Source organism: Polyodon spathula, chromosome 12 (genome assembly GCF_017654505.1).
Source record: "Polyodon spathula isolate WHYD16114869_AA chromosome 12, ASM1765450v1, whole genome shotgun sequence".
Lineage (NCBI taxonomy): Eukaryota > Metazoa > Chordata > Actinopteri > Acipenseriformes > Polyodontidae > Polyodon > Polyodon spathula.
Genome location: NC_054545.1, coordinates 10,519,282 through 10,807,639, shown reverse-complemented (window position 1 = coordinate 10,807,639; position 288,358 = coordinate 10,519,282). Strand labels below are relative to the sequence as shown.

Here is a 288,358-nt window from a genome sequence, read left to right as displayed (position 1 = left end):
TATATTCAAGAATGATTATATCAAGCTAGGACTATTACTATATATATATATATTATATATATATATATATATATATATATATATATATATATATAGAGAGAGACTTTGACTTTTAAGATCCTTTATTTAAATATTCCAAATAAAATCCATTAAAATTCAAATAAAGGTAAAACACAACAAAAGTTAAGATTCCTACTGCCTGAGCAAAATTTAAAAAATCCTAAAATATATCGTGTTCTCCTTAAAAACAGATTTTAAACAAAATAAAAGGATCATTAAAAAATCAATATTAAACAGTTTTTTTTTTTTCTTTGTTGAAAACAGATAAAAGCCAAAATAAAACACTGTAAAACAAAAATTAAATAAAATTAGAACAAAAACTGGAGCTCCCCCTCCTCACTCACAGCACACAAGGCGTCTCCCACACACCACCTCTCCTGAAAGTCCTCCAGGTTACTGACCAGTTTAAAATACTCAAACTCTACTCTGATCTGGCTGACCACGAGCACCCTGAACTGAACCACTAAACTGGTCAGTCCAGAACCAGAGAGTTGATTTTTCCTTGTCTTTAAAATAGCCAATTTTGCCTGTCCAATTAAAAAATTAATAAGAACACACCTGTTTTTCATTTTAAAACTGTATAGAACCCCAAAAATAAAAAGCTCCTTACTAAAAACGACCCCTAAATTATTCAGGATTCCCTGCAGTAAATTAAAAAGTGGCCGCAGCCTCTCACACTCACTGTAGGCATGAAAGAGAGTTTCCTCTGCTGAGCAAAAAGCGCACTGCTCACTGATGCTGGGGTCCACTCTATGGAGAAACCTGCCTGTGGACACAATGCAGTGTAGAATCTTCCACTGCAGGTCCCCCACTCTCTTGGCGAGAGGCGGTTTGTACAGCACCCTCCACACCGGCCTGTGCCCCTCCTCTACAGCCAAGTAAGCTCGCCACTTAGAGTCTACCAGACCCCTTAGCCTACTATACTCTGTGGCTTTAACACACAATTTGTATATATGTTTTCCATTCATTGTGTGAAAGATAATTTCCTCCACATTCTGCAATTTAAGCAAAGTCCCTCCATTCTCTCCACCGCCCTCACCTTCCTCACCTACTGCTGGTGACACGATCATCCCTGGAAATAAGGAAAGCTGTCTCTGCTCTGTGCCTCTGGACAACTCCTCCCTCAGGACTGCCTTGAGCCGCGGGGAGAGGCAGCCCCTCAACTCACCCATCAGTCTTTCTGCAAGCCTCTCTGAGTGCCAGCCTAGCTGTGCAGTTAGCTGGGAGGCAGTTAGCCAGCAGGAGAGCTCAAGGTTTAACAGGTGGACCATCCTGGTTACACCTGCTTTTAAAAAACTGGCACAGAGCGTCATCGACTGGAGGAACTTAACTGGAAAGAGTGGATTAAAAAATAGGGGCTCCTCAAACAGGTCCTGCCCTGTCAAGGACTCCACATCCCTTTCCACCCTCACCAGCTGCCAGGCTTTTAAAATACTTTGATAAAAAGGAGGAAGTCCTGCTTTACTAAAACTGGTGTTCTCAATTAAAAACAGGTGTTTTCCTAACCCCAGCCCCCCAAATCTATTAAGAAGGAAACAGGCCAGCCTCTTCCAATGAGCCTCCTCCTCAGTGTACAGGAGTCTCTGAACCGCCTGCAGTCTGAAGGCTGCCACCCTGCTGGCAATGCTGACTAGCCCCTGCCCCCCCTCATCACTAGGGAGGTAGAGGACTGCCGGCCTCAAACTGTGTCTCCCGCTCCAAAAGAACTCCAGCAACACTCTCTGGATCTCCTTCACCAGGCCCTGGGGTGGGTCCAGGCATACCAGCTTGTGCCACAAGCTAGAGGCCACCAGATTATTAATAACAAGCACCCGGCCCTTGAAGGACAGTTGAGCCAGCAGTCCCTTCCACCTCTGCAGCCGCCCCCTCACCCTATCCAACAAACCCTCCCAGTTCTTTTTCATGTAGTTTTCTGTTCCGAGGTGCACCCCCAACACTTTAATACCTGTTCTGTTCCATTTCAGCCCCTCAGGCAGGAAAGGAGGGGTGCCCTCATCCCAGCTGCCTGACAGGAAGGTGTCACATTTTGCCCAGTTTACTCTGGCAGAAGATGCTCTCTGGAACTCATTTAGAGTCTGCTGCAGCGCTTGGACATCTGCATCCCCCCTCACAAACACAGTCACATCGTCTGCGTAGGCAGACACCTTCACTGTGGCAGAGGAGGGTGTGGAGGGCGAGGAGGGCACTGTCCATCCAGCTAGCCTGACCCTCAGCAGGTGCAGCAGGGGCTCTATAACCAGTGAATACAGCATACCAGACAGGGCACAGCCCTGCCTTATACCCCTGCACACTGGGAAGGGCTGACTCAGCCCATTGTTGATCTTTAAAATACTAAAAATGTTGGAATATAAAAGCCGAATATAAGAAATAAAACCAGGACCGAACCCGAAGGCTTCCAGTGTATGAAAGAGGTAGGTGTGGTCGACTCTGTCGAAAGCCTTCTCTTGATCCAGGGAGACCATTCCTACATTAAAATCACAAATATCACTTACAGTTAAAAAATCTCGAATAAAAAACAAGTTATCAAAAATAGAGCGACCCGGTATACAATATGTTTGATCCATATGTATTACAGTTCCAATAACACTTTTTAATCTATTAGCGATTGTTTTGGATAAAATCTTTAAATCAGAACATAAAATTGACACAGGTCTCCAATTTTTAAGCTGGCATAGGTCTCCCTTCTTGGGCAGCAGTGTAACCACTGCCCTACGGCAGCTAAGAGGCAGTTCCTTGTGGCTGAGGCTCTCTCTCAGAACCTGGAGCAAATCCTCCCCCATTATATCCCAGAAATTATTATAAAATTCTGCTGGCAGTCCATCGATCCCGGGAACCTTTCCGCTGGAGAGCTGCTTGACAGCGGCGGTCATCTCCTGGTGGGTCAGCGGTGCGTCCAGCTGAATCTGCTCCTTCTCACTGAGGCTGGGTAACCCCTGGAGCAGCCGCTCAGTGTCCTCTATGTTGCACAGTTCTTTATTATAAAGTTCCTTGTAAAAACGCACCGCCTCTCTGCTGATTTCCTCCCGGGTGTGCAGTTCTTTCCCACCAGGAGTCCTGATACAACACAGCTGTCTACTGTCCGCTCTCTTCCTCTCCAGGTTGAAGAAGAAACTAGTGGGGGCATCCATGTCTCTCAACTCCATGAATCTGGAACGCACAATCGCCCCCTTCACTCTTTCCTTCAGCAAGCTCCCCAGCGCGATTTTCTGCTCCTTTAGGTTCTCCAGGGTCTGTTCTTTAAATTCTGAATTTAAACTTTCCTCTAGGAGGAGGATTTTGGACTCCAGTTCTCTCACGGCTGTGTTCAGTGACCTGGTTGCATTTATAGTATATTGTTGACAAAAACATTTAATTTGTATTTTGCCAATGTCCCACCACTGTCTTAAATCTTTATATTGTGCTTTTTCTTTTTTCCAAATTATCCAAAAAAGTTTGAATTGTTGCTTAAATTTTACATCTTGTAATAATTTTACATTGAAATGCCAGTAAGATGCTCTGTGGGGTTCTGATTGAATTATTACTGTAATTAATAGACAGTGGTGGTCAGAGAGACTACTGGGGATGATTCTTGCTTTGATAAATTTATTTAAATCGTTTTTTGAAGTATAAAACCGGTCTAGTCTTGCTCTATATACACAGTCTGTGTGATACTGAGACCAGGTGTATTGTCTTGAACTGGGGTGCAGGCATCTCCATATGTCAACCAGGTCACTGGACTCTAACAATGCAGCCAACTCTCTGGAGGACTGAGGGTGTGGTTCATCATTATTTCTATCAATATTAAAATTAACAGTACAATTAAAATCTCCTCCTAGTACCACCACATCATTATTATTAATATTAAAAAGAGCTTGCTTTAATTTCTTAAAAAATAAAATTCGTTCGCCCCCTCTATTGGGGGCATAAATATTAATAAAAACATACACTGTACTGCCCAGCCTAGCTCTTACTTTTAAAATCCTCCCTTTCTCGATTTCATCTATATCTAGTAAAACTGCCCCCAGGCTGGGTTTAAAAAGCACGGCTACTCCTGCACTAGTACTAGCGCCGTGACTCATCACGCACAGCCCCTTCCACTCCGCTCGCCACGCCTCCTCATTCTCCTGATCCGAGTGCGTTTCCTGCAGAAACACCACCCCCGCCTGCTTCTGCTCTAAAAACTCGACTAGCTGCGCCCTCTTAAAAGACTGTCTGCAGCCGTTTAGATTAAAAGAAATAAAAACGCACCTTTCCATCATAGCTAAAAAAACTAACACACTAAAACAAGTAATAAAAGAAGTTTCATAAAACACAGCCATTTTTAAACAAGAGATTTTGAACCACTTTTAAGATCCTTTTTAATTTTCTGAACAATTTTTTTTAATCTATAACGTTTTGGCTGATCAAATTCTTCTATTGTGGCTTTCCTTGTTATAACGTGAGCGGAGTGGAGAAATAACCTTAGATCAGGGAAAAAACTCTCTATTTCTACTCCCCTTTTCCCTTTTGTTTCTATCATAAAATCATTTACCTGCTCAAGCGTGTATAACTTTTTCTTACTGACGGGTTGGCTATCAGGGATGTCTGAGATAAGCGAGGAGTCAGAGAGCTCCCCCTCCATCTCATCCGCGCTGTCCTCTCGCTCGCCCCCGAGAATCCGTTCCTCCGCAGCTCCCTCCGACTCCTCGACACCGGTCTCTGCTACAGCCGGCACTATTTCAGGCGGCTGAGATTCAGCTAGCGGAGAGTCTTGCACCGCGCCCGGCTCACCCTGCGCTGTGCTCTCTTCCTCCGCGTTGGGAGGGACTGACGCCCCGCCTGGAGCCCGCAGTCTCCCTGTCTGCACGGGTTCGGAGTTCTGCACTGGCTGCGCTCTGCCATCCGGCAGCTCTGCAGCCTTCCGCTGAATTCGTGTCTTTTTCGCTACTACCTTGAATGATTCTTCACCATTCTCAGTAGTAGCGGTATTATCCTCCGAACCCGTCAGTGACAGGCTGCGGCTGGGTCTCTTTGTGCGAGGCCGTGGTGTTGGTGGTTCTGCTCCGGTTTCCTTCTGGATCGCCCCCTCCTCGGTCAGCACGGGCTCGCTCTGCGGCTGCGCTGGGGGAGCCGACTCTTCCTCCCGCTCACCCCCAACACCCCCGACTTCCTCCCCGCCAGCATCGCCCTGATCCTGCCCTGTCTCCGCTCTAGCCTCCTTTCTCGGGCAGGCTTTTCTCTGGTGTCCCTGTTCTCCACAGTAAAAACATCTCATCGTTTCGGAACTGACAAAAACTACACAATTCATCCCTTCCACGTTAAAATTCCAGGCAACATTAATGACTTGGTTAGGATCATTTAGTAAGACAAACGCCTGCCTTCTAAACGACATGACGTGCCTAACACTGTTATTTTTGCACCCCAGTGGGATTTCCTTAATCGGGGACACCAGTTTACCAAAACGAGCTAAATTCTTTTCTAATTGCTCATTTTTTAAAAACGGAGGCACGTTAGAAATAATAACTTTCGTAACCGGGGTTACTAGAGGGGAAACCTGAACAAATTCACCTTTCACTGTAAATCCTTCCTCTACCAGCTTGTGTACCAGAGACACCTCCACTAAAAATATTACCAGCGCTTTATTCATTCTTGACGCCGACATAATATTTTCAAACCCCACCACCTCTCCTACTGCCAGCAGGCACTCCTCCACCGAAACCCCGGGGTCAGGCAGGCAACGGACCCCGTGTCGGCGGGTGAGAGCCCCCAGCCCTCCTGAACGAGACCCCATAACGGGATCTCCAAAAACACCAACACCTCCAAACAAACAAACAAACACACACACACACCACTAACCTACGAACAAACAAACACACAAAAAAAAACAACTAAGTAACTATCAAACAAACAAAATAAATAAATAAATAAATAAATAGATAAATAGATAAATAAATAAAGTTTTAAATTTCCCGGTCCTACCGCACCGGCGTCACAATCCTCCACGAGAGAGAGAGAGAGAGAGAGAGAGAGAGAGAGAGAGAGAGAGAGAGAGAGAGGAGAGAGGCTTTAAACTAATTGGAAGATGGAATAGTAAAAATATGCACAGTCCATTCTAAGTCTTGCCAGTAATGATGTATGACATTAATCTTTGTTCCATAGCAGCAGTATACTGTACTTATTGTGCACAGAAAGTATTGACAGAAGAGATGGGCCAGCTAGCTTGGATTTAACCCAGGCTTTTGTTACTCAAACTGTTTATTTTCATGCTCGGTTTCCAAATAAAAAAAAAAAGGATCGGTTTATCTTTCGTACCAGTGCTGAATTTATATACCATGTGATTCCACAATATTCTTACCCATGTTTTTGTCATATTCCCACAAACTCCTGTATAGAAAGCATTGATCTCCGAGGAGAGATTGATTAGAGCAGAGGTTTATCCTATCCATCGCCAAAAGTGATACAACTCATGGATAAGCTTGGAAGATTAGCACGAAAGCATCTTGAATCCTATCACTTTAGGCAGAGTTTCTGATATGACATGTGGTATGTGATCTTTTAAAATTCTGATGTGTACAGGAAATAATCTGGGCAAAGCAAATGTTCACAGGAATGCAAATATTTTCCAAATGGTTAAAAAAACAAAACCCTGACCAACTCCCTCGATGCATTTGCATAAAACATTTAGCTGAACAAAATGATTATACCTGGCAAACGGAGCTCTAAGAAGAAGTGTGCCTGTGGCAGTAAGTTAATTGTAGATCATGCAATCAGTTCCTCGTCAAGCTACCGTTTCATGATCATCTTTGTACGCTCTGTCATACTGCTGAATGATTAATCTATGCCTTGTTTTTATTCTCTACCTTTCCTCAAATTTAATAAACTTCCCCTAAATTAAGTTATTCAGCTCGGAATGGAAGGGGCATTATGATGCTAAAATTGATTGCACGTTCTATAAGTTATGCCACTATAATTTTACATGATGTTGCAAAAATTGTCTATAATGTGATTAAATGCATACTTAGATGATCTTACCCCAACATTTAGTACAAGAAAAAAAAAAAAAAAAAACTGCTTTACCCGGGTGTGGTATTATTATTCCTTCAATGAAACAAAAATAAAACAAATAAAAACAATATGTCTGGAAATATTCACAGAATTGTTTGAGCATTTATTTCATAAAGACTATCGTTAGGTTATTTGAAAAAGCAGATGAGTATCAGCACATTACAATTTTAATAGCCTACCATAATATGAACAGTAAGCACCAGAAGAATCTTGATCGTTACCAGTATGCTAAAGGCTAAGGCAATGATTAAAAAGAAATCTGATTCTTGAATAGCCTACTTTGTGCAAACAACCCACGCTATCCTTTTTTTTAACACTTGCAAAGTGAAAACATAAGAAATGAGTGCTGATAACAGGCTGACAGTCACAACTGCAATAGCAGAGGATCTCAGCACCTATTAACTCAATATTATTCAAGCTGGTGGTCTCTCACTAGGGAGCTATATGGGATGATCTATGAACGTTTAAAGAGTTAGCTGTAGGATTACTGAATAACCAATGAGCCCCCAAAGGTGGACCATAGGTTGTTTACAGCCATCTCATGAGTGAAACAACCACAGCACTGAACATATTCATTCAGAAAATTACTTTCTGTTGCTCAAACTCTGCATCTCCTTAAACATGCAAGATAGATTTTAAAAGTAGATCTGGTTAAAAACAAATGGAATATAAACCAAATGTACATCAATCAAGGTTTTATTGCAATTAGAAACTGACAAACAAGGCCTATTGTGAACAGTCATATATTTAAATGACAGCTGTACTTATTTTTTCAGTGTCTTTTCTTTCATTTTGATTTCTTTAAAGATAGATATTCTATATGAGACAGAACACTCTTATGGAGCTTCCTGATTGGTTAAGGGAAGTTTAGAATGGCCAGGTTAATGAAAGAGAGTGGTCTGTGACACTTTCCCCTCTTACCTATGTCTTTTAAAGCTGCAAGATAGCAGCACATAATGACAACCTATAAACCCATCATGACAGCATTTCAAAACTCACAGAGATCTTCTAGTGATTATGTGGTTTAATTACTGTATGTACTGTGTGACTGTGTTGGAAGTGATTGTTTTCGTAAATGCCCTTCTGTTGAGAACCAGTTTTAGCAATCTTGCTTCCCCTAACATTGCACTGAGTCATAACTGAACTACAGCATGATGATTCTTCAGTCAACCCTTAAACATACAGTAGATGTTATTATGCAAAATTGCAACTGAAAACCCAAAATGTGTTCTATATTACAAGTAGGTTGTTTTTAACTTTTATTTTTATTTTTTATCTCCACATTGAATCTGACCAGTTTTACTGTGAAGGGCTATAATAACATACCCAGCAACATGAAATGTATAGTCACAACCACAGCATTGTCAAAAGCAATGTGCACCTGTACTTGGAAGAAGTGCAAAAAGTCAAGTAAGTTCAGTTGATGTAAGAGATTTAAGAGGTGCCCATGGAAAATATATACACACTTTTAAATACCCACTAAAGTCACTTGTAGCCTTGTTTGCAGAAATAACTACAAAAGCCAGAAGAGCTTAACTAACTGGGACAAGTTGTCTCTTGGTAAAAGTTTGTATAAGCTGTAATAACTTGGGCACTATGAACTGCTTTGCTGATAACATTTTAGGGGAACATGATAAGAACTTTAATGCATGTCCCACAGTACTAGTACCTTAAAAATAGTGCAGTAATACAGGCTTTTCTGATATATCTCGTGAATATGGAAAAATTACTACTGGTCCTGAAAATGCTCGGTGCTCAGTGTTCAGCGCTATGGTTAAATACAATTGATTTTGAGATAGCTAAACAATTATCTACATCAATCATATATCAACAGCTATTGTGCTGTTTGTTATCCTTAGTTTATCATTTGATGAATACTCTATTGTTAATGTGAGACATTCCCCTGCTGAGACGAAATTTAGCTTATCAAGCTGATATTTAATGTTCTTTCTATTTATTTATTTTTTTTGCAAGCAAATAAAATGACTATTTAAAACAAGAAGAAATAATAAAAAAAGTTAATGATTTATCATTAGCACAGCAGAGATACAGAATGAAAAACCAGGGGTAATGGTGTGTATCTTTCTTGTTATTAAGAAAATACATATTTGTTTGATTTTAATATAAGGACACAAATGCACAATTTATTTTCTACTCAAAATGTCTTCGATGGAATTACATTTTCTATATTAGTCTTACTATTATTTTTTATTTACTGTATATTTCTGTATATTACCATGAAGACAGAGGTACTTTTACAGCCACAAATGTATCTCACAGTCTACAGTACTGTATTGAAATACCACTTACTTTGGATTGAACTAAAGGTGTCCCTTTCCTATCTAGGACCTGCGACATAAAGCAGGCCAGTTTACTCCCTTTTCAATTTCCACACCCTACACAATGCTTGCCTCAGATCACTTGATTGTTGGGTGTTTCTACCCCCTATCCATCGAAACGCTTTATATATATATATATATAATATATATATATATATATATATATATTATATATCATATATATATATATATATAATATATTGTAAACTTAACATATAAAAAATTTCTTATATTTATTATAAAATGTTAATTAAAACAGTATACATGGATAATTTGTTTGCTTGATATTGTTATTGAAGAAAGTATGTGTTGACTTTTATTATTAAACTAATGGGGTACTAAATTAGTTTTCAGCGCTTTAGAGAGGAGGGTGACATTTGTACTGCAACTGCTACCATGCCCGCCAAAAATGTTAGAACTTGTTTCTTTTTTTTTTTCCAAGTATTGTTGTGCAGTCTTTTTAACAGAGTCTATACTTTTATAATGTTCTGCTCATTCCTTAACATGAAACATGCAGCTCAAATTCTGTTTTCTTTTGTTTACACTCCAAGGAGAGTGTTGAGTTTAAATTAAACATAGATGTAATTAAGTTACAAGTAAGATTATTAAGATTAAGATTTTTCTACCCGTTACAGTAAGTAACATTTTCAAAAACCCAGATTCTAGTTATTTATCGCATATCACAAAAAGGACCCCAATTAAAATAACAAAATTGTATGTAATTCAATATGTTAACGTAACATTATTCAGCAGGCTTCTTTCGACTTTATGAAGCAAAATTATTTAATTCTACAGGGTGATGCAAAACTTTTGTCCATAGCTGTAGATGTGAACTAAAATTAAACTTGAACTGCTGTGGAGTCTGAAAGGTGTATTTTTTAAAAGCTGGGTCAGAGAAAGGTGAGGAAAAAACAGAAGTACCCTGTTTGAACCTTTATAGGCATTCAAGAGTAAAAACCCAATAAGTTGAGTCAGAGATAATCACAAGATCTGGAAGTTACAATAACAAACCTACCATATATCTACCTGTCAACCCTCTTCCTCCCAGGGAGAGACAAAAGGTCAATGAAATGGCAGTATTCCATCAACATTTTTTGTAGGTAAAAATGGAGGATCAAATATGGACCATTAAGACACTTTTTTTTTTTTAAGTGTTTGTTTTTACTTACGTGTTGTGCACTTTGTGGATATAATTATAAAGCTTTGTGAAGGGGAACAATTGAATGGTAAGTCACACATTTTTTCACAGTGGGATAGCAATACAAACCTTAGCTAATAGAACACAAAAAATAGCCCCATTTACTGGAGTACATGTAATGTAGAAATCCTAGGTTAAAGAAACACTTTAAAATTATTTGTTATATTGCATCTTTGCTGAAGCCCCACATTATATTCAAAACCAAACTAGAATCCTATATTCTAGTCTAGTCATCAGGAATCTTCTCCTGTTATATTTTTGCCTTACAATGCAACAACTTTTTCCTTTTTTTCTTGTATACTGTCCCTTGCTTTTTATGATCTTTTCTTGTATTTTTTGTGGTCCATGTTGCAATTACTTTTATTTTTTGATAAGTCTGTATAAGGGGCTTTGAAAGGAGCTGCTCTTCAATTCTAGTTGACTCCATAAACATTTGTAATCTAGGCTAGATTTGTAGATTCTTGTAAAGGCAGCACCCTTAGTGTTTTTTCACATTTGCAATAATATGCATATTAAACAGATATTCTCAAGCTTAAGTGAACTAATATTTTGTGAAATAATATTACCCAAAACAAATCATATAGAAGTCCAACTATACCTACCCAAACCACTACAGATAGTTCACAAAAATGGTAGTGTGCTGCAATGCACAACTCTATTTACTATCCATATCCTGCATTCATATGGATAAGATATCACATGGTGTTTCCAGATTCCAGGTTTCTTTGCTCTGCGGAAACGCTGCCAAAAGGCTTTATATCAGGGACAGGAAACTGTCCCTTCCTCACCAGGTCTCTGTTCCTACCATGTCCATAATTTAACCCATTACACCTCCTTCCAAGCACTTCACTATACCTGTTAAACCTGGTGTGGAATGGCCTTCTGGGACCAGAGATGCCCATGCATGCTTTATAACCAAATAGTGCCCTCTAAGTGTACATACAACAAATACATGATCACATAAAGGCTTGAATGATTTAAATTTGAATGTTCTGCTGACCTAGTAAAAGCACTGCAGTTTGTAATGCAAGGTGAGCAAATGCAAAGCGTGGTTCAATTCCTGTTTGCACCAAGCTGCTGATCTTGGCTTGGTACCCAAAGTGAGGAAAACTGCAGAGGGCCCTTGCATCTAGGGGTCATTAGCTTGGTAAAATCCTTTGCTTTAGGTTCAATGGAGGAAAAAGGAAGATTGGCTTAGCAACTGAAATGAAGGTGACCGATTGATCTTGAAATCAGAGTTCCCAGAGCTGCTCTGCACACTCTACAACATTTTCCTAAAACTATCCATATCCAATTGGCAATCCAAATAAAATCAAGTTGTGGTTTTTTAATACAGGGGTACTATTTACTGTAGACTTGAATACAAGCTGCTTGCAATTGAGCTAAAACCCCATCAATATTATAATAGAAGCTGTTGATCTGTATCAGAATTCAGATGTAGTTTAACCACTTGCCTGAAGAATGAAAAAATCAATCATTTGAGATTCTTTGCATGGATTATCCAGTCCTGGTACTCTTCCAGATGTACATGCCCAGTTTTTTTTATGGCTTTATTCAATTCTCTTTTTGTTATCCCTGCATGTTATCCATTTACCCATATAGAAAAGCTGGATATCTTCAGGTAACCCATAATGGCAAACTTGGACAAATGCATCTTCAGGGTCAAATTCTGAATTTTGCAACCTTTAGTGAAGGTGTAACTGCTGTTTGTATTCAGAATATCTCTTTTTTAGTTGAATTTCCTTAGCTAAAATGATTTGTTAAATATAAAAGTGATATCTAATATAACACCGGTAAACCAAAACAATGTGCATCAGAAAAAAAAAAAAAAAACATTTTGTCAAATCTTCTTACACCTTGCTGTGTCTAAGATTTTATTGAATATAACTCAAATTCCATACTTCCACAGGCTCAGCAGTGTTCAGATCCAGTCTGTAGATAGACAGAGGGAAGTTTTCAAATGGTGGTTGATTGTGTATCAGATTGCAACCTGTTACTTCAACACAGCTACAAGCAGCCCCTTGCCAGAACAAAAGTAATTAACTTTGACACATAATTATTAAAGTTTTGATGACAAGAAAGCCCCTTTTCCACCAGCTTTCATAACATGTACTGATCCAGGAGAAGTTAATTTGGCTTCTTTTTGGAATCTACACACTAGAAAAAACAAAAACATAAGCTGCTTTAAAGTGCTTCAGGTGGTCTCATAGAGAACAGACTTTGAACAAGAAAAGACAGACTTCAAGTTCATGCAAATGTGCGAAGAGAAAAAGATGGATGATCATAAGAAGAGAAAGAGTTACTGCCCTCCTAAACTGACAGTGCCATGTATCTAAGAAATATTGTAACTGACAGAGGCTTTCTTAAATACACTTATTTTCAATACACTTATTTCCACATGGACAATTCTCTAAAAACAATGTTGCCCCGGCTGCTTGCCTGGGTGAACATATTTTTCTGTCTTTCTTTTCTGTGATCAATTATCATGGTTCCCAAGGTCCAGGGGACTGTGGTTTTTAAGCAGGGCAAAGACCTGGCACCTCTCCAGCCTTCCTACAGCTGTGTGTGCGTATACAGTGTGTGTGTGTGTGTGTGTGTGTGTGTGTGTGGCTGTGTATGTTTTTGAATGTGTGTATGCACACTTATGGTCTTTAAAAATATACTGTATGAGTACAAACTAGTTTGTGTATAAACTAGCTTGTGTGCAGGTTGTCTATTTGTCCAACACTAAATGGTTCAGGAACAGCCACACTTGCAGATTGATACAGTTGCTGCTGCAGAATGTTTGCAGAACTGTAGCTAACCTAGAGCTACAGTATCAGTGAAAACTATTTTTATTTGTTTATTTTGTTTCAAGAAATGTTCTGAAATGTGATTGCTGAAAATCTTTTCTGAATTTTTTTATTATTATTATTATTATTATTATTATTATTATTATTATTATTATTATTATGAAATACATTGTTTCCATTGTTTACATAGAAATAGTAAATAAAAATATAATGAGAGTAAATGAGAAGTCCCCACAAGTATAAGAATACAAACGTGTGTGTGTGTGTGTGTGTGTTGTTTTATAGGTCTTATAGGAGTTGTACTTTTCATACAAAGCACAGGGCCTTTTTGGAGAGAAAAAAGAAAAGCTGGCTAGGAAAACAATCTTTATCTAAAGTATGTGGGATGGGGATGGGCTTCCCAGAGGCCTGGAAGTGGGATACTAAGTCTTTCACCTCTGTGTCATCAGGTCAATTCTAGCCCAGGTTATGTATGGGACAACTTATATCTGCTGTCCAAAAGGAGTGAAGTGAATTATAGTGGTCTCAGCCCCAGTTCCTGTTAGAAGAACATTATAATAATTGGCGTTAATAAACAGTATATGAACTGTACACAACCTTTCCTCAGTGGATACATACAGTAGAGACATTCAAACTCCAGCTTTAGTCATCACATATTTAATGAGTGGGGAATATCTAAAATGTACCTTATTGTAATCTTTCGTTGCAAAGGAAGTACTCTGAACAAGCTCCAGTTCCTGCACTCTGGTTCTTCTACTCTAAATATGGGCATCACGGCATCCTTTTCTCATGGGAATGTTCCTTTCAACGCTGAGCTTTAAGTCAAAGCTCAAACAATGACAATCAAAATGAGCAGACTTGCGCTTGGCTCTATTTTTAGTCATTTTATTTCCAGAGAACTGTTTTTGAGTCTGGATTCTGGAACCTAAATCCATGAATAGAAATAGAGGGTATAAAAATAAGCATTGTGTCCAGTTTTTTTTTTTTTAGGTACTGTTTCCTTTCCCTTGTTCCCCTCCTCCTCTACCCAAGACATATTTCACTAATTACTCTTTCAGCTCAATGTTGATAGACATGTATTTATTATTTGGGCAGATAAGCCCTGGGACTATTTTTCCATTCAGTATACATAGACATGTAAATTAAAACACTAAAATTCATGAGGCCTGTCAGAGTTGTCCTGCTGTCCAAGGCTGAAACGTGTGGTAAAGTTTACAGGCCCCTATTTAGAAAAATACCATAAGCTGGGAGCCAGCCAAGCACTGCCACTCAAGGCTCTTTTTGTAATCCAAAAACAATTTGACTTAAACGTTTCCAACTGTGAAGGAGTCCTATTTGTAGGGTTGTACAGTTGTTCACTTTTCTACATTAACATCAAAGTAATTAACAACTGAGTATTATTGTGTTGGCTGACATTCATTAAGGCACTGACGAGTTGTAGCCATTTATTTTTTTATTATTAAAAAAATATATATGTATGTGTCCTTGTATCTTTCTGCTTTGTCAAGGAGGGTGGGCATTGCATACTTTGCTAGAGAAATATTTTGTGCCAAGCCATGTGCAAACCAATTCCTCCACATCACTCATTCCATACTATGGCTAGATTTTCTTCTTTTCTGTTTCATTGCCCTACCTAGAGGGCTGCTAACTGTACTTAGCACAGATATGCTCTGATGTCTCGCTAGTGTCAGGTTAAGTTTTTTTTAACTTAAAAGAGAAATGCATATGTTTTTGATCTGCTCTTCTGGATATCAGACTTTTGGATAACTGATTCTTACATGTTGCTATTTTATACCTGATGATTTTTTTCACTATGTTATAAATTTTGTATGAAGTTTAATTAAGTCGCTGACTCACCCCACTCATCCCATCATTCCATCCTGATACGATTTTAAATTCCATAATATTAGGAATGCTTGATATTTGCCATTATTAAAGGAGGATTAAAATTATCAGTAGTACAATATTTCATTTTTTGAATCTATTTTTCATACAAAAACTAATTTATATTGCTACTAAAAAGCATTCATGCAGTTTATGTTTCTAGCCATGGTGGTTTGTGAACAGCCTTTGTCAGTACCATGGAACCTCCCTGTATTGAAGAGTGATTACCCATTGCTGTAAAATGCTCTAAAAAAATCCAGGTGTGAATTGTCATGGCGAGGTGTGGGCTGATCAAATCAAGCCCTAAGCTTGTTACTAGTATTCATATTTGGCACTGTTCCATTAATATTTAAAGCGTACTGTGCCTTCTATTGTATGACATCACAAGCACAATTTAAATACACTTGCATATAATAAAGGATTAACAGAAAGTAAAAAAAAAAATGTCTCAATAAAAATCAAGGCGTTCCCCCAGAACAACTGAATATAACATCAATAAAAGAATACTTTACTGGGGAAAGCAGAAGAGACAATTTTATTTTTAAAAAAATACTCTTAGTAATTCAAAACAAAAGGCAAATCCTATCCTATTGCCCCACCCATTAGCCTTAAATAGTTAAATAGGTCACCCACAACAGAAAAAGCTTGAGGAAAAAAGTTTATCCTACATACTCTGACTTCTTGGCACTCTCCAGGCTGATTTACAAGCTCCAGTACACAAGGGGCTGGAGTTTTAAATGCTTTAAGGTCTACCTTTTATATCTGACTTTGGCCAGTCATCAGATCTGAATCATTTTCATTCACCCTGGTCTAGGCCAGTCTCCAGGGGTGCCTGCAGCTTAGGTATTTTTTGGCAAGCTAGTAGGTGTTAATGGCTTCATGTTTTAATAATACATACATTTAATATTCACAGTAACATTTTTGAAAGAGGGGGAAAAAAAAAACACATTTTTTTCAAATTGCTAAAGTTCCAGAAACCACAGCAAAAGATGTGTGCTGACAATGAATGTTAGACAATGTACAGCACAGTACAGTACATTATTAATGAGGATGCACATAGTGAGGCAGTTTACAGGCTGGCTCATAACTATACTGTGCCTAGGCTTCAGTAGCTTTATTAATCCCCATTTTTTAAAACAAAACATTTTCACAATGGTGCATGTTGGACATTTACAAATTGGTTTTGAAACAGTGGTACATTAGGAGGCTGTGCGGTCCAGCATTGTGACTCATTGTGTGACCCTGAGCAAGTCACTTAACCTCCTTGTCTTTGGGGTGAGACTTGTTGTAAGTGACTCTGCAGCTGATGCATAGTTCACACACCCTAGTCTAGTACCCTTTAAAGAGCTTTGTGATAGGGGTCCACTATAAAAGGCGCTATATAAAAATTAAGCTGTAGTAAAAGCACAGTAAAACTATCGTGAGAGCAAAGTAAAGCATGGTAAATGAATACATGGGAAAACTGCAAACAGCTAATAGCAGAACAGAGTGGGTTATTGTACATTACTGTGGGTACAAATGAAGGCTAATGACCAACACACAGAATAGAATTCAAATTCCAGATTTCAGTATGTGTTACTGCGCTGGAAGTGTTTGATGATCCCAATAGCTTTCCTATTTAAAGCAAGTTCCAAGTTATCTGGCTATCTTCCAGCCATAAATACTCCTTCCCCATATATATGTCCAACATAAGCAAGACGGTGCCTTAGAAAATAAGGAATTTACAAAATGTTCCTTTGAGTTCTTGCTTATTTTCCTTCTACATATCATACATTTTGAATTCAGTTCACATACATCTGGTCTTTTTCAAACCTTGAGAACCATGAACCAGAATGGTTTTATTGAGGAACCTTGATTTATGAAAGATGGTATATATAAAAGAGCTGGTGCATAAGTACCATATCGCCCCTCATTACCCAATAACCTTCATATAATGTACTGTAATTTGAGTTGTCATTTATCTTTTTTACAACACTGCTGGTTTTTCTTGTTTATACAAATACTGTCAATACTGTTCCACCTCAGCTATATAATTGTTATTAATACAGTAGAATTCTACGTTTAAACATACTGTCGAGTTGGTACAAAAAAAAAAAAAAAGTTTTGTAGTTGTGAGCAGATGTAGGATTCACGAAAATGTGGTGATGAATACGATAATAACTAAAGCACCAGAACAGAAATGCATTTATAGAAGCTGTCTGTTAATGTTTACTATTTGTGTGCAAAGATGATATACAGTAAAATAATAATAATAATAAAAAAAGAATAAATCAACCACATTTTTTATTTTGCTGGTGAACATTTGATCGACCATGGCTGGTGTTTGTTTTGATTTGCTTTCTGGAATTAGTAAAATGTTGCAAAATTCAGAAAACACCATTACAAGGGTGTAAAAAATGTACAGGTTTATACCTTACAATCGTTACATGTTGTTCAAAAGAAATTCCAAAAGTTTTTAAATCAGAAAATACAACAAAAAAAAACAACAACCTCTTATCCATTGTTGTAATTATGATGAGATCATGAATGTTGAATTAACAAACATGTTTTTGTAATTAATTACAAAAAAAATATTATCTGTTATGCAGCAGGATATTCAGCATGGTTAAGAGAAAGTAATAGTGTTGCTTTGGGCTGTTCAGAATAAAAGTGAATTGTCTGAAGTAAGTAGGGTTTATTACAGTCTGCTGAATAATTCTACCTGTAGCTTAAGTAGCACAGGTTTATTCAAGTCCCTCTGGGGAATTTTTCAAAGGTCAGATATTTAGTGATCTTTTCCCAGATGACAGGGATTCTTGGCTGAGTTTTGAATACATATTCAGCTTTTGTAATCCTGCTTCAGGCAGTAGCTGCAAAGTTAAATAACACTGATGGAATTTTATTAACTCTGATTTGGATGGCTGATAGGCTCAGGCAGGCAACTGATGGACAGTTGTTTGTCACTGAGCCAAGAGGCAAAACCAACTGGAAGGGGAAATAACAGATAGCAGCTATTTAGTCTTATTTAAATGGAGCATTTTGCCTTGGATGCATGTTTTAACTATTATAGTGCTCCTTTAGAAGTAGATTGTGTGTTGAGGTATCTGTTTAATTTTCCCACCAGGGCATTTCTATATTGTTTAATTTTGTTGAGTGACCTGTAGCATTCGGTACCATTATTGTCAGTGACTGGTTTAACAATGACTAAAACTCCATGGTTTTACAATGACCATTTATATAAGTAGTTTGTGATGTCATACGCCTAGCTTGGTCTGGCAGTGGTTAACATGGTAAATCAGGTTTAGCCGTGAAAAACAATATTGTAAAATACAGTCAGCACTCGGATATCTGTTACCCAGATACATGTCAGCCGCGTTTTACTGCCCTTGTATTAAGAATAAAAGCAATGCCCATTATATATATATATATATGTATCAAATTCACTTACCTGCCACATGGGATTTCCAACTCCATCAACAGTTTTCTGATACAAAGCCCATCTCTTCAATATTACAATTTATTGTCTGTTTTTATTGTGCAGTTACACAGCGCTTCCTCCAGTTTCACCTGATGAAAATGCAGCCAAAACAAAGCGAACGAGACAAGCTATGGCAATGTTACTCATTAATCATTAAACAGTTTTAGATATTGTGATGTATTTTTTATTTATTTTTTAATCTGTGATCGTTAGTTGATTTTATACATTTTCATTTGCAAGTGAACTGTAACTTAGGGCGCTATCGAACGTTATATTCTGCAATCTTTAACACTGACTTTGGATACCGTTTTAATTCTGGAAATCCTACCTTTTATGTTGTACATAGTTCTGTGCACGGGTACCATTGTAATTTAATTTTGGTGTTGGGTCATCAACAAGGATTTTACATACTGCTACAATATGTACCGGATTTAAATGTATGCACTATATTATTATTACAGTCCATGTGCCATCTCTTTTGGCAAGTGATATTTTCAGAATCTTATCGTTCTGAATTAAAATACTTCTGTTGAAAATATAATACTGTACCAACAAAACCAATACAATCCATCTAAATCGAAGCCTACTTATTTTAAAACACAGTCCTTTCAGCTACGTGTTTTTTGTTATTTTCTCTTTGTCTTCCCTGAAAAATGGACAAGGGTTGGAATGGGCCAAAATGATGATCAGATATGCGTCACACACGGTAACCATCACTGCAGTAAAACTCTTATAGGGTTGGATATGTGAGTGCTGACTGCAGTTTAAACATATCATCGTATGGTTAACTTGGTGTGTCTCTGGAACTGTAGCAATTAGAAGTGTCTTCTCATTTAGGTATTAAAGCTCTTTACAGAGCCATTTTTATGGACTGAATAATGGAGCTGTCATAAATTTCAATTGCATATTAATTCAATGCTTGTCAAAAGTGGTCATACTAGACAGAAAATATGTACTGGTGAAGCCAAATGCAGATACTGCATGTGGTACAGGGTTAGAAGTGCATTGCCCTATTACCCCTTGTCACACACAATCCTGTTACAAAGTCTGTCCGGTTACAATAGATGTTGGCATCAAATGTGTGAATTAACAACCACAAAGGAATGCATACATATATCATTTGCCCCTTTAGATTACTGAGACCCAACACAGTAATGAAGGTTTAAAATGCTACACACACACTGTCTCATGAGAAACTAGAAAGAGCTGATGTTTTATCTCCTGTGCATATGTTACAAAACAGCAGCAACATGACTGACACATCGACAGATTGTACTACAAAAAAAGAACACTTACAAAACCACTTTTTATTGAATCCCTGCCAACATGCAATATCTAAATAGTATGCAGAATGAAACATGCATTGTGTTGGCATTATAGAAGGCAGAGGAGACAAGGGAAGTTTGTCATACTTTGTACTCTTTATTGTCTTCTTATTTGTAACGATATTCTATACTGTTCTGTTCCTAACTAAGCAGAAGAGTAGCCTTTCATGTATGTAGGGATATTTTAATATGCTGTCATAACTTTACTCAAAATCTGTAGTTAGACTGTTCTGAAAGAGTGGCTCACCCAAGATAGCCTGTCCCATACAGGGTCTGGTTGTCACATAATATGGGATTGGTTATCACAGATTGTGTGGTTCCTTTTACACTGAGAAATAATGCAACATTTATTAATTTTTTAATAATAAAATAATGTTTTTATTGTGTAATTAGGGTTACAATTGCAGATAATGTGATATTTTCTCTTTTCATTTGAACATAGGCTATATATGATATGACAAAGCCTACAAAGAGACTATTATTGCAACTAGAGTTGAACACATGGTACAAAATCATATTACATCATTCCATAGAATGGGACAACATGCATCAAATAGTTTACATTGATATATCTGATGACATAGCCTACCGTAAAATGATAGGCCAATGTGTATGCATGTACAGCTATAGCAAAGAGTTTGCCATCACCCTATAGAATTAACTCAGTTTGCTTCATAAAGTCAAATGAAACCTTCAGAATAATGCTGCATTAACATATTGAATTATGTACCACTTTGTAGTTTTCCATTTGCTCAATGAAAAACTGACAAAAAAATAAATAAATTCAAAATCCAACATGAAATACTGTACTACTATTATAGCTTCCAGTACACCAAACATTATGTGAAAATCTGCCCCAACCATACATTGCACAATAATGAATTTCTTGCTGTCTGATATTTTGTCCCACTGGTTTTGCTCTTACACCATAGATAGCTCATATCTGGTTCTGTTCAACAAGATAAGCACTTCAAACAAAACTCAACTACAAAACTCACTACTAAGCTCTATAACATGAATAACAAGATCTCAGAATTGTACTTACAGTATGACAAAAATGACAAAAACATGTTAACTGTGGTACATGACGGCATAGAGATGAAACTCTAAGGTTGTGGACTTCCGGACAACTAAACACACATCTTAGTGTTAGTATTATGAGCTAGAGCCATAAAGTGTAGAAATTATAGGTACGATGACAAGCAACCCCTGTCTCCCATATTGTTTTCTGGTGAAAGTTTTTTGCCCTCAGGATACATTGCCCCAGGCTAAAGTGTAAAATGTAAAATGGTTTCTGTACCAGCCAACCATGTCTTGACCCAAGAAGTACTGTAGCTACCTAAAAAAAAAAAAAAAGTTATTTATTTATTTATTTCAGTTCTTGCTGTTCTTGGTTCTAAGGGTTTTTTTTGTTTTGTTTTGTTTTTTAACTATTTTATTTTTTTTTTTTTTTTTTTTTTTAACATGTAAGAAAGGACATTTAACACATTTTATCAAACATTTCATATGAGAAAGTTACAAAGGTAATTAAATAATTTACTTTTTAACTTCTCCTAAGAGAAAATGTTGGAGGCATGAGAGAATAATTAAAGTCAATGTTTTATAAAAATCACAGCACCTCCTGACCCATGCCCTTCCTAAGTACTCTTACATTACCTTGAACGTTTTGTAAAATTCAAATGACCCTAACTAAGGTTAACTAATAACGGAGACATTTGTGAAAGATGTTTCCCTAAATTTAATGTATTGAAAAATGTGTTTCCTGGCTCCATCACACTAAACGTAACCTTTCTTGTTCTGTTGCTAATGGGGTTTTAAAAAACTGGAGGTATCAACGGATTTTAATTTTTTCTAAAGAACCAGTAAAATAGAAAAAAAAAAACCTGAGGATCCACCTGTGCTTTGTGACTGAATAAATGAAAAGTAAAAACAGATGATTCAATGATAGAAATGGATTTTGTGATGCTTCCGATGCAGCTGGGATGAAACGTTAAATCGGGTTCCTATCCAAGGACTTTTGAATGTAATTCAAGGGAACATCTACTGTGCTGTGCCCAGGTCGCACTGTGCAGGAAACAGTCTTGAGAAGCTAGAGGTTAAACATTTGTTCATCTTCATGTTATTGTTTTAGTGTTAAGAAAAAGGACTAGATTGACAGTCCTGGAAACTAGAGGCCATTATTATCAAGATACAGGTTAATGTCTGCAGTGACAACAGTTTAAACAAGAGAAAGAGGCCTATTAAAAAAAAAATATTACAATATTTTATTGCATCACTATGGACATGGGGAAAGCTTGTAATGGTATAAAATCACGCAATATTGAATGTAATTCCCTTTATTATAACTAGATACAGTAGAATCTAGTTATATAATAAATGAAGGGATAAGGTAATATTATGAGGAGATATTTTATTTTTTGCATGTATTAAGTCTACATAAAACTAGTTTTTATTGTAAAGTGTATATTTGTCTGATAAATCTTTTGGCATTCATCTCCCTCACTAGTCCTAAAACCTCAGCCTCAGATTTGATTCCCTTGAAAGGTTTCATCTAAATAAATGTGGAGTGGATTGTAAATTCATTTCTTTACCTGCATTCTGGTTTTTTTCAATATGAATCATCTTTGAATTCATACATTTTAATTAGAATAAAAATTAACTAAAGGAAGAAGTAGAAGCTCGGACTGGTTTATGAAGATGGCTGTTTGATTTGTTGCTGTTAATCTTCATTGGTAGCAGCTGTTTGGTGACATCAAAATGAATTGAAAATGGATAGTAAATCATTTGGAACAAAACTTAAAAATGTAGCCAGATCCATGGAGGACATACAGAACAAAAATGTTTCTGAAACCTAATCATTGAGATTGCATGGAATTTATACAATGTTACTTAATTTAATTTTTCTTAAAATTATATAAGTAAAAGGACAGTGTGTTTAAAATATTTAAACTTGCTGTGAAACTGTTTAATACACATCAAATATGTATGCTGCCCTTCAGTATTTACACATTTTTGATTAATAAAAACAAACAGTGCCAGAAAATTGACATAAGATGACAGAAAACTGGAAAGAAATTATGAGTGTTGCTGTGTATGTCAAGCAGTTCTTCAAGTACTGTGTGTGGACACACCTGGTTGAGTTAATTAAGCAACTAGCTGAGATAAAGGAATTTTAACAAGTTATGGAAAATGAGTAACGCCTTGAATATCAATTATCACCAATTACAAATTGTAACATGTGGAATCTGAATGCAAATGGATTAGCTCAAGGTCCCAAAAATAGCACCCTAACCACTGCACTGATGGATCAGGGTCTAATTTCTTGAATATCCATGCACCTGGATCAGGAATTTGATCTTCCAGCATTAGTTGAGTTTTTTCACTATCATCTCCAAGAGTGTTTTCCAAATGCAACCACCATTATTGTATCATAATTTTGTTCAATTGGATTATTGCAATTATCTCTTACATTAAGTTTAAAGACACACATTAAAATAAAAATGAATCCTGCATAAAGAGCCTTAGTTTGGAACCGCACAGGTACTTCACAGAAATGTTTATGTATTTGCAAAATATATATATATATATATATATGTGTGTGTTTTTGTTCATGTTAATGAGGGAAAGCGAAGACTTTTTTTTTTTTTTTTTTAACTTAAAAAAATGTAATGTTTAAAAAGATATCACAGTACATGGTTGATTTATGTTATCATTTATGTGTGTTGGTTATTTATGTTACCACATGTTTTATAATCAGCTCCAGCTAAGTGTAGCTAAGAAATTCCAGATGCCACATGAATGTTTTTTAGTTTGTTTTTTTTTTCCTTGACATACTCTCTTCATTAGACAACCTAAATGGACTGTATTATCTGATTAAGCAGCCTGGCTTTAAACTTCATTATTGACTACATTGGCTTTCATTTTAGACTTACAATCTGAGCCTACTGAAAAATATAATATTTTAGTCAGCAGTTGAGGTATAAATACCCCTGCCTCAGGAAATCCCTTTCCTTAAAGGACTAGGATAAGTTTATTTCTTTCATGCCATACCATGCTATTTGACAGCATATAGGTCAAGCCCAGTCTTACGGTAAAGTATGGTCTTTTTATAGAACACAACAGGTTGACAGTTGGATTTAAGGGCTTAAACTACTATTAGCATGGCAATTGTTATAATATGTCCAAAGTAAGATTATGTATTAAGTAGGATTAGGGATTACATTTTGTTCATTTTGTATCATCTGGCTATACCCTCCCCTATGGATTTAATGGTCCAGCTTCACTATTTTCAAGAATCACTTCCAAAATTAACTGTTGGGCGCAATTATTGGAGGATGGAGGTGCCTGATTTTTCTTTTTGAAAATGAAAGTATAAAGAAAGGGGTACAAGAGATACTTGACAAACAGCAATATCTTCTCAGTTTTCATCTCTCACTGCCAACATGGAAATTTGCTAAACATATGTGTTGGCTCTGGGACAACTGTAATTCATTCATAAGTACCTGTAAGAGTCGGAAAGCTCTTTAATCACCAAATACCAGCAATTATGTTCTCATATTCCACTTTAAATAATCTGAATAATTATTTTAATAATGTTAGCATGTCTGCACACTGAGCTATATGTATTGTGCATTGAATTCCAAATTTGTATTTGATTAACTAGGAACAATGCTTAGTCTCTTTCTTGTAGAAGGACAACTTTTTTGACACATTTCTAAACCTTTCCTTAAGATGCAGCAAACCAATTCTACCATAACTTGTCAAGATTAAAAGACTCCCATGTCTAGTTGCTAATCACTGCTTAAAGACATTTGTTTTGGATTGTTCACTATGCATAAGTGGAAAATAGTCAGTATTGTTTGTTAAATGTGTCCCTTCATTTATGTGAAAGTTTAACTTAACCCTTCTCTGCCTACAGTGTTCATGCCTTTGCAATCCAGCACTGCTTCAGGTTTTGATTAGAAGTTGTTTGTGGAGAAGGGGGGTTTCATATGGCACAAGGTATTTCTCTATTTCCAATGATGGAAGAAAGAGACACTTCATTTCTTTAACTTGGAGGTTATCGGTTTTTAAGAACATAAGAAAAAAGTTTGAGAACGAGAAAAAGCAATTCAGCCCATCAAGGCTCGCCCCTTGTTAGCATAATCTTTTTTTCCCTACTGGGTGGAATGATAGTAATTGCCCCTTTGTATGAGTGCCACTGTATTGGCAATAAAGGTGATTTGATAAAGGATTATAGACATAACTTTGTTATCTATCTGTACTGTAACCCAGTACCTTTACAGACGTGCATGCTGGTTGTAATATTGAATGTTACTCAATCTTTTTGCCAAACACATAAGACCTTTCTTTTTTTAATATAGTATTTGCTTTTATATGAGGAAAATCGTTACCTGAGTCTAAGGAAAAACAGGGGTGATGCATCTTTGAAATCATCTTCTGTATAGCTGGAAACAAAATGCAACAGGGCCTCATGTGGTTTAAATAAAATAAGAAGAGTGTTCATTTTGGGAGCAAGATTAGTAATTTAAGATGAAAATTGGGAGCCTCTTGGTGAGCCTGGGAATTTGGCAGACGAAGCTGTTTGTTGCAGCGCCTCACTTGATTAGTGATCGCCGTGTCTGATGCGTTTTGCATAGTGTCGTTCCTCATTCTCTCCTTAGCCTGCCACATGCAACACAGCAGACACTATACAAGGAGATTAAGCTAAAACAATAGACAAAGTATTAAAATTAAACCAAGAATACAGTTACCTGAGAGGGTATGAAGATATACATTTAGCATACTGTATCATTTACTCAAACACTTGGGTTTACAGCTTTGCACATTTAAAAGAGCATTTTTTTGAGAGATACTGTGTTTCCTATGTTGAGTACAACTTTTATTCAAGAAGGCATGCAAGCGTATTTTTTAATGTATATGTTCCCTATTCATTTCATTTGCACTCGTTGCAATACAAAATTCAAATGTCGAATCACCGATGACTGAAGACCTCAGTTCCCTTTCAAACAAGTACCAAGCTATGAATTCTTGACTCAAGGGGAACCTGACCATTAGGGCTCTATTATGCATGATGAGGTGGACTATGCACAGTTGATAGTTCCTGATAGCTCTTTCTTTTGCTATTTTCAAGTAAGAATCTACTTGTTAGTGGTGGATTGTATTTGGTAGATGATTGTTACATGCAAGAGGTGATTTGTTCGGCGTTTATGTACCATAATTTTTACATAGCTGTCACGTATAAAATCTCTATAACTGGTGCATATGGATCCTAATCTGTGTCTTATAAACAATGTAGACCTTATTCAGCATACATTATACATCACTTTTATCCTATATAATCCCTATAATCCTTAGTAAATATAAGGATGATGCTAATCCCACTGACTTCTGTATAAATACAGCAGCATAACATTATTGACTTTATGTGTCCTATATAGCAACATAACCATATTTTAAGACATAATTTAACCCACCCATTTATCAAACGAAAGTCTACCCCATAGAAAACACAGATGTTTTTAGTTCACTCTCCACAAAGGTCCAGATAAAATCCTTGTTCCTTGTATTCAGCCATCAGAAGTAATACATTATTACTCATTGTCTACAATATGTTGTCATTTGGTCAGTTTCTACATGACTGTGCCATGAGATTGGAAATACAGCAACTGCCCTACTTTATAAATATTAAACAACATGCTATTTTTAGATGTGGTGTAAATGGTGCATACCTGAAACAAATTAGAATGTTAATCTAAATGTTTGTACCCAAACTCAAGCAGTTTCTTGTCAGTTTTATGAAAGGAGACAAACAAAATGTAAAACCAACCCATAAGATTTTTACTTTCAAGTTTAGTAAGGGGAACAATTATATTTTAAAAATAATTCAGACACTGGAATCATACTTTATTAAAGACTAATTATATGTAATGTGTGTCATGCAATGACCTACTAATAAACAATTGTATTGTATGACAGTATGATGTTTTTATTCACAATGAATTCAGATAGTAACTCATGTATGAGTTTATTTATATAAACTGATTATACCCAGATATTTTGAACGTATCATTAAGTGTTTATACTAAATTATGCATACTCAAACTTTGATGTATAATGAATAATGTAAAGTGTTACTGATAATGTATAAGTACTTTCACACTGTCATGAAAATTCAAATACTATATGTAACAATCTGATTTTGAGAATCACCAGTATTGTTTCCTAGTAATGTTATAATGTGATAATAAAGTTGGACAGTTTGGGCATGTTTAATGTTAATAAGCCAGAATTAAGCTGCAAGGGCTGTTATATCCTGTGCTGGTTGTCTCTGAACAGGAATGGGCAAGATTGTTTAAAAACTAATTTAAACTTCGAGCTAGGTCCTGAAGCTGTCAGTTATTGAATTACACCAACTGAATTGAGGGGAAAGTCCATCCAGTGGTTTTTAAATCTTATGGCTCACCATTTTGTATTTAATTGCATGTGCAGCAAAGGGTCTTTCTACAGCCTCTCTCTCTCTCTCTCTCTCTCTCTCTCTCTCTCTCTCTCTCTCTCTCTCTCTCTCTCTCTCTCTCTCTCTCTCTCTCTCTCTCTCTCTCTCTCTCTCTCTCTCTCTCTCTCTCTCTCTCTCTCTCTCTCTATATATATATATATATATATATATATATATATATATATATATATATATATATATATTACCAAAGAATCTTTCTTAGCAGGTAGCTTGGGATTTCTGAATCCATCTAATAAACTCCATAATACACACACTGTGGATTTACAGCATTTGAACCTCTGAAATATTTATACCCTGTTAAATAAGGTATTAGTCATGAAAAGGTGCTCATTTTGTATGAAAAGTCCCACTTTATGCCTTTGATAGTGATCCCATGTTATGCTATGTTTTATCAATCTGACTATTGGACCCTGCTAAATGGTTTATCAATACTGAACTGATCTGAATCACGTTTAATCAGGAATCCCTTATGTGTGTGTGTGTATATATATATATATATATATATATATATATATATATATATATATATATATATATATATATATATATATATATATAAAAAATATTAACACACACTATAATTTTTTTTTTTTTTTTTTTTTCCCATCTGATGAATCCCCATGTCCTGTCATCTGCTACATGCATTGTAAAAATCAATAGCAGATCCATTTTCTTTATGATACCCCAAACTCCAGAGGCACTGATGGTGTGATAACCCCATTTAAATTCTATCAAAGTAATTCGTTTAAATCTATAATAATAATTGTAATCATAATAACAATTTCATATAGAATATGTTATACATTTTGTTGTATAAATGTAGAGTAAACAGGGCATATTAACAAGACTTAGTTGTTGCAGATTGTCTCTTCTCCACTAGGGCAAGAAGAGTGTTAACTTTGATACTGTTGATCAGGTACAGTAAAGTTGCACTTATCAACTTTCCAACTTCATTGGGATTTGTTGGGAAATGAGAAAAAAAAAAACCCAGGCAACTGTTCAAAGATGCTGTCACAGTCATTCCTCTTTCTCAGCTCAAGCCTGTCTTCAAATTATTGGCATCACCTTAGGGAGATATTAGAGGGGTCTTCAGTGTTATATGCTGTAGCAACAAACAGCATTTAAGCCAGACTCTGCTTCCTAAACAAGTATTTAATCCCCTCATTAATGATACATGAAACTAGAAATCAATTGGCAATGCTGGTTAGAGCCTCTTTACAGAACTAATGGCTACACTTTGTCTAACATTAGAGACTTATTTCTTTGATGTAGATCTGTTACATATGACGGATAGCAAGTTAGATACATTACTGCTGGATTTGGACTGTAACTGCTGTCGATATGCTTTTTGGAGAGCTTGAAATGTTTTATTTTGTTTAATTTAGTTTGTATGTTTTTGTTAAAAAAAAACAAAAAAAAAACAGCTCTTCTTTGTGCTTTGGTACAGTCAGTACACTGCAACTGAGGTTCTTAACTTTGACCATCATATTACAGTAGATCCTTCAGACTGAAGAAAAGAAAAAAAACATTCCTTAGCACGGCTTGCTTACAATGTGTTAAACTACACTAACTCTGCATTACCCAATGTAAAATAAGTTTTGTGTGGTAATGAATTAGTGCATCTCTGTCTTGGGTGTTTTTGTTTAGCACAGGTTGGAATTCATTATGAACAGTTACTTTGTCAAGTCAACTGGATTTTGATCCTATTGCCTACAGTGTAAGATTGTGAGTGTCAGGAGCACCATTACAGATGCTGCTCAACATCTCCGTCTACCAAGGGTATGTTTAGTGCAAGGTCCACTGTAAACAAGCGAGTGAATCTTCTAAATAACAGAAGAGAACCTAATTTGAGGTTTAGAGAAATTGAAATAAATTTATGCTCATACTTTATTTGAAATGTAGCTACAAACTGGCTCACTAAACATTGCAATCTCACTTTAAAGCTTATAAATTAAACTCAAAAGCATTCTGTGGTCTTTGCCGACCATTACTGACAAAAATGGAAGCAAGATCTTTTACTGAATGTCTTTTGAATTGTCTATTTTACACATGGTTGAGCCTATTTACGTAGCCCAGAGAAATTGGTAACACTTTAGTTTAGGGATCCTATTTCATTTTTTTTTTTTTTTTTTTCATTGTTATTAATCACTTATAATGGATATAATCTGTCAGTCTTTTTAGGTATGTTTGTCTTTCTATGCCAGTCTGTCTGTCTGTTTGTGTTTTGATATGTCTGCCTCACCAATTGTATAGGGTTGCTTTTGAATAGGGTTGCCTTTAAGGTTTTCAATACAGTCAGATTAAAAGTTATATAGTACAGTATATATATATATATATATATATATATATATATATATATATATATATATATATATATATATATATATATTTTTTTTTTTTTTTTTTTTTTTTTTTTTTTTTTTTTTGCTATTATTTATAACCACTCAGAACAGATCCCTAAACTAAAGTGTTACCAAGAAATCTTGTGATCAGTTGGATTTTAGAGGGGTACATATTGTTTTCAAATTTATAACATAATCATGAATATCAAAGATGCTGCCTACTGCTCCACATGGTCAGTGAGACATGTCTTAGAAAAACAAATACAAACTGGAGCGGAGTTGTCACGTCAGTGATGGTCTTTTAAGGGACGCTTATAAAGTGGTTTGAGGGCCTGCTGTTCTCTTGTAGGGAATTAAATTGTTTTCAGGAATGATGGTCATAAAAATGCAGTTCAGAAAAACTTACATAAGAGAGAACCATTTTTCATTATTTGGCAAAGGCTGTGTAGTTTACATTCCTTTAATGATATTGAATTTGACTGACATTCCTGTAATAAATTGCATCAGATTGTGTAGAATTCTGTGGAATTCTGCAGCAGCTTCAGCTGTGTTTCAAACGTATTAGGGCAGCCACAAGAAAGATCAAAGTTAAATGGAGCCTGTCTTGTTTCATGCCTTAGGTGAAATATTATCATACGCCAGTATTTTCAGAAATAATGCGCTTAATTGAATTTAATGATCTCATATAAGAACGGGTAGAATGTATTTCATCTGGATTTTGTTGTATATGGCAAAATAAGAACAATATTATACTAAATTAAAAAAGATCAAAACAAGGTGCTCCCCTTTCCATCACTGTCTATGTGAGTTTAATTGGAAAACCTGCAAACAACTGCTGGCAGTTTTGCAGTGGTTATATGTAATCACTAAAAAAGAAAAAAAAAATCCCATTAGCCCCATGCATAGTATCTTCACAGTATAACAAACTTGGCATTTATTTTAGTCATGTAGTGTCTCCTGGTGGCTTTCTGTTGCAAATCTAACAGTTCTTAAAATAGTGATAACTATCAGCATTAGCCATCGTCGTAGAAGCTGGAGATATATATATATATATATATATATATATATATATATATATATATATATATATATATATATATAATATATTATATTTTATTTGTTTTGTTTACAGATATTCATATTTGAACACTTCATTGTTGATTTAAGGCTGCTTCCTGGCACCTGTTCACTTCCTGTGCTCTTTGGCAATCTTACTCCAATGGCAGAGTTGAAATCTGACCATGTGACACATAAAAAGAGCAGCATTGAATAATCGAGTAAAGAACAAGAAGACATTCAATAGAAGAGGAGAGAAAATGACAAGCCTTGGTTATCTCATTTTATGTCTTGTGGATTATTGGGCCCTATTCATAAAGTTTCAGGTTACATCTTGTTTAAGTTTGACGTTCATTAACAGTTAAATAAACCAAGAGCTGTTTACATCTTCGTGATTATCTAACCTTATTTACACAGCCCTATTTTTAAGTGGTTTGCAGCTAAAATGTGTTTATTGATGAACTTAACAGAATTATATTTCATACATTATAATTGAATAAGAGTTTTGGTACATTGTTGACTTTTTCTTTCCTAAGTTTTTGACATGGCGATACTGTACATTATGTTATAGGAAAATGAGTACCACTCAAAATATTTTTATCCTTACTTCATATGTCACTGAAACACCAAAAGCACTTATCTAAAGCCACTAGGACAAGGGTGTTTGAAGATTGCATATTGGATCATTTGTAAGACTGTGGCACCCGTTCCCTAGCTCTCTCTCCTTGTGTATCTGTAAGTGATTAGGTGTGATTGAAAAAAGGAAGCAGCCAGAGTAGGGTAGTGGTGTTTGGGGTTGGAGTAATCTGACAGTTTGCAAAACTGTAAAAGAGATTATGTGAGGAGAATGAAAAGAGCACTCAGCAGGTATGTCGAAGAAGATGGACAAGTTAAAACAGATGATGCAACCCTAACCACATCATGCAGGATTCCCTGTAGCTATGGCATTCTGCTTTGCGTGCAGCAATGTTGATCTGCTGCTCCCACATCTGGTGCTACAGGAGGGAATCCTGGAGACCTACAGTAAGGAACAGGAAGGCTACTACACACAAAGGTATTTCAGAAACCTGTCAGGACAAATAAAGGCATATTCATGAACTGTTGATGCTGGCTGTATAAACATGCAGATTGGGAATTTCTCAGAGGCCTAATCTGTTATACAGGGATAGTCAAATGAGAAGCCTAAGAGGCTAAATGGACAATGCAGTTGGTTGTATGGAGCTTAACCAAAGTCTTCAAGAGCAGTGTAATCATAGGGAAGTGAGTGCTTTCTGCTTTAGAGTACTTGAAAAAAGTTCCTAATCTCTTTTATACATGGTTCAATGCATGTTTTTTTTTTTTTTTTTTTTTTTTTTTCTTTAATTAAACAAGTAGTTTTAGAAGTTTAGCAGATTAGAGGGGAGCAAGGCTGGGTAAACGAACATCTGTGTGGATGAGAAATATGATCTAAATCTGGAAGCTGAGGAACTTAAACAAATATATTGGGCTACTTTTGAGTTCTGTTCTTTATTAGGTATTTATTTTCCTTATATTCAGGCAAACAGACTTACGTCTACCTGTTCCATAAACCAATAACAGTAGCACGACAGCCTGGCAAGCAAAACAATAAAAGCGATACACCCAATAGAGAGAGTTTGAGGTAGGTGACCACCTCAGCTACTGAATAGTTCAACTCTTAAACATGGGTATGTTAAAATCAGAATGGCAGATGAGTCTTGTTCAATAGCTGACAAAAAAGACTAGGTTGTATGCTAGATTTCTGATTTTAACTTTATACTTTAGGAATATTGACATTTAGAGAAAATGTTAAGAGCTATTATTATAACCAAGGATTTGTATGTATGTAAATTGATCAAGTAAAGGAGCCCAAATATAATACTAAGATTTTCAAAACAGAGGAGCATCAGAAGCAGAATGGTAGATGTGCTTTGTGGAGAGAAGAGAGCATGGCATTTTCTACCAGACCCAGCATAACACATTACATCAATTCTGAGAAAAGCAGTTTAAACAGAGGTCTGTGGTACTTAAGAGATTGACTAGAAAAACAGGAGTACCATTTATTCAATGCTCATAAACGTGCATGGCAGAAAACATCATAATAAGGAAGCCTGTGTCCCAGTTCATCAAAGAAATATAAATGTTAAGAGGTAAGCATTTACTGATGAGAAGAATGAAGAATTCACCCTCTGATGAGGCCTCAACTAATCGATGGATATCCCGTTTATTAAAATCAATCTTTATGATTTATCAAAATAGATGTATCAAGATGCTCTAAGGTACCATTCTAATGTTATTTCTTACATTCACACTTGTTATGAAAAATTCACTACCAAAACAAGACCACTCATCTCTTGTCAAACCAGTCAATAAATTATGAATATCAACCATACTTCTGAACCAAGCAGGAGGTTTTAAAATGATTGATGTTAAGTTTAGTTTATTTGCTTGATTTACCAAATCCTAATAGCCATTTTTTTTTTTTTTTTTTTTTTTTTTTTTTTTTACTTTGACTCAGAAATCTCCCCAGAGGAAGTATGGTGAAAAAGGTTGTCTAAAAACTACAGTGCATGTAGACTGTAAAAGACCCAAGTCAAAGGTTGTACAACGTTTCCTGTTCTGCTGTACTGCTATACATACTCAATGCACCAGAGATTTGACTGATTAGGGCAGTGGGGACAGTATCACAGAATATCTCCATTAGGGAGAGGTCTGAGATCATACGATATCGTTCCGCTCCATTAATAATTTTGAAATGGCAAATAAAGTAGGATTTCAGCATGGAAAGAGAGAAAGGAATGCCAGGGACCCACAGGTTATTTTGAAATGAAAGAACTCAACCAGACCAGAGCCAAAGGACCACAGTGTATAAATGCTCCCAGATCTTCATAACCACCATTTCCTAAGAACTACTGCCAATTTTCCTGTAATTTACAATAAATTGTTTGTGAAATCCATGTATCCTCCTATTTGTGCTCCATATATACAAATAATTATTATATCATTTTTTTTTTTTTATTTCAGAAGTGGACTGTGTCTAGCATTCTACATGTATGTTGGGTAACTTAGAAATAAAACTGCAGGGGAGGGATAACCTAAGCTAACTGTATCCTGTTTATCATCTGTAGTTAGTTATTAAGCTTTTAGTGTTTCCATTACTTATAGTCTGTGTGTGTGTTTCTTATTGTTGCTATATGCCTTGAATCTCTTTTTATTACCAGTGTCCCCGATATATAAATTGCAGTCTATAAAGAACATAGGAATTCCGGTTCTGCACCTCAGAACATGGTGAGATGCTGAGACAGCACTTTCTACTGTCATTCTCATTATGTGTCTGTCAGGGTATGACTTTCCCTGCAGCTGAGCTTATGTTAGTGGATGTATATGATATCCCACATAATTAGAATGAAGACAAAATATATATTTTTTTAAAAGAGCAAAAGATTTGTCCTCAGTTTCTGGCAAAAATAAATCCTACACCCAACCAGAGCTACCTGTGCGGCAAAATATAACTGTTATTAAAATAAAAACATTATCAGATGATTTCCTCAGTGGATGTGAACATGGAGCATTGGATTATTAATCACTATTGAATGCTGTAATATTGTTCTTCCCATTAAAGTATATTGGTTATCTTTGAGTTGAAAGGTATTTTTATTTTCTTCACAGTTAATACAATTAACAACCAAAACAGAAAGAATAAAAGAGAAACACTTCTCACAGAAATTATTTTACAGTAAATCTATAGCCACCATAGATTTAAACTACACCACCATAGATTTTAATATAAGAATGGCTTGAATTACAGTATGCTTAAATGCTACAGTATTCTAGCAGCGCATTTATGTCTTAGCCTTAAACACAGCTAAGAAATTGTAAACTGTACAGTATGAACACTTTTCAGTCCATCAATCAATAAATCCATTCCAAGTTATGCTGTCTGGGGGCTCAGCAGCACTGTGTATGGATAGTCTCAATAGACATACTGCTGTCAGTGTATATCTCTTTTCAGACAGGGTCCAAGCAGGAAGATAGAAATTACCTAGACTTCAGACAAGTGGTCAGCCCACTCACTCTAGTCATGCCTCTTGAGTCAGCACTGGCCACAGATCAAACCTAGGCCTCCCAGTCCATTGGCTCCAAACAACTCAGGGATTTCAAAAATAGGGCCATGTCTTGTGGTGATATTTTATTACTGCAGTCACTTTATTGCTTAGTTTGGCTCTGCAAGGAGTGAGTGAGTAATAAAAATAACTAGCTGGTAGCCAGTATGTATCAAAAGTCGTTAAGCTGTGTTGGAGCTACAATTACATTCGTTTCACTATGTATACAGTTCAATTTTAAATTACTTTCTTCCTGTATATCTTAATCAGAAAGAACGCATGTAATGTTAATCAAACAGTTGCAGTTCTGACTGGAAAAAGAGATCACATAAAGATCAAAATGATATTCTAAGCCCAAAAATATTTAATGAAAGCTGCTGTAACTTAGAACTGTTATTTTATAATTAGGGCTTCTGTTTTGGGGGTTTTATTAATTGTATTTTTCAGTGTTTATTTTGTAGCTATTTTCGAGTTTTATGTAAATCAGTTTTTTTCGGGGCTTTCGTTTTTTATATACTGTATGAAATTAGTGTGCTTAATGCGTTTTTTGGGGTTTTTTTCTGTCAAAATATGTATGGTTAGTAGTAACTCGACAGTACTTGCACACTTAAATTGTACCTTCTTTCCTTTGCTGTCTTCCACAATGAAATCCCTACGGTCATGGGTACATTCTTCTGGGGGTTTGTGTGTAGGCATTTTTGTACATTTTGCCACAATTCTGTAATATATTATTGTAATATTTTTTTTTATATAAAATCTTAACATGTGGCCTAATATGAAAAGAAAAAAAAAAGCACAGTTGTGTACTGTGTAATTTAGTTTTGTGTTAATAAATGAACAGTACCAGCAGTGAAATCTCCTTTAAATGGAACACTAGGTTTTTTATGAGAAGTAATTTCTTCAGTTCCAGGTTTTGTTTACACTTTCATTATATCTCAACTACATTATCTGATGCCGTGATACAGTTTTCAATCTTAAACCCACTTTAATCTCTCTGTGCACTCAACAAATCTGAGCACACTCGATGGCATGAGGGAATTGTGAAGGTTATATTACAGTACATGAATCAACGGAAAATGAAATGCACTCGAGACATGCTCAGCTGGTTTTAATTTATAGAAGAAAGTTATGGATACAAAAATGCATTTAAAGTAATCTGATCACTTTATTCAATGCTGAATTTATTAGCAATTCAGCAGGAAGCCCACAGACTTGTTTTAAAAATAGGGCACTAGATATTAAGACAATTACATTTAGTTATTTCTGCAATTTCTAAATAGTTATAATGCAATAATGCAAAGCATGCTACAATTATTATTATTGTTGGTATTATTATTGGTATTAACAATAACATCATAAAACGTTAAGAATTGTAATTTAGAATTAGGGGACATTAGTTGACTTTAAGTGAAACAGAAATTATTATCTTGGGTGTTGCATTTCATTTTTCCCACAACAAACTGGCTAGTTTATATAAAGTTTCAAATTCTGAAATTTAACAAAACACAATAAAATAAACACCCTGAAAAAGGTCAATATTACATTATGTTATGAATTTTATTAATCTTGAATTTACTTGAAAACATTCTGAGAAAACAGCAATGAAACTGAAAGAAATAAGAAATCTTAAAGTAGCTCATTTGCCCTTGTTTCATGAGGGTTTGTTTTTTAGAGAATTAAACCTGCACTGCCTGTGGTCTTTATTCTTATCCATTAGCTGCCTTTGATAATGAATATTATCTGTTTCTGTCTTTGGAAATAAAATCAATTCATAAAGAGGCTCTATCGGTTAGATGGCCTTATCCATTATCATCACTCTGGAACTACAAAGCAGCTGTTTAACACATTAAGAAACCCACAGGCATTTAACATGTGAAATTGAGTAAAGACTCACTTTTTAATGCTGGTAGCCACAAAAACCAATATGGGTTAAATTTAACCTATAGACTTTCTTATTGCATCCTTCAATGGTGTTTGGGGGATTTGAACAAACTACTGGCAAAAGATGAATAAGAAATTTGAACAATAAATTAGGGTAATTTTTCTTTCATGGCCCAAACTACTAGCTTGATCTGCACAAACGAACACATGTTAACACACTGGCTCTCGTATTTTGATTTATCATTCTTGATGCTAGTTTAAATTGTGTTGAATTCTTAGCCCCAGAAGCTCCTTAGGCTCATTTTGTATTGGGCTAGTTTCCTGTTTGTGAAGTTCCCTGGCATAGTTATTTATTTAATTACATTGACCTGCTGTATTTATGTATGTATTTACAGTATGTACAGTATGTGTTTATGTATATATTTATATGTGCTGTTAGAAATTGTATTTGGAAACATTGGATGTGAGCTTCAGGATTCTCTATGCTTCATGCCACATCATCATTATCACATTTATTTTTAAGAAAGGAAAACATACTCAATAAAGTTAGTGAAAATAGAAACAAATAACTATGATATTTATTGTTGTTGTTTTTTTCCTTTTGTTGTGTCAGTTTTTTTGTAAATAAGTGGTATCTTTAAACCAATAAACTACATTAGTTGTGCTGCCATGCTGTTATTGTACCTTATATAGTACCATCTGCTATATGTAAGTGTTTCACCCTGAACTAAAGATGAGTATACACACCAACGCCACCTAGTGGACATTGAATACAGAGCAGCTCACAGAAATTACAGATCACCCAAATGGAATTAATAGCAGATGGAAGGTGGTTAACCTAAAAATGGAGTCATTATATTTTATTTCACCAACCTTATTTGTAGCTCTGTTTCTTGAGGTGTGCATTCAGCACAATTCCAGCTTTCCTTATGGGAATTCATTGAATAATTCTAGAATAATCACAGATTTGTAGGATTTTATGTACTGTATCGTACAGCAATATCTCAACATAATAAAAAAAAAAAAAAAAGGACCAGTTGAAATAATGTAATCTATAGGTAGCAAATAAATGCAATTAAGAACATAAGAAAATTTACAAACGAGAGGAGGCCATTTGGCCCATCTTGCTCTTTTGGTTGTTAGTATATTATTGATCACAGAATCTCATCAAGCAGCTTCTTGAAGGATCCCAGGGTGTCAACTTCAACAACATTACATTTTACACGTCAAACCTCAAACACACAAAAACAAACTGTGGGATATATTACAATGATATCCCGTATATAGCTAGAGAGCTAGATTTAAATACTGTTAAATATTTAAAAATCGTCCCATCTTCCATTTCACACAGATTACTTTTAAAGTAAAAAATAGTCCCATGTGTTAGATACGTTAGTTTTCATAACTAAATAAAGGCACCTATTTTATTAATCTATTTAGATCAGTTGAACAGACACCAGCAGCATTAGTAACTTGTAACACCGCAATCTTTGGTCACTGGACCCCCAGTTTAAACTGTTGATTATATATCAGCTGCTGCCTCATTCAGCAAAACAGTCTGCTTCTCTCGGCATGTTATCCAGCTGTGCATGTTTGTTTACCACTGCAGAACCGGTGACACACATGCATACTTCCATCTTAATTCATCCATTAAATTTGGTTCTCCAAAAGCTCTAATCACTATGTAATGCTATTTGCACTGGGGCATAAACTTAGACCACAATGGCGTGAGGCACAGTTATTAGCATGCATACATTTCACTTGAAATTGTAAATACACCACCTTAAGTTTCACTGATGATAGCGCAGAAGCCTAATCACACTTCTTAATATAGCTATCATCCACTTCATCACCAGTCCTATACAATTTCCATGCACCCCATCTTGATGTTGACAGAAACCTTGTATAAAGCCTATTTTATTTATGTAGTTAGTGGATTGATTTGAAAAACCACAGGTGGATTTTTTAGTGCATTTTTCTCTGAGCTTGATCCCTCTTCCCGTTAACACTTCTTTTGCTGGTCCCATAGGGGGAACTCCTCTTAGTTCTTTAAAGGAGTACGATTCTTTATTCCAGTTGTTTTGGAATCTGTGTTTTATATTCAGATAACCATTCAGGGTTTAGCTGTAGAGGGAACTGCAGCCAGAATACCAGAATACAAAACGAAAAGTCTCCAGATGTTTGCTTCGGGGTAGCTGTTTGTAAGTAGAAGTTGTTGTTTCCTCCAGGCACTCATATTAAATGAGATGTTGCAGTTCTGCTTGTTTATTTACTCTGGTACAATATAGTAGTACATCCCCAGTCTCATTCATACATGGAGTGGATATGTGCATTATAACCAGGCATAAATGGTTCAGGCAATGTTTAAATATCCCTGCAAATGTCATCTAAAATTATTGAAGGGTATGAATTTACTTGCTAGCAACTTGTCTCTGCTGCCAGGCCAGTGGTTCACTTGTGTTTATTATATAATGCTTCTCATCTTGTACTTGTTAAATATACTGTATATTTAGATAAAAATTTTAGATTAAAATTAAAATTTAAAGTTTGGCTTGACCCAACCAGAAACTGGAGCATCACAAGTGTGATCAATAGTCAGTTTCAAGCTATTTATGCTAGTCACCCATATATATATATATATATATATATATATATATATATATATATATATCTATATATATTATGCCAATATATATATCCCCCTATCCCTATCATTTGATTGCCAATAGCTATAATCCCCCTTTCCCTTCATTTTTCTAAGGATTCATTCAAACATTCCATATGCAAGGAAACCCAAGAATATTGTCGTCACTACTGTGATGAATATCTCTAGACTGAAACTGAGGCTTTTATGGCAGCAGCTTGAGAGCAGCTGTATCTATTTTTTTTTTTCCACACTAAAAACAAAATGCAACATGAGAGTTGAAATATTTCTTGGCCCATCTGCCATTTAACCCACTTATCTTTGTGGCTGCATTTTTCTTTATTGATCCAAAATAGCAAGAGCGCCATGACGGAGAGAGAGGCCAGAGAAACAAAGCTATAAATCCCTATAAATTATTTTGTTATTCCAGCAGCATCTGTAAGCAATTGTCACAATCACAATTTGAACTGGAATTGACTTCCAGCCAGAATCACAGTTCCCAAAAAATGAACATAAACAAACCCTGAGCAAGTGTCTCCTGTTTTGCCAAGCCAGTAGTTCTATGTAGTACAAAGGCCAACAGTAATGTTACATTCTGTATATATATATATATATATATATATATATATATATTATATATATATATATATATTATATACTCTTCTTAAAATATATAGTTGCTCATATATGTTTAATATAAAAGCATTCAAATAAAATGTGAGGAGATGGTGTATTTTGTTTACATATTTCACAAATAGAGTTGTACTATAGTAGATATTTTTTCATATATATTTATCCAGATGCAACTGGCTTCAAAAATTAGTAAACAGAAATTTTGACAAAAAGGTTTGAAATGGGTGAACAGTAAGGTGATCAATGGCATCTGCATGCACAGCCCCAGTACATACCTATGCTGTGGTTTAGAGCAAGGCAGAGGAGCTCTAAGTCATTTTTTCTAGCGAGTGCTTACAAGATTACATGTAATAGGATAGGATATTGTCATTTAATGTAAGATTTTAAAAACAGCAGTTCTAACAGGACTGAACCCAAGTACAATGCTTGGGATGAAATGTGTCCAACTAATTCCTTAACTGGGTGACTTTTCAGCCTAGAAGGGAGAAAACCCAACAAAACCGGTCATTTTTGTATTTTTTTCATTATCTTTTTCTTACTGAGAAGCTACAGTATAAGGCATGAGAGTTTGGGGTCCATATAGCCCACATTTTCTGCTTGGAATATTCAAGAAATTACGGATTCACAGACTCCCTTTGATGTCCAGTGACACCACACTGCAGCAGCTCTGATTTTGAATACATGCCTTAACACTGGGTTGAAGGCATTAAGGAAAATGTATTTCAAATCCCCTATATGCCTAGATTTGGTATGGTTTGGTATTTAGGATTCACCTTTGTATACATGCTTGTTGCAACCCCATTTATTTGGTGTATGTGATTAAGAAATACAATAAGAACTAGAGAGGCTTAAAGCAAATCATTTGCAGGTATTATATATCATGCCTCCAAATAAATTAGCTTTAATTTCTCACCTTGAAATTAGATGAAATAGCTATGTTTATATATTTTGATGTGCTGTGGGGTAATATTTGCATTGGTCATGACTTCAGTTTACACGTCTTTGCAAACAAGTCAAGCAAATATTGTTTGAAAAATTGTAGTTTGGTTGTTGATTATTATTGTATCTGTGTTTTCAGTCATGTAACTTAGCATAAGTGGGAACATAGAAACAGAACCCCCCCATTTTCTTACTATTAAACTGAGCTTAATATAATATCTTCAATTAAAACAAATAAGCCTTGAAATCACTAAGGTTTGGGATTTGATAGGCTGGACTAGTGTGGAGAAAATAGGAAACTATACTGTACACACCCAGGGATCTATTCATAAAGGGTTAACGGCTGTCGAAATGAGAAAACAGTAGTACATGATCGGATTTAGTCCACAGCCACCTATTTAACAGCAGTTCATAAGAGATAGTTCAGATGCGTCGTTAAGCCCCAGCGATTTTTGTTTGGGAAGTTGTCATGAAGTTCATTGCCGTGAATAAACTGTAGCACATCTTAAGGGGCACTACAGTCGTTTGGAAGCAGAGGTTGATGCTGTTAATGTCAGAGCTCTCTGCAGATGTCAATGTATAGTGAAGGTGCTCACAGTGCTTCGTCAAAGTTTCTTACTCAAGGAGATGTGCCATGTTATAGAGAAAGCCTGAAAGTTTCATATGTTGATTCATTTGCTCAAACCATTCATCCACAGGCACTTTCACCGTGTCTACAAGTCTTTGGAAAAATTCAGTTTTGAACTTTTTTGAATTCCTTATCGATAACTGTTTCATCCTCACGCTCGTAGCTGAATTGACGTTTTTACGATGAACGCATGGGGCTGGTTTAAGTACTGGTTCAACACCAAGGTTTTCAGCTATTTCCTTAGCTGCTGTCAGAGCTCCATTGCAACCAATTTCCCGGTAGTTTACAATGTAGTCATGGCATGCATTTATCAAGCCTGTGGCTGCAACAATGTCGATGTTTTTTTGTCTCTGCATGCTTTTGCTCACCAGGAAATCTCCAGGATATCATACCACACAACAATGGAGACAACAAACTTGAATTCGGTGTGTTGACATGTCAGGGTTAGCACTTCATGACTGATATCAACATTTGCTTGCTCCGATTCAATTAATGCGACAAGGGCATTTTGGACTTGAGCAGTTTGGTATCGAACAGTTTTAACGCTGTCAATTTTTGTACTCCCAGGATGTTCACATACTGGCTCCACAGTGATATTGACGTGATCTCTGAGAATTTTCCAACGAAATAAAATAATAGAGGCTTGCTAATGTAAAACTATGTTTAAGTGTGTTGTATAATTATACATTTTGGATGGGAGGAATTTGTCCTTATACTAAAACCAAGTAACTCTAAAATCACAATCTGAATTTCTTTATTATAAAGGGTAAATGTTAATTCAATCCAGTACCCAAATGATACATTTCAGGGAAAATAGTAACAGTTCAAATGTAGGAATACTGTAAATAAGGGAATGCCAGTAATTGAAGAGGGGGATTGCCATCGTGCAGGCAACCTAATGACCCTCTGCTTTACTTCCATGCATGTACTGAGATATGCTGGGATAATAACATTTCTTTGTACCTTTTTATCCTACGAGGGCCTCCAGCTATTCTTTAAGCCTTATGTTTCTGTTCAGTGAGCCTCAGACTGGTAGAGAAATAGTTCAAAGAACACAGCCTGTAAATTATTGAGAGAAAACTGCTTGGAGCACTCAGTAAATTACTTCAGTTACATATGCACATGGTTTCTAGGGAAGATACATGCCAATGAGGTCCAAGACATGACAATGATGGTATCAATCAGAAAGCTCTAACAGAAGTCTGTGTTTGCAAAAACTGTTTGCCTTATTAAAAGACAAAGATGCTGTAGCCCTTCACTAATCTGAAACAAAAATACATAAATGACCTGAGTGGAGTCTCTCTCTCTCTCTCTCTCTCTCTCTCTCTCTCTCTCTCTCTCTCTCTCTCTCTCTCTCTCTCTCTCTCTCTCTCTCTCTCTCTCTCTCTCTCTCTATATCTCTATTATATATATATGTGACATGTATCTCCTACATATATATTTGCCATATATCTCTCTCTCTCTCTATATATAATAATCACTGTACAGAAATACATGTATATAACACGGTACAGTATTTGTACCCAAATGTTAGAACGGCTTGCATTCAGCACAGCCAGCAGACTCAAAGCAGAAGCACCACTTAACTTTTTTTTTTTTTTTTATTAAAATCCAGGACTTTAGAAAGAGTCCAAAGTTCAAAGTCCAAAGCACTCGTCATATAACTACAGGGTGCATCTAGTGTACATGGAGACAACTAGAGTTCCCTTATCATTGAGTAAAGGTTCCATATCTCTCCAGAACTGCTGATGAAAAACTGCAAGTTTTATATTGCCTTGTTTTTAAAGAAATGTGATAATGAATGTTCTTTATCGCAGATATTTTATAGTTGGAGGGATGAAACCAGAAGTTTTCTTTAATTTATTCAGAACTATACTAAATCAGCTTATCAAAGAGAATGTCAATTAAATCTGAAGTGGCTGTGTCTTATCCCTTTACGTCTATTTAAGCTGCAGACCATTTCATTCAGCTCTAAACTAGAACACTCTGTACTTATCACTTAACTATCCTTTCATTTATCACAGACAAATACTGTGTATTTAAGGGTACTTTTTGAAGTCCAGTTCCACAGATCATTTTCAACATCTGTAAGCCTTCAATAGGTTACCATTTCTACATACACAAAGTTATGTTTTTTTCTTTGGAGGATGCTGTTTAACATACTATGTTAAATCTGTGGTCATAATCGTACTATGCGCAACAACTTTTTTTTAGCATTTGTTTCTCTGAGGTAACCATTAAGAATTTAAACAACAAACTTGCTTTGGTTTTTGGTTAGAAAATCAGAGTGGTATTTCTTGTCTAAGAGAATAAAAAGGAATAGATCCGCTTTGAGGGTAAATACCGCCTTACATCTCCTATTTGTACATTCTAGATATTCATGTCCCTTCAGTTTTAATCAGCGCCTTCCCTAATCATTATTTAGCTTTTCCTCTTTTTCTGGAATCCATTACAAAATGTTCACCCCTGGCAACACAGTGAACATTCTAATAGCAGTGGGTAGAAGTATTGGTCTTTGTTGTGGTACCTTACATGCCATTGATGTATGTCATGTACTCAATTTATTTTATTTTTATGGCTAACCAGTGTGCTGTTATTTGTAGAACTCTCCCTTTTTTGCACAAAAAAAAAAAAGTTTTATAATGTTTTCACCTTTTTGAATTCTCCAATACTACAGATATGTTTGCTGACTGCCCTTTAATTGTTCACAACAACAACTGGAACCTAATTTTGTCAGGCATGCAGTCAACAACAGTAGCTCTTATACAGTACAGCATGATGACTTTGACTATTAACTGAGAGAGCAGGTATTACCTAATGGAAAATGACTGCTTTTGTCGGGGTTATTGCATAAATAATAACGCAATGTATAATTTTTCAAATAGTAAGCCTTTGTACTGTAGCCACATTTTGGCAGCACAATCATATTTTTATTGTTTAAACCACAACTTGAATTTGAAGGTGAAAAACATGATTTTCTGTATAGTACTACTGTATGTTTTAGATATCAGTATGTTAGGTATCTTGTACCACTGTAGAGTAGATAGTTTTTTTTTGTTTGTTTGTTAGTTTTTTATAACCCAGTCCATGTCATCTTAACAAAGAAATGTTATAAGAAATGAACGATGACCCAATAACTTCCAGACTCAATCAACTGACACAAGAACAACATAGTAAAGAATATTTTGAACAAAATAAGTCAAGTGTAGGTGTTCTCTAATAAAACAAATATTAAATGCAATAAATGTAGTTAATACCAAAAAGTAAAACAAAAAAAAAACACGAGGGAATCGATGTAATGTGTTTGGGAAATTGGCTGTAGTTTCTTGACATAGGAAATGATTTAAACCTGTGTAAGGTCAAGGTCAATAGCAGCACTAGCTATTGACTTCCAATGACAAGAGGAAAAACAAAGTCAATGAATGCAACAATAGAAATGTACTGTTATTGTGGTTCACATTGGCATTTTGTAATTTAAAATCACTTTTTTATATTTCTGTCATTTTTTTGTTCAGTATGTGGAAATCTACAAAGTGGTATGTAATTCAATATGTTAACATGACATTATTCAATGGTTTTCATTCAATGATGCAAATTCTGTTAATTATATAGGGTGATGAAAAATGTTTGGCCATAGCTGTACACTACCCATTTCTAATAAGGGGTACGATTTTTTTTTTAATTCACCCTGTATGCACTACCCACTAAGAAGTAAATCCTATCTTATTCATATTGGTGCCTGGTGCTGCTAAAACCGATCGATCACAGGCACCATTTGCAAGACCCCTCAGCATTGTGTTCTGTTAATCTTCTATTTTGAAAACTATAATCAGAAAAGTTAAAGAGAGGGCAGACAGAGACAAGGGAACAGGAGCGGCAGTTGCATTTTAAAGAGCACAGTGACAACAAGCTGAGTGTTAAGGGCTGTAAAATTAATAGGCTTTATGTTATCAGATAGACCTGTAAATACAGGGTTGTTTGCCTGCAGTCGCTTTTCGTTGCTTTCTTACTCGTTTGAATAAAGACAGCGCTTTAAGCATACAAGTGACATGATTCACACTTCAAATAGGACAAGATGGAGGGAGAGAAAGGAAATTAGTACATGCAAAGAAAGCGTATTATCAATGACACCCTGCGGCGATAGATATTAAACTCTTGTGCACACACAGACTTGTTATTGTCCAGTTATTTCAATGGAATGGATCATAATTGCATGACCAGACAATGCAACATGTCTGCTGGCATCGCTCTCCCAAGCATCCCTGTGTAGCTGCTGCGTTAGTGATGAAATATGTGTATATAATCACACTGATAAGAGTGGTGACAGAAAAATGCCCAACAGCTCCGGTGGGGATCAGAAACAGGATTGGATAAAATAATTTTTTTTTTTTTTTTTATCTGCTTTTCAAAACACATCAGACAGCTAAGAGAAGTTCTTCTGTTCTCTTCAACTTTTATATACTCAGCTAGAACCAGCACATCTCCCCTCCCCCAATTCATCTTGGATGAAGAGGCCCATCAAAGCTCCTCAGAAACAAGCAGGTTGTTGTTGTTTTTTTGCATAAAGAATCAGAGGCATTCGAATCTTGAAGATCAGAATGTTGCTAATAGGACTGCCTGGAATGCACAATGTAATGAAATTGTTCTCTTTTAATGTCTGTAAGGTTGAGGAAAGACAACATAATCAGCACCCCATCCCCCCCTGGGGGGCTTTCATAATTAGGTTGGTCATTTCAACTTTTGGTTATGGTTGGTATATATGCGTTGTAATAATAATAATAATAATAATAATAATAATAATAATAATAATAGAAGGTATCAAATCGCAGAACTGCCAGAAATAGCAGCAAACAATAACATCACAAAGGAGATATAGAAATTTACCACATGCAAAGACCTTGAAATTCCGATCAGAAGAATGTGGAATATGAAGACAGCTGTCATCCCAGTAATAATGGGAACAGACTGTTGGAAGAGATCATCTGAAGAGATGAGAAATAGCACAGCGCTATTGTGAAGTGATTTCCTTTATCCTCTCTAGAGAGGACGGACTATAACTTTTTAAAAGGCTAATAAAATTAACTATTTTTTTAAAACTAAAAGTTTGATGTTTTCATTTTCTCACAGGGATTTATGTTACCACTAAACATGCATTTATATTTTTGTCTTTGCTCATGAGATGTATTTTACCCAAATTACAGCATATGTTATCCCTGTTTTATTCTCCAATTTACAATGTTAAATTATGTTCCATCACTGAAGCAACTCCTACACTGTTCTAATGCTTCTGTTAAACAACCTGGGGGTCAGTATTACATTTTGAATTGGACTCTCCTCGATCTTAGTTCACCTGACATGTATTCCCTCCCGAATTGTGTTTGAAAGGACTATAAAAACAAGGTTAATTCAAGAGCACAATTCCTGTTGGTCTAAGGTATATATTGCCTCCTTGCCAGTTTGTCTACTGAGTCACATCCACAGAGTATAGCTATGACTGGGTGAGCTCAATGAGCAAATACAATGCCTGGGACCCCTAAGCATACCCATGTGACTGAAATGTGAGCATTTTTTTTTTTCTTCAAGGGGGCTGGCTGTGCCACTCCCAGGCCATATGGGAACTCAGCCAACCTAATTGCTGAAGGCCTCAGTCAACCTTGTCTGGCATCAACAGGGTCATGGTAAAGGGCTTCATTGTAAGAATGAGAGAGAGGATACGAAGGAAATGGACAGAAGGGGACAAGAAGAAAACAAATCTTGAAGATACAAGCTTGAAACTAGTCTTCTCAGATTTCATCTTAATAGCATTGTCAAATCTTTCCTTATGCTATCTGTATACAGGCCATTAGAATTTTCCACAGTGTGTAAACCCTGGGTATTAAAACCACAATTTGCACTGTCAGCTCCTATGAGTGAAATCTATTGCAGTTACAGAGATGTCCCGCTTTTGCCTTTGTAGCAACTTTCAAACCACAATAACCATCATCAGTTAAAGCAAGAAGATCCATTACACTTCCTCTGTTCTTGTAGCTTCACATTAAGCTAATATTATCTATTCCCAGAGTGCAGGAGCCCTTCCAGCCCCCATCAATTATTAATACCTTGCTCCCAGCTAATGTTTTTGTTTGAATTATTTAAATGTATCTTCATTTATCAATAAACATAAAATGTTAAACAAAAATTACTGATGAAGGGTATACATTAGACCATGCAATTTTATGAGATTATTTAGAATGCTTTTCTCTGATTTATTAGAATAATATCAATCTTTTTTCAACTCTTTTTTTTGTGTTGTTTTTAGAAATGTGTTTATTTGGATCTGTCTCCAATGTGAAGCATTGTGATTGGGGTTACTTTTCTTGCTCCTCTCTAACCAGAGGCATCCTTCCCTAATTATCCTGAGAGTAAAATAATATGAAGCCATACACATTGTTATTAAAAAGGTCACGCCATCCTAAATGAAAAAATTTTAAAAAAATATGAAAATGACATTTGCATACTATTATAATAACACTGTATTACCCCCTGAAGAAACCTCAGCTGAACAATTAACATCACATGCAACGGAAACACAACAAACTTATGCCACAATGGTTCTGATACCCTAATACTCTGGAAAAAAGAGCTAATACAATACTATGGCACTGCACTATTGTGCCTATTTGCTTTGTGCTGGGCAAGGTTGCCCCCATGGTTTCTTGAAACTTGGCTTGTGTTTTTGATATCTCCACTTTAAATGGCTGGGCACTTTTGATAACTTGCCATTTTTTTTTTTCACATTTCCACTGTGTTTTTGTTTCAGATATTAAATATTTACGATGGAAGTTGTTTCTCTTGGATCTACCAGAAATTAATTTGTTTTGTGCCACATTTTCCATGAGTGTCAAATCCTATCTAAACCCACTGAAATTGTTTAAAGATGGTGATCTATGGTGGGTACACGCTGCCCCTGTGTGTATTTTGTCTTATTTTGTATTGTATTTGTTGTTTTAGGATTTAAATGTATTGTTTAGTGTTTCAAAACACAATGTTGTGGCGTTATTGTTTTACAGCATGGATGGAATGAAAATTCTCCTTCCAACTAAACTTGTGTGTAATGTGGCCATCTCCCAATTAATCAAGTAATTACCAATTGGGAGATGGCCACATATATAAAAGCGAAGCGGCTGCTCCTGTGAGGTTGATAAGTTAGAAAGTGTTGGAGGAAAGATGACAGAGAGACAGTAAGAGTTATAAAATTAAAAACAATTGCTACTCATGCTAGGATTACATCGGCAATGTACTTGTTTTAATTATTGTCTGTTTTCTTTTGGCCAACGTGCCTTTTTGTTCATGCAAAGTGTTTTGTTTTGTGTTGTGTTTAAATATTTTATTTATAATTTAATAAACAGATGCATCAGCACTTCATACCTTGCAGTACGGTGTGTCTCTCCTCCTGGTCTGATGTCATTGCAAAGCCATCCGGGTGACACGCTCACATAAAATAAAAAATTGTTACAAAAATGAGCAAAAATTTGCATGTGAGTCTACAGGAAAAAAATATTAATGTAAAATTTTGTTTAAAAAAGAAAAACTAAAATCAGAACTGGCAGAAATATCTGAAAGACAATAGGAAATAAGAGCAATTTAAAAACAAGATGGATTGTGTTCTACCTAACACTTGTCTGAACAGACTTTTCAAACCACCCCCCCCACCCCCCCCCCCCCCACCCCCCCCACACACACACACACACACACACACACACACACACCTTGTCAGAAGGTGTTATGATGGATGTCCAGAATTCTTCCATTTGAGACTTTACACGCTTGTTGAAAATAAGAGTCCCACTTAAATCTATCATGAGAAGCAGATTATTATTACAAGGGTGCTCTGGCATGCAGTAATTTGCATGGAACAAATGGAATACCCAATAGTTTAGAGTTAGTATTGTAAACCTTTTAATACAGTGGGGAATTCTAACTACAATCAATGAAACTTTTTAAATCTCATCGTCATTGATAAATAAATACAGTTCTTCTTATTTCCTCAAGCCATCCTCAAGATACCTACTAGTATTGTAGTTCCTAATTTCTAATTGAGCCAAAATGATAGACGTATTAACTAATGTGAAAAACAAATGCAATAACCACACTTGTTTGGTATTTTTCTTTTACTCTTCTATTACATATATTTCCATTTCCATACTTATAACTTAAAAGATGAAGAATTTTCAAGTTGAAAATCAAGACCTGTATTTCAGTCAGCCAACATCCAATTGTGTGATCAATGAAACTACATCAATTTACCAGAATGTAGGACATAAGAATGAAGCTGGGGTTGGTTTGCACACTGCACTTATTTATTTATTGCAATTATATGGCACTTTTTACACAAAAGTATCACAAAGCACTTTACAGTACATAGCAGTAAAAAAGAACAAGCCACAATACATTTGTATAACATGTCGCACATACAACTGCCACAGTCAGACCATTTAAATATAAGTATACACATAATACAAAAGCAGCAATTGTAATGTTATATTAAAACCCACCAAGATAAGAAAGCCATTTTATGAAAGTGTGTTTTTAGTCTTGACTTGAAAACTGTAACAGTCCCAGCTTCCCTGACAAATGAAGGCAGAGCATTTCATAATTTATGAGCTCTACAAGAAAAAACCCTTCTTCTGCTTTTGTTGACCCTGGAAATAACCAGCAGCCCCGCATCCTGTGATCCTGTGATTTGGAAGATCCGGGGTCAATAACTACGTGCTAATCCATTTAGGGTCTTCTAAGCAAAGATACCAGAACAGTGGCAATATGTTCATTTTTCCTGGTTAAGGATGTTCACTACATGTCTGTGGATAATGTCGCCTAATGGTAACATACTGTATATAATGAAAACAACAAAGGACCTGGAATAGAGCCCTGTGGAACACCACAGACAACTTCCGATAATGGTGATTTTACCTCCCCAATAGAAACAAACTGAAACCTATCAGAAAGATAAGACTTGAACCAGGATAGAACCAGGCCAGACAGTCCCACTGTGCTTTCAAGACAATTCAGTAGGATGGAATGGTCTACAGTATCAAAGGCAGCACGAAGAATTAAAACTGATGGAAAAGTTAAGCAGATATGTGGATGATCATATAGGCAAATCACTTAAAGGCTAACTTGAGGATTAAAACAGGGAATATCTCCATTAATGTGTGATGATTGAGAAAGCTCTGAAGAAAATCTGTGCAGAACACAAAGAAAATCATTGTCCAAACTTTTTAACAAATCCTTGCTATTCCTGTTTCATTATCTCGAAACAAATCACCTAGTTAATATAATAATTACTGAATTCAGTCTGTTGTACACAGGTTACCATTAGTTGCCATGGGAGATGCATTTTTTATCTGGTGACTAAATGCCATTGCCACATTAGGGGTTTAAATCCTGGGAAGTTGTTAAGGAGCATTTAAATATGAGCTGATTATTACACCATAAATTTTCTAGAGACATTGAGCTTGTGCTGTGAGGTCAGGGACTATGGGGATTAATGCAGCTATTTTGCAATATAGGAGACTTGGTTACAAAGAGCATCATTAAAAACTATCATGGCTTTTAGCCTTAGTAGAGTCTGAAATTCCATCTCAATTGCTTTAAAAGCATTGTGTTTTCCTATTGTTAACATAGCAATAGGTCTGGCATGTATTTCCTTGCTTTTGTCTTTTATGAATAATAATAAGAGAGTGGTCACAGGAACCTGCTCATGTTAAAAATAGTTTAACACTTAAGCTTAATTCTTTATTTGAATTCATTGTGGATGTGATTTAGCTCCTTATTGTGTGTATATATGTGTGTGTATGTGTGTATCATTTTAAAGTATCTACTTATTTAAAAAAAAAAGAAGAAGAAAAAAGAGCATTGTCATTTTTTATATGCACATGACCTTTAGCAGGACAATCTGGAAGACTTTGAGGCAGTGTTAGTCAATATCTTGTGAAGACAGTTGGTAGTGTGCTATTGACAGGTAAAGTACCATTACTAATTTATGTCTCTCCTTTTAGGCTGAGTTAAGAGGGAGAAAACGGTGTCTCTGAGCTGATAGTGAATGTCAGCCTTGTCAACCTTTCATTTCACCTGTCAGCATTTTGACTCATGTACAAGCACATGTTTGCCCTTGCTTTCAGACTTTTATTACATGAAAGTATGACAGGTTTCTGGAGATTTTTTATATACAGCTAACTCATCCTCCTTTTTGGACCTACTGCAGGCCTTTAACGAATGCTGTATTATCCATCTCAAGAGGCTTCAATTAGATCACTTAAAAAAAAAATCTGCTTTGTTACTGTTAACCATTAAACTTAATTTAACTTTAATGGTTAACTGTTTTTTCTTTGGTTTTGTTTTGATTTTTGCATAGTGCACAGTGCCACCTGTGGCTAAATATTATTATTATTATTATTATTATTATTATTATTATTATTATTATTATTATTTTCTCTTACTACACAATGTCACCAATAGGTCAAAAGTTGCGATTTCACAAAGAAAAGTTTTTTGTTTATTTGCGAATAACTTTTTAATTCTTCAGAGTTGACTGATATTAATTTTTAATGCGTAGACAAAAACAATGATGTAAATTATCTGTAATTCAACTATTTCCTTAAATAATGGATGCCGCTGGGCATCTCTGCAGTTATAATGTGTTTCCACCAAGTCTCGTTTATTTTTAAATGCAGGGTTTGCACTGCAGTGCATTAACCTCTACATGTAGAAGGTCATTAAAAGTTTCCAGTCTCATACTAGAAGTAATGCACTGTATGGTTCAGTGATTGCTCATAGTGCAGGTGGTGAAATACAAATAATGTTGACAGTGGTGAAGTCCGGGTTTGGAAACTGTCCCCTTAGCAACAGCTGCTGGATTGTATAGCCATTTAACAATGACAAATACAACAGTTACTAGACAGTACAAAACAAACAAAATACTCACGGTTAGTACACAGGGTTTTCCTTGCAGGTCTTTGTGTAACAAGGAACAGATTGCTTGGCCACACCCCTTAATATACCTTCAGTCCCGCCCCCATTAGTAGCAAGTGCAATCGCGTATCCTCCAATCCATGACTGACACATCCTTACCACATTAAGGCAATGACTTCTGGTATTGTGACTCCGCCCCCTTCTTGGATGACCCTGGAATGAACTGCCAAACCATCCAGTCCAGGGCACACTGTTCCTGTTACACGGTGCCCTCACAGTTCGGGAGGGAGATTGTTGACTAGAATTAATTCTCTATGTGTCACATGTACATACAAACAACAATGTACAAACACATACATTATATTGTATATTTGAAAGATCAGTATCAGTATTTTGTTCTACATTTTACCTTCCCTGTAAGAAATATGTATTGAATTTTATTCTTAATAGATTTCAAATAACACAAAGTGACACCCAATATAAAAATATATATTAAAAAAATATTTTTTTCTAAAGGAAAATCTGAATTTGTTTTTATATGCATAGCCTACTCTAATAATGCATATGTATAGTTTTAATAAATAAATACGTAAATAAAAATAGAATGGAATTACCTCCATTTAGCAATTACACTTTTATATCACATAAAAGAACAACATATATATATATATATATTATAGTTTTATATATATATAACTAAGTTATATTATTATATATATATATATATATATATATATATATATATAATATATATATATTAAATATATAATATATATTAATATATATATATATATACTCCGAAGTAAACAACAGGTATAAATGCAGTGGCTAAAAAAATTAATAAATAATAATTCCTACCTCATATAGCACCTTAGTTTGACTATAAACTAAGGTTTTACAAACTCTGGTTCTCCCATTGAGAACAAACTGCAAGTCATTCAAAGCACAAAGACAAAATAAACATTATCAATGATAGCATAGGCTTTATCTATTTGTATCCTTATAGCCTGGTCCACCAACTCAAATGTTTCATGCTTTTTATTTATCGCCCCTTTTGTTTATGTTCCGAGCAGTATATTAAATATGTATTTATATGTTGACCTCAGGTGGCCTGGCAAATTGAGCCCAGTGTTATGATTATGAGAGTCATTCTGTATAATCAGCAGTTTAATAATATATAATTTCTCCTCTAAACAAAACAAAGGTAAGTAAACCATAGAGTCATGATATAGTTATAGTTTAGCTATGATATAGCTAAAACTTGTTATTATCATTGTATTAAAAATTAATGTAAAAAACATGGATACAGAAATCTAAAATATTTTACTGTGTTTGCATATCCCATTTCAAATAAATGACCATACTGCAACTGAACATGTGTGTAGTTTTTCGAGATTTATGGTTATACTGTAAATACAGTATAATCGTAAATCTCGAAAAACTACTCACTTCTAAATCTTTTGTAGTCATTTTTGTATTACTTTAGTATAAATACATGTTAATTTGGATTCATATGTTGTTTTTTTCCTAACTTTATGGGAACGAAAAGACACATTTGCCCGTTTTCCCATTGGAAATAGTGATATTTTGAAATATCACTGTCCTGGTCACAAAAGCAAAGTTTGTGGGGAATAATAGACATTTTCTATACTTTTGAGGCATAAGCAATTAGGAAATAACACTTACTAGCCAGGAACAAAAAAAAAAAAAAAAAAAATTGTTATATGAATGTGAAATACTTCCACAATAATTTTCTGAAGATTGATCCGATTTCTTTTCACGTAGCACCACCAGCCTGTTATTTGTAGTGTTTCATTTATCATAATTATTTTAACTTTATAAATAAGATGTTGAGTTTTGGTATAGTACATCCACACTGTTTGCACTGTACAGTAACTGTTTGATTATCATTACCTTACCATTTTTACTAAGCATGTATTTACTAAGCACAATTTACTGTAGATAAATTGAACAGACACCCAAATGCAAGCAAACATTGTAGTACTGGAATAAAGCAACTTGAAAAATAATTAATAAAGCAGAGTTTTCACCAATGTTATTTACGATTTAAATTAACATTTCAAGTTTAGCAGAAGTATTAATAATTTGAATCATGGGACATGGTTTAAAAGTTATTTTTTGTCTTTTTTTTGTAACAAAACATTATATAATACCTCCAGTTACCAGTTACAAAACACGTTTCTAGTGCCAATACTGTTTTTGGCCCTGTTAAAAGACTCCCAAGTTTCCAAGGGATTAAGTACTACCATTTCTTAAACATTTTCAGTGCTGGAAATACACAGTTGCATCCTGTAAAATGTATAATACTGTGTGGACAGGCTAGCTGTAGGGGTGATGTCAGGCCAGGAAATGAATCCACAACACACAACAACTGTGGGCGACACTGAGACGCAACGGGGCTCTGTGTTTTAATGAACAAACAAAAGATTTAAACAAAACGCAGAACACTGCACACAAAACAAACAGTGCGGTAGCCAAAATAAATAGACAGACAAAACACATCAAATGAAATCAAACAGTGGACGAACAAAAAAGTACGCAATAGCAATTGTTGTTTTACCTCTCGAACACACAACTCAGAGTGAGTGAAACGTGCACATATATATATATATATATATATAATATATATATATATATCACTCATATATAGATATAATATATATATATATATATATATATATATAACACACACTATATATATATATATATACAGTTGTGCCAGGGTTCAATTACTAATTCATTTTTCACTTAAATCCCAGCATGTGAACTAATTTGTGCATTCCCTGTGCTCACATACTAATACATATTTTATCTGCATGTGAAGTGATTGTGCAATCCCCGTGCTTAAATACATACTACAAATATACAATTTAAATCACTTGTGCTCCACATAGCTCCATTATATCCCATGCACCAATCCTGAACACTAACATTAACACTCCACACGCAACATATAACACAAAATACGCACAGGGGCGGGTCACACTGCCACATTTGTCATAACACAATTTGAAGATGTATAACCTTCTGCCTCTGTAAGGTGCAGCAAGAGCATGCATGTTAGAGTGTGATGTGTAAGCAAGCTCGTCTCCAGGGCGAGGAAACTTGAGTCTCTCTATACAGTTACAATCTTTGGGATCCGTTCAATAACATGCCTGCTTTCTGAAAAACTATAATGCAGAGAATTGATAGATTGGTACAAGTGTGGGACATTGTAGCTCTTATTAGTTGTTCTTTTGTCTTTTTTTTCTCACATCAACTAGAATGCTACCTTAAAAACACTTAAAAATAGCCCCTTTAGGTTCCATCACTTTTTAAACATTTGTACGGTATGGAATTTATGAGGTGTTTGGTCAACTGCAATCATTTGTTGTTGTATAGTTACTTTGAAATTGCTCTGTACATTATAGATAGTGTTCCGCGTTTTCGTTTTTTATCTTTAGGTTTATTTTACATATATTAAAATAGGGATAAAATCAGTAACAAATAGTTTTTAATTGAAACATCGGTAAAAATCAGGGCGAAAAAATTTCAGGTGTGGGTTTAAAGTATTTAGAATGAATCAATAATACTTATGTATGTCAGGAAGGTGGGACATTGACCAGCATCACTGGGAAATGTATTTATTGTTATTTCTTGTAGAGGGTTTTATTTTTTAATGGGGAAGAAAGTTAAAGTCAATATGAATTGATTAACCATTTCCACAGTTTTTCCGTTGTTTATTGGCTATCCACTAATTATTTTGTTTTTAATTGGGGGTGTTTTATCGGATTTTATCAGTTAAAAGGGAAATCAGAAGTGCTAATTATATAGTAACCTAGCCTATGTACTTTATGCTGCTGAGCCTCCTGACAATGACAATATAATTTTATTTCAAGCTGATATTGGCCACATTTTACAGAGAATGAGAAATGCATATATATTTTTTTATAAACCAACACTATTGTATGATGTCCCTGTTTCTTATCCATAGGGATTCATAGTGTGTTTATTTGTATTTTTATTTAAATAGCTTAATGAGACACATTTGCTTAAAATAATCATTTAAATAATACATTTAACTAAATATTAAATACATTTTTTAGGAATTTTTTTTTTTTTTTTTTTTTAAGAAAGAATGATAAAAGCATTGAAATATCTGAAAGTTGCAATCTTTTTGCAATCTTTTTTAATTCTTCTTTACTTTTAATTAAAGATGACTTTTTTTTTTTTTTTTTTACCGTCGTTTGTAATCGTTGTTATCCTGGATGCACCTGCAGCTGCAAATGCACTTTAAACCAAACGTTTATGAATTGAACATCAATCTTTATATACTTTGCTTAAAATCTGTTGCGTAAGATTTGAGTTGAACTCTTTGACATTTCATTTTGCAGTGTTGTTGTTACATTTCAAAGCACATTTAATTTTGTTCCTTTGTTCTAACCTCTTGGGAATTCATGTTACAAAAAATGTTGACCATTCTTTTTAATTTATTAAGTCATGCAAAATGTATGCAACATTGGTTAACAGAATGGCAGAAGAAATGCACTACATTTGTCACATCCTTGTTGTAAAATTGAAAAGCTTCCAGTGATTTTTAACATTAAGAATCTCGCAGGTGTTGGAAGTCTGAGTTTGGCTACATCTATTTACCTAAATAACCATTATATCATTCTCCCTTTTTAAGCAGCTAATACCAATTGACCAAGTCAGTTATTAGATTTTGCCCCTCTAATTTATGTTTGACAACCAACAGTATAACGATTTCCAAGCAAGTCTTTTACTCCACATGTTTTAATAAACCCATTGATTTCTGACTTCTCACTTTCTCAATTCATGTGTCAAAACTCAAAGCTGCAGATTCTAGCCATGCAGCTGAAATAAGTGTTGTCTTCTGAGTGGTGCTACTTTCCAATCTTAAATGGCCCAAACTCTTCTGTCGATAATATTCACACAAGCCACAGGCATTTTTGAGTGATCCTGCTGTCAGACCGGCTAATGACCGGGAGCCAGAGGTGATTGCTTTGGTCTGACGCTGGGCGGGTGGCAGCTTGCCAGCAGAGAAGCCATTGATAAAGTGTCAGAGACTTCAGAGGTTTGATTAGCTTACCGACTAATGCCATGCTAAGCAGAAACATTACTCTGCCCTGCTAGCAAGGGAGAGAAAAAATATTCTACAGGGAAATTAAGCAATGCCAATGAAATGGTGTACCAAGGAAATTCTTGGATAAATTAACAACGCAATTACATTACATGACATGCCGCAAGATGGATGAGGAAAACTTGGCCAGTTTATGTTCTGTTTTCCAAATTGCAATTTATTTGAGGGCTTTAATGGATGCCTTATTAAAACATCTCAGCCCTGGTCAGGTTTCATCATGTGTCACAGGACCATGATTGATGACCTCCCTTCTCTTCCCCTCCTCCCCCCTCGTGCATTCTCTGCAGATTTGCAGGGAATTTTAAACATTAGCTACATTTATAAAGATGCAGCCGTAAGCAATTGATTCTCTTACCGCTTAATTTCACTGCTTAGCCCTGCAATATAGCGATACATTTTGTACTTGGGAGGCTTGATTTCTCTTAAATAAATTCTCACAATGTCTGGTTTTTTATCAAGTGACAGTTTGGTTACATCTTCATTTTCTATCAGAAGGTTATATGTTGTTTAATTTGGGGCATTTGAGAAAATCATTTTGAAATAATGTTATGTATATATCATACATTAGTGCATATGAAACTGATCCTGAAACAGTTGTTTAATGATGATAATGTCACACAATCTGTAATAAACTGATATACTGTACATTCTGATTCCTTTTTAGGAATTCTTTTTGCACAATTTTGTCATATGCTGTTTGGCATTATCTAGATTTGATTTGCTAATGTCAAACAACTTTGATCCAGCTCAAGACAGTCAGGAAAATCTTGGCATTGGATACAACCCTTTGTTTGTTTGTTCGTTTGTTGTGTCATATTTTTACAAGTTTACATTGACAGGCATCTAATATAAATACAATATTAACATTACAGTTGCAGGAGAGGATATGGCTGACACCCTTTAATGAATACAACTTAACTGCAGAAACAACATTTAATGGATTGTATGTCAACTTTATCAAGAGACCAATGGTTTGTTTTCTGTATTTTTTGTATAAGTAAAAATAAAAATAAAGATCCAAAAAGCTGTTTCTTTTTTTCATGTCTTACTTGTCAAGATATGGGCCTGTGGTATTAGCCCAAACACATGATTAGGGAAACAGCTTTGCTTTTAACAACATTCAACATGGACGTGTAAAGCCAGTGTCAAACCAGGAAATCCTTTCTTATTTTTCTTGAACTTTCAGATTCTTTATCGTATTAAAAGAGAAAACAGATGTCAAAAGAGCAAAAGATCTCACAAGAGGTAAACCAAAAAGCAAGCAAAAACACATAGGGTACTGATTCTTTCATTGACATGAAATATGTCGTTCATTTTGTGGTGTAAGCTCTTTTTAAATACAAATGTAGAATGACTAAAATTATATTCATATCTGTACCTTCCAACTACTGGAATCTGTCAGTCACAGATGTATTTTCCTTTTTATAAGTATAGGGCAAGAAATGGTGTTTTGTGTTTGAGTGATTCTGTGAAACTTGCATATCTACCAGATCTGCAGATTAGAAAGGGATCTGGGTACAGTTATGTTTGGCACAGCTGTCGATTTCATAAAGGTTGTGTAAACAAGTTACAGTTGTAAATAGTTGAGGTTATCACACAATCAGGTCCTAGATTCCAGATGAAGCAGACCACCTGCTATAAGAATGCTATGCCAGGATTGTGACAGAATGTTTGGGCTGGTATTCTCATGTAACACAACTACACTGGCCTCAGTATTTAACTTTATGCTTTCAGTATTCACTACAATGATAGACAAACCTTTTTGTGGCAAAGAGTTCCCATAACTGTTTCTTTTTTTGTTTTCTCACACAGGAACCAGACATAGTAGACCCAACAAAATAACAAATTCCATTTTGGCTTGAGGTCCATATATTTCTTACAAATGACAAATCTTCTAAGGAATAATTAAAAAAGAGAGCTTGATATCGCCTTCGCCAGTGGCTGTTAAAATACAAGTGATAACTCAAAAGAAAGTGCGCACAAACCCCCGAAATGCCTAAAGTGCTGAATATATAATATGATGCTGCTTTTAAAGTTTCAACTCCACAGAGCTCCTGCAATGAAGTTGACTAGTAAACACCAGATTTGCTTAGGTGGGAGTCTGAAAGATCTCTGGTTATGTCGCTATTTGATGTGTTTGATGTAAGAAATCCTACAAACTGTGTGTGTATGTTTAATGTATATTCTGAAAAGCTTAAAGTAGGAGTCAAGAGTACTGTGCTTTGTCACTGAAAAACTGCCACATAAGGGGTATTAATGAAACATTTAAATCTTCAATTTGGGTTATTTTAAATGTCCTGTGTGAAAGTTTAATGTATTCTTTTGCAGAAGACTTCTTTCATCAACCTGGTGTGTCATCTATTTTACAGTGCTTTACAGAGGACGACCCTGTGAATCACTCTTTGTGTGAAAGCACTGTTAAAGAAATAATGTAGGGATGAAAGTAAATTATTGAAATGGCATGAATTAGGTGTTAAGTGGTTCAAAATGGCCATTAGCCTATGTTACTCTCGATTTGCCCAACCAATGCATGATTTACAGTTTTCTACAATCTGTTTTCATTACTGGGTTTAATTTGCCCACTGATGCCACTGCAGTACTTTGATAACACTAATCCCATGGGTCATGTCTTGTAGTCTTGCCCAGTCACCATAGCTTAATGTCCAAGGAAAAGAGACATAATAAACAGTAATGTGTGTTGTGTTGTTTTTCTGTTATAAAGAGCAAACAAATACTACTTTAAGTTTTGCAAAAACATGATTAGCAATTCATTTTATTTTATTGGTTACAAACAAGCTTTTTTACATTTTTAACTTTTAAATTGCATTCCCTGCCTCAAGACATTCATTTCCCATCACATATGTAACTGAGATGGATTTACCAGTGAGCAGGTAAAGCTGAGAGGTCCATGTGGGTACATGGGAAGCCATCTTGAGGCAGGGAATGCAATTTAAAAGTTAAAAAAGTGGTCAAAATGTAAAAAAAAATTAAACAATACACACACTTTACGTAAACCGTTGTAGCAACACATGGAAACATGTAACACAATAAAATAAATAGGTCTTTCTTATTTTTATTGAATAATATTTTTTGAAACATGACATGGATTTTCTCTTTACCATTCCTTTTAAAACAAAAAACTGTAGCGTTCAAAAATACAAATAGTGTATACGGAAATAAACTGTGGCTCTGCTACAGAGAGGCACTAATCTCTCACCTCATGTGAGACGAGCCATTTAACACCATTCTACTGCTATGTCCTTTATACATCTAAGTCAATATCCTATAAGCATCGTTACTTCAGATCTCGACTTTAGTATGGAAATAGATACCACCTCTTTGGGTTTGCTGTTAATTAAAAGTGAAAGGTTACAAAAGGTAAAGCCAAATAACAAGGCCACATATTAAACTGATGTTGCTTCTTTCTCTTACACTCACTTAATAATTCATGTTTTCAGAAAGTCTACAAGGATGTGGGGTTACTTTCAGCCTCAGCTGATATTGTCTATCCTTTTATTTCAATGTAAGTAAGGAAGTATGTGCAGCAATACATTCAACATATCTTTATAAATGCATAAGATGATTGTATGGGCTTTAAGATTACATTTCCTTTATTCCCAAGCCCCCATGTGTTTCCTTATTCTGTGCTTTCCTTGAGAACTGGTGTGTAGGCATTATACAGTCCTGCTCCACCATGCTCTACACAAATAGTATTTACATTTATATTAATAAAGGAACTAAGTCAATTTGAAAAATGTTTCAGTAAATGCTTTTTTAAGTGTAAAGCTGTCTCTTTTATGAAATGAACCTGGAGACCCAGTTGCTTTATTTTAAAAAAGATGTCATTCTAATTTTAAGCGTGATTTCCAGTTTTACTGGCAATAGGGGTTGTTCTTATCTACATGAAAAATAATTACATAATCAGCTTTTGTCCAAACCTCAGTTCTTGCCTCAGATCCCCATCAATTGTGACTAATCAGTGATGCATCTGTCTATAAATCACATGTATAAATCATTTGTGTCCCACAACTTGACACAAATGAACCTGGCACATCTGAAATACAGTATATATCAAATGTATTTGTTTGTATTTATAAAGCATACTCATTTTTAAGCATATTCAGTGTATAGAATAAGTATCCGAAATAATGTATGCAATATATCATAATGCTAAGAATTGACTTATTCTAGTTATATTTCTTATTTCGTAAGGGTGTTTTAGAGGTGTTAATATAATTCTGTGACCTGCATGCCAAGTATTTAACTGAATTTTTTACTGTATGCTTGTATCACCCCCTCCAGGACAACCTTGCAAATGATTGCAAAAACAAGTTAGATAACAATTGTATTTATGTTTCAATGATTGATGTAGCATTTCTTTAAACATGACAGGGACAGACATATTTGAGATATGATTTGTATATTGTGCTGTACTGTATAGCTATACATATATAGTATGTACATACATGATATGACAGATATGCTTTCCAAAACTGATGACTAAAAGACTAAAGTAATAGTATAAGACTCATGACTTGTTTTAAGTAGTAATTCATAAAATTGTTTTCCATGTGAGGCTCTTTTCTACTGATTTACTCAATCAGTGTAAGTTCGATGGCCTCTTATTCTACTGTTTGTAGACACTGAAAGGACCATACAATGAAATATAAAGTTTGCCACATTTGCAAATCAATGAGCTATTTCAATAATGTCATTTTTTCAAAGCCCTTTTTATGAATACAATATATGATGTAAAGGAATAAACCAACAACAATTGAGAGCAGTTCCCTGAATATCAAACTGTAATTAATTCATAAAACTGACTTTGAAAACATTTATGAAGACAGAAGGTTACACTTCAGGAGATGAAAGTCTGTTTTTGCACAATCGAACCTCACTATAATTTATATAACTGTAAAACTCTGAATATTGAAACTTGGAAATGGGTATTGGAATACAAACTATTAAGCAAATGTTTTGCAATATGTCTTGGGAAGAAGTCTTGGTGGGTGTAAAGAAAGTTTAGAGATGACATGCATGTGGTAATTGTTCTTGACAAAGTCTTCTGGGAGAAGGGTCTAACCTGTGAAAATGCTTTCCCCTTAATTTACCGTTGTGCAATCTCTTCAAGAAAAAAAGAAAAAAAAAACAAAGTAAAATATTTTTCAACAGTTGCTTCGATACAACAATTTAAATCAAAGCTTTCATACGAGATACAAAAATCTAAATACTCTAAAAATCTCTCTCTCTCTCTCTCTCTCTCTCTCTCTCTCTCTCTCTCTCTCTCTCTTTCTCTCTCTCTCTCTCGTATTATTAAATATATGATGATTGACTGCCTTTTCTATTGATGCCAAACAAATCTTACTCCAATAAACAACTGATATACCTACAGTTTAAACACAGTGTAATTTGATTGTTTAAATCCATACATAATTCAAGTTTATCTTCTGCTTTTTAAATTAGCTAAACCCCCACAGTGAAAACTCCACAGAGGCCGTTTCTGTGGCAGGTCAGGCAGTGGATCTGTCCCATAATCCTCAACTGGAGCACTGTGTGGCAGCAACTGCGTCTCTAGCAATCTGCCCAATTAAAATTCAGCTGTCAGTAAGTGAGATTAATTACTCTCTGTCCCTACTGCTTGTGTACAGTGATTGTGAGGGGGTGGGGTGGTTTTGGGTGCCATTAAGACTGGCTGGATTCGGTTACATGCAGAATGATTTGTAATTCTGAGTAATCACTTAGGACAAGCCCTTACACCATTTTATCTGTTCATGACTGTAGGCCAAAGTCAATACTCATAGTATAATAATGAGATGAGGCTAACGGAGCCCTTTTATTAATGCTCTGAGGAGTAAATCCGATGCTGGGATTGTTCCCTTTGAAAATATCTTCTTCTTTCGCTACAGATGGACCTGCAGGTTAGGATGCCCAGTAACAGCGAGGGTACCTTTCTCTGCTGTGAAAGCCTTTGTTTCCAAACCATAAAAAATAAAAACAAATAAACTACAGGTAGGAGAATATATAATGTTGGGTTGCTGCTGCTGGCCCCAATAGAATGAAAAACAGAGCCTCAAATATGGTGAAATAGAAAAAAGAAAACCACTTTCTAGACAAATGGTGTGTACATATACCATTAGTCTATAGATTTAAAGATATCATTATCTTGCAAACCACGCCCTGGTAAGTTACATTTGATGCAAGTTGAGCAAAGTTTCCCTCATTTTATTTTTGTATTCTTTCTTTTCATAACAAAAGGGGCCCAGTGCTTCAAAATCAGGTCCTGGTTGTTAAAATGCCTTCATATTTCAAGGCTCCATGGTTGCAGTTTGGCTTATGAATGCAAATACCAGAACACTACAGTACATGTTTTTCAACTAGACTAAGTTTCTTTTGTTTTACTAAAATGTTCTGGTTACATTACTATATATGTCATGTGAGACTTTGCATCAGTGGGACCAATAGAAGACCTTAACGATTTAAATAAACCGATAGCTCTTTTTTATAACTTACAAATTCTGGCAAAGAATTTAAAAACTGCCTAGTTTAGACACATCTTTGTTCACTTTTCCTATTTTATAAGTAATGTATCATGTCAAGATTACTTTATTTTTTAGACGGTACCACTTTCCAGCTAACAACCAGTGCCTGAAGTAGGCGAGTGGTGTATTTACAAGGACACTAAAAACTTTACATTTAATTTGTAATTAATGTGTAAAAGGAACAGCTGTATCTTATTATCATCATTCTACTTCCAAACAGTGGAATATGTAAGACTCAACCTGGTAGCTGTAAATTGCTAGAAAAATAATCCCCTGCATACCACAGAATTTTACCACCATTAGCCCATAAATTGTAGATTAACTTTGCAGAGTTATTTTGTAATTTTCCCCCACAAAAAAAAAAAAACAAAAAAAACTACAGACCACCTTTTTTTATCCTGTGGCTTATTTCTTGACATATGTGTCATACAGTAATAATCAATACATGTATGCAGAATAGGCCAAGCACTGAAACATCTTAAAACACTTCACAAACAGTTGCACTATAGAGCGACTACAACAGGAATACAAGGCAGTTTGTTTACCCACAACATCCCATGAACTGTTGCAATGTATGTTTCATTTTTTATTGTCATTTGTGAGCCCCAGAACGGAATTTATTTAGTTCCCCTGACAAATTCAAACAAGGCCCCAAATGGAACACTGTGTCCTCTCAATGTGTGTTTTATGTGTAGTTTATCGAATGTCAAAGACCAGACATGATGCCAACATTGTTAATAGTGTATGATCATGGGTTAAGACTAATGGTTTGTTTTCTGCCCTTACCCGAGGATGCTAAAGAGAGTAAATAAGACACATCACGGATCCTACTAAAATGTAGATTCGATGAAAGTGATGAAGTGATGCTTGAAAGAGTCCTTTAGGAATAAGATAATGTTAGGGATCTGTATTATTTTGCAATATAAAAGTGGAAAGCAAATGATCAGGTAGGCCACCATTGCACAGCACATTTCTTATCTTGGCAGCTATGAGCTTGAATTGGATTTGTTACAACCAAATAGAGTGTTGCTGGATATGAACTTGGGATGTAATACTACATACATTGTTTTAGTGTTTAGTCTTGATTAACTGTACTGGATGTTCGTGGGACTTTATGAAACTCAATGTCATAGTCCAGTAAAAACAATAAATAAATACATTCCTACCCTGGCAGCATTGGATATCAGACACTGCATGTATCAAAATGTTTGGTTCTATTTACAGTATATGTGTGTTTCCATCACATAAACAAGTTATCCCTTAAGAATGAAAGGAATTACCATTAATATTGTAATATTTGCAACGCACTAAAACATCTATATTGAAAGAAATCATTTTTTTTTTTTTAAATAAATTAAATATCCTTATAAGTTATTTTAGTAAGTACTCCCTTTAAGTTTTTATTCTTAATTTACAACAGACAACAATAACCTACACATTTAATAACTGCGACTCAAAATTAGAGCCCCTAAAATGTCTTGCATTTCTGAATTTTAGCTTTGAAGCTATCCATTTTACTTATTATTCTTTTTCATTCAATTCATTTTTAATTATATAAATTATAATTGGTCTGTTTCCATTTCCTGAAAAAAACTGGCCCTACACCTAATGTGTCATTGCTTTGCCATGTTACTTTTCCATGTTATCCTTGGGCAATGTTTGATGTTATTGCTGTTATTTTATGTGTGTACGTCTCTTGCCCGAGGCCTCTATGGAAATTACTTCTTTACTCTTGTAAGAGCTGTTCCTTTTAAATAAGACTTAGCATGCATAAATTAACAAACCCATGCACTGCTGAAAGATCCCTTGCTTTTCAAGCACACCCAGGAATAGCAAAACAAGAAACCCATTCTCAGTAGAAAAATGATCATTATAGTCAGCCAGCCTGTTATATTGCTACATTGTTTATTTAGTTAGTACTACCTTATTGTAGATTCTCATTGAACAATGCAAATTAATAAGTCACATATTTCATAGCTTTACATGAGCATGTCTGCCCTGGTGATCACTTCATACATGACCATACTTGCATAGTTCATAATTAAAACCATGCTATGATCATGGTCATCCATGGCTAGTCCATCATTCTGACTGTACAGTAAATGGACAACAGCCAATCCATACAAAAGAACATTTTGATTCAGTTTGTTTTATGTTAGTTGATTGTCTGGTTATTGTAGTGTCTATGAAACTCAGAGAAAAAAACTGACCATAACATTGAAGAAGAAGAAGAAGAAGAAGAAGAAGAAGAAGAAGAAGAAGAAGAAGAAGAAGAAGAAGAAGAAGAAGAAGAAAGTAAAACATGGATCATTCAATGTAACTAAAGTAGTTTGTATTGAGTTGTAAAGATGATATAATTCTGCAAGGGGAGAGCTATTGTCAACATCTTTATTTAATTTGACATGAAAGTGAAACAATGGAGAGAACGAGGATACCATTCATATTACATTTTTGAGCCGCTGAACAATTAAGACGTACTTTAAAAATAGAAAACGTTCAATCATATGAAAAAGAATCTGAAGATAGCAGGGTGAAGTGGAGTTCACCAAAGTACCAGCCCAGTGTAATCAGTGAATTTTAAAGGTTAAAAGCCCCCACCCCCCCCACTCCCACTCACTATAAAACACAACATGCTGCATCTGGAAGTGAGTCCATGAAAAGTGGCTTCTTCCTGATAGCTGGAAACATTTTCAGTGGAGTGGAAAGCTTCTTTTGGGATTTGGCGCTACTCCAAGAACACTTTGGGCTTTACAGCTGCTTTGCAGCATTTAAAAGCAACATATGTTCCTGAAGTACCATTGTTCCTCAATTAAAAGCCTTTTTCTTAGGTTTGAAAGTGACTCTTAATATAATAACAAAACCTAGCACACTGGGAAAGAATCTGAATATTTATTTGTATGCAGTATTAGAAGGTGTCACTGATAATTGCAGCAGCACTGTTTTGACTATCTATACTGCTGAACCATCTGTGTGTTAGTGTATTAACAGCCAACATAAACATAGCCAATTTTGTACATGAAGCAGATTTCACACATTCATAAGAAACAAATAAAAGATTTAAAAACATGCAGAAATGACCAGTTAAATTAAACGGACAAGCCATATAAAGCAGTGATATCTACAAAGGGGACCATGTTATCGTATATACAAAACAGTGTCAAATGTAATGTAAGTATACCAAGTTTCATGTAGATCCACCTTCATTTATTATATATTGTTCTTCTTTATTGATCTTTTGCTAAAGTTGACCCATAATTGAACATTTATATATACAAATATATGGTTTATAAAAACATCCATCCGTCCATCCATTATCATTAACCGCTTAATCCCCTACAGGGTCAAGGTGAGCTGGAGCCTAACTCGGCAGACACAGGCGGGACTACACCCTGGACAGGATGCCAGTCCATTGCAGGGTTTATATAAACAGTTAAAGAAATTACATTTAAATTTTAAATGTATTAACAAATATGTACTATTACCAGCATTTGATGTGAAAAAAAAAAAAGTTGACAAATGCATATGGGACTAATTCTAATCAGTATAAAGGTTAATGTTTCTGCTAATTTGTAAATGTTAGTCTGCTGTCACCATGTGAAATACATGGTTTCAAAAGCACTGACATCATAAATTAAGCCTGTCAGTTTCCCTTGCAAAAACTGGGGATCAGAAACTGTAGTCACCTATGATGTCAGACAGTCATACAACCCCAAGGGTTATCTTGATTAATTTATAACACTTCAGTGTTGGTGGATCACAAGGTAATATTCTCTTTTTAGGACTAGTAGGTCACAAGTCCAAATTCCAGCCAAGGGCAAAACCTAAGACACACTGCAGCTGCACAAGTAGCATGCAATGCATGGACTTTATGAGTACTGTTATAGAGGTGGTATCATAATATTAGCTTTGTCTGCTTCTGATATTATTAGAGATCAAATAGTACATACAAGGAGTGATTTCCCAGCACGCTTTGATATACTCTGTGTGTAAAGCGGTAGTCTCAATATCAAGTTCAATACTAAAATGCTATTCTTGCATCTGTTTGTGCAATTCTTTGGTGTAATCTGCATATACCTTTTGCAAACCTTGCTGACCAGTATACAACATGTATAGTTTACATTTACCAAAGATAGTTTTAGCTGTAGGGACACAAGCTTCCTCCCGAAGTTAAACTTGCTTATCACTGCTGTATGTCACATTGGGATCCACACTGCCATGCTCCTGCTTCTCGCTGTTACAAATGACATCTTTAACCTATGATATAGCTCAGAAAGCAACTCAGGTATGAATAAAACAAATTGCTTGACTTTTCCAAATGGCATTTTTTCTTTTACTGATAACATTTTCCTTTTATCAGTTAGGTATAGATAAGTTAACAACCTTCTTAAAAATCATACATCAACACCAAAACATCTTTGAAACAAGAACATGTGTCCCTTGGGTCTCGATTAACTCCTGTGCCAATGGGGTTTATTTATCTCAATCACATCACAAGGATGTATGGTTTTCGGGTATCTATTTCATCCTATTCAGATGTGTACTGTTACACTGCACTGATGAGCCCCAAACAGGGTGAAACAAGTATACAGTTGCTGTACTCTGACTATTAAAACTCTGTGAATGTAGAAGCTTTTTGGCGTCTTTCACGTGATATGATTTGCTCTTGTAATGGAGAAATTTGCATATCCCGATTACCCATGCATTGATTAAACTGTAAAATGTAAGAAATGTGCAAAATACCAATGACCAGTAGTAAACAAAGAAACAAAGAAATACAAATATATAATTACAAATACAAATTACCACACTCTTTCCCCACCTACAAAGCTCCTTTCCACCTTCAACCAAAACTAAACAAATACACCCCCCTCTCTCCCACCCCAACAAAAATCTCATCTTAGAAATAATGCTGTACTGTAGCTGTTTACAGTAACAGCAATATGCTTTTTGAATCCAGTTTTACCCACCTGCTATAGTGCCATCAGTAAATATGTAGTGCAGCTGATTTGCAGGCTGTCAGAAACCTGCTGTTATGGGTTATTTCCTGGCGACCCCAGAAGTCAACACCAAGAGGGGAAAAAAATAGTTAATGAAAAATGTAATCGATAGAATTCACATCTTAGTGTTTTTCAATGAAGTGACAAAGTACCCAATTTATTGGTAAATTGCTGGCTTAAAAGGCACATTTATTCAATAAATTAATCCCTTGCCGCCAGTTCTGTATGAATGCAGTTATTTTTGGGACAGCCGTATTCCATATCTGACAACAAACAGGATTATGCAGTCACTACTATAATAAAAAATAGCAATTACAGTATAGAATGTGTATGTATCTGACATCTGCAGAGGAGTGATTTGTATGAGGCGTCAAGGGCTACTGGCAAGATCAATCTGCCCAAATCCCTAGGATAGCAAAATAATAAGAAAGACCCCAGTTCCATGAGATGCCAGTCCAATAAGATTACTCTACTGAATCCTCAATAATTTCTCTGTTCAAAACTGACACAATCAGAATAGAATCAATTGCTGCCATTCCCACTAATGTCGTATTCGATTTTCACTTTAGTTTTAAATGAAGTAGAGAGACATTGTAGGTGTTGACTGCTTTAGTCAAGTTCTGTCATGTCATTTTTAATAAGCAGCTATTAGAGGTGAACTTGTCAGTCAAAATATTGGGGAACATTAATTCTCTATTCATTCTTGAGCATGAAAAGCAGGAGGCTGCAAAAACCAAGGTCTTAAATGCATGCGATTCCCTAGTTTTCATTCCTAGATAATGTTACTTAGTTTACAACTTTATTCTATAGAGGAGCTCATTTTTTACTGCATGATAGTGCTGTGAAACAGAAACAAGATCATCAACATCACTATGTTTTTGTACATATTACAACGGAATTATAATAGAAGCTAGTGCATGGTCCTTGTTTTGAGTAACATAGTTTAAAGGTTGCAAATCATGCCTTCATGTATATTTTTTCGGGAGTTTATTACCATGGAACATGGCACACAAATACAATGTTCACTATTTTCCTACAACTTTGCAGAAATGTTCAAATGATTATTTTATTTACCTTTATTTTATGAGCATGGCCAAATCATCATAAATAGATAACTGAGGGATATGTCTTGGAATGTAAACACTTAAGGAGACAAATCAAAAACATCATATGGGGAATAACGTAAAGAAAACGAAATAGTCAAACATTAAATTCTGTCAACCTATCTATCATGGACAACATGGGAAAGCCAAAGCTGTATTTACTTTCTGTAATTTAGTTTTTTTCGCTTTTTCATAACTAAAATAATATTTTCAGCAGAATCAATAGCTGTGGTAAATTATTAATACAACATGGCATGCATTGATTAAGCAAGCTTATAAAAAGAGTTGTTACCTCATGGTCACAAAGCATTGATACATTGCCAAGATGACATCACATTGCAGTAGGATGCATTATACACAGGTCACAGGGGCATCAACTGTAAGTACTAGTTGCGAAAATGCAGGGTGTTCTCTAATGCATAAATGTACAGTAGATTAATATGCACCACCCATTTTCCCTCTTATCATGTATCAGAATTGAAGGAATCAATGCTCTTCTCTTCCAAACAAGCTAATTTAATATTATTATACACTTTATTTCTTTAGATAGGTATTAAAACTTTGTTGAGCAATGGTGGCATTAAAATGGCCGTACTAGAAAAGCCAACAGCATGAACAGTGTTGTAGGTGGTGCCTTATTCCTTGCAACACACCCCCTGCTGTGGTATTAAAATGAGAACAGTGGGGAAAATGTTACTTGGAAAGTCAACAGTAAGAACAGTCTGTGCCCAACATATTTCCTTACTTATTTGCTTTCTGGAAAATCACAGTTAATGAAACCATCGATAAAGTTCTTGCTTCAATGTTTTTCCACCACCTTGAAAATGGCCTTCATGATATATTTGGCCCTTTTGACAACAGAACACAGGTAAAAGGAGAAATTAGTTTCTATTCATACACAGGAGCATTGATTATCAGCGTTCCTGTTCTGGCAAATGGGCATTGTGGCCTTGAGAAGAAATGTGACCTAGCAATTACAACAGAGGACCAGGAGTCTGTTTTCAAATCCCAGTGATTTAATAGGTGACCCTGGTCAAGGTGCTTCACCTCCTTCTGCTTCGGCTCAACCAGCTGTAAAATTAGTACAAGCCGGACCCCAGTGGTAATGAGATGTGGCATCTCACTTGCGCTGACCTCGAGAAATAGTTTCTATAAATAAAGTAAACCTTGTTAGAGCCTCAGCTATATTTGAAAAGGTCACCTTTTGTGAAGATCAGATTATAATAAAGACTTGCTGTTCAATTTGCATACACCTGATTTTATGGCAGGGTATATGACATCTTTATAGCGCAATAAATCAGCAAAATAAACCTTTCTAAATGCGTAATGGTCAACATGTTAACTTTACTTGTTGAAATTATCCTGTATGTTGGCAAGAAGGAAAGTTGTATCCGACAACATCATAGCTGAATGTAGAGAAAATGTGACCTTAAACAGCTGTTGTTCTTTAATAGGGGTGTGCAGATATTCAGGATTTATTTTGGTTTCAAGTTGTAACTTCTTTGTAACTATGTTGTGTTTCTGAAAGGGTAATCCACCCACTAATCACATAGGTAATCAAACTGTTCCTTTAAACAGCCCTCTCGTTTACACCCCCTTGTCGTTCCTTTGTTTGGTGTTCCTTACCTTCGCAGTTGGCAGTCCTATTTTTGGAACAATTTAATTAACTGGGTTGTTTTTGACAATTCATTATTTTATCACCACTTCACAGGTCTAGAGGTATTCTCCCATCAGATTTGTAGCTCTGTGAACCATAGCACTCCTTTGCGTCCTCATTCAGCTCAATCCTCACAAGCACACATCATGTCCCCGTTACTTTGTCATCTGACCTTAACAACATTTCACCCCAAACTCAGTCTGCATTCATTTCATCTCGCCCTTCTCAATCTTCTTCAAGTCCTGCACTCCTGGTCCGCCCTCTCCAATCTAACAGCAGACAGGAAAGACAGGTCATTTTCACTGACGGAAAACAAATATGCAACAATTTTAATGGAAACGTCTGCCCTTTTCCCACTAGCGCGTTCTTACACATCTACATTTTTTACGAAGACGGACGTAGCAGAAGTGTTTGCCCACGCTTGTGCTGGTTCAGTCCAAAAATGACTAAGCTTCGTACTAAACGAAGCTTCAATCCTGTCACCCTTGCTGCTACATTATTTCATCACCCTGACAGAGTGTTCATAGGCTCATAGCAGATCTTAATGATGGATTTCCCACAGGCATGGTAACCCCACCTCTATGTCTTTATTTTCCGTAATCTAAAATCTGCTTTAAATGATCCAAAGCTGTCGATCTGCTACTGCATATAGAAACAACTAAAGGTTTCATTAGTGGCCCATTCTCTAATCCCCCACTGTGCTGCATGTCTCCATTGGCATATATTCTGGCAAGAATAGACTTATTGTTGGTGTATCCTCTCCGCATTCCAGTTCCATTCCCAGGATCAAAGATTTAATCTCCCCATAGCAATTTTCCCTACATTATGCCAGAATCGACTATGCTATTAGTTTCATAAAAATAGCAAGGGCGTGGCTTTCTAAGGTCGATATCGCCAATGCTTTTAAAATCAAGACCATTCACCCTCTCAGTGGCACCTTTTCAGAGTTAAATGGGAAAAAACATTTTATTTTGCAGTATATCTTACTTTTAGATGCAGGAGTAGTCCCCACATATTTAATTCTCTGTCTGAGGTATTATGCTGGATTCTTTTAAATGAGCACAGACATCCATTTGTACTTCACCTACTGGATTATTTTTTATTCATGGACTCCAGTGACCAGCCCCCTGTTTTAAAATCTGTATTTTTCAAACTTGGAGTTTCCTTATTGGAGAAGACAACTCTTGGGTCCGCTACTATTCTGGAGTTTCTCTGGATTTAATTATATTCAGAAAAAAATGGAAGCTTGGCTCCCTTAAGATAAACTACTTTGCATCAAAAACTTTTTAAAACCTTTCAGCTCTCGAAAGTCTTGTACTAAACGAAAACTTCTTTCTCTATTTGGCCATCTCAATTTCACTATAATGATTATTCCTCAAGGTCGATCATTTATTTGTTTCCTTTTGAAATTAGCCTTCATTATCTGAGTTGCATCACCACATCAAACTCAATGCAGGATGCTGAGCAGAAATGACTCTATGGATCCGCCTTCTTTCAAACTGGAACAGTATCTAATTCTTTTATGATGACATCATTTCATCCCCCACCTCTCTCAATCATTGAATTTTAGGAACTAAATGGTTCTGCTGAAACTGGCCCCCAGAGGTCCTCTTTCTACCCATGAAGGAACAATCTTCACCTTTATTTGAACTGTACCTTAGAGTGATTGCTGCTGTAATCTAGGGTAATCTATGGTCAAACAAATGTAATTGCAGCCTGTAACTCAATCATTCCTCGGATTCTGTTCTCTATCCTATTCATGTGTTTCCTCACTCTCCAAATATTCCATTATCGTGTTTATCACTTTCTGTTCCACCAAACAAAACTTGACCCTCCCTACCATATGGCACTACTTATCAGTATTAGAATTTCACTTTCATTTAATCAGTTTTCCCCCCTCTAACCTCCATCCCATGGATTCAAATGCTGCTAGGAGGCATCCAACGATCTGTTCCTGGTCATCCATCCCCCAAACTGCTCTATTAAAGAAGTCCTGGAATCCCTCATCAACATTCTTCATTTTGGCTGCTTCACCCCATACAAAGACGCCATCCTGAAAGCAGTGTTCATCTCTGCTTACTGTAGATTCCTCTGGTGCAGCAAAATCACCTCCTGGACCCAGGCTTCCAATCCCTCTTCTGACTCTGCATCAGAGATCTCCATCTTCATCCTCAGGTCATGTATTCCTTACATTTAACACTAGAACCGCCAGACTTTCAAACTACCATTGAAAAATAAGCAACTAGGCTTTCACTGAGTAGGCATCTTGACAAATCCACAATCGTAGCAATCTCTGTCTCGTAGTCAGTCCACAAACAAAGGCTTGAAATAAAATTAAAAATAAAAACACATGTGCTAGGAGGAGGGTGTGTGTCTTGTTTGTTGCATTTACAAAAATAATAGAATATCTTATGTTATATAAAAAAAAGACATTGTAATGCCTGGGTCACATTGACTCACAAGGTGGTTCTAGGTAGAATTGTTTATAAATTTAGCATTTTTGCGATTCCGGCTATCAAATGGCATCAGGATATTTAATTCATATATTTAGGTAAAGTCAAAAATGGACATACGCATACTACTTACAACAGTAGTAATTAACATTTTAAGTGCAAAATGGGTCACAATGACCTGCATGGTGGTTCTAGTGTTAAAGCATTCTAAGACTAACCGGGAAAGAACAGGGGTACACATATATTTATTTAAAACAAATTATATCAGCTGTCCTTTCTCTGCTCTTTCAAGTTTCTTGTCGATGCACCTGACTGCCAGCTCATTTGAATCTCTCTTCCTCACCCCAGAAGGATTAGTCGTTTCTAGAAATTAGTTTTGCAACCACCTATGCGCATCTATCCTATTCACTGGATTGCCTCCCAATAATTAATCCTAACACTCCTTCCTGTTTCGAAGAACATTTCTCTACACTTGATCAAGGCACTGGGGCAATGGACTTCTGGGGCATACAAACTTGACATCCGGAAAATGGCTCGGACATTTTAGCAGGGCAAATGGATTCCCTAAGGCTTCCACCTGACGCCTTTTCGGTGACTAGGTTTTTTTCCTGACCTGAGTGCTGGGCGGTTTAATTCTGCAAGGTGAAGGAGGTTGAAGAGAAATGGTCTCGGTCTACTTTTCCTGCCGCTGGCAAGATATGTTCTCATTTTTATTTGCATTTTTTTTCCTTTTTAGGTAGTTTGGCCAGTATAAGGGGTGGCTATCAAGCTCCAGTGATCAGACCCTCAATGAAATCCATCAATTAATTACGAGGATTACACTTTTTCTATATTTTACAAAATGTAATTTATTCTAATCGTGGCTGGTCGATTTATTTTGTATTATAGTTATCATTCAATCAGTATACATTACATCATAGTTTGTCCAGCATAAAGGGGCAGCTATCGAACTCCAATGGACAAGGCAATGGGCCTAATTATATTACGTTTCATTATTGTCAGTTATCAATAAAGAATTTTTCATTTTAAATCTTGCGGATGTCTCCTTTTTGAATTAAGTAGGGTGACCAGATTTCCAATGCTCAAAACCAGGACACGTAGATTAAAAGCAAGCTTCTTATTTGAACATAGTGCTTTTATGACTATAACTGTTTCATAAGAGTGAATTTGTAGGTCAAAAAAGCCTTGCAATGGATGCCCCAACTTCTCTAGACAATGGCGGTTTTGTGAAACACCACCAACAGGCCAGTCGAATGTTTTTAAATTTATGTTTGGATTTCTGTACACCCTATGGCTGAGTGTCCTGACCCTTTGTATATATTTATTTATTATTATTATTATTATTATTATTATTATTATTATTATTATTATTATTATTATTTAGTTGTAGTAGTGTTATTATTGATGTATATATGACAGCGAAAAGCCAATGTATTATTTGTATTTTATTATTGTGTGGTAGGATGAGCAAGGTCCCATCCACCATCTTATTGTTTATCTTAAAATACCTTGTGCTTCCGATTATTTAACTAGCTGGCAGTCATGTAGACTTAATAAACCTGTGCAGACTATGGCCGAGGGGTGATAAGATCATTAATACGCTAGTTAACCCCTCGGCCAGAATATAAAAGTTTTGCTAAACAGAGAGTGTGTTCAGAGTGCAGAACGGTAGTTGAGAGAGAAAGGATATAAATAAAATAAAAAGTAAACAAATCAAAAATCCTTGCTGAAGAAATACATTAATGAAACTAGCGAACAACGATCTTTGTTCCCCTGCAGTGTACCTCCTGTGTTTTCATATCACATAGACATAGCTCAGATATTTGCTTCCACCTATTCATAATCAAAATTTCACTTTGCCTAAAAACAATACATTTATATTGTTATTTGTCTAAAGTCATCATCCAGATATTAGCAATGCAATTTTGCTTTACAGTAACAGTATTTTTCAATACTTCAAAATGCCTCTGCAGAAGGAAATACCTGCTGCTTCTCCAAAATATGCCACACATGGAATGTTAAAAGCATTGCAAACTATATGATTCAGGATCATCATAATGGGATGATCTACGCATTAGATCCAAAATACAGTATAGTTTTTGTTTTAATTTACCCTGTTATTTACAGTTTATTCAATTTGAAAGGAATGCCAGTTACATTCACATTACCAGAATGACAAGATACAAGCCATATACTGTTGTTGATTCAGTTTTAGAATTGTTTTTTCTCTGGAAACAAATCTATTCTACACAGCTTGACCATGGTTATTTAATGGAAAAAAAAACTTGCATGAGTTGAACAAAAAGCAACTGTAAAAGAGATGCCCTCAGGTTTAAAGTAGCCATCAGTTTGAAACAATGCCTGAAGCCTTCACTTTGTGTATTACAGAACACTTTTAGTGGTACTTGTAGCCTTCAAGGCAAACAGTGATAAAGTAGGATCATCTCTGGCTAGTATGTATTAAATATTTCTTTAAGTTCAGCTCAAACAGGAAGGAAAGCCACAATCAGGTTTAGTCTTTAATTTTAAAATAATTGTGTGAAAAATCCCTGAAAATTCTATTACCCTGGATTGACATTATAGAAGTTTACAACTGTGCAATGTCCAAAATGATTTCATACTACATGTTGTTATGTGTCACTGACAAAACTATTGTGTTGCCCAATGACATATTACAATATGGCTTTCATTTCCAATCTTTGACTGGTATGTGTAGCTGTGTATGTTTACTTATTTGCTTTTTGAAAGATTGGTTGCCTTAAAATTACATTACATCATGTTGAGCATTTATTTCAATAAAGATTTCTTAATCTTTTTTTCTTTACTATGTAATTGATTTACTAACTTTTTAAACAATGTTTTATTCCTGACCACAGGCACTGCAAGCGAATATAGCATTAGGTTAATTTATATACAATTAAAATTAATCTAAAACACATGTTTAGTTTATACAAAACTGTCCTTCAATGCACTACACTGTGAAAGTTTGATAATTAAATTGTTTAGATTATCTAGCTTAATAGATAGTTAATGATAGATCATTAGTAGCTGCATCGCTTTTCATTTATCACTGAGAAATGAAATCTGGCTATTGCTGTATATTTAAAAGTATGAACCTGTCACTTCTTTTAGATTTCAGATAATAATGCAATATTAATGTTGTTTTTTTCTGCAAGATTTCATCTACCTTAACTATGGTAGGCAGTCAGTGGAGTGTATTATTTCCTTACATATTGGCATTTCCTGTGGCTTTATACATTTTTAAAATTTCCCCATAATCAGTGGTTTTCCTTGCCCCCAGGCTTTCTTTTCATACATGTGTTTCTAAATGAAAGTGCTAGTTTTTTCAGGAACCAATGGCGCATTGCAGTGTTTGATTCTCAAAGTATTTCTAATGGCCTAGGTTGCCATTTTCATGGTTTTCACACATTTTAGAAACCTAAAATAGTAAGCATAACTCACAAACACAATATGCTAAACTGTTAATTAAACATTCACATCTGATTCACAAATACATTTCTGTCCTAACCTACGAAAATATGTGTTTGTAAATATTGCCCTAATTGAGGTCCTCATCAACTCCTTTATAGGTATGCAGATGCAGTTGAAAAGCATCATTCATTGATTATTGCTGCTTTTATTTTTTAAAACCTAATTGGTAAAATACTAATTAAAATCTGTATATGGATTATGCGTGCTATCATGTGGTGTTGAAAAAGTCTACACATAAAGTTTTTTTTTATTTTATTTTTTTAAACCAGGTTTTTTATGTGTTATAGAGCTAAATATAGAGTAAAATGAGTGAAGCTGTGATAGAGATATCTAAAATACAAGGAAACCACAATCACATTTCTTTAAGATCTCTGTCACAGTATACAGTGCTGTTTTTTGTTTTGTTTTGTTTTGTTTTAAAGAACATATACTACAGATGCATAAAAATAGTAAAACATGAAATATTATAAATAATTAATTTGCATTGAATTACATTCAAATGAATACTATGGGGTACCATAGAACTTAAATCTTGTATTTTTCCCCAGATTTATAAATGTTACATATAAATGTTGATATATATAATGTACACATATAATTTATAAATCTTAAAATATTTAGCACGTTTTTAACATTTAAATGCTAAGACTTTATTTTAAAAAATAACTATATATTGTGTTATTAGCTAGTTAAATTTGTTAAGAGATTTAAGATTTAAAAAATATATCATGTTTATACAACAAAAAAATTTAAGATAGAATAACTAATAGTTCAAAATGTATATTTAAGCTCGTTCAATCTAAGGATATTCAAGTATATTCAATATTTAAAAATTATAATAATAACAAAGAGACGCATCTTAAAAAAGGTGATAGATTAAATGATATAGATTTACAACAAAAACGTTTCAAGTTATATATGATATAATATATATATATATATATATATATATATATATATATATCTATATATATATATATAATATATAGACAGAGAGAGAGAGAGAGAGAGAGAGATAATAATAAAATTAAGATTTAGCATTTAAATGTTGAAAACTTGTTAAATATTTTATTATTTAGAAATGATATTTCAATGAACACATTTAAAAAATATATTTATTTTCACAACATTTATAAATCTGGGGAAAAAATACAAGATTTAAGTTACACATGGCACCCCATAGAATACACACAGGGAAACACATACAATTTTTGTAAACTGAAATGTTAGTTTGGGTTGTATCATATTTTAGTTAACATAAAGGCAATTAAAATAGAGCAAGTACTATATGGCTACTGACAGAGTGAACATTTTTTTACAAATCTGCCACGAGGACAGCAGCGTCAAAATTAAAATATAATCGTAATTTTAGCTTTTGCCTTACAATGCTGCCTTGTTCATGTTTTTCCTGGTAAAGTTGTGTTTATTTTGTTACACAACTTAGTCATCATAACATGTGCTTTATAATATATTGCAAAACTAGTGAGACAAATACTTTGCAATTCTTGGAGCAAAGTGCGATATACAGGCCATTTGTAATTTCCCACTCTGTCAGTCTGTTTGCCTCTTTGTGACAATGATATGAAGGCCTGTATTTCCCCCCTTGAGTAGCCCATTTGTATTTGGTTGTGCAGTGAAATTAGTCTGGTGGTCTCTTCATTCCCCAGTGAACTGTTGTTACTTCACAAACCCACCACAGAACTCATTAAAATCTGGTAAAACTGTTGGTCTTGATTAAATATTGATGCATGTATAAACAGGGGACTGTGAATATAACATACTTGCCAATAGGGAGAAGGAAGGAACATACATGGATCCATTACATTGTATACATTTTATATGATACAGTCTATAGGCTAGTTTTATATTATATATATATATATATATATATATATATATATATATATATATATATATATATATATATATATAATAAAGATTTTACAATAATTTTACTGACAGAATGCATGGTGTTTAAAAAAATAAGAGGCAATGGTAGCAACATGAAGTATTTAATAGACTAAACATTAACTGAAGGTAACATGTTGAAACAGGATAAGCTCACTGTAAATGACAATCAAGTAGATGATTAAAGTTGATATTATGAAATGCACCGTAAAATTCTAGGAAATGGGCGCTTCCTTTAAAACTTCCCCTCGGTTCACGTCTAAAAAGATGCTGAGCTGAAACCCTTCCTCTATCAGGATATGTTGCCTCACGTACAAGCCTGAGAGGGAAATGATCAATAGGTAGAGACGTAGCAGTGGGATAATGTCAGGTTCCCCTAAGTTTTAATATTATTATTATTGAGGTCAATTTGAAGCTTTTTTTTATTTTAATGTTGTTTTGGTTATAAAAGTTACAATTGGCTAAAGTATGATTGGTATTACACTATCATTTTCATATTTTAAAATATTAATAGTGCAACAGTGCTATAAACAAAATATGTACAACTATTAAGAAGTCTGCAAATTGTGTTTGGTGCATTGCCTCCATTTTTATGCAGGATGGCAAATGACAAGGCCAACTGCGGAGGTTTGTTGACTGATATGAATTTTTCCAAGATGCAGTAGCTTGAAGACGTTGTCTCAAATACAACAGGATCCCTTTTTGGGCCAACAGAATCCTGAAATCAAATCATTATCTGATGTTTATCAAACCTCAACGATGATACAATGCGTTTTTATACCATATTTGCTTTCAAAACTATAGCATTTTTATTGTATTTTGGTGAAATATAATTTGATTAAAACCACATGTAAAAGTAGTTTGACATGAACATAACAGTGTGGTCCCAAAACAACATTTGCAACCTTTCTGTGCAATTGCAACCTTTTCGCAATTATCTGTTACATGATATACTGAATAACAACATCATGTTTACTTTCAAGTTCTTCAGATATACATGCATCGTCTTTGAAGGCAGGTGTCAAATTTCACTGACACATTGGCAGGGGAAAGCAAACTTATCATGAGAAGTAGATTATTAAAGACACTGAAGGCTATGGTAGCAATCTTTAAACATGAAAAGATCTCTGTTTAGTTTAATCGTAAAGAAAATCCATTAAATGAAACTACCATTAACCAGCTGACAAGTCTGTATCATATACCATCTTTGTTTTGTGTTTACATACTTGCCATGTACTTACCTGTATATCTATGCATGCAAGTTAGTTAAGGAACTACAGGCTCCATAATGCAGCAAGCTCTAGGCTCATATGTGGCATGTAAATATGGAGTTTGCCTTGATTGCTTTTCATAATGCAAAATTAAACTTTTCAAAGACATTTAATTTTACCTTACTAATTGGAAAAAAAAAAAAACGTATACAGTAGTTAAGAGTTGTTGTTTAAAATTATATGTTGCCTACCTCAGGTACACAATTGGCAAAATAGTATTTGACAATGAAATAGTATTATGGTTGACCAAAAAATCAAAGTACTGATGAAAATAAAACAAGGCATGGGCTTTTTCCAAGTACACTGTACACTACCACAGAAGCACATCATTAAAGGAATACAAGCTAATAAATACATTTTGTAAATCCTTACCTGGCAATACAATGCTGTTCTCTACTGTTGTCTTAAGTAATTTCATCAGTTATGTTGTTGTGCTTCAGTGTGCCTTCGTTATTACAACTTTAAGTACAATATTTTGCAAACAGGCAAAGCGAATGAGTGCTCTAATTCAAATACATTGGCAGTTGAATTATCACACTCGTTCCAGAAACATCGTATTCATTTGAATGCTTTCTGGGGTCTTTCTAGATTTATTCCTCCAGGAACAAAACTTCTGAAACGAATCCTGCTTTGCATGAAGGAGATGTCTTGAACTTTATGTGGTGTATCAAGCGTGAGCATGCAAAGATGTGTGTTCACAGTGTGAGCTAGCTCTCCAGTTGGATGCTGGTAGTAAATCATCTCAGTGGCTCTGGATAATCAGTACCCAAGGGAGGAAGTAAGACTGTGGGTTCCAGCGGCCAACTGGATCTTTGCTTTAAGTTTCTGAAACAGCAAGCACTCAGGATTTGCTCCAAGCAATGTTGCTGATTTACTTTCCAATAAAGTCAAACCTGTATAACTGACCATTTGTATTTAGGACCACCTGTCTATAGCATCTGTTGTTTAAGATTGCTAAAGCTCAACACTAGACCGCTATAACATTCTCACACCCACCCAACTACAAACTGGTCTTCTATTGTACAGAAGGTGACAGGGCCAACAAATCAACAGAGAACTCATTTAAGGCTGTCAAAATTCTTTTTGAATTTTGGCATGGATGGGGTTGATGAATTGCTGTCAAATGCTCAGAGTAGATATCTTATTAGCTGCTAAGATGTAACAGCACACCCTGAAAAAAAGGTCTTTACTGTTAACGTTTCCATAGAATAAAACATTGTCCTTTTTTAAGTGCTTTTTATTTGTCATGTATTACGAACAATACATTTATTTTGAATGCCCTTGCCGGGTGAATGAGTCTAAAAAAACATATTTTAACCTCAGGTTATGTTATACCAGATTAAAGAATACAAGAGCATTTACCAGAGATACAGAAAGGGACCGAGCTTCTTTAACCAATGGCTTTGAGCTTTTCAAGTCTCAAAACCTACAGCACTGTTTATATTCCCCTATGCTAAAGCAGATTGTTTTTCTAATTGTTCAGTCCTTTGAAAATTCTACTTAATCGTCCCAGTGCCAAGCAGGAAACAAATGCACAAAAAAGAGAATAAATCCTTGTGTTAAAATGTTCCCCCTAGTTTTATTTGCAGCCTATTAACAACTGTTACTGGAGCTTTAATTATGCCCCTGTGATCCTGAAGATGTGGCGGGCGCGTGTCACTTTCCTCTCGGGGGACACTTTATAATTACCCGCATCCATCGTGCCTGCCTGTGCACGGCTGCTTCTTTTTTTATTACCGTGACAATAATCACTCCGTCTCTTTGAACATCTGTTCTCTGAGTGATGAGTCGAAAGGCCCTGTGCCTGACAGGCGAGGTTGTCTTCCTGAGCCTTCCCCTTTGACCTTTTCAAACAGTTTTACAGCTAACTTGTTTACCAGGGGGCTGCAGATATGCCTCGCCAGAATACAATTAATTGTCCAGATTTACAAATAAAAGGCCTTTCTGTCCATCCATAGCATTTCAACAGCTTTTATTTATGAATGGGTTTTGATATGGGTGAGTTCACTGACTTGTCCTGCAATTAATATTCAAAGCAGATGAATCTGAAACCCTCTAAATGTATTTTTAAGTCTTTTTCATGTGCTTTGGGGCAGGGCTCTAATCATATAACAAAAAGCGGACACAGATTGAATGAGGCTCAGATGAAATGTGACATGCAGGGTTTCACTTGTTGTACAAATTGAAAAAGCTGACCCTGATGGAATTATATCTGCATTACAAAACACCTGCACACTTTATTCATGGAAGAAGCTTTATAGTTAAGAGGAAACAAATGCAAATGCAGTAAATGTATATTTACATATTCCTGGGAGTGAAATGTAGCAAATCAACATTCTGTATATGGTTTTCATACTCTATACAGGCAAAAACAATTAGACTTTGACCCTGAAGGACAGTCCTCTACAGGGATAACAGGGCAATTTTTTTTTTGCCATGCTTCTCCAGTTCTGTGCCTATTTCAAGCAAAGAATGCTGTTTGCACCAGATTGTATTGATTCATGAAATATGTATTATGTGCAATAGTCCATGTTGGATTGTGATGAGTAGAAAGAACATCAGAGCAATTTGACTTGTGAATTTAAGTCAATGCATTGACTTAATGAGTCAATTTTTCTTTAATGTTATACACAGGGAGCCAATATCCTTGATAAGGTGATTTTTCAAACTCCCACAGTAGTTAACTACACACATGGGTTGAAATTGGGGATTGTGATTATTTTGCTGTGGCCAGTTTTTGTTAATAAATTATTAGCTTTTTTTGGATTATTTGTTTATTGTTTTAATTGTGGGTCATTTGCATTTTTCAGCATTTTTCAGCTTTCCTAGTGATGTTAGCATTTCTTTGGGGTGGTGTGCATTATGTTATACCTCAAACTTCCCTTGTTGAATAGTATGTCAACTGGCCATACAATATTTGACCAATGACATTGAAACCAACATTCTGCATCCTGTTTACACTAAGAACATTATTGTGTTTAGTTTTACAGCTATGCTGAGTCACATGGAAGTGAAGTTAAATTAAATGTATGATTAAGTTCACAGTCTTCAGTTGTGACCATAAACCATGATAAATCTTATCTTTATCTAAATCTTAATCCTATAATTATAAGTATATCTCTTTATTTTTTAGGTAGAAACTTGGCGATCCTGGTATTTTGTTTTTGTGGAAATGAAGTTGTCCCCTCTAAGATCAAATACTTGGCAAGATACTTCAATGTAAAATCTATATCTCAGCTACATCTAACTCAGATCCTTTCTGGTAGCGGTATTTGTATATGAAGGGAAATGTTACAGTATTACTTCTGCTTCCTTTTTTTGTGTATTTGTTTTTACATAAAATGAAGCATTCTAATATTAAAAAAATATAGCTGTTAATCAACGTGTTACCATATCAATGTCATGGGTCTAAAAATGTTGGGATGGATCTATTATATTTGCTTTAGACAACAGTCCAAAAACAGTAAGCCTATGAATTGAGGATAGTACCCAATTATATATATATATATATATATATATATATATATATATATATATATATATATATATATATATATATATAAAATATAAGCCTATGATTGTAAATGTTGTAAGCTAGAAGGAAGCTTGAGTGCAAAATGTAACTTATACCCCTTGTCCATTTACTTCCATCTACAGCTTAGATGATTCATTTTTTATTTTGATACATCAAATTGTTCTGAGAGTACTGTATATCTGTAACACTCCCGCAAAGGTATAAGAGTCTGTCAATAGCAGGGTTAATTGCACATTTATGAATGGCCGGTCTGACTACTCTACTTGGTTTTACTGAATCTTAGGATAGGATTTCAGAATCCTATAACGGCCTCTTTTTAAACAATCGCTTTTATAAAGGTCCGATTTGATAGAACAATACAATATACAATTTCTCAGTCGGAATTAGGAACATCAATTTTGAAAATAGAAAATTTCTGAAGAATTGCTCCTGTTACATATCTCTGTTATTCAAGTTCTAGAAAGCAGAAGCTGCAATATCAACTCAATATCTCAATTATCACAACCCTAACTATTTTGTTACTGCGGTTATTGACCATCAAGTCAGCCTACGTTAAGAAGGAGGAACCTGGGCTGCAAAAATAGTAATAAAGACTGCAACACTGTACTTCTAAATTATATATGGGTTGCTTCTTCAGGGATGTTTGATTTATTCATTTATATATCTGTAAAACTAGTTTTTAAACCACAATACAGTTGATACATAAATGATTGGCAGGTTTCTCTTCAAAATATTATCGATTTCCTTGAAAAAACATTCCAAGTTGTCAAAAGGAGTCAGAAGACAATAGGAAAATAAATAATAAAGCATGTAAGAGACCTCTGGAAGACTGTATTCCCACAGTTTAAAATTTGAGAACTAAGCCATAATGAAAAGTAATTGTTAGGATAGGAAAATAACAGCTTTTAGTTTGAATTGTATGAAGCTCCAGTAAACATGATCCTCCATCAAGAATGTTTTCCTTGCAAGAAAATGCAATAGATTTTCGTATTTTTGAAAAATGTATAGCATATGTGTATTCCTCTGTACATTTAAGCCATACAGTCTATATCATGGCTGGCCAAACTTCCTGACCCTACAAGCCGCATACCAAAATTTCCATATGGTTGAGAGCCGCAAAACACATACTGTAAAACATGAAATGTTTGCGAGCAAGACATTTTAAATACTAGCATTCTTGTGCAGTACAGTGATTGTTAGGCTCTCTTGATGGCTGCAAAATACACAAGGGATAGAATATTGTCTGCACAGGTTCTGTGTAATTTGTATTGTACTGTAGATCTACAGTGTAGTAAAACTTTAAATGTAACATACTGGTGTTTTTCCATTATTTCAGTTTATACTGTATGCATTACACACTTAAAATACATTCAGTTATTATGAAGCAAAATGCAATAACTGATCCGATTTCAACAAAACACTACCTACAACATCTTTATAAGGATTCTTTTTGACAAGCTCGTCCTTTAAAGATTTGAATGGTGGTTTTAAAAAAATGACAATTATTTTTTTTTTTTGTATGACTTGCATGTTAAATACTGTTGAGTTTTGTGGATGACAAATGCGTATTTATTTTGAAAGGAATTACAGTATCTGCTCATGACGAGATGTAAAATATGTAAATATAATATTCATTTTAGACCTTCAGTATAGCACGTGAACATGCATTCTCTAGTCTACTGCCAATACTTCAATTTTATAAAAAAAGATGCATTCATTGTTTGCCACGAGCGATATTCCATGCTTGCCATAAAGAACTTGGTTGATTTGCTAAATCAGCTTCTTTAATGAGCACTGAAAGCAGCATCTATCTGCCTTAAGCCTGATCCAGGGGGATATTCAGATGAAAATGTTTTGTGATTTGTTTCATAATGACGTTTGTTACTCGCTTTGTACTGGCTACAGTGTGTAAGCGATGTGTTGCAGATGAGACACAGGTTTACCGCTGTTTTCAGTGAAAGTAAACTCTTCTCCCAGTCTGGTTTGAAGCCTCATACTTTCGTTTATTACTCGTGGAGGGTTTGCTCAATGCCATTGTCTCGACTAAATGGGCTTAATTCAAAATAATGAAATTTACTTTCAACTGCACATCCTTCTTCGAAATACGCATGCGCCAGTGAGCGGTGTCGAAGGTCAGCAAGTGACAAAATATCCTTGCAGTGAACATGCAGGTTCAAAGAAACAGGAGAGAGAGAATGAGAGAGAAGAAAGAATACTTAAAATGAATGACTGAAAGTAGATGTTAAAACTCAGCTCTCTGCAAGATAAGCACCAACTAAGACGTAGCTTTACAGTAAACTAATGTGATCCAGATGCAACTCCATCCATTTGCATTTCTAATGTAGATATCCTTCTGCCTGGTGTTGATGGCTGAAGTGTAATGCTGGCTCCAGGGATCAGCTTATTTTGCCTCCCCAGCACATTAGCACACACAACGGCTGCCATGCTGGCTCCGGGGGTCAACCACAGTGCGGCCTCCCCAGCACATCATCAAGGTGCTTAGTCTTACATGGTTTATATAGGGTGCATGTTAGACACAGAATGCTTGTTATCTTAAATGAATTATGGTACACACTGTTGCAACCTGTTACCAACCATTTTGGAGAAATATAAGGAACATTGGAAGACTGTCACTGAAAAGGTTAACACAGTGACCCTCTCCAACTCCTGCTTTGTAATTCAAATTACTCCAATTAAAAAAAGTGACATAGTCTTAACCCTGCTATTATCTCAGCATTACTGGGCTGTGTTTACCCTAATAAAAGTTTGCAGTTGGTATACCATAAGAAAAGTATTGGAGAGTGTAGCTGATGTTTGTGAAAGTACAGTAAATCTTAGGCAAACATGAGAAAGAACAGAGATTAAGGTAGGAATACATGCTAAACTACTGTATATAACCAACTCAATGGAAAAGCATGACATACATCAAACAGGCCACACATATTTATCATTTACCATTTTTTTATGTGAAATACCTGCAGCTTTTTTAGTTTTCCCCACAGTCTCAATCCCTCCATCTGGATATTTTTGGCATCCTTCCACTGACACAAACAAGGCCGTAGCTGGGAGAGGATCCTTCATAACTAACCTAGACAGGGAACCTGTCACTTGGTTTCAAGGCTCTTGGTCAATGGTCTTTGTTCTGGTCACATTGTCTAATACTCAAGGTCACTTAGTTGCCTGAGTACTCTTTGGTACATGTGCAACTACAGTATAAACCATTCATGCTGAAATCTAATTGTGTTTTATAAGAAGTGCAGCATTCAGATTCACAACAGTGACCCATGCAATCAAACACTGGCAAACAATAGTAAAAAGGAAAAGACAGTTGACCAAGTACTGCACCGTTATTCCAATTTTCTTTTTTCAATGTAATAAGAAATGTTTACCATATATGAGAAACATGTTTCAAATAATATACTGTGTAACAAAAATACGCAATCCCTAATCCTGCTCAATAGACAGAGATTCCCTTCTTTGAAAGAAAGCTGAGAATAACCTCCGAATGGTTAATACGAGTAAGCTAGATGTTTACTGTAATTAATGCTTGATGTATCTAAAGCAGCAATATCTCCACCATTTGAATTGTATGAGGATATTATGAAGAAACTAACTGTTAAACAAACATCTTCATTGTGTTCATGTATATTCTGTTTATATCAATATTTATTATATTTACTGTATACACACATAGTGCATATGTTTAGATATTTATTGAAGAGATATATACAGAGATAGACACATACTGTATATGGCTAATCTTTGCTACAGATAAAGCAGTTTAAATTAAAAAAAAGTATAAATTGATCAAAGGAATCAAAAACCTATTAAGCCAGTCAAATGTTTTATTTATTAACGTTCTTTTTAAAAACAAAATAAACACACAACATTTGGCAGTTGTGACATTAATGAGCAACACATTTGAAGAAAGAGTCATAAATATGCATAAAGATATTAGGGTAGTGTTAACTGTAAGCACCTGCCTACTTAACACTGACAGAAAATCACTGACTGACTTTATGAATGTTCCTTCCGTAAGCTACATGTGTCCTGTTTTGTTTAACGTTGCAATTATTCGCCAGTGACAGTTTCATAGCAATGACAATCTGCATTAAAAAAAAAAAAAAACTCTTTTAAAGGTGTCATCGCTGGGTGTGAGGGCTCAAGGTTAAAGTAACTTGCTCCCTCTTCTAAAGCCAAAAGTCTTTGTGATGGAAATGAATAGTACATTTTCAAAGTCAATACTGTATCTGTCACATCATAGTCTAAATCCAAAATACGTAGTGGGTGATGTATTCATGGTTGCCACCAAATGCATATTAGCATAGGGATTCAAAATTAAATGAGCCAATATTATTTTCACAAAGCACGGGAAATAGTATATAAGCAATAGAAACAACCAGGCAAAGTGATCTAGTTTAAGGCATACAAGACTGTGGGATAGTAAAATTATGTTTGAATACCACGGTGAGCCTTTCCAAGGTTTGTATGCTTTGTATACAGTGGTTTTCCTGTATATAGGAACATATTTTTTGGCTTCACAATTAGAACTCTTGGTATAAGGAAAAACATTGAGGCAGAGTAATAACATCCACATCTACACAATATTACATTGTATTCATCAAGTGATTATTTTTGTTGTATATTTGTCTAATAATTTAATATACCTCGATGAGCCCAAGTCTTACATAAGGCAACACATAGTGTGTGAAACCAGCCATACACTCTAACTGTAGTTTATTTTTATGTAGAATAACATTTTGAAATAATAGCACAATTGCAATATGTAGCACTGTAAGTAAAAGCTTAATTCAGAATCAAATGTAAATAATAACAGGAATATTTGGTGCAATTTTCAATATGTTTTCCAAATCTCTAAATACTGTTACAGCTGTAGTACAGAACAAGATACACACAAGTATTCACTGTGAGTTCTTTGCTGGAACAAGGGCACTGAAATGATGTCCTTCTACTGAAGAATGACCTAGATATCTCAACCTCCTTGTTTCAAAGCCCAGTGACTTTATAAGGAGAGGTAAGCAAAAGCTACTGCCTGTCAAGCAGTGAGACATAAGGTAGAGCCAACAACAGGACCAAAGGTTCTTTTGTTTTGTTTTTTGCATTCCCACACTGAGTACAACTGTTCACCCCATCACGGATAAGAGGGCACCCCCTCATCTCTGATCAAGATCCAGAAGCTGCTGGCATCACAGGGTGCGTGCGGGTTAGAACATAGCGTGCTGTGCTGGGAGGCAGGCTCACTTTCGCAGGACTATACCAGTTGGCATCACTGCATGAAACTCTGTTAATGCAGACTATTCACATGGCAGGTTTCCCTTTCGGAAGTATAAAAGCTGTGTTTCCACACACTTGCTTTAGCAGGCAAGCAGCCTGTCACCGTTAGACCAGCGTAGGGTTAATGGGTTCTTCGATTCCAACACATTTTGCACTAAAGACAAGGTGAATGAATACATTTGTTTAAAAGTAATACTTACAGCCTCACATTACTGAACTGAAGATTAAACTGCATGAATTTTTTTTTTTTCTCTTACCTTTGAATAATATTGTTTATGAAAGAGCTGTCAGGTTTGACCGTTGTTCTATCCACCACCCAGAACTTCACAGCCAGACTCTACCTGGGTTCCTTTGGAATAGGAAGTGCAGCATTTAAATACGTTCAAAGGCCTTTATCTGTTTTTGATTGCTAATGTCTATGAAAAAAAAATAGATTAAAAATACATGTTTACCATTAAGGGTCCTTTTCACAAAACTTTAAGGACCATTTTAAGGAATGTTAAAGGCTGTATTTTTTTTTTTTGCTTTATTAAATAAAGCTTGCTGTTACTAAAAGCATTATAACTGTTTTAGAGAGGGGTTATCAGTTATTCTTTTTTGTTTCCAAAGCAACGCTTTATTGTGTGCATCTTTCAAGTAATTGTAATACTTATTGTATTAGGTGGGATTATTTTATCTATATTAACTATTTTGTAAGCTTTCAACTGCAGATATATTGCCTGTCCTTAAAAGTTTGATTGATTTCTAATTTTAAATAATACAAAAAAAAACACATTTTGTTGATAAAATGTTTAATTAAAACTGCTTCAGATTTAAATATACATAATACATTAGGACACAAACATAAATGTTGCTTCTACCAAGAGAACACATATTTGGCAGCATGCATATCTTTGAATTATTATTATTATTATTATTATTATTAGTAGTAGTAGTAGTAGTAGTAGTAGTAGTATTCAACATCTTTCAGTACAGTACAGTTCTTCTTTTCTTCATCTGGTTACCTGTCTGCACCCTCTAGTGGAAATCCAATATTACTCCAGGCAATTAATTACATGTTGAGGGTTTTTTGAATAAAGCAATGTTCTTAATAATAATAATAATAATAATAATAATAATAATAATAATAATAATAATAATAATAATAATGTTTATTCAGTTTTGTAATATAAAGATTCCACTGTAACTGTGCTTGCGATTGCAATAATCAACAATGATAAAGTAAAAATACTATAGGACTGTCTTAGTCTGAACACAGTCTGTAATGCCAGCCTGTACATTATTCATACTGTTCACATTGTAGAACATTGCAGCTGTCCAAGATTGTCTGTGTATTTTCCATATTTATTTAAAAATATGAATGCACTAAGAACAGTAGTATTCAACTAAATGTCCTCCCTTATTATGACTGGCAATAGATGTAACAGATAATAATCCACAAAAAAAAAAAAAAAACAACAAAAAAAAAAAAACAGTCATACTTGCTTTGCTTGCTTCGTGAACTTCCATCTTTCCAACACAGAGAGCCAGCATGTCAAGCTTTATCTCAAAGGTTATACATTTTTATTTTAAAGCAGACCTGTAAATAATGTGTTTTTCTTTTGTTTTTACTTTCTGATGGCCAGTAAACTATCTGAAGTTGGAAAAGGGTTCACTTTAAAAGACTTGAATGACTGCTGAATCAGTTTGGGAGGTTGCAGTGGAATAAAATAGAGCTTCATCAGTGTAGCCTTGGAACAGATCTTAGATAATGAACATATTTTAGGTGGATCAGCATCTGCACCTACCAATATCTTTCCATGGGGCTAACAAGTTAATTGAGTTCTTTGGTAATCTGCATAATGTAACAAAAAGCATCATCAAATCAAATTAATGTAATATGATCAGAAGTAACAGCTTAGCCTTTAGTAGAGATGCTAAGGTCAGAGCATCATGTGAGTCAGATTTAAAACAGACGGAGGTTAACCTAAAATAAAATAAAAACCCAGCAAACCTGTACTGCTTCTGTTCTTCCTGCTTTTTTCCATCAGTTTTCATTGGAACATAAAGGGACAAATGTAATTAAATGAGTGATGGTAATCTTGCTGCTGTGACATGTCACAGACAGAAACAACAGAAAATGAATAACATTAAAACATTGATTTATGTTTTCTTTAAAACTAAATCTAAAGTCAAAAGAATGACGGATATACATTCTGTCATTTTCTTTTTAGTTCCTTTCAAGCAAAATTACAAAGGGATCTGTTATTTTCATTAATAGCTATGTCATAAAAGTGATATACTTTAACACACGTTGTTTTCCATACAACTTAATATACATATACCAGTATTTAAGACAACAGCTACAAATTGGTGGTTTATATACAATTACAGTGTCTAGATTTCTTCTCTTTCTTTAAGAAAAAAGTGTAATCCAACATGCTTGCCTGTTCCACAGTCTATTATTTAGCTCCCAATGTCCCAAATATAAATAAACTGAAATGTGCAGGACTGTTTCTGGTCTGGTCTTATAATCATGAACGCTGAGCACACTAGATCCTTATCTCTAAAACTCCAGTCCCCTTGTACCTTCATTACAGATTTTTGTTTATGCTTGGGTGCAACTGTAGCTGTTTCTGATAGTTTTAGGTCAGCCATGACTGGCTATGGGTTACTCTAAATAAATACACAGGGACTAGCCAGGAAGGAGCGGGTTAGCCACATTTACAGTTGAGCCGCCCTTGATGAATCAGTGTCGCAATTCAGGATGACTTTTTGTGTATACACTTCAAGTCCGTTACAAGGTGATTGAATCATGCCGGTCTCGGTGCGCTGGGGCCCTAGCCTTGGTGGTGTTGCCATTTGACTTGCTCTTTGGAATGGGCTCCTTAAAAGACTTGATCCGCTGCCACATTAAATGTCTCGCAGGCTATAATGTAGGCTGGGATATGTAGCCTGTGGTCAAATGTGAGCAGCCAAGGGTATAATTCACATTATGCAGCTGTGTATGCTTGGGTTTGTGTGCAAAGAAAATGTTGTGGGGGAAATTAAATACATAATTTCTTTTGAATTAAAGTATTCCTTACTGAGATTTAGGAAACCATATAACACCAAACGTTATAGCAACTAGAAGTTATAGAACCAACTGCATTATGGTTGCGTTCACCCCTTTTTACCTCCACACCATGAAATGAATATAGCTGCTCCGTTGGGAACAGTTTTAATGGGGAACCAGTGAGGACTATCAGAAGGGAGACTCAATAGAGTTACAGCATTCCTGTTATTTGGTTCTCCCTAATTAAAAGGCTTAGCTATACCATGGTAATTACTGTACAATAAGTGCAAACACAAGAAGGGGAGACTTGCAAAATGCAGTAATGCCCATTTGACCCCAAACAGTGTAGTGCTCCCTGACCACTTCCATATAACATTTATAATGTTCCCTGAGATTCCTTGGTGGCTTTTCGTTATATTAACATTTATCTGAGTTGTAACTTCTCTATTACATCTAAAAACAGGTCAGCTCCGAAATGTGCAGCTTGTTAGACCTATTTGGTTCTTTCAAAGTCCAATTGGGATTCATAGACACACCAGAAACTTGACAATTAAGCAAACAATGTCTGTGAACCTGTATATAGTAGTCTGCCCTTGCCCTTGATCTCATTGGTGTTTTGAATCTTTTGATTTTATATTCTGGTTCTGGCACATACAAATTCCCATGAAAAAGGTTGCTGTTTGCTGTTCTATTTTTTGTTTCTTAGCCAGAACAAAACAAAAGAGGTTGCAGGCTTCCCTCACCTGTCACGGCTGCTACAGAAAAGGTCAAGTGAGGGTCATCCTTAACATACAGGATGGGACGTCCAACTTCCTTCCCGAAAGCATGGACTGAACTACAATATCCTCAGGCAAGGTGTTGCCCCATGTGGTGTCGCAATGCTGAAAGGTCATCAGATGTGATTAGAGTGTCAGACGTCAACTCAAACCTGAGGCCTGCAGGACCTTCCAGAGAGCAGCCTTGAGCTGATGATGAGACATCACTGCATCTAACTGTAAAAGAACAGGTCATGCAAGTTGAAAACAAAATGCGGGTACTGTCCAAGTGTTTTTGTTTATTTAACCACGTATCATTTTTTTTATATAATTTTAGTACCAGTAGTGAAGATTACAGAAAAATGCCATCACAAATTGAGAATTTGAAAGCTGAACATTTGAAATCTGGAGTATGCAAATGCATGCTTGTTTATTGAATTTTAAAGTTAAAATCAGACAAATAATTTTTTAAACCAGATATTTATTTGAAAATGCATGTTCACCATGTCTAATATAATAATAATAATAATAATAATAATAATAATAATAATAATAATAAAAATAATAATTATTATTATTATTATTATTATTATTATTATTAGAAACCTTGTAAAAGCAATTTAAATGAAAAAGTTAAAAAAACTGAATTGGCTTTCTTTGTTCCACATTGTAATTTATTTGTAGACAGCCTGTGATTCAATATTTGGGCCATAGTAGACTGTATGTTTTTATTTTAAATATAACTGTGTCAGACAACAAGTTTATTCAGCAAAGCAGCATCATAGAAACAGCCTTTCCCTGGCAAGACAGAGTATACCCAGCAGTCACAACACCAGGTACCTGGGATCTGGCCAACAAATGCTAATGTGCACTGCTATTTGTTATCTGCCAGCAGAACCCTTGCAGTTAACAGATGGGAGGTAATTGTTAAACAATGACACCACACACACAAGTAAAAGTTTTACTAATAATATTATACAGTTCCTAAAGCGCTAAATCCTTCATTATAGTACACAATGGTCATTTAAACACATATGAAAAGAACACTATTTAAAATGATACTGTATGTTGGGCATGTACTTTTTAATTGACCTTTTTGTAAGTGTTGGATCTATCAAGGATCCTGGAGTTCTGAGCCTGTTCTGAAAATTATGTAAATGATGTTTTGTCTGTAACAGGTGCATTTTCCCCAAACATCCTTGACTCTTACTCTCTCTTCTTCACTAGATGTTGTACTTAGTATAATAGATTAAAACTAATGTTAATAATAATAAATGATATTATAATATAATTATTATAATAATACTAATAATAATAATAATAATATAAAGAATAATAATATATAATAATATAATATAATTATTATTATTAGTATATAATATCATAATAATTATATAATGGGGTACCATGAGATGGTACTCTGCGCACCATCGCCAAAGGCCTAAATCACTAATATACTACAATTGGATTTAAAACACAATGACATTCAAAAGATACTTAACCAGTTACTGTAAGATAACTGAAATGCAACATCTCATTTTTACCACTTGGTCCTATTGTATCTATTGAACCACAACTAAACCAACAGTGTATACATTTTGGTAAAAGTTGTACAGGAAAATCTATTGTTTTCCGAGCTATAATAATGATTGAAGATCTAAGCATTATGAACAGGGTTAACCCTAATATTTATCTTGCTATTTTCTGAAGAAAAAAAACAGATATTGCTCATGTATAAAAAGTTCCTTTCTCCCCATTATCAGTGGTGATAAGGTTATTTTCCAAACTGATGGCGCGCTACGATGATAATGTCAGTCAATGGTTCTCACACCCTTTCCTTCTATTTGTCTTGGGCAGGAAATTAAGGGTTTTCTTTCTGTGTGGACACAGCAAAAATACCCAGTGAAGAGCAAGGACCTTTTCTCTTGCATGCAAACAATCCCATATCCCTTTTCCGCCTGATGGGTTCCTTCCTGCAGGCTCGGAACAAGTGTCTCCTTTCGATTTTCCTGAGTTATTTAAACAGGCTACTCAGGAAGCCCTTGGGAGAGAAAAGCATTTTCGTCAACATAAACTTTGTCTGCCAGCTGTACCCTAAAACAAGAGTCACAATCGGATTTGCCTAGAATGGAATTAGGTGGCCTCACCTCAGAGGCGTTTCAGTAAATATTTTAATCATGCTTTGCGTTCTGATAAACTGTGCAATGCACATGATGAACTACATAAGGAACACCCCTCAAATGCTGCAGTCCAATTTCAATTTAAGCAGCTCTGTTACCTGAACTGTCATTCATGTGGTCTAAGTGAAGACTGGTTGGTACATCAATGTGTGGAAATGTGACTACACTGTGACTTACTGTATCCAGCAGTCTGTACTAGGACTGTATAAACAAGTCTTAGCCAACAGGAGAAACAACATCTGTAGTGAATTATAAGTTTTGACATTACAGACTAATTCCATCCATTAAAGTAATGAGCAACTTGTATTGAAGAGAACAATGCATTGAGATTTAAGCAGCGCAAATATTAATAGTCTTATAACACACAGAAAACTTATTCTCCCAGAATGCTTCATGTCAGTTTGCGGCATTAATGAGGTTTAAATGATTGGAGCAAACATGAGGTGGTCATACGAATCAACGTTTATGACAGGTGCTGGAACAGCCACAACAGACACCTTGCCTGTCTTATACTATTTTAATTAAGCAAAAACAAATAAATATTTAGCAGTACTATATGTTAGTTAGTTAGGTCATTGGCTGTTGTTGCCCGCATACAGTAATACAGTAATATATATATATATATATATACGCACGTACGCAACATATCTTTTGCCGGATGCACTAAAGCAAAATGTGGCATTCACACTATACATTTTTGGAAAGCTGTGCAAGCAAGAGTACAGATCAGCTTGGTATACGCAAGTTACTGTGATAATAATACATTTTAAACAAACTGCAGGACATTTCAATATGGTAGATAGATTTTAAAAGTTATGTTAATAACTTATTTTTTGTGTCACTATGTTTGTTCCTACTTTCCCTGATACGTTTCCAGGATTTTTATTTTGAAGAGATTTTAATTATTTACACAAGCACGGTATATGATACTTCAGTTGGTACTTATTATTGTGTAAAGCTATACAGTATTACCTGTTTTAAATCAGATTATCTTGTTAAAGGTCTTTTTTCTGTTTACTGTACAGCCATGGATATGAGTTACTTGTATCAAGTGCTTGAATTGTAAGTAACTTTGACTGTTAAGCTCCAGGATGCCTTTTAGAAAATGCCTTTCTCAATTGGATTTCCTGTCTAAGTATTTTTGTATAAATAAAAATCAGTCACTAGGGCTGTAAACCAATTTCCACTTACAATCACCAGATTTAAAAAAAAAAAAAAAATCACGGGAAATTAGTTGAGATTGGGTTTCTGAGTTGGATAGAGGCTCTGTTCTTATCTAGTTTATGCTCAGCTAGCTCACAACCTGATCCTCCATTGGTAGATGTTTTCCCAAAAGCTCTACAGCATGTATTCCTAATGAATACACCGCAAGACTTTTGCACTGCATTCTTATTAGGATCAAATGTTCTTTTCTATTAAGAATATGCTTTCAATATGAAGAACGGCACTGCTGGTTTCTATTAAATAAGTTAAAGCCCCCCCCCCCCCCCCCCCTCCCACAGTGAACGTAACCATCTGCCAAGTTCCGTACTACTATGATTTTTTTTTTTTTTTTAATATGCACAATACAATCTGCACAGTAAAACTAAATGTGATCAATCCCAGTACAATAGTTACAGTGGGTGCAGTACACACAGGCTTATAGAATGACATCTGCTGCAGGTACGGTACCAGTATCAGTGTTAAAAAGTCTAAATATTCTTATTAGGTACCTGTTTCTGTCCTGACCTGGTGTTCAGTAATAACTGGTTCAGAATATAATATCATTCTTGAGAATGAAAATGTTTAGTTGTAATGCTGTTTGCTGGAGAGCCACAGGGAGCGCTGCATTGGCCTTACCCATGAGTTAAGATTGGATGGGGATAGATTGCCGTATTGCACTTCAGGTACCCCTCTGGTCAGGTATCCGAGGAGTCAGATATTCGAGTTCAGATGCAGGCTTATTCAAATGATCCGATAAAGAAATACCCAAAATCAATCTGATTGTCATTATAGACAAATAACTGATGTAAATAAGTACAATTTCACTGGTGGTCCATGCTGTATCTGCCACTGGGACATTGGTTCCAAATATAACTGTATGGCTAAGTAACCCGTTCCATACAACCAGCACTCTCTGTGTAATACGGTTGTAGATCTGATTTGGGGAAATTGGAACTGAGCGTCATGGACAAGCTGTCTCCTCAGTTGTTTGCACCAATATTTTGGTTTAACAATCACACAGCAATTAGACATTGTTGTTGACTTGAACATTCTTAAAATGTATGTGTATGTGGTTATATTATGGATAAGCTCTGTAGATATTGCAATTAAAAGTGTTGCATTCATGAGCTAAATATGATTCCTAATAACTAACTTGCCCTCATTCTAGCTTATTAAAAGTGCAATTGGATTTATTCCTGAAGGTTGAAGTACTAGTAATACTGTAAATTACCAGCGGTCTATTAATAACAGTCATTTTGAAAGTGCTGGAATATTTACAATTGACAGTTATATATATATTTTTTTTTTCAAGCAAGTTAATGAAACAGATAATTTTCATAGGACCCTAGGAGGTTAATGATGCAATTGATTTAAATCAATTTGTCACAAAATTAAGTTTATACATTTATGTCTTCTTTTTTAAATGAAGAGTTTGAAATTCTATTATTATTATTATTATTATTATTATTATTATTATTATTATTATTATTATTATTATTATTATTATTCAATTCCAAATCTACACAAATGATCACTAATGATCACTAATGAGCTTATGCATGCAGATGGTTTATATGCATTTGTTTTGTTTGTTTTTAAAGGAAACAAATTGCACACTTAATAAAGGTTAGTAAATCTGTCTCACTGCTTGTGAGAAAAAACATAACAGTCACTTGGTAATGCAATATTGTAATCTGTTTTTATACCTGTAGAATTCTAGACTATGGTCATGTAATGGCTTTTCTATAGAGAGCTGGCTGTGCATGACATGGACTTCCTCCCATCATACACCAGCTCATTTGTCCATCAACAGCCTGGAAGAGAAAGTTTATTTTTGTTAGTGCTGCTAAATAGACTTTTTTAATGCTGAATATGACAAGTCAGCTTCTGTCCCAAGTCCTCTAGGAACACTACAAAGGCTTGAGAACGAATACAAATTGAGCCTATTTATATTTCTTTACCCCTGATGCTGACCAATTACAGATTAGAAAGTTCACATCCTATAAGCTGTGAGTTTGAAATCCAAAATCAGTCTCAGGCTGTTATATCAGACCTCAAGACTACATATCCTGTAAAAATGAATAATTGTCTTCAATTGTTTAAATTGTCCTTTAAAACATTAATAAATGTATGATTTCTAATATATTTCTAAACTAAATTGTATTTAGTTGTATTTACTTACCATTAACATAATCAAAAAGACAAAAACTTGCTCTCAATAGACTACAGTATGTTCAGAACTTGGCTGCTCGAATCCTAACTAGATCTAAATCTTTTGAACATACAACACATGTGTTGGCATCCCTGCAATGGCTGCCTGTTAAGTCCAGGATTGATTTTAAAATATTACTGCTGACATATAAGGCCTTTAATGGTTTGGCACCAAGCTATATCTCTGATATGTTCATTGAATCTATTCCTGTGCAAACTTGCGATCTGCTGATGTTGGGCTCTTAAGAGTCCCAAAGACTATGGGAGATAGGGCATTTTTCTGTTATGCACCCACGTTATGGAATGCCCTTCCACAGACAATTAAGGATTACAAAAATGTTTTCACTTAAAAATGCATCTTTTTAAATTGAGATATTCAGCCTATGTAGGAAATCTGCTTTTATGAATTTGTATATTATGTGTATATTGTGCATTGTGTTTTAATATGTATGGTCTGTGTAATTATTTATGATTATGTGTTAGTGTGTTTTTAGATTGTAAAGCGTTTTGAGATGTTCTGCATGAACTGCGCTATATAAAAAAAGATTATTCTTATTCTTATTCTTCTTCTTCTTATTATTATTATTATAAAGAGCTTTATGGTTTTCCTTTGTATGTGTTAAAAGTTTTAAAATATAATTTCAAACACAAATGTATGTAAGTTAGCTAAACAGCTTCCCTGCTGACCAATAATCATCAACACTCCATTTCCATTGATGTTGATGTTCTTTTCCAATGGTTAACACATTAATGTTAAAGGGAGGGTAGGTGCAGACCAAGTCCTATTCTTTTTTAATTTAGTAGTTGATTGATTAATAGATTTATACCGCACTTTTCTCCCAATTTAAAATGGCTAATTGCATTATTTTAGGCTCAGCTCACCTAAGCCCTTCCCACCTGGGCGATGCTTGGCCAATTGTGTGCTACCCCTTGGGAGCTCTTGTTCAAGTTTGTCTGTTGAAGAACCTGGACTTGAACTGGTGACCTCCAGGCTATAGGATGCATCCTGCACTCCACACAGCGTGCCTTTACCAGATGTGCCACTCAGGAGCCCTCAAGCCCTATTCTTGCTAACGTGTACTTTATTGCTTGATTGTTACAAATGTAATAAAGTGTTTTTTTTTCTACAAAAAAATGGGAGAAAAGTAGGTATTGAAGTTAAGACCTAGAATAATCTGGCTTCATTTCAAGATGACTCACACAAGTTTCACCCTTAACATGGTGCGGTGCAGCAAAAAAAAAAAAAGAAAAAAAGAACTTAATTCTTTTCTTTTTTTTTTTGTATCTTCCCACATCACGACATACAGCTAATTAAATGTAAGGAGAGGATTTAGAATTGCACTGCAGGGTCTACCGCAGAGGAGGACAGCTTGATTACAGAAGTGTCATCTAATCATCAGCTGCATGGCATCACTCTGACCACCTACTGCACAGAAACAATGAAGAGGAGAACTCAGAGCTACTCATCTGAAACACCCAGATTCTTGTGGAATTTGCAGTATGCTAAACAATGCCAAGGAAAGTCATCTTTCTTTTTTTTTACTTGTCATGACAAGCGGCCATTGTAAACACAAGACATATTTGAAATTCCACAGCAGGAGTTTACATTATAGATCTGTCATCATTACAAATAGTCTAAACAATACATAAGGCATGGGTGTGAGGCCAATCAACAACTTCACAGTATATTATTTTTACATTTCAAAACATGTGCATGCGGCAGAGGCTCACACTGCATTTTCCCATTTATTTTATTAAGGAAACAGTTTTAATTGATGAATTGATAACATTTCCAGTGCGAATTGAGAATTGTTCATCTAAAGTAATATAGGGTTGTACGGCGAACAAGAAACAATATAAGCCACACACAGACGCTCGCAGCCCTGTGACTATATACTGCTTCAGTGCCACCTACAAATAATTTCTGGTTGTAGTCGACGGTCTCCGACGCTGTGCGACAGGTCGGAATTACGTCATCCACACTCTTGCATCGTGTGTCTTTTTTGGAAAGTCGTATGGCCTTTTCTCGTGCTTCTGAGACCTGAAATCGCATGGGGTCAGATGATGTTTGCTGCATGGTCGTACGCTGGTAACCATCCTGGAGTAAGACTTGCAGGATCTTTTCATAGATGTTCGTAATCATCCATATTTATATAACCCCTCAATGTATAAAATTCTCCCTTTCAGATTGTCTGTTGGTTAAGAGGACAGATGTACTTTTGATTTGTTTAAACCTCTTGTACAGGAGGTACAAACTCAGCACATCACCTAAAATGTCAATTTTTTTCCAATTACATGAATGCAGTTTGTATTTAAACTATGAACGACAGCTACACAGTCAAAAGGGCTATGACACAATGTGACCTTCGTACAGCAAATAGTGAATTTGTTACTCATCATTATTTATTACCCATCAAGTGTATTGTAGGTGTTGAGTTGAAAACGGTTGAAGCATTAAGTGACAAGTAAACCACCACCAGTAAGACCTCATTACAGGTTATCAAGCAACAATGCACAAAACCATTTCTTTAAAAGTTATGTTGAAATCCCTCAACAAGCAGCACCATCAAATAATGTCATAAGTCACACTATTATTCTGCAGTCAAGGGCATCCTCCTGTTTTTGTAATGCAAGGATGAAAATTCTAAAAGTGAAAATACCCTCTTAATGACAAGGTTTGATTATGATATAAAGAGTAGTAAAGCACAGTTCAAATGTAACACTCCAAAACGTAAATCAGAAAACGTAAATCGTCACACCTGTGGTTGAAAATGTTACACGCAGTCATGAAATTTATAGTTGACCACTTCCAATTTGCTTTTGTTTATGTACAGATAATTAAAACTAGGCTTATTTTTGTTTTAACAGCAACTCCCCACAACAGCTCAGGAGAACTGAATGTCAGTGGGAATCCTCCAATCCAGCCTCCAAGGAGTTTGACAGTGGGCAACAAGTCTTTCTGGGACCTGCAGTGTGGTTGTATTTTAAAAGAACCTGCTACAATAAGATATAACAGTACATAAGGATATAACAGTAAATTGTTGTTCTGTAACACTTCAAATCAAATCAACACATATCTGGGTTACTGAGGTAAAAAGTAGTATGCTCACCCAGTTCATAAGGCTTTTTTTATACTTGTTTTAAATTGTCATTGATGCAGCAGTTTATTGATCACTGTTTTATTTGAATGCATCACTCTTCAATATCTTGATATTGGTGATGTTGCTTAAATTATGATAAATGATTACTGCCGTTGTTTTATATATTGTTATATTTTTTACTTTCTTAGATTATCCTGGCTGTGGAATTAAAAACTGTGCTGATGAGAGCACTTTTTTGTTCCATTTAGATAACTGACAGCTGTTTCCAGTTTCCAAACAATTTAATTGTTTTAAAAAAATCTTATAAGCAGGGAGATGCTGTGCCAGCAATAATCATGTAAGGGAAGTACTACAGAACAAAAAATGTAAATAACAATGGGTAAAATACTCAACATGCATATAAAAGACAAAAAAAAAAAGTCCTGGTTTGGCCAGTCTACAGCAGCAGATAATCTTTTAAAGAGAGCAAAACAATCAATTCGTAATTCACCGTGTCTTATCTACAAAACTTAAGGTTTAAGACTGTAAGGAATGTTGTGACTTTTTATTTTTAAAAACATATTTGCAGGCTAAACAAGGCGTTGTGAAATATAAACCAACTAACAAGCTCTCTCTAAAACAGTTGGGACATGTTTCATGAACTGCAACCTTGATTTAGTTAATCAAAATAGTCTTAAACAAAACAGTCCTTATTTTGTGGATAAGGCTCTTTGTTTAATTCTGTTCAGGTGTATTAGGACCTAATTTTAACACAATATATTAATCTATTTGAAAACCATCAACATATTTTTGTAGCTTTGTAATTTTCAGAAAAATTAATGATAGTGAGTAAAAATGGAGGATTAAAAAACAAGGGAAGAGTAAGGCCTACAAAAGGTAAGGAAACACAAACAGCAAGGAAGTAATCCTTCAAGTGGATTTGGCATGGAATGATACAATATATTTTCTCAGTTAATTCACTCCATTTTATCTGCATTTTTTTAAAACAATAGGTGGTCACCAAAATAACCACTATTTGCAAACTATAAATAGAACTGCAATTATAACTCTTGTGTGGCTGTGTGGTAGCGTGACAAGATGGATTTCAATGTTTTTTTGTTGTTCAGTGAATATTGTAAATAGCAGGTTATATTTTTGGCATAACGCCTTCATGTCTTCCTAATAGGGAAGTCTATTTTTCTTACAGCAGTCTCTCGTGAAAAGGGTTAAGAATATATTCATAAAATTGATATATCCTGGGGGTTTAAGGAAACATGATTTATAAATGAAAGGTAAATCAAAGTTTACTGAGATGTTGATGATTGAGTGTTGGAGAAATGAAAAATATAATCACGAAGCAGCACGTTCTACAGAATGGAATAAACCCCTTTGGAGAAATGTGAATGGTTATCTAATTCATAAATGCAGAATACAACTAATGAATTGGACAAATGTGCCGACTTCTGAATACAATTTTATGAAATTCAAAAGTAGACCATCAACTGTAGCATGCTTTCTGTTACAGAGCACTCAGATGCAAGATTTTTTTCTCTGTCTAAAGAAACCAATATCAAAGTAAACTAAATAGCACAAAGGCAATTTATATTATTGAGGGCATTATAAAAAGCATTTCAAGTAGCAGCTATCAGATTCCAAAGCGCAGCCGCTCAGCCAAGAGAACAATTAAACATTCAAGACAGCAACGAACCTTCAGAAATAATATATGATAATTTTATGCACAAGAGCCTAGTAGCCTGTTAATTTGAAATAATGTAAATAGTGTAGATTCTAACATGGAGATGTCAGAGAGCCATACATCACTGAGATTACTTAAACATTTCAAAGTGAGCTGATAAATGATGTTTCTCACGATGTGGAGAGATATGGAAGGTGTTAGAAGGTTGAGAATATTCATCATAGCAATTATTGAAAGTGTTTTCACTGACATCATACACCCAGATTATATTTCAAACCCACAGCACAGAGATGAAAAAGTGACTGGGCTAAATCATAGGCGGCTGTTTTTTTTTTTTTGTTTGTTTGTTTTTTTCAGCTGTTGAAAATGAAGAATGACGGATTCAGAATAGTGGGCAAGCACAATTTATTATTGCATTGGCTCATTTAGTTTTATATTAACTGATCTCAGTATCTTTTTTAACGTTTTAATAATAATAATAATAATAATAATAATAATAATAATAATAATAATAATAATAATAATAATAATGCCACTGATTGAAAGTGTTTGATTCTTTTTTCATGCATGTACAAATTTAAAATGACAAAGTAAAAGTAAATAACGTATTTTTAAAACAGACTGCTTAAAATAGAGGTACAGTACAAAACAAACAGGTATTTTGCTTGGCCTATATGGACTCTGGACATCAATGGTAGTTTTAGGTTTTAGGTTGAGGAGTTTAAGAACATTCTAGAAACACCACAAAGCATTTTGGGAGATTAAAAGTTGACTTTTTTTGAATTTTAGGCAAATAATGAAAAATATCAGTTTTTAAATGCTTTTATCTACTTGACAGAGAGATTCTGAAATAGCGGTGAGCCCATTCATATTTATTCATATCGATAGAGCTGTATGAAAATGACGGTACAGAAACAAGTAAAGTTTTTTTTTTTGTTGTTTTTATTGAAAATTATATTACAATACTCTGTCTAAATGGTACCCATTGGGATACAGGGGACAGGAACAGCTATGAGTCTGTTAGACATTGCCATCTTTATCACTCTTGATTCAGCAGCAATTTCCTATGTTTTCACTTCTCACTGGCATCACCTAGGAAAACTATCCCCACCGGTCCCATTCCCCATCCCGCCTCCTCACTCCTGCTGAGACCTGAACTTGTGGCACAAGAGAACAGAGTAACGACTCACTAAATCACTGCGCTTTAGTGCAGTGGCCTCTTTATTATGCTATTTAATCACTAAGGAAAACCGCTACCGTTTCAGGAGGCATATAGGATTCAGCAGCATTAGCTATTAGTCATTAATTGACACTGTGCATCCAATAACTAGAATTCATATTGTTGACTTGTGTTTTATGTGACAATGCTCTTTACTTTTACAACAATCTAGTACTTGGTATCAACAGGTACTGTACAAGCTATAAAATGGAAATCAAACTCTACCAAATTTACCATTATCTTTTTACTGTTTCTCTTTCAGAAAATACATTAAAGCTGTAAAATGAGATCAGGCTGGTCCTTGTAATACTAATTAGGAGGGGTTTTAAAAGTTCTAAACTCTTATAGAAAAGTTGTTTATGTGGGGTGAGCAAAAGGAAGGCACCCAATAAGCAGCTAGATAAGTTTTTTTGATCAGTAACCACAGTGCTCAACCGCAGCGTGCAGGGAACTTTAACACACTGATTAGTGTATGTGTGGAGGAGGGCTCTACAGCTGCAGTATACATGTTTCTCTCAGCACAGCTGCTAAAGGTATGAAAACATGGATGCAATCACATGGCTGCTGTGTGTTTTCTGAATTTGTTTTGAATGACAATGATCATTGGGTGCTTTTGGATAGCATAAGGAAATTACTGTATCAACATGTGTGAATATTTTCAATATGAATGCAGCATGATGGTACCCCCCCCCAAAATAAAAGCTAAAATGGGATTATTAAATTTCTATATCCTGTTATCAAGAAGGGAGTCTCAGTTGTCTTCTCATTATCCAGACAATAAATTCTTTATCAAGCAGCCAAAGCAGTTTTGAGACAAGGTTTAAAGGTAAAACGCACAATGAAATTCAATACATTCATTTCTTATTTGCTCTAGTCAGTGGGGTTGCTCTGAATTACTAAATGTAAAGAATAAAGTGAATGCTGCTCCATAAGGGGCCATTTGCATAGTAATCCATTCTTCTTCTGATACTTGAAAAGGTTATCATAGCTATGCATAACATCAAAGAAAACAGGAGCTTTTTGTCTTTAGAATCCCAGAAAGGGTGTTGTGTGAAAAGGGCAATGCAGAAAAATGATAAAGAATAAAGAATATTAAAAATAAATAAAAATACATGCTGTACAGTCCTTTTTCCACATGCCAAATATTTCCAACCTTTGACACTTGTAAAATCTTCTGATTCATTGGCGCACTGGTATGCTGAATTAAAAGGTCATATTAGATAATAGAGGGTCTTGGCACTTATAAAAGATGGACTTTTGGGTCATAGCAACTGGGCTATTTTCACAGCTTTTTTTTCTCTGGGCCAACATGCGTTTCCAATGTTCTTTTACTTTGTCTGAATCTAAATCAGGAGAATCGCTCATCAGACTGTGATGACACATTTCATTCATTTCAATTCTTTTTTTATCTGTTCTATTTTATACTATTATACTGTTGATATTTGTCATGGTCATTAACTTTTTCATCATAATGATCTAATTTTCAATTTAGCCGTGGCGAGGGTGCGTGTTACTGACATACTTGTTTTAAATGTATTTAGTTCACTTTTCCATTTTGTGGTTGTTCAAAGTCAGTAATTCCTAATTAAGAACATGGGAAACAATACTTGCTTTCAGAATAAGCTGTATCTGTCATCACTGTTAAACAACATGAAGGATAGAGAATAAGTCACTGAAACTCATGTTGTATGGCTTATAAAGTCAAATAATCAGTATGCAGCAAAATCTTCTTCCTAATGCATTATTATTATTATATAGATTATATGAGGTCACGACTTGTACGTCTGGACTTTCTCAGACAGGCCACGCAGGCAACGTTTACATTTGCGCAAAGCTTTGACTCTGTCCAGAGCCTATCGATGTTGAACACCAGCACTTCCTCTTTGATCTGGAGGCATAAATCATAAAAGTCTGACCTGAGTTCACTGCATTAAGAGAGAAGGCAAGGGAAAAGGGAGGAAGGAGAAAAAGTAGAAAGGCGGGTTTGATAAAGCATCTCATGCAGGACTCTCATGATAGAAACAGGTGTTGCCTTTGATTAGAATGAAATGACATCATCCGAACAAAGCCACAACCAGACACAAATACGTTTGCAGATTTAAGGCTATTCTAATGAGAGCAAAATTAACTTTGCATGGAGCAGCAATGCAGATCCAAGAAAAGCAGAGGGGACTGCGAAAGGTCTGGGCTTTTTGTTTGCGAAGTGTCTCACTTCATCATCTGTGAAACCAATAACAGGGCTAGGAAGACCTTTGAAGCAGAGAGTGTGTGGGATTGCTACGTGGCTACCTCTGATGTCAGATCCAATATTCTGATTGCAAGCTATTTCCTGGATTAAGATCATGTTTGTCAGGGGAGAGGGAAGTCATCCGCATATTGTATATCACAGAGCAGACATCCTAATTACAGCATCCCATAAAATCACTGATAAAAAAATAAAAAAAACCTCATTCACAGCATGCACACAAATCTGTATTCTTCTCTAGCACAAGAGCTGATTGTTGTTACACTACTATACAATCATATAACGAACACATGAATAGGTCCTTTGTAATTTGATAACTCTTAAGAATACTTTCATGTACAATGGCATGCATCAGTCAGCCTCATGATAGCTTTCTAACCTCTAGCAGGTAATAAGCCAACATATTTCATAATCACACACCTAAACTACAGTTTCAAGAATTAACAGTTACTACTACTACTACTACTAATAATAATAATAATAATAATAATAATAATAATAATAATAATAATAATAATAATAATAATAAACTTTTTAATAGAACCAACATGTATACAATAAAATTATTCAAGTAAAAAGGAACAATACTTCTTGGAACTACAAATATAGGAAAACCCATTCTGTACTGTTGCGTGATTGTTTTAAGCCATTTTAAAAAGTTATCATTATTTCTGATGTACAGTATATGTATTTGGTAATTACTGTGTTAGACATTCTCTGTTAAGAGTTTAATTATGTGGTAATAACAAGGAACAAATATCTTATCATTTACAAACCGTTTTGTTTGGCAACTGTACATTTCACCATGACTGGCAGAATACCAAGCCGGCATTATATGATTCTGTTTATACCATGCATTTAGTATGAGCTGGGTTTTTAAAATGTCACAACTTATTTTAAGTTTTTGTTTCTCAGGGGCTTGGCTAACAGCTGTTTGGTAAATTGAGAGCTTTGCTCTTGGATGTTTATCATATTATTCAGTTTACAACAAAATAAGACAAGAGTAAATTAGTACGCACAGTTACAAATCTGAAGGCAGGCCCCAAGGATTATCTACTGTGCTGCAATGACCTTCTGCATCCTTCTAAAAATAAAAGAAAGAGCTTGCATTCCTTGTCAGTCCACAGACCAGCCTGAGAACTGGTGATCTAAATATCTGGCTTCTCCACATTGCTTTGGTAATGGGTTCATTTTCCCTTCTGGAGGGACAACCCCAGACTTCAGCAAAATGCTTATTAATTCTCTGCAGTTATTCAATTTGGACAATGGTTTGGGGAAAGTATTCCAGTTATTCAATATTGGGCCAAATGTTGTCAATGTTCCCCAAAGGATTGACCTGAGACCACCACTCACATTAAAATATGTTAATTATATGAAGGAATGGTTGACTTCTCCTATGACAGTGTTTTGAAGATGTATTTTCATTTTGTTGCACTGCATGTAAAAAAAGGGTCCTGTTATACTTTCTTTTTATATAGTTCCAACATTTATTTCATGATGAGAGCATATTTTCTTACTGAGAGTATGGAGGTAAAAAAGTAAAGCAAGCATCTCATAAAACGTGGCAGATATGGCATGTTTGCAAACCTGAAGAGTAGTGAATATTTAGTCATTCATGGCATTAGACTGGAATTTAGAACGTCTGCAGATAATTCAGTAGTGCTTATAAGGTGTTTAGGTTCAGAATTTGGGGTGACCTCCAAGATGGTGGGGGTGTAATCTTAATTACTTAACAACCAGTAAAATGATTCACCAAATGTCAAACCATTTTAGAACGTTTCCACTGCTCATATAACTGTGTAATATGGCCTACCTAGTGCTACAGTAACACATGGCAACTTCACATTGCTAAATTAAGATCTTTGTAGAAGCATTTTACCACCACATAATGCTGAATTGTTAACCAAATCTAAGAGAAAGAGCTTTGTTGGAGTGATAAAACACAGACTCTAAATGGGAAATTGTAAACCTGTAGCTGATGCTTGTGAATGTCAATCTCTTACTGTTTTAGCAAATTAAATTGCAAAAATCAAATGTTTTCTGCAGTAAATCATTGAAAAATCACCCCCAGGTGAACCACTATAGTTCTCTCACTTTTTTTGTAGTTTACACACTGTTACAACTTATCATTTTAACAATATATTTATTGTCACTATTTCTTCTCAAATCTGCTTTAACCTGGGAACCACTGGTCTTGAAAGCTAGTTTATTATTTTAAATTGCTATGTTGTTCCAATAAAATTTATCAACATTGTTTCTTATTTTTCAGAAAAGGTGCAAACTTGAAGACTCACTACTTGCAGTATTCAGTATCTGCAGACACTGAATAGGCCTACACATACGCCCCATAGACAACTAACGAAAATATATTAAGGAAAAGTATGTGTTATGTTATTATACCTGACAAAGGGGCAGTGTATATTTTCTAATAACATATTGGTTGTTTTACTGTAAATTGTCCATATAAACCAATCAAGTTTTTTTTTTTTTAATTGAGAGAGATTATTTTGATTCTATCCCTTTTTAGATAATTAAAACAAGCCCAAGCACAAATGAGAATATAGCCCTGTAGAATGTACAGGCACTTGCTTTTGAAATTGTGTTTGGCAGTGTGGTCAAGCAATAACAGACACCCAGTCTGTAGTTTTCTCAGGCTGCTAGATAATTAAGACAATCATGTATTTAAATAGACCACATCTACTTGGCTACAGTTTAGATGACAATTGCAGAGTAATTTGATTCCCAAATCTGGATTGAAAACAAGGGACTTTGAAATTAGTGATTTTCTTTTTTTTTTTTTTAAGGCGGTTTGAAATCCATTAGTTTATGGAAACTTTTTTTTATTGGCAATACTGTAAATGGGGAGTGTTTATTTTTTAACCATACAATAGAAGTAGGTGCCGCTTTAAATACTTCAGAAGCACCAAACCCATTCAATCACTTTTTCTAAGTAATGCCCAAGATAATATTGAAATTGATTCTTATAGCGCCTCATAGTGGACCACCATCACAAAGCTCTTTACAAGATGTAGTAACAACAAGAAAATCCATATTTTCGATACAGAGAAATGCATACATAATACATGCTATACAGTTGAAAAAAAAAACACAATGCATAATATATTAAATACAGTGGAAAGTGCATAATACATGATAGTAGCATAATACATAACATAGTAGCAGCAACACGGCAGCTAATAGCAGATATCGGGTTTAAAGAGCATGGAAAGCAAGAGAGAACAAGTGGGTCTTAAGAGTTGATTTAAAGCGAGTGACGATGTTACAGGGGTTTATTAAATTGATCAAAATGGTGCCCTTGATATGTACTTTTTTGTATACAACTGTAAGTCGCCCTGGGTAAGGGCGTCTGCTGAGAAATAAATAAATAATAATCATTAACATGTTAAATATATCCCATACAATTTTACACTAGCTTAGCTCTTTACTCATACTTCAGAAAGCAGACCTTATGAAACAGTTTGCTTATTGCAAGCTTGCATTTAAAAGTTGGGCAAGCTTCTTCCCTCCATGAAATTATATAGAACAGGTGATGACAGCCTATTACTATTGAATTCCATAATCTCTCTCTCTCTCTCTCTCATATTCTGTTTACATTTAAAATCTGCACCCCATCAAAGCATGCAGTAAGCAATCAGGAAAGAAACATTAGATTGAATTGAAAATTATCACATTAGGCAGTCAATTTTGCACATTTAACATGTTTCATTGCATTTTAATCAAGAATGTTTCAAACTTCATCAGGTCAGAAGAAGACAATAATATGCTCAAACCTATAAAATAAAATATAGCTCATCATTATCGTGTAATATATTTTAGTTTATATTCTATTCCCCATAAGGATCTGTTTAGTTTAGACCTCAGTAGTCCAGGCATGTGGGAGGCAAGAGGCTGGTGGATTAAGACCATCTGGAATAAATGCATTTCCCAGAGCTCCACAGTCAGCATCACACCATGGAAAGCAGATGCCAGATTTCCGTTTTCCACTTAGTCTCTCGGCTTTGCCTTCTGCATGCGGGTACTCAGAGCACTGCTCAAGCAGCTAACAGGCTGGAGGTTCACTACACGTGACAAATTAAACAGCAGCCTCTGCTGGGATTTGAACCTGGACTGGTCTGACTTTTAACAGTACACAAATCAAAAGAAAGAAAAGTACCAGTGCTCCTCTGGGGAAAGTATGGCTAGAAAGCAGTTTGCAAGCTTCTGCAACTATTGGAAACTTTTATGCCACAAATAAAAAAAAAAACATCCCTTAAGCTGCAATACCAGAAGAAGAATTTGCACAAGATTCTACAGAAATTGTTTCCTTTTAAATGTATAAAGAGCACTTTTAGTAAAACAAATCAGTAATAGTGTAGTAACAAGGGTTCAAGTGTAACATAATATCTGGATGGTAAGGCCTGCCAACTGAACACTTGCTTAAACAGGCACATTTTATTAATATTTTCTGTGTTTAGTTAATTCTGCAGCAGGATAAGTATTAAACATACTCTCTGGCAAACTGTATAAATAAATGTAATTTGGGATGATTTGCCTCAATGTCAGTAGTACTGTCAAGTCTGTTAAAGTGAAGGCAACCACCAGCAGTTATAAGTACAAACTCATGAACTACAGGAGACAAATCAGCATTATATTATGGCACATGAATTAGTTGTTTACAATTTTTTAAACAAGCACACAATATAACATACAAGTAAACATCGCCGTGTTTGTTTTTCTTTAATTCATGTTTAATTTCAAAGGTTAGGCTCAGCACTAATATTTCTATTAGCAGTCCACAAATTGCCAAGACTTCAAAGGCTTCTTCATAACTTGCTTTCTCATTAAACAAAAAGTTCAGTGTCCTTGCGCTACAAAAATGAGTTTGTGTAAGTGTGTAAATCAACCATGATATTCGCATGTTCTTTTAAGAAAGGCCAAGGGTACCATTCTATTTTCTCTGCCCTGCTTTCATATTTATGCCTCTCATTTCCAGTTCATTGCCTCTGCCTCAGTAGCTCTATCCATCAACACTTTTATCCTCCCAGCTCCTACAAAGGGACATAAAAATATCTTTCATGCGGGAGGCATATTGCAGCAAATAAAAATAAACAACAAAGTTTATTTTATTTTTTATTAATCTGCCACAATAATAAACTATTTAATAAAATAATACTGTTTAAATAAGATCATTTGCATCAATCACACTAATGGGGTATACAATAGTATCGATCAGAAGAGCTTAGAGAGCTGTCTTAATCCAACACCGTGCAACTGAGAATACTGAGAAACACAAAAATGTCTTTGAAAATGTAATTGATACATTTATTATAGGATACAGTCTATAGGTGAAGGACTAGCAGCACCACATAATGATATCCTCCAAACAGCTGTCTAGATTAAGAAACATTTTTAAAGGCCTGTTTCTTAAGTGTTAATAAACATTTTCTTAGATTAAACAATGCTTTGAAAACTGAGAATAAGTGTCTTCTGTAAAACAGTTTTAATGTTGGCAGTTTTAATGTTAATGTTTGCTTCTGTCATTATAATCCTAGAAATCTGAAAAGGCCATGTTACAGGCTAGTTGATATTACAGGCATTATTGGGTTGCTGTTTTCTTCCATACCAGCACAATGCTGGACTGCAAGTAAACAAATGTCATTAGTATTTATATCAAGAATTATACGATTGTTTGGCATGTAATTCAATCTTGCTCCTTTAGTTACTTCTAGTAAAGAAATACTCAGTTGTGTAAACTAATCAAAGCTAGACATTATTGATTCCAAACAGGGGTCAGGGTCAATTCAGCCCATGTATTTGTTCTATGTCGCACTGAGTGTTAAGACGTGATTTTACTGACATAACTGGCAGTTGATTCTGTTTGACAAGCTTTTTTTTCAGCACAATAATTGTTTTACACAAAATTATAGAATACAGTGTACAATGTAGGCTCACAAGAAGCAGACATTGGAGCAGATCTCTACTGGATATTTTGGCCAGGCATAAGTAAAAGCAGGTTTCAGGTACACAGAAACCTTTCCTGGAGGCTTTACTGGCTTTGGAACAGAGGATCTGACTTGCTGTCCACAGGCTTTGTGCCTGTGGATTCGTGCCATTGCACTCAGCGAACAACACTGGCGCTGCACGTCACAGAACTTTAGTGAACAATACATCTAAAAACATAATCTAACTGAATTGCTATACAACTCTTTTTTTTTTTTTTTTTTAATTAAACGTAATCCTAAAAAAAAAAATCCTTTCATTTACTTCACTTTATATGGAACAAACCTGTAATGCTAGCCAAATATGTTATAAATTACGTTCGTACATAGACAGCACTAAATGCGCCAGACTGCAGTTACAACAGAAAAGAAATAACACCAAAAAAAAAAAAAAACAGTAACCGTAAATGAATGTAAGGATTCAAATTATCCCATCTATCACCTCCTCCCCTGCCATTTTTTTTTAATATTATTAACTACATACTTTCACATACAAAAGACAGCACTACTACTGACAGACATCCGCACCAGCCCTTACTTCTATCCCCTCTAATGCAGCAAATGGCTGTCTTTTTTAAATCCCTGTTTCAGTAAATTGCATTTTAACAAATATTTAACCACAGATTGATTCGTGCAGCAAATAAATGAAAACGTATCCGTGACCACCGAAGTCAGTTTCACGTGATTATCTATTGAAGAAAATGAAGCGTTTTATATATGTGTGTTATGCAGGCAAGATTTTGGACGCCTTGTTTGAGGGCTTTGCTGTTCTGTTTGCAGGCAGCATGTTTGCACTGTGTTTTCTTAGTGCAGGAGTGGTGTTGTGCAGATTAAATTTAGAAGCATAGTGTAAAACGTTTCAAACTCAGTACATTGCAGAAAACATCAGGACTCGTTTTCATTTCGAAACATTTTGTTTTCTCCTACCTCTGGAAGAAAATGAAAGTAGTGGCGTTAATAAGGTAATAGAAACTACTGTCAAGACAGTTCATTTAAACTTATTACAGTACTTCTGTACAGTGTTTTAAATGGCTAACTGGCTGGCGAAATAATTTAGTTATAACATCTGAGAAGTACCAAATACATTATTATATTATTATTATTATTATTATTATTATTATTATTATTATTATTATATTAATTTATTTTAAATCCTTTATGTTTATTAAGTATGCACACATAAGATATATATATATATATATATATATATATATAATATATATATATATATATATATATATATATATATAACCAATCTAAGCACTACACTTTATTTTAACTGTCATGGAGGTTGTAGATGAATGATCATCCCAAAAGTGCAGACTATCTCCATTATTTTCAGCAAATCACACCCTGATCCACCATAATATAGTGTATGATCCAGTAAGAAGCCCTTGCCCCCTGAACTGTACACTATTGTTAAAATGTATAAATGGAAGCCATTGCTAACCAAGATTTTAAATCAATTATCTTGTTGTGTGTAATGCTATTAATGGTCTCAGTTTCTTCTTTTGGAGATATTTTGCATCTGTGCTTGTATTTAAAAAGTACTGCTGTTACCTGGTACCAAATCACTTCATGTGTTGTAATTAAAACTTACTCAAATGGTCAAATTGAATCATGTGGTGTACAGTAAGGGGAACCCCTAATAGTGTTAATAAAGCTAGTAAGAGCTGGGGAAACTAATTTTAAGGCATTGGTTAGCTTTCCTTCCATGGCCAAAAAAGCACATGAACCATGACTAAAGGAAAAAAAAAAAACAACAAAAAAAAAAAAACTTTTAAGCTAGATAATATAATTAATTGATCTCAGTTGGAAGTTGGATGTCAACATCAGACGAATAACATCATAATATACAGAAAGTACGGTCATCAAAAAGTCTTGGGCTTCCCAGTAGTCTCATATAGAGTTTAAATTTTTTTCATAAAATGGCATAATAATTACATTCTCATCAGGCTTCATTAAAATGACTAGTTTGTAAGTATGCCTTGTTGGCGAGGCTTCTGCTTTTGCATGTGTGATAAAACACTAAAGACTCAACTCTCGCCTTTCAGAGTTGTACAATGCCTGGAAATTGTTTAAATGAAAGGCACAATAATGCAAAATCCAATCAGAATGAAACTTGTTGGTAGAAACACTTCCATGCTTACTGCCAGTATTACCAATGAAATGAGTGGGGTAGGTCTACATTTCAACCTGGAATACTGGCTTTCTATACAGTCGTTCCACTCAAATAAATGATCAAAAATTTAAGTAAAATGCAGACAAATTATGTGCCCTAAAATGCAGTGTCTTATTATGTAAAGTAAACAACTGTTTATATTCTACAGCGGTGGGAAAGACAGCTGCTATAATATGATGCAGTGTGTGGCAGCTGGGCATCAGATTGTAGCTTTGGCCAACCTGAGGCCTGCAGAAAATGAGAAAGGTGAGTTTCTAATATAAGTAATTTAGCTTTAGCTCTGCATCTGATTCAAAAGTAACAATGTGACATGAAATGAGGTGTTTAACAAATAGTTATTATAATTAAAATGTAATATTATTGACATGTTTCAACTTATAGTACATAATTGTTGTGATCATGGCTGTAACACTTTGATATAAAATTAGTTACATATTTTATAGGCATCCGTACGGAAGCATGTATTTTGTATTTTAATGTCCTCCTATTTTAATGTTTTCACATCTCAGTTTTGCTAATATTTTAATCTGTAGAAAGTAAGTATTGCATTTTAAAACGTTAAAACATATTATCTGCAAATTGTTACGCAGTCTGTAGTTCTTGCTTCCCAGATTTCAATCAGCTCCTTACTTTGCTCTTATTTCCTATTAATCCCAGTTTTTTTTTTCTATCTTGTGATGACACAGATGAGTTAGACAGCTATATGTATCAGACTGTGGGTCATCAAGCTATAGACTTATATGCTGAAGCCATGGACCTGCCTCTTTATAGACACACTATTGTGGGAACAAGTTTGGATATTGGAAGAGAGTACAGTGAATGTGAAGGAGATGAAGTTGAAGATCTGTACCACCTCTTGAAACTTGTAAAGGTATTGAAGCTGGACTTTTTGTTTTCGCATTCAGAAAGTTCGATTTCGGCCTTGGGGTTAGCCTGTGTGGGGTTTGCATGTTCTCTCCGTGTCTGCGTGGGTTTTCTCCGTGTATTCTGTTTTTCTCCCATAGTCCAAAGACATGCTGTTCAGGTTGATTGGTCATTCTAAATTGTCCTCTGTTTGTGTGTGTGTGTGTGTGTGTGTGGTGCCCTGCGATGGACTGGCGTCCCATCCAGGGTGTAGTCCTGCCTTGCACCCTGTGTATGCCGGGTTAGGCTCCAGCTCCCCGCGATCCTGTAAAGGATTAAGCGGTTATTGATAATGGATGGATGGAGGTACATGTTTTTTCACTTTGACAGAAACTTCAAGTGCTAACCAGGAGAGCTTTCATTTCTTTCTTTTTGCATTGCTATCATGTTGCCATATGCAGAAGTAGAACAATGCATTATTTTCTATTTAAAGCATTTTTTGATGCAATTAATTTTTTTGAGATTGGTTTTACTGTATACTGATGTTTACTGTTTGACAGCTGTATGTGATACATATGCACAGTAAACATCCTCAGGTCAGCTCACCTGCTAACCATGAGTTATATAGTACTGTAGTTGCTTTGCTGCCAAGTTAAAGAAAGGGTTGTTTGCAGGTTTTTGTTTTTTACCAATCAAAGAAAAATGTAACACATACTGTGAATAATATACACCTCGGCTTTCTTCTCACATAAACTACATAACATTTTCAGAGGCTTTTCCTTTCCACGAGAAATTGCCTGACACCATGTAAACAGGAAAAAGCTCATGTTTCCCTGTAGGTGTGTGAAACTGTTCATTCAGCCCTGGCCTTGTTGTGGTAATGCAGAATGAATAGAGACAGGCAGGCTGGCGGTGAAGGATGGTGAGCGAGCCTCAGCTTTTTTTTTTTTTTTTTTTTTTTTTTTTTTTTTTTCCCCCCCTGAGAAGCTTTAGACCCTGTGATTGCCAGGTTTTCCTAATTTCCTATTTCCAGGGCACCGTCAACGTGACCTCTACTGCTGAAAACAACGTTGTGGAACTCAGGAGTGTCTCACACGGGCTTGGAGATAGGCAGCCACAGAATTGTTTACAGAAACTGTGCACTTGCAGCAAAGTCTGATAAACACACATTTCCTCCCTTTATCCGTGAGATGGCAAAATGAGAAGTATGAGTTTCCAGTTTTACTCATTCCCTTCAGCTCTTTTCCTGTTTTAAAAAAACAGTCTACTAATTGGGGGTTGATCTTTTCCGTTTTAAGTTTACATTCTGGAAGATTTCTTCACTTGTTTCTCATACATGTATACCATATACTTATACTGTTATGGTTTTGTAATATAGTAAAGCACCTCTAAATTGTAAAGGACTCAGTTAGGTGTATAATGGGATCTGTTTTTTTTCTTTATTGAAGTAAAACTCAAATTTGTAATTACTAATTATTCAAAAGTTATAATATATTAAATAAAATTATATATATATATATATATATATATATATATATATATATATATATATATATATATATAGATATATATATATATATATATATATATATATATATATATATATATATATATATATATATATATATATAGATATAGATATAGATATAGATATATATCATTTTTGTTTAGTTTCGCGCAGAGTGCTATTAGGCACCAGCAGACCTCAGCAAGCACACCTATCATGACCTGAGCACTTCCTGCCATTCAGTCGAGATAACTTTTGAAAATATCTGAAGCTGATACAACAGTGCCACCTATGGTTTTTGTAAAACGATCTTTAGTGTGTTTACATTAGAGGCAGCTTTTTAGAATACACATTTGTTAAATATTTATAATTCTTAAGTCCCAAAAGAATATTTTTTTTGCCTTGTTAAGAAACAATTTAAATATTTGCGGGGCCATGTTCAGGTTAAAATAAAAGCATGCCATTCTGCAAAATCAAGCTACAGAATGCCTTTAATTTGAATAATTTCATTAAATGGAATTCTTGAAAGCATTATGCTTGTATGTTGATAATATATTTTCTTTAAAGTTTTATTAAGATGGGGGATTCTGGTCAAAATGCATAGGGCTGGGTGGAGGCATTGATCAAAACATCTTTTTTTGTAGATATGCTTTATGGATGGCCTTGTAGGGTAGTTATGTGGTGTATCCCAACCTTAAAAATCAATAGCAAACTCAACTCAAGGGATCTTTTTATACACATTTAGATCCCTAGTTTGTGATTCTGGACTTTGGTAATGACAAGCTCAAGTCGAACTCATAACAAATTTATAAAATAAACCCGTGGAGTGACTTCCACATTTAAACTATCAGCCTTGTAGGGTTTAATTGGGTTTCGCTATACTGCAATAGCTAAAGACAATTAAATAAATACTGGGACAATGGGTTCATGACTTAATTGTTTTATTGTTGTTTCAGGAAAGCCCATAAAACAAGTGCACAAACATTATGCTGTACTGTATGTGTAGGTCATCTCCTACATGGAAGCAGGTAGGGTTGAAACTAAAATGTATAAATATGGAATCAGTTATTTCAGATTTAATTTAAGACATTTATCATCTCTGTATGTCTCTGGCAATTATGTAATGTGACCATAAATACTGAAGGGTTTAAGAAAGCACCTTTCCTTGTGCTAGAATGGTGGTCTGCTGTGTCAGAGCTTTGAGAGAGCAGTCTCAGTCGAGCAGTGTACTAGTGTTGTTCAGGTCCCAGGCATTATTACACTTTTCACTTGGCTAGCAGATTGTTAAGGATGACATGCACAATGTTGTTTATCCACAGCCTTCATTATAATTTGAAGAACATAATTTTATGCTGCTATTGATGCAGAGAAGAACACTTGAGGTTTAAACATTTTAAAGTGCATAGGAACATTTTGAAAATGAGGAATAAATTACAGGAATAAATGAGACAACATTGTCTCAGGGTGTAAATCTGTATCATTACGTGAAGTGGTCTAAATTTCTTAGGCATTTTTGTACATGGCTGATGATTGTATTGTGTTACAAATAGCTGACATTGTTTTCTCTTGGTGTGGAGTGCCTAGACAGGATCTATTAGACTCAGAAACATTTCCCTCAAATGCTAAGTCCCACAAACATTAGATAAAGAACCGTGCCTAAAGCCTAAGTAATTTGTTTGTATTTGCTGCTTAATGTACTTTGCTCAATCTTGTTTAGCAATGATGGAAATAGATAGCCTTATCTCTGCTTACCAAGGGCAGAAGAAAACTTTGGTTGTTCCAAAGAAGGACATTTTACAAACACAGCCACCAAAATGAATTGTTGACCTAGCTTGGAATTATTTGCATTGCATCTTTCAAAAGCAGGTTGAGCAAATATTTTGTTTATACAGACTTCTTAAGAATAGGGATATTTTTGTGCTGTAGTTCACTAGCATTTAACACTGATATTGCCTGATGAAATATTTGATTTATTTGCATTCAGAGAAGGGGATCACATTGTTGTTTAGGGATTTCACAATGGAATACAACCAGCAAGAGTCTGGATCAAACTGGAGAAGCACTGGTGTTGTTAAGGCTATTATTATCTGAATCTTTTATTTATGTAATTGCAGTAACACAATAACTAGCACAGGGATATTTCTTGGTCATAAGAATAGATGTTCAGCAGCAAACAATCAAACATGGATAACTAACTACTGTAAATACAGCCAGTGTCTAATAGTGATAAAAGAGCCTATTGTAGGTACACTGTACAAACTCTGGTACTATAATGAGTTGAAAAATGCTTGTTTGATCACTTCATTTTAACAGAATAAAAAAAAAAAAGTAATAAACTTAGTAGAACACATTTTATAAACCTGTAGGTCTAAATTTGGTACTTTGGCAGTCAGCTCTTATTTTAGCATTAACCTTTCCAACTGTAGAGCATTTCTCTTTGTATCACTGTAATTGGGTTAATCAAGTAGCAACTCAAGTAAGACATTTCCTTTGTGCTTTAGGATTACGTTTTTCTTTAATAAAGTAAATTTGCTTCAGTGTTGTATTAATTAGAAAGTGTGTGACCTGGGATATATTGGAACAGCAGGGGTTTATATTTTTAAGATAACAAAATGGAGACTAAACTAATTATATTTAGTGGGGGAGTCCATTACAAACATTGGGTCATTGAGTGGAGAATTTAGATACGAGACAGACATCACATGAGCGACACAGCATAAACTGACTACATTATGCCTTTGGGCACACTGTCATTCATCCAGGAGATGAATAAACTTGGTTCACAGTCACCCTGGACAGTCACACTATTATAGCAAGCAAGACAAGAAAGGGACCAAAGCCTTTTAAACACAAATTATTATTATTACAGTTTTTTTTTGTTTTTTTTTAACACTTCAGTTGTCGATAGCGAGGTTGTTAATAGACTGTCTACTAATATATACTTTGTGTCTATCTGGTATCTAAACAGTAAAACAATAAAGACCTTGATACACAAAACTATTAACATATATTAGAAAGTTAATATTATTGTGTGTGTGTGTGTGTGTGTATATATATATATATGTATGGATGGATGTACACACGTCGTCAAAGGTGTACATACCCTCTATTTGCAACAGTGTTATTTACCAGTGTATTAGGTGTTATTAATATTGTTTGATACACTATACTTGCAGGGCAATTATACCTTTTGTGAGTGCGTTGAACACTTATGCACCTTAGAAAGTGGTAGTTAAAAATCTGGTGAATTGACTGAGTTAAGCCAAAGGGTACGAATATTTATGACTTTAACGTCAATGGAGTTAATTCATAAACGGTAGTAAATCGAGACCCAGGTAGAGTCAGGTAATTTAAATTTAGTTTTTGGGTACCTGTGCAGATGTTGACTGTGCCTGATCTTTTAGATTAAATGACTTACTGTTTGTAAAATAAAATGTTTTCTAAATCTTTCTCTCTCTCTGTAAATAAAATATACAGAGTACTGTATATAATGTGTGTGTGTTTAATGAATAGTAGCAACGAGATTGATCCTTCTTCTAATAAATCTTTCTTGAATTATATGCCTGTTTTAATGTTGTATTGACAATTCTTAATTCCACTAAAGTATGTGATTAGTGTGTACATAAAAATAAAACCACACACACACACACACAATTGTACAGCTCTAACGAATAGTTCTAACAGAAATTCTCTTAAATGTAATTCTGATCTTCAAAGTATTTTTAAGGGTCGAAATGTTTGTGTAAGGTTTTATATCTTTATATTTCAAATGAGTTAATCTATTTTCGTGCATGACTTTTAGTGGTTTAATTAAATGAAATGAACAATTAGTAGCAGAGGTAAATGACCTTGCATGGGCATAAGTACTTTCATCGACACAGCACAGGGTTTAAAAGGTCTGGTTTTATGAACAATATATTTCCATTAATGCCTTTCCTGTCTAAGGGAGAACAAATGCAGCAAATTGTAAAAGACAGAGGGCCTTTGCTTTTGTTTAGTCTGCTCTTTGGGGTTTAATGTCTCGCTTGTGTTCCCACGATTGACTTGCAGTGGATTTGTCATTGTATGATGTACACACCGACTGATGTTTGCTAGGGGAAGAGCTTAAATTTACAAAGCCCAACCTTCACAGTACTTTCAGAATGCCCATTACTTAAAATAAGAAAGCAAAAGACCACAACACTAGTCATATAGCAGCTATAACTAGAGAATATTGTACCTCGCTAATATATATAAAAAAAAAAAAAACTTTATGTGCCCTGTAGTTATTGCTTAAGTTAAAATAAATAAAACCATAAATAATCCAACTGAACTTTCTGTTTTATTCAGATACATTTTTGTAGAATTGGTTAAAGTAATTATGTTCACAGTAGATGCTAAACATAGTATTTGACTTCTGTAATGCTACTAGTTATTTTATGGAAATTTGTGTATTGTTTCGTACACCTGAAACAAGGAGCATTATTACAGAATCTAACTTGTGATGTATTATTTTTAAATTGTACCAAATGGCTTAATCCCATATAAAGTATTGATGGTTTATGGTGTTCTAAATACTTTGTTCCTTAGGTGGCCATTTTCCTGATTTTATATATGTATGTCAAACAATTATTACTCTTGCAGTTTCCTGAAAGGATGTGTGTATGTGTGTGTGTGTGTGTGTATATATATATATATATATATATATATATATATATATATATATATATATATATATATATATATATATAATATACATTGTATTACTTAATTTGTTTTCAAATAATTTGGAGGCTCAAGTATCAAAATAATTAAAAGAAAGTCATTCTAGTCACTGTTCTCCTAGGTCAGGGTCTCTGGGCAATAATATTAATGGGAACAAAAATATCAAGACATCCTAAAATAATGGATTCCCAAGATTTTGCTTAATAAAATGACTTTTGTAAATGGTATAAGTGCTATAATGCCTATCTAGAGTCAAGTGACAACTGAACCTCTTTTTTTATAAAAGCTAGGCTAGAATGCTGCTTGACTTGACTCGTGCCTTGCCAGTAACTATTTAAATGTTAGACCTGCAACGTGAACAGTTACCTGCAGTCTCATGGCACATTTAAGTGCTTTGTGTTTTGCACTTTCGATAAAGTAATGAGGAATTATGTGTTATTCAGTCTGGCAGAGGCATACCTTGCCAACTGGTGCTTTAAAGTGAAATGATGAGACCTACTTGAAGACTGTTGTAAATATTACTTCCTTTAAGAATAACCCACAATCAAGTTTTGTACGACAGTTGTGCATTTAGAGAGGAAAATCCCAAAGGTGAAGTTATTCTCAAAGTGAAACTACAGCTCCACAATTGTGTTTTTGTTCCAATATAATCTCTTGCTTTTCAAAGTCGTATTTTTTTACACTCGTTGCTAATTGCCTTGTGTAGTCTGATAATACATTAGCATTTTTAGATGCTAAAATACTGAATTTCGTGATTTGGATATTGGCTCTGTTAATTATCTATTATGTTGGGATAGTTACAAGAACTGCAAATGGTTTTAGACTCATTCCTTGTGATAGCCAGTGATACCTTCCTTGGGTTTTCTTGATCATTAATCATGGGAATCCTAGTTGACAGATGTATTGGAATAATGATCACCATGGTATATGTCTAATCAACAGTTGAAACAATATCAGGTAGTGATTAATATTTGTAACTAAGACAGTGACAGGTATACATGGTTATTTTTTCTTGCTTATGACACAGATTCTGTTTTTAAATGTTTGCATATATATATATATATATATATATATATATATATATATATATATATATATATATATATATATATATATATATATATATATATATATATATATAGATATATATATATAGATAGATAGATAGACATAGATATAGCTTTTTAATGGAAGAATACACTACAGAAACAAACACCAGGACCTCATTGATGAGACATCAATGAGGTCCTGGTATAGGTGGAATACATTTTAATCAGTATTATTAATAATACAGCAATTCTAAAAAAAATGAGCAGTTCTGTAATTCAAGACCATAACAACAACAATAAAGCAACATTACCATATTATTTTAATCATCATGGGATTTTTTTTTTTTTTTTTTTTTTTTTTTTTTTTTTTACAGTATTAAAAAGTTGTAAAAAATCAGCAGTGGCTCATTCCACGGACATGGACATGTGTAAGAAAACAACTAGGCAGGGGTTTGTTATCAGAATTGCATTTACAAGGCACTGATTTCTGATCAGCACTATATACAATGTGCTTAAAAACAAAAATCATGAAAGCTCAAGCCATTACAGGGGATATTGAAAGACAGTGTGATAAACCATGTTTGCAAGTTAGGTTTCGATCTTCCAGTTGAAAGAGGTCTTTAAAGCCAGTGCAGTGAAGGTCACATGTCCGTACAGCACCTGTGTTACTATGTGCTTAGCAGTCTGCTTTGGGGTTAAGGCTGGTTCACACTGGGCATACGATTCGTACGGACGCTACAAACGCATCACCTTGCGTTCAAGTCATAGATTTCAGCTTCTCAGCATCAAGTTGGTGACGTCACTCGTGTTTAACCAATCACATGCCTTTCTCTTTCCTTTAGTTTTACAAGTAAAATACAATTTACCATGTATTATTTGAAATAAAGTGTACTTGTATAGATGTAGAGGAAAATGTCTAAGAACTAATAATTAAGCATGCACAGTACCATAAATAAACAGATAAGTAACCAGAATGAAAACTAAGAACTCAGGAATTTAAACCGTGTTTGATGTGTGTCTCTCAGCAGCCTATGTACAGTGTTTACTGAAGCGGGATGGTTAAATTGAGCGGGTCAGCTCAACAAAGTCTGAGCGAATGTCAGTGATTTTACCATGAAACTGAATGATGTCATTACTGTCAATAATCTGTGTTATATTGGAGTTCTTGACAGGAACACAGTTTAAAAATATCCATTATTGGTATACAAAGAAATAAGATTTGTTTGCACCCATTACTAGAAATAAGTTCAGTCCTGCTTCACTGTAACAAAGTGTGTTTTGGTACATGAGACGACTTGTGTGAGTTTCTCATTTTGCTTTTTCCCCCCGTCCCAATGAAGCCTAGGGCTGCTGTTTCTCTTGGTAGCTGATAATTTTTTTTTATCTGATTAGCTGACACATTTAGTAGAAATCAGCCTTAGCCCTTAGGCAGGGCATGGATTTAATTTAAAAAGTATCAAAGGTTTACACGGTGTGCTTTTTAATCATCATGTTTATCAGGCAGAGAAAAATTACAGGAAGGACCACAGGGAGAGGGTTATCTTAAGGACCAGTAGCTTGGGAAATTGCTACAAGGTAATTTACTGGCAACTTTTACATTCATTAATGTAGCATTTCCCACTTATAATTACAGCCCATGTAATATACTAATTAAGCTGGTAGAATTTGCTGTAATACGTGTATTGTTGAAGTGTGGAGCTATTTGTTGGCTCTGTAATTAGTATATCTTATTTACTAATTCAAATTTTAACTAAGAAATTATTTTTTAATTGTAACTATGGTACTCATGTAGAATATGTGTAGGGTTCATTACAGTTGATTAGTTTTGTTTTGGAAAAACATTGTAAATATGCAATAGTACAGTTGTATTAAAATATGTAAAACTATTTACTTAGAAGTTTATCAATGCTTTGGTCATATTAGTGAAATCTATCGAATACTGTATGAAAAACAGTAACAGTAATAATGAAAAAAGCAGCATTACCAATGCAATTCTCAGTTAAAAGATAAAATATGGTTGAACCTTTGCACACAGTTGTATGTATATGAGTTAGGTACATGAAAAACATGTCAAATACATTCCGTAAGGTATTATATGGGTAAGTAGTTATACACATATAAACTGTCTGTGAACTCAGGAATGCATTAAACAGTCTGAAAAGTATCCGGATACAAGTTCCTTATTACAAGCACACAGGGTATTTAGCAAATATAGCTGAGAACAGTGTCTTTTAAAGAAATCTTTTTTTTTTTTTTTTTAAACAAACTGCATTTATTATGTAGAAATTCTGTTCGCGTTATAAGGAAAATTTCACTGTTACACCTAATGTTTCTTTGATCATATAGTTTGTGAAATGCAATGAACTATGCACAATTTTTCATTTCAAAGTAAGAATTATTGACCCCTGTGACAAAGTGGCTGAGTGGATGCAGGTGCAGGAATGATGCAGCGTGGTATCCGGTTTGGAAGAATACTGTTTATTTTTTTGTATCCAGGTCAGGTGACCAACAACAATAATAATAAACAATAACGGGTTTGCAGACCCAAACAATCAAAATAACCCAACACATATCCGCCCCACAATTGTACATACACGGTCACCAGCCCTGGGTCAGTGCCGTAGTGCTCATGGTGAGTGATAGAGGTTATTTGTGACAGTTGTGCAGTGCTGTTCCGGCTTTTGTGCTGGTCCTCGGCGACAGCTGCAGAATCATGTTAGCCGTCTATTGTGGTGTAACAAACAAGACGATTACACACAGACAAACAAACAAAAAACATGATACTTCTTTCTCTGCTGAACGGGCCTATTCCCATCACACCTGTCAACAGTCACAACACAGCCCCTGGTTGTTTGTTATTATTATTTGTTATTGCCCAAACGTCTGGGTTGTTAGGCCCTGATAGGCGGGGTGTGAACATGTAATCGCCAAGATATCACGTGTGCCACACTCTGACCAGGAGTTATTTGTCTACGTTGTGCATCGTACGGGAGATACTTGTCTTTTTGTTACTATGGAAAGAGGCGACTCTGCCATTAACATTTGGACTGTCAAACACATGTTAGCCGTCTATTGTGGTGTAACAAACAAGACGATTACACACAGACAAACAAACAAAAAACATGATACTTCTTTCTCTGCTGAACGGGGCCCTCTCACAGTCCTCAGTTTTTAATTATAAACCAAACGCGGTAAAACAGATTACGATTCTCCGTCTCCTTTTATGCTGTCACACATGACCCCTTGGTAAACGAGTGCAACCGCCTCTCCTATCTGCGGCTGCCACATCGTTTCTGTTCCGGGTCAATGCGTTATTGCAACGGAGTTTCACCTCATTCTTGGCTGGCCAACTTCCCTTGAACCCTTGGAAAGAACTGCCAGACCAGCTTGTCCAAGGAACTCTGTTCTCGCTGCTTAGCGCCCTCACAGGTCGGGAGGGAGATTTACAACCAGGAAACATTGTATTTCTGTCATAACCCCTTATTAAGGTAGATGTGCAATACTAAGGGTTAATTATTCTCAAGAGTTGTGCACCTCTTCGCTTTTCATTTCTGGAAATGGTGGTGTTAAATACCTGTTTGGTCACATTTAAAATAAACTTTTTTTTTTAAAAAAAGCATTACAAGTAAGTTGCTTACCTTTGTTTGTCTTTGTTATGTACATTGTATTAGCTTTTTTAAAGTAGTAATGTAAAAAGTACCAAAAAATTACAATAAAATGTCATTTGATAAAATATTTTAGCTAGCTTAATATAGATTTAATATATGCCCCTATGAAACACTTTCATTGTATACAACAGTATAACCCAGTAATGAGATCAGCATTACAATCCTTAATCAATCAAATAACGCAATGTTACCATTAATAACATCATTATTAGTAAACATATTAATGAACATGACACATACTTGCAAATAATTGTTTACTTTGACAAGAAGGATTCAACACTAAGCCAAGTGTTATACACCCTCAAAATCAAAACATTTACCAGAAAAAAAAAAAAAAAAAACTTTCAATGTTGCCAAGAAGGGAATAAAACATATACAGTTTAAAGCTCCAGTGAATGATAACACATTATTTAAAAAACAAAAAACAAAACAAAATCCAAAATTGTTTACCTTCTGTGTACTGTATTTTATCAAGACCTTGTTGATGATCCGGTTTATTTACACTATTCTGTGTTATATGTAGGGACATCACATAAGCCCTTTTAAATTATAAGATATGCTTTCTTCACTTAAGCTTCATCTAATTGTGTTTGGCATTTAGACATTATATATATATATAGATATATATATATATATATATATATATATATATATATATATATATATATATATACACACACACACACACACACACACTTACTGTATCACCTGCTTTACTGGGCACTTTCTGATGGCACGCTGGTGTTTCTGTTCGAGTAGCATATTTGCAGTCTGCATTAATGTCTTGCCATCTTCTTAATTGGGTGCATTTCCAGTATTTTTCATTTCTTTGCAGCATATTTTGCAAATTGCGTATGGTACTTCAATCTTGCATCATGTTTTACTTTGATAAACAGTTCAGTGTTTGCTCATTTATTCAATTATACACCAGTTGTTAAGGACTTTGAGGTCCTGAAAAGTGAAAAAACACATATATGCTTACAAGTTTCATTCCATCTGGGTTATGATGAAAGCTTTTCTACTGCAGAATGGTGATTTTTGTGAATGATAATTTCTTTTTTTTGCATCTTCACTGACTGGGCATCAGTTGACTACATGTATTAATGAGTGGGTCTCAGTGCTGGTGCCTATAAAGGGACTGTTGTGTAAATGGACTGTCCCACTCATAGATGCTTATTACAGCATACAAAATATGCATATCCCACTTGCAAGGCAGTTTTGACAATTTTGGGGGGGGCAAACTTGTGATGATGGTTGATGATGAGAGAACGATCTGAAATGGAACAACACTTCTGTAGTACATCCCTTGTATCTGTATCCAGACATTTCATTTGTATGTAATCTTCATTGTATTACAGCGGCACTGCATGCTTAGTCGTTGATCATTTATGGTAATGGTCTTAAATGTAATTTAGTTGTATTACACACAGCCAATTAAGGGTTCACAATCACAGTTTATTTATTTAAAATAACACCACTGTGGTGAGAGTAACAGCTGGTACAGTGCGTGTTACATGCACTTAATCGTTTTATCAGACTTGCTCACTTGAACTGTGTAAACTTCTTAAAATATTATGTTGGTTCTGTTTATTTCAGGAGAAGGAAGGAGTTGAAGGAGTCTCTGTGGGGGCCATTCTTTCAGATTACCAGAGGATCAGAGTAGAAAATGTGTAAGCAGAATAACGGGTGACATTTTCTTTTTTCAATTTTTCAATGTAGAGTAGAAATATCTTGGAGGGATTTTTTTTCTCTCTCACTAGCAGCAAGTCAGCTTCATTCAAAGACAGTACTTCATGATCAGTTGCTGACAAAGGTATAAAACTGGTGTGATGATAAAAAAAAAAAAAAAAAAAAAAAAAAAAAAACATTAAACATGTATGCTGTATATTTTTGTGTTACTAAACACTTCATAATAAGTCTCCCCAGGACTCTGAACTTTTTTCAAATGTTTGACATTTAAATGCATATGAAGTCTTCCATATACTCATTTGTAAAGAATGGCTAATTTTCTAACCACTTATATCGGCAACAGCTTGTGATCTTTCCAATTGCAAACCACCACTGTGTGAGAAGAAAGTTTAACTCTATGTTCTTTATGATACGGCTCACTTGGATATACCATGCCAAAAAACTACTGTATGGTAAAGTTGATTGACTTATTTGTGGTTATCATTATTTAAGTACTTTGCATCAAGTAGAGCACATAAAGCAATACATCTATAAATCAATCTATTAAAAAAATTAAATCAATAATAAAGGGAAGCTTTTTTTGGTTAAAATTGTACTTAAACATTTTTGGTGATGTCCCTGCTTATATTATTTTTCACAGGTGCAAGCGACTTAATCTTCAGCCTTTAGCTTACCTCTGGCATCGAAACCAGGAAGATTTGCTCCAAGAAATTATATTGTCTAACATCCAAGCCATAATCATCAAAGTTGCAGCTTTTGGTAAGTATCCAGGATGCATGAGAGCAGCCCATTTACAGTCACATAATCTCAGCCCTTTTATTAATGTACAGTCTGCAAATGAGCAGCTGTCAAAGTGCGGCGAGAAGAAAGCACAAATCATCAATCACTGTTTTGTAAAACTGTTAAGACTTCTGCCAGGGGCTAAGGCAGTTGAGTAGAGAACAATAGGAAGAGATAAGCGAGAATCAAGCCATTGGAAAATGACCGCAGATAATTACATTTATACCACATTAATGAAATCTGTCAATAATCTCATACTTCTTATTGTCTCTTGCATTCCTTTAAATGCATGAGGTGTGCAGCAAAGATTACAGTCTAGTGCACGTCATTTAGAACATTTAAACATCTTAAAAAGGAAACAAGTTGATTGTATTGTAACCAGCTCGTAGTTGTTGTGATATTTAGGAGACATCACAGTTATTTTACTGAAGCAGTGCTAAAGAGCAGTGTATTGTTCTGTTGTATTCATATCACTGCAGGTTTGATTAAATGTCAGTGGGGCTGGATGCCTCTGTTCCTAACAATGGGAAGGTTTTCGTTGGAAGATTAAGTGATTGTCTTTTGCACAATGAGCCCCTTCATTGTACAAATGTGACCATATTTCCCAGTCAAATTAAGGCCATTTCACAGTTAGTCACGTAAAATGAATGGTTGACAGTGTTAGCTATAGAAGTTGAGGCACCAACAGTAGTACTAACGAAAGGTAATTTTTTTGCTGCAGGGTAGTTTACTTTGCATCACAAATTTAGATGCAGCACCAGTTATTAGATGTGTTAGGTCTGTCCTTTAGCTACCTGTACATGTAGTTACACTGTAGTTACATTTCAGCATGGTATGTAGGGGAAACTCGTTTATTCCATTTACTGAGCCATAACATCAAAGTTCAGAAATGAATTCGAAGGGCAATAACATGGTCCTCGTAATCCCAAAAGTTTCAATTCCCTTCATCTGCATGGAGGCTGTTACTAGTTGAAGGTGACCTGGATAGTCCCTTTAGCAAAAAAAAAATAAATAAATGCTGTTTTCTAAATGGTGGGTAAAAATTGATACCAAGCTTTTGGTCATATACAAAGACACCTTTATTGAATAATCACTTTAAAAGCAAATACCCCACATATCTGAAGATAATAATTAGGTAAGAAAAAAAAACAAAAAAAACCAAGTGTTTTTGGCTACAGGTGAAAAGGGAGATGGTATCAGGCTCAGTTTCTCACCTGCCCCAGACTGGTGTAATTAGAGGTGAGCAAATTTAAAAGATTCTGAGTGCTCATGGGCTATTAGGCAACACTCAAATAATTGCAGCATTTATTACAAACAGGTTTAAGCAATGAAGCTTGTTGTAGAGGTTACCTGTTCAGCCTGTAGGTGGATATTAAAAGGAACTTTAAATGATAAAGAATGCATTTAAAATAATAGATTTTAATACTTTGATGTGTTGTGGTTTATGTGTACTGAACAGATGTTCAGACTGGAAGGATGTTTGTAATTTAAGTTTTAGGAGAATTAGGAGTAATTCTATATTATATTATATTATATAGTGTTCTTGTTTGAATAATAGAGATATGTGTGCAATTGGTTTTTTCTTTTAAAAACATGTTGCTTTTTATACTTTGACAAACAGATTGGGACAATATTTTTTCAGGTGTACTTAAATTTAAAAAGAAGTGTGATAATACTGTACCGTAACACTTCAAATAATCACTAGTCTCCAGTGCTCGCTGGATCTCTAATAAACGCTGGGGCTTCTGGGAAATATGGTAAATAGACGCCAGGTCTCTTTTAAACGCCGGGTTTTGAATAGTAATATAATGCGTGTCTGAATACATACTGAATGTTCCAGCCATTGCACACACATGGCTGTACAGCGAGCTTACCAATTTGTTTTTCAACAGCGATGAACCCTGAGGCTCGGGATGAATGACAAGAAAACTGAATTTGTATTGATTTTATTGTTAATCTTTAAACAGTTTGAAGCATTTTTAGTGTGTTCAGGGCCAACAGTATGAACTTATTTTTCGTATTAACCATAGTTCATGCAGTTGTTTTGCAATGAAGATTTATTGCTGGTTAATTTTTCGTCGATTGCCCATGCTTGTCCACGTTCTGAGGGTGAACAGTACGTATAATATGTGTTAATAAAAATGATATTTATTGCTTTTATTAATTTTAAAACCATGTTTCTTTCTTTATTGTGCTGCAAGCCTACTTTAATACATGCTTGTGTTCTGATATTTACAGGGCTATCTTCAGTGGATTTTACTGTTTTTATTATTTTACAAATCAAACTGGTATTACCCACTGACTCAACCTTTAATGACGTTGCTGGAATGTTGCAATATACTTATGTCGTTTCTATAAGATTGTGTACAGGTCGCCTTTTCATGATTGCATCTGAAGTATTTGCAGATGTTAGTGATCTTACATAATAAACGCAGAGTCTGAAATAGTCGTTGTTCTCCAATAGGCTCCAGAGCTACTGGCAAATATTGAAAATTAACACCGGGGCATTTATTTAAAGTTTTATGGTATATATTGTATAACGCAACAACATGTTTTTTCCAAATAAATTTGAATATGTTTTTTATTTTTATGGGATAGTCACTACTACATCAAATTATTAATATTTAAATAAATATATAAACATAATTATGTGGATTTTATGATATATTAATAATTAGTTCTGGAAATGGCTGCACCTGTCTGGAGATATTTATAAATAAAAAAACAAACAATATATACTGTATATCTATAAGGCAGAGCCTCATTTTCTCTGTCAGTATTACAACAGTATCTCAGTGGTAAAGACATTCCAAAATGAGGAGCTCCCATGTTGGCAGTCAAAGAAGTTTTATCACAGCTCCTGGACTGAAAGAGCATAAAAGAGTAAAACCTTTGCAAATAAAAACATGTTATCAATTTAAGGCTGCTTTAAATTAGTTTGAAATTGCATCGGGTCAATATGTCCCAAAACATGACAGCTGTACCAAAATTCTGAACATAATAGGAGGGTTAATGACAAAATAGTTATCAAGAAGTTAAAGTTAAAAAGAAAAGAAGGCAATAGAACCAACACCCAATCGGCGTATTTTTATTAAAATTTTGTGTACAAGTCTGGGGGATATCTTTTGTCACTCCACTCTGGAGGTCAGTTTCAGCTGCTTAGTACTTGACCAGCCTCAGGGACATGGACCAAGGACAGTGATGCCTCCAATGTTGTTACATGTATCCTGTTCTACAGAGGAGAATAATAGTGGCATTAGAGAGTATCTGTGAGCACCACTTTAATTATTTCCTTGTCCACTGTTTCAAAGGGTGTGTGAGCTACAATGGTTCAACCAGCCACTGCCATCCAGAAAGAGATAACCAAACATTGATTGACAAGCATTTAGGAAATAATCAGTCTCTATTCAGTTGTTCCCCAGCACCTCAAAACGTTGAGTAAAACGGTTTCCTGTGTGATCTTGTCAAAGAACTCCATGGTCATTGTTAATAGATGGAGAGTGCTCAAAGTTGTGGTTGCAAAAACTGCTAAATACAAATCTAGAAATGTCAACCCTGAAATTATTTAGCAAGAATGCCTTTGTAGTATGTTTTATTCTTAAGAGATATAATTAGTATGCAGCGTTTGTAAATCACTACCTTTTTCTTTACAACTTATCTGGTGGCCTGAAAGTTCACTGCATTTAATTGTCTTTTTATAGGATAATACATGATAGAATCCGTTTAAAGACAATTGATTCTTTTTGTTTCATAGACTGCAATCTCAAAAGTGCACAAAAACTGTCCTTTAAACTAGATAAATGGCCCTTTCCAGTCAGATTCTTTTGGCATAATGAGGTAAGGGCAGGTTGTAAAACAGGTTGAAAAGGAGCTTGATGTGAAGATCATGCAAATGTATATTAGGGTGAAGGAATATGATCAGAACGGGTAGTTTAAGAATGTCAATGGTACAATAGCTGTAAGCTGTTCACATTTTTTAATTATTTTCATTATTGCCTGAAAGACAGTAAAATTAACTCTTCCTACATGTCATATTAGTCATATTGTGCCCTGCACAGAACATAGTTCTGTGCAGGGCACAATATGTGAAGTTTCTTTGTGGACAAAGACATAAAATGATCACATTATTTTCATTGTGGTAAGGTAATTTTGCTACCAATTTTTTGATGAATTGTTCTGTATTAACTTAATGTGAAGTTAAGAGGTCAGCTGTGTTTTAATGAACTCTGGTGCCACTGTGACAGTCTAGATTTTGGAAATGCAAAGCAGAACCTGCAAAAAAAAAAAAAAAAAAAGGTTTATGTTACAAATGCTGAATAATGTAGCTTGTGTAGTCTACTGTTTATATATGGGATGAGGAAACATTAGTCGAAAAGCCCTAATGTATACCTTATTCACACAACCTGAATATTGCAAATAAGTGTGTGTTGAAACCACATGATTGCCAATGGACCCAATGTTTTAGTATTTTAAGGTGGTTAAGTGTCATCATGATTAATATAATTAACTAGATAGCTACCAAATAATATAGCTTCATATATACTGTATATTCAGACCTCTGAAGTGAAATGTCATGCCAGCATTTTGGTTACCATAAACATCTACAGGCTCTGACTAATTTCCCTCTACAATTTAATGGGGAAAATAAATATACACCATCTTATCAGTTTATATTAATTGAGAAACAAATCAGGGGTCATTTGTCATCAGAATTGAAAACCATTCACCTTAAGAAAATGGATTTGTGTACACAGTTTAAACAGTCAAATAAACAGGTCTTAAGTAAGTGTTCCATGTGGAAGAGGCAGTAATATTTGATTCCTTGACAAAATTTAATAAACACTGTTTTTTTTTTCTGCATTTTGTCTCAAACATTATCATTTTTGGGCAGGTCTTGATCCTGACAAACATTTAGGAAAAACACTGGCTCAGATGGAATTGTATCTTAAGCAGGTGGGTGTTATGCTTTACTTTAGACATTAAATAACAACCATTTGTCATTCCCAATGGGCTGGATCATCAAAGTGATTTGCAGTTATCTCTTATTTCACTAGGTAAAAGAAAGTACTCAGTTTGCCAGCCTTGCCGTTCAGGATATTTGTTATACTTGCTCTTCCTAGGTCATTTCACCTGAGCAGAGATTGTGTCAAGCGCCTTACTAGCTAAAGCATGACAGTCATAGAGGAAGCTGCTAGTTTGTTACTGACAGGAAAGACAATCTCAACGCAAGCCCTGTTAACAGACATTTATTTAACTAGTGTAGTATCAGATACTGTATCATGTTTTAAAATGAAAGTACATGTTAGCTAAAAGATAGATTTTCTTCAAACATTCACATGTGTGACCTATGTAGTGATTAGATAGACATAATGTGAAAATGTATGGGATTGTTGTGTTATCTACAATCACTTTAATGATGCCTATTGTGGGTGACCAGGAATATTTAATTTAAACAATAAACTGGATGCATACCTTTTGTTTTATTTTCAGTGCTGGGATATGAATCATTTGACCTGTTTTTCTCCCATTTGATTCCAGACCTTGTTGGTCATCCCTGATCAGCTTACACCTCTTTTGGGGCTTTTGTGTCACATACATTCTGAGTAGACAGTTATCTGTATCACAATGCAGTGCTGCCAACATATACTAAAATAAATGCAATAATAATTAAGACCTGAATTATTGCCATTTCATTTAGCTTTCGACGCAGTATGGAGTACATGTCTGTGGTGAAGGTGGGGAGTATGAAACATTTACCTTGGATTGTCCTTTGTTTAAGAAGAAAATTGTCATGTAAGTATTGCTGTCAAACTTTCACATTGTTGTGAACATTCTTCTAAGGAAATTGCCCATATATGCATAGGCATAGATTATCTTAGCAAGGACTCCTGTAGACTTTAAACAAATGTTTGACATCAAAACCTGTATCAATCTCCTTATTGTAAATTAATTTTAAGGCTACAAATTACTTTTCATCTCATGTAAGATTTGTAGAAGAATAATTGTGTGTAACAGCCATAAAAGATGAATACAGTGTCTATAAGTGTCAGTTAACTTTAAAAAGAATATAAAGGTCAGTAGTATTATCTGGATGGAAAAGTTTAAAGTGGAAGAAAAATTTTACTTTTCAAATAGCTGTTGTAATTGCCAATATGATAAATGCTCTGTATAAATCCCCTTTAAAATATAAAATGTATTTTTGATATGCTGCAGAAGAATAATTTGTCAAGATGTTCTGGTATTTAAGCTGGCCACCCAAAGCAATTAACTATTTAGAGGTCATAGAAATGTATAAATCTGGCATCATCTATTGCCATTACGATGTTATATGTGTGCTCTGCAGTGTACAACTTGGAAACCAGATGAGGCAATATAGCAGAACACACGGGGCAATTTGGTCATAGCATGGCAGAATATCCTGGGCTAATCTTAAAATATTGGAAAGGTAGACTTGTACCATCACCCTGCACACTAGTGCTGTATATTTGAGTACTTACACAGAAAATAGAAGTCTGCCTTTACTGCATAATGACGTAGGGAGAGAGATATTTCTTTCCACCAGTAAGTAAGTAGTGCTGAAATAGTCTGTATTATTGGGTGATGATCTAGTCCTACCTCTCATCTCTCCTGGTGTCTTTATTGCCACACTATATTTGTGTAAAGGCGAAAAAAAAAAGGTTTCAACACTAAAAATGTGTAGTTTGATGTAGTACGCGTAGTTGTGTGTGCCGTTGAGCACTTTCATTTGCAGTTGGTAATATGTAAAACAAACTGTATCATCTCTCATTCTGTTTACTCTTTCTCTTTTATGGGTTGCATGTTTTAGAGATTCATCAGAGGCTGTTGTCCATTCTGCAGATGCATTTGCTCCAGTTGGCTACCTTCGGTTTTTGAAGATGCACGTGGCAGATAAACCAAATGTAAGTTTCTCTTTGATCTATCAAGGCTGTTTTCAGGTAAATTCATTTTATTTACAGGGGTGGAGTATTTCCTTTACATTTATATTAAAGTGTAACTGAACACACTTTAGTGTTTACAACAAACATACAACTTACCAATGCTATCTTCTGTGCTATATCTATTACTAAAACATTTCTTTCAATACAGTAACAATTGTTTTGATATTTATATTCACATACCCTGAGTCATAAATCTACTGAAGAAGGAAACCAAACAATGAATTTATCAAATCTTCGATGTGAATCGGTAGATGACAAAAGCACACCATGAAAACTATAAGCACACTTTACGTTTTTGTGAACCATTTCAGAATCTTCAATTTTGAACTAAATGGTTGCACAACTAAAATATCTAAAATAAAATAAATATGTATCTTTGTTTTGTCATCATTTTATACTTCGACTTTGCAATATTCACTACCTCTTCAAACTTAGTCCGATTTAACAAACATGCCTAGTCAAATTAAAGCATTCAGGTAATCACAATTGCATTAGATAACCGTGCCACCAGGCCTTGCGTGGTACGGTGACAATGAGAATTAGCAGAAAAGGTTACTCAGACCCCTAAGACAGAATTTAATATTTTAACTTTAAACTCATAATCACTTCCTTGTAATGGTAATCTGGTCTTTTGTTTATTTATATTTCTGTATATCCAAGAGGGATTCAAGCACTTAAACATTGCCTTTAAAGTCAGAACTCTACGCTAAATATGGCCTCATTTGATACAATGGCACAGACATTGGACTGTTTCAGCCTTGCAAGGCCAAAATGCAAAGTTTATAGGTCAAAGGTTACAGGTCAAAGATTACAGACATATAAACTAAACAAGGAGGGTGGTGCCTCCAGGGCAGGCTTGCGGAACCTCACATTGTTACTGTTTCAACTTTGCAAATAAATAGAGAGCGCTTCAGTCTACCATACCAGACCCTTGAAAGTTAACCAAAAATCATAACATGGTAGAACTGCCAGCCTCAGAGCTGGTGGTGTTCCAGGAGCATGCATTGCTGGAAATGGACCTTAACTGGCTCCACCACTCCCTGCAGCGATGGTTCTGGAGTGTAGAGAAATTTCCTTAGAGAGGGCAGAAGACTGAAGGGTAGATATGACATGACAATCTACTGCACCTGGAGGAAACAAATACAAAAATGTTATGTGTTATGCCCCCGCTGTGACTTTGTTAATGGTAGTCAAGCTATTTTTGGATTGCAATGAAGTTCATTGTATAATTAGTGTGATTATCATATGGTTTAATGCAGTTGACAACAAAGCAAAGCATAGTACATATAATGGTATTTATTTATATATATATATATATATATATATATATATATATATATATTTTAATATATATATATATATATATATATTTTTTTTTTTTTTTTTTTTTTTTTTTTTTAATATCATATTTTGAATTTCCATAAAGTAAAACTTGTCTTTTCTGGACTTTACCCTTGTTTGGTAGTGTTATTGCAATTTTATACATTCGGAAGATATTTAGGTTTTGTAGCAGAATGTCCCAAATATTCAGGGCACACAGACTGCAAACCTTATGGACACTAAGTCCGGGGGGGGTGAGGGGACAAGCCTGCGTTGTGTATGTGAGGCAAGGGGAGACACTTTTCTTAGTGCTTGCTGAAGTAATTCGCTTCCACGATTTGCTTTGCTTTTTAGAGTAGTTGGTTTCCAAGTGAACTAGAATACATTTGGGTTTCACATTGCAAAAAGTTGAAACAGAGCAAAGTGGCAAATGTATCGAGTCCACTTCCAGTTGAACTGAGACCACCATTTGAAGTGATCTTGACTCACTTGGTTTGATGCGCATCCTAGTACGATTACGTGTTTGTCAGAGGTTTTACATGTAGGCAGTTGTGTGGTCCAGTGGTTAAAGAAACAGACTTGTAACCAGGAGGACCCTGGTTCAAATCCTAGCTCAGCCACTCCTTCTTGTGCTCTGTCTTTTGGGTGAGACATTGTTGTAAGTGAATCTGCAGCTGATGCATAGTTTACACACTCTAGTCTTGTGTCTTGTAAAGTAGTTTGTGATGGTGGTCCACTATGAAAGGCACTATATAAAATATTATTATTATTATTATTATTATTATTATTATAATATCACTCCAAGCAAACTGAAATGCACTTCAATCTGCATCATAGGGTCAAACAAACTAGGTGTGAAACAGCCCTAAGATCAAAAAAACTAAATACACTTGTGTACAAATGTGCAATAGCAGTATGCCATCAAAGGTGGCTTTTGTGACCACCTGTAACTAAAGCCATAGTAGAATATCAACTGAGCAGGTTGTCAAAACATCCATATTGGGTTACTATTCACTTTCACGGTAGGATTTACATATGTATGCAGATATGCCTGCATGCATGCATGCATGCATGCTTGCTTGCTTGCTTGCTTGCTTGTTTGTAAGGCTGCCACATTTACATTTTTTTGTAATCATGTAAAACTGCCTACGGTAAACTGAATGGCACTGATTAAATGATCGGCAGGGCCTTGTCAAGAAAAGAAATACTGGTATATAAAACTTTACCTTTCACATGGTTATTAAGCATTGCTTTACATTTACAGCAATACTAACCAGTTATATGGTAGAAGAAAAGATTTGATATATAAGGAAAATGAGCAGCAGCACCAGGGGTTGAAACAGCAGCTCTTAATTGAACTTCGCCTTCCTTTTTCCAATACCATCTCCAGTTCCACATTTACAATATTTTGCACTTTCATTTTTTCTTATTGAATACTGTTATGTTTATACTGTTGATGTATTTCATGGACATTTTTAATCATAATCATTGCTCTAATTTTGACATTTAAAAAAATGTATATCATTCTTTTATCTAACAAACCAAATAATGTGATTCATGAGAAGCATCACTCTTTTGCAAATTAATTTAGTAAATTGTATTTTTATTTTTATTTAGAATTCATCTGCCAGCACCACAGTTACTGGTAGCTGCCCCTGTATGAATTATGTCGGCGATGTCACAGAGTTTGTTGAAGATAGTGAGCCAAAGCAAACACCCCAAGTTCAAACTCCCTCAGACCTTTGTAGGGATACCCTGTGGGACTGCAGTGAGTATTTTTCACAGTGAAAAGCATACTAATCATGATTTGTTTTATATTCCTGTCATTTTGTTTAATATTTATGCTACCTTAATTAATGATTCTCCTTTTACAGACAGCAGTTGATGCATTTACATTTTTTTGTGGTTCTCTATTATACAGCAATAACTTTTACAAACTTCACACACTTCAATCATTTGTCATTATTTTTGATCCAAAGAGCAGTTTTATCCTTGTTCTTTAAGAACAAAGCATGGTTACCTGTGGATTTGTGGCATTTCTGGCTCTTCCGTTCACTCTGAAAGAAGAAGCATTCAAGACCAGACCAAGCAGGCGTTCACATTGCTACAAGGTATGTGATGCTGAAATGACTGTGATGGTATCCACATTGGTAATGTCAGACAAATGTCTTTCTTTTCAAAAAGCAAAAACCTTCTTTTGCTGTTTCATGACTGGTTTACTGACATTTGCAAGTTCTAAATGTAAAAGTAAAGATCATTTAAGCAGGCTACGTTTTGTTTATAGTAGATCTGTAAAAGATTTTAATATCTTTTGACAGAGGTTGTAACATGAGGTTTACCTGTTCAAATCATATTGAACAAGTAAATGTCTATCAGATATCCAATACCATGGATGTTAATAATGTAGCAAAAAAGAAAAGAGCTCACATTGATTCTAAGTTTCTCAAATAAGAGAGCTTTCGATTTGACTGTGATTTGCCTGGAAACAGCTGTAGCCAACGCCCCCTTTGCTCAAATTAGGGAGCAGGAGGTATTATTGGGAAACTGTCCTACCACCTCAATAAGCACCTTAGATATTCAGGCGTTTTCATTACGTATTTCCCCATTTTGTTATGTTCAACAAAGATGTGACGTGTTAACTTTTTTTTAAATGTTTTCTGAATAGTTTGTGGAAAATTAATTTTTATAGCCTTTTTTTTTTTTTTTTTTTTTTTTTTAGATGTAACAAGCCATAACTGTTAGGGGAAGGGAAAGGGAATCAATAGTAATCACAGGAAAAATGAATGATTTATGTATTCATGTTGTGATATCAAGACTTATTTTTAGAGGCAAAGCAAAAAAGTTATATCTGTTTTTTTCAGCAGCCCTTTGAACTTTAAAGTAGTAACAAACGTGTCAGGAATGAGTATTATGTTTGTAAAATGTGGCCAGGGACTTCAAATTGGGACTCAGGGGATTGAATCTGCTTCATCATAACACCCATTGCAAAAAGCTTGCTCTCAGAACTTAAAAAACTTAAAGATATGAAAAGCATCCTCTGGTTCTTTAGTGGTGCTGAGACAGTATTACAAAAATGAATGTTTTATAAATAACCACTTGCAATGCTTTAATAGCCTACATAGACTAAACTGAAACACTGTGAGACGTGCATGCTATTACAAAAGTGTAGACCCCTAAATTGATGTATTGTCTGTACAGAATTGCACACGTGTTTAAATTAGGCTTTTTGAGACATAATAACGTATTTGTTAGGTTTGCTGCCATTTAATTTTCTATGCTAAAGGATTGGTATGCATACAGTATATTGTCAAACATCTGATAATTTGAATAAAACACAATTTGTACGTTTTCTGATTGGAATTAACATGGATCCCTTTGTAAAATACATTTGATTTGATATTGCTCTGTACCATCAAAAACCCTACCATACTTTTTTATAATACAACACGTTAACATTTTTTATTTATTTTAATTTTGTCACATTTCTATACCACACAATTTTCTAGGTAAACATTACTCAAATGCTTTTGTACAAATACTGATTATCTCTTATATGTTCTTGATTGTAAGTATCCATAATTCAAATTAATTTATTTCCTATTTTTAACAAATAGGTTTTCATGAGATATTGAACCAACTAGCTTGTGAAAGCACATTACTGGGATTAACATTTATCTAAAACACTGTAATTGTTGCTACAGGTGAGGTGGAAGCCAGAGGATTTGAATTGAGTGATATAGTGCTGGTCCATCTTTATGTGAAGAGCATGAGTGACTTCTGTGCAATTAACACTTTGTACCAGTCCTATTTTGACGTGAATCCTCCTGCAAGGTACAGATAACACCATTTTGTATCATTAGCATAAACCTTGCTTTATATCAATCGATCAATCAATTTTATTTTTATAAAGAGCCTTTCCTGTAAAACATCTCAAAACGCTGTACATAGCGTTACATTAAAATTACATCAAAATAAAAATAAAGTATATAAGTAGACCTCTTCTTTCTGTTGGAGCATAAGTCTAAATGATGGAGTAGTGTAAATACACATCAAGGAATCGCATTTTAAATTGATTGTTAGGCACTAGAACTTTAGGTATTGGGATGTGTGTTAACAGCCAGCCCAGATCACAACTTTGCTTTTCATACCTTCTAATGGTCTTTCCTAGTCAACCAGCATCTTCCGTCTATCCATCAGACAATTAACAAATCCTTGTTCGTAGGGTATGTCTTGAATCTGAACAGGAATTCAAACCAGTACACACTGGGACTGGGAGAGTCTTTATAAGAGGACCCCTCTTGGTTAAGTAACATTGTTAGCATGCTTTCTTTTAACATAGTTTACAAGCTTACATGTCTGCATTATTTTGTGTTTAAGAGTATGTGTTGAAGCTCCCTTGTCTGATGGAACGCTCCTTCAGATTGACTGCCTCCTATACAAGTGCGAAATAACTGGAGATGACACCTCTTCACAGCAGAAGCAGGTCATGCATGTTCAAAGCATTTCACACTGGGCCCCTGCTAATATAGGACCATACAGTCAGTCCATTAAGGTAAGAGATCTTATACCTAAGTTATCTTTTAAATCGGATAATGTTCCCACGAAAAATACCGCCATTTCCTGTAGGATTTCTGTGGTTAATTTTGTACAAAAAAAAAGTTAAATAAATGTGATCTTATCACATCCATTTCAGCATCCAAAAAAAAAAAAAGGAAAAGCATGAGCAAGTTTTGTGAGTTTTCTTTGTTTATTACTCAGTAAGGTTTCAAAGGGTTGTGCTTGACAGTTGAGAGGCAATCTTTCAAAGTCAGCATGTGTGCTGGTACTGACATGGATAGAATAATGCACCCTATCCCTCAGTATCCTACCCATACTAACTTCTGCATGAACCTGCACCCTCAAGACTATTTTTTAATTATGGCAAGATTGTGCATATGTGTGTGTTGTGAATCATTTGTCTGGAGGAAATTATGTTGAATACCGCAATTTAAAAATCCTACAAGCACGAATATGGATACATGTGTAAAAGTTGTTAGAGTAAACAGAATAAAATCATGATTAAGATGCTGAGAATCCATATACATCTTCATACATGAATACATCATCTGATACAGCAGTGAATGGGTTAAAATCTAAATTTATTCATGTTAACAGCATCTTAATATAAGTGCCTTTTTTAGTGGTGCAATCGGCAATCTAATTTCTTATTTGATTATCGTATAGGCATTTATCAACGATAATCGATGCATTGACGTTTTATTTTTTAAAATAAAGAACTTAATTTTTTTTTTTTTTTTTAACAGAAGATCCAATAACTAAAAACACTGTTGTGTGTAATAATTAAACAAAAAGGCACAACTTACATTCAATTTAGAACACTTCCGATTATAAAAAAAAAAAAAAGAAATACAAAGGACTTGACTTTAACAACTGAAAAGAATATGCGTGCATCCACATTAGATGTCCCTTGAACATTGTAATAATAATACTATATTTTAACAGAAATCATTTCTATCTGAACTATGGTTGTTCATTACTGTTAACATTTTATGTCCAAAGCAAAGCAAAACATTGTAGTTAATCTCACAAATCCTGACTAATTTAACTACCATACTAAATTCAGGTTCTTTTTATATAATATTGCAGTATAGTCCAAACACAGCATGCTTTGAAACAAAATATTGGCATTCTTTTGAAATGATTGTGCATAACATCAAAGGTGTGTGCTGTGTTCTTGTCACTTTTTAGTGAAAAAAAATTGCACAGACTCACCAGTGAAGCAACTCAACTCATTTTACACGGATATGTCCAATGCAAATGTAGAGACCTAAGGTGAATATCCTAGCAGCGCACTAATGTTGTTCATCTACCGTAATATCACTAAAAGAAGCACACTCCAGGTTTTAATGCAAACTGGCAACAGAAGACTTCAAACTGGGTTCTAATTTGATGCATCGATTCATCAATATGTAATCGAAGCTCAGGACATTTAAGGACAGATGATCAGTAATTGATGCATCGACTAATTGTTGCACCCCTAGCAATTTTCCATATGAAACAGTGACCTCACTGCTGTGAGGATGCAGCTCTGTCGGTCACCCTGATACATTCACACTGAGAATTTGCTTTTTTGTTTTAATGTACGGCAGTTGGAACTCCACTTGCAGTATTTTTATCAGGTGATTATAGATTTTGTAGGACTTGTGGCTATTTATCCAAGATGAAACATAACCAATATACAATATGTCTCTTATGTACTCATTATCAATTCATCAAACATTTGCCCCAGTTAAATTTATATTTACAAATTGCTTCATAATAATGACAAAAAATATGCTTTATGGTATATGGACATTTTAGCTATTGCTGTTGGACATTTTTAGCTGTTGCTGTCTGGTTAACCTTTTAATAATTCCTTAAAAACTGTTGATTTATGAGTCATGTTATTTGGCACAATGACAGATTGTAATCTGCCTTGATTTTAGAATTACTTAACCTTTAAATTGCTATTGCTGTAGGCCTTAACTGTGTTATAAGAGCGTTTAGCTCAAATTACATAGGACACATAATTTAACATCCACCCTGTGTTTCCACCATGTAAACGATTTTATACACACAGTTAGTATCAATTGTATTTATTAACATTACTTTTCAATTTGCCAAATGTTTAAAGTAGCACCAACATTACAATATGAAAAAGTAAATCTTAACTATTTGAAATATATAATGTAAATCCTCAGTAATTTATTTCCATATAATGGTTTTAATAGAGAGACTAAAATGGGTTAATTTCAAACAACGTTACATGTGTATAAAAATGTATTGACTTCTATGTGTCTAATTTGCCACAATCAGCCCCACCCCAGAAAGGTGAATTGTGAGGTCAAATGTTTGTGCAAATTCTGTGAACACCAAACAAGGAAAATGACAGTGTGTATATGGCACCCAGCCTCTTTCCAGGCATGGTTTTGTTGATATCTATATGCTCAGCCAACATGAAACATACACGTAAAATACTAGGAACAGAGGAAAATATTTTGACCAAGCACATGTTTCTTGTGCAACAACTACAACACATCATAATACCACTCATTATGTGACCATGCAGTCCTGTTGATCAAACCATATGAGGGAAAGTACCCTCGCTCTTCACCTGCATCAAAAATCCAGTGATCCAGCCAAAACACTGCCATTCAGTACTGAACACCTACAGGCACGTATGTCATTTGAGGGTGCATATCTCAGGGAGTAAGGCATTAACAACTTGAGACTCATACAGCTTCAGCTTTGGTTTATTTAAAATACACCATCATGGTATTTTCAAGCTATGCTGTTTCCCAATGGCCTGGGTTTTTTTTGCAAGGAAAATGGTTCTATTGCTCAAGGTTTGACAGCAGTTTGATTGTTTGGAGGGCTGATTTAAAAGGAATGATGTACCATTGGGTATCACCTCAAAGTGTGTGATTAGGAAGTTTGTGCAAACTGCAGTTTGGTGTTTCCCTGGCGTACCACTAGGACACTATTAATGTACAAACCTGTATAGTTTATTCTGACGGAGGGGAATCTGGTTATAGCTGTTGCAGTTGGATTTCACTATTTTTAGGCAATTAAATGGTTATTTCTTAATTAATAATACATGTTATAGTGAGAGTGAAAGGATAACATAACACCTTTTCTGTATGAGTTTCCAAGTCTCTTCTCTCCCACAATCCAAAGTCGTCTAACAATTAACATAACACAAAAGCCAGTCTCAAAGCAGTCTCAACCCCCCCCCCCCCCCCCCCCCCCCCCCCCCCCCCCCCCCCACCCCCCCCCCCCCCCCCCCAATCGGTACTTTGAACTCATTAGGATCAAGTTTCAGGCAGTACAGATGCAGACATTTTGTATCCAGCTGTTCTTTAATAAGAAGATAGCAGACCGCTAGAACATCTAAGTGACACAATAATAAAAAGCTGTGATTGCATCTGGATATGTCGGTTTATATTTTTTGACATTGTATTAAATGTATTATTCTATGATTAAACTTATGAAAATTGGTATCTTAACCAGTAAATAGTCCTTATAACACAGAAAATAACAAACGTTATAGAGGATAGGACATTTTTTAAACTAGTATGGTACAGCTTTGATCGCTAGTGTAATGTCGGCAGTGTTTTGTTTCGGGCAAATCTACTGGTAGTGTGTGTTTATTTATGTAATAAGTTTAAATAACAGCAGTATATTCAAAAGGTATAAGCCTATTTCTAGGGGTGAGTTCAAGAGCAATGCAGAAATATAACAAGTGTCTGAGGTGTTTTATTAAGTGAAGCAAACATACCTAGTTCGCTCTTTCCCTGCCAAATGAACAAATAATTATAATAACAATAATAAAAAAAACAAGAACAGTTAATACAACTTTGATAAACCGATACCAACAATATATTAAACATCTAGCACAGGAAATATGTAACCTATAATGCACAGTACTTTTAGCATTGCTCATACACCTTTTTAATATATATGTAGCTTTCTAAAGTCTACACTTTATAAACCCAGGTATGCTCTATCTATCCCCCCCCCCCCCCCATTGAAAACCTAAATCTGTATATTTCTTTAGCAGTTTATGAAATTAAAAGGACTCCTGGCAATAAATCCCTGTTGGATTTGTTATTGCTAGCAATCCAAACTCTGATCTGTAAACAAAATGCCCCTGCCTTATTTTATCAGATGTTTATCTTGTGGGCTGCTTCGTTTCTTGTATTGCAGATTGCGTAAAGGTTAAATCTATTAAATGTTTCTGATCCTGGATCAACATGAACATTAAATTGTCTAGGGCAAACCCAATTTAAGAATTATGTTTACTGATCTTGTTTTGAGATGGGTCCTTTTTTACACAACTAATTGGCAGTGACAAGCTCTATTATCAGGAAATCCTCAGCCTGTTAGCTATTGAATTTGCATTGGATTTTGAAAATTGTGAAAGTGGATTTTTACTCTGGAGAAAAGTGGATCTGACGTGTGTAATTGGTATCAAAGACAAACCAGTCTGTTGCTTCAATAAAATGTAAATCATTTTCTAGTTAGGTCTAAAGACATTAAACCATTGTGATAGACTGTAAGTGATCTTTGGCTGGTCAGTTCAGGCCAAGGAGGTTGGTAAATTAATTTGCTATATAACAGCTAATAAATGATTCAATTAAGGCAGTTGAGCATTATTGGCAGGTTAATATACCTCCTTTGTGAATTCATAAAGGTTTCTGGGGAATATATATATATATATATATATATATATATATATATATATATATATATATATATATATATATATATAATACATGTGAGTAACCACAAAATAAGACAAAACCAAGTAATTGAGAAAGCATCATCTTTAATGTTTTTTTAGCTGAATATATCACAGCCATGAAAGCAGCTGTACATTTCATTTTTTAGATAATTATTAAGCGAAATTCGCCAATTATCAAAGGAAGATAATTACCTTAAAAAAACAAGTCCTCTAAAGCAAGAGGAGGCCATAAGGTTTTTATTCAGAGAGTGCAGTGTGTATAGATTAATTAGGACGTTTAACTATCATTTTTAATACAACAAAATTAATCCCATAAAAATTACTGATCTCGGAGGAGTTGGTTGTCAGTTCCTGACAGTCTCTCTTTACCATAATCTATTAAAATGCCGCTTTTATCTTGCCTCGCCTGTGTCATATTTTATGGATTTTTTCATAAACACTGCCTATACTTCATAAATGTCTCAATTTTCTAGTCTATTAACATTACTTCAGAAGCAATTGATAAAAGAGTAGGGCATGCATGAAATAATACACCGATAATGTGAAGCGCTGGAGGCAAGAACAGTGGGTAGTATCTCCACACATCCTGAGAGTTGAAACAATAAAAGAACAAATGATAATTTTCAGTAATAGAAAAAAAATGTGTTAGTAATTGAGCAGATGAAAAATGAAATATAATTTTTTAACTCTATATTAATTTTTTTTTTTTTTAATACATGGCACTACACAAATAGGCTTTAAACAGTAAATAAATACTTACATTGAGTGCATATTAATCGAAAGTTAAAATGAAGCTAAAAAAAAGTGTTACATAAATAATTACTTTATTTGGAGGCAGATTTCAGGAACAATTATCCAAAATTGTTTCCACACTTAATTGTAACTTATACAAATGAATCTTGTGGAATATGTAGGCTGTTGATAAAAATGAGTAGTTAAATATTTGATCTTTCTAACTGTTTTATGTTAATTCACATTTTTTTCATGGAGGTACATCCAGGATTCCCAAGAGTGAAAACTAATTCAGTTTGTTCTTTTGTAAGAGTCGGTCATGAGCGTTTGTTTACACCCCACCCCCTCCAAAAAAAAAAAAAAAAAAAAAAAAAACATTTTAATACAAGTGTAATAAAAGTTTACTTGCTCTTACCTAAATTACATAAACAGTTTAATTTAGGATGTCAAACTTGAAAATGTAATGTACTTTAATATGAAGAAACTCTGCTCTAATAAGGCAATTTACATTGGGTGGTGGTTGGGAGAGCGAGATGGGTAATTATTTGCTCTGCTTCTCTGCAGTTGAAGCGAGACAGACTAACGGTGTGCAGCAGTCATTTTGCAGAATCAAAGCCCATGTTAGCCGCATTATACACTGCCACACAACATTGTTAGGGCTGGTATTAGCATGTACTGCTGAGGACACTGGAAGGACTCGACCTGTCACACTAAATCACCTCCCTGCCCTCAACCACTGCATTCTCTAGCGCCTCTGACAAGTTCCTTCATTAATGGCCTAGCTTTGACAACTGATCCTAATTGCCTCTGAACAGCACTTCATGTATTATTGGTGCCTGCCTGCCCTGGTTCATGTCAACAACCCACAGCAAGTAAGGGGTGTGCCCCCTCTGCCTTCCTGCATTGATGCTACAATAGTCACCTAGCTCTTAGGGGGCAAGGCCTGCTGGGAGCAGAGTGTGATACCCGAGTTCCCTTGTGTCAAAGCAATGTATTCTCCACGCACATCTGTCCCATGTCATTTGACTGGTAAAAGCATTTTATTAATTCAGTAGGAGTGTCTTTTTAAAATATGCCACACTAAGCACCTTTTAGTCAGGGAACAAAATGTTTCCATCCATTGGAGTCTTTTTTTTCACAGCAGACTTTTTTTAAGACCATTTTTTTTGCTGAAAGAATTGGCAGTGACAAGCTGCATTGTCACGACATTCTCAGTCTTTTGGGTAATCAGAGACATTGGATTCTAAAAATTGTAGAACAAGGTTTGGTTTAGAAGATTACACCTCTGTATGACAGTGTTTACTAGAAGGTGTAAAGTTTTGAGCAATTCCAAGGATGCACTTTGTATTAAAAAATGATCTTTAACGTTATAGAACGGACATAAGCAGCCTTTCTATTACTATGGTAACTAGCAGCTGAATAGCTAGCAGAGTGGAGATCCCAGTGTCATGTTTGCTGCTGCGATGTAGAGAAACAAGGCTGACAAGGGAGGAGTAGACAGGCAGGGAGAAGAGTAACTTTTTCAAGGCAGTGAAGCCAAGCAAATAAAAGAGCAAGACAGAACATAAAAAAGCAAGGAGGTTAGCAGAACATTAAAGAAAAGAGACAGAGGGTAGCAAAGTATGAATAAAGCATGTACTGTGCATAAGAATGACACACAAAGATTCATTTTGAAAAGCAGTTATCTTTGTGCTTAAAAAAAGAACATGGGAACTTCAAAAATACATTTTAAAAAGAAATTCAGTTGATATATTATGACGTTTTTAGTACTGATACTAAGTGACATCAGAAGATTCTTTTTGGTTCTTCATATACTTAATGTGTGGTAACTCATGCATATTGTCAACTTTGGCATTGATCATTTATATTTTCTATCCATCTATGTCATGAATTAATGAAAAAGTGAAGATTTTGAGATAAAGTAACCCCCTTTTGGTGCATTATTTATTTTGTCTGCCATTACTAATAATCAGATGATAAGGGCTGTTGGTATAAATTGCAATGTAAATATAATGTAAAATAATGTTAATTCTAACTCTAATAGCTAGTTATCACTGCTAGTGTGCCTTTAAGAAAAGGCACTTTAAGTAAAAAATGTACCACCATTTTAACATTGAACTGTGGCTTTAGTGTTCTTTTAAAAGGTCTCTTTTCCAAGCGCTTTCATTTGTCAGCTGATGAATTTATGCTTGAGCATGAATTTGGATGTTTTTAATAACAGCATACAACTATATGCTGTGTCCCTTGCTTCAGGTCATCTGCGCTAAATAATGTCTAAAATCCTGAGGTTGTTTACATCCAATCCTGGTACAAAAGCAGCACCGTCAGCCATTTCAAAGTCATTGTGAGACACTGAAAATTCACTTTGTGCTTTGCCCTTCAGCCTAAGATGCCTTCTGTATGCAACTCGCCAGTACAGTCCTTCCAGTAATCATTATGTGTTCAGACAAATACACAGGTAGTACATTCATGAAGTAGTGTTTACCAATTTAAAATAATAAATGATTTAACCAGCGCAACAACAACAAAAAAAAAAAAGCTTGAACAATGATCCCATGCATATATATTAGTTATAATTGTTGTTTTATTATAATCTTTCTGTTGGAATGCAATTCTTATTGTTTTTTAAAGGAAACTGCATTAATGGGCCTCAGAAAATATAGCTGTAACAGCTTAAGATGTCTAATCATAACACAAATGTATATTTACTGCAAGATAAGGGCATAGGAGCTGTCTGGGGTGTGCAAAGAGCTGCTTCGTGTGGCAACACTGCCACCTTCTGAATCATAGAAGAATTATCAGGAAGTTTGGCTTTTTTTTCCTAGTGACTTTTACTTATTTATTTATTTATTTTTTATTTCTTCTGCAGGTTGGCCACTCGCTTCAAGCAGGAAGCGTCATGTAACCTTGTAATATGCCTGAGTCTAAAAATTTCCTGAATCCTATCAGCCAAATGATTGCTTAGTAAGCCAGTACAGGAGAAGGCTTTGCTTCTCTGAGGCTGCATTCCCAATGTGACAGCCTGACAGGCCAGTGGAAGTCATCAGAAAGGCAAAGTGTGCATCATTCAGTGTAAATTTGTCTACACTGTGCTGCACTCATAACCTTTAGATAATAAAATGCGCACGTTGGTGTTGTTTGGATACAGGTGGCAGGGTGACTCTTAAATAGATTTAACTTCATTATACCCCAATAGTTGTTAGGAAACAAAAAAAAATAGTACTTTTGTGAAGAGGTGGACACAGCTGGGACTGGAAAATGAAGGGGCTGGAGGATGCTGTTTCACCATCATTCAATCAGACAACATGCCCTTCAGCAGAACAGAGCCCTCCCGATTCTCTCGAATTACAGAGATTAGCATGAAGCGCATAATGCGGGATGATGGAATTTGTCATAATTTGCATTGTCCTGGAAAGATTTGGTTTGATAGAGCGATGCATCTAGGAGCATGTCATGTCCCACAGGCAGGTCATAGAGGAAGCTTGGCAGAAATGATTTTTTCGGATATGTGCATCAGTCGTAAAGGCCTCACAACCAATTTGTCAAAAAATTCTTGAGGTCGAGAAAGTTGAAGGCAGCGGGCATTTGCCCTAATGCAAAGAGAAGTGGGCTTCTCCATCATTGGTTTGTGTGTGTGTGTGTCTATATATATATATATATATATATATATATATATATATATATATATATATATATATATATATATATATATATATATATATATATATATATATTTGAAATCCTGTTAATTTCAAGATTGTAAGACTATTTACATTTTTTGAGATCTTTAATAGTGTAATTCAGTAACTGAAATGTGGTGATTTGTAAATTGCCATTTTGAAATACAGACAAATCTAAAGCAGCCAGCTTTCAATCAGACATGCTTGTAAACCGTTGTGCAGATATTGTTTGGCAGTAGAGCATCAGGAGGTGTCTTCTGTGCTATTGATTATGTTCGCAAACTGCAGATAAAAAATGATAATCAGCATATCGTTGACAAAACAGACATGACAGTGCTTCTTGTCCACTGCAGCATTTCCGGAAATGGGCATGTGGAATTTAGATAAAGGAACATTGTTATTTACAGTAGCATAGCAAGAAGAAAAGGTCCAATGTTTTGAAATGATCAGGATCTATTTATGGACCAGCTGATGATGCCCCTTCTTTGTTATTTCAAAATTTCTTCCACCCAAGAAAATTGTATGCGCTTATAGGTAATGTTGTTTTATATTGTTGTCATTTCAATATCTGCTTCTACTTCAAGACGACATTTTAGGATGTCTCCTGTATTTGCCTTTCTTTGTACATCAAACATGAGGTTTGTGCGGCAGTTTATCAAACACTGATTTCATGTGACAGTTGAGCATTGTCGGGTTAGGCTTTAAGTAGAGCACCAAAATAAATCAAGAAAAAAACTAAAATATAACATTTGTATATATAACTAGCAATCGCCAGAAGAGCATATAAAATGGGAAAAAAAAAATATATATATAATGTTTTGTTCTAAGGCTATTCTTTTTAATATTTATATTTCTAAAATGTGGCAACAGAAACTAACATTTCCTAAGGGCACTGCACAACATGAGCCCATCTTTTATCATTTCATATTCAGAGACATGATATGCTTTGAAAGTATTAATGCCAAAAAGCGTGATCAAGATTAAAATACAGTGCAGACGTGATAAAAATTGAAAAAAAAAATGTAACCTCTGCTATTTTTTTTAAATAATAACAATAATTTGTGTTATAATATTTTCTTAAGGGCAAACTTTTTTTTTTATTTGTTTTGTTTTTTAATTACAGAAAGGCTAATAGACGCCCTTGGGTTATATACCTAATAGTTATACTCGATACAATGTAATCATCTCTCCTATGTCTAATATTCTTCTGGGTTTGCAAAATCTGGGACAAATACTCGGTAAAGAAGGACCAGTTAACATCAGAAGAGTCTATTAATTTGAAAGTACTGCATTTTTTGTTGACCCAATGGTACAATGACACCCCCTAGCTTTAAGCAGCTGTATTACAACAGGTTACAGAGAATAACAAACTCTGGAAATATAATGAGAATGTGTTTGTAAAAAAAAAAAAATGGATATTTAAACAATGTTTCGGTATCAGTCCATGTAAAAAATACCAAAATAAAATAACCACGGTAATAAGTAAAAATTTTGAAAATTTTCGAACCCCCAAGGAGTTGAAAATTTATATTATTATTATATCGACCCCCCAATCAAACCCCCAAAGACCCAAAATCAACGTGTTTTTAATAGAAAGAATAATAACTTATTGTACATTATGTGTCATCCGAGTAATTTGTCATATGACATAGGATGACTATATTCGCTAGACTATATCCGGTAGACTATCTAAATAGTTAGAAGTCCCGATGTAGTATAAATATCCATATATATATATATATATATATATATATATATATATATATATATATATATATATATATATATATATATATATATATAGGCAGTCCTCGTCCTCGCTCTTACGACACAATTGCTGAAAGTCGTGTTGTAAGTCGAAGCGTTGTAAGTTAAAGCATATTTTCCTATAGGAACAGTGTTATAAGTTGGGGTTACGTTCCTGGCCAGATAATATCTTTTTACAAAAATGACCCGTTTATATTATAGTCATGCAAATATTTATTTAACCCTTTACACTTAGGCCAGTGGGTGCGCTGGAACAATTTTTATAGTGGGGGTGCTGAAAGCAACTGAACAAAACTGTAACCCCTGTATATGATGGAAGCCATGCAAAGTCAGGGGTGCAACAGCACCCCTTGTTCCAGTGACCCTGTGGGTACGCGCATATTACTCAGGCGTCTATGTAGCTTGTTTAAAAGTACAGACTAGGGGCTTTATGCGGTACTCCTAGCTGGAACTACGATCATCTGAAGTTAAACCCCTCATCATGTGACAGAGTGACGCGTGGCTCATGTCTCGCCGTGTCGTAAATGCTGTATCGATATCGTAAAGTCAAAGCAGGGTAATAATGCAAAAGAGTCATAAGTGCCGTGTGTTGTAAGTCGAAAGGTAGTAAGTCGAGGATCGCCTGTGTGTGTATATATATAAATATATAAAATTTCTCATGAAGCTTTTTGATCCTGACATTTGTTTATTTGTTTTATCGTTATGGATTAGAAACCTTGAATAGAAGAGCCCTTACTCTAAAGTTCCATTAAACCTCACGGTGCATTGTAAAATGCATGTAAAAAGGATGATGTTGGGGATATCTATTACACTTAATAAATCATCATACTAAAAACAAAATTATACTTTGGAATGTAAAAAGTGACCGATATGTACTGTACCTTTTTAGAGCTGTTGAGATAAATCGTTTTCTTAGACTTCAAAAGAATTACTTGTGTCAGTCCTTGGCAAGATGAAGTACCCTTAGATGAACATCTAAAGGTACTTCATCTTTATCTTTAAACCACATGCTTGTTCACAATTGGGTCTGTTTTAATTATCGAAACTGCAGAACCCCCCATAAACATCACTAAATACATAAGAAAAATACAGGGAAAATATGTGTGCGATAAAACAGGTTTATGATTTAAAGGTTGACTGCTTTGTTTAGATAATTGAAATAGACTTAAGTACCTGTCTGCACTGTGGTCCAAATGTTTCCTGAACAGTCCTTTCTAATCATGTTTGTAATGGAATCACATTTAGTTAATAGTAATCAAATGTCTTTCTTAAGGGGGTTCGTGAAGAAAAAATGGGGGCTTGAAAGTCCAATAGGGTAGCTGAGCTAACAACTAATTTCCACTTACTCAACCCTATGAATATTGAAACAGGCCTCTGGCCCATTAAAAATGTATGTGACATTGTGGTTGTTGATCAGTGAATTAAGCCAATGCAAATACAACTGTCTTCCTGCCAGCATTTGAAATGTATAATGTAGTCATATCGTATATTCAGGGACAGACCATTGACAGTCAATTAACGAGTTTGATTGGTGTGTGAACTCATTCTTTTGAACTGTTAATTGTATGTTAATAGCATTCATTTCTTTGCAGACTCCCATTTGCAGGTTCATAGTTAAAGCTATTTTTCCCCTACTAAGAGCAACCTAAAACAGAACCTTAGCAATAGATTATTAAACACCTGTCTGGTGTAGCTTAGGGAGTTTTTTTTTTTTTTTTATGGTCTGTGGGCTCACAGCGGCTTCTTTTGTTATTCAAATTAAAAAATGAGCCTTTTTATTTAAAATCGTAAGTTTTTTTGATGATTAGCTGGCTAAGAAATACTCGGCTCCAGTGCGACCTGATCTGGGTTTTTCATGGAAAAGATTTGATGCTGTTTGATGGTTTATAAGTGGAATGTCAGTGACAATTTGTTGTTGACATTTTGTTGCCTTGGTCTTCAGAAGCTAGTTGTTGATGTATCCCTCGAGCGTCACCAAATAATCACAAAATGATCCGGCCAGTTTAAGCTTACATGTTCCTATCCCTACCACAGAGTCCCAGTATTGTGGAGTTGCAGAGGCTGCTATTGAAGATTCATCAAACTTTGCAACCAAACCCAACAGTGTAGAATCATGGGAAACCACATGATAACTGAATTTTTTGTGACTGTTACCCCAGTCCAGATAAACATTTTGCAGTGAAGTTTTTTTTTTTTCCCTTTCTTAGTGCTTAAGTTTAAAAAATCTGTCTTGCATTGGGTTTAAACTTTTTTTTATTATTATATTATAGAACATATCATAGTGTTGTTCAAATATTTAGAACAAAGATAACAAAGTAGTTCTCTGTTTGTGCTTTAATATTTCATATTAGGAAAGTTATTATGAACAAAGACTAGATGGGTTTAAGAGTTCAAAACTACCAAGGCTGCTAAGTTCAAAGGTCATTGATTCTTCTTGACATTTTTTGGAACAGTCATATGCATAGGCTGCCACTCAAGAGAGTATATTTTTAATAGCGGCCCTATATTTATGTGCTGTGGAAAATTCTCATGGGTGAATTGCAGAGGGCACTGGGATCATTTATTAAGTTTGATTTAACATTCACAAAGCAGAGTGGACCTCCATTGTCGATCTCATCAGAAGACAGCTACAGTAGCTGCACTGTGCCTTGCACCTCATGCTGTGATGATGGGAGATGATAGTATATCCACAATATCACTTAACAAGATGCCCAGAGGCAAGTGTTGTACTTATTGCTTCTAACAATGTAATAATAATACAATAAAAAAAATACATTTCAGGAATCTGAATAAATCAGGAAGCCAGTTGGACTACAACATTTACCCTAGATCAGTCAAAGCCAAGGTGCATTATATTTAGCCCTACGAACTGCTAGGATTGTTATTTGGATGCCTGTTCATTTGTAACATTTTCAGATCTATTCTTTTGTTCCAGGCTTAAAACATATAATTAGGGCATCTGATTTTCTTTCCAAATTCGGGTGAATGCTTTTTTAAAAATTGGGTAGAATTATTTAATGAAAACATCAGGTGAAATCGGGTTTTATTTAGAAAAAATAAATAAATGCTTAAGCATAAAGTGTTGACAACAAAGTTGTCATCAACAGTTTAAACCCCCAACGTATGTATATTTTCACACGTTGGGATATGCAAACTTTTGACAACATCTATCTCTCCCCTCTCTCTCTCTGACACAAACACACACACACATACTGTATGTGGAGGTATTTTTCAGTTCCAGTCAAGTTTTATTTTGTAGTGGAGTTTTAAGTATAATTGCACACAGAACATACAGGAAAACTAAACAACTTTACTCCATGCTGTTTACAAAGAGAAACGATTGGCTCTTCCATGTAAATGCCCTTTGCTTAAACACACACTCATAAAACAAATAACTGCAAAAAAAGCAAAAACCTTAAAGCTATATTGCTGTAATTTTGAATTATAGATAATATATATATATATATATATATATATATATATATATATATATATATATATATATATATATATATATATATATATATATATATATATATAATTTATCTAAGCTTACCGTCATCTGCGCCAGTTTTGCTGTGTTGCATTTGAATCACAGACAACTGTGCATGTGTTTATTCATATACAGTATGTGCCTTCACAAACCTTGAGTTGCCTTCAAGTAATTGAATGTGTGCTTCTGGGGAAAGCCAGAACTACAGTGTAACTATATGAAGAATTTTGGAGTTATTTAAAATAATATAACTGAAAACTTCTCTCTGTATATAGCCAAGCTTGTTCTGCTGAATGAGCTTCGTTCAAATTAAATAAACTGTCCTTCAAACGGTACCCCTCTGTAACTTTCCCACCATGATATTGTGCTAGAGGTGCCATCCCTTAGATGAGACAAGTATCTTCAGTAATTACTTTCATGCACTGGAATACCCAAATGTACTTAGTGGAGATTGAAGACAGGCCCTCTTTGGAAAGGATCCTGCAGTGTTTTTGTAAAAAAATTATATTATTAATAATAATGTAATTTCACCATCATTAGGCAATAACATAAGTCTAAGGAACAAGGGATTATCATCTACTAAATTAGCTCACAGTTTTACATCTTTAATCCTGTTAGAAAAGATAATGCCCGTCTGTGATAATCAGCAGAGGGCCTTATTTTGCCAGATGTATCATGTCCACAGAGGTCCCTATTAAGGTCACAGATCCACATGGCTGGTCAGAAGTTACTAATTAGCATATTGCCATTTGCAGTTATTTACATTGACTGCAACATGTAGACAAGTATTTGATTTATAGTTCATGGGGGTCAGCTGATCTTTAGTGAAACCTGACCTTTAAAATTGCATGGATCACCAAGACATTTTGCTGCATTAATAAGATAGATTTTTTTGTTGTTGTTGTTGTTAAACATATTGAGTTAATTACCTATTTTAACATAAGTTTCTCCCTATTTTTCTTGTAATTCTCATTAGGCAAATGTGACAATACATGTAATCAAATTGCTTTGGTGCTTTTATATGTTGCACTGGGATTCAAGTAAATAAAAAAAGGTGTACACTGCTCAAGCCACTGCTTCTTTACTCCAACAATAAATACATGTTATTATCTGCACAAGTATGTCTTTTATAGAGCCCTCAGAACAGAAAGAGTAATGGTGTTGAATCCAAATGCAGGTCACTGTAGAAATGAATACTGGTTGGTTTGTTTCTCTACAGGTTGGAGAAGCTGTATTTTGTGCTGGGCAGATTGCACTTCTGCCATGCACTATGCAGCTTGTACAAGGAGGAGTACGAACTGAAGCCACACTTTCTTTCAGTCATGTTGAGAAGGTTTTAGGTGCTATGAGTACTGGACTAACATTGAGTCACGTCCTTCTGGCAAATTGCTATGTAACAAACAAGAAGAACATTGGTCTTGTACAGAAAATATGGGATAACAAGTTAAAAGAGGAAAGTTCAAAGGTAAGTTGAATTTAATTAATTTGCTCTTTTTGTATTTGTTTCACAATTATTCTTTTTTTATATATGTACCTGACAAGTATCTGTATCTAAAAAAGTATTTTGTAAAGCTTGAGAAATATTAAGGTTTGAACAAGCTTTGTGTTGAAATACCAGCACAGGTGTTTCCCCATGGTCAACTACAAGCTTTTGAAAGGAGTGAGTACGCTAGTGATCAACAAATGGCATTAGTTATCTACATCACAACACTTTCCATTCAATTTTCCAACATTTAGCATAATTGGTAGTGAAAAAGGCTCCAAGGATTGAATGAGCACTGAGACTGAATTATTCATTCACATTAAGATAGATCGGCCGAACAAGGTCACAGCTGAGGTACAGTGACGTAGTAGCAAGATCTGTTGGAATAGCCACAAACAATGAGCCTATCCCAAAGCTACATTGTTGCTCAGTTTGTTGAACTGAAAGTTGCACTGGTTGAGTGAGAAGGCCGATCAGAATGGATGACTACCTGGAAAGTCGCCAGGAACAGGACAAGTGCAGTAGTAGCCACTCATATACCACAGAGACATCCACAATCGTGCACAGGAGCACCCTGAACTAGGGGTGCTGGGGGCGTGGCAGCACCCCCTGGCTTTGCATGGCTTACATCATAAATGGGGGTTACAGTTTTGTTCAATGGCTTTGAGCACCCCCACTTTAAAAATTGTTCCAGTGCCACTGATCATGCATTAAGTTTCTAGTAACCAGCTGCTTTCCAAATTGCATAGTTGTGGACTCGGGTCTTGCTGTGTAAAAGATGTACATACAATTTAGTTATATTTTCTCATATCATTACTAATGAAAGAATTTATGAAAGATTCAGTGAAAAACATATTGCCACACACACAAACCTACTGCTTTATATTATTAATAGAAATTGTGTCATTTAAATGCTGCTAATGATTAGCTTTAAATGATTTTGGAGAGGGCCTGCTGTACTCAATGTCAGTGTGGAGAGCTTATCGTTTTGGTCTCTTCTACCGTGTTGAAGAGGAGCTGCATATTTGCACTATGAAAACTCATGAAAAGTTTATAACTAGGGAAACACTGATGTCTTTGATACTGTGGAGCAAGGCACTAAAGCAGATGTCTTCCTCAGCGCCTTCTAATCCATTATCTCATTTTTAGAGCACTGCTTGATCTTCTCATGGGATAATCCTTTCTCCCATTACAACGAGAAACCAAGCTGGTAATAAAAGCTAGGGCTCTAATTACCCTGACTAGAAAATCACCCAACAGAGAATGCACTTTGGATGCTAATCTGATGAGTCCGAAACAGGATCAAAACCGTTAATTAACCCAAATGTTGAGCTACAATTTGCATTGCTTTACAACAGTGATTTACTTCTTCCCTTCCATTATTTATAGATTATGTTTCAATGACTGTAACGTAAGGATGCACTTGCACATTTCTATTGAAAATAAAGTTGCAGGGCAATACATAGTGTATGTAACATGTATTTAGAACAGACTATGCAGTAGGTATATAATTTGACAATACAGGGTTTTACTTAAACAACTGCTGCTACTTTAAATGAATTCTGCTTATTGTTTTTCCATCTTTACTATAGAGCATGGACTTTAAGCAAGCTACTGGTAACGGGTCTCTTCAGTGCAATGAATTCAAATTACATGGTTGTGCTTATCTGGCATCTGGTGTATTGGGATTCCCTGGGGTTGGTATTAAACAAAGGTTCTGTATTCATTTGAAGTGATTGTAATGAGAATATTTAACGCAGGTCAAATGCAGATAACAGAACTGCAGAGGACAAGGAGAATATTTTGCCATCAGACACAGGCCTTATTTTAACATGAATCTGTTTTTTTTGTTTGTTTGTTTGTTTTTTAAACCAACTAATTCTATGTGCTTATATAACACCTTGCTTCATTTTTTAACTCAAACAAGTAAATAATTTATAGACACCAGATAGCGTATAGTTGTGAAAAAAGGTATGGAATTACACACGTTTGGAACGTCCAACATTTGTATTAATCCTGACGTTGCCTACATAATTCAATAAGGTGGGTTGTGGTGTTGGAATTGCTCAGTAATCATTGGCCAATAATCTTCCATTGGCCTGCTGCTATGTCAGTGCATTTAATCAATTTCTCCAAGTATTTCTTTTCATTGTCCAGCTTTGTAAACAAGCTACATTAAATTGCTGTCTTATATTTGTAATGAAAGCTGAATTTGCAGCTACTGGATAGAAAATTGACCCTGTCATTTTCAACTAAACTCTTTCTTATACAGCAGATGAGCATTTGATTGGCTGCTGCTAGCCCAAACGCTGTGCCATTGGCTTAGAATGCGCTGTGCAAGACTGAGCAGCAGCAAGCAGCTAAGACTTCACGGACTGCAATTGCTATACTAGTCGATTGATTCACTTAAATCCATTGACAAAGTCCAGATAAACAAAAAGCAACCATGTGAAAAAATGCCAATTTATTCAATGGCATCACAATCTGTACTGAACTTCTACCATCATAATAATAATATTAATAATACAGTATTAGGCAAAAACACTCGCTAGAAAGGAAACAAGATTTAAAAGACATATATTGTTTGATTGTTTAAAAGTGTAGATATAGATTTTTATATTTACATAACCATTTGTGGCTTAATAGTTTTTTAAGTGTACCAATCATGTAACTGACATTCTGTGCTTGTTAAAACAAATGAAAAACCAATTATATCTTTTACTTTTTGCTATAAAATAATATCAGTGTGTAGGATCAAGTTATTGATGTGGAAACAGTTCTCAGTACAAATTATTAAGAAGTGGGCAACATTTTTTCTTTACTTCAGACAGATTGATAATTTATCTGATCAGGTGGATATGGAAACACAGCAGGTTAATTGGGTGCAAATTATAGTTGAAACATTTTGGACCATACTTATAAATATAATCATTCTGGTAAAAATATTTTACTGCAGTACAATTTGGCAACTAAGCATTAAAAAAAAAAACAAAAAAAAAAACAAAAAAAAAAACAAACATGATTAATTTGTGTGACCAAGCATTGGCAAGGAGACTCAGAGACAAGAAGGCTTTAGTTTAAGTGCTGACGTGCATTTGTTTACATTATACAAAACTACAAAAACAACAAACAAACCCACACAGCACCTCACCATACCTTCACCATCACAATTCTAAACTAACACTATGATCAACCTTTTTATACATCCCCTTTCCCACATGTTTTTACAGGGAGGTACGTAAATCCCCGCCCGCTTCTTTAGCTGCTGCAGACTTGCCATGCAGCCACCCAAAGTTACAGCGTCGGAGGACAATGCAGCCCTGGGTAGCTTACAGGCAAGGCCACAGGCATCTGGCCAGACCACAGGGGTTGCTGTTGCGTGGTGAGCCAAGGACACCCTGGCCGACCTAGCCCTCCCTCCCCCTGGGCGGCGCTTGGCCAATTGAGAGCCACCCCCTGGGAGCTCCCGTCCTCAGTCATCAAAAGAATAGCCAACCGGCAACGGCCAGACTATAGGGCACATCCTGCACTCCACAGGGAGCACCTTTACTGGATCGGGAGCCCCTTGATCCTTACTTATTCTAAGTGGATCTTGCTGGGGAGAGGTATGGCTGGAATAGCTTCATGCTTACCATTAGTAAATGTCTGCCAATGGTCTTCTTTGGTTAGCAGTGTGCCATGGAGTTGGCTGTAAATGATTTGTAATGAATCCAGCGCTACAACCTACAACCCAGAGGGTAACAGCCAGTCACCAGGAAGAGGAGCCACACTCTGCCAAGTGAGGTTGAAAGACCAAGCTGCTCAGAAACATTCTGAAAAAAACAAATTGTTCCACAATAATTTCCCATATGAAGCATTTATCATTTACCTTTTATCAAAAAGAAAGTATATTATATTGGTTTCTTTAAAGCGAATCTTCTGGTCAAAGTAAAAAAAAAAAAAAAAAAAAAATTGGATGATCAGTGTATTTCTTTACAGCAGGATTGCATATTTAAAGAGCATGACAGCTATTACCATTTCCCTGGAAAGTGATCATTTAGACGTCCGGCACTGCAGCAACAGTGGTATTTAGTTTACATAAGTAAATTTTTAAGTGAAACTTGAAGCAGAGGAAGTGGTTCTGTTATTGAAACAGAGGACTTGCGCTGAGCTAAAGAGTTACTTTCACAATTTTATGAAGTGCCCCTGCTGAGGAGGAAATGTAGGGGAACTGGCTGAGTTTGTGCTATATCAACTCCCTGCTGCTAATAGGCTTTACGCTGTTTCCTTATTATCATATTTACCAGTCAGGTTGCACGCTTTTCAAGCGGCTCCTGTGGCCACGCTAAAAAGAAAATGCATTAAAGAGAGTGCAGTGCGAAGTACATCACTACTGAAAAGATTTAATTCTGTCAGCAAGGGAGCTCACGAGCCATAATGAGTGTGACTATTGCTTTTAATATGGTACTGGAGCTCCCGCACAGGTTCAGATAAGCTGAATAGATGTGATATTTTTTAAAGTAACTTCCTTTTAACTGTCCGTTTTACCACATAAGGTACCAATCACTCACATATTGGTTGAGTCATGCCCTCAAGTGGTTTAAGATGAAGTTGTTATTTTGTATGTAATGCAATCATACTGACTTTCATTTTTGTATATAATTTTTTTTTTTGGCTAATGCACAAAGTGGACTCTTAATATTTTTGGTTAACTCACTTTATGCTATGTGGGATTATGACATAAAATGTGATTAGATTGAAGAACAGCTTTGATGGTGCAGCGATATGTTTCTGTGCTCTTGGGAATTTTTCAGAGACTATAATTGTATTTCATATAAACTTTTTATATAGTTTTACATTTGGTAGTGGTAGAATAAATATTACTGCAGCAAGTAAATTATTTTAATACATTTTAGTCAGAAGCTGTTTCAAACAATAATATATTCTTAAGCATAAAAAAGACTTACAGTTGATTTACACGCTTATATTTTATAAAATGGATAGAAATCTACTTCCAAAGATAACATTTGCAAAATTATTGATTTAACAGCCTTAGACAAGTTGGGAATAATAAGTAGAAAAGTTTATGTCTATATGAATGAATTGACCTGCAAAATGTATGAGACTTATTTCTCAACACCTTGGGCCAACAAAATGGCCTTTAAGACAGAATGAATGCATTTTTTTTCTTTCCCCTGTTTGGTAGCTCCAGTATTTCAAAGTGTTTTGCAGCACTTGGAAGAGAATTAGTATTGACAAGGGTAGAATGTATCTCCTGAAGGAGAATACCTTGCTTTTGTTAACTGCTAATATAACATTTATCTGAAAGAAACTTGGAAGTGGCCTTGACACTCCACTTGAAGCACACGGGTCTGTCTCTCTCTCTGAAAATGTAATTGTGAGTGGTAAGTTTGACAATTTGTGAAAAATTATCCCCAGTTTTCATTCTGATTTTTTAAAGCGAAGATGGTAGATCTGTATGTGCTGTTGGTGCACAATTACGCTTTGCTAAAATGTAATCTGCAGGTAAGTGTAGTGTTCATGTAAACAGCAGAGTGGGTCAAACAGCAATACCTTTATAGAGGAAAGTGCTGGAGATGCTCTTGTCAATAATTTTGTAAGTATATTTCAAAATAAATAGTGTGTAACCTATCATTATTCCTCACTTTCCAAGTTGAGTATAAGTGGATGAAAATTGATCCTGTGAATTGAAAGGGGGGTTAAGTGTTATGGATTTATCGACTGTAGTAGAAAAGACTGTTTTAACTTGCTCGTTTCTTTCCCATTAACAGGTAAGACTGCAATATTATTTCAGAGGTATATTGTAGTGTAAGCAAGTAAATACATTCTGTGGCTAGTAACACAAATACACAGTTAATGGCTCTGTGGATCAAATTCACTTAAACAGGTTCTTGTCTGACAAATTGTGCAGTCATCAACACACTTCTAGTGTGAATACAGAACTTCCTGTAATTGCTAGATGATTGGCTTCCAAGCAACACAACTTTCATCTTATATTTCTAAAGATAATCCTGTGTGTGTTTGTTAGTTTACTTTGTGTTCCACCAAAATAAAGTAATATGGATTGCAATACCTTATACCATTCGAAAAGTAAACACAGAAGTATGTGCTTCTATTTGCTATGTCTCGTTACCCAGCCACGTGGTAAGGTTGGAAATCAAGATAAATAATTCCCCTGGTCCCTTTTTATTTGATTGTATATCACAATTGACTTGACACAATAGAGCAATTTACCCTTATTGTTTGATGAAAGAAAATCAGTATAAAGCCAATAGGAAACAACTTAAATTATTACATTTAGTTGCATGTTTCTTGTTCTGTACCATTGAGAGTATTATTTATTTGTTACCTTTTTATATTATATATATATATATATATATATATATATATATATATATATATATATATATATATATATATATAATAATAACAAAGCTCATTATTTACCATGGTCTAGTAGTTTAACAAAGGTGCCTACAATGTTATCATTTGTGTTCAGACAATAAACCATTAATGCCATATTGCATAGTCACTGTAAAGAACAGTTTCCCATAATCAATGTCACATTGTTTTGCAGTTTTAAAAATATAGATAGATACAGTACCAACACAAATTATGGAAACAACAAACAGAATGACTGGGGGTGAAGATTGTATTGCCATTTTTTTCTTAGTCACAAAGTATATGTATATCCCTGAATAGATAATCTTCTGCTCTTTAAAAAGATTTTGCGTATTTTTAAAGAGATGATGCTGAGATATTTAGTAAGTACGGTAATGTGTCCAAGTGAGGAAAAATGGTCAATAAAATCCTCACACCTAGTGTTGCTGTAAATCGTTTCCATAATTTGTGCTGGTAATGTATAAAGTTGATGGCTCTTCTGTGGTCCACTTCAAATTGGTTGGACAACTGTATGTAGCTTTCAATATTATGGTAGATAAGATGCCAATGTGAGTATATTTTGAGCAAAAACTGGTGCTATTTCATTGCTCTTATGCAGGATGAAGACTATGGTGAAGCAGAAAGAAAATGTGGCCCACTGGTAATTGCTGTGGTCCCTCATCTTCCAAGAGGTGCAGCGGTAGAGTTGCATGTCATTGCAGCCTGTGATGATCCCAGACGGAGGAAATCCTCTCACATGACCAAAGAGCTAACACTCGGCAACATAGAGTATGAAGTACTAGAGTCCAGTTCAGCAGCTTCTGCCACCATCTCCTTATCACTGAGCTTGCCATCATCTCCAGACACAGCGTTGAACACAGAGGACATCATTAAAGATATTTCCGACTCCTTTAACGAAGCTTTGCATAAGCTAGATGACAACCTGTCTCCCCTGTGCTTCAGGGCTTTCTATAAACAAAGCAGCACTGTTGCTAGATTACTTCTCTCAGGTAAGTCTATTCTAACAGAAAATTCTGCAGTGTTTACAAGAAACTCACTGCCCGTGTTCTCTGTATCAAAGATCTTAAAACATGATTATTTAGATTTTTGTATTCACGCATTATGGGTCTTAAATCAGTCGTGGAATACATTTCTCAACTTTTATTTGAGAGCATTCGTAGGGAGAATGATTCTTATAAGCATCATAATGTATTATATCATGCTCCCTTCTACAACAATGCTGGTGCTCTGATGTAAATTAATGCTGTTATGTGGCCACAGAAAACAAAAAGCAGTGTTGCAGGAGGGAGCATTAGCAGTTGATTTAAATAGGTAGCATGTTATTTAGGTTTTGTATTTGTAGCTAAGGATGTTTGTTATCGACCTAGTTGTTGCTTTTGTTTTTGCCTTTTTGTTTCCTCAAACTTGATTTTCACTTTGATTCAGGTGAAACCCATTTATACTGCTAAATACTGTTCCTTGAATAGAAGTACTATGAGTGGAAGGCACTACCTACTGTTGTACCTGTAACGCAGGAATAGAACGCACAAGGTTGTGGTTGGAGTCACAGTGAAAATAGAGGCTGGAAAACAAAAAAGATCTGCAACAAAACAATAAGAGACTTTCAGAAAATGTTGTTTTGCTAATGAGATGAAGGAAAATCCAGTACTTTAAAACCTTGCTTATTACATGATGAAAGTGTTACACAACTCTTCTGTGTTGACAAGAAACACTTGTGTTTTATCTTTGCTGTGTCCTGTGTTATCACAGGGATATAGTTTGAAACATAATCCTAATAGTTTATTTTTTTTATATTTTGTATTCAGATAAAAAAAAAAAAAAACCTTGGCAAACTAACTTTTACTAGATACTACATGGCAATTTAGTGGTCATGCAATTCCCTATTTATAAAACCAGATGCAGTTCTAGAGGGGTGGGGTGGAAATCTACTCTCTGATTTAAAGTAGAAGCCCCATCTATAATGTTATGGTTTTAGAATATCATAGGCTTACAATTTTCTGGGTGTGTTAACGCATATATTTACCGCTGGAACACTTCAGCATTTGATATCCCCAAAAACAATAAAATACATAAATCTTAATAATATATAAGGTTTTGTAACCAATGCAGCTTATGTTGTGAAACTGATTTTGCTCCCGTATGTCATACATAATAAATACAGAGTAGGAGGAATGATAGAAATATGTGTTAGCACCATATAAAATGGAACCATGTTATACTTTGCATTTTTTTTCTACTCAACACTTAAGCTGGTATTGAACTAGAATTTGTTACCTTTTTTCATCAAAATACTGCTTTTGCCTCAATTGATGCCACTGGCTTTGTTTATGGGTCAGAGCTTTTACCCAGAGGATAGTTCCTAAGAAAAGTCAACAGTGGATAATGAGAAGTAACATGCTGGCATTATCAGAAACGTCAGAAGGAATAAACCGTACCCTTTAAAAGGCAAACCATGTTGAAAATAGGAAGCCTATTTCTAGATGTCTAAACTTTATTGTCTCATGGGTTTAGGCTGATAGGTGGACATTTAGCTCTGACAGGCTGTTCGTTATCTAATGCCCTTTATGTGCCATACAACTTAATAATGTTACCAGAATTAAATTCAAGAGTAAACATTTTAAAATTAAGTTCAAATGTGTTATTTCCAGCTTACATATTTTGAAGGCATCTACACATATAAAGAATTGCCTTTTTAAACTGTGTGCTACACATTCCTATACAGTATGACTGTGGTTGACACAGTTGGAGATTGTTGCTGAAGTTCTGAATGACCTTTTTTCTAGGAGTAGAAACCACCACTTTTCATATAAATTAATATATAAATGGCTTTTTTTTTTTTTTTTCTTTGGGCAAAGTGAGAATGACTAGAGACCCCGGAAGGCAGCAGCTGGAAACAATAACAGGCAATTGAAAAGCTACAGGGACAGAAAATGTTGTTGATTTCACTTTTGAAATCAACAACATTCTGTGTAATTTCCCATTTCTCTGTGGTTTGTTCAGGCACCTTGACCTAAATGAACAATTTGCATGATCTAATGGCTGCTAATTATGCAGTTGTTTATCGGTTAATTTGAAACAGTTTGAAATTCACTCTACCACAAAAAACTACTGTGCTTTAGCCTTTCACTCACTTTAAAAGCCCCAAAGCCCCAGCAGACATTACAGATTTCGCACAAAAATCCTTATTTTTGTTGGACCATTTATATTCCCCTTGGAGCATCTTTGTGCAGTAAAAACACACATCTAAAAACAGAATGCACCAGACTGTGAACAAAACTAAAGTACCAATAAAGTACTCGGTGCATATTCTTTTAGAAAAAGTTAGTGATAACGGTATGTATTTTTGTCTCCAGATTGTACAGTATTGTACACATTTAGTCTCTCTATTGGCTGCCTTAAAAACAGCCTCCTATTATCCTATAATCATAACCAATGATCATATCCAGTCCAGATCTGTAATTGAAAACACAGGACTTCCAAAGGCAAAACAAGTTAATACTGCATTTAAAACAGGCCATGGTAAAACAATAATCTAAAAAAAAATGTTTTTTTTTTTTTTTTTTTTTTTTAATTGTCCAAAGACTTTATTTGAAAGAAAAAAAAAATCATATTTGTTTATATAGTGAATCCCTCTTGAGGTGTAGGAATTCACTGAAAGGAGCATTTAAGCAGGATATGATAAAGCAGGACTTTTGCAAATGCCAAATGTGTACCAAGGCAACCCCTAGAAACACATTAATTTACACTATAGTAAACACCCTTTCAGTGGTGCCTACAGCCACGTTTAACAATATTTAATGAGTCACCTTCCCCAGTTGCCGCTGTTAAGATATGACCCTGGAGGGCACAACATAACCAACATACATCCAGCAACAGTGTACAAGAACGACCTTGCCCCATGCTTGCATAATATCTTTATAAGACAAGAGGGAGTCAAGAATCAATTTAGTTATTTAGAATACACATGAAAATGTGTGCAACTACCAGATTGTTCCATTATATAAAAGTGAATTCTTAGATGCACCATGTAACTAGTCTTTTATCAGACTAGTGTTGTTTGCAGACGGCTTTAATTACAATGTACGACGAAACCAGATTTGGATGGATCAGTTTAAATGATGCTTTAACAAACAGCTAATCATGTATTAACAATGCACAGTCCACTTCAATCACCTTCTAACATACCCATGCTTTTGCATCAATCTTGGCAGAGCACTTTTTTTTTTTTTTTTAAATCTACCCTATAGTGACCATATGCTTTGACTGCTAGGAGATCAATGGCATGCTACAATCTGCCAGGGATTTAATGACATCAGTAATTTGTGAATAGTCTTGTCAATCCTGATCGAAGGGTTAAGTGCTTTACTGACCACAGGGCACATCTTTTGGGATAGGGGGTCTAAGTCCATAGTTGGGAACCTAATCCCATGTTTGACAGCTCTTGGTTTGCATTGTGTGAATGTATACCTTAAGCAAAACGGTCTGATGATTCAAGAATTTCTAATTAGCTTGAAAAAATCTATTACACGTGTCAAACTATGTAAAATAAAACTAAAACAAACAAATATAAACTTTACTCCTTTGGTGCTAGTCCTCATTTTTGGTGGATATTTTAACACTCATCGGGAAATTATAGTTAATTCATTCTTTTATGGGTCTTTATCAACTAAGTGCTTTAAAAAATGGTTGTGGAGATAAAAAGAACTGGATCTGTATTATCTCATGAAGTGATATATTGTATAATATGTTTTTCTTTTTCTTTAGGTTTTGTGCAGTCTATGAAGCAATCGTCAGATGATAGGAGCTCAGCAGTGTCTTTGGTGCCAGTAGAGGATTTGCCATTCTCGAGAACTCTGCACATTGCTTGCTGGTTAAGCAAATAGCGTGGAAGAGGACAGCTTCACGCGATTATGTTTTGCTTATCACTTTGATATACATGTTTGTTGCTTGATAATTTTTTAATTTTACTACAATACTTGGTATCAGTCTAGCTTTTTGGGCACAGCTGGGATCTGGGAGCAGATTTCTAACCCAGTGCAACATGATATTTGTCGTAACATGTCGGGGGTGGTCTCAGATTGGCCTTTCAAGAAATGCTGCAGTTAGACTGATAATACTTTGTTATTAGTAACCACCAATATTGATAACAATACATGGAAAATAATGTATGTGCTTGAATTAATGTCATTTGTAAAGCAATTTAGTGTTTCTGTGATATATATATATATATATATATATATATATATATATATATATATATATATATATATATATATATATATATGTATCAAGTTTTTTTTTTTTTAATATTAAACACATGGATTGTATATTAACCAATATCAACAAAAAACACAATTATTTCCCAAACACTGAATACATTTGTTTTGTCTTATTGAAGTAACAGTTTTGCTCTTTTGTTTTTGTTTTGTTTGTCGTTTGTCAAGGGGCCACATATTTTCCCCCTATGCTGTAAGGGATTCTAGCTCTCAGTTTTTAATGAAGAAATGTACACTGTATATTCAAATTGTTTTAACACCCTTTGTATAAAAAAAAAAAAAAAAACACCATTAAAAAAAAGAAAGTCTGCAATGTTAAGAAGGTCTAAATGAATACATCTTTGTTGAAATAGGATCCCACTATGAAAAAGATGCGTCTGGGCCTATTTCTGCAGAATCCAAATGCCTGGTCAAACTTTTTGTAGTAGCTAAATTATTTACACTTTGTTTTCATTTTTGTGATCCTTGTCTTCATGCTTCCTTTGCTGAAAGGTGTTATTACTGTGTACTGGCCAATCAGCCTCAAGTAGCTGAAAAGATTAAACCACCGTATATTCACTATTGATTCAAGTACTGTCAAGTAAATAAGAATAGCCTGTTAGGAACACTTCTTCTGTCAAGACTTTTTATTTTAAAGCAGAACCCAACAATTTACTATTTGTGTTTTTTTTTTTTTTTTTTAAAAGAACATTTATTTAAAAAGGCAATTGAAATATACCTTTACTTCTATTGCAGTAAATATTGTACCTAAAATTATAGTGCCCTGGCAGCTTATTGATCCAAACCACTATTAGTAATGTGTTTTTTTTTTTTTTTTTTTGCAGCGGTTAAAAGCAGGTCCAATAGAAATTCACAATAATGAGTTTTCTTGGAGATGCAATAAGGTGGTTTATAGACTCCAAAAGAGTGTTTTAAAAATCGTTGAATATTTTAATAATTCATACAACTAACTTATTCAACAGACATAACTACAGGCATCTCCAATACCTTGGTATGCATGTTTAAAGGTGTCACTAGCAAGAACTTTCAGCCTTGGCACATCAGAAAGATAAATCTAGGTTTTTTTTTTTTTTTCAGATATTTACTAAAAAATTTGACTTATTCAAGGAATGGAATATTGGTAATTCTTTATATTGCATGGCATAAATTAATATTAAATAGATATGCAATTGCATATTTGTGGAGTGCTTGGGATATAATTGTCACATGCACACTTTGACCAGTCTTGGCCATAAAAGTTTGTAGCTCTTGCAAAGTTGCCATTGGCCACTGGGTAGCCTCTCTGATCAGTCTCCTCCTTGCTCGGTCATCCAGTTTGGAGGGACAGTCTGATCTAGGTAAGGTCTTGGTGGTGCCATACACCTTCCACTTCTTAATAATTGTCTTGACCGTGCTTCAAGGGATATTCAAGGCTTTGGTGGTCATGGTTGAATCTTTGCTTTGAAATGCACTACCCAGCAAAGGGAACCTACAGGAACTGTTGAATTTAACCTGAAATCATGTGAATCACTACAATTTAACACAGACGGAGGCCACGTAACTTGGTTTGTGATTTTGAAGGCTATTGGTTACACCTGAGCTAATTTAGGATTGTTATTACAAGGGAGGTGGACACTTATCCAACTTAGCTATTTCAGTTTTTATTTTAAATTAATTTTCTACAAATTTCTAGAATTTCTTTTTCGCTTGGAAGTTGTGGGGTAGGATGTGTAGATAAGTGAAATTATATATATATACAGCTCTGGAAAAAATTAAGAGACCACTGCAAAATTATCAGTTTCTCTGGTTTTACTATTTATAGGTATGTGTTTGGGTAAAATGAACATTTTTCTTTTATTCTATAAACTACTGACAACATTTCTCCCAAATTCCAGGGTCATTCATGCCAAAGCTGCCCGATTCCAGCCTTGCTGAAGCACCCCCAGATTCATCACCGATCCTCCACCACATTTCACGGTGGGTGCGAGACACTGTGGCTTGTAGGCCTCTCCAGGTCTCTGTCTAACCATTAGACAACCAGGTGTTGGGCAAAGCTGAAAATTGGACTAATCTGGGGGTGCTTCATAAAGGCTGGAATCGGGCAGATTTGTCTTTGTGAAGGACGCATGAATCAAGCCAAGTACAAGGTTGTCCTGGAAGAAAACTTGCTTCCTTCTGCTCTGACAATGTTCCCCAACTCTGAGGATTGGTTTATCAAGCAGGACAATGCTCCATGCCACACAGCCAGGTCAATCAAGGTGTGGATGGAGGACCACCAGATCAAGACCCTGTCATGGCCAGACCAATCTCCAGACCTGAACCCCATTGAAAACCTCTGGAATGTGATCAGAATGCTTTGAGGGCTAAAATGAAATTAATTTTGCTTTGTTATTATTGTTATATTTTCTGTTCAGAATTAAAGCCACATTACAAAATCAGATATTATTTTATCTACAGTTTCAGTTAAATTTTGTTATAATATTATTAAAGCACATACCCCAGGAAGAATACATGTAAGAACGCATTACATTGAACAGATTATGACAATAATGTATTACTTATTAAAAAGTGTAACAAAAATATAAACCACAGTGCCAGTATAGTTAAGGCTCACTTTACAACCTTTCTGTGTACTTTAGGCAAACCATCTTTAGGGTGGACTTTTTGCTCTTTGGTCAGTGTGCTATGCATCACACTTTGGACTATACTAAAAGTACAACAGCTACAATGCTATGTCTGTTTTTACTGGAAATGTGGTGTTTAACTCTTGAAGTTTATTACGAATGCATTAATTTGAGGATGCTGCCATCAAGTGGACATAATGTATACAGTAATTTATAAAGGTAATGGTTGTACTAATGCTGTTTTAAAGAAGCATTTGCATAATGTATGCATTGAATGATGTTATATATGAATTGACTATATTATGAGTTTGTGAACATTGTTCAGTATACCAGTTGTACTTAAAAAAAAAAAAAAAAAAAAAATCTGTTTCACTGCAATTCAATTATGCATGTCTAACAAAAAGAATCTCATGTAGAATGTGCAAGTTGAAGTGGATCCCACAGTGCCTGACCTGGATGTGCATGCAATTAAAAAGTTAGAGAACACCATAATTACTTTTACAGCATCGCCCCTACTTGTTGTAAATAAATAAATAAATATGTTTAATGTTTATATCGACATACTATGGGTCGTTTATTAACTGTAGAATTGCTAAGTAAAACAAAAGTCCCTTAACACGTGTCAAAATGGAAAATAAATTAGAGTATTCATGCGGAGCTAAGTGGGAGAACTGCAGTGTTTTCTGGCCTTAACAGCGCAGGATGAATTGTGTGATATGAAAGTAGTGACCTCTGTTGGTATCAGAGGGTATTGCATATAAAAGTAAGTTGAGTATTGTAGTATAGTTTTCTCCCAGTGATGAATTTAAGTGTGTCAACGCGGTTACTGAGAATCTATTTAAAACGTTCACTAGGACACACTGATGACTCCTTAAAGGCTGTAGTCACTTAACCCTAACTGACACTACGTGAAATTTGCTGTACGTGCACTGCTTTTTTTGCTGAACAGGCTCTTTGACCTTGTAATTAACTTTGAATTTAGTCACTTAAATTTTGGTCGAAACAAGGAAACCTTTGGCAAAATTTGGTTGATACACATGTGTTTAACTATGTATATGTTTATATATATATATATATATATATATATATATATATATATATATATATATATATATATATATATATATAACAACACAAATAAAACAACAGTTTATGTTGAGCCAGTCCAGGTTTTACTATGAGGTTTAGTGTTATAGACCTTTATGGCAGTGTTGTAAATCCAATGAGGCTCATAGTAAAACATGGAAAGGGATTTTAGAACGGAATGTAAATAAACGAGACGTAATTGGTGCTATTTCATGATTGTACCATGTAAATAAAATCCATTCGAAATAATAACATATACAGTGGTTGCAACAAAGTTTTGAAGATGCGTTAAGATTCGAATTAAAAGTACATTTTTAATAATTTTAGCTAGGAACCAAAGTAATAGAAGCAATGTTTCCACCGGTTTCTAAATGCAAAGTTATTGCTGTCAAGCTTGTTGTTTGGGAAGTGCACGCTGATGAGAAACAGTGTACAGAATTATAGTAATTTTACTGAATACATCTATAGGTTTGAAGTTGGGTTGATAATGGTACGTTATTTGTTTAAATTGTTTTGTTTTGTTTTTGTTTTTTTGTAAATTTGCTTGTCATTCATTTCACATTACACTGCATGTGATATACGTTAGCATTCATTTACTATCAATTTGAAACCAATGCCAATGTTCTCGAGCTTAAAGTCCACAAATTACAGGGATTCAAAGATACGATAATAAGTTTCTCTTAAATGTCGTTGGTAAAATGTAGATCGCTTCTTTCTGCTTTGTGAGTAGGATGCGGTTTGATTCCCATGATCCCCTAGCTGAGACCGCAAAAGTAGGGTGTTTCTTTTCCTTCTTTATTAAAATACTTTCTTGTGCATATCGTTTTTTTTTTTTTTTCGGAACAGCAGACGTTCCGAGAGCGAGGGGATTGAGGAATTGGTTATTTTGTTTTAATTATTATTTCGTGAAGACACAAACAAATTCCTGTTACAGGAAATGCACTCTCCCAACTGACTCTAGGGAGAAGTCGAGCAGTGAGCTGTCGTCTTGTTTTGTTCGGTGTTACAGGATTTTGGCGTGAGCTATCCAGATATTCGGATGTCAGGATAAAGCTTGAGTAGCAATGAAAGGTACGTTTTATTATACATGCTTTTTTGAGGAGGATATGTATTCCGAGGGGCGGTTATAAAGCAGTTTTTTTTGTTAAACAACTAGTCTGTATGGGCGTATAGTAGGTGGTTACTGAGACATATGGCAATAATAGCCCTTCATGGGAATGGTGATATTGGTAGTAAATGAAAAATAGTACATTATTTGTACATCTGAGAGAAATTGGATGTACTGGATGTAAAACAACAAATCATATTTAACGACAATGTAACACCGGTAGATAGCTATATATACACCTTACAACTGGAGTCCAAGAGTTTTTGAGGATATGCGTTTGTGCATTAGGATAGACTCATCACCACTCACATCTTGGGCAGATAACACTATGTAACACAATTTTTGTTCCTGGGTAGTAAATGTTATTTCCTAATTGCTTATGCCTCAAAAGTACAGAAAATGGCTATTATTCCCCACAAACTTTGCTTTTGTGACCAGGACAGTGATATTTCAAAATATCACTATTTCCAATGGGAAAACGGACAAATGTGTGTCTTTTCGTTCACATAGTCAGAAAAAAACAACATATGAATCCAAATTAACATGTATGTATACTAAAGTAATACAAAAATGACTACAAAAGATTTAGAAGTGAGTAGTTTTTTGAGATTTACAATTACAAATAAGTAATACACAAGTATACTTTTTGTTTTTAATGCGATGATGTTAGGGTTATTTTCTGTGCCCTGGATATTATTTAAATAATTGCAGCTGTATACAGTAGCTATTTGGAAAGCAATCAGGAAGCCAACTACATATTTTATGAATCCTGGTTATTAATGTAGGCTTAAGTTTGAATGTAATTTCAATTATATATAGCTTAACTATATATATATATATATATATATATATATATATATATATATATATATATATATATATATAACAGGCCAAAACATTTATGATGGGCATCTTATGATCCATTATTTTAATGCTCATTTGTCACTAAGGTAACACTTGATTCTGTAACCCATCAAAAGCAATTTTTTTGGGATGTTAACACAGTGTTCAATCTACAATCAACTGCTCCGCAATATCACATTTCTAGGGAGTACCCAAGTTCACTATGCATTACTGTATTACTTGATTTAATTATTTATGATGTTTCAGTTTTAACAATTATTTTACTGTTTTTACTTTTTTTCAGGATTGGTGGGTATTATTCATAATGAAAAAAGAAACGCAAACTTCAGGAACATGAGGGAAATCAAGAACTAGAATGTTTAACCAGAGTTAAAAGGCATTATCCACATGGGACAGAAAACGTTTGCATAATTTACTCTCGTGAAGACGAGGAGGCAGTCATCACCTTTAAAAGGGCTTGAACAAATTAAGATTTGAAATGCTTCATTAGGGGAATGGAGGATATGATCTCATTGCTTTTGGCAGGAGTGCATAGAGTTTTACTCAAATTGTAGTCGTAGCCTCACAGCTTTTTAAAAGCACTAACTAAAACAGCCATTTTTAAAATGAACAGTGGCTTGGAGACTTTCCACACAAATGCACAGCAGTGTACTTCCACCTCAAGTGAACCATTTACAGACTTTGCATTTGACAACGGCATTAAAACAGAAGGGGAGCACCGGGACACACAAAACGTTAAAAGGAGTAAAATGATGCATCAGTGCACTGTTTGTTTGAAGTTGTTTAAATTTGCATCAAAACTTGAACGCCATTATCTCATCCACACTGGGCAAAAACCTTTCACATGTTTTGTTTGTGGTCGAGCGTTTAGACAACCCATACATTTAAAAAAGCATCAAGAGACTCATACAAAAGATAAAGATAATATTCAGCATGTGGAATTCATGAATGGGAATGAATCAATCGATCCCCTCCATTGCCAAACTAATAATGAAGATTATGAGTCCAATGTTACACATGGCAACCCTTTGCACTTATTTCCTAATGTCCAGGAACTAGACCAAAGGCAGTCAGAACAGCTTGAAGTTAATAGTAATATAATCCCTAATGATCTGCATGGAGTTAATTGGAGTAGCTCCAATGGTATTGACACTTCTGATTGGTCAGAATTGGAGAGACAGGCTACACTGAAACAAATACTTCAGGAGCATCAGTTTAACTCTTCTAGCGAAAGGAAAATAGTCAGTCATAACAGGAGAGTTCATCAGTGCACAGTTTGCCAAAAATGCTTCAATTCTCCTTATAAACTTCAAAGACATTTCCTTATTCATACAGGACAGAAACCTTTTCAGTGTTCCGATTGTGGCAAGAGTTTCAGACAGTTAGTGCATTTAAAACTCCATAAACGTACCCATGAAGAACCAAGCACTTCAATGCATTCCTTTGAAAATGTGGAATTTGGAAATCGGAACATCTCTACTAACTGCCAGCAACATCCCAATGATAGTAAGTCCAATGAGTTTGAGGATAATTCTGGTATGTCTCTACAGTCTTACAAACTTCAAGACCAGGAGTTCAGTACTTCAGAGATACCTGGAATCAGTGACAGTGCTTTTTCAGATTCTTATCATGTAGAAGGATGTGCATTCAGTAGCAGTACAAATTTAGAATACAAGTTGACTGAGAAATGTCTTGAAACAGAAAATAAATCTGCACACAGGTCTCCCAAAGGCAGACTGAATATGAAACATCAGTGCACAGTGTGTTTGAAATGCTTTAATTCCCCTTCCAAACTGAGTAGGCATTCTCTTATTCATACTGATCAGAGACCTTTTAATTGTCAGGAATGTGGGAAGACCTTTAGGCAGCTTGCACATCTAAAAGTTCATAAAGAGACTCACAGAAACAATAGCACCATTGGACATTCTTTTCAACAGGGTGTGGTTTTGGATTCAGATAAAATTGATAACCAGGAGCAAAGTCATGATGAACATCAGCCCTCGGTCTGTGAGGTCAATCCGGCCATCTCTTCGCAGCCATATAACCCTCTAGAGCACATACCTAAGTGCATATATATTCCTTCTAAAGTGGAATATTCAATGCACCAACGAACCCCTAACAGTTCATCCACCAATGTAGACAGTTTAACAGAGTCTGCACTTGCATACAAGTTTAAAACCGAAAGGGACCACGTAGGTGATGATTGCATTCATGCAAGGTTAAATTCTGCAAGCAAAAATGAAAGGCATAACTGCTCTGTATGCTTTGAGTCTTTTAAATTTGCTTCAGAACTTGAACGTCACTCTCTAACCCACGCAGGACTGAAACCTTTCAAAGGTCCTGAGTGTGGTATTATATTCAGGAAGGCAGCTCTTTTGAAAAATCAAGTGAAGCACACAGAACTGGGTGATTTCAAATACACTTTTCAGAAAGAAGAATTTGAGAATGAAGGTGATTATATTGATTCAACACAAAACCAAGATTTAAAAAGCCCAGCTAAACCTGATATCGAATGCCAAGAAAAACAACCAGACTTGCTTCCTGAAAGACCTTCACAGTCTTACAGTCTTGAAGAGCATGAATTGGAGAAGATAGATGAACTTCAACTTAACATTATCATAAAACCAGAAGACCCAGGTGATTGTTGGCAAGCTAATAATACTGATGATGTTATGGAAGCCACAACATCTGAACAATGCTTAACATCAAAACCTATTCAACAAAAACTTTTGTTCAGCCCATCTTCTGAAAAGCAAAGCAATAAAATTAGGAGTAAAGTTTATCGGTGCATTGTGTGCTTGAAATGCTTTGCCTCTCCTTACAAGCTTCAAAGACATTTTCTAATTCATACAGGACAGAGACCTTTTAATTGTTTTGTTTGTGGCAAGACGTTCAAGCAGCTGGACCATTTAAAACTACATCAACGGACCCATGCAAGAATGGAAACTTTACAGTTAGAGGAGTTGAAGAGTGGCAGTGACTATCTAGCTCATCAACAAAACAGTAGAGAAAGTAACTGTCTGGAGTCTGTTGTTAGATCTGTCCTCTCTTTTCAAGTGTGTGACGAGGATAAACCTGGACAATCTTCTGTCCGCACTGCTTCTGAGTTAGATGAACACAGACGTATGAATGGTTTCCGCACAGATGAAGCACTGGAATGCTCTGAAGCTAAGAGTTATTTTTCAGCAGAACAGATGTCTCAAGAAGATCTGCTTGGCACTCAGACAGTTAAAAAGCATAGACTGCACCCATGCTCCATGTGTTTGAAATGTTTTGATTGTCCTTCCAAACTTCAGAGACATTATCTTACTCATACTGGGCAGAAACCATTTCGCTGCTTTGCTTGCGGTAAGGAATTTAGGCAGGCAATCCACTTAAAAGTGCATCAGCGTACACATAGCAAATGGAGAACTTTTAAAAGTTCCTTTCAGCAGCAGAAGTTTTTTAATGCAAGCAGCGTAAACGGCAGTGAACTGAACCACAGTAACCACAAATCTTCTCAAGGAGGATTCTGCCCTGATACAGTTTCAAAATCTGGAGCTCTTCAAGACCATAATTTAAAGCAATTGGAAAAATTAACTGAGCTGGACAACTTCTTTGAAATTGAAGACGATGCTCAAAGTAACAGAAGAGTCTATCAGTGCTCTAAATGTTTAAAATGCTTTAGTGCCCCATCGCAACTGGAGAGACATTACTTGATCCATACTGGGCAGAGACCTTTTGAGTGCCACATATGTCAGAGGGCATTTAGGCAGTCGTCACATTTAAAAGCCCATTACAGCACTCACAAAGCATTGAATTTAACCCAAGACCAAAACCACACAGAGAACAAAATGTCTGTGGATGAGGGTGTGTCTGACATTGTGTCTGAGGCTTATATCCCTCAAGACCTAAAAGTAAACCAATTAGAGCAGCTCACTGAAGCCATCGTCTCCTTAGAGTCTGACAGAGTTCAAACAAATGTCTCAAGTGAAAGTGCAACCATTGTATCCACAGACAAAAAGAACAGCTCCGCAGAACAAGATTCCTCCCAACACTGCTCCAGTGGAGATGGAAAAACCGTTAAGAGACGTATCCATCGGTGCTGTGTGTGTCTGAAAAGCTTTAATTGCCCTTCCAAACTTCAGAGGCATTATCTTTCGCATACTGGGCAGAAACCATTTGAATGCTATGATTGTGGTAGGAAATTTAGACAGCTAACACATCTAAAAAGACATCAGCTAAGCCACACCAGTAGAAGAACTTTGAAAAGTTCTTTACAGCAAAGGCAGCTTTGGAATGCAAGCAGAGTTAACAGCCAAGCAATTAATCAAAATGAACACGATTCTCAGGGTGATATTATATCCCCGCCTGGTGCCCTTCAAGACCACAATCTAAAGCAATCTGAAATTACTGTCTCCTTAAAGTCTGATGAACCAAAGATAGAAGAATTTGTTCTCAGTGGTACCAGCAAGACTAGCTTTGGGAACGAACAAAGGCCTATTGCCCACACTCCTGATAATCAAGAGCATGTTCAGAGTAGTAAAAGGGTTTATCAGTGCTCTAAATGTTTAAAGTGCTTTGATGCCCCATCTCAACTAGAACGACACTATCTGACTCACACTGGGCAAAGACCTTTTCAATGTTATATTTGTTCTAAGGCGTTTAGGCAGTTATCACATTTAAAAACACATCAACGCACCCACAGTGATGTAAAGCTGGAGCAGAGCTTGTCTCGGTGTGAGGGAGCTGACACTGCTTCCCAATTATGTATCCCTGAAGAGCAAAACCAGAACCAAACAGAGCAAGTATCAGAAATCCGTGTTCCTTTCGAGTTACGGGATTGTTGTTCCAGTACCAATGAAATCTCAGAATATGGCAGAGATAGCGAATGTCTTCCAGCAGAGCAGGCGCTTTACATGCATCGGTCCAACTCGCATGCAGGAGAAAACAAACCCAGCAAACGAAAAGTACATCAATGTTCTCTGTGTCCCAAGAGCTTCAATTCCCCTTCTAAACTGGAAAGGCATTTTCTTATTCATACTGGCCTGAAACCCTTCAAATGTTATTTATGTGCTAAGTCATTTAGGCAGCTTTGTCATTTACAGAATCATCAGCACACCCATACTGAATGGAAATTCTGTTCTATTCAGCAAATTGATTTTGAGAACAAGCATTCCAACAACCGGAAGCATCAGTCAGAAGTGAAACCATCCTCTGGACAGATGAATTCTGATGCCCTTGTGTATTCAACCGCCTCCCTTCAAACGGAAGAACCAAAAGCATCAGAGCAGCAAAAATCAGTTTCAGAGCCAGTTGAACTGGATACAAATCAGTCATCACAATGGAACGACACTTTTGATGAGAAAGGTGTATTATTGAATCAGACTGTCGAAGACAATCTCGCCACAACGACTAAAAGCATAGAAAATGTCCAAAAGACCAAGAGGATTCACCAGTGCTCTGAGTGTGAGAAAAGTTTTGCTTCCCCTTCCAAGCTTCAAAGACATTACTTAATCCATGCTGGGGCAAAGCCTTTTGAGTGCCCTGTGTGCAACAAGACATTTAGACAGGCTGCACATTTAAAAGTCCATCAGAGAGTTCATTCAAAATGGTTTGATGGCACAAATTCCTGTGAACAAACAGAGCTTGAGACTGTGGATTCTGCTAACAGTGAGGATCAGACACATAATGTGCACCAGGCACCTCTATGTGAGGACAGTCCCAAAGTCACTTCACAGTATTCTGTGAACAAGGTGCATGCATCAGGGAAATCGGAGAAATCACCACAAATTGATTTTGTTTCCCTTCCTGAAAACCCAAATGAAGTCTGGTGCGACTCTAGTCCGAGTGAACTATTTAAATGTTCAGCATGCTGCAGTTTTTTTGTAACAGAAAAGATGCTACAAGAACACTCGTGCACATCTAATAATCAAGTAAAAGAAAAAAATGCTAACAGAAACCTTTATCAGTGTGCTATATGTTTCAAAAGTTTTGATTCCCCTTCAAAGCTTAAAAGACATTATCTCATTCATACTGGACAGAGGCCCTTTCAATGTTCTGTGTGTAACAAGACGTTTACACAGCCATGTCATTTAAAAACTCATCAACTAACTCATTTCAAGTAATGAAATGAAACCTGTGTGTGTGTGTGTTTTAATAACATTACAAGTGCATTACAATACATTCTGAATCTAGCTCCCCCTCCCATACCCTACCAATGAGAAAAGCGAGACACCAACTATATACGCCATTTTTCAAAGAAGGTATAATATATCATTTTAATGAAACGGACACATGCCTGAACTTTCAAATGCCCTATCTGTATAATTTTTAACTAATAATTAAAGTAAATAAAGTCTACCTGATCTTATTTGGATACCATATTCATCAGCTTTTAAGATCCCACAAAATATAATTTTGATCACCTTGCTTTTACGTAGCGTTCTCGCCATGCTCCTCCTCACTGATTCTCACTGCTTGTTGTAATTTGTGTTTTCTGTGTTAAGTACATGTTAAATTATTATTATTGTATTTTTAATTGCTGATTGTACTTAATGCTTGACAGTGTATTATAACTATTAGCGACTGTTGCATCTCAATGTTTTTATTTTTTTGTGTGTGAAATATCTTCCTAAATTATACAGTTAATTGTTTCAATGATGACTTAAGTGAGAATAAATCTAAATAAGGACCATGCTGTTTGAGGGGGCTCATAGAACCAGGAAACCAATAAACATTGTTATCTGCTGTTGGTAGTTTGTGCAGCCTGGCAAATGCAAACATGTTTCTCTGTATCATGGATGAAGTGAGATTACACCTGGAATAATGTTTTCTTATATTAGTATAGAAAGATAGTGTGGTGTATAGAAAAGCTTACTGTTTTTTTTTTTTTTTTTTTTTTTTTTTAAAGGCTTTTAACTTTGGCAATGCGGTGATCAGATAATATTGACTATTTTCATAATTCACATTCTATCATTGGGTGTTTTCCTTATTGCTGACACACCTAAAAGGATAAACTGAAGTAAAGAAGCATTCCTCATGAAAGAGACCCAGCTGCTAAATCTCTAACGCTATTTTAATCAGCTTTTAACTCAGTGGCATCAACACGGTCAACTCGGCAAACTGGATGCAAGTAAAAAAGTGAAATATCGTAAGCTTCACTATGACCCAATTTAGCAACTTTTGTTATATTTGTGATGTTTTACAATTTATTATTTGTAAGTTCATCTGAATATTTTTAATCTTCTTTTTTTTAATGAATAAAAAAGTTTCTTGCAGCTTTTTAGTCTTGTGTGTGTATGTGTGTTTTGAGCATGTAAACCACAGATGACCTTGGCCCTTATCAACAATGGTAGCTGGGAGGTAAAAGTTACACAGCCTTTGTATGTATGTATGTTTGTTTGTTTTTTCTCAATGTGAAAAAGGTGGATCCAAAGAAAGACCCACTAGAGCATCCATAGTTTGTCAACACTGCATAAATCAGCTGGGGAACAATATCATGCTCTTGCTGGCGACAATGCCCATGCTTGCTTTGAAATGCATGGCTATTGTGGGAACACCATGACCTTTCCAGATACTTGTAGAAATCTACTTTAATTTCACCTGCTGTGTTTGAAAAAAAAAAAAAAAAAAAAAAAAAAAAGTGGGATTATGTTAAATAGGACTGAAATGGAAGGACAGATTAATCTTTATCATGCAAAATATATTTTTGTTCTTAAATACAATAAAACAGAAGCATTACCCCACTATACTCAGTAAAATATTAATAACAGTAGAAATGCATTACAATACATACTGAATCTATCTTGTCCTTACATGCAGTACCAATGAAAAAAAAAAAAAAAAAAAAAAAAAAAAAAAAACATGAGACAATACATGCCAGGGTATTGTACAGTATATGATTTCAATGAAACTGACGGACCTGAACTTTCAAATGGCCTGTCCATATAATTTCGAACTAATAATGAAAATAAGTCAACCGAAATATTCCTTCAACAGAGATGAAACCTTTTGTCTACACGTAAAAAAAGAAAAAGTAATAAGTTCTTAAATAGTCCCTAAAATAATATATTAAATATATAATACTTTTTCTGACATTTAGTTTTTCCCGTTTCTTAATGCCTTGCCCATTTATTAAACTACATCTCCCAGAAACCATTGCACCCACAGGAAACAACCATAACCTGAACCGCTTTACAAACCAGCACGTAAACCATTAAAGAACTTATAGAATACAATTGTGTCATTGAAACACGTTGCAACCATATATAAAATTAATACACTTTTAACACCACTGTCCTAAAGAATAAAGTAAAGTGTGACCACTTTACCAAAGTTTTCTTCTTTTTGTAACCAGTGTGTGCAAAAATCGGAGAACAATGTAGGAACTTTTTTTTTTTGTGTGTGTGTAACTTAGCTAGTAGGGACGCTTTAGCGAGCGTACAGGAATTGGATCGATGGACGCGCGTTGTTGTAAAACTTGTTGATAGTCATGCATGTATCGTACCAATAATAGCATTTCTCCGATTTTCGATTCTAGGAAAGAAATAAACTAATTAAAAGATACAGAAGAAAATCAGGTTAGTTGCCGGCATAGTAATTGTAGAGTAAGTTCGTTTGGAGAATACTGTGATTTCTAAATCGTGAACAGCATGAGTAGTTTACCGGTCATGGAAGTTCAGCAAATCATCAACACTCAGGATTAAGATATACCATTTTATGTTCTAATGAGACTCTGTTTTTAGTCTTAGACAATTTGTTTTGAAAATGTATATCTAGTAAGCCAGTATTTCTTAGTACTGTAGTGTTTAGCAAATGCGTGACAGTAACATACATAGACAAAAATGGATCGGGAACGTGTTAGAAGTGATTTAACATCTGAAGGTGATCATTTAGTTTTCTAGAATAATCTTTACTGGAAATAGATACAAGTTTTCTATTTCGTTTTTACAGTAAGTGAAGGCATCATGGAGAAGACCGTACAAGTAAAGAAGTCATTTGCACCCTCTGTGTCCCAAATCAATGCAGAGTTTGTAACACAGGTATTTTTGCCATTTGTGTTTTTTTGTGGTGGTGTTATTTTTTTCCACACAACATGTAATACAAAAAGTTGTCTAGTGTTTTGGACCCTTGAAACACAAGGGTACATCATTGGAGAATTCTGCGGTTTTCCAGGCATCGTTCTGTCAATAGTATCACTGTTAAGTTAATAAAATTCATTGTGTCTTTAAAATGTTTTATGACAAATTCTGAACTATGATTGATTATTTTTTTTTCAGTTGGCAAATAAATATTGGGCTCCACATGTCAAGAAGAAATTGCCCTTTGACCCAAAGGTAAACTGATTCCTGCTGTACCTCACCTTTTACAGATAGTTAATCATAGACAGTGATCCAATATTTCAGTTTAAAAAGTACGTCATCATAATGTGTTTTCTCTGATTGTTCTTGTAAACTGAAGTTTTTTTTTTTTTTTTTTTTTTTTTTTTTATGTACCTAGTTTACAGATGACAATAAGTATATAGTTTTGTTTGTACTTTTCTGCATTCTTCTTTAATAGGTTGTGGAAGATGTGTACCAGAAGGAAATTCTGAAGTCAAAGTAAGTCAAAAATAACAAAGTACTGCACCAGAACACACCAGTGATACTCTGAGAAAAATAATACACTGTATACATGTGTAAAAACAAGTTATTTGTGGTTTATTTCAGAAATGTTGCCACGTAGGTTAGCTGGTTAGTTTCTGGTCTAAATGCTCCAAGTCTAGACCAATGTGAAGAGCATTTTATTTTGAACCTGCAACAAAACACTGGAATTGATTTGTAAACATATGAACCATTCATTAACTTATTTTGTTTTGTGTTAGGTTTGCAATCAGGAAGATCATGCTGCTTGAGTTTAGGTGAGCTGTTGGTATTACTGAGCAATCTTTTTAATAGAATCATGTTGTAAATTATTACCTAATAAATTAATTTCAGTCAGACTGGGCAGGTACATTCAATACACATTGCCAGTCTTGTTTTTAATTATTAATGTCTCTCTCTCCTCCCCCTTGTAGCCAGTATCTGGAGAATTACCTGTGGGTGAACTATTCCCCTGAGGTATCCAGTAATGCCTATTTAATGACAATTTGCTGTATTGTTAATGAGAAGTTCAGAGAAAATGTCCCGGCATGGGAGGTAAGAAATCTGAATTATTATTTCTGTTTGGAATTATTTAAATAGCAGGATTCATGATGTTGGCATTATAATACTGTTAAATCAAAACCTTGTAAAATTCACCACCGGTAATACATATGGTTTATATTAGTCAGATTATTATAACATTTTTTTAATAACTCTTGTCTCTCCACAGGCTTTTAAGAAGAAGCCTGAACACTTTACATATTTTTTCAAATGTATCCTGGAAGCATCGCTGGCTGATGAAGATGACGAGTTGTCACTGCGAGAGCAAACTGTTCAACTGCTCTTTCTCGATCACTGCTTTAACAGCCTGGTAAATAACATTTTACTTTAAAAATATTTCCCCTGCTATCTCCAACAGCATATGGAAATCTACCTTGAGGCAAGGAAGGTGGCGAACCCATGCCTTTAGTAGTATTCTTGAGGATCCTACTTGTGGATGATTTCTGACAAATATATCTTAAACTGTCACTTGAATTTGATTAAATGTTTAAGGTAGATTTATTACAAGAAGTGATATTACATATTTTTAAGTAGGTCACGGTGCTTTTTCACATGCCTGATACCTGATTGGCTGAGCTGTTGACTGACATGTTGGGCAGCAATAGTTTGATTTTGATAGTCCTTTTGTGTGTTGGTATTTGTCACAATTCTGTTCAACACGGTTTATGTTGGTCAAGTTCATGCTGCTGACATATGATGCGTTTACCTTCTTGGTGTGGGTATTTCTTGCCATTAATATAATTTGTAATGTTTTTACTGTTTCTTTTTTGTGACAGCAGTCTATACTATTGAGTGTTTATTTTTTAATGACAGGAAGTGGACTTGATCAGAGAACAGGTACAGCAGCTCATCTCCCTTCCCATGTGGGTTTGTCTGCTACCAGTAAGTACCTGCAAACAGCAACTTGGTGTTTTGTGTTAAGCTTGAGTCTTTATGTCTTTTGATACTTCTTATTAATATGTCCAGGTTGTGCCTGCTTGGCATATACTGTAGTATTGAAACCCATATGTTCTACACTATATGTATTGTAGCAATCTCGGATAACGCAGGCAGGTGCATCACACAGGGCAAGGTAATCCACGCACAGGTGGAGGGCGGGCACAAACCCGGGATCTCTTGCACTAAAGCATAGCGCCGATACCGCTGTATTAAAGAGCCGGCTCCTTTGTAAGGAGCGTATATCTGGCTTATGTCTTCGTGTGCGATTACGTCATCTTCCAGCCCTGCTGCCTTCCCCGCTGTGCACACTACACTATTTAGAAAAAAGTTAGTGTGAATTTAATCTAAACCACAAAGATGATGTTAAAGTAAAATAAATCACTGTGATACCTACACATAGCCATATAAGTATAATATTTATACTGTACTACCATAGTCACAATCTAAGTGGACACATGGCAACATGGTAAGTTTGAAACAATTCAGTCACTGTAGCAGCAATTAGGGTTCTGTTAAATAAAAAATAAAGGTTTAAGATTATACTGTATTTCTGTGTTCCTCTGTGCAACTTATCTAATAGGACTTGTGAAAAACTGTTTAATAAATGTGTTGCAGACACGGCTTGAGCTTGAATTAAAGAAAGTACCTAAACTGCGGAAGTTTTGGAATTTGGTCAAGAAGAATTACGACAAAATGGCTAAAAAAGCAGCAGAACAGTAAGAAATTCAATATTTTTTAGATTTTTTTTTTTTCAAATCCTTTTCAATAAGAACATTGTATTATAGCAGAAACTTTGTGACAATTTTTATTTGTTTATAGTGTTTTTATATTATACTTCGCTGCAGGGTCAAAAAGAAAGTGAACAAATCAGTATCATTATTTGTTAAGTTGTAGTTGACCCTGTGCCTTTTTTCTTCCCCAGGGCTAAAAAGGAGAGAACATTTCTTTCCTTTCTTATTAAGAAATTCCTTAGAGTGCTCAAGTCAATTCCTCCATCAGGTATTTTTGGAATTCTTTAGTTTTTGTTGTATTTACAATAATGCATTGTGGGCCATGCTGTTCACACAGTTTATACTGGTATGCTAAGTGTAGGTAGAACTCAATAGTGAAACTACAGCTGCAGGTTTTGCTGATGACTGTGCAGTATGCTTCAGTGCAAGAAACTGTTCTTTGGTTCCTGGCAGCTTGTCCATGAACAAAAGACTCTTCCACCCTCAGATTCAGAGAATTCTAATTGCAGGTTTAACGCTTCTGCCAGACCCCAGAATACAACGCTGTAGAATGCTGCGGGCTGTCAGACTGAAACGCAGCACTTTTGTTAAGACACCCTGCCGGCTTACGTCTATAATTTCTTCTGTCAGATCCCCCACCCCACTCACCTCTCGCCTCATCATCCTTGAACATACTGCTTGGTCTCTGTGTGTGTCAGTGTGAGTGGGAGAGCTGCAATCCTAAAATAATCACCATCTCCAAGCTGAGCTCAGGTTCAAACCTGATTCAGAAACCGAGAGTGTGATGCTGCAGAGAGTTGATACTCAATCGTAATGTTTTAATGTTTCCATTAACATTGCATGTTAGCCTTTCATCTTCCTGGTTTTAAATAATACATGCTAACCTGTATACCCTCTGAATTTTAGGTCCCGTTTCTTTGGAAAAAATCCACTACTGTGAAAGATTTATAGAGCTGATGATCGATCTGGAGGTATGGAAACCAATGCATAAATTATGTCTGAAGCAAATAGCAGTGTTATCTTTCTTTTAGTAAGTGATATGATTGGGATATATGGTTTATTTTGCTCCTTAGTGTGTTTTACTTTTTTTTCCTGTTAATGTTACCAAATATGCTTATTTTGTGGGTACAGTGGAACCCGTGCAAAATGTCCCTGGTACTGCGGTAAATGTGGTAACACAAAAAAATAAATGCAGCAAACATTTGCTTATTGACACACTGCCTGTTACGCTGCATTCCCATAGGCCTTGCTTCCCACCCGCCGTTGGTTTAACACCCTGCTGGATGATTCTCATCTTGTGGTCCACTGTTACCTGTCCAACCTCCTTAAAAGGGACAAAGAAGGACATCTTTTTTGCCAGGTGAGGTTCCTTTTGAAATGTCTAGTTCGTTAATTAGTGCAGAATTTGTGGTCTACAATTTATATCTATTTTTGATGTTCTTGACTTGAATAGAGTAGAAATATTAAATTCAATGAAAGAAAAAAAAAAAGTCTGATGTTAACATTCCAATTCAATATTCCAATTCAGATACATTGTTTTACAGAAGTGTAAAACAATTAGATGGGTGTTTGCTTAACAGAAACTCCTACTATATGAGCTCACAAATGGATAGATCTGTTAATTATCAGGGGGTAGGTGTTTTAACGCTTTGTTGTAACAGTCCACAATTCTACATGTATTGTTCTCCAACATTTATGAAGTCCTATGCAAATAGTTCACAAGTTCTAAGAGTCCATGGAAACTAGCATCTAAAACAGTTTTTGCACTGCAAGCTAGAACACATAATGAGCAATAAAAAATACAAATAAAATGGGACTGGACAAACAATTGAGATGAGCACATATTCCTAATAAGGTCTAAAACAGACATCATACTTTATTACAGATTGTTTTAGAACATATTGAGAATGTAGTTCTTGGTTAATCTTGAACACAGTTTATCGAATTGTGATACAAGTGCTTTACCTCATATCCTGTGTTTCCAAAATCTAGCTCACTATATTTTAAGACCTGTTGTTACAGTGTAAAGGCTATATCTTGGGAGCCATTTTGACCACATTGTATGTGGACAGGCATTACCAGAAGTTAATGAACAAACTGACAGTGGAAAAGTGTCCCAAGTCTTTTGATTTGTGTTTCTCGTTTAATGTTTCTACCCTTTAGAAATACTCTGTTCTATATTGTTTGCAGCTTTTGGACATGCTTAAGTTCTACACAGGCTTTGAAATTAATGACCAGACAGGGAATGCTCTGACACAAAATGAAATGACAACGATGCACTACGATCGCATTACATCATTGCAGGTAAAACATACCTAATATGTCCCTAATGGTCACATATGTTTGTGTGACCAACAGTCAAGATAAGAGATGACTCTAGACAGAGATGTACATTGCATATCAGTATTTTATTATTTTCATTTAAGAATGTGGCTTTAATATGTTTATTTCCATTTTTGAAATAGCTCTGTCCTAAAATCTGTCTTATCCACCCACATAAAACAAAACAGTGCTTACCTTCCAGGGTGCAAGCTCTGTTGATCCCATGATGTGATCACATTTTTAATGAAATTCAATTTTTAAAAAATTGTCTGAAATTGAAGTGTAGGATTAAAGATTACACTTTTGTGGTATGTGCAAATTTTTTGATGTTCAGACCATGTATTTTAACCTAACTTGACCTCATTTCAAATCCTTTTTTGATTTGGTTTTAAATTTATTTTTAAATGGGAGTTACATTGATAATGGGTACAAGATGATACAAGACACACTAATGGCACATGAACTGCAGAGTTTTATTTTATTTGAATTGACGTCAAAAGCTTAGAAATACACTTGTTTTTCTTCATAGCTTAACCTAGAGAGGGCTTCACTCCAAAGTCATGAGTCCTTTATCATATTTGGTGCACTGTCTGGAGCCATTATTTTCTACCTTTAGGACAAACAATTAAAATAACTGGTTTTGAAGGTCCAGTGTGTGTGTGTGTATATACTGTTTATTTTTTTTTAATGTTTTTATTTCAGAGGGCAGCGTTTGCTCACTTTCCGGAACTTCATAATTTTGCTTTGTCAAATGTGGCAGCAGTGGACACTCGAGATTCCTTACTAAAATTGTTTGGACCTCTCAGGTAAATATAAAATGTTTCTTTTAAAAGGGTAATAACACAGGCCATTTGAAATCATTTAAGGGTCTTTGTTGTAAAGCCGATTTAAACAGCTGTATGCCTGAAAATGTCCTACATTTTTTATGTGGAAAGGATTCAGCATGCACTCTTGTGTTGTTTAGTTTGCTGCCAGTCTCCCAAATGTGTGCTCTGTGTGTCCAGTTATGATCTGAACATGTTTGGAGCCTGTTTGTGTAAAAGTGGGGGATGTGCTGTCATTGATAAGTTTATGCCAGTGCATCTGCTGACTACTTATCAGGACGAGGAACTTCATTTTTGTAGCACAGTGTTCCTCAATCTAGTCTTTCAGCAGAAACATTTTAGTCTGGTTAGGGTATGTTCTAGTTAGGTCAACATCCTCCACCAATTAGAGAAAGCTAAAAAGACTGGTGAATACCATGTTTTATTTATTATTAAATACATTGATAAATTGATTTTCACAATGCCTGATGCAGTATAGAGTTCAACAATCAATCTATACAAATACAGTCAGAGAATAGGATTTATAAATAATAAATACTAATAATAATTGAGAGAAGGCAGGTCACTTGCATTTCAGGCTGGGGGAGCTCTGTAATAAGAGAAACTGAAGTTCAACCCTGGGGAAAAAAAAAAAAAAAAAAAAAACATTTAAAAGATACACACAATTGATCCTAGATGGTGATCAAACAATCTAATCTCCTAAAATTATCCAAACAACTCTTGATTTAAGGCTTTGTCAATTTCCAATAAATATTAAACATCTAGCATGTTTTGTAACTCTAAAGCCTGGTACACACTAGCTGATGCTAGGGAATCACATCGCAAAATATTAAATATGCTTAAACGTTGTGAGCCAACTGAAATCGATTCACCTATCCTGTAAAATCACATCGCAAACCATAATATGCTGCCCAATGTGACTGAAAAATCACATTGCAATTGATCTCCTTGGGCAGTGTGTACTGGGCTTAATGGGCAGGTTGCCTCATGTGATGTGAATGTGGTGGAACCAGAGGTAGGCTTGCAGATCTTACATAACTACATTTGACAGGGGAAGTGATTTGCTGTTTCTTGATGCAGTTCCATCTTTGATTTAAGGAATATAATGTGCATGTGTGTCCTTACTGGAAGAGCTTGTGTATGTATGTCCTGCTTGTAGTTTTTACAGTGCTTGGCTTAACCTTGACAAGCCAACATCTCTTTAAGGAAAATTCAGGGCAGACTAGCAATATAACCAATCGTGACAGATGCCACCTGAAGAGATGCAAAAATAGGCCCATCACAGCACCACAGATGAGATTAACAAGACCTGAAATAATGGAACTGTTTATTGTGATGATCAAGTCTTTTGTATTGTGGTTGGATGACAGAGTAACTACCTTAATGCAGGGGTTCCCAAACTTTCTTGGCTCAAGTTCCCCCATGACATTGGGCAACCTTACTGAGGACCGCCATTCAAACTTTAAATTTTGATACCTTTCAAGATAGAGGTTGATTGTTTATACCAGTAAAAGTACTGCTTTCATTATGTTCGGTGTCATTTCTCGGACGTTTGAGAAACTGCTCTATAATAACTGTACCTGGTTGTACTCGGCCTGACTGCAAATGCAGCACAAACCTGCTTATAAAGGTAAGTGGGAGTGCTGTGGTTTCATTGATTTATTTCGGGGGAAGAAAATTTATAAAGAACATAAATTGGCAGAAAAAAGTGTGTGTGTGTGCGCTTCGGACCCCTGAAACTATCTCGTAGGCCCCCAGTTAGGAAACCTCTGCCCTAGTGCAGATGCCAAAATAAAGAAGGTATCTTTCAGTCATTCACACTCAAATTCAAAGATCCGGGATTCATTTTACCAACTGAAATTACATTTTGAATAAAAACCACTGATAATAAACCACTTCCTTTTATATCTGCAGTCCCAACACACTCCACCAGGTGGCATCATATCTCTGTCTCTTGCCAGCTCTCCCTGAGGGAGAAGAGACAGCCTATGATAAGGAGATGCTCTTGGAACTACTGGTAAGTGAAATTCAAGCCTTTAGAGAAATAATCTGGAAATAAAATGAGGGACTTTGTGTATGCTACAGTAGAATATAAGCCAGCAATTTGTTTCTTTTTTTTTAAATTATCCATTGTTGTCACAGACAAATCTGTGTTAGTCTTAACAGTCAAAAAGTGAACCACAGTACTAAAAAGACAAATTTAATAGATAATGTAACAAGGCGTTAAGAGTAGCTTTCCCCAAGCCTGTTTTGGAAGGTATTGAGTGATCAACCTCTACAGGATTTACACATGTCTTTTAAATTGAGTCAGAAGAGCAAAACGATTCTCTAAGTAAGCAATTCAATCAAAGGTTACTTAGCAAGTGACCTGCACAGGTTGCTTGTTTGCTGTGTTGTCGTCTTAATGCACCATCTTATACACTATAATTGAATATGCACTAAGAATGATTTTTTTTTTTAAATATCATAGAAAAATGGGTACTTTTAATTCAATATCAGCAACATAAATATATTGAGGTTTGTTACATGAAATTGCTCATTTATTTCTGCAGGTTATCAATGTGCCTTAATAAAGCATTTACTGGCTATAGTAAACTGCTGAAATTGTACCACCCTATATCATTAGCAAACCCTTCTAAAGAAAAAGAGCATTGGTATTGAAGTGTTCTGAGGGAGTAGTTACAACAGAGTAAAACTGTCTGTGTTACATTTTTGGTTTTTTCCAGGTGTCCCGACATGAGCGGAGAATATCCCAAATTGAACAACTTAACCAAATGCCCCTTTATCCCACGGAGAAGATTATCTGGGATGAAAACATTGTTCCTACTGAATATTACTCTGGGGAAGGTATGGAAGAATAGATAATGCAAAATTATATTAACTGTCCTGATAGACATTAGAAAGTAAGCATTTCCAAAAGCTTGGGGGGGGGGGGGGTAGTATGATCTGACTTTGGCATGCGTTCCTGTTTCAGGCTGTTTGGCTCTACCAAAACTGAATCTACAATTCCTGACTCTTCATGACTATCTTCTGAGAAACTTCAACCTCTTCCGACTAGAATCAACCTATGAGATCAGACAAGACATTGAAGATGTGGTCAGCCGGATGAAGCCGTGGTAAGTGATAACCTCAAGACCTTAGAATATTGCTAAGTATGGCCATGAAAACTGGTCCTTCATTGTCCCATAAAGAACACTTTATAGTAAACATTTAGTAGTGGTGGAAAGTAGAAAGAAATTGGACTATTCTCAGCACTTGTCCTTACTGGATTTTATGGATATGTAGTGGATATTGTTGGTTTGGAACAGCCTCCAGAATTAAGTGAATTCTAAAAGGCTACTGTGAGTTACATTTTGTTCTATATCAACAGGCAGTCAGAATATGGAGGGGTTGTATTTGGTGGTTGGGCTAGGATGGCACAGACAATCCTCGCCTTTTCCATCGTTGAGGTGGCAAAACCCAACATTGGAGAGAACTGGCCAGCCAGAGTGAGAGCCGATGTCACCATCAACCTGAATGTCAGAGACCAGATAAAGAGTGAATGGGAAGGTAATTATGTAGAGTGATTAAAAAATAGCCACCATATGTCTATTTATTACTGTACATGTTTTAATTAATGGCATCCAATCTTACTAATAATTATAGCATTAAGTTATTTCCTTCCTTGTCCTTTCTACAATACATCTGATTTGTAGCATATTCATTCCTGCTGGCAAACAATGGGATTGGTGTCACCACACGCTCCCTCCTGGTCATTGCTTAACATTGCCTGCTGATGTTGGGAAGCCAGGCATGTTTTTGAAGAGTACAGTCATTTCTCCATTAAAATGTTGTCCCTTATTGTAAGTTACTACTTATAATATGAATTCACTTAACATGAAAACAGGATAGAATTAAACAAATTGCCCTAGTTTGAACAGCTGAGTGTAAAATATATTGGGAATTGTATTAACTTGCATCTAGATTAGCACCTCTCTACTGTATTTTAGTGCTGTTGGGAATACTGATCTATAATGCATTTCGAGTTGCCATAGTGCTCACGCATCAATGCCAATTCCATGAAGCAGCGCAACAAATGTGCATTATCCTTGCAGACAAAAGGTGTTGAAATCAGTGGATAATGCACCACCGTTCAAGAAAAAAGAAAAATGTTGCTGCAGATGTCATTACCGCAAACACTTTGTCAACCATGCTGATAACCCTATGACCATCAAACTGCGGATGCAAGTCGTCAGCTTCTCAGATGTGCTTAATACCTGTAATGTTGAGGACACCTTGCTTCTGTAGTTTAAAAATGCCTGTGATCAGAATGAGACATGCCGATTTCGTGTCCAGTTCACTTCAAAAGTTCACTTACAATTGTATTTTCAGTCAAATGCAGTGTACTTTTAAATGTGTAATCCTTTTAATTGTACTGTATTTGATCATTTGGTTTTGTTACTTGTAACAAACTATTTGTGGCTTACAGGCCTCCGTAAACATGATGTGTGCTTCCTGATTACGGTTCGTCCAACCAAGCCTTACGGGACCCGGTTTGACCGCAGGGAGCCCTTTGTAGAGCAGACTGGCCTAGTGTACGTGCGAGGATGTGAGATTCAGGGCATGCTGGATGAGAAAGGAAGAGTCATTGAAGAAGGTAAGTGGCCTGTAACACTGTTTCTATTGTTTAAATGCAATATTAGGAGATGCTGAAGGTCCACTTAGTGGGCTCCATTTACAAAGCTTTATTTCAAAGTGGTTTTTTTAAGTCTGTTTCAATGCATTTAAAAATTAAACAATAACTATGCTGTATGTTCTTTCTTGTTTAGCTGGTTTGGACATACGTACAGTGCCTATAGAAAGTCTACACCCCCTTGAACTTTTTTCCCGTTTTGTTGTGTCAGTGCCTCAGAGCTTCATACATTTAAGTGAGAATTTTATTTCCACTTATCTACACACCATACTCCACACTGTTAAGGGGAAAAAAAGTTTTGATTGAGAAAAATTATATTTTAAAAATACAAAACTGAAACATCATAATTGGATAAGTCTCCACCCCCCTCAGTTAATACTTGGTAGAAACACCTTTGTCAGCAATTACAGCTGTGAGTCTGTTTGATTAGGTCTCTACCAACTTTGCACACCTAGATTTGGCAATATTTGGCCATTCTTTACAAAACTGTTCAAGCTCTGTCAAGTTCCTTGGGGAGCATTGATGGACAGCAATCTTCAAAGTTTTGATTGGATTTAGGTCGGGGCTCTGACTGGGCCACTCAAGGACATTTACCGTTTTGTTCTTTAGCCACTCCAGTGTAGCTTTGGCTGTGTGATTGATTTGGGTTGTTGTCATGCTGAAAGGTGAACTTCTGTCCCAGTTTCAGCATTCTTGCAGAGAGCAGCAGGTTTTCCTCAAGGACTTCTCTGTACTTTGCTTCATTCATTTTCCCTTCTATCCTGACAAGTGCCCCAGTCATAACATGATGCTGCCACCACCATGCTTCATAGTAGGGATGGTGTTGTTTGGGTGATACACCTTCCACTTCCTCTTAATAATCATCTTGACTGTGCTCCAGGGATATTCAAGGCCTTTGATATTTTTTTATACCCATCCCCTGATCTGTGCCTTTCAACAACTTTGTCCCAGAGTTCTTTTGAAAGCACCTTGGTACTCATGGTTGAGTCTTTGCTTTGAAATGCACTACCAGCAGAGGGAACCTACAGGAACTGCTGAATTTCTCCTGAAATCATGTGAATCACTACAATTTAACACATGTGGAGGCCACTTAACTTAGTGTGTGATTTTGAAGGCGATTAGTTACACCTGAGCTAATTTAGGCATGCTATTACAAAGGGGGTGTACACTTATCTAACCAAGCTATTTCAGGTTTTATTTTTCATACATTTTCTACAAATTTTTGGAATATTTTTTTCCCTTTGGAAGTTGTAGGGTAAGATGTAGATTAATAATAATAATAATAATAATAATAATAATAATAATAATAATAATAATAATAATAATGAATGTATTTTAATTCCAGGCTGTATGGCAACAAAAGGTGAACATTTTGAAAGGGGGACTTTCTATAGTCACTGAAAATCCCAGGCATTCATATTTCCTGCCCTTTTATGTTAAACACTTTTGTATTAAATGTTAGTCTTGGTTGTTTTTGGTCAAGTATTAACAGATAAACAAAAGTATTTCAACTATAGACTGATAGTGTCACTGCAATTAATTACTGTACAATTTGCCTTTAAGAAAGCGGCATAGAACATATTACTACACTACTGTGACATTTACCTACATCCAGAGCTGTCTAGGAATCCTGAGCACTATCCAATGTTGCCTAAACCTACCTTCTCCAATGTTTTTGCTGTGTTAAATTACTTACTGGCAGTAGTGCATACATTTCTGTTGAGACATTTATTGCGTGTTGCCAACTTTTTGATCTTTGCTGTACTATCTTTGTTGTCGTTGGTAAATGAGGGCTGTGGAATGGGCCAAGACACTTGGGCTGACAATGAGTGCCTTTAACATCTAAAATTAGACTGCTGTTGAGTCACAGTTCTCTGGTATAAAAGACACCTACACAGTTGCAGTAGTATATCCCTAGTAGATGAATCGAAAATGGAAAGTCTCACTAGGCATTGTTCCCTGGTTAAGCATTTCATTAAAGAAATACAAATTAGACACTATCACTTTCTGACCCAGAGGCATAAAATAATTTTCATTGTATAATGTAGAACGCTTTGAATATATTGAAGCTTGACTGGTGTATTTAATGATGGAAGCCAAACTTAACACTTGAATTGTGTTTTTCAAATACTTCTTTTAAATTCTTATTTCTTAAAGACTTCTTCCTTACCAAGTGATTCAGCCTGCTTCTATATTTCAAATAAACCTATAACATGTCTTTATGCATTTATTGTAAATTATTTGTATGACAAACCATTTTATATAAGTCTGTTCTTCATACAGGTCCTGAGCCTAAACCAAAACTTAAAGGTGATTCAAGAACATTCAGGGTTTGGCTGGACCCAAACCAGTATCAACAGGACATGACAAACACTATCCAAAATGGGGCAGAGGATGTCTATGAGACCTTCAGTATCATCATGAGGAGAAAACCTAAAGAGAACAACTTCAAGGTTAGTTCTGTTCAACCTGTAACCCTAGGCCTGGAGCTTTCCAAGAGCATTGGATGATCAATCATTCTGGTTTTCAATCAACGGCATCTTCTAGGATTGCTCAATGTGTTGCATGCCAAGAAGCCTTGGCACGGGTATTAATCATTCTCTTAGAGATCTCAGCCAAAGTATAGAGTAGAACCTTGACCTTAAAGTGTCAGCGTAGCTGAAGCATTTCTGTGTTCTACTTATATGACAGGGTAGCATGTTACATTTTTAACTTCTAACTTGCTGGACAGTTTCCTTTAAACAATTTTCCTGAGCAGTGTCATTGAGTGATGTGTAATCTAATCTCCTCTGCATGTTTAGGAAACGATAAACAGGATTCTTTGGAAGCCATAAAATATCTTGATTCACTGCCGGCCATTCCAATGAGTTTAGATATTATGTAATATGGTCTGAGCTTATAAATGAATTCTAAACATGTTTGTGGCATTTTTTGCTTGATTGTGAAATGAATTGCCTAAGTGATAACATCTTAGTTAAGGCTGTCTGTTTGATTTCTGGTTGCTCTGAACTATGGAGTTTTGCTAACATTTGATCTAATTATGTATGATACGGTTTGTGAAAGGCTACGTTGGTGAGTGGTTCATAGTTATTTAGTACTGGTTCCTTCACTTTGAAAATTGAAGTGTACAGTATTGTCTAGATTGAAACAATCATTCCTAATGTTTTTTGCACTGCAGTTGTTCCTGTTCTTTCATTTTGCTTTGTTTTTCAGCAGCACTGTTCCTCCTAATTGTCAAGCTGAGTGTTTCTTGTTTAACACGAGTAACTCTTTAGGGCAGGGGAACTGCTGCTCCAGCATTCAGATACAAAAGCCTGATCACAAATAAGTCTGTGGGGTCTAAATATAACTTGGAAAACATTGTTGGTCTTTATCAGGTCAGACGTCAGAATCTTTCTCTGAAAAGGCTGTTTTCAAAGTTGACTACGCACTATCCAGATTGATATTTAAGTTACCAATTGAGCATGTGGGTATCCTGTTGAGCCATCTTGCTTATCTCACTAGCACATCAACATTTCTCATTATGTGTAACTATTTCACTAAATTTGAAATAAATGGCACTGACTGGAAATTAAATCTTTACACTTTGCCAGTTCCTCCGCTAAATAGAATATGTTATAATGAAATCGATGAGATAACTGTACAATTTCCCCTTTCTTCAGATAAACTAACACAAAGGTAAGTTATGGTTGTGTCCATTAATTAAATAACTTTGTTACCTTCTGGATTGAAGTAGTTTTATAAAGATATGATACAATACAAAATATATGAAGATATATCATCTAAAAATATGACATGGTTGCTTGTCCCCCACCCCCCCAAAATGTGAATAGTTTGAAACATATTTGGGATGTTTTTGGTAAGATGTTTATAGTTGTTGCTTAATTCCTTTCTGATTTTGAACTACAGGCAGTTCTGGAGACCATCCGAAATCTGATGAACACTGACTGTGTGGTTCCTGACTGGCTGCATGACATCATCCTGGGCTATGGGGATCAGGGCAGTGCACATTACTCCAAAATGCCTAATCAGATAGCTTTGTTGGATTTCAATGACACCTTCCTCTCCATCAATCACCTGAAGGCCTCCTTTCCTGGTTATAAAGTTAAAGTCGCTGAAGAAAATCTGTCTCTACAGAAACCTCCATTCAGGTATTAATAGCTGTGTTTTATGGTTTTCAGTTTTAGCCTCCATCCATTTACACCCATTTTGGAGGGAGGGGGTACAGTAAATTATTTTGTTTGTTTTTATTAAGGTGTAATTTAAAGTAAACATTTAAAATCCATAGAGAAACACTTTACATTTTTTTCTTCTTTGTCGCTCAGCTGTAAAAAGTGTCTAAAATAAATGCCTGTCTTGTTTGTTTTGTATAGGATCAAGTTCCCTGTCACAAGCGGCAAGGGAAAGAAAAGGAAAGCAGAAGAGGAGGGGGATGAGGAGGAAGATTGTACTTTAATAGTTGAACCTCATGTCATTCCAAACAGAGGACCTTACCCATACAACCAGCCCAAATGGTAAGGAAACATGCATATACAGGGTTTTCTGTGAGCAGTGCTGAAATAAAGCTCCTTCATTGCGCTAATGGAGTACTTTGTCAATTTACTACAAGTAGACCACTGCTAGTCTAGCACATGCTGAAACCATGCTGAAGCCATAATGCACTGTTGTTATCCCTTATTTCAAAATCCCCCCAGTGGGAGGATGGAAACCCACCCCCACACACTCTCCTACCTTACCACAATGTGCCTTGATGACATTGGTACCCCCTACTGCCTTGTAAGTGTCACATACTTCAAAACTAACGGAAAACCCTGCATATTTAATTAAATTTAAATACGTATTACGTTAAATGTTAGGTTTTTTTTTAAATGCCTGAGCAGATTTTGAATCTCTGCTAGCCAATAATGTAAATATTTAAATATCACCTGTTTGTTTCTCATTAGAAACCTTTTTTTTAAATATGTAAACATCGCTAGTTATCGTAAGTGTAAGGCGAGTGTGTTGTGAAACTTAGACACTGTAACTATTAAAGAAATGGATTTAAAAATTAGTTAACCAGCTGTTAAGAACCTTTTAAAAAGTAGTTATTCTTTTAGATGTCTGCATATACCCATTTTGTACGCATAATCTTAAGTATATTAGGCTGTTTAGTTTATCACATTCATCCCTGTTTAAGTGTTGTTTGCTGTGCAAACTCTTGCGAAGTTGTGACCTCTTATGGCGTGGTTTAATTTTAGAATCGAAAACAAAAAAAAGCCCTCACAGGATTAAGATGTGGTAGTAATAAAATGAAACAGAAGCATTTTGATATGGTAGTGTTTCCATAATAGCAACATAAAAGCTGTTTCCCTGGAATTTAGAAAGCTAATCCAGTCTACAAAGGGTTAACGGGCTGCTGTATAAACTCTGAGTGCTACTATTTATAACAGTTGCTTGCCACTTGTATGTTTGTGTGAATATTGGTTTATTTATTATTACAGCAATACAATTCAGTTCACACCTACACAAATAGAGGCTATACGTGCAGGTATGCAGCCAGGACTGACCATGGTAAGAGTACATTTTGAGATTACCTTTGTGTAGTTTTCAAATGGATTTAAATTACATCTCAGTTGCTATTAAAAACAATTATTCAATTACCAGCTTTAAATTGTACATTCACAATATATAACATATCTTAACAGGTAAACCCAATGGCTGGTATTGCTCTGTGTACTTTTATGGTAACTAATTCAGATTGTTGCTGATGTGGAGGAAGTCTCTTTGATACTGGAAAAGATGGTTGACTTTTGAGGAAGGCTAGTCTGATCTAACTTGTCCCCACAGTAAAGACGGTGAACACAGTTTAACCAGGACAAGTAGAATGTACTGATAGCTATTACATTCCACGAGCAGCTATAACTACTACATGACAAAAGAAACTTGCATTTCATTCGAGTCTCAGAAACACTGTTCCTCCCAATTGTCAATTGTCTCATTTAACAGATAGCTCTTAAGGGCAGAGGAACTACTGCCGCAGCCTCTACTGTAGATACAAAAGCCTGATTTTACAAAAAAAAGGATGTGTTGTCTAAATATAACTTGGACAGGATTGTTGCTCTTCATCAGATCAGACACCACTATCTTTCACTGAACAATGTTTTCAATGAGGACTACCCATGTTTGTACTAATATTTTGCAAACAAAAAAAAAAAAAACCTCTTAAACCTATAATACTATCTAAATAACCTGAAGAGATATATATATATATATATATATATATATATATATATATATATATATATATATATATATATATATATATATTATTTTTTTTTTTTTCCTTAAACGATACTGACTGAAGTATATTAAACTGTTCTAAACTTAAGTCTTTTAAGCTTTAGAATAAATGCTCTGTGAGCTGCAAAGCCACATGACATTGACTCCAAGACTTATTTCTTGTACTATGAGATCCTACCATGTGGTGTTAAGATCAGGCTCATGGTAATGTCCCACAGTTAGTTTACTCATTCACAGACTGCTTGAGATGTCTGGAGGATGTGTTCGGGTAACAGCTTGTGATTTGTAAACTCAGAGTGTGTTACACCTCCAAATCAATGATGATGTAGTGGTAGTCATAGTAGCAGCAGTGCTTATTTAAAAACAAGTTTACCAGCTGTTAAGAATCTTTTAAAAAGCGGTTGTTCTTTTAGATGCTAAATGCATATTCCTAAGTATATTCGACTGTTTTGTTTGTAATATAGAGTGCATTGGAATTACCTAACATGCTTTTTGATTTGTGTAGGTTGTTGGACCTCCGGGTACAGGAAAAACTGATGTGGCTGTGCAGATCATTTCTAATCTCTATCACAATTTCCCAGAGCAAAGAACTCTAATAGTGACACATTCTAACCAAGTAAGTATAAAGAAAATAACTCAAATGTATAACCCATAATCAGCAGCCCTTTGTGTGTTTTTTTGTTGTTGTTGTTGTTGTTTTTTTCCCTTGACTGAAACATTCCAAGGTTTGCAAAAGCTTATTAAACTAAGAACATCCAATAGTTTACAGTTATGTAGAGGTATTTGATAATTACTATTTTGTTTTTATTTTAATTTGACAACTATTTAATGGTAGTGTAAAAATACAAATGGTTTCAAATAAACACCAACGGTAAACTGTTAAAGAAAAGTTTAAAAAGAAAAGTTTTTTTTTTTTTAATGGGGGTCAAATGAGATGTAGGGGTTTCATAAACTTAGTAGCTTTTGTTTTTTGGTTCAGTTTAAGTGCTACAGAGAACCACATTATATTGTGTTTGTTTTATTTTATATCCTTATTCTATCCTCATGATATTTCCCCAGAAAACTGGAATTCATTATTATTTTGTAATATAAACTGATACATTCCCTGGATATTGTAAACAAAAAAGGGGCCTTAATTCAAGTATTCAGGGCATATTTCTGTTTAATTAACCATTACATGTGTAGCAAAATGCAAACCTGTGTGGAACTCTGTCCGCTTGTTGGTCAGATGGCACAGCTTGTATTTACATTTCGTTCTGTGTGTGTGTTTTTTTTATTTTTTCCCCCTCGTTTGGAAATACTTTAATCTAATTTGGGAATGCCCTGTCCTCTTTGCTTTATTTTCAAATGACTTGCCAAACTAGGCTCCTGTCCCAGAAGCTGTAAGTCATCACTTCTAAAAAGTGCCTTTCCCCCTGTCCCTGTCAATCTCTGTAGGCTCTGAACCAGCTGTTTGAGAAGATCATGGCTCTGGACATAGACGAGCGTCACCTCCTGCGTATGGGTCACGGGGAGGAGGAGCTGGAAACCGAGAAGGATTTCAGCAGGTGAGCTAGGCAGGTGGTAGGGCTTAACACTAAACTACCACTCTGGAATAACAGCAGCTTTCTGGTTAACTTCTGTCGTCTGGAATGTGTCATAAAGATGACAGAAACAGTTGGGTTCTGGCTAATGTGCTTTACTCTTTAACCTGTCAATGTGGGCGGTAGACTATTCACAGCGAGATCACACATTTGCAAGTTGTTCTTTATTTATTGATAAACAGGCTTCAGGTGAATATTTATAGCTTACTTTCATTTTGTTTAACTTTCACATTACTTTGATTAATTTATTTAGGCCTTTATGCAATTTTAGCATGGGATATGAAATAGCTCCATCAAACATGTCTGTGCAATGTTTCTTACTGTTTTCCTGAGCCCAAGCAAAGCCACAGTGGCAAATTGACCCCTTAACGATCAGGTGGATGTGTACAAAACTCAAGTACCATAGAGATTATTGACAGATGGATAAGCTAAAAATCCCTTCAATCACGTAAAGGCCTCTTACAGCACCTGTGTCTGAAGTAGGGATGTTTCATTAGGTATTTGATTATACTCGTGTTACTTTGGTAGTTTAAATAACAAAAAGTGACACTGGCGTCTATTCCGTACACAATCAATGTGTTGCTTATGTTATTTACTTCCCAAGAATCATGTATCCAGTGCTAAAGTTACTAAGAACGGTAAACTCAGTTAAGAAACACTATACTGCAGGCTAAAAGATTTTCTTTTTGTGTCTGTGATACATTCTTGTAAAGTTAAGCCATCAGCAGTTAATGAAACTCTTTGGATGTTTATCTTAGCCTGATTTGTATTTCTGTAGTCACAAAGCAGAGTGCTGGGGTCAGCCCTAGCTGCAGTTCTGCCGCTGTAATAGTGATAATCCATTGCACAGCTTTATGAACCTGTTGCCAAAATAAAGCGTTAGCCAGAATGCCAAACCCTCTGCCCACCTAGAAAGCAGCATTACATTCCAAAAAGTCTAGAGAAGGCATAAAATCCCCACAGGATGCAATTCAGAAGTATAAGTACGATTGAAAAGCCTTTTTTTAACTGATGAATTAACTGGATTTGTGTATTTTTAATTATATTGAACTAGGGTAATACTGTTTTTCTGTGTTTTTAACTGCATAGTTTATTTTTATACATGAATACCCTAGTCTTGTAATTTAAATTCCTTTATCTGTCACTGTCTGACAGTCCCAACTTCAAGCCATCAGCTAATTGACTCTCATTTGATCCCTTTACATAGATTTATTTGGGACTATTGTCAATATTTAATTTTGTTTTTGCAAAATTAAGTAGTCTTTTGAGTACCAGTAATGCGCAGAGACCAAAAACTAAACGTAGTCCTCAGCACAGGAATTTGAATCTTTTGACATAGTCAAGTCTTATTAACTATGCCCTAAGCACCTTGGTTACGGTATTTTACTTGCCAGCCAATTTATTCATGTTTATTGCGTGTCTAAAATATTTAAAACCAAAAATGTATTTCAGTTTTTCATGTTTTAACTGTATTGTAATAAAAGGGTATCATTTCCTAAGACTGAATGTTGTGTCTTTTAGGTATGGGCGAGTTAACTATGTCCTGGCTCGGAGGTTGGAGCTTCTGAGGGAGGTGGGACGGCTTCAGGAGAGCCTTAATGTGCCAGGAGATGTTTCCTACACTTGTGAGACAGCTGGCCATTTCTACTTGTATCAAGTAAGAGGTTGACACATAGAGATGTACAGCACTAGGTGGTGCAATCACACATATAAATTGTACTAGCAGCTGTTTTTAATGTGTTTCGTTATTTTCCTGTCTCAGAAACAATTATGCTGCTTGGTATAAAATTCCCTTGTATAGAGGAAACTGCATGATCGTTCGTAGTATACGGTTTTTATTCGCTGTATAAGGATGTCCCAGTAAATGTAAGTACATCCTCCTAAGGCAAATAAAAACGAATACCACAAACGATTATTCAATATTTTTATTTATTTTTTTTAATACCAAAAGTGATTTTTTTTAAAATAAATAGCAATAAAATGTGTACATAAAATAAATGCACGTAGGGATTAGTATACCTGGCAGATCTTTACTTTCATTGTCAACAGATTATGCTTAGACGTGCATTCATTTCAATCTCTTTTTATGGCCTCTAGCAACTGTCTTTTTAGAGAAGTCACATGCCGGTAGATGGGTAACTGGCATTCCTGTCCTAAACTCGTTCTCCAGGAAATCGGGGTCCAAATAAAAACAATAGAAATCTGAAATTATTTCAGGCATTTTAAAGTTGTTGTAAAATATCCATTGGTGGTGGTATTGTTTGTACTAGTGAAGCGCAGCTCCGTTCTGAATTTCAGCAGCACACCAGTGGATTGGAAAATTATCAAAGGCATTCAGAACGAGTCCCATGCTGCATATAACCCACCCTTCTGGTGTAAACAAGTTTACCCCAGTAAGAGCATAGAAAAGTGTAATTTAAGCATAGGTAATAGTGAGGTATGATAAAAGCATATTACATGGCAAACCAGGGTAAACTATGGTAACTATGGCAAAAGCCTGGTAAACTTGTATAATGGTGTAAAGAGTAAAACATTTTAAACAAAATGTAAAATGGTGTACTATTTATTCACATGTGTTCTGCCTTGTTAACAGATTGTAAGCTTTAAAATTCAAGTAAAACTAAAGAAACATGTAAGCCTGGTCAACAAATGCATCAGCAATCTGTCTTTCTCTGTCATATGGGTATTAGATTTTGGAAACGTAGCACACTGCAAAAGCACAATGTGTACTAGTATGCTGAAAATGCAATAACCTCTTAAAAGGTCAAGGTTATTAATAGTCAATATTCATATATATGAATATGAATATATATATATATATATTTATTTTCAAAATGCTTTGGTATGTTTCATGCTTTTCTCAAGGGAGCATGTGTTTTAAAATCAACAGTAGAGGAATGTGTAAAACGTCCTCTGTATTAATTTATGTTTATGTTGTTGGTACTTCTGCTACTGAAATGCATTCCAGGTCCCAGCACCAATTAACTTTGTTATGTGTAATACAATTCCCAACATCCATGTATTTGGTATCCAGATATAGTATCCACATATATTCTAATATAAGTCTCATCACCTTGTGACTTTGTATTGGAATATATCTAGTTAACCCTTCACTTCTTACTGGTCTGCTGTTTTTGAGTGTGGTTATCTTTTCTAGACACTGTGTGTAAGTCTCCAGTGATTAAATAGTTAAAATATACTAGTTTATTACCAGAGAACATGAAAAAAGTCTTTAAATCGGCTGAATGTTGGCTCGAGTTTCTGCATTTCCTCTAATTAGAAAGGCATTGGAATTGAGCAGCAATAAAACATGCTACAGAGATTATGTGCAGAATTTATGACCAAAGAAAGGTATTTTGGCAAAGAACATCCAGAATGAAAGGTAAGATTCTAGATCACTCATCCAGTCCAGTTTAATGTCTGTTATGTATTTGGTTTGGTACAATGCAGCCTTGAACTTGGAGTGTAATTATTGGCATAGCAGCCATTCATACATGACAGGGTTTCTGCAACTGTAGGACAGCACTATAAATTATAAGCCCTCTCCATGCACAGAGTGGCATATTCTGAGCCATTTATTATACCAGCTATTTTTATACTCTTTAAAATATGCAATATGGTCTTGGTTCTTTACTGGTGCCAAAATGTTTTTGATTTTATTTATTTTTTTTAATTTAATCTGATTGCCGTTACAGGTGGAATCCAGTAAAACTACTATTAACTGTTTCGGTACCATGTTGTTTTAACCTCTGCACGTACAGATCCTTTTTCATATATCCACAATACTTTGTTACATTTAGGGATTGATGTTTTCGGCGCTTATTTTTGATCATGTGACTTCCCTTTAAACTTATTCTCAGCCAATTCTGTTCCTAATTAAACTTAGAAAAAGCTGTTAATTACAAAACAATGTCACTTCTTTTTACCTTCATATCTTGACTGAGCTGGATTCTTATTAGCTTACTGTTTATTTCAAACAGACGTGACCCATTACATTAATTATGATTCTAATTGCATTTCATTCTTGCAGTCGCATAGTTTATGGTTGTGCAATTGTTTTTTTCACTCGTTCAGAATTATCTTGACAGACTTTTTTCAGCATAAGATACCCAGTACGGAGTGTACGCTGTTAGCAAGTTAATCATTTAAAATTTCCTTTATATGTAGCAAAGATAAAAATGATCTTAAACCCAGTCTTTAATTGATAGTTTTTTCCCTTTTAGTAGGATTCAGAGACAGCTTAACAACTACTAATTAACATTTGGAAAATAATATTTTTTTTTAGAAATAATTTATTATAAATAATAAATTGGATAGCGATTTGGAAAATAATAAAAACAAAAAATAAAAAGAAAAGTTCAAGCCTTAATTACGTTGTACTTCCAGGGGAATGCTATTTACTAGTATAACTTGCCCTCTGATGTCCTATTTACTAGTAGAACTTACCCTTTGATGTCATATTTACTAGTGTAACTTGCCATTTGATACCCTAAATAATCTGGTGTCTCTTTATTGAAAACTTCTACATTCTAGTGACACTCCCTTCTCTCTTTCCCATCTCTTTATTCCAGGTGATGTCTCGCTGGGAGGAGTACCTCAGCAAAGTAAAAGCCAAACCTGGAAAGCAGGTTGATGTTCAGGACGTTTCCAGGCATTTTCCTTTCCACAAGTACTTCTCGAATGCACCACAGCCTGTCTTTAAAGGACAATCCTATGAAGAAGATATGGACATTGCTGAAGGTTGCTTCAGGCACATAAAGAAAATATTCACTCAGCTGGAGGTACGTCAGTCCTGCTTAAATTGAAAAATATTTGTCTCATTCCAACTCAGGTGGACCAGCAGGGGTGCTTCCTCTTCTGCCAATTTAATTATTTTATTGTTGGAAAGCCTTAAAAGATTGCTTTAAAAAGATTGCTTTAAAAGATTGCTTTAAAAAGAGTGCTTTAAAAAGATTTTTGTCTAGGTTCATCTATCCAGAAAGAGAGAGTTCAAATGTCATTAAAATTGGCATTTTCTTTGACAGAACACTCCCCCAGCTGGAGTGTTGGTATTTGGAATTGGTCCAGACCTTTTTTTTCCTGAGCTAGAATTGCACTTTGGCTTTTTCACATGTCTTTAAATGAGTGCATACTGTAGTTGAGTGGTTTGAGAGATCGCATTGTTTTCGTCTTGCATGTATGGCAAGGACTGTGGACATTCAGAGTGATTATTCCTGCATCTATTAGTATTGTGCTGTTTTTCTACATTACCGAATATACTGTGAATTTGCCTAGCTGGTAAAAAAAAAAAAAAAAAAAAAAAAGGGTTACATTTTGACAAACCACGTAAGGAAAAGGAATGGCACATATGGAAGAAGCATTTATTAATACATGTGTAAAAATGTTTTTTTTAAATAATTAAAAGCATGAAGGGGGTCCATCTGTCAAATTATCAATTTATAGATATGGCTGTACTGCATTCAGTGCATGGCTTTTTTATTCATAACAATGATTATTGAGTTTTTTTTTTTTTTTTTAAGTCCTTTTAAGGAGTTGACCTTATTTCACATGTATTATTATGAAAGAGGAGACTATTTTCAATGGGGTGAACTCTCACTCTTGGTATGGCAGCAAAAGGCTTAGTCAGGATAACATACAGTTGATCACATTTGGTTGTGTTAAACATATTGTGTTACTAACCTTTTAAAAGGTACTGTGGAATACAGGAACATAAAGTGGCATTTCATTGACCAGAGTGAATCACAAGAGTGTATTAATCTTAAGTGTTTTCTAACTGAATTTGCAAAAGGGGACGAGTTGCAGATGGTTAGTCTATTCCTGCCAGGAAAAAAAAGGCAAACGGACAGCAGTAACGGTTTATGTAGGATAATGTAAAGGTCCTAAATCGAAGAATTACATAATTCCCATAGGTGATAGCAAAGGATGAAATTAGGGGTGCACCGATAAAGATTTTCTTGACCGATACCGATAGCTGATGGTTAGCTACACATATCGGCCGATAGCGATAATAGATATTGCAGGTAAACTACTAGAACCCCCTAGATGAGATAATATCTTGTGATTTTAGGGTGTTAGCAGCTGTATTCAGTTATTTATAGATATTTTCGATGACAAACATACATATCCTTGCCAGAGTAATTTGACTACTCTATTGAACATTTTACATAATACTAACTAGGGTTGCTAGCAAAAGGGTCGCTTTACCTTTGTCTCGTGTAGTGTATATCAATGCAAAGTCATAGTAGTGTTATGGAAAACCAGTTTGGCACAGCTAGAAACTTGTTTTCTGTAACAATACGATTTCAGTGTAACCTGTTTTTTCAGCCACAACGTTTTTATTCAGGTACAAACCACCAAATACTTTCAGATTCAGAGAAAAGTCTTCTATAGACAATTTAAACACTCATGTATTGCTTTTTAACTCTACCTTGGTTTACTTTAGTATAATGTGATCATGTTACATAATAAAATACATTTATTATTTTTACAGAAATATTTTATTTATTTTGTATTTATTTATTTCAGTTGTCACCCTCACATCACCTCAAAATCATGTTAATTTTAGTAGGTAAAATGTTTGTGTAATTTGAAGAATTTGCTTTCCTCTAGGAATTCAGAGCATTTGAACTTCTGCGCAGCGGACTGGATAGGTCCAAGTATCTCCTGGTAAAAGAAGCAAAGATTATAGCCATGACCTGTACGCACGCTGCCTTGAAACGTCATGACCTAGTTGAGCTGGGATTTAAGGTAACAGAAGCACAGCCATGTACTTTTGTAATATTTTAAATGCACTTACATCAACAGAAAAGCTTCATTTATTTTTTAATTAGAGCAACAAAATAATTTAACCACCTGATGGTAGTGTTAGGAAAAAGTCCCCAAGAGGAAAGTCAAAACAATAGCTCATTTTTAAAAACTGTAGTCAAAATATCCTATATTGTGTTGTTGACAAGCGCGTAGTGAAGACTAACATGCGGGGGGGGGAGATTTTATTCACTGTTAATGTTGTTTTTTATTTGTTGTTTTTTTATAAATCAGTATGACAACATCCTAATGGAAGAAGCAGCTCAGATTCTTGAGATTGAAACATTCATTCCACTGCTCCTGCAGGTAACACATCACTAATAAAAAGCTAATTGTAAACAGAATGTTACGGAAGTTTGATACTGCTTAACAGTTTGTAAATAACATTTAATGAGAGTCAGCAATATTTACCAGGCCATCACAGAATACATATACATGTTTTCCCCTTGTATCTATAAATTATTGTGAACCTGTTTTATTATGAGGGCATTTAAGAGAAACAAATATTTGAACCATTTGCACCTTTCTATGGTATGTTTTTCTTGGCTGTCTGTAATGTATAGTGTAGCAATCAGTTTAAGAAGAACGCAATTGTAGTCTGAACTAGTGTGGATAAAGTGCATTTCCAGGCAATGCAAGTTTTATGTAGAAACCACTGTAAAGGTCTTCCTGCGGATAATGTTTTAATCACACAGATGTTATGGGGTATGAGTCAACTGTTCTTCAAGCTTTTGTGGCATGAACAAATCTGCCATGCAATATTTAAAAGCTGCAGCACAGCCTAGTGACCTGTGCATGTAATTGTTGGTGAAAATAAGCATGTTTGCAGTATATACTGTATTCTGTTAAAGGTGTGTGATTTATTTTCATAATACCTTTTCTCTCTAGAACCCAGAGGATGGCTTCAGTAGGCTGAAGAGGTGGATTATGATCGGTGACCACCACCAGCTGCCCCCAGTTATTAAAAACATGGCTTTCCAGAAATACTCCAATATGGAGCAGTCGCTGTTCACGAGGTTTGTTCGTCTGGGAGTACCAACCGTTGATTTGGATGCTCAGGGCAGAGCGAGAGCAAGGTAAAAAATTCCAAAACCAAGTCCGAAAATAACATTGTTTTGGTAATTCCCAAGTCATGACTGCAATTTTGTATACCATAGTGTAACAAATATTTAATAGAACGTGACCACATGGTGTAATTGTTGTAACGAAACATTATAACCTGTATGACACTTCATGAGGTTGTTGTATATTGGTACAAACCCATATTAATATTAAAGTGATATGCAGGCTGTTGGCATTATGACCTAGAAACATTTCAGCCTTTGGCAGGGGTGCAGGAGGGATTTACTGAGATACAGACATGTGCAACAGGAATCTGTGTTTTTTTGCAGCTTGTGCAACCTTTACAACTGGCGTTACAAACAACTGGGAAACCTACCCCACGTTCAGCTGCTGCCTGAGTTCAGATCAGCCAACGCTGGGCTTGCCTATGACTTCCAGCTTATCAATGTGGAAGATTTTAATGGTGTTGGAGAGTCTGAACCAAACCCCTACTTTTATCAGGTATGTGTAATATACACAAGGGTGTAATGTAAGGACAATATCCCCTGATTTAGCAGTGGGATGGGCAAAGTGGTCCATTTAGTCCAGGTCTTTGTCCAGTTCTGTTCTACATTTTATTAATTAAACAAATGAATCCAGTCCAAAAGCAGTTGATTGTTTAATTACACATAGATGACGGACATGTTATGCACTTCTATAAAACATGTTGCCTGTCTAACACCTGGACATGCTGTGAATAACCTGCTTTTTCGTACCGTAACTTGGACTAAATCAGTCAGTTATAAAGGACTGGGGTTACCGAGATCTGTGTTTTTTCATGTTAGAACGGAGTGCTTTTAGATTATGTAAAATTCAGAGATGATTAATTATAAAAATAATTATATATGAAAATAATTTGTAAATAATTTGTTTCATGTTTGAAAACAGATGTTAAGACTAGATTTTATAAGATCATGGGACAAAAGTGCTTTAAACCAGATACCGAATTAGAACTATTTTCCTTCTAGCAAAACATAACCTTATCCAGTTTTGGTGTGTAATTAGTAGAACACACTTATGTATTTGTCTCTACAGTTGTTCTGCTGTTTACTTATTATAATCAATCAATCAGTTGTTTAAAACAATACAGTACGCTCCATAAGAAACTTGCCCCTTTGTTATTAAATTAAACTGGTCAAAAAATATCCAAACATATGCACTACTACCAACTCACTGCTTTCTTATGTTTAATTCAAATGTTTTGAATAAAACATTGTGTCGGTCTCTTGTGTGCTGCTATGGACGCAGTAACTTGACTGTTATCCCATGTTTTACAATTTGACAAAAAAAAGTGACAAGCCTTTCTGGCACTCCAGCATGGGATAAGACTGGGATTATGGACGTTTAAATAATTTAGATATCCTTCTAACTAGCAGACAATTCATTACACCATGTAACAAATGTATTTATTTTTTTTGTTCCTGGGTAGTAAGTGTTATTTCCTAATTGCTTATGCCTCAAAAGTATGGAAAATGGCTATTATTCCCCACAAACTTTGCTTTTGTGACCAGGACAGTGATATTTCAAAATATCACTATTTCCAATGGGAAAATGGGCAAATGTGTGTCTTTTCGTTCACATACTGTATTTACAGTATAATCGTAAATCTCGAAAAACTACTCGCTTCTAAATCTTTTGTAGTCATTTTTGTACTACTTTAGTATAAATACATGTTAATTTGGATTCATTTGTTGTTTTTTTCTGACTTTATGTGAACAAAAAGACACATTTGCCCGTTTTCCCATTGGAAATAGTGATATTTTGAAATATCACTGTCCTGGTCACAAAAGCAAAGTTTGTGGGGAATAATAGCCATTTTCTATACTTTTGAGGCATAAGCAATTAGGAAATAACACTTACTACCCAGGAACAAAAATTGTGTTACATAGTGTTATTAGAGCTATATTTAAAAATATGTATATTATCAAGCTGCTAGTACCAAATAATAATAAAAAAAAAACAGACAACAAATGCCACTAGTATGCTAAATTTAAATACCACAACATCAGATAGTTTTATGCACCTGTTATGTTTCTGTGTCTGTATCCTTTCTCATGCTTTACCGTTAATGTCTTGTGTGATTATGGGTTAAGCCCATATAGGACGAAAAAAAAAAAATAGCCCACTTTGATTCTAGCCTCAAACCTGGCTGGAGGAGATGTGCTTAATAAACATGTCTTTTTATTTGGAATGTATTACGTTCTGTATGTGACAGCTTGAATGTATTCCTCAAACTCTGACAGCCTAGCTTTTCATCACGCTGCACAGAAGCTCAATGCTTTTGGTTAAAGCTGTTCAGTTTCCCTCAAGTAAAACATGTAGATACACAGTAAATTATCTATAGCTGAGAAAGTTTGGATTATTGATCTTGGCTTCACTTTGGTATCGGTTAACCCCTTAAGGGAAGAATTATATACAGAAAAGTTTAATTGCTCAAACAATATCCTCTAAATAGTTGTCCTATTTAGGTAAGATAAATACTACATAAAAAAATTAATAGATAAATAATCAGTATTTTGAGGTTGACATTTTGTTTCAGGGTGTAAAGAATATGACAAATGCTGCCGAGGGCATTTTAGTTAGCTAATTATAGAGCATCATGGGCAGGCTGGTCAATGGCAATCCTTTGGTCCTTGTCTGTGATCCTGCTCTTCTGCTCGCCTAGAGGGGACTTATAATGTGTGGTTTGAAAATGGTGTAGTAGGAGAACAAAAATTATCATAATATTAAACAAACTTTCAAAAAGGTTTCCAGACATGGTTTTGCTGATGCAAGATTATCCTTGCTTTGCATCCCAGTTCCGAATTAATTGCCACCACCTTGTGTAACAGTGCCACTAAGCCAAGCTATAAGTTACATAAACTTGTGAAGAAAATGTTCTCTTTTTTAATCTGTGATACAATAATAAACGATAAAATCAGTTTCCCCACTACAGTAGAAGCCCATCTATTCATCATTTCTGTTTTGCTCGTGAAAGAGGTGGAGAAAAACAATTTTATGAAATTAGGACACTGTGTTGAGTTTATGAACATAAGGGTTTAGTTTGCATTTGACCATTTCCTTTGTTTCTTTGTAAATGTTCCTTCAGAACCTTGCCGAAGCAGAATACGCAGTGGCACTTTTTATGTACATGCGGCTACTGGGATACCCTGCAGATAAGATCAGCATATTGACCACCTACAATGGGCAGAAGCACCTCATTCGTGATGTTGTCAACCAGCGCTGTGGAAATAACCCTTTTATGGGGCGACCAAATAAGGTGATTGTTTTTTTTTTTTTGTCTTAAAATTACTAAGCAATTAAATAGGCAGAATTTTCAAATGGCACAAGGGGGGTTTCAGTCTGTAAACCATGCAAACATGTGTGGATTTCATTCTAGTAAACCTATTGACAGGTTTTAGGGTCGTGTTTGTATAGAATTGTTCCTTTTTTTTTTTTTTTTCTTCAAGGGTTACAAAAATGTTACGCATGTTACTCACTAAACAACCATCAATGACCAAGTGCTAAAAATAAATCTGTGTTTAAATTGTATAGCTTTTAATGTTTTTTTTAACATCAAGGAAATCATGGAAATGTTATGTCAATTTGTAAATTGCATGTATGTTGTGTACTACAAGTCTATGGTTGTGGGATTGGCTCAATGAAGATTCTTATTACCTAACTACTGTTGCTTTTCCAATATGGGTTTATATCATGTCAATGTGATTTTGGTTTGCAGCGTTCCTAATTTGAGAATATATGTCTCTACTGTACAATAAGCCACATAATAGAGGAATGCAGGGAGATGGCTGTATGTATCTTTAGTTGTTTTCTGAGAGTCTATATGCTTTTAGATGTACAGCTGATGTCTTCTTTATGACCGCTTGTTAGATTATGCAGAGAAAGCTACTTGCAAACTGCTGAGCTTGAGAAAGGTCATACTTGCATGCAAGTGGCATGCATCATTTGACATTGCACCAAAACTACTAAAACAAAAGTAATGTCACAACAGTTGCACAGCTGGCCCATATATAAATTCAGGAATGTTCAGATTTGTACAAAAACATTGTACAAATAACATTTCTGAGTTAGTTTTATTTTGTGCTATGCCAAGTATGCTAGAGTGATTTTTTTCTTTTTTGTGTTTATCATTACTGCATATATTATACAATTGCTAGTGAGGTAAGCAGGATGATTGTTTCTGAACTCGTTTTAATAAAATTGTGGGCAAGCTTTTGTATTTTACCTTCATTAAAAGGTTAACAGTCTTGCAAAATATTTTTGTCTGGAGAGCCCACTGCTGACAAAGGCACACTTGTCGATATTTCAAGTATAGTTATTTAAATACATTTGCAAAAGCAAATGTCCCAGGGTAAATTGATTCTAATCAGGCTTTCATTATGTTCTCTATTGAATTGTTCACTACAATGATTGCTATAGACTGCCTGCCAGCCAGGTAATAATAGATTTTTAATATACCAGTGGGGTTTGGGTAGTTGTACATTGCGTTAGCGTTCTCATGATTGCCATGTGTATATCTGATCAAGCATGGCTGATTCAGGCTTCTGACTGGAAGGCAGCACAACTGGGCTAAATTGTTGAATTAATTGAGTCCATGTTGAATTAATTGAGAATTGACTGGGTTCCCTTTCTTGAACAGTGCAAACCCTAAAAAGTCTTAGTAAGACACCCTATTAATAAGGTCCAAAGACCTATCAGATTATGTGGTTTATTGTAGAAATGCTGATATTTTATGAATGCATTATCTATCACTTGGCTCCACAAATCTGCCTGCCCAGTGAAATGGTCAGATCTTATAGTTGGGTATGTGCCACAGCTTGATCCTTTCTTAGGAACGTGGTATGCAGTGATAAGTAAATACTAATACAGCAATAGACTAAACTACTTACATTTGTCAAGATTTGACTGAAACAGAAACTATTTATGCCTTGTCGTAGGTGACAACAGTTGACAGATTTCAGGGTCAGCAGAATGATTACATCATCCTCTCACTGGTCAGAACTAAAGCCGTGGGACATCTTAGGTAAGCTTTTTTTTTTTTCTCTCTCTGTCTCAAAACCTTTTATATTCAGCAGCTCTCTGATTTTTAAAAAGGCTTGCTTATAGATGAAAATGAACTGAAACTACCAGATGCCACCAGCCAGGTTTTCTTTGCATTTGTGTTTATTTTTTTACATTTATTTAGAGCTGTTAAATATCATCTTGATCAGAGCCTAATCATTAATATATTATAGATTATATTGATCACCTAAATATCTATCTATATATATATATATATATATATATATATATATATATATATATATATATATATATATATATATATATATATATATGTTGTGTGTGTATGGATGTATGTATGAGTGTAATCTGTTATACAGTGTTGAAGGATTGGTAAGATTTTAAGTCATTTCTTTGCCTGTTTTTGTTCCCCAGGTAAATATTTTACTCTGAATCTTTTTTTTTTTTTAAAACATGTCTCTGATAAATTTGAATGAGGTTTCTCTTTGTATCTGTATCTTGGGATGGTTAGGGCAAAATTATTATTAACCCCTCCTCACCCCAAGAAATATACAGTTAAATCTTCAAATCATTAGTTCAACCATAACTATAAAACACTTAATTATAAGATGTGTAGTTAAACAAAAAAAAATAACATTTAACTGTGCTGCTGTGAGGCATTGCACAGTACTGACTTGTTCAACATGCTTTTTTAATTAGTAATACACACAGACTTCATTATCAGGATCTCCTGAGGCTGCAGGCACACACACTCATTGTTACTTCACATTACACTACTTCAGTCATTGTTGGGTCACTACTGTTGTCGGGGTGGGACAGATGCATTGCTGGACCATGTGGTGACATGATCTTACTAAACCACATGGGGAAGGAAGCTACAACAAAACTTCTGATGCTTGCTTTTAGGGGAAGTTAGGGGTGTGCTGAAACTCATATTTTCTGAGTAATTACCTTTCGGGAATTTTAAGCTGTTGGGTATTCATTAAATGAAATTAAACATGTTAATTGCGTGGCACCAAACAATGCGGTCTCTTGGCTTCCCTTGTTCAATTATTGAGTACTAATCAATAACAATGTGGCCAGTGTTATTTAATATAGAACCTACTGTGATCAAGCAAACTGAAACTCATTTAGATTTTATAAGCGATTATTTCTTGCCTTTCTTTTATCCTTTTGATATTAAATCTTATGGGAAGGGCAGCTTTTCTTGCTTTGAAATAATAAGTAGATGTGTTTTTGATTTATTTAATACTTGCCGAGAAATACTTTAAGGTAATTACTCTAAAAATCAGCACACCCCTAGTAGAAGGAGTTGTTTGTCTGCCAGCCTGCACCGTCCTCTTCAACAGAAAGCTCACCGTGTCTGTTATTTTAATGGCTACACCTGTCCATTGATGAGCCATGCAACATGACCTTCAACAACATGGCAGAACAGTAGCATATTTGAGATTGGTTGGACATAAATCGGGCTAAATCCATGCCCTCTTTAGTCATCAGAAATCGTGTTTTGTCTAACACATAGACACACATGTTCCACTAGATTGAGGGTAATACATATTGATGATTTAAAATGGTAATAAAAAGAAGTACATTACCTCTTAAAAATCTGCATTGTTTGCACACACAGGTTTCAAATGGATAATATAGTCTAAAAAAAAAAAAAAAAAGTCTAGATGTTCAGTCAGTGAATATTAACAAAAAGTAAAATGTTTTGTCATTTTTATATACCTATTTTAGTCTAAGTAAGCAGACAAGTATGTAATAAAATGGAGCACTGTGAGCAGGTCATTTTGTTTGTTTTGTGTTGCTAATTGTTCGACCAGAATGTTTGTCAAGGAGGCCCTTGAAGGTCAACAATGTGTTGAAGATTCCCAATACGAATACCTGTCTGCTGGGCTACTTTAGTACTGCAGAGATCTAATTGTTTTTAAGTGAATCTTTCTCTGACATCACAAGAAAGTCATTTGACTGCTTTAATTCAGTTACAGTTCAGTAGAGTTCTGTGACTTTTTTTTTTTTTTTTTTAAACATACGTTTTTCAAAGTGATGGGAAGGTGACATGTAGAAACAGGGGAAGCCTGTCTAAGCATTATTTAATTAAGCATCATTTAAAAATATATTGCAACACCAGTATGGCGATTGGATCAGTGGTGTGCTGTTGCAACATGGCCGTAAATCTGTCCACATTACCCGTTTTCAGGAGTATGGATTGTTGGATCTAAACCCTTATTGAGTACAGCTGGCATGAGTTAATCCCACATTGCTTGGGTCTAGATTAGAATGTGGGTATATGCACTCCAAGCATTCCATGCTGCCCGAAGTTCACGCATCGGTCGCCTGTCTCTAGATTTGACACATGACAGTTTAAAAATGCCTTGTTTTAAATATTATCTAGAGACATCTGATTTGATGTAAACCCATATTCTACTTTAAAGGTGTGTTTATACTAATATTTGCTTGCAATTTGGATTTTTTTGTTTGCAGTGATTTTTTTATTTGTTAAAAGCAGTAGGCAGGTTGTCACAAAAGACATGCAGCTTGCCACTGTGGGGCAGCTGCCATTCACTGATATTGCTTGTCAGTAGAGACAGATTGTGCCACGATTTAGAGTTCTGTAACTAATCCTTTTTTTAATAATACTGTTTGTCTTCAGTATTACTTCAGTTTCAGTAGCTATAATGATAAAAGGAGACCTGGCATATAAAAGCTCTTCTCTCTCTTTTTAATTAATTATATTGAGAACTTCGAAGTAATATTTCAAATTGCTTTTTGCAAATTAAAACAAAAATGTCATCGGACAATGGAGACGTAGTCGTGGTTACAAATCATTTTTTTTCAAAAATAGGTGTACACCACAAATACCCAAACTGACACAGGAAAGGAAAGGGTTACACTGGGTACAGCAATATAGGATGTCTAACAGTCAGCACAAAAACATGAGCATTCCCAAAGTCACTTGCAAGCCACTATTACATTGAAAACTTTTGGAAATACCCAGATTGATGTTCCACTGGATGAGCAGAAACATAGGGATACAGTACATCACAATGAGCAAGTAAGAGAAAATCATTGTGAGGTTCTTAAACGCTTGATTGATTCTGTTGTTTACCCTGGCAAGCAAGAACTGGCATTTATAGGGCACAATGAAGGCACTAATTCCTCTAATAGAGGTAGTTATGTGGAATTACTTTCTTGAATTTCTGACTGCGACAACATGTTAAGCAATCACTTGTCAATAGCCTCAGTATTCTCAGGCACCTCTAACAAGATTCAGAACGGCTTAATCTCTTTGGCGTCTCAGGTTCTGCTGGATGCAGAAGTACAGGAAGCCAGGAACGTGACTGACAGTGGCCCGAAAGAATGATTGTTCTGTGAAAATGTGTTGCATTTACTAAAATAAAAGTAAAAATAAAAATAAAAAAGACAAAATTCCCATTGGGCTTTATTTATTTATTTATTTTAGATTATTTTTTTTTGTTGTTGTTGCTATTACTTTGCATGACAGCTGCTATAAGATCATTACCTTTATTAAAAATGTGCACAGATTAATCTACCCATTTAATCAACTAAATTATGCGATCAAATTAGCTTGATGTCTTAGTAACACGATTTATTTCATTTTCCTACTTAACTACTGGTATTGCCATGTCAGTGTCTAAAACACAGGCACAAACAGCACTGAGTGTGTTCAGGAATCTTTTGGTTCCTCTAGCAGTTAAGTATATGAAATTTAAACAAGTTCCTGAAGGTTGGGATAGTGTTCTACATTCTTTGTCCTCTGACAGTGATAACATATTGCACTTTCTTTAGACACACACACACTTGTCATGTGTGGCAGTTATTCAATTTATACTAGCTGTGTAAAAGTGGATTTGTAGTCTGTATCTAAAGCTTTTATATGTAGCTTGTAAAAATTACCTCATGAAACATTCATTATGTTTTTTGGAAAACAATTTTTTTTTTTTTTTTCTAAAATGAAATATCTTCAATTATTAAGCTCTACAGAAAAATCCCATTTATTCAACTTTTTTTGTTCTGAGTAAATCCCCAAAATCTGCAAGCCGCAAGCCGCTTCACTCAACTTACAAGTTAAGAGTACAGAGCTTTTTTTTGAGAGGAGTGGTGTGTAGTTCAGGTTAAAAATAGAACGTTATTTTGTTTCAGCTCTAACCCTTCTCTTTTTTGTTTAAGTGAAACATATGTTAATAATGTGGGAGAGAAAGAAGTTGGCTGGATGACTGATTCTTTAAGAAAAAGGGGTGCATGGGGTATTTCATTAGGCTTTAAGGTTTATTGTTGTAAAATGTTTCCTTTTCCTGACTAGGAAAACTGAATAATCCTTTTAAAACCACATTTAAACAGCAAAGTGACTAAAACATTGTTTTTATTTGTTTCCCTAGAGATGTACGGAGATTAGTTGTTGCGATGTCCAGAGCCAGGCTAGGGCTGTACATTTTTGCCCGAGTCTCTTTGTTCCAGAACTGCTTTGAGCTGACTCCTGCCTTTAACCAGCTTGCAGCACGGTCCCTCCAGCTGCACATAGTGCCGAATGAGTACCACCCCACAAACAGACTGGTAAGAGAGAGAGCGTTGTATGTAATATGTATGTTTGCTGTAGAAGGGTACTTTTATATTTGTAAGTTAGTGGTGATTTAAAAAATGAGGTGGACTTTCCCTTGATGAACATAGTTATATAAAACTATGTTGTACAGAGAAAAAGTACCATTTAATGTGCCTTTTTTACTTGCTGCAAAACAAGGCAATTTTGAATTTATAAGAAGTCATAAAGCAGCCACATTTTATCATTACATGCGTTTCAGAGTAACATTTTCCCATCTAGGTCCGTCATGATTTTATTTTATTTTTTTTTTGCTCTTCACCAGCTGCAGCTTGATATTGTAGGGTTTTTTTTTCCCCCTCAATTTGTAGCTGACCTTCTTATCCATTATTGATTGTTCAAATGTTGGGTACTAGCTCTCACCACAGAATAAATCATTTAAACAGTTGTTTACACGCCACACTGAAATAGTCCAAAGGTTGTTGCCAGTTTACTGTTTTGCCTTTTATGATGGACATTCGATTACACTGTTCAGTGGTACACCGGCTAAAATAATCTTTATTGCTGAATTGAATGACACATACATATGGCAAATATTTACACAATTGAATTCAGTCGTCAAGTGTAAACTAATGTAACACACTTCTGAAAGTAGTTTTAAACTGTTCATATCATAAAGCAGTGTAAGTTGCCTTGGCATGGGGGATTAAACAAAATAATGTGTATTCAAATCTGTACCAGACCTGTTTGACTGGATATGTTAGACTTCTTATTCTTTCAATTCCTCCGGTGTAGAATTGGAATGCACCAGCCCACCCTGTTCAGGTAATCAAGAACATGCCAGAGATGGCCAACCTTGTGTATAGCATGTATATGCACATGATCCAGAGTACCCACCAATACAGACAGGTAAAAACATTTTTCTTTAATTCCTAGATGATTTACTTCACAATAAATATTCACATTGTTGTGTGGTCTTTTAAAGCTTAATGAGTGCAGAAAATAGGTCAGATGTTCAAAAAAAAAAAAAAGCCTTTTATTTCTGCATTTTGGAACTTAACATGCCATGAGCATAACATTTTACATTATGAAAAAAATTACTCAATTAATTAGCCAGATTTTCTGCTTTTTGACTCTTCAGGTTTGTGTCGTGATAAAGGCTATTACAGTTCATTAAAGCTTTTAATTTTCCAAGTAACCATCAAATTAAATCTGCATTAGTATTTGTGCTGTCCAGAGACTTTGTTTTTTTTCTTACATATATTGATTTGCAGATTAAGCCATGATAGCTTGTAAAAGACATGCTGAGACAAAATAGGATAAAATAAAATCTGTTTATATTGTTTCTTTTTGCAGCAACAACAGCTTCTACCTCCCCCGCGTCAACTGAAAGTTGAAGAGCCCGTTCCAAATCCAGTCGGGCCAGAGGAGGAAGAGGAAGAAGAAATGGAGACAGAAGAACAGGCCCAGGGCAAAGAGGAAGAAGACGCAAAAGAGGAGCCAGTGGAAGTGGTGAACATACAGGAAGAACACCACCAAATGCCAGAACACCCTGGTAGAGACAGCGACAGCGAGGACAGTCCGGGAGAAGAAGACCCTGCAAACTAAACTCTATTTAATCCTACAGTGTATGACATCAGTGGGGAGCAGCTCATAAATGAGTGAAACTGCAGTTACAGCATCTGACCTCTCCACTGTTACGCCTATAAGACTGCTGCTTGCAGTGTTTGCTGTTGGATAACTAAAGCCCGTTTCAACAGGGAGGGAGAACTTTGTTTTAAGGAAATAGTATATTTCCCAAAAATCTATAAGAATGATTTGAAAAGACTATGGGGAAATAGCTATATCAAGAGTGTTTTTTTTTCACTGCTGAATGTGATTATTTCATTATGTTTTCATTTCTTTTGAGTGAATTGTTTCATTAAAAAAAAACAACACATTTCATTTACTTTGGTCATTTCAAAGTTTGTTAGCCGTGTTCTATCTGACTTGAAAATATGTTCAGGCAATATAGTCAAGCTGTGCCACTGAACCAAAGTCATCTCTTCTGGATGAGCAAGCAGAGAGCCAATAAATATACTAACGCAAAACAGTCTACCCCTCAAATACAGAAATAGATTCCTTCATCTCCCAAAAAATAATTTCTGGAAACCCTGCCAGCCTGTGAACAATAAGTACTTTCTACTACTCACTGCTTTTTCAGGTGCTGATGGGCACAATGAGTGGCTTATCTGGTGGCTCCAGATTGTTCCGCCAAAATGTGTCTATGTATGAGTGCAGAATGTGTGCCAAGAACAAATGGACTGGACGCTATTCCCACTGCTGTCCAAGGGCTGGCTTTGCTAGGTCATCAGAACTCAGTGTTTTTAAATGGTGTTAATGTGTAATCTGATCCTGGATTAGAGTTTTCGTAATCTGATCCTAGATCAGACCTTGAGGGAACAATCTATATAGAAATGTGCACGTGTAGTATTGGTGATTGGTTATAGTGTACTGTAATGGAATGGTTGCAAAGAAAATGAATGCATTTTATAATTCCATTTGTATACACCACCCACTCATTATATCGCGGGTGCCGGTGTCCAATACAAATCCTCTATGTTGTTGTACATATCCAAATTGGAATATTGTTTTGCCAATTCACTGTTTTGCAACTTTTATCCTTTGTATAATCCCCTTTTACATTGTTATGTTGCATATTTAATCATTAGCAATAATTTAAATGCAATTGCAAACCCAGGGTTACGTATTTGAGTTGCAGTTTGTGCAATATGTATGAGATTGAAAAATAGTAAAAGGCATTGCCTTGGGTCATTTGAGCCAACTAGTAACATGGCACATACTTTTTGAGTTAAGCCAAGGAGGCTGGTACATCTCTTATGACCATAGAGTAAGTGACATAAGGTGTTCCTCACAGCTACAGATTTGGCTTCCCAATCTGATTCCCTGTGCTTAATATTTCATTTTACGCATGATCCAATGCTTATAATTGAAGGAAGAATCCAGCACCCCATTACTTATTGATCTACAAATGCTCAGATACTTTGCTCAAATAAACTCTTTGTTCGATGATAATATCTGTAACGCTTCATAAACAGTAAGTGGGTAAAGGGATACATCTAGATAGCAAAATTGTCATTTCTTACTATGCTGCTCAATGCGCTTTGTTTAATCACAGGTCACTAAAACAAATAGGTTATTGATCAGCAGCGTCTGCCTGATGACCATGTGAAACCACCCTCGCCTTGGGTTCAAAGAAGATAGTATGACTAAGGAGATAAAGGAGGTAGGTTATTTGTTTCTCTTTCTCTGGGGAAGCGCTTTGTAGGTAAACCATGTGTTTACATTATATGGCCCAGGCTCTTTTTAAGTATGCTTGACCCCTTAACAAAACTGAAACAACATTTTTAAAATACAGTAGTTGTTGGGAAACATGCACAAACATGATATCTCATTTTAGGGAATGCAAATGATCAGAAAAATAAATAACAATAAATTAAAACTTTATGATGAGGTATGAGGTTGGGAGAGTTATACATGCTGTTAATAAATAAATAATGGGAATTACTCTCAAAATAACGTGGAGAGAGAACTGGTAATTGACAGATCAAAACAGGTTGCTACCTGTAATGGTTTTTAAGGCACTGTTCCTTATTAGAGCACCAATTCTAGATATCCTTGTCTACATTTAATGTTCTGTATAGTACAGCAGTCACGTTTGTCTCTGTAATTTAGCAAACAATCAAACTGTTCTACTATGATCTAAATTGTCTGGTCTGGTAGTACCAATTAAATAACAGTAATTGCAGGTCAAATAACACTATGTAACACAATTTTTGTTCATGGGTAGTAAGCTATTATTCCCCACAAACTTTGCTTTTGTGACCAGGACAGTGATATTTCAAAATATCACTATTTCCAATGGGAAAACGGGCAAATGTGTGTCTTTGTGTTCACATAAAGTCAGAAAAAAACAACATATGAATCCAAATTAACATGTATTTATACTAAAGTAATACAAAAATGACTACAAAAGATTTAGAAGTGAGTAGTTTTTCGAGATTTACGATTATACTGTATTTACATCTCGAAAAACTACTCACTTCTAAATCTTTTGTAGTCATTTTTGTATTACTTTAGTATAAATACATGTTAATTTGGATTCATATGTTGTTTTTTTCTGACTTTATGTGAACACAAAGACACACATTTGCCCGTTTTCCCATTGGAAATAGTGATATTTTGAAATATCACTGTCCTGGTCACAGTTTGTGGGGAATAATAGCCATTTTCTATACTTTTGAGGCATAAGCAATTAGGAAATAACACTTACTACCCAGGAACAAAAAAAAAAAAAGCGGTGTAATGTAATCTAAGGGACCAGTTTTTCCATTTCAGTTAAGTGTGTTTGCCTGTGAACTGAAAGGTTGTCAGTTTGGTTTATGCCTCTTTTACAGTTGGAGATCTGGATGAATAACCCAGGAAATGCCAGAATCTTTACCACCTTTTTTGCAGGAATTGCTATTTTTTGTGTCTCCTTCCATAACAGACCTCCGATCAAACTTTCTGCATATAGACAGGGTTTCCTGCAGAAGAGCCATAGCTTGAAGCAATGCATTGTGCATCCGTTTTGTGTCAATCACTGCAATATATCAATTTTTAAATTTGGTGTTACTGCATATTATGTCATGTTATATTGATATGACTTTTTCATGATCAATTTTCAATTGTATGAATAAAGCATCTACAGTGTAGTGCATAGGGTCATGCATGCTGCTTCAAAATAGATATGTACATATTGTGGCAGAGTAGGGGGAGGAGAGGAAAAATGTAGTCCAGGGTGTGGTAGAAGACTACATCATCCAGAATGCCTTGGGGCTTGTAATTAGAGCCATGTTGGGAAATACCTGGCTCTAATAGAATGAGAGACACCTGCCTGCAGTTAAGCAGGTAGGTATATAAACCAGGTGCAATGTTTGTTAAGGTGTTTGTGTGAAGACTGTGACATGTGTGTGCAAAAGCTACATTGTTTTGTTCAAACTGTTATTTTGTTCCTGTGTTTTGTCTGTTTTGGCGTGAATTTATTAAAAGTGTGCAGAAGCACTTAACTACAGTTCTGTGTCTGGGTTCAATTGTTTTAAGGGCGCAAAACTGGTGTGGTCGGGATACTTTCCCACAATGTATACTGTGCCTTTTTATTCCTTTTATAATGGCTCATAATTCTTCATTATCAAAAAATCAGGTTGGAAAATCCATGGAAACCAGAAATTGCAACTGGTATAAAAAATTTAAAAAAAAATCAGTGAATGCTAACGGTTTAGTCATTTCATCTTGATAACCTAATACTGGAGAAAGAACATTATTTAAAACTATCACATCACAGAAAGGATAGCCAGGGTTTCCTACACAAAATGTGTGTTAAATTTTTTTTATTTTATTTTTTTTAAAACTTATAGAGGTGTGTACTTTGTATTACAATGGAACTTTTTGTTGGTGTGTCACATGATTGTCACAGAAATCTTTTGCAAAGTACTCAAAGTTGGCGTTTCATTTTCACATCTTAGAAACATTCACTGAACCAACCAATTCTATTGTATACTGGGATTTTTTTTAACAATATTCAAACAATCGCAGCATTATATTACAGCTATTGCAACATTTTTATTACCCATTTCCTCTTGAGTTCTCAGAACTGGTTTATTTCACAACAACATATCATATAACCTGCCATACAAGCTTTACTGATGTTGATCATACAGTACCCTGTTTGTATTTTCTGGTTACCTTAGTGGTAACTGTTTAAAAAAAAAAAATGTTCAAAGTTTGCATATTGCTGTAAAGCATGCATTTTAAGACATATCTTGAAAAAACTAAGGCTGTTCAAATGCATAAAATGTTGGGGGGTTTTATGTTTTTTTTATGTGTTTTTTTTTTTTTTTTTGTCTTAAACACATTTAGGAAAATTTAAGTTGGTGCGAAAACAAACAACAACAAAAAAAAAATATTTAAAAGTTACAGACTTTCAACTTGAATTTCTAAAGTAGAAATACAAATTTGTTTTCAGAAACTGAATTTTAAAATACTAAATAGTTATACGGATTGATTTTCAATTTATTTAAAGTCTCAAAAATATCTTCAGTTTGTTTATTTTATTCATTTTTAGCTGAATTCTATTTACAAACTGATTTCTACCATTTTGATTGTATGTGAAATCTCTTTATAAATTATAAAGGGGAGAATAATATATTTTAAAAAAAATAAGATTTGTGGCAATAAATGGCATCCCAATATAATGACTTTCTAAAGACACAAAATAAGCAAATCAATAAATAATAATACTTCAGATTATAAGAAGGGCTCTTATTAAACACAGTTCTGTTCTCTTCCAACTTGGAATTACTTGCAAACCATCTTAAAAAAATAATGTATGCTGAATGCTAGTTTGAATAGCATTAAAAAAAAAAAAAAAAAAAAAAAAAAAAAAACCTTAAAGGGAAGTATGTGTCACAAAAGTCTATTGTTATAGTTGCTGCTCTACCTTAGCTAAGAAAAAGGTCACTCACTAATACCATCTGTGTTACATTTTTCTCAGAGGTTTTTGGTCTCTTCCAGTATTTACTGCATGATTAAACTATCTGGTCAGTATCAAGTGAAAATCTGGGCATGACCATTTTATGCTGTTACCTTTGTGATTTGTTTCATGGTTAAAGGCTGTTTGGGGTTGGGTAAGTAGATCTTTGGATGTCTGCTCGGAATAGGTGTGCCAGACAAAGCAATTTAAAAATGAAACATAAATGGATTAATCATTCTGAGGGTTTTTTTTTTTTTTTTTTTTTCAGTCATCATTAGTGTTTCATTTTACATAAAATGTACCACCCACACACATCTTGAAAGAAAAATCCCTCCATCATTTTTACAGTATGAATTTTTACATTTATAAATGAAATTACGTTTATAATCTGGTTCTTGCCGGTATAAATAGACTGGTAATTTACCCTTCTATTCTGTTTGATTCATTCACAAACTATAGGCATTTAAAATACATTTGTTATGGCAAAATGCAATAAAAAAAGGCTGTACAGCATACCCCTTTTGCAATCAATCTGTTTGCTGCTTGGCAACAGAAATGGGAGTTTACCAGAGAGCTAGTGTAGTCTTGCCCAGATAAGGTGAGGCAGCTCAGTAGTGCACACTTGTGATAAACACAGTACAGATAACAGGTGAGTGCCTTTTATTCTGTTAACTTGTCTGTTTCTTAGTATAATAGGTTTGCATGTTTTTTTTTTTTTTATTTATCTTATAGTAAAAAATATAGTTTTTAACATTATCATTCTTTTTACCATTCATTACTAGGAAATGAACTTTCTAATAATACAAAATCTAACTTTAATGCCAGTAAACTCCATCATGTCCACCTTCTTCTTCTTCGTCTTCTTATTTATTATTTATTCTGATCACACTGGTGAAAGTATAAGTTTTAAGATGAATAGCGATGCATATAACTGTAACTATAAGAAGGTGTTCAGTTTGGACATATTTTTTGTAATAGGGTAAACTCAAATATGTTTTAAAATATATTCACTGAAAATGTGCTTCGCAAAAGAAGTGGAAATTCCTGTTTCAGATCAGCTTAAAACAAAGGTAAAACATATGGTATGTGGATCAGCACAGTAAATGTACAGTAACTGTACCTGAAATTGAAATGAGGCAAAATGGTGTATCTACACCACTAAATCTAGGACTCATAGCCCTATATACTGTATAAGAGTAATTTATTGTTTATTACTGCAAGGTTTTCTAAACTAAAATGAGGAGTTTATAAATTGGTGGTCCAATTTGTAATAAAAAAACATTACAACCCAAGAAAATCCTTCGAAATATCATGAGTGGCCTTGCAGCATGGACTAGAGCCTCACTCCGACTGGCCGTAGTTACACATCTTGTCTAATAGTGGCAGTTGCTAATGGCATTTCTTCTAAGGACAATTCTACTGCATTCTACAAAAGGATGAACAAGAATCAATTATTAAGACAGAGTCAAGCAAAAATTGATCTGACAAGAGCAATGTTTTTTAATTGCCAGTGAAATCTGCCAAATTGTATACTTTTTAAATCCAGTCTGCTGATCTGTGACCTTTCATAAATAAATATCAGTTTATCATGGGGGGTGGGTTAAAGGCTTAGGCCATTTAGAAATTAAGATAATTAAAATCGAAATATTAAAACTAAAAACATTTTGGATTAATAAATTGCGCTAAAAGTTAAGTTCTATTTCGATATCTTTATGTTTGTTGTGCGTAGGGTTTTGGGCTTATTTTATTATATAAAATAAAAAGGTGTTCAGGGGGCTCCCAAGTGGCACATCCAGTAAAGGCACTCCAGGATGCAGGATGCACCCTGTAGTCTGGACGTCGCCCGGTTCGAGTCCAGGCTATTCCTTTGCCGACTGAAGACGGGAGCTCCCAGGGAGCGGCTTACAATTGGCCAAGCTCCGCCCAGGGGAAGGGAGGGTTAGGTCGGCCAGGGTGTCCTCTGCTTACCACACAATAGCGCCCCCTGTGGTCTGGCCAGGCGCCTGGGGGCTTGCCTGTAAGCTGTCCAGGGCTGCGTTGTCCTCTGACGCTGCATGGTGAGTCTGCAATCTGTAAAGAAGTGGGCAGCTGACGGCACACGCTTTGGAGGACAGCATGTGTTTGCCTTCAACCCTCCTAGTCAGCGCAGGGGTGGTAAGGGTGGGCTGAGCCTAAAAATAATTGGACATTACTAAATTGGGAAGAAAACCATAAAAATAATTGCCAACCACTAAATATAAAAAATGTGTTTAAAATCTGTTGTATCTGAGCTATACTCTCCCTCCAACCAACCATGTAAACTGCCTAGAACACCATAACAGTATAGGTGGTAGCAACAGTAAACCATGACCAATTGTAACACCAATAGTAAAATATGATGGAATTTAGACATCTTTGCTCCTTGAAAAATCAAAGTCCAGTGTAACTTTACATGTCTAATCCAAAGTTAGAATTCTTTGAAAATATGTCTGTGTATTAGTGTACAGTGTTATTTATGCAATACATAATTAGGAATTAATTTTAACAGTAGTGCTTTTATTATATATTAGCTTTCCAGATAAGAAAGCAAATTGGCAGCTGATCCAAAATAGCACCATCATTAACTCTGCCTCATGTTTGCATAGCCTCACCTTTGTTTAAACCTTTGATTCAGAGACACTGGATTAGATGCATTGCTATCTACGCTATTTATTCAGGATGCATATTCCTCAAGATAATTGAATAGCTGTTCAATGTGTGAATTGGTACATCGTTCAAGCACAGTACAGTATTGTGCAGTAATTGGCCTTTTTGGCCACATTGAATTATGAATTAATTAAAAATCCATTAAGAAAAAAACTTTTTTTTTTTTTTTTAGTCTAATTGCAACTACAAGATTTATTAATTGTATTATTTTATGTTTATATGTTTGTTTAATTCAGGTCCAGATGGCAGACTGCAAATCTATTCTTTGGTCAATATTTTGGTTCTTTGTGTTAATTTTCCTTGCCTGGCCGCTCAGTATCTTCTTAGGAGGATTGTATGGATTCCTCTCTCCTCTCACTACATGCGTGGGGCTTGATCAGGTCACTGATATTCTTCTTAAGGGGGCCAATCTTGGCAGAACCTGTGCTCAGTACATACGAGAAGGAAAGTCTCTCTGTTAAAGAAGATGGAATGAACAACGATATTTCAAGGCATCAAAATATATCATGGCCCTACAATTTTCTCTCATTTATTTCCCATGGATCATAGACATGAACTGACTAGACTGTTTCCACACTTCAGTTTAATCATCTTAACTTGTCTTTATATGTTTAATAAGTCCCAGCCTTTTGCAATGGCATTGAACATATTAAAATAAATTTAACTGCATTTGTATCAGATGTTTCTATATTATAAGTTCTATGTTAATTTTTGCAAAGGTAAAAATAAACTTTGCACAAAGCTTTGTTTTTAGCTTAATACATTTTTTAAAAACATTTGGATCTTGCTTTTTATTAAAATAGTCTGTTTCTTTTAATTTTTTTTTGACAGTGTTGATCTTTAACATTAGCTCTGAAATCTGCATATATTCCAGCTAATCAAGTGCAATATTCATCAGACTGCCCTGTGAGACCTAGTTGAAATTATTTCTGGTGGACCCTGCTCAGCACTCAAAGGGATTGCTGCTGAAGAGCCAGGCCAAATCCGTTCTGTTGGGTTCCTTGGCAACAATTTAAACCATCCTGGCTCAGAGGATAGAACATTACATCACAATATAAGGCACACTGAGCAGAGGAGACTGATATACAGATATTGTGGTATGGCCAGGGAGACCACTGAATGCATTGCACAATAACAATATTTAATTAAGTGGTTTCCAAGCTGTGAAAGCATAGATACATTTAGGAGGGAAGCAAATCAAAACAAAACTTTCATAGGATTTTCTTTTTTTGTTTGTTTCTTTCAAGAGAAATTACCCTTCCCCCAAAAATATGCCAAGGCCAAATTAGTTTTAATTTAGTTATGAAATTGGGCCTGCATAGAGGTTACTGAATGTTTTGTGTCAGACTGGCTTTTACTGGTTTGTTTTACTATGGAACTTAAATGCATCAAAGGATGATATTTTGACTTATGGGAAAATACATAGGTAACAATAATGTATGTAATGTATTATTACCCCACACATACTCTGCTTTTTGAATATTTTACTTGTGCATTGATACAATACACAGTTCTCTATCTAGGAACTTATAATCACAATAATAGTTTAGTGGATGGTGACAAAATACAACTGCACACTGGTAAGCTGTACTTCATTCCAGTTGTTTTTCATGAATTAATCCTTTAATGACCTGACAATGGACTCTTGTTGTTCTCTATCAATGAGTTACATCCATATTTTGTCCTGCTTAGATGGATCTTTCTGTTCGGTCACCATTCCAGTTATAGGCAATGACAATACAGCAAAAAGATAGTAGCATTGTATTAATTTAGACCTCTATTTATCCAATGCAATTCCTGCTCAATCTGACACATACATTGCCAGTGATGACACTGTTAATAGTGTTGTGTTAGGGTTCTATTTATATTTATTACAATAACTCATTCCAATATATTATGTAGGCTATATAGCCTTATATAGGTTATATAGCATGGAACATAAATACAAAATATATGCTCTATGTGTTTGTATTTATGGTTGAGCAGCCGATGAAGAAATGTGAAGTAAACCACTGTTGATCACATGGCAACTCCAAACTACAGTACTGTCCACACTAGAGCCACACACCCTATCAAACCACTGCACGGTTTTCAAAGAATATTCATTCTAGACATGACATGCACTAAATCCAGTAACGTACCCTTAACATCAATGTATAGCTATTAGATTAAAAATTACCAGAAATGTCAATTGTCTAAAGCTATTACTGTTTGTCGGTTTTAAACAAGCATAGAGTTTAAAATCAAAGTAGTAAACAAATAGAGGCAGAGGAATTAAAATATGCATGTAAACAAATATGTAAATACTGTGCTACAGTACAGAAAAAATGTTAAATCAACTATTTGTTTTTATGAGCAAACACACACACACACACACATATATATATATATATATATATATATATATATATATATATATATATATATATATATATGTGTGTGTGTGTGTGTGTGTGTGTAGTATTTGTATACTGCAGCCATCACATGTGTCCATACCTTTTATAGTAATCGGGAAGGGTTGGTTTTAAATGAATTTTGATTTTAATAAGAGTAATAAAGGATGATTTGTTTGAAAGGGATTTGGGGACATTTGTAAACGGTTAAAAGCAGCTGTCACTGTCAGCTGCTACACACAACTGCTCTTTCCATTTGGCAAAAATTAGCACTCCATCTACTTCTAAACTGTATGAGACCAGGAAGTGTCACTGGCTAGTACATTTGTTGTGACATAAGTTCGCTAAACAACTTTCTCTGTATTGTACCCTGTAGTTGCAATCGCTCCAGTTCATCAAACAGTTCAGTTACCTGTACTGTACCATAAATATTCATACCCATAGTAATAATAGTCCATTTATAAGATCAGTGAACTGAGAGAGTATTAAAAAGACATATAGATGAAAATGTTTACTGCAATACTGAAGCCAGTTCATTAAACATTTCTTTCTGGGGTGCTCTTCTGTCTCTCCTTGGTGAAATATGGTAGTAAAAGTCGATTTTGTATTAGAAATGTTATTACAAAAATATTTAGTGGACTTCCTAAAGCTTCTTATGATGTAAACCACTTACATATGTATGGCAAGCACAGACAATTACCTTTAAATGTCAAATCATCCCTGTTTACCAGGAATGATTAAAAACTGTTGGGATGAGTCATGTTACAAAAACACACTGCATTTATTTAGAACATACAATTGTTTGGCACTTGTGTACTAAGTGAAAACTTTAAGACTAAGGATATACACTGTTAATAAAGACCTGTGTTCATATACCTGGGCCTCTTTTACACATATCAGTTTATTCCTCTGTATATATTAGGGCATGGCAATTCACATGCTTCTGTTTCAGTTAATGAAAGAAATCTCCTTGTAAGTCAAAGACAGGAGTAGCTACTATGAACATCAACAGATTGGTATTATATATAATGTAAACTGTCATACGTATGGAGAAATATACGTCATTATCACTATCAATCTTATGAGAAAAATACATAAACAAATTGTAACCGTGGTCTTTCTTTTAACTTCTTGGTATTTAGATAGCTAAAATGAAGCTTTAAACAGACACACCCGCAATTATAAAGAAACAAATAAAGGAGTGGTGCTTTTTTATAACTCCAAATAGCAGCTTTTGTTCTGCAAATGTCTTAAAACAATATTTACCACGTTTTAATCATAAGAAATATATGCAAACGTACAATACGTACATTTTTTCATATAATTTCAGCAAACTATGAAGTTCACAATAATAACATAACAAGGCCTAACGAAACAACAGGGGGTTGACAGTGTTTGTACACTGTAACTAAAATAGCCCACCATCTTATTAAACATTTGATACTTGTTCATAAATTAGCATTCAAGGTAGGTACTCATATGTGGAAACTAGGGTTTTGGCAAATAACATGCACATATCTTTATTTTTTAACCCCTTGATTGCATTCTTTTTCCAAAGCCATTCTTTTGAAGCATCATTGTTAGTGTTGTGTACTCCCCTTGCAGTCTGACTAGAGTCTCTTTCCTTACATGGCCAGCAACCCTGGATGACTCCAGCTGGATTCTCCTTCTCCCTTACGCATTCCATGAATGGCCTCACAGCTCCCAATGGCGTGAAGGGTACCAAATAAGGAAAAGGTTGTCTGCTTTTTCCCAGGAGGTTCCAAGTTACCCTGACACTTGTTGGGAGTATAAATGTTTGCTTGTCCTCTTCATTCATTACCCCTGCATTTTCTCAGGAGCCAGCTGTAGGTGCTGATCTGGTGAGTACTGTACACACACTCTGCCTGCCATGTTAACAATTCAAAGCCTGAACACAGGAGGAGCCTCTCATAGTCTATTGGAAAGAAGTCTTGCCCGTTTTAACAGCTCAGCTAAAGAAGATTCTAACTGGAATTGAAAATGCTTCTGCACCCAACGCTACCTAATTGGAATTAAATACTGCCTGAGAAAACTTTTTATCACTTTTGTGACTTTCAATCTTTATCGATAATTCCAATTTTACAGCGTTTTGGGGAATTAGATATGTCAAGTCCCATGAAGATAAATTCAATAATTATAAAACTGCGGAACAACTATGGCAACTTGATAATTATTGTGTATCATTAACACACTTGAAATACAGTGTAAACCTATGTTGATTATTAAAACAAATCAACATGATTTGAAGGTGTAGGCTTTTGAGCTTATGATGTTTGATTTTGTTAAAGAAGGCAATTTGATATTTATTAACCTATATTAAAAATGTATATATAACAGGCTACCCCAATAATTGTAATCACAATGATTACATGTTTAACCATCAATCAGGTAAAGGCAAATACATTGCTGTAAGAATTTGAAAGAGCTCATTATATTTGGGGAAACAAACCTTTGCTCCGGTAAAAAGTTTGAAAGGCTAAAACATAGATTAGCATTTTGAGTTTTCAAACCTGGTGTGATGAATTTTGTATTTATTTTTTCATCTAAAAAGATTACAGTTTTTTGTCCTCTTGTTATATTTATGCTGGGTCTCATTGTGTGTTTATGGTTTTAGATCCTCATCTGACACCATGTGTGACGACGAAGAGACCACTGCCTTAGTGTGCGACAATGGTTCTGGTCTGGTCAAGGCTGGATTCGCTGGAGATGACGCTCCCCGTGCTGTCTTCCCATCAATCGTCGGTCGCCCCCGTCACCAGGTATTGCATTAAGCAAATAGTAAAGGATTATACTAAGCCTAAAGTTTTAAATAGTCCTTTAAAACTTATCACTGTAACAATTTCAGCCACAGTATATAAATCTACTTTATTAAGTGTTAGTTGCAATTGGTTTGGGAAGGTAGACTACTTCTCTTTATTATATTTTTAACACAGTTTAAGTTATTTTTGTTTTATGGGTTTCACATATTAAGGGAAGATGATAATCTCATTCTCCATTCCCTTGTTGTTTAGGGTGTTATGGTCGGTATGGGTCAGAAAGATTCCTATGTAGGTGATGAGGCTCAGAGCAAGAGAGGTATCCTGACTCTGAAGTATCCCATTGAGCATGGCATCATCACCAACTGGGATGACATGGAGAAAATCTGGCACCACACCTTCTACAACGAGCTCCGCGTTGCACCTGAGGAACACCCCACCCTGCTGACAGAAGCCCCCTTGAACCCCAAGGCTAACCGTGAAAAGATGACCCAGATCATGTTTGAGACCTTCAACGTACCTGCCATGTATGTGGCCATCCAAGCTGTCCTGTCCCTGTATGCTTCTGGTCGTACCACAGGTGAGAAAATAATAAGCTCCAGACACATTTATGAATGAAAACTATAATGCTAGAGAAGTACTGATTGGCAATAGATTCCAATATACTACATTATACTCCTGTACCTACTGGTTTATTGTCGATTTTTTTTATTTTTTATATCCTATTTAAATGTTTTTAAAGGCTTCTTTTATTTCTTTTTACTCCTTCAGGTATTGTCCTGGATTCTGGTGATGGTGTAACCCATAACGTTCCCATCTATGAAGGTTATGCTCTGCCCCATGCCATCATGCGTCTGGACCTGGCTGGTAGGGATCTGACAGACTACCTCATGAAGATCCTGACTGAGCGTGGTTACTCCTTCGTGACCACCGGTAAGTGCTGCTTTTCTTCTTTTTTTCGACTACTCTTTTTTTAAATGTTGTTGTTGATGATGTTAATGAATATGTGTATTTTTTTCTGTTATTAACAGCTGAACGTGAAATTGTCCGTGACATCAAGGAGAAGCTTTGCTACGTCGCCCTGGACTTTGAGAATGAAATGGCCACTGCTGCCTCCTCTTCCTCCCTGGAGAAGAGCTACGAGCTTCCCGACGGTCAGGTCATCACCATTGGTAACGAACGTTTCCGCTGCCCCGAGACTCTCTTCCAGCCATCCTTCATTGGTAGGTGTCCTGCATCACCACAAACCTTTAGCGAGTTGGCACAGTAAAGTGAAATAGTTCTATTGAAAACTACAATGAAGGACTGTTTTTACTTTTTATTTTATTTTAAATTGAAGATTGAACACAACGCATATATGTTTTTCATTATTGGCACAGTAAAACAACCACATTATTAAAAAGTACTAAGGACAACGGACAACGCAATTAATGCTTTAGGACAGTACAATGTGTGTTCATTTTATTTTTTGCAGTGTTACTGTTGGATAGCCTAACACAAACACAGCCACAAGCTAAAAGTTTAAAAGCTACAAGTGAAACCGTTCTCTAACTCCCCCTCATGCAGTTGGTAGTGGGCTGTCTGCTTCAGCACCTGTTGATAGTGAAGAAGCAGGGCCACCTGTTGTATTGCAACAGTTGTTGTAAAGTTATAATAAGACTGTTAAAGTTGAGGTTTGAAACAAATGTGTTTCATGTCATGCATTAATGTGCCTCAATCAATTACCCCAGGTATGGAATCTGCTGGTATTCACGAAACAACCTACAACAGCATCATGAAGTGCGACATTGATATCCGTAAGGACCTGTACGCCAACAATGTCCTGTCTGGGGGTACCACCATGTATCCCGGTATCGCTGACCGCATGCAGAAGGAGATCACTGCCCTGGCTCCCAGCACCATGAAGATCAAGGTGAGATATCAACCCAGATAGGACAAAGAAAGAAAAGAAATAGCATCATTCACTCTTAATAATTAAAAATACCATGAATCTTATTAATTGATAATGGCCTATGAATATATCTACTATTTTTAAATGTTAATTATTTTCTGTATTACCTCATTGTGGGTGTTCGGAATGATTTCTTACTATTTTCTTGGCTGTCTTCTACAGATCATCGCTCCTCCTGAGCGTAAGTACTCTGTCTGGATCGGTGGCTCCATCCTGGCTTCCCTGTCTACCTTCCAGCAGATGTGGATCAGCAAGCAGGAGTATGATGAAGCAGGCCCCTCCATTGTTCACCGCAAATGCTTCTAAATGCCCTATTCCTAACTTTCCTCCGCCTGAGGATGCCAAGAATGTACATCTTGGTGTCTATAGGCAACCCTTCATGAACTTCCGTCATTGTACAGTTTGTATACACACATGTGCAATTTATTTGTGGATAAAGTATTTATTGGTTTATAAATAAAGAAGACCCGGGACTTGCAGAAGACCCTTGCCTGTGTGTTTGATTTGTGTGAGGTGTTATGTGTCAGGGTGTTTAAAATGACACAGTACCAGCAATAAATGCATACATAGCAATACAATATTAAATACAGCAGCTCTCTGCTACTAAAAGCTATTGAAGTCAAATGTAATAGAATGCTAAACAGACTGACTGACGCTTCTATTTTGAGAGGGTCGATGACCTTAAAATGATTAAATTGTTTTTTGGTTAAGGGATATGAGTATTTGGGTTTAGGCTTAGAGCTTGACAACTCTATGATGAATATCAAAGTCTCCATTATTGACTGACCTTCGCTGGAGAGCCTTATGTACCTCTGTAATAGTGTGTGTGTGTGTGTGTGTGTGTGTGTGTGTGTGTGTGTGTGTGTGTGTGTGTGTGCGCGTGCGTGTGTGTTTGTGTGTTTTGGGGGGCAAATCATTTATGTTTTTTTTACATAAATATGGTACTTTCAAACTATACTTCTACTGTACATAATAGCTTGGAATTAAATGCTTTAACATATCACTGACTGCAAGTAAAAATGTATTTATTTATTTTTTTAATGTTCATGCTTTTATCTAATACACCTATTTCGATGGATAACAAACCAAGCTGTTCAAATAAAGGGCAATCATTAGGGATCACCAGCAATGTCTAATTGCATTGACACCAACAGTACTGCACAAAACAATCGCTTTGATGCTGAAATAAAGATTATATATTGGAATGACAGTGCTTTACAATACAGCATATGATTTTTAAAATCGACTACAGAATACACTACCAAACCCACTTAATTTCAGTGTCCCGCCACTGTACAACCCTAAATTACAATGTGTTTCCTACACAAGTTATATATATATATATATATATATATATATATATATATATATATATATATATATATATATATATATATATATATATATATATATATATATTATATATATATATTATATTAAATTGCAATAAAACAAATAGCAATTGCAATTAAACAATTAGATTGTGAGGGGTTTCAATTTACATTATGGGTTGATTATTATTAGTTTTGTATAGCATTTTTTTTTCTTACTTTTCTTTTTACAAACGTGTCATATTATGTAGATTGCTTCTAACTGTTAACAGAAGTTGCAGTTGTCTGGCACTTTTCTATTAATTTCAAGTCATGGTATTTTGTCAGATGTCCAATTATGCTAGCTGTTTCTGACTGACAGGTTAGTGCTCGTCCTCCTGTTGGATGAATTACAAGGGGAATTAGTAAGCCATTCGATCCAGCGCAACCCTGTAGGGTTACAATCGTTAGCTTGTAGTGTCGGTCTGGCACCCATAAGAGAAAAAAGACCAATGGTTGTCGGGGGTCAAGCAATAGACTTTTTTTAAATATATAAATACCACTATATTATATATTTATTAGTTGAATCAACTATATGATATGTAAATAAGACAGACTTGGAAGTTAGGCTACACATAGAAGCAACTTAATAATGTTTCAAACTCCCAAGGATTTACATGACTAATTACAAACTGTAATATATAGTTACTTCATACCTGTGTGTGTGTGTTTGTGTGTGTGTGTGTGTGTGTGTGTGTGTGTGTGTGTGTGTGTGTGTGTGTGTGTGTGTGTGTGTGAGTGCATGCGTGCGTGCATTCTTATTATTTCTAATAAAATGAAAACAGTAATATATCATCAATGGTACGCGAGACATTGCTTTCGTAGAAGGTTATTAAAAGATTTGGGGGTAGGCTATTATTGTCAAATTCGGGATGTTACTTGTTCTGCATCAAATGTAAGCAACCTTCTGCTAATGTTTATTATCTTTGTCCTTAGTAGATAAACATGCCCAGTTTTGTTTAATCCAGTATTGTCTTACAGTAAATGCAATGGCAGTTTAATTAATTAAGCTGAACGATGATGACACAGTCAACTGTTTATTTAAACTGCTCAGATGCTGGATGTGCATTTTGATTTTGGAAACATAGTTACAAATGTTTCCGGTTAAACAGAACATACTTAAACGGGCCTTAAACGTTTGTTTTTGTTTGTTTAACTAAAAGGTATTATAGCAAGTAACATTTTTAAAGGCAATGTGACGAAACCTAATTAAAATGACAGTAAAATTAACAAACAAAAAGACACTTACTTTTAGATCATTACGTTAATTACATACCATTGCTAACCAGGACTGACGGCACAAATAGAGTAATTGTTGTATTAGATGCTGGAGGGTAGAATAATAACATATCTGTGTGATACTCACATTATCATAATTAAAAAATAAATAAAAAAACCACCATGACCGGCTTTTAGGACACATAACACACGCAAACCTATTACCTGCCCCCCTAGCTTAATCACCTTCATAGAAACCGACGTGATTCTGTCTACCTCAATAATTTTATAGCCTACATTGTAAACGAGACACCCTCGGTGCACTGAGATTACCACCAATCATTTTATTACAGATTAATCTGGTACCAGTATATTCGGGGAATCATGAAAATAATAAATCGTGATGTTGGCTGCGCTCCACCAACCTGCCTGTCTGTGACGCAGGAGGAGACTACTTAAAGGCAGATTAGAGCTGGCAATACATAAAATCCAACCTCCCTCCATCAGACGCAGAGCAACCCCTCACCTTGATCTGAAGATCGAAAAATAGGAGGGCTTACACTAATCAGCACTTGAGACTCGAAGACAGCTAAAGTATTGTTTCTTTGAACACGCTTTAAACAGAGACATTAACGGCAGCAGCAGCGTTTAATCAATGTTTTTATAAACCAAAATCGGCATCTCTGGAAAATAAACTAAGTAGCATTCAAAGCAATTCGTAAAGAGCGCTGGGCTCTCCTCTCCGGATGAACAGAAATGGGGGAATGGACCATCCTAGAGAGGCTCTTGGAGGCTGCTGTCCAACAGCACTCCACTATGATAGGAAGGTAAGCATACATGGTAGGCTATTTTTATCTACGGGTATTAATATAGTCATACATTCATTGAATCAGTGTGGACAATGCATGCAATGTTAAAATGAAAGCCGTTTTGCTAATTTCTGTCATCAAACCGTACCTTACGTACACATTTCAGTCCCTCTAACACCATAACTGTGTCTTAAATAACAATGATAAAAAAAAATGGTTTAAATGTTTAAAGTATTTTTTAAATAATAATTTAAAATGCTTTTGTTCATCTCACAAGCGGTGCTTACGGGACGGCGAAATTCAGCAGTGGACAGCTCCTAGGTTGACTTAAAAGCTTTCTACTCAATAATGTTGTACGACTAACTAGCAATTGTGTGGGTAATTAGCAAGCGCTTAGATACTATTATCAATCAATAAATAAATAAATAAATAATGTGTATTTATGTTTTTGTCTGTTTGTTTGTAGGATCCTGTTAACAGTGGTGGTAATATTCCGGATCCTAATTGTAGCTATAGTTGGAGAGACAGTCTATGACGATGAACAAACCATGTTTGTTTGCAACACTCTTCAACCGGGTTGTAACCAAGCATGCTATGATAAAGCATTTCCAATATCCCACATAAGATATTGGGTATTTCAGATCATTTTGGTATGCACCCCAAGCCTTTGCTTTATCACTTATTCCGTGCACCAGTCTGCAAAACAAAAGGAACGAAGATACTCCACTGTGTTTCTTACCTTGGACAGGGAACAGGATTCGATGAAAGACAGTAAGAAGATTAAAAACACGATAGTAAACGGAGTACTTCAGAACACAGAGAACTCCACCAAAGAAGCAGAACCCGATTGCTTGGAAGTCAAAGAAATCCCCAATTTCGCCATCAGAACTACAAAATCTAAAATGAAGCGACAGGAAGGTATCTCGAGATTTTATATTATCCAAGTAGTTTTCAGAAACGCTTTGGAGATTGGATTCTTGGTTGGTCAATATTTCCTCTACGGATTCAATGTCCCCTCAGTGTATGAGTGTGACCGATACCCTTGTATAAAAGATGTAGAGTGCTATGTCTCCAGACCCACAGAGAAGACCGTGTTTTTGGTTTTTATGTTTGCAGTCAGTGGACTCTGTGTTGTTCTCAATTTAGCAGAACTGAACCACTTGGGATGGAGAAAGATCAAAGTGGCAGTCAGAGGTGTTCAGGCCAGAAGAAAGTCAATTTATGAAATTAGAAACAAAGACCTGCCCAGAACGAGTGTGCCTAATTTTGGCAGAACTCAATCAAGCGACTCTGCATACGTGTAGCACTTTTGGAAAACAAACTACGCGAATGACAATGTATGAAATCAACCATTTGTACAATGAAGATAACAGTATGTACTTTTAAATCTGCCCTTAACCTTTAAAGAATTGGACGAAGGTTTTTTTTGTTTGTTTGTTTGTTTTTTGTCAGTTGCTGACTGCAAAAAACAAATGCATGTTAACATTTTGCAATGGTGCAACTTTTTAATACAATTTTTACTTAAATCGCAATGTAGAAAGCATATCATGTTTTCACAAATGTAATCTTTTTATACAGGGAGCATTTATAGAGTACATTGCACCAAGTACTGTGGGCAACATCTGGAGACAACACGTACCTTGACATGTGCACTGAATCGAAGAGTTTAATCTCAACGGCACGATTACAAATACCTGGGACTGATTCATACATAGGGTTTTGATTTTTTTTTTTTTTTTCTGATTATAGCTAGGCTATATAAAATACTGTAGCGCTCTAATGTCCGTTTGTTGCCTGTCTTCGCACCATCGACCTTAATGTATGTACAATAATCATTCCATTGCTAGATTAACTGAAAAACAATGTCAGCTGGATTTGTTGCAAACGCTAAAGCCTGTGATTTCTTTAATTTACTATATAAACCAAAGCGTCCATTGCTTCCATCTGTGAATAAGCATTGTCTTGCTTTTTTGTATTCCAGTGCCCTGCTTGTACATAAATATACGTATATAAAGATAAAACTATTATATTATTATTCATCTAAAAAAAAAATAAAAAAAAAATAAAGATAAAATATATGCTCTGCTTTGATTATGTTAAATGCTTTCCTTTTTTTTTTTCCTTTACATTTTATTGATTATAATTTAAATGGATATGGCACATTAAGTACTCTTTTTGCAAAAGAAAACAAAACAAAAAAAACATAAGAAAAGAAAGCTCTAGTCTTTTTTATACACTGTATATTTTTTATTTATTTTCACTAGATACATTCTAATCTGTACATCCATTTATCTTGAACTGCACGTTATATTGAACACATGTTTTGTTCCAGTATTGATGGTTACATGAGGTATGGCATGCTACTGTATATTGAAGTTCAAATAACTGACATAATTTACATCTGTTTTGTGCCATCACAATCAAAACAATGTTGATGCTCACCTCAGTCACTGAAAGCTTGGCAAATTAAATATATTAATTGCAACGATGTGATTTGAAGTTTGTATTGTTATTATTATTATTATTATTATTATTATTATTATTATTATTATTATTATTATTATTATTTAAAGGGCTTGATAGGGTGCACATCAGTAATTTTAGCACTTGGACATTCTTGTCATACAGAATTTGTGGTGAATTTGAGGCAACAAATCGGGCCAAAGTTCATTTTCATTACCTTTCAGTGGTCTACCTGTATTAAACACAGCTCTTTGTTTTTGAGGTAGTTACCATCAGGCAGTGTGCAACAAAAGCTGAGATTAGTCATCTATCTAATTTTACCTATGGAATAGCTTTGTTCTCATCAAAACCATTCACACAATAGTGTTGGTAAATGGCTGCTTACTTCTGGGTGAGAGACTATGAATTGTATGGGCATTCGGGTGCATTAGTTACCAGCCCTGGTGTCAATCACTATGCACACACACATGTATTACTATATAAGGATGGGCCATCATATAGTGGTCCAGTTGTTTGAATTTCTCTGTTGTTAAATATTCATTCAGGAAATTTAATCATTATAAAATTATTTCATTAGTGAATTAGATTTTTTTTTTTTTTTGATAGTTACATTTGTTTTACCAGAATTGCTATTTACAAATACTTGGATATCATATAATTTTACTTGGGTACATGCTGTAATGCTATATTTAAATGGAAAGAACATGGTGGTATGTATGAATAACAACTTACATTTTTTATCTAAGTGTTAGCTGGTTTATTAAATATTATATTTGACCATTATTACTCTTCACTTCATGTTTTTATATTGTTCTACAGTATCACATTAGCTCCATATATTGATTCGTTGTTGTGGGAAGCAGGGATGAATTTATTAAAAAAAAAATATTGTACCAGAAATGCCACAGCACTAAATATATATATATTACAAGGTACAAAAATCTAGGTACCATACAAATAGGTATATAAGAAACATGCACTCAAAACACACATTTTAGGGATCCCCGGGTGGCTCACCTGGAAAAAACGCAGCCACAAGGTGAGTCATACAACGTAGGTTCATGTTCATTCTGTGTGAAGTAGACTGGTCTTCATTGGGGTAAGGGAGGCAAAACTTTCAGAGACTGTTTCTCCTCATACAGTGAACCCTTCTGGCCAGACACCCAGTGAGCTCAATAGCGGACACTTGCAGGGATGGCCCTTATCCTCCAGAGGTTGGTAGCTCTCTGACATTTGATCTCAAGTTCCTGGGTGAAAAAGGAAGTTGGCCTGGTTGTGAGATCGGAGGATGCCCATTGATCCTTCAGATCTCCTGAGCCACGTGGGGAATTGTTGCTGTGAGGGGGAAAGCAATTCAGCATTCCAAATTGGGAAAAAATTAGGGGTAAAATAATAATTGGACAGATAAACAAATAAATAAACACATTTAAATTCACAATAGTTTTTGGAATCTATTTCAGTCTGAAAAATGTATCCATTCTGTAAAGAATAACCCTAACTTCAAAAACAAGCTAAAACTTAAAAGAAACTAATTTAGCCAAAACATATGTCTGCTTGTTTTTTTTTATGAGCTTTTCTGTAAGAAATCTTTATTTTTTTTCTACAAAGTCTTAAAAAAATAAAATAATAATATTTACTTTAATTAAGTTTAAATAACTAGAATGTGCATTTCTACCTTACAAACATTTTATTAACAAAAGGATATATACCAAGAATAGCTTATAGTCTAGTATAAGACAAGCCCAGGTCCACTTGGAATCAAAAGATAAGACATTTATTACAGTCAGAAATGATTTATTAAGATTGATTTATTAAGATTCTATTTTTGGACTTCAAGGTACTAAGTTTGAGATTGTAGTTTCAAATTGTGATATTGTATATGACATACATTATTAAAACTCTTTACACAAACTTGTCATAACAGCAGGATTTATTTTAAAAAGGGAAAACATGTCCAACTAACCAAACCAGAAATACAAAACTCAGATATTTAACTTATCCTTTGATCACAAAAATGATAATAATTTTGAATATAATTTCAGAAGTGTTTCATAGTTTTAATATTTACTCAAAAACTATATTAAATATATATATATATATATATATATATATATATATATATATATATATATATATATATATATATATAGTTTATATACAGCCATTTTTCTGTTTCTCAGATACACACTATGATAGGATATAGGGCTGTTTATAGATTTGAGCGTGATCACCTTTTTATAGTCAAGAAAAGCCTATGAGCCTCCAACCCTTGTTGGAGCTATTTGGGCATTCATTTCAGCTAGCAGCGATTACACTACCATTAAAAATGCATGTTTTTTAGCTGTACATACCATGGGGCAGTGGGCGCATAGAAGGTAATTTCACATGCACGTAACTGTGTACATTGTCATGAAACTTTTAATCACAAAGCACTGACTATGATCAGTTACAGTGCTGACAACTGTACTAAACAAAACAGCAACAACAAACACCAGTAGCAGCTCAGCATGGTTCAAAGCAATGTTTCCTAGTTAGTTACCAACAAGAGCCTTTTGTAAAATCAGTGTGAGACTAATAGAAAGAGAGTGATACCAATTTGATTATTAGTCTCTCCTTCCACACCTGTGCAAGTTTCCCTGTAATAAAAATAAATACATATCACATTCTAGTCCATCACAACCCAGTTGTTAGCAGGGAAATTCACACAGGTGTAGAATGTGAGGCTAATCAAATCAGTCTCTCTTGTACCTTTAGTCTCACACTGATGATGCAAAAAGCCCTTGTGGCTAAATTCAGTTTTCCTCTCCCATTTTCCCCTTCCATTTCCCCCACAATCTTAGAAAAGAGAACCATTAGAGAAGATGTGGTTCAGTATTGTTATGTTGTGAGAAATATGGAATTCTTAAGAGGCTCAATACAGTTTGATATTGCTGGCTATTGTTGGCTTCAGTTACAGCTGCAAATATTTTATTTGATTTATGTACTGGAGGGAATGCATATCACCTTACACTTTTTTTTTTTTTTTAAATCAAATTGGTATTTGAACAACATTTAAAATAGTCTGCTTGTTACAGTCTTATAAGATACTAAATATCCAGGTGGTTCTGTGAGCGAGGATATGCACCCTATATATACTCTCAGTGGGAGGGAACACTCACCAAGACCCAATAGCATGTCTGTTTGTACAGCTTTTATGATAGATCCTTGACCTGTGATGTACAGTATAGTATGATCAAATAAAACAATGCTTCTTATTCACTTTTCTTATTTTTTATTTATTTAATATATAACAGAATGGAACAACAGAAACCATATTTTGATTGTTAAACATTGTAAAATACAAAAAAAGTGAGATGATGCAATATTCAGTGCCATCGGTGTAGTTAAGAAACTATTAAGTGAAGAAAAGGTAAAACATGACTACAAATGTCAAGAAAGCAAAATCTAGCAACAAAACTATAGTCAAGAGAACGAACATGTTTTCAGGTCCCAACTAAATAAAACATACATTAATAGTGTTAGAAAAACCTTTTTGGACTAGACAGAGCAGTTCTTTGAAGTGAATATCACAAGGAATAAGCCAACAAGTTTGTTTAAGCTAAAGTTAAATACAGTTTACATTTTTTCAAGTAAAAAAAAAAGTTGTGCCAAAGTTCTCTTAACTGTACGAAGACATAGCTAGTTTATATGTATAGTTCTATCTATGATATTGACTGGTGGTATGGGACTGTTCATGCCTTTCAATACAATGGTTGCTGTTGCAGGCACAGGTGGCTGACAATGTAACATTGCTTTTATAAAGGGGATATCAATGAAATATAGCCCAATAACTGTTTCTGTTTGGTTGTTTTGTTGTTTATAACAATTTTTTATTATGATTATTATGGTTATTATGAGACACACTTCAATTATTTTCATGCTAATCATCTTGTATTATTGTTCTATATTTTAAACAGATTTTTTTTCATATGTTAAAACAATATTTGAAAAAGGAAATGATTTGGAAAGCATTTTAGGCTTGACCTCTTTTGATTATTCTTGGTATTCTGTAGGCTTATGGCCATGGGGAAACCCAACAAAGTAACCAGTGGCATATTAAAAATGTGTGTGCATATTAAACACAGGTTTGAAGATTTTTGAACAGTAGCTAATTAATTGTGTCCTTATTTCTATACTTGATGGATAGTGCTATGCATTCTGAAATGCATTATAGTTTTTTTCTAGGTTAGCCTAAAATTATACAATGCACATTCAACATACAGTCAGTGTGATGTATTAGCACATAGTTATGTGTGTAGCTGGATTGCATGCAGAAGAAGAATATTAAAAGTACTGTTTTTAATTACTTTAAATCATGCTAACCTATAATCTCCCTATTAATCCCCAGTGACTAATCCTTCTGCAGTTTCAATGTTACACTGCTTAATGCATCACTCTCATCTGTGCCATTTACTCACCACATTTGGTTAAACCTTTTATTTTGTATACCTTTAACTGTATTTAATATTTAATGTGCACTGCATTTTTTTTAAAGTATTACTGTATAGTGCATACTATAAAGCAAGTTGTTTAAATGTACAAACTTTGTTTTGGTATGTAATACTATTGATCCTGTTAGCTTTCTGAGATTAATGAGATGTTTAAGTATTCCTATAATGCTTACGATTGCACAACTCATTTTCTATCAGATCCATTTAATCACATATATTTTTAATACATCTGTAACATGGTTTAGTGAGGTACATTTAGTGCAATACATAAGTGTATGCTTTGTCATAATAGTGCAGAAGCAGCTTTAATGTAACATCACCCATAAGTTCCTTTCCTCTGGTAAGGTGTTGCTGTAGAGGAATATTACTGATACTCATGTCAACAGTTAAACCAGTAAGCTTGAATATGACAAGTACGGTAAATTACACTTTGAGAAAGAGAATATAATATCACAAGGTTTTGTAGCAGCTCCATTTTTGGTTGTTTTTCAAGACAACCTATTGGTACAGGAGATTCTTGCGCAACACGGCATCATAGAAGCTAACAAGATTACTTACTAGGTTACTTATTATTTACCATGTGCTGACAATGTACCCCTGTACAGCCTGTAGAGAAGTTAAATAGGAGACAAGGACTGTCTGTGCTAACAAAAACAAATTACTGCCAGTTGTGTGGGTTAATGCACTCATTTATGAACTGAAAGTGACATGAAAGAAAAGAACACACACAATACCAGGTGTCATGTTTTTTTTTTTGAGGAAAACCTTCATAATAGCAGGAAAAAATTGTCATAATTGACATAAAGGCATCTTGAGTTTCCAGATTAGATTTCAAGGCAATTAAATATTACACAGTGGTATGTGAAAATGCTTTAAAAACAATGCCAACATGTTTACATCGAATTATAATTTGTGATTATTAAATGTATCGATAGTTATAGCTTTTGTTACATTTCAGCTAATCTTGCAGCTACAAATGTTATAAACCAGCTTCATAAGAATACTATGTTTTGAGTTTGCTACTGCAAAAAAATATCTTTGAACACAGGGCATTATGGTAAGCATAGCAAGAACCATTACTGGTTGCTGTGATGATGGAAAACTTCCACATACACCTCAACGGGCCTTGTTTCTTGTTCCATTGTGGAGTTTAACAGTTTAAAAAGTTCCAGACACAAATCTTTAGTGTTTTATAGTCAATGAGACACATACTGGAACAATCCCCCAGGACTCACTTATAAACTTGGGTTTTGTCTTACATTATTTAGTGGATCAATTACTAGACTACCAAAAGGCATGCATCTGATTTGACACCTACTGCATTATAAATATATAAATATATATAAATATATATAATAATGTACTCAACATTGTTCATACCATTTAACTGGCACAACCCTCTGCCAGTAACTGTTGCTGAACTACAGGCATGGCATGTGTTTGACCTTGCGTAATGTACTTGAAACAAATTTAGTACTTCAGTTATTTTGGTTAGACCTTAACATTGGAGAGGCTCCTTCAGTGACCAAGCCCTTAGATTGTAATGTCATCCCTATATTCTTTTCCATGATGAAGTAGACATTTGTATGCCATTTAATGGTCAGGCGACTCTTTTTGTGTGTACACTGCTGAAATATTTGAATTAACAAGTGTAGTTCAGCTATCCCAGTGTAAACAACCGACAACGGTAAACAGTGTAAACAAGTGCAAACCGCACAACTGACATTTCTTAAGCAAATTAGTTTATTTGACTGAGTTACAGTTCAAGGACAAAAGCTTTTTGCCATGTAAATCAGTCTCTGTATTGTTTGTTTCCTACCCCAATCTCTAGTCTGGAACAAGTGTGAGGACCTGTTTAGGGCAAGCAGGCTTTTGATAAGTTTACGTTTACCCATCCATGTTATCATGCGTGAGTTCTGATTGGGCTCCACAGGAATAACATTTAGCGTGAAGAAGGTTTCTGTAGATGACTGCCTGTGAAAGCCATATGTTGCTTCCTGAAAATACATAGCCCAGCTTGTCAGAAAAAGCCCAGTTCTAAATCAGATACACGGCATATGAAAATAATTATTATATCAATCAATATAGCGCCTTTCATAGTGGACCACCATCACAAAATGCTTTACAAAATGCTATAACAACAAGAAAATCCATAATACTTTAATAAGTGATATACAGGTAAAACAATACATAATACAGTAAATACAGTGGAATTACACTAAACTTACAGCATAACATTGTACACTGATCATTAAAAAAATATGTTTTAAAACCTTCCTAATACCAGTATTACACACATATTATTTGTTTCATGAATTCCCGTTGATGTATTTTTAACTTTCAAAAGCTTTTGCATTGCACACACATCCTTAAACATCAAGTTAGACATCATGTTTCTGGATAAAGCTGAGATTAAAAGTTGATTTATTATTAGGATGCAAATCATTTTGCTAACTCTTTCTCACATGCATTACAAACTCATACCTGGAACATATCCAGGATTAAACGGCTATGTTAACAATAGCAAATTACTGCCAGTCTTTTGGGTTAGTGCACAGTAGCGATTGAGGCTGTATGTAAACACTAGGCAGAAGATGATGCTTGTGTAGTCACATGAATAAATCTGGAGCACGCAATTTTACATGTTACAGTGGGAGTTAATTTTCTTATCTGAGATCATGCAAGTAATGTGTAATATGAAAAACATAACTAAAAACACCCTGGAGGTAATGCAAACTCCTATTGTAAATAAAAGTCCCTGGTAGTTTTCTATCTATCTACTTTTGTCATTATGTGGCTCATTGAAATGAGAAGCAGCCTCATGTATAAGAGGGTATTTGCTAAACCCACAAGCATGACTAGCCTTTTGCTTTTGCTTATTTTTGTGGATGGAGTGACGCATTCATAAATTCTTCAAATGCTAACCACAACCCTAAAATCCTTTGATGTTACATTGCATGACCCCTTTGAGCTGCACCTAACTAACATTTACTCTATTTGACACCCTCCCATAAAGGTGCGCAGGTCTACTGACTCTCTTGTCTCTTGCAATTCCTTATTTACCCACTGTTGATTTAAACCTATCGATACCATGTCTTACAATAATCACAGCATGGACATGCCAGTGAAATGTTTTCATTAGCCACCTCCTGTTCTTACATTCTGCACATCATCTTATCACATCACTGGTTCTTAACAATGTTTGGGATCTATGGTATGAAGGGCACTTTAACACTGGTCTAGATTCACTCTTAGCTGACAGTCCCTTTTGAAAGCAGGATCACCCAGACTCTTTGCTTACTCATACATTTCTCACTGCTCATTGTCTCCTTCATAAACCACTCCAAATATGTAATCCCCAACTTTTTGAAATATGGTATAATATTGTAAGTTAATAATCACCTCCAAGAGAAATTCCATACTGAAGGACAAACATTGTTTCGGTAAATTAATTAAAAAAAAAAAAAAACACAGCACAGTAAGCACATGGCCTGTCATGTTTTAGGTGTATATAAAACTTAGAGCAGCTAGATGTTAGTTAGTTGGTTGTCACACTGTAACATGTCTGAGGGCAGATACAAGTAAACACCATACATTTTAAAACCTTCAAATTTTTTGTAAATCGATTTGTGCACTATAATATATATATATATATATATATATATATATATATATATATATATATATATATATATAAATTAAAAATTTACATATACAAGGCTTATGCAATATAGAAGCAAGAAAATTAATGCAGCAGTGAGGGTTAACACCAAATCAATTGGAAACACATTTTACAAACCGATGGAGTTTCGAGTTTATTTTAAGTGACTAAGTGCAGTATACCCCCCTAGTGAAATAAGCAACATCAACAACAACAACAAAGTATTAAAAGGACAGAACTGAAGTGCAGAAAGCCATCTTAGTACACTTCAGTTTGTTTCTCCTTAGATAACATTACTATAACTAAATACTGGAAGAGGTACAACCAGATTGCTTAGAATTCATAGAAACTTGAGTATACGCAAAACTAAAAGGAAACAGGGTAATATTTTCCAAGCATTATTAGTCAAAATATGTAGTGGTTTTTTTTATAAAGCGGTTGCAAATTACACTGTTAGTGTTAGAAATGTGCAGAAACTTGTTATTTTATGGAGTTGCCTTTAAGAATTACTTATCAACAGGTATTCAATAAATCCATTAATTTACATGTTGATTTAAAAACAAGAAAATCCGTCCTCCATTACATTTGCAATGGATTGCCAGTCAATGGCAATTCACTTCCGCACTGTGTGTAAAAAGTCAAGTGGAAGAATATTTTCCTCAGCGCTGACATTTTTACTGCCACTTGGCCTTGGTATTCAATTGTAAACGTGAGGGAGGACAGCTTTTCAGGTTTTGAAATAAACACATAAATGAACAGATTTGTTGAATACCTGACAATAAATACTTCTTCATGAGTAATGAGTTTCTGAACAGTTTCTGCAGCTTCAATGACTTCCTGAGAGTATTTGGGTCATCCTGTAGTACCTTTTCTGCAAGGCATCTTTTGATTGTTCAGTGTACCAAGCTTTTCACAATAGATGTTCTTATGTTTGGGGCATTATGTACTGTAACAGTAAGTGCTGGTCTTTTTGTCATTTGTTATGTTATTGTTTTATTTTTGAGTCTGACATGTTTCATGATATTACCATTTTGATAAAGGGAAAAAAAAACAGAATAAAAAACAATACCAAAATAGTTTATTTACAATATAACCTTAACTATCTATGCTTTAAATCATAGATTGTTTAATTTTTTTATTTTATTTTATCTATTTACTTATTTATTTTTTTTGCTCATTGCCTTTGATCAATATCGGACTTCCCTCATAGAGCACAGATAATATTGTACCAAAAGACTACATTTGAAAATGTTTTTTAACATTTTTATTTGTATCCATGGTGTGCTTTGGGGCACAAGAGAAAGGACCCCCCCCCCCCCCCCAAAATCTGTAATCAGCTTGCTATTTAACCCAAGTCAAGTCCCTGTCTATTTTATTTATACATCTTCCCACAGTTCTTCTCCATTACCACCTCAGCAACTGCATCTCCCTCTGGAGGCAGGAGAAACTCTCCACCCTGCCATGGCTGCTCGTCTGTGTCAGGCCTCACCTCCTCAAGATGGAGATGGACCTCCGGCCAAATTCATACTGTCCAGTGAATCTGCTGTTGTAGGGAATCTCTCCAGATCCAATGTTACAGTTTTTTGCGATATGCAAAAAAACCCTGATATTTACATAAATGGGGTTAAAGAAATTGTTTACTCTTCATTTTGTTCATATTCATAATTTAAAGCGTTCCCTTAGAGTAGAGAATGTTTGAAAACATATGGATAACGTTTCAGTCAAGCAATGTTTTATTAAAATGCATAAAGTGTGTGAAGTTACAATATTTGATAAATTCCCTACATTAACCTTCAAGATAGAATGAATTATAAATGAAGGTTATTTAAAAACATGTTTTGACAATATGACATTACTTTTTAAAATATAGATACATTGTGGCTACATTAAATAAACATAAGGACAGCCTTTTGCACTGTTTGCATATTCACCTTCTCTCTATATAGAAATTTATATTACATTTCTACAGGTTAAGGCAAAGAAACTGGAAAAAATAAATACATTAGTGATGTAATCAAAGTGGTCTGCTATCAATGTGAACGGTACAGGAGCCTGTGGAGAAGCTTACAAATTGCATGTGAAGGTCTGAGTATTTTTAGAATGCTTAATCCCATTGTCATGGGGTTATCAGAAGGTCATTCTGCAGAAAGCTGACAAAGCTAAATGATCATTCAGTTTTCCTTGTTTAAATTATAACAGTGTCAATTCTAAGATGAGGACCAGTATCAGTTGTACAAACAGAAACACAGTAGTTCAAGACAAACCTGTAAAAACACAGGCATTTGTATAGAATTATATTCTTATTGTAACATGAAAGCATGAAACATTTGCCTCAGACTCCCTTGGTTTGGGGGTCCTCCAACTGGTCAACTGAACTAGACAGTGGACCCCCATACTAAACTGGACAAAATGGGTACCTTCAAGAAGATATGAATGTTAATGAAAGAAGGGGTGAGCTACTAATTATGTGTTTTTATTGGAATTAGATGATGACAGATTGTTTGGAGATCAACCATTATTAAGGAAGGGTATCAGAAATAAATAAATAGATAAATAAATAAATAAACAGAAACACACAACAGTAGTGTGATTCATTTATTCATATAGTCCATGGAAACTTATGTTTTCTCCTTCCTTCATAATGCTTAAACCACATTAACCACTGCCTTATTACATCTGACAGGTACTCAAGGGATAGCCACACTTTTGACAATGGGACTTTAAAAAGTCTAAGTTCCATGTCAACTAGCAGCTGCTGGAATCCTTTGCAGATGTACAGCATGTAAGGCAAAACAAGAAAGCTCACCAACTGGAAGGCAAGCACATTTATATAAGTATTGTAATTCTTTCCAGAGTTAAAGTCATTTCTGATTTATTGTTGACAACAACAATGAACCAGAATTTGGAACCCTCATATGATAAGAACATCTTATTGTGCACTGATGCATTAAGGTTCATTCTTATCTATTAAATTCATTCTTATCTTTATACTTTGTATTCATTGGAAATTATTGACCTGTTTTTGGACATGAGTTTTTGTTTTGAGATTTTTCTTTTGCTCTGATAAAGCTGTTTTCTAAGCTGAGGTGCACTCCCTCTCTTTTTAAAGTGCTCCACAAAGCAATATTTATTCTCTGGGATCATGTAAAACAGTAACTGGCGATCACATGGGATATCATCAGGCCTGTCAAAGGCCGCATTTTCTTTTGTCACACATTTTTAAAGAATGATTTTAGAACTGTTTTTGGATGCCCATATTTTGGCAAATAAAATTAAATTTGGAATATGAAATTGGAACAAGCTACAACTTTGAACAGCAGATAAAAACAAAAAAGCATCAATCAATAAGCTTGTAAAGTGGAAAAAAAATAAACATTATAGAATGCAGAGTAAAGTACAAATTATTGATCCAGCCATGACCAAATTACAGTTCTTGATAATTAGACAACTTTATCAATAATAAGATTGTTACTGAGACATGTTTAGACTAATTCTAATGGAAGTCAATTAAACAAAGAGATCTCATGGATCACACCTTCCCAGAATGCTTGCCGGGGGTAAGTTGTGTACATTTCTATCTCAAAAAGTCAAAACCAATTGGTTAGCTAATCAGTAAAGTCTAAATCAATGCTAAAGTCTGTTACTACCTCAACAGTGTATATAGCCTTAAGACTTAAAGCTATGCTCTCTTATACAACAGGTTGCAAATGTGCCTTGATGCAATGTGAAAACACAACCATTGTTTGTGAAGGGCCTCCTAATGGTCACATTAAGTGGAATGTGTGTGTGCTGATTGTGCTTTTATTAGACAGTACCCTCTCAGGGGTGTCAGATGTACTAGTTACAATAGGCCACGTAGGGAAGGACGCAATTCAAACATGAAAAAATGAAAACAACAGTTTTCTTTTTTAGTAGAATAGGACACACTCACTTTAACATTTAAGACATTGGAAAAGACAAGTATTTGTCATTTAATTTATTACGTTTATCATAGGATTTCTAAGAGTCCATTTTTTTTTTTTTGAATTCCTGAAAAAATCAACACCTTCTTATGTAAAGTATTATTCTAATATTTGTAATTTATAAGGGAGATAATCTATATTAGACATGAAATTGTCATAGTTTCCCAACTGGAGTCAAGCTGGGTCTCCCCCAAAGAGACCCTTGCAATCACATGATCTGGCAGAACAGATGTCAGTAAGCAGCCAAGCCAAGTAAAGATGGGAAGTATTAGGCAGTATCTATCATTAGTGGAAAAAAACATCATACGACCACTCAAAGCTCTTACTTTGCATGGGAAAAGTGGGGACTAAATTCAATTTGACCTTGAATAATTTCTGAAAAAAAAGGATAGTACATGCTTTGATTCTTCTGTGACTTTCTGTAGCTTCTGGTATATAACTATATCCATGCCAGTTACATGGTTTTGACCTCTGTTTCAATGACAAAGAGAGTTTCACTTCCTAGAGGAGAGTCAAATAAGGCCAATATCCCTTACAGAAAAACAAATCTTTACTACAGATACTGATGTTTTGCTATACCTCACATAGCTGGAGCATAGGCAGCACATATAACAAACCATTGGCATATTTACAAATAACATAAATTCACAAATGTCATTTTTATATGTATAGATATGTTTCCCATGTTTTTATTTTATCATAAAGATACAGTAGGAAAGATTTCTTAGAAATTAAACAGACTGCTGTAACTATGTATTAATTTAAACCAAGGAATAGATTTTGAAAATGATATTATTTTGGATTGAATTGTGGAGTTCTGAAGCATGTGTGTGCTTAGTAAAACATTGTGTTGTGGGTAATTTGTTGGAAGAGGTCATTTCTGTAAACGGTTCCAATATTTTGGTTTAAAGGGTTGAAATTATTTACTAAGCATACATACTGTGTATAAATACTTTACAAACTATATTTATTAGTATATATGCTATATACAGATAGTATATTTGGAGCTGTACTCTGTTATCTTAGTTAACTACAGAGAGATAAATCGTTTCAGCTGCATGATTACACATATCAGATGTGTTTGGCCACACAGATTAAATAGATCTAATTCCATGGTTAAATGTTTGATGTGTTTACAATATGGAAAAACATATATATATATATATATATATATATATATATATATATATATATATATATATATATATATATATACACACACACACACACACACACACACACACACACACACACACACACACACACATACAGTGGCTTGCGAAAGTATTGCCCCCCCCTTGGCATTTTTCCTATTTTGTTGCCTTACAACCTGGAATTAAAATGGATTTTTATTTGGATTTCATGTAATGGACATACACAAAATAGTCCAAATTGGTGAAGTGAAATGAAAAAAATTCTAAAAAATAAATAACGGAAAAGTGGTGCGTGCATATGTATTCACCCCCTTTGCTATTAAGCCTCTAAATAAGATCTGGTACAACCAATTACCTTCAGAAGTCACATAATTAGTTAAATAAAGTCCAACTGTGTGCAATCTAAGTGTCACATGATCTGTCACATGATCTCAGCATATATACACCTGTTCAGAAAGGCCCCAGAGTCTGCAACACCACTAAGCAAGAGGCACCACCAAGCAAGCGGCACCATGAAGACCAAGGAGCTCTCCAAACAGGTCTGGGACAAAGTTGATCAGGGTTGAGTTATAAAAAAATATCCGAAACTTTGAACATCCCGTGGAGCACCATTAAAGCCATTATTAAAAAATTGAAAGAATATGGCACCACAACAAACCTGGCAAGAGAGGGCCGCCCACCAAAACTCACAGACCAGGCAAGGAGGGCATTAATCAGAGAGGCAACAAAGAGACCAAAGATAACCCTGAAGGAGCTGCAAAGCTCCACAGTGGAGATTGAAGTATTTGTCCATAGGACCACTTTAAGCCGTACACTCCACAGCGCTGGGCTTTACAGAAGAGTGGCCAGAAAAAAGCCATTGCTTAAAGAAAAGAATAAGCAAACACGTTTGGTGTTCGCCAAAAGGCATGTGGAAGACTCCCCAAACATATGGAAGAAGGTACTCTGGTCAGATGAGACTAAAATTGAGCTTTTTGGCCATCAAGGAAAACGCTATGTCTGGCGCAAACCCAACACCTCTCATCAACCCGAGAACACCATCCCCACATTGAAGCATGGTGGTGGCAGCATCATGCTGTGGGGATGTTTTTCATCGGCAGAGACTGTGAAACTGGTCAGAAATGAAGGAATGATGGATGGCGCTAAATACAGGGAAATTCTTGAGGGAAACCTGTTTCAGTCTTCCAGAGATTTGAGACCGGGATGGAGGTTCACCTTCCAGAAGAACAATGACCCTAAGCATACTGCTAAATCAACACTCGAGTGGTTTAAGGGGAAACATTTAAATGTCTTGGAATGGCCTAGTCAAAGCCCAGACCTCAATTCAATTGATAATCTGTGGTATGACTTAAACATTGCTGTACACTAGCGGAACCCATCCAACTTGAAGGAGCTGGAGCAGTTTTGCCTTAAAGAATGGGCAAAAATCCCAGTGGCTAGATGTGCCAAGCTTATAGATACATACCCCAAGAGACTTGCAGCTGTAATTGCTGCAAAAGGTGGCTCTACAAAGTATTGACTTTGAATACTTATGCATGCTCAAGTTTTCTGGTTTTCTGTTTTTTTTTTCTTACTTCTTGTTTGTTTCACAATAAAAAATATTTTGCATCTTCAAAGTGGTAGGCATGTTATGTAAATCAAATGATACAAACCCCCAAAAAATACATTTTAATTCCAGGTTGTAAGGCAACAAAATAGGAAAAATGCCAAGGGGGGTCAATACTTTCACAAGCCACTGTATAGAATATTGACTTGCTATGTATGTAAACCCAGCTGCTGCAATACAATATGATTAAAATGATTCTGTGGTTCCATTTAGCAATTTAGTGTTTTTAGCTAAAGGACACTGGGCAGGATTTTCAAAAGGTCATTAATGATCACTCCAGTGTTAATCAACAAATCAGTACGTAGCATTGATTTGGCATTTTCAAGTGGTCGTTATGCCTATTTTGTTATTACATAATCATGCTAATGTGATTTCTAAAATGATGTTGATTTACAAAATAATGTTAATATCTTAACGAGCAGGGCTTCTTACATCTATTTATTTAGTTTGCGTGGGAATTTAAAAGGAAATTAACCTGTGTTAACTGTCACAATTTATCAGGAGTTAATTTGCACATGGAGGGTTTTGATTAATGAAAGCGTATATAACTCACCTCGAAACAGACGTTTAACAGAACGCTACTGTGAGGCTGACAATACAGAGAGAGAGTGTACATGACCATAGTTAATTTCTTACAGACTGCCTAGATAATTAAATATGTGTAGTTATGAAAATATTTAAACCTTTTTGAATGAGATGTATTCACTTTTAATTATTTATAACCTTACAGAATGGTTTTTATATTGTTAAATTATATACCGTTATTTGCACCCAGTGTACTGTTGCATAAATTGGCAATGTAACTGTAGCCTGAACTCTGGATGTGTACATTATATGACATCTGACCTCTACTGTAGATTGTATTTGAATTGTACAATTAAAAAAAGAGTAAATAATGAAATCTTGGTATAGAAAACAGCATACTAGATAATACAATAAAGTTTCCTTACAGACATGCCTAAATGTATTTGTAATGTTGTCAGATACAATGTACACTTTCACCTTCACACATCTGTATGCATATAAAATGTTCTTATAATACTGTAAGTGTTTAGTAGCTTCTTCTAATCATGTTGAGTGTATTTATCGCATAGGTGAGCAAAGAGCACCAGAGAAAATGCATTATTAGAGGAATTCACTGAACAATCAGCTACAATTATGTATTGGGTTATGGAGTTCTATAGTACTTTTAAAAGCTTAATAAATATTTAATAATGTATTATATAATTAATGAAGTGTTACACATTTATTTGTAGCCTACAATCGTACATACTAAAATACATAGTACCAAAGTAAATGTCATCATTAGAAAATATATTCCAAACAAGCCTACATAGATGGCTTACCTTGGACGCCATTCAAAAAAATAAAAGGTATTTTTTTCTTTTTAACCAAAAAAATTATGCAAAATGCATATTCAAGGAGTTGTGTATATCAAGCTGTGTCAAGATATTCCCCTGAGTTGGGTTTAAGTTTTAATTTTTTACATTTTTTAAAAGTCTGTGCCATCCAGATAATTGAAAATCAGCATTTTATATTTGAAGTGTTCTAAATAAATGTACATTCTGGATGACAAAAGGAAGTTCACAAATTATACACAGAATAGATATTCCCATAATCCATTTGGCTGCTGCACTCTTTCTTGATCTCGTTAACATGCAATTTGATTAACAAGTTCCCCTTATCTATTCATTTAGAAAGGAAGTGATGTACGTGACCTGCGACAATTAAGCCTTTTAATGAGAAATGTGTTAATTAAACCTATTCGACTCAATTTCAAAGCATTAATGGATTGATTATATTATCATTGATTTAATTCTCACTTGGTACTAACCATGCTTTCGTTACATATACCGCGATATGGCGCTTACAATAACACTGTTATTTCTGACCAGAAGGTGACACCAGGTATATATAATATATATCTATATATATAATATATATAATATATAATATAATATATAATATATATATATATAATATATGAGGAATCAGAAATGTCAAAGCTCGCAAAACAAGATGGCTGTTTTTTGTCTATAGTGGGGGACCCATAGTTACACAATCTGATTCAAAACTGTAGGCATCTTTCAAGAAAGAGCAGAGGTGTTAACTCTACTCTGCTTAAACATGTTTTTAGAAATAGTTGTAAAGTATAAGTAGAGCTGTGAGAAGGGGCTGAAGTAATTTGATGTGCAGTTAGTGTTCTCTCAGGAATTATCTTCTTAATATTTGTTTCTGATAAAAAAATGTATTATAAAGGCTGCTGCTGCAGTCCCTCAGCTCCATCAGATTACATAATTTACATAAATTTAAACAAATGGTTTATGGATGCTATATTTTAGTGGCCTTTTTTCACTATAAACTATTCCTAGTCCCAAGCTCATCTGTACTGTGGTTACAGCCTTATAGTTGCTTTGAGTGTGATCATGTTTTTTCATTGAATGTGTATATTGTGCAGCTGGAGTTACAGGGACAGAAGCACATGTGTGCAGCCATCAGCGAACAATGCCTTGAGTTAAACACGTCCTTTGCTGACAGATGTCCTATGAGAACTCAAAAATGTTAAAACTAGAACGCGATCGCCTAAAAGAAATTCAGCCCTGAATAATATTTAAAATAAAATGGGAAATCATATGCATGGCTACATTCGTTCATTTTTTAAAAATAAAAATGTCATCACCTCGGATGAGACGAAAACTCTTTTCCAATCAGCTTTTAAAACACTAAATTCTGAAGTTAATTCCCATCGATTGGTCCGTCGATTGTAAAGGTGAGGGAAGGTAGTTTATCTAGTTCTGAATTCAACACATTCATGAATAGATGCGTTTTGATTCATTTAATATCTACCGACAAATACTTCTAAAGGCAGTTTCTTGGAACATATGAGTATTTGTACACCCCTGATAAACAATGATTTATATCATAAAATTAATGTAGGTGTGAAAGAGCTGAACCCTGCACAAAAAAGAAATGGTAAAAACAGGGTTAAGTCTCTGTCTTGTGCAGGTGTCCTGATTGGTCAGGCAATTAGGGAACTAATCGACTGGACTAGATGAGTTATCTAATAGATTGTCATTTGTGGGAAGGGAGGAATGAGATGGGTTAGCAGAGATCTGCAGTCTATGGGTGACCAAAGGTTATAGTGTTTGTATTTATTTATTTTTTTATTTTTATTTTTTTTACACTAGTATTTTGTTTTATTTGATTTGTTGGACTGGGTAGCACTCAATTATTATGTGTGACTTGCTTCCTTGACCCTTCCTGACAACGGACTGTCCTGTCACAGTAGGGCTTAACTGTGTAATTTATAGTCTAGTTTTATTTGTGTTTAATGGTTAAAACCAAAAATCAAAAACCTATTGTAACATTTCACAGTTTCTTTTTTGACATATTGTTAGTCAGTTTTACAATTGACACTGACTCCACCAGCCTTAATTGCACATTTGTGTGGAGAGACAGCAGGAAAGCAATATGTTATTTCTAAGCTTCACTGATCCTTCCTATTTTCCAAGTTGCTTCTACCTTTTTTCTTATCAACCAGTACTGCTCTTAGGAGATCATTCCATCCTGAGATATCGTGGATGAGTTTCCCTTCAAAGCTTACAACTCATTAATTAAATCCCCTTGAAAATTCTTGGGTAATTTGTAGTTTCACTACATTTTCTCAGAGCTGTGTTTAAACAAGCATCCTCGAAAAAGCTTTCTAGCAAATTCCAAATGTCACACACACTATATATATATATATATATATATATATATATATATATATATATATATATATATATATATATATATATATATTATATGTGTGTGTGTGTGTGTATGTATATATATATATATACATACACACACACACACACACATACACTGATGCACAATGAAAATGCAGCAATATGTTTTACATCAATAGCGCATTGGGCGTATACATAATATTATTTACATTTTAAATACTGAGCAGATAGGTTTGTTAATTTTTTTAGTAGTCTTTTCCTTGGAATTACAAAATACTGAGCTCAAGTCATGTGATTTCATAAAAACACCAGGTGTTTGGTATCTGAGTTGAGTTAAAATTGCCAAAATGAGTTGATTAAGAATCTGTATAAATAGCCATTTGAAAAGACATGATTTTAATGAATGCAAGAACTGCAAAAGATATGACTATGTCCCACTTGAGTAATGAAGATCGCCTGGTTGCTATCGGCATGATTGAAGGCGGTCGGTCTGTGAGAGAAGTTGCCCGGAGAATGAGATGTTCTCCTTCAACAATCAGCAGACTAGTCCAGAGAAATCAGGAAATCAGCTCTGTGAGGGACATGTCACATCTTGGAAGGCAGATGGTCACCACACCTGCCCAGGACCATCACATCCATCTGTGTAATCACTTCCAGATGGCAGTGGCTACAGCATGAGAAACTCTAGGAAGAAACAACCCATGTATCAGCAGAATGACTGTAGCTCAATGTCTACATGAAAATCATTTGCATGCTCGGAGGCTGTTCAGGGGTAACATGTTGACAGCTGAGAAACAAAATCAGCATCTTCTGTGGGCCAGAGAACATCTGAGATGGTGGCAGAGAGAGCTGTGGAGTGTTTTACTTACTGATGAATGCCGTTTTGCACTGATGGAAGACAATGTGTGTGGAGAAGTCGTAGTGAGTGTTATGCTGACTGTTACGCTGTTCAAGCCAACCGATGGGGCGGTGGAAGTGTGATGGTGTGGGCAGGAATCTTCTTTAACACAAGAATGCATTTGGTGCAGATTGAGGGCAACCTTACTGTTCAGCAATACATTGACAAAGCCCTTGAGGCAACAGTTTTTCTGTTCCTGCAAGCCAATCCGAAGTGTCGATTTTCCAGCAGGACAATGCAAGACCACACAGTGCTAGGATTACAATTGCATGACTTTAAGAAATAAACGTATAGGTCTTGCCATGGCCAGCTTTTTATCCTGACATGAGTCCAATAGAACATATGTGGGATCAAATTGTCAGTGCAATCCAGGCAACCGCGACCAGCCAACCTTCACCAGCTGCTGAAGCTGCACAGGAAGAAGGGCGGAACATCCCACAGCAGTCTATCCAGAGGCTGATCAGGTCTATGTGTCAACACTGATTGACCTGAGGTCATACCTGATACTAACTTTGTAATGTTTTCATTTTGACAGTGTGTCACATTTCAACAGTTACTATTCCTCTTTGTTTTCTGTGATAGTAGTCTAATGTAAAATCCTGGTTGAAACTTGATAGAAGCGCTCCTTTTTTCACGTCACTGATTCCTTTCCGCATGCTTAATTAATCATTTGAAATGTGTTTTGCCTTAATTAAAGCCCTAGAATAGATGTTATTGTTTCAAGGATAAATTCCAAACACTTCTCAGATATAAACAGCCATAAAAGTAAGCAAATATAATCAAACACAATAACTTTTTTAACAAGCTTAATTTTTCAAGTTTAATGTACCATACAATACATTTTTTCTTTTTATGTAATTATATAATACAAGAAATTTATGACATAAAACAGTTTACAATTTAAGGTCTCAATTAATAGAATATGGTAACAGCTATATGTACACCTGTTTCATTTTTTATAAAAAGGCAAAAAAAAGCATGAATGTTACAAAAAAATAACTTCATTTAAAAGCTAGGTGTATTTATAATGAAGAGATCCAATGAACAGCCATAAGAAGATGTCTGCTCTCTAGAAGGTGAAACACAATACGTTTCCAGATTCACTACTTTTGGCTCAACTCCTCCTTTTCCTTGTGAAATTGCTGCTATAGTGCTTTTAAATTACTGCATGTCAACTGAACTGTACAGTAGAATCTCTGTTAATCTCGCAAATATAAGTTTCTCTTTGTAGCAAAAACACGCTATGGAATTCAAATAATATTTAACATAGTGATTGAGGAACTGCTTTGCTCTTGAAAAATATACACACAGGAAAGACAATGGCACAGGGCAGCAAACCCAGTTTAAGCATACAGTTTACAGTCATTTGCTCTTGGTGCCTAAAATAGAAAGTCTATCAGTGATGGATTAATCCTACTTTGGCTTCAGCACTGAGTAGATTACTGATTATAGCATCATAGCAACTATTGCTGTGTTGTGGACACACATTGCAACTCTTCAATAACATACTGTTCAATTCACAACACTGTCAACAATGTCAACACTGATCAGTTCATTTTCCTGGTTAAATCATAATCCAGTTATACATTGGGCAATTGATTTATTGTTTGCTTTTCTATTCATTGTTTGCAATACTATGGTAAGACTAAACAATCTTGAGTGTTAAAGACATAGAAATACTTTAAAATGTTTACCATAGTAATTGTTGCCAAAAAAATCTCACCAAAAAAATGTCTTGTCAAATACACTTTTGTGCATACAAAATGGATGATGTACTCACATTGCCGAGTAAACATCAGTTCAAAAGTAAAAAGTAAATCAAAATATAACACACAATCTTTCAAGAATGTCCCTTCATCAGGTGAAAGTTGATTTGAGAAGAAACAGTGTTGCTGTCGTATGTTTAGCTTTGCAGTAACTGGTCTGTGGAAGCAAGCTCTCTGACCACTGATAAAATGCTTTGTGATAAGTTGCTGGTTAGAATGTGTTTGATGCCGTGTCCTCTATGGGAAGGAAGAATGCAACAGAAATTGGAGCTGTGCAGCACCCCTTCGGAATTTAAATGTGTTGAGCGCTAAAAAAAGATAAAGGGTCAGTTTTCATGTAGGACATTTATGGTGAAGATTCTCTATGAATGTACATCCCACTACAGAGGATATATTTATAGGAAATTGGATTAACTCTTTGATCTCTATCAGGAATGTAAAACAGAATTCTACACAATACATAAAAAAGTGCAAACACAGCTTGACCCGGGTCAAGTAATACCAAACACTGCATTATACCTGCAATAGTTTGTAATACCAGTTGTCATAATATATCATCATTACTAACTTAAATGCTTATCACTTGACTTGGTTCCTTGTAGTTTTACTTCATACCTTCATACATAAGTAGGCCAATTAAATGTTTGGTTGATGTGACAGTTGTTTGGTGTGACTAGTCCTTTCTCAGATTCACCCCTCAGAGGTTGATTACCATAATTACTAATCACCCCACATTAAAAAACACCATGGGGAATAACAGTTCAAGCCTTGTCACAACTTGAACATTGGTCTACAGCATGTAGCCCTCAGTGAATGAAAATTCAATGACAAACGTTCCAAGTAGAAGTCCTTTTCAATGTCTTGAAATTTAGTACAGTATGTTTAATTTTTTAAGAAGAATGTATAAATCCAGGTTACAAACTGGTTGGCAAGTGAGACCATTATAATCATTAAAAATAAAGTACCAGTGGGAAAAGTTAAAAAAATGTAAGTACTTAACCAGGCATAACGGTTTAACTGCTTGCACATTTGTTGAAGAACTGTATACAACATATTACACAGGTATGTCATTTAAATATATCCTATAGCCCCCTGTGCAATGTGTAGCATAGCACAAACAAGGTCATGCTGTGTATGCAGCACATTTTCAATGCTACAGTAATTTCCTAGGATTGAGATTATAAATTGCTTCTCTTATATTTCTGCATATAAGTGTGTGGATAAATAATTATAAGTCCAGTAAGTGCCTATATATATATATATATATATATATATATATATATATATATATATATATATATATATATATATATATATATATATATATATATATATTTAATGGCACTGTTTAAAATGTATAAGGCACTATGATTTATAAGTAAATGACAATCAAATTCACTTGCAGTTGTTCATATCATAAAACATAATAGAACACACAGCAAATGTATAAAAACCCAAAGTATGAAAAGAAATAGAGATATACTCCGATATACTGGTCAATACCAGTGGTGAGTTCTGTTGTTGCTTTCATTCTGATTCAATGATGGAATTAATAAAGAAATACAGCTGATTATTTTAGGTCTAAAATCTTTTTTTTTTTTTTTTGTTTTCATACAGTGTACTTGTTATATAGACATGGTTGTACATAGGCTATAGCCATAAACAACCCCTTGGAGGCTTAGCACTTGCCCATGCTCATTGAGGGAGTGACTGCAACACTCCATGTGCGTTCATGGAGTTCCCTCTTAACATTGTGGTTCACAGTCAACTCCACCCACATTGTCGGACGGAAATCAACTCAGGTTACGGTGAAATCAGAGGTAAGTCCACTGATTAAAAATAATCACAAAAATCATAATTTTCACCAACCTTAACTTTACAAAGACAGCAAACAAATTAAAAGTGAAACAAAACTGTATTGCGTTGCCCTGCATACTTCAAAACTGCTGATATTATTGATGGAATTACTTTAGTTAAATAAAAAATAAATAAACTGCAGCCTGTATACTTATGGGAGCCCCCCCCCCCCCCCCCAGCAAATAACTGTCAAGACAGCATAATTCTGCTCTTCCTGTTACACTTTTCAGTTTGTCCATGAAACTATAGCTTAAGCTTATAAGAAACAACGTCAAGCAGACAAACGTTTTGGCAAGTTCTGTCATTAGTGCCTATGCTACTTCACGTACTTTCTGAGAGTTTGTAGCTTATGTAGTTTTAATTTGTCAAATTTATGCTACTTTTGGAATGTGTTTTTACATGAATGTTAAATCAATTTTCACCCAACACATTTTAATATAGCTGCATATGCTTCCATCATAGGTTGAAAGCAGAAAGAAAAAAACTGGAGCCTGAGCTATCAATGCTTCATATACATGTTATCATGACTTTCAAAAGACAAAAGTGTGTGTTTTAAATGCTTTACATTATTTAGTCTATGGTCCCTGCTATTGCAACCATCAAAGCACATCTCTAGAAGAAATGTCATTCATAGTTCTTGGCATAAAAGCCTTTCTTTTTACAGCAGTACTGTACAGCTATTCAGTAGTCAATGATCCTGACAGCTAAGATAACTGTCTAAAACAATTTCAACCACAGTATTTAGGGTAATACTAAAAAGGGATCAAACACGATTTTCCTCCTTAGCTATATAGCTATGAGCACTGGTATCAGTACCTAACTATAAGTACTGGTAGAAGCGTTATACAACACTAAATTATTGTTTTTTATCAATTGGAGTACATAGCACAAATAGGAGGTGAATGGTTATGCAAGCTCGTAAGGTTAATTTGACACTTTGTGACTGATCATAGTAACTGACTCTTTTTCAGTAGAACAATATGGCCCATGTAAGATCAATAAACCTGACACAGAATCTGAAATCTACTTTATGATAATGATATGCACAGCACCCACCATCCCCCTCCCAACACACACACACACACACACACACACACACACACACACACACACACATATATATATATATATAGATATATATATATATATAATATATATAGATATATATATATATATATATATAATATATATATGTGTGTGACATTTGCAACCAATTTGCTTGAAAGCTTATTAGAGGATGCTTATTTAAACACAGCTCTGAGAAAACATAGTGAAGCAAGCTATGAAGAGGAAAAGCTATAAATTACCCAAGAATCTCCAAGGGGATTTAATTAACGAGTTGTAAGCTTTAAAGGGAAACTCATCCATGATATCTCAGAATGGAATGATCTCCTAAGAGCAGTACTGGTTGACAAGAAAAAAGGTAGAAGCAACCTGGAAAATAGGAAGGATCAGTGAAGCGTAGAAATAACCTATTGCTTTCCTGCTGTCTTTCTCCACACAAGTGTGCAATTAAGGCTGGTGGAGTCAGTGTCAATTGTAAAACTGACTAACAATATGTCAGAAAAGAAACTGTGAAATGTTACAATAGGTTTTTGATTTTTGGTTTTAACCATTAAACACAAATAAAACTAGACTATAAATAACACAGTTAAGCCCAACTGTGACAGGACAGTCCATAGTCAGGAAGGGTCAAGGAAGCAAGTCACACATAATAATTGCATGCTACCCAGTCCAACAAATCAAATAAAACAAAATACTAGTGTAAAAAAAAAAAAAAAAAAATTACAAACACTATAACACTGTTCAAAGGGAAGTTCCCTTTATAAGTAGAATCTGCAATTTCACCCCCCCCCCCCCCCCAAAAAATTTACTGGATGCATGACGTATATATATATATAAAATATTTTTCTAAAACGGTTTGCCTGATTCTCCACAATAATATATATATATATATATATATATATATATATATATATATATATATATATATATATATATATATATATATATATATATATATATATTATTGTGGAGAATCAGGCAAACTCGCTTGACACTGTCTCTTTTAGAAATCCACCTACCGCAACATCTTCTATGCAAAATAGCCTCGGAACATGGCAGCACCCTATCTGTCAGTGTGGGACATTGCAGAGTTTATTCATCATCTATGTGTGGATGGAAAAATAACAAACTGTGAGAGACAGCTTACAGCAGCAATGTCATTCTAAGCAGCAGGGCACTGGTCACTTTTGATGCATATATTTGTAACATCATTTTTTTTTTCAATAAACAAGTTTGTTTGGGTAAATCATTCTTCTTTAGAATGCATGAAATTAGTGGCCTAAAATGATTATTGAAATTGAATTTTCAGTGCTATTCAAATTTGTGTACCTTTTGAAGCAATTTAGTTTATGTTGTCCTGGCATTTCTAGACCAGCGTGCCAGTATAAATTAACTTTGTTTGACGGATTAATACATTTTTTATTTTTATTTTTTACTGTTATATGGGTGTACAGTGAGTTTCAAGAGAATATTAAACTGCTATTTAAAAAAAATATATAGACAACCTATAGACACAAATTCAGAGACAGAAAAACATGTTTGGTTTAGTCAGTTTGCTGCAGCAGCAAAATCATAACTGGGTCATGCAATGTTAAAGTGCCTGTACTTTTAGAGTTTTCGTTAAATTTACATTAAAACTGTGTTTCAGTCAACGTAGGCAAGCTTGTTAAAACTGGAAAAGGGAATTAAGTAATTATGTTATCATATCTCAGATTTCGAAGGCCAGGTTATACACCACTAGATTTCTTATATCTTCCGTATCCGAGGCTCATGGTACAGTATGATTGATAAACAATGTTAGATTCACGAAGGGATGGTGCCAGTCAGAAACAGTGGAGACATGCTATTAATCTCTGTCTACCATATAACTTAACAGCAGCTGAATTACATTACAAAAATCCACATCCTGAGAAAAAATTTTCCCTAATAATAGTAGTCATAAACTGAGGTGTAAAATGCGAAAGTAGACATTAACTTTAAAGACTGTATGCAAGCGAACAAGTTGGCTCAGTGAAGTGCTCTGCTTTGGCACATAAACACTTGCACATGAGCTGTGAGATCCTTCCAGGAAACTTCAAATCATTATTAGAAAGTTACACATCTCAAGTCGAATCTCATTGTCCTGGGAGTAGTCTTTCTGTAAGGTGAAGGGTAGGGTATATGATCTCTCTACATGTGGTTGACTGGGATGTCCCACATGAATCTGTTGGCAGTAGCTGTCAGGGAACCCTATGCTGCAGTTTTGTTTTCTCCCTGATGTACTTATTCTTAGTGTCTATCTTCTTCTTTGTTGGTTTAACTGTAAAGTCTAATTTTAATAGTAAATATAGAAAAAATAAGTAGAGTAAAAATAGTTGGAGCGCAGCCTCATCCCTTGGAGCATCCCAGTGCTGCCTGTTAAAAATAAGTAAAATAATAAATCTATGCAATGTGTTCATCCCGGTGAACAAAACATGTTAGGCAGAACATATTAGGCAGGGAGTGAGGTGATAGTGGTTGGGGGGAGGTAGTAATTCAAAAGCATGCAAAGTAGGGTTATATACCTTATAGGTTAATTGGAACGTGTTGGTATATATATATATATATATATATATATATATATAAAAATGCTTTTTAAAAAAATACAGATATTTTCTCTTTAGCGTGATATATTATAGAAAAATATATTATGCACATACCTACTGTACATTTTATTGCCATGGCAAAATGCACCTGTTGCCTGTAACAAAAAGGGTGACACTAAGCCTTTAGTTTGTTTTGAAAATGTGCTATTCAAATACTTCCCTCTGTTGGTGACAATAACCCAGCAGCTACAGCAAATAAACTGCATAACCTGTTATCCATGGCAATGATAAGCCTTTCTATGTGAAAACTAAAAAAAAAAAATGTGTTTATTATTGTTCCACGCAGAGAAAACTATGTGTAACTGCATTTTAGGTGTCTCTGAGTTTAAATTGAGATGTTGTTTTAAATAAGCCATAAGTACTTCATTAGATTCAAAATTTTATGCAAAATGCAAAAGATTTTAGTAATACACTGGAATAATGGAGATTGCATTACAGTATGTTATATATCCTGTACATGTACTGTATATATGGATTTACATTTAAGGAAATCTTTGAAATTTGGAAATAATAAAATAAATACAACATTCAGCGAAACATTAAAAAACAAGCCTGACATTCACCTGTGCCAAGGCAGTACAGTCAAAATTAGACTGTTAGTAACATTACAAAATAAATGACTGTATTAAAATTTGAGTTTGACAGACAGATGCCTTCATTTATCCACAGATTCTCTAGACATACAGACAGTTTGACAGACAGATCTTATAACTTATGCTAAATACGGTTCTTAGCAAGTTGCTAGAAATGCAACAATGATGTAGATGCATAATATGTAAAGCTGCAGACCATACACATTTCACATGTCCATTGCCACCAACTCTAGTGTGTCAATGCCAGTAAGCTCTGTTCATGCCTTGGGTACTCTTCATATGCTGATAAGTACAGTTTACTTGCAACATGCCACCTTAGATAGCAGTGCCAGCTCTGATGGTATGATATGGGAACTCATTTAGGCTTTTATCCGGAGACCCTCATCACATGATGTCATGATGACTTGTCTATAGGCAACCCTAAATCTCCTGTCTCTCATTATTTAGACTGTAAATAATGACTGCTTTTTCTGTACACATTGGTATGAGGATTTGGGATTAGTGACTGTTGACAGAGTACTCATTCTTGCCATGTCACCTTCAAAAAATTGTGACGGGGGAGCTGGTTTTGAATTGAGGTAGTGTGGCCCTGACTGAGACAGTCACTACGGGAGAATAGGCTCAAGAAGGACCCAAATGAACACTGAAACTTGAGAAGATGTAAGACAAATAGAAGATAAAAACTGAAAAGGTCACTGTAGGATAAAGCATTCCAAATAATATATAATGACATCTCCGCAGCTGTGTCTGTTCTGATTTTCTGCCATACCTTCTTGATTAGATTTTTCTCTTACCTGTTCTCTGACCTTTCCTCTTATGAAACATTACATGAATGCAGACCAAAAAATAGTGCATCAAGTATAATGTGTGGCTACATGCACTGTATATCAAAATATGGTGTATATATATCAGGACATTTTGCGATAAGATTCTTATATGAATAAAGCCTGAGACTATGTTTGTTTTTCAAAGGGCTTTTACAGGCTTTTAATCATTCAATGTATAAAATGTGTGGCTTATGGAATGGAAAGCTTACTCGCTTGCATATTAAATGAAATAGCATACCGTAGTCATGAGGAAATGTGAAATCAAGAGTAATCTGCTGTGGCTGCATGTATTGAATTCAGGTTAGTGCCATAAATACATTTGAGCAGCTTTACTCTCAGAATGAACATGAGGCAAATACTGGGAAACAGATTGGTTGCTGTTTTTTTCAATGCTCTGTAATACAGTAGCATGTATTTTACTTTGGTGTGACTATCTTTTTTTATGTTCATGACGTTTCGAATGGAGTAACTGTTGTAGTGTTTTACCTGCCATAAGTATTAAATCAATGATTTACATCAAATGGACAAAAAAAAGGTATGATGACCAAAAGACATATTGATAGATGATAAAATATGAGATGGCTTTCCATTCCAGTAGTTTCTACAGTCTGCTTATCAAAGAGTTATTGCTACTCATGTAAAAAAAATATGGCATTTTATCATGGTATCTGGACCTAGCGACCAATTCCTATTTGTAGAATTGACAATGGTCAGAGTATACAATGAATTACAGATAACACAGTGAACCAATAAAACCAAAATCGTGTTTACTGACTTATGAGATATTTTCATTAGGAATCCATATTAAAATTTACCAAGTAGGCTGCTTAAGAGAATGTGAAGTACAGATTGTTTTCAATTTCATACTCTAAAATGGTATCTTTATTTTTAATCGTAAACATAAGAAATTCAACTGGAATGGATTGAATGCAGGACTAGCAATGAAAGTGAGTAATTATTGTTTAGAAAGGTCAGAATGGCAAGCTTCCTGTGACGAAACACAAAAACAACAGATGAAGAGTATAATTTTACTGATTAGCCATTCAACAACTATTTATTTCATAAACATGCCCCACTGAGTAATTGTAAGGTTTTCATGACAATGTTTTTTTGCGCATAACTGCCTAGTTGAATCAAGACTCTCAACTAAATGCAACACTGATATAATACTGTTCAACTGCATGGTAGTTATCAAATATTGATAAGCAAAACTACTATCATAAATACCTTAATTGCATTAGGATAGCCATGAAGAAATCCAGCACTGGATGCAAAAAAATTATCTAGAAAGTAATGGCTGCTGTGTCGGACATTAATGATAAGAACAGCAGTTTTGGGCAATACTAGAAGAAAATACCTCTCACCAGTGGCATTCTTAAAAAGGCAGACCTTTGCTTAAAAATAAACACTGACAAGCAGAAACCCTATTTAAAATAACAGAGTGATATAGACTTTCTGAGAAAGCGAAACTTAAAAGGCATTAAATAATTATTTGCCCTTTGCAAGGCAAGGGAAATACATATCAAAAGCTTTCAGGCTATACATTCTGAAAGTATTCATGACACAAAATGAAAATGTATTGTGTCACTCGAACAAATATAAAGAAGCCTGCTGAGGTTGTCAGCTGCGATCAACATATTGGATTTTTCATCCCAGCTGGTTTAATGACTGTGCTACTTTATAATGTAGGTACTGTACAATCAAAAAAGAAAGAGAAATACAATTACATTTGAAGAAATGGGTTGCAGTCAAGCAGATAATGAATACATGAATACTGTTTTATGGTCATTGGAATATATTGCCATATTATACTGTATTGATTTACATTTAACTACAATATACAGTATATAGTATTTAGGTTGATGTCTCTGGTATGTATTATTGGAGTGTCTGGCTTCAGTAATGCTCTCTTTCAAATCCTTGAACAGTAAGATGATTAGGGAAAGTATTCCTGAAGGTACTGATTCACTTTTACGTCAAACAATCCAGAGCAGAGGGGCAGGTTACCGATCCCGGAGAACAGAGATCAGCCCTGCTTTTAATCCACCCTAAATGTGTTGGGTGTCTGGCCAGTAAGGTTCGCTGTTGCGCGATGTGGAGAATGAGTCCCTGCCAGTTTCCCATCCCTCACCCCGAGAATGTCAGAGCAAATGTGATACCCCCTTTGGAGTCCCCAGCAAAGTTTGTCCTCTTTGCACATCCCGGACGTGAACTGGTGCCGTCCAAGCTGTGTGACTCATCCTGTACTCTCAATGGCAGTGCTTTAACTGGATGGGCCACTGTCACAAAGACGGCCGGAGTGGGTGACGTCAGACCAGAAGCAGGAAATAAATGACAGAGAGGTGGAGTTTGGTGGAGCTGAGCGAATGCTTTTGGTCAGAATTTAATAAATAAACAAACAGACAGAAAATAAAAAGGTTGTAACAATACAAAAACAGGACACGGCACATTTGCCAAAACAAATAGACAAACAAAACGGACTAACACTTACACAAACAGTGGACTAACAGACAAACAAGGTGAGTGAAAACAACGGTTATATAAATTACTTTGTTAAGTTTTCTCATTCTTAATTCTCTCCTCTCCACACCCGTTCTCCACTCACCGAACACACAACCCTGAGTATGTGAAAACATGTTGCTTTTATGCAGCTGTACCGAGACTCGACCTCTAATCAATCATTCAATTGCAGTCGCGGTGCAACTGCATGTGAATTAATAAAGTGCAATTCCCCGTGCTCACATATTACATTTTACCTGCATGTGAAGTGCTGTGCAATTCTCGTGCCTAAATACAAATATACATTTTAAACACTCGTGTTACACAGACCAGTTTATATCCCGTGTACCATTGACTATACACCAACATTTAACACACCACACGCAACATATAACAGAAAATACACACAGGGGCGGGCACTTCGTCACAGCCACTCAGGGACCTGGCCTGGGCTATTTTAAGACCTAAATTAGTATGTGCAAATGTAAGGTGAATGTTCTGTAAGAAGGTGTTTTATAGACTATGCAAATGTATTTTAGTACTTTGAATATGCGATATTAATTTTGTTCTGATTTGTAGCCATTTCACATTCACATGATGCAAAGTATAAAATAACTTGTATTCATGCATATAATTAAATATTCTTTAGATGCTGTATTGCTATGCATTAGCCTTGAGTCAGAATAGTATTTCTGAAAATGTATCAAATGTGGTTTGAGTCCCATAAGATTTATCACATAAATATTCAGCACCATATGCACAAAACTCTTGGGAAATACATACAGCCATAAAATAAACAGCCATATGCTTACAATGATCACCCTCACATATGTGGTAAAATTTGTCAACTATTATTGTACCATGTAGGCAAAGGAGGAGGAATGGTGATTATTATAATAACAATGCACTATGACCTTCCATCAAATGAGATATTCTGTATGTGCAGGTATTTGTTGCTCTATTTAAAAATATACTGTATAATGTGCACCTCTTAAATACTATGCTATAAAAAACATCATATTATACTATATAGAAAGGTATAGCCTGCATCTGTCATATAGCATGCAACCCGTTTATTCACATAAATTCCTCTAAATGTTTGTGTGTTCTATGGTAAAAATGACAGTAAACAACATTCATATGTTAAACAATGGTGCAAGGCTGCAGTGCTGCAGTTATTATAAAGTCATTTGTTATTGTAAACTTGTGTGTTATTCAGGGTGCATCAACAAGGGCTCTTTCCCCCTACTTCCTTCTTACCAATAACGTCTGCTAATCCCCTATTTAAACCCCAAGCCTTGAGTTTGCTCTCTGTCTTGTATTTTTTTGTTTTCCACCATCCTCCTTTCCTTCCCCACTACGCTTTCCTCTTCATTTGGCTTCTCCACCTATGCAGCTGGGCATCCTCATGGTCTTCCTCTTATTTTTAAAAAAGAATCCTCTACTCTTAACAATATATTAATTTCAAGAGGTATCGTCATTGGCAAATTAGGGAAGACAGTTAAATGTTAAATAGAGAACTAAAGCAATTATAGAAATGGCAAGGGTCCAATATAATCACAGTCCCTGTTACTGATCATCTTCATAAGAGAATAGGTTCTGTAGGGCAGATAAAGATTTATATGTGTGTGAATTTTATACTAATATGTATTTGCCAATGCTGGACAATCCCTATTGTAATTGTAATAATGCAGCACTTTCATTCATTACTGTGCAATATGGAGACAGATAACATATTTTAGTGGTGTCACCTTAACATGGACCCTGAAAAAAAATTGCTTGTAGTGGCCTTAATATTTTTACAAAAAATGATTGCAGCGTAACAGCCTAGAGGCGATGGGTCAGGCTCCCAACTGCCAGCTTTATAGAACAGGCACAGGAGCTCAGCAGAGGGAAAAATGGCTTTTAGTGGTTTTGTTTTTTTGTCTAGCGATTTTTTAATTTTTTTTTACACCATGTGTTGTGGGCCAGCTAGTTAGTGGGGTCATTCCTGTCAGATCAGTTACAGGCTACCTGTATTAAACATTTATGGCAGAAAGAGACATCATACTGTAAAACTTGGTTGCGTACAATTTTATTTATTTATTTTTTTAAATATATGTTTTATTATTTCATATTTGTAAATGTGTTATTTCCACTGGTCATATAGGAACAATCACTCTAGACACAGGACAAAGTTCTCCAAGTTCCTTGTGTCAAACTCAAATGCCAAGGGGGCCATTTACTAGAACCAGCTCCCTGCCATGCGTAGAGATACATTTGTAATTGCCAAAACCATTAGTTTGTATTTATTTATGTAATTGCCAAAACCATTAGTTTGTATTTATCTTAATTATTTATTGGAAACAGAGAGCATTATCTTAATTAATTTACTGTGTTTGTAAATACACAGGCTTTTCTTTTTTCAACTAGCCATTAATACAGTTTTGAATCCTCTGGAGATATCATTCCATGTTTTCATAATGCACAGACGCTGTTTTTGAACTGAACACATAAGTTATTTACAGATGGAGTTTTAAATATATTTTCAAACTCACAAGGCTCTTAAAATACACAAACTGTCAGTGCTGTCACGTAGCAATCTTACAACTGAAACAGGTAGCAGGGATGGGCAAAATAGTCAAGGAAACTATTTAAATAGAAAATAGTGATTCCAAAATCTCTTTAAAATAAAAATAGAAATAGGTTGCCAGTAATGTGTTTTTAATAGAAAATAATAAATTTTGCAAATAGCATTTTTTTTAAATAGTTGACATCATATATTGGGTGTGTTTTACTCCATTTGTTTCCTGTAATGATGAACTGAGAATGTCAGTACTGCCTCAATCAACAAGCTTGTCAGTAACATCCACTCCCCTCCAGGCTGTAATTTGAAAATGAAAGCTCTCAGTATGATGAAGTTGATGACTGTGGCATCTATTAACAGCATATACAGAATGGTATAGAATAGGAATTAGCAATGCCATATTTAGACATGATTTAAGATATTCTTTAGATATATTGAAAGATGTGACATACAGGCGGATGGATGAAGAGACAACCAAACACCTCCATATATACCCAGCACCTGATATTCTCAATAATGTATGCTAAATCATGTTAATACAATTTTTAAAGACAACTGGTTAAGAGAGTCTGCAGAAATATGTAAAAATGTCAGTGTGAAATACAGATGGACAGGCGTCCGCAGGGATTTCATAACCCAGATACAACGAAATACAACAGGCAGAATTTCCGCATTCTGGTTGGCTGAGTGGATGCACGTAACGGTGAACTAATGTACCAATGTATATATAAATGATTGTATTATCTTACAATCCTTCATGTTCAAATCTGTGGTAATGTAATATTTATCACTTAACCCTTTCTAGAAAAATAAAAAACATGATTTCTATTTTAAAATTTTGTAAATAGTATCATATTGTCATGCCCATCCCTGACAGTTAGGCATTTAAGATTAGAAGTATGATACAGACACATCTTAGGCAGAATTATTTGTATCAAAATAAATAACCTGTTAGAGCCACTAGACCCTTACTTAGCTTCCTTATATTGCTGTGGGCATTATTGTTATTTCATACAAGGAAGAAAAATTAAAAATAGTCCTGTGAATGACTATAGAGTGGTTCTATGCTTACTTTAAGTAACCTGCAAAAACAACAGCAGGCCCTTAAATATAACCTTTCCTTCAGGCAAGAGAAAATATCAATGACAGTAAGTCAGGTATGGACAGGGTTTATGAATACAATGTCATATTTCATGACACAGTAAAAGTTATAAAGTTACAAGCTATATTGGCAGTGTTCCATTTTGTTTGGAATTGAAAGAGAGGATTACTGAGGCCATTGCTTCTTTTGGGAATTAGGGCTGACAGTAGCTTATCCTCTGTGATACAGAAGCATTAAATGAAATGCATTTCTGTCTGATGGCTTCATCCTTTAGCCAGTGTGACTTTGGAGTGACTTCCAAAGCAATCCAATCAGAAAGCGATGGCAGATCAGGATTAAATTGCATGCCATTGTTAAGCAAATGTGACTGCTTCCACAACAGCTAAAAACAAAGCGCATATATATATATATATATATATATATATATATATATATATATATATATATATATATATATATATATATATATATATATATATATATATATATATATATAGTAAGGTAGCAGAGAGGGGGTTAAAATCCTTCCCTGCTAAAAAAATGTGGGAATGCACTTTTGGGTGAATGGGCTAATTGTTTAATTGAATTGTTTTATTGTTTTAGATAATCCCCTGCACCGGTGCTAATTGTAAACCTCCTTAAAGGGGCAACGAACGTGAAAAGTGAGTGGATCATTTCCAATATATATATATATATATATATATATAGGATATATATCACATCTATATATATATATATATATATATATTATATATACGTTTGTTAATTGTAGTGTCACATGTGTCTCTATAGTTTTGAAGATTTATAATGTCATCAAGTACATTCAATTACTAAAGAATTCACAACTATGAATTTCTCCTACAATATATACCTATAATTGTTGTTATTATTATTAGTAGAAGCAACTCTATTTATTCTGTTAATTTATCTGATTAGATATTAATACATTTTATGGCTAGACTGGAAAATAAAATGAAGGCATTTTAGTCTATTTAAAACAAAATCTTTATTTATTCACAGTAGGATAGTGTGTTCCTAAACCAGACAATTCTCTTGACTTTAAGAACAGTGACATGAGTGTCAATGAGCTCAACTGGGTCCCTATCTTAACAAGCTCACTTTTTCCTTATGACATGAGAACAATGTTTTAAAAATACTAACCACTTGTAATCAGCTGATTTTTTTTTTTTTTTTTTTTCACAGAAAATATCAATGCTGTCTGTGAGGTCATTAGCGTTTCTCCCCTTTGCTTTTAAGTGACCTGAGGGATTTTGTGACCAGAATGCAACACATGTATTAATTTCAATGACATTGGCTAAGCCCTGGTGGTGGGTCTAGGACAAGAAGCTGACAGTTATTTCACCCACACCTCCCCAGCTGTTCACGCTATGACACATTGGTGTTTGGCAAATCCTACTAAATAAAAGACAATGAAGCAGGGATACAGAATTCCATTTGAATTAAAGAAAATAAAGATCATATAGTAGAAATAAAGATGATTTGAACCTAACAAATTTAACAACCCTTTTTTTATATAATTGGCAGGGATGGGGTTAATTTCCCCTACCTGCCTGGGTTTATTATGTTCAGGTGGCTGGGGTTGATTAGTTGATTAGGTTAATTAACAATCAATCAGCTCCCAGCCACCTGACATAAAAGGAGGCCTCTGCTTCTCATTTGAGAGAAGGGAGCTGAGGAAGCAGGTTGGGGGGGGGAATTGGGAAACATAGGTCAGAAATGTGCTACAGCAACCAGATGGTCAGTAATAGCTTTTCCTTTAAAAACACAATTTTTTTTTTTACTTTGACACTATCAATCCACCCTAGCTTTGTACACTATAATCATTGGGCTAAACATAGCAATGAACTAGCTGCCACTGCCTCATCCATACAGTGGTTTCTGAAGATGTAATTATTAAAATACCTCTCCCTCCATTTTTTGTCTTTGAATCAGCAGTACAGAAAAGAAAAGCTTCTTAGATCTCAGTAATGGGGTAGACGGAACTCAAGGTCAACTAGCATCATTGCTTTAGCAGATGTTGTTCCTTTTTTATGTAAAATTCTGCATTCTTAATTTTGTCTTATTGGAATCCTAAGTAACACAATGCGTGACAATTCTACACTTTACTGATTTGTTTCAGGTCTATTTTTGGAGCTGTGATTTCACTTTCTTGGTGGCAGTATGAAATTCTTACACGTTTCTTGACTACTGTAAATATGCAGGATTTATTTTGGGGGGAAGGGCACTGTATCTCATCCATATATTCCCTTGAAGCTACACTATCAGGTCAGAAAGTGTGTCACTCACAAGTTAATTGCGTAACACCATTTATACAGTGCCACTGCCAATCCCTTAGAAATGGACATACATCTTCTTAGCTTCAGGCCTGATCCATTAGGTTCATCAATGTACCTTCATAATGCTGGCAGGAGCAGGCTTGCAGTGATGCTGGGAGCTGGCTCCACTGCCACCCTCTCCTTGGACAGCTGCAAAGAATCATGAATGGCTTATTATATCCATGTGTGTGTGTGTGTGTGTGTGTGTGTGTGTGTGTGTGTATATATATATATATATATATATATATATATATAATATATATATAGATATATATTTAATTACCATGGATTCCTTAAATTTGCACGAAAAAAGGCATAACACCCAGTAGTACAGAAATGTTCATTAATGATCAACAAAATGAGAATGCATTAAAAAAAAAAAATGATATAAAGAGGAACAGGAAATTAAAACAAGTTAAAGGCAATCATCCAAATAAAGCTGAAGCACTTACGGATAATGACATAGAACTTCTGTACAGCATTAAAAAAAAAAACAATGGACTGCTGAATCTCATCTTCTTTAATATTAGTATCACAAGGGTATCCATGTATTATAAAAAAAAAAAAAAAAAAAAAAAAAAAAAATAGATGGGCCTCTTCAATGAGATACAGGAAAACAATTCCATCTCAGGTTTTCTGTGACGTATATATAATGGCAAATAATAAGATGAAATAAAAAAAAATAAAAATATCCCTTCTATTAAATCCTTATTACATTTATTTTGTGGCATGTCTAGTGCTATTTCAGCAAAACTCTGACCCTTGAACCTTAGCAGGTATAAATAATTTGTGTAGGACCTACTTGGATTAAAGATCTGGACTTGAACAGATCTCATGGTCTGGAGTTGTGCATCACTGCTTTGTATAGTAATAGAGTAAACTTGATTTCAACCTTAATCCTGGTGAACCCCTCAATGTACTTCTGAAAAGGGATAACCCACCTAGTCCATCATAGTGCCCCCAGGATTCTAAAAGCTGACCCTCTGCAGGTATGGCTAAGGAAGCATGAAATTAGCTTTGCTCGATCCCCTGTGGCACTTCATCATGCACAACATATATGTCTCTGCAAGAGATTTTAAATGGGGCATTTTCAATACAAGAATTTCCCTGTTAGATACGACAGACACACTGTTATTTTAACCAGTAAGAAAGTACATTTAATCAGGACAAATCAGCATACAATGTACTTAATTAACATTCAATTATTCATATCTGCAGTATTAAACTTAATGAACAGTATACAATGGGGAATGGCAGACTATTGCATCCTCAAAGGGGAATCTTAAGAATCCTGAATGGGATACTGCACATGCTGGGTCTGCCTGCAAGAAAGGAATTAACACAGTAATTTCACAGTTTGTTCCAAAGTATCCTGTTATTATTTTGAGTATTATGTATGTAAAAATTAAAATAGTTATGGTGTTATGTAACTGTAAATTAACTGTCTATTACAATAAAGCATTCAATAAGTATGCCGTGTTTTGGGTTAAAAAGCGTATATACCTAAGAAAACACTGACTACAAGCAGTTATTCATCTGTAAAATTGTCTTAAACTGACTCTTTTCTTGCCATTACCTGACCCCCCCCCCCCTTCCCCCACATACATATTTTGTACATGTAGATGGGGGGGGGTCGGGGGGGGGGTCAGGTAATGGCAGATTGGATGATAGTGTAGATTGGAAATCCGAGCTTCAGATAAACAAATCCTTGGTCTGATTGTGTTGCTAAAAAAAAAAAAAAAAAGGAAAAGAAGAATAAACTTGATTTTTTTTGTGCCTCAGTCCATGTCCCATAAATACAAATTCATTTCAGATTTTATTTCCGCAAACCTTGTAATCTGTGTTCCTGCAATGGAGAAATTAGACTTTTTGTTCACAAAGTGACCTGAACAGATTTGTAGTTTATCTCCCAGGAGAAGCTTATTTATATATAAATGAGAAACAAGGGTTTGAGGACACACTGCACATTTTCAATGACTGGGTCTTGCTGGTGTGTAAACATTATTATGTCATCTGAATGTGGAGAAGTGGGTTCAGGGGCAAGTCACACAAAACAAACAATGTGTGTTAGGTGGTCTCGATCAAGGCAACTACAACATTGTTTGAAACCTTTCACAAATGACATCTTCAGGTTAAGGCTAAGGTGGACTGTACATCTGTTTGGGGTACATTAAAGGAATGATACATGACAGGGTGTGTGTTGTGCTGGGATAAAATCATGCCTTGAGTGGTTGGGCATGAGCTTTCTTACTGGTTAGCTAGCTCTGGTTACAATAATGGAATTTACATAACCCAAAGTTGCTGTGCACAAGTAGCCTACTCTGATGTGTGCTGAGTCTCCCTCAGTTTTTAAACATTTTTTTTTTTTTTGGGGGGGGGGGGGGGGGGGGGGGAATGTTTAACTCCCAATCCCAAAGCACCTTGGCTGACCTCACTTCCATTTATCTGAAGTTCTGACTGAAACCAATTGCACATTTTATTCCAAGAAGCTAATGTATTATTATTTTGCAAGGGCAAAGTTAGGACTAGCTGTTCATAAATCTTGTTTTACTTTTAAAATTGTTTAGTGCAAGGTTAGAAGCCTTAGTGAGACTGAAATGGTCTTACCCCATCTACATACTGAAAAGATCAAGAGCAAAACCTAAACTCACATGAAAAAACGTTTTATATTCCAGATGGTTAAGAAATACATTCCCCCTGATGTGTAGACATAATTTAAAAATGAGTTTATTTGATCATAGCTTTAAAACAACAATATATTTATGAGCTGCTGACAGCAGCTGATACAAAAGTGGACAAAGAGAATACAACTATGGGCTCAAAACCATACACATAATTGAAAAAAATATTATTCAGGCTGGCATGGATCCCCCCCAAATGAGGGTGACTTAGAACTCATCGTATGTTAGGAACGTGCTCTAATTGTACCCAGAGCTAGCTGAAGGATCCTGTTCAAGGGAAAATGAGTATGAGTGAATACAGTACATGGTCAGTCGTTGCTGTTCCAATGGAGCAAACAATGCTGCAGAAGTTCAAAGTTTTTGACTGACACTGAGTGTCCAATCAAACTCAGTTTCTGAGTTGTCTTCTAAAAATGTCATCCTGACTGTGAATTGAATATATAGGACAACGGTGGAGCCATCAATAGCAATAAAGAGAAAAAGAGCGGACAGTGAGCTGTGAGAAATCCACAGGTCACAGTCGGCGTCAGAGCTCCACAAATGAGGTAACAACCACAGTGTGACCTATTCATGTTGGTGTCTCCTCCTGTTTAATGACAAGATCCCTGAGTGGAGCTGTGTGTCTTTGCTGCTGTCCTCAGCTCTGGTCGTCAACGACCTCTTACTGTGCCTTTTTATTTTCAGATTACCTATTTATTTACGTGTTTATCTAGTAAATGAAATCAGTTGCCTAATGCTGACATTATAATTACTACAGCCACTTTCTTTTTACTTTGACAATTGGATTGAAAAGCTAACATAAATTGACAGCATGTTAAAATGCACACCTATTTGGCACCAAGTGAAATCGATATCTGGAACGGGAATTAGATTACTTTTTATATGTTGAAAACATTTTATTTGATTTATGTGAAATGTCACATTTAATTAATATTTATATTTAATCAAGCATTGAAATACATGCCTGTTTTTCTGTTTATTTTGTGTCTGTCAGTAGAGTACATCAGGCCTATCAGCATGCATGTTTATGTGTGGGTTTTGATTCTGAAGAGTAGACAGCACCTCAGTTTACATCTTATCACCAAGCACTGCACAGTGCCCCATTTATACTACTGTCCCATTTACTGCTGTCCCATTTATACTGCTGCAGAGCCAGGGTTTTCCTTTAGTAAAATATAAACCTGTAATCACCAATACCGCAAGCCCTGTCCATCTCTCCTTGACTAGATACAACTCTAAATCGTTCTAGGACAGGTAGAAGGAAGTTATTAAACCATTTCTGTTTTCTGTTTTCTTTTGCCCTTTCTGCATCACCGGCCATCCGTGTAAGCATTGATCTCATTTCATGTGCATCAGTGAAGGTTTTAGAATGATTTTAGTGGTTTGTAACTGCAACCAGATATTATCTTCAGTTTCAGCAACACTAATGTCACAGAAAAGATTGCAGCTAACACCATGTGTGACTATGAAGTGGGAAAGCTGTTGTCAAAAAAATAATGATCTGAATCTATATTCCCAGCACCTCGGGGCTTCATTATTGAGTAAAATTGGCATGTTTACTTCAAACATGGAAAAGCCGAGGCATGGAATTAAGTTATTTTTAATTCTGATTTAGATCCCATTTGGATCAAACAGCAAGTCCAACAAACCAATGCAATTAAAGATATTCTGCAGTGTGGCTTAGTTTCTCGACACTAGTTGGGGGGGCACATTAAAAAAAAAATATATATATATATATATATATATATATATATATATATATATATATATATATATATATATATATATATATATGTGTGTGTGTGTGTCTGTGTGCGTGTGTTGATATGGTTATATAAATAATTAGCATTATATGTACATCCTATATACCAGTGGAGCACTTCATGTGGGAGCTATTTGATATGTTGCGTCTTTGATGTGACTTCCGACCAAAGTCCCCAGCCACTTTAGAAATTAAAGTTCCTCAGACCTTGACCACAAACAGTAGGGGTATTCACATGATAGACCTGACCTCATTTTGCAAAGAAGCTTATGATGCATATCTCTCATAATCCTCACAAAAATTACAACATAATGAAGACAATGTTTTTTTAACAATCCATCTGTTTAAAATCAATTCATGCACTTTATCAATACCTTTTCAGGTTTATCTTCAAATTATATAGGAAGGTCGGTCACCTTTTAGAAATGTGGACAACAAGCCATTATGATTAGCTTAGAAACATTGTTGACCCATTAGAAATGAACCTTGAGTGTGATCTGTGTGTAATCCCTGTCACTGTTATCTATATAAACACTTTGAAATACAACTGTTTTTAAGGCAAATTCAGAATAAAAATCTATCTACAGCTATGGCTAAAAGTTTTGCATCACCCTGTAGAAATGAACACATTTTGCTCTGTAAAGTCAAATTAAACCTGCTGAATAATTTTATGTTAACATATTGAATTACACACCACTTTGTAGTTTTCCATATACTTACGAAAAAGTGACAATTTAAAAAGCGTGACATTTTGAAATCTAAAATGCAATACTGTACTTCATGGCTTCTGGTTGACTTCTGAAATATAATTTTGTAGTTTTTTTGATTACATGATGTTAAATACAAGATCTAAATTATGTTTATATAGATATATTTGATTTTATTATGTCTCAATCCTTAATTGGATTTGTATTAAAATTATAGGTGATGCAAAACTTTTGTTACAAATTATCAGCTACATACAAACTCATGAGAACGGTGTTTATTATTATTTGTGGCACAAATATTCATCATTTGAGACAAATGATGAACAACAGAAGGTTGCCTGTATTCTAGATAATATTAAAATTGTCTGCATGCAGCAGTGTACTGTGGACATTTTTTAAAACCCCTACAATTTGCACTATTTTGACTGGATTCAACCAATACAGTTATTAGGAACTCTATCTGTGTGTTCCCCACAGTGGTGCTTTAACACAACACAAGTTGGGTGAAATGTACTAAACAAGCACAATTTTATTTGCGACTTTTTAGGCAATGCTTTGTGGCAGCAGTTTTTCTTTGCGGTTCAAACTTAAATGAATATGTAATTACGGGCGTTCCTGTATAATTTTGCAAAAAAGGGGCGGCAATAGTGAGGGATGAGGGATCTCAAATGTTACATTGAGATGTACGAAAGATGCAGGCAATCTCAATTGCATCAACCCCTCCAGCTCATTCTGAGCATCTGTACAGGACCATGATGTGTTTTGTGTCAATTGCCTAAGCCCGGGTTTCTTAATTCTGGTCCTGGAGGACCCCTTTCTCTGCTGGTTTTCATTCTCAGTTACTTAATCAAACCTTTAATTGAACTAATAATGTGCTTAATTAGACCGTTTTAATTGTTCTCAGCTCCTAAAAAATTGCCGATTTCAAGTTACTTATAATATAATTAACTTGAAATCTCCAACTATTTAAAAGCTAAAAACAATTAGAAAGGTCTAAGCTAATGAATAATTTAAATAAAAGTTCATTAAGTAAGTGAGATCTCAGTTTGAATGAAAAGCATCAGATATAGGGGTCCCTGCCGCAGGTGGAGGAGCGGATGGGGTGAGAGGTGATGCAGGCAGAAATGTGTCTGGCAATAGGAGGAAGCAGAAATCCAAGCCCGTGATAGGCAAGTACAAGAGTTTTGAATTGGATGCCAGCAGTGATAGGAAGCCAGTGCAGAAGGGGGCTTTCTGAGGCTGTGGTTATTATTTTTGGTATTCCTTGGTCTCCCACATGCATGACTGGAGGAACAGTCATTTAAGGAGCAAAGCTATGAACTTGTTTTTGGAAAAAAGAAGATGCCACATTAAGTAAAACAAGGATTGTGATTATTTTTGTCAGTGCACGACTTCCATTGTACTGTATAGAATGATGGACAATTCAAACCCAGGATATATATATATATATATATATATATATATATATATATATATATATATATATATATATATATATATATATACACACACACACACACACACACACACACACACACACACACAAAGATACCTATGTAGCTCCAGAATTTGTGAAAAAAAAAAGACATATAGATGCATTTTATTAAAGCAATTTGAACCTGCTTTTTAGCGTTTGCAGCTATTTTTATAACATGATCGGCCTCTAGTGGAGAAGTAAGCAAAGTGCACTTTGCCAAGTTGATTAATGTCTTTTTCAGGGTAGGTTTGGTTCTTTAGAATGGTTTTCAGTCCCTACCACATTCATTAAAGCTTCTATATGTCTGGTTCTGGTAAACTACACTGTAACCTTTAATTCAAAATACAATTAGTTTAAGATGTAATTGAAAACCGTTGGGTTTGCACAGTGCTCGTATACCGTAGTTATGGAAAAGACAGCTTTATTCAGTTTACACTGGAGTCAAAGCAATTAAAAAATGTCAATGCACCTTGACATTACTGTACCACTGAAATTATATGTTTCTTAGGAAAACTAAATAAAATTTTCAAAACAAACCATTACTTTAATCTTGAAGATTATTTAAAACATTAGAAATGTGTATCTATAATGTGCATAAGGAAAATTCTGGGTCACATAGGTGTTGCTTTATCAAGTGGTCAATATTATAATAACTCAGTGAAGAATGTAACAACCAGAAGTAGTCCTGACCAATCAGGCTAACCCCCTAGCTCTGTCAGATGTGTCCAGCGATTCCTGGGATGCCTCTCCCACGCGTGGCAGGATCAGCGCTGGTGCAGAGTTGCATGTGTAGGCACAGAGTGGGGAATAGAAACCTGCAAACAGGGAAACATTATCCATGCATGAACAGCACAGCTGGGGTAAAATATCCTGTCTAAAAAGTCACATTGTCAAATATGTCTCACAAAACATATATGAACATGATATGTTAAGGTACACTAAACTGTGGATTACCAAAAATAGTGTCATGTGGTAGCCGTTGGCAAATTATCATGCTTGGCTCAATTTCCAGTGTAATCCCTACTGTTTTCTTTATTGTGAAAATATATTTCTTGACATATGGGGAACCTATACTTTCAACACAACACATACATTTTGGGCAAAGGTCTTAATTTGTGAGAAGCTTAAACTTCATGAAGTAACTTTTATCATTTTATTATTTCAAGATTATTTAAATATCTCTCATTTTGTGATTAATATTCTTTTCTGTATGTTTAGAAATTCATTAATACCCTATACGCAGTACCTAAAGAATGCACGACCATCAGATTTTAAAAACTTGTTAAAATCTGGGTATGAATGTAGCAGATTATAGCCAAATCAATTTGTTCAAATTTGTTCAAAATTTGTGTCTATACGAGGGTAGGAGTGTATGATACAAGTTTGGTTAAGATTTGTGAAAAATATTATCATATTCACCATGTAGAGATGGACGAAAAGACAGACCCGACTGGTAGACTTGTGAACGAGAAAGGCTGACA

At 35.2% G+C, this 288,358-nt stretch overlaps 5 protein-coding genes and 1 long non-coding RNA gene across 8 annotated transcripts; all 6 read left to right on the top strand.

Annotated features, from left to right (window-relative positions):
- The first annotated feature begins 114,586 nt into the window (after nt 1–114,586).
- Nucleotides 114,587–170,549, top strand: dph6 (diphthamine biosynthesis 6). Of its 2 annotated transcripts, XM_041266756.1 has the most exons (15): nt 114,587–114,762; nt 116,131–116,228; nt 116,669–116,853; nt 129,350–129,423; nt 130,083–130,201; nt 135,114–135,175; nt 135,921–136,015; nt 137,049–137,142; nt 140,119–140,269; nt 140,481–140,612; nt 142,203–142,332; nt 142,879–143,053; nt 158,676–158,921; nt 165,940–166,330; nt 170,106–170,549. In XM_041266756.1, the coding sequence occupies exons 1-15, from the start codon at nt 114,740–114,742 to the stop codon at nt 170,222–170,224; spliced, it is 2,094 nt and encodes a 697-aa protein (XP_041122690.1). In that variant the 5' UTR covers nt 114,587–114,739; the 3' UTR covers nt 170,225–170,549. The 2 variants fall into 2 exon arrangements, with proteins under 2 accessions (XP_041122690.1, XP_041122691.1); XM_041266757.1 differs by lacking the exons at nt 142,879–143,053; nt 158,676–158,921; nt 165,940–166,330; nt 170,106–170,549 and having other exon boundaries at nt 140,506–140,612; nt 142,203–142,326.
- Nucleotides 170,550–174,699: 4,150 nt separating this feature from the next.
- Nucleotides 174,700–183,160, top strand: LOC121323763 (zinc finger protein 91-like). Of its 2 annotated transcripts, none has more exons than XM_041264966.1 (2): nt 174,700–174,796; nt 176,562–183,160. In XM_041264966.1, the coding sequence occupies exon 2, from the start codon at nt 176,884–176,886 to the stop codon at nt 182,383–182,385; it is 5,502 nt and encodes a 1,833-aa protein (XP_041120900.1). In that variant the 5' UTR covers nt 174,700–174,796; nt 176,562–176,883; the 3' UTR covers nt 182,386–183,160. The 2 variants fall into 2 exon arrangements, with proteins under 2 accessions (XP_041120900.1, XP_041120899.1); XM_041264965.1 differs by lacking the exon at nt 174,700–174,796 and adding an exon at nt 175,244–175,377.
- Nucleotides 183,161–184,708: 1,548 nt separating this feature from the next.
- LOC121324396 (RNA helicase aquarius-like) lies at nt 184,709–225,161 on the top strand. The gene is made up of 36 exons (XM_041266189.1): nt 184,709–184,839; nt 185,213–185,301; nt 185,539–185,595; nt 185,819–185,859; nt 186,123–186,158; nt 186,315–186,435; nt 186,611–186,751; nt 187,255–187,323; nt 187,996–188,096; nt 188,303–188,379; nt 189,018–189,082; nt 189,355–189,471; nt 190,302–190,415; nt 191,136–191,239; nt 193,172–193,274; nt 193,984–194,104; nt 194,232–194,373; nt 194,628–194,806; nt 195,726–195,893; nt 198,213–198,382; nt 199,839–200,080; nt 200,303–200,443; nt 201,410–201,479; nt 202,714–202,824; nt 203,646–203,755; nt 205,313–205,448; nt 208,363–208,572; nt 210,401–210,538; nt 210,830–210,901; nt 211,484–211,671; nt 211,987–212,158; nt 214,785–214,955; nt 216,634–216,719; nt 221,119–221,293; nt 222,072–222,185; nt 222,633–225,161. The coding sequence occupies exons 2-36, from the start codon at nt 185,227–185,229 to the stop codon at nt 222,882–222,884; spliced, it is 4,389 nt and encodes a 1,462-aa protein (XP_041122123.1). The 5' UTR covers nt 184,709–184,839; nt 185,213–185,226; the 3' UTR covers nt 222,885–225,161.
- Nucleotides 225,162–228,325: 3,164 nt separating this feature from the next.
- On the top strand, nt 228,326–231,201 carry LOC121324249. Its single transcript, XR_005951228.1, has 2 exons — nt 228,326–228,496; nt 230,769–231,201. It is a non-coding gene; the product is annotated as an uncharacterized LOC121324249 (long non-coding RNA).
- A 3,481-nt stretch (nt 231,202–234,682) lies between these two features.
- On the top strand, nt 234,683–238,135 carry LOC121324248 (actin, alpha cardiac muscle 1). Its single transcript, XM_041265922.1, has 7 exons — nt 234,683–234,787; nt 235,561–235,705; nt 235,958–236,282; nt 236,474–236,635; nt 236,734–236,925; nt 237,433–237,614; nt 237,816–238,135. The coding sequence occupies exons 2-7, from the start codon at nt 235,577–235,579 to the stop codon at nt 237,957–237,959; spliced, it is 1,134 nt and encodes a 377-aa protein (XP_041121856.1). The 5' UTR covers nt 234,683–234,787; nt 235,561–235,576; the 3' UTR covers nt 237,960–238,135.
- A 2,610-nt stretch (nt 238,136–240,745) lies between these two features.
- Nucleotides 240,746–243,124, top strand: LOC121324658 (gap junction delta-2 protein). The gene is made up of 2 exons (XM_041266763.1): nt 240,746–241,068; nt 241,517–243,124. The coding sequence occupies exons 1-2, from the start codon at nt 240,998–241,000 to the stop codon at nt 242,352–242,354; spliced, it is 909 nt and encodes a 302-aa protein (XP_041122697.1). The 5' UTR covers nt 240,746–240,997; the 3' UTR covers nt 242,355–243,124.
- The last annotated feature ends 45,234 nt before the right edge of the window (nt 243,125–288,358 follow it).

Excerpts from the sequence above, each read along its gene's own strand:
- LOC121324396 (XM_041266189.1), top strand. The coding sequence starts at position 185,227 with ATGGAGAAGACCGTACAAGTAAAGAAGTCATTTGCACCCTCTGTGTCC. Across the intron at positions 185,860-186,122 it reads AAGGAAATTCTGAAGTCAAA|GTTTGCAATCAGGAAGATCA; the intron begins GTAAGTCAAAAA and ends GTTTTGTGTTAG. Across the intron at positions 214,956-216,633 it reads TTATGGGGCGACCAAATAAG|GTGACAACAGTTGACAGATT; the intron begins GTGATTGTTTTT and ends GCCTTGTCGTAG.
- LOC121324658 (XM_041266763.1), top strand. The coding sequence starts at position 240,998 with ATGGGGGAATGGACCATCCTAGAGAGGCTCTTGGAGGCTGCTGTCCAA. Across the intron at positions 241,069-241,516 it reads CACTCCACTATGATAGGAAG|GATCCTGTTAACAGTGGTGG; the intron begins GTAAGCATACAT and ends GTTTGTTTGTAG.
- LOC121323763 (XM_041264966.1), top strand. The coding sequence starts at position 176,884 with ATGAACAGTGGCTTGGAGACTTTCCACACAAATGCACAGCAGTGTACT.
- LOC121324248 (XM_041265922.1), top strand. The coding sequence starts at position 235,577 with ATGTGTGACGACGAAGAGACCACTGCCTTAGTGTGCGACAATGGTTCT. Across the intron at positions 236,283-236,473 it reads TGCTTCTGGTCGTACCACAG|GTATTGTCCTGGATTCTGGT; the intron begins GTGAGAAAATAA and ends TTACTCCTTCAG. Across the intron at positions 236,926-237,432 it reads CTTCCAGCCATCCTTCATTG|GTATGGAATCTGCTGGTATT; the intron begins GTAGGTGTCCTG and ends CAATTACCCCAG.
- dph6 (XM_041266756.1), top strand. The coding sequence starts at position 114,740 with ATGAAAGTAGTGGCGTTAATAAG. Across the intron at positions 114,763-116,130 it reads AAAGTAGTGGCGTTAATAAG|CGGTGGGAAAGACAGCTGCT; the intron begins GTAATAGAAACT and ends TATATTCTACAG. Across the intron at positions 143,054-158,675 it reads CATACAGTCAGTCCATTAAG|GTTGGAGAAGCTGTATTTTG; the intron begins GTAAGAGATCTT and ends GTTTCTCTACAG.